This window comes from Alligator mississippiensis, chromosome 1 (assembly GCF_030867095.1).
Source record: "Alligator mississippiensis isolate rAllMis1 chromosome 1, rAllMis1, whole genome shotgun sequence".
NCBI classification, from domain to species: Eukaryota; Metazoa; Chordata; order Crocodylia; family Alligatoridae; genus Alligator; species Alligator mississippiensis.
This window is the reverse complement of record NC_081824.1, coordinates 478,785,112-479,063,327: the sequence shown is the minus strand read 5'-3', so window position 1 is coordinate 479,063,327 and position 278,216 is coordinate 478,785,112. Positions and strand designations below refer to the sequence as shown.

The window sequence follows — 278,216 nt, the reverse complement described above, 5'->3', positions numbered from 1 at the left end:
TCCTTATCTAAGTAATTGTTTTGGGACTACGTGCAAAAGGTCCTGACTTTGCTTAAAGTCTTAATTTAAATTTCATCTTTAGAAGTCTTTTACAAAGAGAACAAATATCCTGAATTCCGAGAGATCAAACCCTAAGGCCTTTTGACCAGATTGGTAAGAAAAGGGCATTTGCAGTGATATGGAAGTTTCCCCAAAGGTAATTTAAAATGCTCAACAAAGGCAAAAGAATCTGTTGAGTAAGATCCGAGCCCAAATTTGGGAGCAGTGACAGGCTTGAGTAGGAGGAGCCCGCTGACGGCAGCTCACTCAATAAAAACTGTAACTTACTGTCCCAATTTGGAGGTGACTATACTTGTAGAACAACGAAGGAAGAATCGCAAGTATAGCCCGGGTCAGACTGATCACCTGAACCACCCTCTCCGTGAACACGAATCTCTTCGTTCACGCTGAAGCCACAGAGCGCCTGAAAGGGACTGAAGGAAGGGGACTTAGTCCTATCGCTGCTGAGGCCAGCCTATTGAATTGTATTGCTGAGGCGAGCCCATTCTATTGAACCGTACTACTGAGGCGAGCCCATTGAACCGTACTACTGAGGACAACCCATTGAATCGTACTACTGAGGAATGAAACCATATTTTGGTATTTGGCTTCTCGGAATTCTAGGATTGTAAGTATAATATGAAAAATAATAGTATTGATTTAAATTTAACTTTTAGTTGTAATTGTAGTTGTTTGTGTAACACTAATTCTTATAGCATTGTTTGGGAAGGAAGTGCATTCGGAGCATTGTTTCTGATATATGTAGTTATTGTGTTTTTAATGTTTGTGGGGTTTCTTAAAGCTAAGCAGTGTTATATGGGTAGCAAAGAGTTTTAAAATAAAATTGTGTTGTATAAATTAAGTGTGTAATCATTGTGAGATCGTGCAATCAGTTAACTACTCCCCCAGGCAGTGCACCAAAACGAATCAGTAAATTGTGTGGGATTTTCTCTATTCCATAACCCACTAGAGACAGAACTCAACATTTGGCTTTTTTCAGAATCAAAATAAAACCCCAGATTTTGATTTTCTTGCAAAGGGAAAGTTGAAAATTAAAGATGCATTTTTTTTAATGCTTAAAATAATTAGTTTTAACCTTGAAATTGTATGTAGCAGTAATAGAAAACAAGCTTTAAGAAAGTCTGAACGTAAAAGTTATTTGAAAATGGAGACCTGAAACTTTTTATCCCAAAAAGGCTGACTTGGGACATTTAACACTGCAGGGACTTGTTCCCTGATTAACCCCCCAAAATGAAATGCCAGCCAAATCACCTTGATTTGCAGATGACACAAAACGAGGAAGGCTGTAACACGGTGGAGGATGAGAGCAGAATTCACAAAGGTTTTGACGGATTGGAAAGCTGGGCTGAAGCGATCAGGATGCAGGTCGGTGATGAGAAATGCAAGGTGCTGCGCCTCGGGAAGAATCAGGAGCACAGATACAACATGGGTGACCCCCGGTTGGATGGCAGCATTATGGAGAAGGATCTGGGAGTCCTGGTGGCTCAGAGACTCAGCAGGAGTCTGTATCACGATGCAGATGCACAAAAGGCAAGTGCGGGTTTGGGATGCAATAAGAGAAGCACTGGGTGAAAGATGCTCTGTACGCAGCACTGGCTAGGCCCCGTCTAGAGTATTCAGTCTGGGGCTCCACTTTTCAAAAAGGACGTAGAGGAGTTAGAAGAGCTCAGAAGCAGGCAACGTGGAAAGCAGATCATGTCAGGTGAGGCTGAAGAAGCCAGGCCTGTTCAGCTTGTAGAAAAGGCGCTTAACAGTGGACATGTTATCAGGCTTCAAATATCTGAAGGGCTGCCATGCCATAGAGAAGAGGGAAAGCGCCTTTTCTCTCTTGCTGCAGAGAGGATGCCATGGGCCCATGGTTTAAGTTGCAGCAAAGCAGGGTTGGATTGGCTATCCAGAAACCCTCCTTCAGCGCTAGAGCAAGGAGGCCGTGGGATAGACGCCTGGGGAAGGTGGGGACTCTGTCACTGGGGCGTTCGAGAGGCTGGGCAGCCCTGGTCGGGGATGATCCAGGTGCAGCGAGGCCGTGCTCGGCTGCGGGGATTTCCCAGGCTTCTGGGCTTTGCTGGTCGTGGCACGGGGCTCGAGGGATTTGCTCCACGCTTGCTGCTCCGTGTGTCAGGTATTTGTAAGCCTCCCTCAGAGGCACTGGGCGGTGGATGCAGCCACGCCGGGAGATGTGTCTGGGCTGTGCCGGTGCTGGAGGGTCTGGCCTCTCCACGCACACGCACACACTCACATCTGGGGTCGGGAAGACATTTCCCCCCACGGCCAAGCTGTTATGAGCGGTGGCGGGTTCGCCTTCCCCTGTGGGGTGTGCGTTGAGGGGGCGCATGGTCCTCTCCTGGGATCTCCTGAGCGTACATTAACACCTTGCACTGACGCAGGGCATTGGGCTGCTTTTTAGCAAAAGAGAGACGTTACCTTGCTGTCTGCACCGCCCCTGGGCTCTAGCTTTTTCGGTACTATTACTTCAGAGTAAAGGAGTTTGGACATCTCAGCAAAACCTAGAAAGTAATATAAAGACACAAAATGAGCAAGGACAGAGTAGTGGATTCAATGGAGGATCTGGCCTTCGTAGTCGCGGGAAATGTCCTTCCAGATTATACACATCTAACAATGATTTGTGCCCAAGTCACCGTCCTTGACTTCACCACAGAGCTGCATCCCTGTCTGCTCAAGACTGGGCCGAATCCTCCGCGTCCAGCAGCCCCGGGCCCCCGAGACAAGGTGTATACACCGCTGGTCTCTCGGGCCAGCTCGGCTCCGAGTCCTGTCGACGGAGCAGGACTCGAGCGCACGAGCCTGTGCGGCGCGACCGCCTGCCAGCGCTCTCCTGCCCAGGCTCCTCAGCTAGCTCGGGGGCGCAGGAGGCCTGGTGTCCGGACCTCAGTTCAGCAGTCTGTGGGAGCCCCTTTCTCGGCCTGGCTCCTCCCGCCACTCTCATTCCCTGTCCCCAAAATTATCCCGTTCTCACCCCGCCCCACCAACAGCAGCAGCAGCAGCGCGCGCAGCGGCCCCATGCCGCCAGCCCCGCCCCCCCCACAACGGTCAACGGTCAATGCCCAATGGTCGCCAAGCCCCTCCTCCACCCAACGGTCAACACCCCCGCCCAACGGTCACCAAACCCCACCCCCGCCCAACGGTCAACGGGCAACACCCCCACACAACGGTCACCAAGCCCTGCCCCCGCCCAATCCCCATGGCCCAGCAAGCCACACCCCTTCCCCCACCCGTGCTCCAGGCCCCGCCCCCTTGCGGGCCAGACGGGCCCATTTCACAGGGGGAAAATCGAGGCTGGGGAAGCACGACATTAGCAGGCGGGCAGCGGGCGGGAAGCACTGACCGGGGTACCTGCTGCAGCGCAGGCAGGGAGAGAGGGGCGGGCTCGTGCTGCCTGGTCCTGGCTCCTTGGGTGCACGGTGGCAGTATGCCTCCTTAGGGTGCATGGTGTCAGCGCTGCTCCTTAGGATGCATGGCGTCGGCGTGCCTCCTCAGGGTACATGGGGTGAGCCCTGCTCCTTAGGGTGCATGGGTGCTTAGGATATATGAGGTCAGCTTGGCTGCTGAAGGTGCATGGGGTTGGCATGGCTGTTTAGGGCGCATGGGGTCAGCGCCACTGCTTAGGGTGCATGGCTGCTTAGGATGCATGGTGTCGGCGTGCCTCCTTAGGGTGCATGGGGTGAGCCCTGCTCCTTAGGGCGCACGGGGTCAGCACCACTGCTTAGCAGGCCATGCACAAGTCTGACGGGCGGTTGTGTGTCTTGGAGCCGAGCATCCTTATGCTGCTTCAGTGCTAGGTTTGCCTGGTGCAAGGAAGGGATGGAAGGGGAAGCCAGCAACCCTGCAGAGTCCCGGGGCAGGTAGGAGGGCGGCGTGGCGGGCATACCTGTCCTCATCCTCGTCCTGCACAGCCTTGCCCGGGGGAGCCGCCAGCCTGCTCCTACCTGACAGGCACAAACAAGCCTCCGGCTCAGCGCCGTGCCACAGAGGGTGGGCTTTGTGGCAGCGGCAGGAGGGACTGAGCAGGGAGGGCAGGATTTGGAGCCTCTGGGGGCATTTGGAGGGGGCAGTTGGGCACTTCCCATCCCAGCAGCCTTGAGTCAGTGGGTGCTGAACCGAAGCCTCGCCAGCGACCAGGGGCTTGGGCGTCCAGCTGGCAGGGACGGCGTGGCAGGCACAGCAGGGCAGCGAGCCTGCTAAGGAGAGCGCCATGGTGAGTAGCGGGCATCCTCTCCATGCCGGCTGCATGGGGGACCCGCTTCCCCCGGCCCACCCTCCGGACACCTTCCTCGGACCATCGGTCTCCTTGGAGGAAGGTGCAGCGGTGCTGAGCAACTGGAGCGACTCCGAAGGGGTCTCTGGGCAGGGCTCCTGCTAAGACCTGGCCCTGGGCCATCTCCAGATGGACAATTCAGGCTCCTTGTGATCCTTGGAGCAGGTTGGGGGCAAAATACCCGCTGCCCCCCGGCCACCCTGCGAGGCCCCAGTGACCCCCGGAGCAGAGCAGGGGAGCCGGGCGCTGGCTCGCTCTGAGCTGGGGCAGGGCAGGAGTGAGGGCAGCCCCGGGAAGGGCAGAGGGCTTCCCGTGGAGCTGAAGTAGCTCCCTGGTCTGTCTGCCTACTATCCGAGCCCAAACCGGCTGGGCCGGGCGGCGCAGCGCTCCACCCCACCAAGGGGCTGCAGAGACGCTGGTCCCGGCAGCGCTGTGTGCGCCGGGACCGTTCTGCCCTGAGCCTTGTGCTCTCCGTACATGAACGGGGCCGGCTGTCCCGGGTGGTTTCCTTGGGGAGCTGTGAGCCTGGTTTGTCAGGGGCAGGGAAGTGGGCTGGAGCCTTTGCCCCCATGCACATCCTTGTATTGCGTTCTGCTCGGCTTCCTCCCCCACCCCAGAAGTGGCTGCCTTTTAGCTGGGGTCCACCTCGCAAAGTGCCTCGTGGCCCATCCAGGCAGGGGCGGCTGCAGGAGCCTGCTTTGTCTGCACGTGCGATTATTGTCAGCGAACGGTGGAGGGAAAGCATTCATGGCCTGCACCGAGAGTGGGGGCGCTGCAGAGACCCCGGGGCTTTGTGTCGCAGGAAAGGGCGGTGCAGCTCCCTCACCCCCCTTGCAGGGCAGGAAGGGCTGGTTGGGTAACAGCCCCCACCCTGCTCCTGTGGCCTCTCGCCTTGTCACCCCCTTCCCCTGTTTCTGTGCCCCCAGCTTCTCTCAGAGAGGGTTCAGACCCATACATTAGACCCGTTTCTAATGCCAGGCCTGCCTCGATCCACGACGTGGTGGCGCTGGCCCCTCCTGGCATTGCAGAAGCTTTTCCCCTGCTGCATGCCTGTATCCTCCTTTGGCCGGCTGCCCCAGGTGGTGGGGATGGGGCAGGGGGGCACCTTCAAAATGTTGCCCCACTTCTATTTAGATTTCTTAAGGTCCCTGCCCCCTCCCACCCAGGAACGAGGGTCTCCTGGCTCTGAGGGACCCTGGATAACAGCCCTCCACCCAAGCTCTGTGCACCAGGGACCGGCCCTCGCACCTGGGCGTTGTGAGTAAGGTGTGACCACCCCGGTCACGGACAGCGCTCCCCAGCAAGCTGAGCATCGGCCCCACAGCAAAGCCCTGCCCTGTGAGCCAGAGAGGGGGCTCCGCTCGCTGGCTGCAGGAGGGGGTTGTTATCCTCCCTGTGGAGCAGCCCTCGGAGGACCCCTCTGCACTGTGGTTCCTGAGCGTGGCACCCCCTGCTTATCCCTTTGTAGCCAGCCTTGCTGCCTCCAGCCCCTTGCAAGCCAGTGTTACAAGCTGTGAGCTCAAGTGCGCCCAATGGAGATGCCAGGGGAGTTAATTAGCCAGGAGGAAACGAGTCCCTGGCACCGAGCTGCTCCTGTCAAGCCGGGAGCAGCTGCTTCTGAGCCCCGAGGGGGAGGAAGGCGTGACGGGCCCTCAGGTTGGGCTTGCCCCGGTTGTGTGCCTGAGCCAGTTGCCTCCGGCTGCCTCTGAGCCACAGCTCAGCAGTGACCGGGACAGCGAGACCCTGAGGGGCTGCCGTGGAGGAGGACACCTGGACCCTGAACGACAGCCAGCAACATGGCAGGACTGAATCCAGCCTCTGTCCTGGAGGGATGGAGGAGCTGGGATCCAGGACTCCTAGGTCCTCTCCGCCGGCGTGCAGTGGGACAGAAGGGCGTGCGGCTCGCTGAGTGGTCACAGGCCCCGGGGCAGGCTCAGCCCCCGGCCAGGATGACCGGAGACGCTTTGTAGCCCTGGCGAAGCCTTGGGACGGGCTATCTAAGGGGGATGGGAGATGTCATCCTCTTCCTCAGAGGTGGTTGAGAGCAGGTCGGGGTGGGAAGGGGCATGAAGTGGAGGGTCTCTCCTGACCCGACCAGCTCTGCTTCCCCAGCAGCAGCCCAGCTGGAGGGAGATCGTCACCAGGAAGCTGAAGTTCCCGCGGGGGCTGCTCGGCGCCATCCAGGACGGGAACCTGCCCCTGGTGCAGCAGCTGCTGCAGGTGGGCGATGGCATCCTGCGGCCGCTGGACGAGACTGAGGACCGGGCATGGCGGGAAGCCCTCACCCTGGCCATCCGTGCGGGCGGGGAGGAAGTGGCCAAGGCCTTGCTGCACTATGTCACATTCGACTTCCGCCAGGTCCACAAGGGAGATTGTCTAGCACAGATGACCTCACGTCTCCCTCCCTCCCCTCTCGTGCCCCAGTGGGATGCATGCTCCCCCCAAAACACTCCCGGCCATCCCTTCCTGCAGGTTACGTGGGAAATCAGCCAAGATATCCCGGGCTCAGTCTGTTCCCTGCCCTGAGCCCCCGTTGCCGGCTGTGTCGGCTGGTGATGGGATTGCAGGGACATTTATCGGTGACGTGCAATGATCCTACCACAGCAAGATGCTGAGAGCTTGCGTATCCTCCTGAGCCAGAGCATTCCCCCAGCCTGCCACGAGGCGTCAGGGCGAGTCCGTGTATCCAGCCGTGGGTCTGCCCAGGAGTGCCCAGGAGCAGGAGGGGATGCTGGCAGCGTGTTGAGACAAATCTCAGCAATCCTCATCCTGGGGACGAGCCTGAGACAGCAGCCGCTTCAGCGCTGAGCCGAGGGCAGCCGTGGCGCTGCAGTAACAGCAGTCGTGATAAAAGCTCTTAGCTCTGCGGGAAGAGTGCAAGACGGGGATGCAGGAGCAGCCCCCTCGGCCAGCGCGCCCAGCCCCTGTGTGTGCTCCCCCACGGGTTCCCCCCACACCCTCACCCAAATAACAGGGCAGAAACCCAGAGCACCTGTAACAGCCCAGAGCTGAGCATTGGGACGGCCAGTGCTCAGGTGTTGCAGCCGCAGGGTCAGATCCTGTCCCAACTACCAAGAAAGGCAACCCTCGCCTTGCCAAAGACCCTTATAAGGATCAAAGGTTATAGAGCCAGGGCACAAGGAGGGGAAGGGACAGGCCAGGGAGTTGGGGACAAAGCCCAGGCTGTGGCTGGGCTATGCTGCTGCATTGCTACCCCTGTCCAAGCCTCGTTGAAGTCAGTGAGCCACCCCCGCGCCCCTGCCGTGGGTGCTTTGCCCCCCTGAACATGTGGGCTCAGACTGCAGGGCTGGGCAGGGAAGCAGGCTGAATAAGGTCACAGAGGCCCTGGAGAGGGCACCCTCCCGGTGCTAGATGCTAGACAAACCCATGGTACAGGCTGCTCCCTGCCCGCAGGCAGCATTGTCCCAGAGCGAAGCCCAGCCCCAGCTGGAGCCCGACTGCCCAGTGGCATGGCCCCCTGCACAGGGAAGCAATGCAGCCTCCAGTGCCCAGTCTCAGCTGGATTCCCGCTGGGGGACCGAGAAATGAATGCCCTTTGCATTGCAGCCTGCCCGGCCCAGGCTCCCTGCCCTCTGACGCCTTTCCCTGGCCTCCCCTTGCAGGTTCATGTTCATCCTGATGATCATCCTCACTGCTTTCCTGTGCGGGCTCAACAACATCTACGTGCACTACCAGGAGTCTGAGCGGCTGGGCAAGTACGACCACCCCCAGCCCTGCCTCTGCACCCAGGGTCTGGTGGGGACGGGCAGACAGTTCTCCATGGATTGGAGCCACAGGGCAGGGCACGGGGCCTGGGAAATGCAGAAAGGAAAGGGAAAGGCTGGCACAGTCCCAGGCATGTCCAGCAGAGAGAAGGCAGCGTTAGTGCCATTGCACCAGGTCCTTCTGTGGCCACGGCTGGAGTAACGTGTATGGAGCTAGTCACCCGTGGTTAAGGAAGCTGGATTCAGGCCACAGCAGGGGCAGGGAGGTGCTGCTGGGGGCGAGAGGGAGGGAGAGCCTGTCGTGAGAGAGCTGGGCTGGGTTTGCTTGGTGGGGAGAGCACTCCTGCCTATAACCCATCCTGGGAGCAAGCACCAGGGAAGGGAGGAGAGGTCCCCGATTCAATGCACACCGCTGGCCCCGGAGCACACGGGCACACCCCAGTCACGGATCGGTTTAGACAGGAAATGAGAGGACGTATGGCTAAAGTCCAGAGCGCCAGGGCTTTCCCCCAGCAGGGTGTCCTTCCAGTAGAGAGGGGATCTCGCAGAGTCAGGTGGGAGGGTTGGGGTTGGAAGGGTCTTCCCAGTAGACTAGGTGTGCGGGTGTGGGCACGGCTCTGCGGGGCCCCAGACTCGCGGGGGTCGATGGTCCTGTGCCTACTGTAGCTCCAAGCCAGATCAGGCCCGCGCTGAGCTCACATCCCCCTGGTAACCCCCTACCCGCTCTGCGGCAGCTTCAACGAGACGTTCCCGTTCCTGTTCTGGACCATGTTCGGCATGGAAGAACACCGCGTGGTGGACGTGCCCCGGGTCTTCGTGGCCCAGTTTGTGGGCCGGGCGCTTTACGGCATCTTCACCATCGTTGTGGTCATCGTCCCCCTCAACGTGCTCATTGCTGTGATCACCAACTCCTTCCAGAAGATCGAGGTCGGCCCCGTTGGGAGCCCGGCCCATGGTGCGGGAGGGGACCAGCCGGGAGCGAGCCCCCCTGAGCCGATGGGGCAAGGCTGGTAGAAGCTGTCTCATCCCACTCACCCCTCCAGACAGAATCCATACTGTGCATAGCACGGACCACCAGTCTATGCCACCCCAGAGCCAGCTGCATTTCTCTGTCGCAGAGGCACAGTCAGGGTGAAACCCAGGGGGCCCAGATACCATGCCTGTCCGGGGCAGACCCCCGGCCTTTGGCCCTGCTGGTCCCTTTTCTAGGTTAAACCCCTCCGGCATGGTGGGGAACAGTCACTGGCTCCCCTCAGACAAGGATCCCTTGGAGGTTTATGCCAGGTGGGCACGTGGCAGACCTGGCCTTGCCAATCCAGCATTTGCACTGACGAGAAGTCTGCACCCTGGGAGTGGGGCCAGAACCCCTGTGTCTGCCTCCTTCTTTTCCAGGGGGGATTCCCCCTGCCCCGCTCATGTCCCAGTGCCCGCCACCTGCCACCCAGCCCCATGCTTCACTCCCCGTATACTACCAGCATGAAAGGCAGGACAGTCTACCCAATGCCAGGGGCGCAGATGGCCATGCTCAGTGACCCAGGGAAGGGGTGAGCGCAGGCCAGCTGGGGAACTCCTGTACGTGCCTGTAAGGCTTGCACGACCCCACGGCTCTGAGCTGCCCCCCGGCTTGTGTTGCAGGATGATGCCGACGCGGAGTGGAAGTTTGCCCGCTCCGAGCTCTACCTGTCCTACTTCCGGGAGGGCCTGACGCTGCCTGTGCCCTTCAATGTCATTCCCACCCCCAAGTCCCTCTTCTACATGGCCAGGTAATGCCAGGGCCCCCACCTGTCTCAGGGCTCGAGGCACCTCTGTCAGCTCACCCACCCCCTGGGAGACAGAGACCAGCAAGGCCCCGCTTTGCAGACAGGAGCTGAGATGCACGAGGGGGAAGGACTTGCCCAAGGTCCCCACAGCCATTACTGACAACTGAACCCAGAGCTACTGGCTCTTCGCCCCGTGGCTGCATCACCAGACCGTCTGTCCACCAGCCTCTTTTCTGTGCCGCAGAGAGAGGCTTTGCAAGGACAGCCCTCAGGGGCTTTCCAAAAAACAGTGCCGTGTTTATTCGCATGCCACACACCCTCCCCAAAAGTTATGCCCCTTGTTCTGGGAAGGCAGAACGAAGAGAAAAAAAACATTGGCTTTTATCCAAACTATTCAGAAACAGTTTGGTTTCTTTTATTTAAAGCACCCCCCAATTTTCTGTGGGTCATTTTTCAGCCAAAAGGTGAGTGTGAGATGTGAATGAATATGGCACGAATCTTTTTTCTTCCAAATGACAGGAAAGGTTTGGGAGGGAAGGGTTAGAAGTTTTCAGGTTTTGGTACAACGAATGAAAGCCAGAAAACAAAACAAAAATACAACTGAAAATACTGAATTTTCCCTTTTTCTCCCCCTCCCCGCCCATTTTGGGACAAAAGGAAAAATAAACAGAAAACTTCAGTGGAAATTTAAAAAGACCCCACCTTGAAGATAATTAGCATTTCTGTCTTCCTCTCTAGTTTGATAGTCTGAATATTTCTAAACACCTTTGCCACCACTTAAAAGGAATGAGAAGCCGCATCAAGCAGGTGGAGCCCCTCAGCTCTCCTGCCCAGGGCGTTGCTGCCGCTATATATACTCCTAGCTGCTTCATACACCTCCTCGAGCGGGGTCAGGAACCTCGTCCTACTGAATCATTACCAGGCAAGTGAGCTTAGGGACTTTGTATTCCAGTAGTATCCTGTTCTGCTCCGTTAGTGCTCTGTTCCATGCAGCTCTGTTATACCATGCTATCTTCAGCAACTACCAGCCTCTAGCCCAGGGGCACGCAATTATTTTGGGCGGAGGGCCGCTTATTGAGTTTGGCAAGCCATGGAGGGCTGCACGATAGGCAGCCAGGGGCAGGTAAATATTAATTTTCAAAAATTTTTAGGGGTACCGCGGGCCAGATAGAATGGCCTGGCGGGCTGTGTGTGGCCTATGGGCCACATTTTGCACACCCCAGCTCTAGCCATATTTTCTAGGGCAGGTGACCCAGGGCACCTCTGGGAGTACACAGCACATAGCTGATGAGTGCATACCTTGAGTCTAATAATGGTGGTGGCGCTTCTGAATGGCCAACGCACGGTGAGCAATGGTGTTGCTGCGTGTTGACCTCGGTGTCGACACTCTTCCTAAGGCACAAGGGACCGGCCCCTTTCACAGGTGTGTCACAAACCATCCCTGCCCCCTCCCTGCATGTCACTCTGATCCCCTTCCCTTGCCTGATTGTCTGCTCTGCTTTCTGCTTCCTTCTTGGCACTCCCTGCCCAATCTGCTGCTCTGCTTTCTGCTCCCTGGCCTATCTGCCACTGCGCTGTCTCTCCTCTCCCCGGTCTGTCGTGAGTGACCGGGACCACCCTTGTCCTAAGGGCTGAGCAGGCAGAGATGTGTTGGGTGTAGGGGGTATTGGCAGCACCAGTTTTCAGGTAAAGGGGTACACAGCCAAAAAACATTGAGAACCACTGTGCTGGGGAGGAAGTGTGTGTGTGTGTGGCGGGGGGGAGGGTGTAATGGAGCCATTTCATTGTGAAATGAGCAGGGCACTGGAAAACAGAGAGAGCAGATGGAAAACACCAGGCAGCCATCCTGCCCTTCTTCCTAAGAGTAGTTAATAATTCATCATCAAGTGGTTTCTGCAACAGGCCCTTCTCTAGCAGCCCGCTGAAGTCTGCCCAACCTCCCTTATGAAAGGAGATATATAGAGGTTCATGTACCACATGTGTTAGGCATGTTCAATCCCCGGCCTGCGTGCCACATCTGGCCCAGAGCCATGTCACCGTGGCAGGGTCCCCTAACCCCTGCAGCTTCGAGGCTAGGATTGGAGGGCAGCAGCAGGGGCCAGAGGAGCAAGCAGCACATGAGCAGATATGAGACGCGCTGCAGAGAGGGATCAGGGGAAAGACGCTCTGCAGTAAGCTACAGGAGCTCTGCTTTGGCAAGCAGGCAGCTAAGGAGCAAATGGAGGCGAGCTGGGCAGGTGGTGAGAGGAGCAGGGGGATTAATGGGCTACACAGAAACCCCTGGGTGAGTCAGAGGACAGGTGGCTGGAAAGGGCTGGAGGCCAGTATACTTCAAGCCTAGCTCCAGAGCTAGAGGGCCAGCATGGTCCTGAGCTGCAGAGAAGAAAGACCTCCTGAGAGCCCTGCCTGCAAAGGCAGGGGACCCAGTCAGCCCGGGTACCCAGGGGAGCTGGAGGGAGTCATCGGGCGGAGGACTGGGAGCTGCGGCGACCTGGAGACTAAGGAGCCGGAGGTTTGGGTGGACTGATAGGGTGGTGTGGAGTCGCAGGTGGGGGCCTGCAGGTTGCTGCATGTTTTAAAGGACTGAAGCCCAGATAGGCTGGGACCCAGGGCTGAGCTAGAGCTGAGACAGGACTAGGGACCCCAAGTGCGACTAGAGAAGGGGCTGAAGCCCAGACAGAGCCTCGTATGGGTCTGGGACCCAGCAGGCTGTGTGGGCAAAGCCAAGCAGCTCATCGACAGCCCAGAAAGAGCCAGCAACTCAGAGGGCGGGTGAAGGATGTATAGTAATATTTGCAAGGCGTGGATGTGGCTTTGGGGGCAGAGGAGTCCATGATTAAAGCCCATAATGTGATTAAAGCGCATAATGTGATTAAGGCCTGGAGGCTATGAGTGGGGCCAGGGCAAGGGTGACGGGGCCAGTCGGCTGGCACAGCTGTATGGCAGAAGGGCTCCGAGCCCCCCGAAGTGAGACCATGCCCAGGTAACTCACATTGGCCTTGGACGGCAGTGTCCCCCAGTCTACCATCCAGGCAAGGCAGGTGGGATGACAGGGTGGTATCCTGAGAGGCAGGAGGGGAGCCAGCAGGACAAATGGGGCCACGAGGGGTGCCCTGGATGGCCACGGAGGCTGGATCCTGCTACAGTCATATGGCGGGGGGGTCCCGCCGGGTCTGGAAACTCAGTGGTGGGGAGCAGTGGATCAGGCCCCCAGCCTTGTGCGGCTGGATCCAGCTCCGGCCAGGCTAGGCCTGCACAGAGGGTTTGGGTCCCAGTCATACCTGCACAGCTGGATCGGGCCCCAGCTAGGTCTGTACCAGATGCTGAATTAGGCCCACGGACTGGGTCCGGCTTGCGGACTGACAAGCCCACGGGGTGACAAGGTGGGTGGCTAATAGGTGCAGTGATCCCAGGCCGGTGTTTTGGGAGATCTGCTCTTTGCAGGGAGCTAGCTCATCCGTGCGTGGCACAGCCCCATCTTGCACCACAACTTGGGGGCAGCACCTAAAACAAGGGGACGTGGGACTTCAGAGGAGACACGCGGGTTGTTGCTGCCGTTGGCTGTTCTGCGCACGAGCCCTGCACAAAATAATCTTCAGCAGGTCTCAGCTCTGAACAAAACCAGCCCGGCCACACGGGTCTTGTGCAGCCAGCGCTCCTGCGACGGTCTCACGGGTTGCAAACACCCCGCTCAGCTCTGTTGGCCACTGTGCTTTCTGTGGACTGAATCTCAGTTGTGGACCTATCGGGGCTGGAAAACATACTGCTGAAATGCAGCGAGCTTTGGCTTTGTCGGATGCGCTGAACCCAGAACCTGGCCTCATTGCGGGTGCAAAGAAGAAAAGGTGATGGAAAAGGGGCAGCCAGCTGCAGGAGGAGATGAAGGAGCCATGGCAGAGAAGTTTAGCCATCAGGACAGAGAGGGAGTCTTGGGTCTCTTCGCATTCCCGGTTTCCCCTTCAACCCCTTCTCCTCAGTCTCCTCATGCAGCTCCCTTCTTCCCCGCGTTTCACCTCACTCAACTGCCAACCCCACGCGCATCTTCTCCTACACCCCACAGTCTGTCCATGCTGAGAGCGAGTCTCAGGACCTCTGCCCACCTCTGGTTTGTGGACCGCTCTGCAGACATGGCGGAGGATGGAGGCATGGACATCATGGGCATGGGGCCATTGGTGACTTGCCCAGAGGGTCCTTGAGATTGCTGCCCACCCCAGAAACAGTTCTTGGATGGATGGCCAACAAGGGGTGGGTACAGTGGTGTCTTTGTGCTTGGCTGCATATAGGCAAGGCCACACGCTGGGCAGGTCCTGGGGCCCCAGAGCAGTGGACTTGCAGTGAACTATAGAGGCAACACCTGGGAGCAGGGCAATGGGGAACACGATAGCTGCAGGGCACTGTGGGATGCTGGTGGACTGACCTATCATACTCTGCTGGAGGATACAGATGTAAAATGAGGTGCTTTACATGGAGGATGGGCATATTAGAAAGATCCTTTCTGAGGATGGGCATGTTAGAAAGATCTCATTGGGTGGGGATATCTGTCCCTTGATTTTTTTGAAGGACCTCCAAGGTACTTGGAGAGCTACAAATGTTAAATCTGTTCATGCCCTTACTGCTTTATACATAGGAAAAGGTTGACACGTAAGCATGGCCAAGCGTTTTAATATTTAGGAGTGATCATTTAATTTCTTTCCACTGGGTCACGGAGGAAAAAAAATGAATGGGGTAATCGAATGTTTTAATAGTAAACAGAGGATAAAATCATACTGATGAGGAAAGCCTGTCTTAAATTACATCCCGATTACAGCCATTATATGTGGTCGATGGAGATGGCTCACAGGTTTCTGCGCCTGAAAAGGAAAGGACAAGTTCACATTCAGCTCTTTGGTCGGGTTGTTTCCACGTGGAAACAGAACATGCTTGATCCAGAGTCATGGAGACATAAGATACAGAGAGTACCGAGCTGGGCTTTTTTACAAAGCACTTGTCAAAATACAGCTCCTTTAGGGCACTTGTGTACGCTTGGACATGAGCTAATACTAAAGTGGGTGGAAGGAGTGCATCCATTCAGAGATCCGTCCACAGCAGAAGGGAACAAATGAATGGTAAAACAATAAACCCTGTTGCTACAACTACATCTTTTTAGTAAGAGGAAAGATCTTGGAAAAAATGAACTGTTTTACTGCCCGTTTCACTTGTTGCGTAAAGTGTAAATGAGGGGATTTAACAAAGGAGTTAAAATAGCAAAAACCACGTTGCTCATGACGTGGATATCAATAGGCATACGTGCTCTGTACGAGACATATGCCACAGCAATGGATGAATAGTAAGTGCCAACCACAATCAAATGGGAAGTGCAAGTGGAAAAAGCTTTACTGCGACCTTCCTTGGAGTTGATTTTTAATATGGAGATAATGATGTGAGTGTATGACACAACAACAAGCATAAGAGGCACAAGGGAGACCGTCATGGCAATGCAAAACCCCAAGAAGGTCTGAAAAGTGGCACCAAAATCCGGGCAGGCTGCTTGGACCACGGCCAGGTGATCACAGACGCAGTGATAAACTTTGGTGGTTTCACCAAACGCTAACTGAGAGGTCTGGATCATGACAGGTGCCGGGATGATCAGGGCAGTTATCCAGGCACTTGCTGCCAGCTGGATGTTCATCCTCTTGGTCATTTTAACCGCGTAATGCAAAGGATTGCAAATGGCTTCATAGCGATCGTAAGACATGACCACCAGAAAAAGAGCTTCTGTCACCGTTAGCCCGTGGAAACTGTACATCTGCAGGAAACAGGCCTGGAAAGAAATCGTTTTGGCATCGACCAGAAACATAGCCAGCATTTTGGGAATGGTCGTGGTTGTGAACAGGATATCTAACACGGAGAGATTCGTTAGGAAAAAGTACATGGGCTTGTGAAGCTTTGGGTCGACCACCACAACCGTGATGATGGCGAGGTTGCCGGCTAGTATGAGCAGGTAGAATAAGAGAAAGACAAGAAAGAGCGGGAGCTGGTAGTCCTGAAGAGCAGGAAACCCAACCAGAAAAAAGCTTTTGGCAGAAGCATTGCTGTTGCAGCTGTCCATGGCCCGCGTCCTAAACCATCTGGAATGGAAAACACACAGTCAGCAAATGCTTCTCTGGACAAGAAAATCAGCACGGCTGTTCACACTGTGCCATTTGCTAATGATTATGGTACAATTTCACTTACTTTCCAGTGCCCTTCCCTTCAGATGATATGTTAAGCCCATAGGGCAGGAGAAGAGGTGATTTATGTGCTGCATTTTCCACTAACAATACTGTCTGTTTCCTTATATTTTGGCATCAGAGCTTCTCCACTGTAAGTCTGGCCTCGATTGCTATGGCAGTGTGGGATAGCAGGCTGAGGATCTTCTGCTTGTGATGAGACTTGGGTAACTTGGTGCGGTGGTGATACCAGTTGGAAAAATGGGTTTCACCTGGTATGGGAGTCAGGGGAGATATTTTGGTCTTTCAAGGCACAGACAGAAGAGCAGATCCCAGCCCTAACTCATGGCACATCATGGAAAGCACCATGAGTTAGAGTAATACTCCAAATGCAACAGATATTTGCTACTGGGTTGAGAGGGTGGGAGATTAAGCTACAATTTGGAGCCCATCCAGAGAGAGAGGTGGCATATCTGCAGCCCTTTCCCTGTCCCCTCTCCCAGCTCCCATGCTGACTCAGGATGGGAGGGGGCGAAGGCAGGGAGGGAGGTCCCTTCTGGGGTTTCCCCAGCCATGCAGAAGTAGGAGGGTGGGTGGACCAGAGGTCCCACCTCAGAGGGGCTCCAATACACCTGCCTCACTGCCTACCACCAGCTGGGCATCCCCCAGAATGACCTCCCTCCACTCCTTTCTCCTCTCCCATTCTGAAATCAGCACTGGGAGCAGTGCCTGGCTGTGTCAACTGGGCCTGATACCAGCGAGCACTGACAGAAGTTACTGAGGGCACTCCGCTTTGGAGCACCTTCACTTTCACCCTCATATAACGAAGATTCAGATTTTTGCTGAACCGGGCCATTTTAAAGCAGTTTGCAGTCATGCACTTGTGTTTGATCACAGCTGTAGAGCACTTCCAGGAACCAGATCAGGCAAAAATTGTAACTTCTGTTTGCACCTTCAAATGCCAGGATGCCTGTCTGGACTGGTTTGCTCCCTACTGCACCCACACTTCTCAGTGCTCTGTAGGGTCTGTAGAGGGTCGTGGATCAGCCCATGTCAGGGGGAACTCCGCCTCAAGCCTCCCCAAGAAGAAGCCTTGTCTGCTGGCAGTGAGGACACCGGGCAGCCAGCCCTGGGGTGACTTCTAAAGAGACAAGCTCCGGCTCTGAGCCCCTGCTCTTGTCTGCCCCGGCTCCCTGTAGCACCGTGGTCTCAGATAGCTCCCTCTTTGCTCAGCGCTCAGGATGGGGTGTCTTCCTCCTCACGTGAGAGAGGGGCGGCCAGACCTCCCAAACAGCACAGCAGACTGATCTGCTGCAAACAAGCAGTCTTTATTGTGCCTGTGCATTTCCCTCCGTCTTCCCTGGGGCTCCTGCTGTCTCTCACCCGCTCCCCCAGAGCCTCTCTCTTTCTCCTCCACCGCGGTGTCTTTCCTTGGGCTCCTGCTTCTCCTGGGAAACCTTTCTGTGCTCTCCCCATCTGGGTCATGGCCCACTCCTGGCTCTCAAGTTGCCCGGAGAGGGATTTCCCCCTTGCCCTGGTATAAACTCTGCATCCTCCGTTCTGGAATCAGTGCTCTCCATGGGCAGAGCAAACCCCACTGCCTCCCCTTGCTGGAAGCTGCCAGCCCCCGCAGCATCTCTTCTGTGTGCCGACACGCTCAGGAACCTCAGCCTCTTCCCTCCTTCACCAGGGCTGGGGCTGGAGCCCGTGACACTGTGGGTTACTTGCTGGGGTGTCCCATTCCCATCCACCCCTCTTCTAACGGGATTGCTGTACCTGCCGTATGCAGCACCGCACTGACTGCAGGTGCTGGAGTTTCTGCTCCGCACTGTTCAAGGGCTTGTAGTTTCTTGCCAGGGACACAAACCCGCTCTCTGCCTGTCCCATCCCGGACACCAGGGACCTGGGCTCCCACATCCGTCCCCTCCAAACACCCCTTGCTGTGGTCCGTGGCAGGTGCCGTGTTCAGGTGCCCTGTTCTGTGCAGAGGGCTCTGGCTGCGCACCCTGCCTGTTGTGAGGACCATCTTTATTCCTCTTTGCTCCCAGGTCTTCAGCAAGGGGAGGCTGCAAGGGGAGGTAAGGAGGCCTCATTACTGCCCAGGGGGGCATGTGATTGCCCGGGGCAGGCTCAAGCAGTTATTGAGCCCAGAGCTTCCTAATTACCACCTGGCACTGGGATCTGTCCTCCTGCCTCGCCAGCCGAGGGCACTGATTTCTCAAGTGTTTCGTGGGTCCATCTTTGAAACTCTGCCTGGCATCTGTCACTTATTCCAGGGGTTTCCTATGGAGAGTGGGACGATTGGGGAACCTTGGGTCCTGTCTTGATTCCCCGTTACCTTCCTCTCTTCCCTGACAGAAGAGAGTAATAGTCTGAGGTCTAGCCACCCCAAAGAGTACGCTGCTCCTGGGGCGCTCAGGCCCACCATTGCAGGAGTCTGGAGTATCTAAGTCTCATTATTTCGAGCCCAAATTCTCCGTCCTACTCCAGCTAGCGTCAGACTCCAGCTTCATCTGCAGCTCCTCCAACTCCAGCCCCCTTTTCTGCAGCCTAGCTAATCTAGGCAGGATGGGATAAGGGAGCTCTGCAGCCCAGGCTCCCTGAAAAGGACTGCCCCGTGACAGTGTTCACCATGCTCATTTGTGATCTGAAGATAAGCATTTTCTTCTATGAGTTTTATAAGTCGTGTTTGGCTGTCCCTTGCTCTTGTGCTCTGAGAACAGGGATACGAGACGCCCAGGAGACGTGTATGTACTTCACCTCTCTATCACAGGAGCTCAGAGCGTGGTGCTGGAAGACTTCCAGGCAGTGCAGCCTAAATATTCCCAGTCCTGCCGATACTTTTTTTAGACTGATAAATAGCAGATGTATGGGGTTTCTAAGAAAAAAAAGATTCAAATGGACATTCAGCCTTTTTAAACTCCAAGTGAATTTAGCTTTTGAGTCCTTTTAATTTTCCGATTCTCTAATTACAAGGAGTTGACAATGTTATCACTCTGGTCTCAAATACCGTTAGAATTTTCAGAGCTCGTTAAATCTCTGATCGGCTTCAAGCCAACTCACCCTTCGGTAGAAAGATTGAAAGAATGAGGTTACCCTACACAACAAGCAGACTGTTTCTCTCTCGTTGACATCCTAGCACACAGGCAGTCTCCAGGCATTTTGCTCTCTCTCCTCACTTCCTACCTGCACCACTTCATTACTCGCTTCCCCCTGTATTGCTCTTTCAACTCTGCAAAGGATTTTGGATCATATTTTACATTATAAAAGCCCTACTATAAAAAGCAAATGGCTTTATAGTATTTAATGCAAACTTTCAAGATGTAGTATCCCCCACACTAGCATTGTCCTGAAACTGCTCTCTTTTAAGACAAATAAAATGCCTTGGTTTGTTGCCTATTTATATTCATTGTATTAAACTTTCCCTCCATCCTGGTTTCCATCCGAAAAGCTAAAGCAAAGGAAGTAGGTAGTTAGACTGAAAGGTAAGAACATGTGATACAGCCATGTGAATAGTAACTCACTTGCACATTCAAGTGACGAAAAGATCTTCACTGTGGCTAGGCTTATTCTCACTGATGGGCGCGAGACTCCAGCTGCAAAGCCTCTGCAACTGGCCCGACTAAGAGGACTGTGTGTCTTTTGAACAAACTGCTTGGTTGTTTTCCCCATCGCGGTCCCCAAAGGTGACATCAGCATTGGGGTTTTTTTCTTTGTCTTCAATTAAGAGACTGAAATGGCCTTCGTTACTTTAATGATAAATAATCCCAGCAGGTTTGGGACCTCAGTGGCGCAGCAGAGTTCACAATAGGTGCAAATCACATTGAAGATGCTGACAGTCAAGGAGATGAAACGGAGATATTGGAACTAAGGAGTCTGCAATCTGATGATACGTTACCCAATGTTTCAATGTCATGATTCATGGGGAATGCCGGCCTGCTCCCATCGAAAGTCACTGGATGTTGGCCATTGACTTAACTGGGTGATTGTCCCATCCAACCATGTCATTCCAAACTTTGCCTCATTAAATAATTTATGGAGCCATCAAAGCACCCCCAGATCCAGTTAATCCCCAAAAACTCATGTGCTGAGACTTCCAGTAGCAAAGGACATCTGAGGGGTGATCAGAAGAGCTGGGATCATAGAGTCATAGAAAATGAGGGTTAGAAGGGATCTTGGGAGGTCACATCTAGTCCAACTCCCTGCTCAAAGCAGGACCAGCCCCAACTAGTTCATCCAAGGCAGGTTTTGTCTAACTGGGGCTTCAAAACCTCCAAGGATGGAGACTCCTCAACTCTTCAGGTAGCCTTCACCAGTGCTTTACTACCTCTCCTAGTGGGAAAGTTTTTCTTTGTATCTAACCTGAACTCCCCTTGCTGCAGCTGGAGCCCTTTGCTCCTTGTCCTGCCATCTGCCCCCACTGGAAACAGCCCCGCTCCATCCTCTTTGCATCCCCTGCAGGGAGTTGAAGGCTGCTATTCAATCCCCCTCGGTCTTCTCTTCTGCAGGCAAAGTCAGCCCATTTCCCTCAGTCTCTCCTCACAAATCATGTGCCCCAGCCCCCCAACCATTTTCACTGCAAACATATTGGTTTAACACCTAAAAGGAGACTGCTCTACCTGGAGCGCTGCAGCTCTGGACATGTGGACACATCTGACCCGTAGCAATTGTGCACTGGCTCCCGTGGCAGAGCCCGGCCCCAGGGTCCCTGCGGCCGAGCAATTCCTGCCCCGCTCTGGCTCCTCAGGTCCCCTCCCTTTTTGATCTCACCATCCAAGCCTTGAGGGAACTTTCATGGTGTCTAGGGAGGCCACCCAGCAGTCCCAGAGTAAGACCCAGTTCACTTAGCTAGCTGGTATGTCCTGTACTCAGCTGGCTCTGGTCTTGCCCCTCAGGCTCTAAGTTGTGGCCCTCCTGGCCCTGCCAGAGCCTCATGGTGCCAGTTCCCTTATGGGCTATATTCACAGCTCCATCCTCCCTTGTAGTCACACTTACGCCTCGTCGATATTACTCCCTCCTCATTGAGAGTGGGCTCTCTGGCCCAACGCAGCTGTTGGCCCTCAGCCTTCCCCGCCTTGGTGCTTCTGTTCTGGCTGTGCTCCTCAGCTTAGACTTCCTGCCTCGGGCCTTGGCTCCTGGGCCCCAGACCTGTCTCACACTCACATGATCCGGGCCCCTGGCCATGTCCTGCACTCTCGTCCTATGGGCCAGCCCTGAGCCCTCCAGGCCGCTGAGCCCAGGCTGGCTACCTGTCACAGAGTGCCCCACCAGCACCCCACCGTGGTCTTCTTCCTCCCCTACAGCCACAACCTGGTCCTCCGGTCCCAAGCGTAAATGCAGCAGAAACACAAGCAAGCTGCTTCACAAACTGAATCTCCCCCACCCTGGCTCAATGTCACCTGAAGCCACACTTCCCACTCAGCTCTCCCAACCCTGCTCTCATGGGTGGCCTCAGTGCCTCCCTGCCTGTCTCCTGCAGCCCTTCTCTCCCAGGAGCTCCTCTTCCTGCAGCCTGTGGGCCTGACTGCCTCCTTTGCACTGTAGGGCAGGGCTGGGCTGGCCCCGCTCACTGCCACCACATGCAGCTCCAGGGATTCGCACACGCCAGGGACTCTGCAGATGACTCTCCCACCCACACACCCACACCCTGCCACACCCCCTCACCCCCCACCAGACTCCTAAACACACCCACACCCTCCCACAGCCCCCACACACACTCCCACCCCCTCACACAAACATGCACACCCACACCTCCACCCCAGCCACATACTCCACCCTTGCAACCCTCCATATCCACCCCCCCACCCTCCTTCACACACCGCACCTAACATACCCATACCCCATATGCACACCTTGCACACCTCACCACACATGCACATTGTAACACATCAGGGTCTCAGGGGTGGCCGTGATGCCCCTTGCTGGCTCTGCAACTATGTCCTGCTCCACCCCCGGGGCACCCTCCTGTCTCGCCTGCCACACCTGGATGGAAATATAAATGAATAGGGAGGCTTCCCACAGACCTTTGCATAGCTCTGGTCCCACCAAAACCCCCAGTAGTGTCCCCCACACCCTAGTTATCCTCATTGGTCCCAGGCCCCTGGCTGGGTCTCTGTAGTCAACTGTGCCTGGCAGGTCACCCAAAGCCTTATGGGCTAATTGTGGCTCCAAATCCTCCTCTTTACCATGCCTCATGAATGTTACAGAAATGTTGTTCCTCCTTGGCCTTTGCCACTTTAATCTCACTACACCTTCTAGCCTGGGCCCACTGAATCGAACCAGGCTTTGAGGCACTAGCTTCAGTTTGTCCTTTCCAGTCACTGCTCCCCTGGCCCCTGTGTGGCTGCACCCTCTTTCTGTCTGTTCTGGGCTCAATAACTGCTTGAGCCTACCCCTGGCAGTCATGTGCCCCTTGGGCAATAATGAGACCTCCTTACCTCCCCTTGCAGCCTCATCCTAAACCACTGGTAAAAAAATAGTAATGTGACATAAGCCCCTGAGCTGTAACATTATCATAACAAAGTAGCAGCCCTCTTCCCATTTAAGAGGGCAAACCCTTACCCTGAAATAGCATGCCTTCCTGCCAGGATACCTCACATGCTCCCTGAGCCTCCCTGCTCCTGTAGGCAGCAAAGCAGTCAGCCCAGCATCCCTGGGCAGGAGCTCCTTCCCTTGTGGCATCCAGGGAGAGACTTCCCTGACAGCCCCAACCTTGGACTTATATGCACCCAGGGCCCTGCCTGCATCCACTCAGCTGACCACTTGCAGGTGTCTACTGACCGCCTCATTTTGCCCTGTTGCCCTAGCAACTTTTAGCTGCTGCACCCTGCCTGCCCCGCAGTGCTCCCTGGCTGGGCTGTCTTTACCTTAAAGTAACAGAGAGCCCAGGGCCCTCTGTTACACACACCCACTCCCCAACCCCACATACACCCCCTTCCCCACCACACAGTATACAAGAGTAAGAGTGTATTTTGAGCTATTATGCAATTGCCTCTACATACATTAGGTAACCCCATGTAAATCAGGACAACATCTTTTTTTAAATAAAATTAAAATAAAATAGATGTTTTATTTTATTTTATTTTATTTATTTATTGGTATACGGTTTCTTTATTTTCTGGTTTCAAGAAGGACCACGCACAAAAGAGTGCTTCTAGGACAAGGGGAGGGACTTCCAGTCCCAAGATAGTGACTGGGGGTGGGGCAGCTGTCAAGGGTTGGGGCTACGGATAATAAATGCAGTGCAACACGCTGCCCTTTTTTATGAAGTTGCTTTTTTTCCTTTATAGACCAGCGACTGATGCACGCCAGAGTTTTACTGGCCCTTTTGGCAGGGTGATGAGGCTGCCAAAGGGCCAGTAAAACTCTGGCATGCGTCAACTGTTGTATGACCGATAGATCTGGGGAGGTACTCCTCCCTCTCTATTTATCACTGGTGAGGCCTCAGTTGGAGTGCTGTGCCCACTTCTGGGCACTGCACTTCAATAAGGACATGGATAAGCTCGAGAGGGTACAAAGAAGGGCCACCCATTTGACTAAGGGCATGGAGGGTAGACCTTATGAGGAGAGAGTCCAGGAACTAGGCTGGTTCAGCCTGAGGAAGAGAAAGCTGAGAGGTGACTTGATAGCTGCCTACGAGTACCTCAGGGGGAAGCATCAAGAACCAGGACAGCAACTATTCAGGAGGGCATCTCAAGGGAGGATGAGGAACAATGGGCATAAACTAATAGCGGGTGGATTCAGGCTGGTCATAAGAAAGAACTTTTTCTCTGTAGGTGTCACCACAATCTGGAACATGGTCCCAGCACAGGTGGTGCAGTCACCCTCATTGGAGGTGTTCAAAATGAGGCTGGACAAGCACCTTGTTGAGCTCACTTGAGCCCAATACTTCCTGCTCAGGGCAGGGGACCGGACTTGATGATCATACAGGTCCCTTCTCCTTCTATGATTCCATGACACATTTTAAGGCACTTGCACACACTTAAACTGATTTTGCAATAATCAGGGTATCACATGATGATTGAAGGTGGTTGTCCAGAGAAGAAAGCAATCCAAGTAGCAAAATTCCCAATATAATTACCCTTTTTCAAGCCCAAGGAGGATAGTTAGCACTACCGGATTGCATGAAATTCATCCCACTGCAAGGACCACAAAGAAGGTTTTGCAAACCACTTTAGCCTTAATTAATCCCTTTTCAAAAGAACAGAAATAGTGCAGAGGTTTACATAGTGCTGAAGCAAATGTGCCCTAAAGCACTAAAATGTTTTTAAAGGGAGGAAAGATCTTGAGTACAATAAACTGTCTTATTGCCTGTTTCACTTCCCTGTTACGTAAAGTATAAATGAGGGGATTTAACAAAGGAGTCAAAATAGCAAAGACCACATTGCTCATGACGTGGATATCAGTAGGCATGTCTGCTCTGTAAGAGATGTAAGATACAGCCAAGGAAAAGTAATAACTGCCAACCACAATCAGATGGGAAGTGCATGTGGAAAAGGCTTTCCTGCGACCTTCCCTGGAGTCGATCTTTAATATGGAGATTATGATCAGCACATATGACAGGATGACAAGGGTAAGAGGCACAAGGGAGACCGTCATGGCAATGCAAAACCCCAAGAAGTTCTGAAAAGTGGCACCAAAATCCGGGCAGGCTGCTTGTACCACAGACAAGTGATCACAAAAGCAGTGATAAACTTTGGTGGTTTCACCAAATGCTAACTGAGAGGTATGGATCATGACAGGTGCTGGTATGATCAAGGCAGTTATCCAGGCACTTGCTGCCAGCTGGATGTTCATCCTCTTGGTCATTTTAACCGAGTAATGCAAAGGATTGCAAATGGCTTCATAGCGATCGTAAGACATGACCACCAGAATCAGGGCTTCTGTCACCGTTAGCCCATGGAAACTGTACATCTGCAGGAAACAGGCCTGGAAAGAAATCATTTTGGCATTGACCAGAAACATAGCCAGCATTTTGGGAATGGTCGTGGTTGTGAACAGGATATCTAACACGGAGAGATTCGTTAGGAAAAAGTACATGGGCTTGTGAAGCTTTGGGTCGACCACCACAACCGTGATGATGGCGATGTTGCCGACTAGTATGAGCAGGTAGAATAAGAGAAAGACAAGAAAGAGCGGGAGCTGGTAGTCCTGAAGAGCAGGAAACCCAACCAGAAAAAAGCTTTTGGCAGAAGCATTGCTGTTGCAGCTGTCCATGGCCCGCGTCCTAAACCATCTGGAATGGAAAACACACAGTCAGCAAATGCTTCTCTGGACAAGAAAATCAGCACGGCTGTTCACACTGTGCCATTTGCTAATGATTATGGTACAATTTCACTTACTTTCCAGTGCCCTTCCCTTCAGATGATATGTTAAGCCCATAGGGCAGGAGAAGAGGTGATTTATGTGCTGCATTTTCCACTAACAGCACTGTCTGTTTCCTTATGTTTTGGCATCAGAGCTTCTCCACTGTAAGTCTGGCCTCGATTGCTATGGCAGTGTGGGATAGCAGGCTGAGGATCTCCTGCTTGTGATGAGACTTGGGTAACTTGGTGCGGTGGTGATACCAGTTGGAAAAATGGGTTTCACCTGGTATGGGAGTCAGGGGAGATATTTTGGTCTTTCAAGGCACAGACAGAAGAGCAGATCCCAGCCCTAACTCATGGCACATCATGGAAAGCACCATGAGTTAGAGCAATACTCCAAATGCAACAGATATTTGCTACTGGGTTGAGAGGGTGGGAGATTAAGCTACAATTTGGAGCCCATCCAGAGAGAGAGGTGGCATATCTGCAGCCCTTTCCCTGTCCCCTCTCCCAGCTCCCATGCTGACTCAGGATGGGAGGGGGCGAAGGCAGGGAGGGAGTTCCCTTCTGGGGTTTCCCCAGCCATGCAGAAGTAGGAGGGTGGGTGGACCAGAGGTCCCACCTCAGAGGGGCTCCAATACACCTGCCTCACTGCCTACCACCAGCTGGGCATCCCCCAGAATGAGCTCCCTCCACTCCTTTCTCCTCTCCCATTCTGAAATCAGCACTGGGAGCAGTGCCTGGCTGTGTCAACTGGGCCTGATACCAGCGAGCACTGACAGAAGTTACTGAGGGCACTCCACTTTGGAGCACCTTCACTTTCACCCTCATATAACGAAGATTCAGATTTTTGCTGAACCGGGCCATTTTAAAGCAGTTTGCAGTCATGCACTTGTGTTTGATCACAGCTGTAGAGCACTTTCAGGAACCAGATCAGGCAAAAATTGTAACTTCTGTTTGCACCTTCAAATGCCAGGATGCCTGTCTGGACTGGTTTGCTCCCTACTGCACCCACACTTCTCAGTGCTCTGTAGGGTCTATAGAGGGTCGTGGATCAGCCCATGTCAGGGGGAACTCCGCCTCAAGCCTCCCCAAGAAGAAGCCTTGTCTGCTGGCTGTGAGGACACCGGGCAGCCAGCCCTGGGGTGACTTCTAAAGAGACAAGCTCCGGCTCTGAGCCCCTGCTCTTGTCTGCCCCGGCTCCCTGTAGCACCGTGGCCTCAGACAGCTCCCCCTTTGCTCAGTGCTCAGGATGGGGTGTCTTCCTCCTTACATGAGAGAGGGGCGGCCAGACCTCCCAAACAGCACAGCAGACCTATCTGCTGCAAACAAGCAGTCTTTATTGTGCCTGTGCATTTCCCTCCGTCTTCCCTGGGGCTCCTGCTGTCTCTCACCCGCTCCCCCAGAGCCTCTCTCCTTCTCCTCCACCGCGGTGTCTTTCCTTGGGCTCCTGCTGCCCCTGGGAAACTTTTACGCACTCTCCCCATCTGGGTCATGGCCCACTCGTGGCTCTCAATCTGTTTGGAAAGGGATTTCCCCCTACCCCAGTATAAAGTCTGTCTGGCTGGAGGCTGCATATGCAGCGTCCTCCATTTGAGAATTGGCAATCTCCATGGGCAGAGCAAACCTCACTGCCTCCCCTTGCTGGAAGCTGCCAACCCCCACAGCATCTCTTCTGGGTGCCGACACGCTCAGGAACCTCAGCCTCTTCCCTCCTTCACCAGGGCTGGGGCTGGAGCCCTTGACACTGTGGGTTACATGCTGGGGTGCCCCATTCCCATCCACCCCTCTGCTAACGGGATTGCTCTACCTGCCGTACGCAGCACCGCACTGACTGCAGGTGCTGGAGTTTCTGGTCCCTCCTGTTCAGAGCTGTTAGTTTCTTGCCAGGGACACAAACCCGCTCTCTGCCTGTCCCATCCCAGACACCAGGGACCTGGGCTAATGCATCCCTCCTCTCCAAACACCCCTTGCCGTGGTCCATGGCAGGTGCCGTGTTCAGGTGCCCTGTTCTGTGCAGAGGGCTCTGGCTGCGCACCCTGCCTGTTGTGAGGACACAGGAAATGTCTAGGTAGTTTACTCTCTCCTCCTTTCTGACCTGTGCTATGTCATTGCTTTCTTAACCCTGTATTGCTCTTTTAACTCTGCAAAGATTTCAGACAATAGTTTACATTATAAAAGCCCTACTTTAAAAAGCAAATGGTTTTATTGTATTTAATGCAAGCTTTCAAGGTGTAGTATCCTTAACATCAGTGTTGTCTTGGAACTTATTTCTCAAGGCAAACAAAATGCCTTGGCTTGGTGTCTGTTGCTCTCCATTGTAGTAAAGGTTCCCTCCATCCTGGTTTCCATCCGAAAAGCTAAAGCAAAGGAAGTAGGTAGTTAGACTGAAAGGTAAGAACATGTAATACAGCCATGTGAATAGTAACTCACTTGCACATTCAAGTGACGAAAAGATCTTCACTGTGGCTAGGCTTATTCTCAATGATGGGCGCGAGACTCCAGCTGCAAAGCCTCTGCAACTGGCCCGACTAAGAGGACTGTGTGTCTTTTGAACAAACTGCTTGGTTGTTTTCCCCATCGCAGTCCCCAAAGGTGACATCAGCATTGGGGTTTTTTTCTTTGTCTTCAATTAAGAAACTGAAATGGCCTTCGTTACTTTAATGATAAACAGTCCCTTTGGGACCTCAGTGGTGCAGCAGAGTTCGCAATATGTGGAAATCACATTGAAGATGCTGACAATCAAGCAAATAAAAAGGAGATACATGAACTGGAGAATGTGTAACATGATGAAATATTATGCAATGCTTCAGCCCCATGATTCGTTGGAAACTGCGGTCTACTCCCATTGAAAAATACTGGACATTGGCCATTGACTTAACTGCGTGACACTTCCATCCAGCCATGCACTTCCAAACTTTGTCTCATGATTGAAGGAAACATGAAAGCACCCCCAGATTCAGTTAATCATCCAAAAGCTCATCTGCTGAAGCTTCTGGTAGCAAAGGACATTTGAGCAGTGGTGAGGAGAGCTGGGATCTTAGAGTCATAGAAATAAGGGTTGGGAGGTCACCTCTAGTCCAACCCCCTCCTCCAAGCAGGACCAGCCCCAATTGCAACATCGCAGCCAAGGCTTTGTCTTTCTGGGTCTTAAAAACTTCCAAGGATGGAGAGTCCACCACTTCTCTGGGTAACCTGCTCCAGTGCTTTACTACCCTCCTTGTGAGAAAGATGTTCCTCATATCTAACCTCATTGTCCTTTGCTCCTTGTCCGGTCATCTGCCCCCACTGAGAACAGCCCAGCTCCAGCCTCTTTGCAACCTCCTGCAGGGAGGTGAAGGCTGCTATCAAATCCCCTCGGTCTTCTCTTCTGCAGACTAAATAAATCCAGTTCCCTCAGCCTCTCCTCACCACTCCTGTCCCCCAGCCCCACAACCATTTTTGTTGGCCTCCTCTGGACTCTCTCCAATGTGTCCACATCCTTTCTGTAGTGGGAGCCACAACTGGTCACAGGACTCCAGATGTGGCCTCCCCAGTGCTGACCAGAGGGGAAGACTCACTTCCCTCCATCTGCCGGCAACGCTCCTACCAATGCAGCCCAGGATGCCATTAGCCTTCTTGGCACCAAGGGCACACTGCTGGCTCCTGTTCAGCTTCTTGCCCCCGGTCACCCCCAGGTCCTTTTCTGCAGAGCTGCTGCCCAGCCCGTCAGTCCCCATCTTGTACCAGTGCATGGAATAGTTATTTGGACAGCATCTTGGGCTTAGAGGAAAGTGCCTTCTCAGTGCAGGTGTCACCATTGCTCAAATGTACCACAGCTCTGAGGAGAGAAACCCAACTCCTGGCATGTGTCACACACAGCTTATGGCTAGAGATGGGTCTGAGCTACCACATTGCATATCCTGATGAAGACACCCGGTCAAGGCTGTTCTGTTTGGGGTTTTGGTTCTTTGCATGAGAGGTTCAGGATTCAGCTGTAAAATCTGGGCTCAAGCACCGGTTCTGACACCTTGGGAAAAATTAAAGCTATCCAAAAAGTCGGTTAGTTTGACCCATATTCTAATGACTGAATATCAGTGATGGGAGAGAATGCAAATCCTTATTAGCTAGGACATGACTTTTTGCAGGCTACTCCCACAAGCAGCAAATCTGCTCCCAAATGGCTTCACATATAGACGTCTGCCAAGGGCTGGTTTACAATGCAGTAAATCCATATAACATGAATTGCATGTGTAGACATGCCCAGAGACATCCAAATACTGGTCTATATTTAGCCACACTCTAATAACTTCCTATCAGTGATGGGAGAGATCGCAACTCCTTATTTGCTAGGGATGACTATTTGCCCAACTGAAAAGACCTCCCTGGGTGGAATCGAGCCTGTTTACCCCAGCCTGGCAAAGAGCTTACCGAGTCCCAGCATCCTTACTCTTGCTGGCATCTTTTGAACTGCTGCTATTAAAAAACGTATTGCAGCACAGAGCAGAGCTCCACAGAGCAGTTCTTAAGGGAGTGACTGAACCATGTCCGAGGTCTGCGTCCAAGACAGTCTCCATGCAGATACCCTGCTATAAGCATTCTGCGATTGCTGTCCATTAGAGGTGAGAGTACGAATGTGTATGAACGTGTGTTTGATGCCACTGAGGACTGAGAAGTACCGAGTGGAGAGGAGAGAGTGGTGGGTGACTGGCTGACAAGGAATGGAGATGACACTGTAATGAATGGATTCGGGGAGCAAAGGGGGCGGCATCCAGGCCAGAGGAAAGGACGTGACAGTAGCTGGACTGTGAGATGATAAAGACAGAAATAGGATCCTTTTCCAAATGGCTCGGAAGATAAGGCTGAATCTTTGAGCTAGCAGAGAGGTCGAAAGGGTGAGGCTTGGAGCAGGTGGAGTGAGAGGAGGGCAGCCAATGCCTAGGTTATAGATCTAAATGAGTGAGGAGGGAAGCACAGATTCGTGCGGTGGAACGGGACCTCCGGGGTTGCCTGGTCCAGCGCCCTGCCTGCATGCAGGATGCATCTCCCAGAAGCATCTCTGCCAAACACTTCTCAGCCTCCCTCCAGGGAAGGAGACGGTACAGTTTTCCCAGGCAGCTGGCTCCAATGTCCTACTAGCCTGGCAGTAAGGAAGCTTCATCTGAGAGCTAATTTAAATCTGCTCTGCTCAGGACAGTTGTCTTCCCTTTCTTTATGGCACCCGTCAAGTATTTGCAAAGTGCTATTACGTCTGTGCCTTGTCTCTGAACGAGGCATATCCAGTCCTCTCCGCACCCTCATACAGCCTGTATTCTTCTAACCCCTCTATCGTCCTGTTCCGCATCACTAGATCCTCTCTAGTTCCTGGACATCCTTCTGCCATAGAGGACTCCTACCCCTCTTATGGGGAAGGAAGAGAGCCGGGCAGAATTAGGAGAACAAAAGCAGGCAGCTTGCAGCAAGCCTGGCTGCAAGTAGCAGCAGGTGGGAGCAGCCGACCCAAATGGGCTACAGGGCCCAGCCTGCAGGCTGCAGGTAGCGGTCCTTGGGTTGGTGATGATTGTGGCGGGCCAGTAGGGGGCGCTCCTGTCTTGAGCCGCCCACCTCCCTGCGCCCGCCCACCTTCCAGGCTCCGAGTGCCTCCCTGGGGTGCCTCCTGTCGGCCGACCCCTTCCCTTGAGCACACCCGGTAGCCTGGGGTTCCTGCAGCCACCATCCAAGGCTCTGGACTCACTTCTGGCTCTGCGCACCTTGGAAAACACATGCCTGATCGTCCAATGGGTGCTAGACCCAATACAAGCACTTGGGGCACTTCCCCAAGTCAGGGGCTTATTAGGAAGCCTCCCTTAGTCCACAGACCTAAGGGGCCTCCTTGGCATAATTTAGACCCACCCCTCAATAAGTCTCCCACACCGGTCACAAGGAGAACTTTATTGATGACAGGGGTAGGGTGAAAACAGGGTAAAAGGTAGAGCAGTATCATAGAAATCTTACAGGAATATCAAAGGAATCCCACAGAGCAAACCAGGGTGGCTGAGGTAGCCGTTTAAACACGCATCTGAGTTACCGAAGCTAAATATCTAATCGGATCTTGAGTAGCTTACTCACTCGCATCATCCAGAGGTGGTTGGAGTTTCCTCTGGAGGCAGGGCACTCTTGGAGCATGCGGTGATGAGGAGAGAGCCAGGTTCAGATTCACCTGGATGACCGCATGGCTAATGGCTGCCTTCTTCTTGGCCCGGGTCCTTAAATCACCTCTCTGACCTCAGCAGCCCGGTCCAATTGAAGCTGCCAATACTGGCTACAAACCGACCAATCTCCCAAAACATCCCTGGCTACCTGGGCCCGCGCAGGGCCGGGCCTTTCCCCCTGCCCAGGTGACCAGAGCATCCACCTCCCAGGCCCCAGGCTTTTGTCATGCAGACAAGGTGGGAGATCCCCGCCCTGAGGGATTCAACACCAGCCTCCCAGGCTGGCTGAGACAGATCTCTGGAGAGGGGCACCCACGGTGGCATTTCTGCCACAATGATGGGGTCAGCAGCGCCTGGACCAGTTAGCTGGGGGAAGGCTGAGGTCTGGAGAACCACAGCCCGAGCCCTGAGAGAGACAGGAGCAGGCTGTGGCCTAGAGGGCCAAAAGGCAGAGCCTACCGAGACACAGAGGCAGGTTGAGGCCAAGAGGGCCAAAAGACTGAACCTAGAGGGAGAGAAGGGGGACGTGCTGAGACATGGGCTGTGCCCCGAGAGTGAGAGACAGGAGGGGAGGGAAGCTGGAGAGCACAGCAGGCAAATCTGACCCCAGGGGCATGAGGTTTAGGGGTTGGACCCCCAACCCTGCTTCACCTGCCTTCGATCCCTTGCCCAGAACTGGGTGCAACACCTCGAGATGAGTTGTAACCAGCGCTGGGCTAGTCAGCTCCATGTCTGACGGGTGTTGCTGCTGTTAATGCAACCCCAGATTGCTTTGGTTTTGTTGTGAGAGGCCAGGGGTTTGGTGGGTGATGTCTTTTGTCACCCACCCTGCCTAGCTGTCATGTTGCTGACTTGTGCTGGCTCTCTGCTCCATCCAAAACCCCCAGACCCTTCTCAGCCATGCACCTCCCAGCCCACAACCCCCTTACGGAGTTTGGGTGGCGGTGGTATCTACACGAGCAGAAAATGTCCAAGAATATAAGGCCAAGCCAAACTGGGAGGATGGATGTTTCAGGGCTTTTCTTCTCAACAACCCTAACTGGAGATACAAACGGACCTGTTTCCTTTCACGATTACATCCTGGAAGTTGGCCCTCCCGAGACAGGAGCCCTGGGGTGGCTTTTCCGTAAAAACTGTCCAAATTGGTCTCTCAGTGGGTGTAGCTCTTCTGGGTCTTATGAAATGTTTTTCATAATAATTGATACCCAGGAGAGGACGATCAGGGTTTTTGCTCCTGGAAACCCTCAATGACACCCGAGCCAAGTTTGAAGCTGAGAATCCGCAAACCACAGTTGTCCATGTCTTGTTTCAATCTGGCTTTCCAAACCTGGACTGAGTTGTACAGAAGTTTCTTCCAGGGTGGAAAAGGACCTGAAAATGATCCTGCGTGATACTAACTTCTTAATGCTAGGATGATGAACCCATCTTTTCAGTGCACAAAGTATTGCTCCCTGCTCACAATTAATGTTAAACCTTAGCCCAGGTCCTGGCTGAAGGCACGTGGGATGGAGCAGCACTCATGATCCCTCTCTTCCTCCTTCCTTCCCCAGCAGTGAGACACACTACAGAGTCTTGATGTTAGGATGCTTTCTTCGAGTGTGTTTGATCTTGCAATTGTCTCAATATTGCAGTTGTCTTCATTAATGATGTGGACACTGGAGTCAGAAGTGGACTGGCCAAGTTGCTGATGACACCAAACTTTGGGGTAAAGCATCCAAATCAGAAGACAGGCGGGTGATCCAGGCTGACCTGGACAGGCTCAGCAAGTGGGCGGATGAGAATCTGATGGTGTTCAATGCCGATAAATGCAAGGTTCTCCACCTTGGGAAGAAAAACCTGCAGCATCCTTATAGGCTCGGCAGTGCTACTCTGGCTAGCACTATGGAAGAAAGAGACCTGGGGGTCATCATTGACCACAAGATGAGCATGAGCCTGCAATGCGATGCAGCGGCTAGTAAAGCGACCAAAACGCTGGCTTGCATCCATAGATGCTTCTCAAGCAAATCCCGGGACGTCATTCTCCCCCTTGTACTCGGCCTTGGTGAGGCCGCAGCTGGAGTACTGCGTCCAGTTTTGGGCTCCACAATTCAAAAAGGATGTGGAGAAGCTTGAGAGAGTCCAGAGAAGAGCCACGCGCATGATCAGAGGTCAGGGAAGCAGACCCTACGATGACAGGCTGAGAGCCCTGGGGATCTTTAGCCTGGAAAAGCGCAGGCTCAGGGGTGATCTGATGGCCACCTATAACCTTATCAGGGGTGACCACCAGTATCTGGGGGAACGTTTGTTCACCAGAGCGCCCCAAGGGATGACGACTAGGTCGAACAGTCATAAACTACTACAAGACCGTTTCAGGCTGGACATAAGGAAGAATTTTTTTACTGTCCGAGCCCCCAAGGTCTGGAACAGCCTGCCACCGGAGGTGGTTCAAGTGCCTACATTGAACACCTTCAAGAGCAAACTGGATGCTTATCTTGCTGGGATCCTATGACCCCAGTTGACTTCCTGCCCTTAGGGCAGGGGGCTGGACTCGATGATCTTCCAAGGTCCCTTCCAGCCCTAATGTCTATGAAATCTATGAAATATACTAGTTGTAATTGTAGTTTAGTAATTTATGTGCACCCGCTTGTGGTAAAATATCTATTTTTACTCTGACTCTTCCCTCAGTGAGACAGGAAGTGTGATGGACAGACTCAGCATTTTTTTTTTTCTTCCCACTTCCAGTGTTTGTAATGGAAAAACCAATGAGATACACTTCAGAGACTGAAAAATCTTCCTTAGAAATGGTATAGTAATGTGAAGCAGATTTCTACCAGGGCTTCAGCTGCCGCATTGTCAGCCCGGTCTTGCGGCTCAAAAGGACCCTCATGTCCCTCTTCTGCCATTCGTCTGTCAGTCAGGGACTCCTGCTCCCTCGGAGATTAAAGCTGGGATTTTTGGATATTTTACTCTGTTGATTGGCATCCCCACTTCCATTGAAAATGAGTTCAAGTCTCTGTACTGTGAAGGTTTCACACTGGTGCTTTTCGAATCCAATCAGGACTGCATATCTTTGGCGATATCCAAACTTTGTTATTTATTAATGTCTTACATCAGTGGATCTGCAATGTCCAGATGGTGCCATCAAGCTCAGCAGTGACTGCATCAATACCAGTTCCTACTGACAATTCGGCAGATGTAACCATTATCCTGGAGGTGGAGTCTCCTCTCCTGGATGTGTCTGCAATTCCTATGGTGTCTAAAGCCCCAAAGAAGCATAGAATAATAAAATCATAAAAAATGAAGGTTGGAAGGGACCTCAGGAGGTCACATCTAGTCCAACCCCCTGCCCCAAGCAGGCACAGCCCCAACTACATCATCCCAGCCAGGGCTTTGTCTACCTTGGTCTTCAAAACCTCCAAGGATGGAGACTCCTGCACCTCTCTGGGGAGCCTGGTCCGGTGCTTCACCATGCGCCTAGTGAGAAAACTCTTCCTAATATCCAACTTAAACCTCCCTTGCTGCAACGTGAGCCCATCGCTCCTTCTCTGTCATCTGCCCCCACTGGGAACAGCCCAGCTCCATCCTCTTTGCACCCCGCTGCAGGGAGGTGAAGGCTGCTATTCAATCCCCCTCGGTCTTCTCTTCTCCAGACTACATCAGCCCAGTTCCCCCAGCCTCTCCCCACAAGTCCTGTGCCCCAGCCCCCAACCATTTTCGTTGCACAAGCGGACTGCTCTACCTGGAGCACTGCAGCTCCGGACACGTGGACACATCAGACCCGTAACAATTGTGCGCTGGCTCCTGTGGCAGAGCCAGGCCCCAGGGTCCCTGCGGCCGAGCAATTCCTGCCCCGCTCTGGCTCCTCAGGTCCCATCCCTTTTTACCTTGCCAGTCAAGCCTTGAGGGAACTTTTACGATGTCTAGGGTGGCCACCCCAGGGTCCCAGAGTGAGACCCAGTTCACTTTAGCCAGCTGGTAAGCCCTGTCCCCAGCTGGCTCTGTCTTGCCCCTCAGGCTCTAAGTTGGCCCTACCAGAGCCTCATGGCACCCATTGCCTTATAGGCTATATTCATGTCTCCATCCTCCCCTGCAATCATGCCTCTGTCTTGTAGATGTTACTCCCTCCTTATTGAGAGTGGGCCCCCCGGCCTGAAAACAGCTTCTGGCCCTCAGCCTTATCGGCCTTGGCCCTTTTATTCTGGCTGTGCTCCTCAGCATAGACCCACTGCCCCAGACCTTGGCTCCTGGGCCCCAGACCTGTCTTGCACTCGCACTCGCGTGCTCTGGGTCCCTGGCCATGTCCTGCACTCTCGTCCTATGGGCCAGCCCTGAGCCCTCTGGGCCACTGAGCCCAGGCTAGCCACCTGTCACAGAGTGTCCCACCAGCACCCCACCATGGCCTTCTTCTTCCCCTCCAGCCACAATCCAGTCCTCCAGTCCCAAGCATAAATGCAGCAGAAAGACAAGCAAGCTGCTTCACAAACTGTGTCTCCCCCACCCTGGCTCAATGTCACCTGAAGCCACACTTTCCACTCGGCTCTCCCATCCCTCCTCTCGCAGGTGGCCTCGGTGCCTCCCTGCCTGTCTCCTGCAGCCCTTCTCTCCCAGCCCAAGGGCCTGACTGCCTCCTTTGGGTCAGTCGCTGGGCTTATATACTTCAAAGCCCCGCCCCTTCCTGTCATGTGATTGCCTAGCCACACTTGGGTTTGCACTTGGCTTCGATAGCCAACCTGCCCCTTGGCTGCTCGCTCTATAGTTGGCCTCCCAAACTGGGACAAAGGGGACAGGGCCCTGGAGTACAGAGAGAGTCCAACGTGACCACCCCATGGACACTGGATCATCCTCTGGCACTTGGCAATGGTCTTACATAAGTAAGTCCCTCAACCCTCTCCGTAGCAGACTCCACCAGTGCTTTTCCTCCCTCCTCCTGTTTGGTGAGTCTGCTTCTGTGGTTTCTGCCCTTTGCTCATCACCAAGCCTGAAGGATACCTTTTTCTACCTCTGGCATTGTAGGTCCCTGCTCACATCCCCTCGGAGCTCCTGGGACTAACAGGACGGTCTTCCTTCCCTTGTATGAGCTTGGCAAGGCTTTCTTCTAGCCCTGCCCTCCCTGACACAGTCCCAACAGGAGCAGCCCATTAGTTCCTTTACAGTATTTGAGGATCTGCTTTCCCCTTAACCCCTAGCGGGGTTTCTCCCCACATTGTAGGACTCCTCATTTAACCCACAACAAGCCTGGGCCCAAAGTCCAGGTCCCCAAGGCACCCAACCCCAGATGCTTTGGTTGGCCTACCTTTGCTTCCTGAGGACCGGCCACCGGCCTGCCTGCAGCTTCTGTTTTCTGTAGTCTCTGATGCTGCCATCCTTGGCTACTTTTGCAAAGGTAGACAAATAGGCCATCCTTGGCTGGGATGACGTCTCTCCCTGGCCTCTGAGAATTAGATCTGCTGTTTTCACAACTGCCCTCTGGATTGAGGTGTTCTCTTCAACCCTGGCACCACAGCCTCTACTCTGGGATCTTTGTTATTGCTGCCATCTTTTAGGGCAACATCGTCTGCTGCCATCACCTCTTTGTCTGGCTGCTGGTCCTTCTGCAGATGCCCCCGAGGTTGGCTTGTCACAAAGTCCATGGTTTTCTCTGTTGCCTTCCCAAGTCCTGCTCCTGCAGCTTTTTCTCCGGCACATGCAGCTGATGCCATCCGGCCTCGTGCTTCCTGTGGTCTTGCCCCAGAAGTGTAGTTCAGGTGCGGGCTCCTGTCCCCCTGGTCCTAATCAATGCCTGGAAATATTAGCAATGCCTTGGACTATCGGTTTGCTTAGTCATCTTTGAGAGACTCCAGAGAGGCACTCAAAGTTTTGATGCTTAATAAAAGGTATGAATTTCATACACAAAGAAAAGAGATAACAGACTCCGCTGAGACTGCATGTCAGGAAAATAGCTAATGCCATGATGAAACTCTTAAATATGGGGAACAAGTTGTTTATGGGAAATATGGGAAATAAGTTGTTGGTTTTGCTAGGGCGGACCACAGAGATGGAAAGCATAAGAATTGCGTTTATTTTTGGCTTGAGCTATACCTTTATGTGGCACCTTTGGGGGCAACTTTGTGGTGGAAATGCTTCTGTTCATAAGGAAGGTGCTCTTGGTTAGGCAGCGCTGAGTATTTATCCATACAAGTTAGCATTTTAGACACGCTAGCATTTTATATACACTTTTATACCATGTGAGTCTGATCAAATTACTGCACCCATAAGAGGAAAACCTCCCTCGGTTGCAACCCAGAAATACCTGCCGTGCAGGGCAGATGGGCTGAGTTCATAGGTTTCAGGGCTGTGTGCCCTCGGCAGTGGTGGGATCTGGGCCCCTCCCGTTCCCACAAAGGGGTCACGCAGTCGCCCACCCTGTTACTGCAGTGGGGTGAGGCACCCAAGAAGCAAAGAACTATTTCATTTCCAGATCCCTGGCTGCATGTGAAGGGCTGTCTGATAGGAAACAATCTTTCTACATGGAAACAGACTCTAACGGCTCCACGTTCACGAAGGGAGAATACATGCAGTGCCAGACATTACCCCTTTTCTCTGAAGACACTTTTTTCCCTTTATAGTACAAGCTACTTTTTAAGGCACTTCCACACACTTAAACTGATTTTGCAATAACCAAGGCATCACACAACAATCTGTGGGGGCTGTCCAGAGAAGAAAGCAATCCAAAGGACAAAATGGCAAACTCCGTTACCACTTTGTGAGGCCCAAAGAGGATAGTTAACATTACAGGAAAGGATGTAATTCACCCGAGGGCAAGGTTGTCACTGAAGGCTTTGCAAACCATTTGAGCCTTAATTAATCTCTTTTCAAAGGGGCTGAAATAGTGCAGAGGTTCACATAGTGCTGGAGCAAATTCCCCCAAAACACTTCAATGTTGTTAGAAGGAGGAAAGATCTTGAGCACAATAAATTGTCTTATTGCCTGTCTCAGTTCCCTGTTGTGTAAAGTGTAAATGAGAGGATTTAACAAGGGAGATAAAATAGCAAAGACCACATTGCTCATGATGTGGGTGTCGATAGGCACGTCTGCTCTGTAAGAGATGCAAGACACAAGCACAGAAGAGTAATAACTGCCAACCACAATCAGATGGGAAGTGCATGTAGGAAAAGCTTTCCTCCGACCTTCCTTGGAGTCAATCTTTAATATGGAGATAATAGTCAGGGCATATAACAGGATGACAAGGGTAAGAGGCACAAGGGAGACCATCATGGCAATGCAAAACCCCAAGAAGGTCTGAAAAGTGGCACCAAAATCGGGGCAGGCTGCTTGTACCACGGCCAGGTGATCACAGAAGCAGTGATAAACTTTGGTGGTTTCACCAAACGCTAACTGAGAGGTCTGGATCATGACAGGTGCCGGGATGATCAGGACAGTTATCCAGGCACTTGCTGCCAGCTGGATGTTCATCCTCTTGGTCATTTGAACCGCGTAATGCAAAGGATTGCAAATGGCTTCCTAGCGATCGTAAGACATGACCACCAGAATCAGAGCTTCTGTCACCGTTAGCCCGTGGAAACTGTACATCTGCAGGAAACAGGCCTGGAAAGAAATCGTTTTGGCATCGACCAGAAACATAGCCAGCATTTTGGGAATGGTCGTGGTTGTGAACAGGATATCTAACACGGAGAGATTCGTTAGGAAAAAGTACATGGGCTTGTGACGCTTTGGGTCGACCACCACAACCGTGATGATGATGATGTTGCCGACTAGTATTAGCAGGTAGAATAAGAGAAAGACAAGAAAGCGTGGGATCTGGTAGTCCTGAAGAGCAGGAAAGCCAATGCAGTAAAAGCCTTTACCAGAAGCGTCTGTGTTGCAGCCGTCCGTGGTTTGATTGCTGGAAATGTCTGGCATGAAAAACACACCGGTCCTGAGTATGACAAAAAAGCTTCTGTATGGTCATTCCCACTATGGGGTTTGCTAAAGATTTCATTGAGGAAGGAAGGATGGATGGGCACACTGTGTTGGGTATAGTTTTGAAGAAATTCATAAATCCCTTTCATGCAACTTCATTGGACATGCAGTCCCCTTCCCTCCATGTGATATGTTCAGGCCATTGGGTAAACGGTAGTTGATGACCCTGTCTGTCTCCTTGGCTCTAGACAGCTCAGGCTCTCCGCCGTGCATCTGCACAGGCAAGGCTGGAGTCGGAGGGAGCAGGCTGAGGTGAGACTCCGGTGACTTGTGGCCAGGGGGAGCGGTAGTAACAGCTCATGGAGTAAATGTCACTCCAGATGACTATTAGCAAGATGCTACCTTGCTAATAGGATGCCTGTCTGGACTGATTTTGCTTCCCACTACACCCCTTAATTCAGTGCTCCATAGCAATGCTTCCACCATATTAAATTGCAGTCAAGAAATAAGCATTTTCTTTTATGAATTTTATAACATGCCTTTTACGTTCTTTGGTTGTTTGCTTGTTCTTGTCTTAGGAGTGCTAGAAAATCATAGAAAACAAGGGCTGGAAGGGACCTCGGGGGGTCACATCCAGTCCAACCCCTGCTCCAAGCAGGACCAGCCCCAACTACACCATCCCCGCTAAGGCTTTGTCTATCCAGGTCTAAAAAACCTTCAAGGATGGAGATGCCACCATGTCTCTGAGGAGCCTGTTCCAGTGCTTTACTGCCCTCCTCGTGAGAAAGTATTTCCTAATATCCAACCTCAACTCCTCTTGCTACAGCTTGAGCCCATTGCTCCTTGTCCTGTATCTGCCCCCACTGAGACCAGTCCAGCTCCATCCTCTTTGCAACCCCCTGCAGGGAGTTGAAGGCTGCTATTCAATCCCCCTCGGTCTTCTCTTCTCCAGGTGAAGTCAGCCCAGTTCCCTCAGCCTCTCCTCACCAGTCCTGTCCCCCAGCCCCACAACCATTTTCATTGCCCTCCACTGGACTCCAATGTGTCCACTCATTTCTGTAGTGGGGGCCACAACTGGACTCAGGGCTCCAGATGTATCTGCCTGGCAAATAAAGAGTGTCCATCAGACCTGTATATCCTTTCCATACCTTCATGCTCTTAGATCTCACTGCCAAGAGCACCGTCATGCTGTTCACCCTTAATAGCCCTACTGCTGCCAATAATTGATCAGGTTTATAACTATTAGATTTATTAGGTTTACACTAAAAAGATTCAAATAAGCATTCACGATTCATAAAGTCCACGTGAATTAAGCTTCCGAGTCCATTTTCATGCCCCTGTTTCTCATTAAAAGCTACCATTGAAAATGTATTGCTCTGGTCTCACATACCTGCTCTAGGGTAAGGGATATTTTCTAACACCAGTAAGCCTCTGATTACCTTCCAGATGATCCGTCGTTCATTGGAAAGTTTAAGAGGATGATCCATTGGTATACAGCGGGCAGATCTCATTCATGCTCACATGAAGTCTCCAGTTGGTTTTCTCTCTGCTCTCCCCTCTTACCTTTGCTGTTTAATTACTCTCCCCTCTGCCAGGAGTTTAGTTAATTATTTCTATAAGAACGCTGACATCTTAAATAGCAATTGCTTCAGTGTATTTATTCGCAGCGATAGGTGCAAGACGCCAACAATAAAGCCTCAGGCAAATGAACTGACTGAGGAGACAGCATCTCTTTTGAATACACTGCTTGGCCATTTCCCCACCTGCCGTCCCCAAAGATGATATCAACATTGTTTTCCTGTTTTCAGTTAACCGAGTCGTATAGACGGAGCTATTTTAATGATAAAGCACCCCAGCAGCACCTCCGTGGCACGGCAGAGTTCATAATAAGAGTTCAGTACATTCGATAAGTTGACAGTCGAGAGGAGGAAAACAAGATACTTGAATCGAAGCACGGTGATACGATTAAGCGCTATCATTGCCCGTTATTTCAATCGCGGTATTGGCATGAACTCAGTTTTACTCCCATTGGAATCAATTGAATTTCTTCCATTGGTTTTGTCGGGGCTTGTTCCACTCAGTTGTGAAATTCAAACCTTTTCTTTGTGAAATGATTTCACACTACATTTAAGGGGCTGTCAAAGCACCCCGTAGATTCAGTGAACCATGCGAAAGCTCATGTCCGAAGGTTTCCGGTGGTCAGGGCATCGGAGGGCTGGAGAGGAGGGACTGGATATTTATTCCATCAGCAGCAAGCATCTTGGTCTCCCGTTGCAGCAGTCACTACTGCTCAAAGGGCTACACGGCAGTGAGGACACAACTCGTGGCACATGACCCAATCGTGCAATTTTTGGCTAGAGATACGAGAAGGCTACCAGCATCCTGGGCTGCATTGGGGCAGTTTTGGGGTCCCCGCTACAGAAAAGATGTGGACAAATCAGACAGAGTCCAGCAGATGGCAATGAAAATGATTCTGGGGCTGGGGGACAGGACTGGTGAGGAAAGTCTGGGGGAACTGGTCTTATTTAGTCTGCAGGAGAGAAGACCGAGGGGGATTGAACAGCAGCCTTCAGCTCCCTGCAGGGGGGTGCAAAGAGGATGGGGCTAAACCGTTCTTAATGGGTGCCGGTACATGAGCAAGGAGCCTGCTCTGATGTGCTGTAATTACAGCATGTCAGATCAGACTCAATTAATTACCGTGTTCTAGCATTAATTACTGCACTCTGGCAGCCTCCCACATTCAATGTTCCTGCACTTCAAAATCGCTGGTGGGGGCGCTTGGACTAAGCTCGTGGAACAAGCTTTAGTTCAAGTACCCCCACCACCAGTTTGAAGTGTGTGGGTACTGATACATGAAATGCTGTGGTGCTTTAATTAGAGTGACTCTTTGAGCCGCTCTAATTACAGCACCACTCCCCCAGCTCCGGAGCACGTGGAAAAGAGCCCAGTGGGGGCAGATGACAGGACAAGGAGCAATGGGCTCAAGCTGCAGCAAGGGAAGTTGAGGTTGGATATAAGACGAATTTTCTCACTAGCAGGGTAGTGAAGCACTGGAACAGGCTCCCCAGAGAGGTGGTGCAGTCTCCATCCTTGGAGGTTTTGAAGCCTCGGGTAGACAAAGCCTCGGCTGGGATGATGTAGTTGGGGCTGGTCCTGCTTGGAGCAGCGGGTTGGACTAGATGTGACCCCTGAGGTCCCTTCAACCCTTGTTTGCTATGATGTCTATGATTCAGACTGCCTAGAGCAGTATCTTTGAGAAGACACATTTATTATCCTTTGCACATTTTCAAGGGTGGTGCTTAACAGCCTCCCTCCCACTTCTTGAGTTTCACTGGCGGCGGTCTTCTCCAGGTGGCCATCGCATAGGTCAGGCTGAAATGTCCTCCTCCCATCCTGCAGCCCATGTTCACCAATCAGGTCTATCTGCTGCATCTAAAGCACCATAGTCCAGGGTAGTGCCCAGGGCAGGCCTGACTTCTGAGGACATCCCTGGCTTCTGTCGGGAGGTGGTCTGCTTGGTTCAATCTTCATACACCCGAGAGAAGACCCTTGTAAATCTTACAGTGTTTCTTTGTTCTCTTGAACGAGTCTACAAGTGACAGACTTCTTTGCTCCCTGAGATTAAACAAGCTGTGTAGGATGTCTGAGAGCCTGGCCGGAGTCACCCAAATGAAGAGACCTGACCTTGTCCTTTTATAAGCAGAGATAATTGAATGAGTATGAGAACGAACCTCCTCCTTCCTGTCCTCTGTGAATACACATAGAGATCCCAACAGGGTGCAGTATGCGTCTCTGTATAAGGCGCTGAAATAGTTGTGACAGATTTAGATACGGGATTAACAATAATTAAAAAGTGTCCCCATTTTTGTCATATACATAGCGAACAAAATTATGACTGTACGAAAGTACCCTTTTTCATTGTCTTCAGGCCCAATATTTTACTCAAGATAAAGATCAGCATCTGCTTTTGACAAATAAATGTGAAGCTACAATTTAAATTTCTGTCTCATCTATCATGGAGCTAATGAGAGAAAGGGCTTGTTCAAATCTCACTCGAGGACCGATAGAAAAATAGAAGCAGGACCTTTATTTTAAATTAGGAAATAACAAATTAGAAAAACTTTCCAATGATGGAAATGACTTTTAGAAAAGGGAGAGAAATACTATAGACTCCTATAGAGATATTTAGGAGAACAGACAAGGATGTAGTACAGCTAGATCAGATGTGAGCATTCACACTCGGAGCCATGGACGCACCTAGGATTTGGAAACCGGGGGTTCAGCGGGAGAGGTGCATCATTACGTATCACATAATACCTTTTTCCCCAGGTGAAAACAAACCAACTAGAAGCTTTACTAATATGCTAGGGGCCTAAGGCTATATCCTTCAGTTTAAAATTGAAGCAAGAACAAATACAACTATTAGACTGTACCTTCCTTTGCTCTATCGTACAGTATGTATTAAAAACACAACTGGGCAAAAATACTCAGAAGAAGCTGTTTCTTTAGTCCTGTTATCGTGGGAATGAACTGTACATCTCTTTTAGATGAATAAAACGAAATCCAGCCTGTCCTTGAAACCTCCCGTGAAGGAGACTCTACTGCTTTCCTGAGCAGCTTATTTCACTGCCCAACTCTTCTGAGAGCTCGGGAGTTTTCTCTGAGTTGTAATCCAACCCTGCTCTGCTGAGAAGAGTTGCTCTCCCTTTTCCTCGTGGCAGCTTTTCAAGTATTTGCAAACTGCTATCAGACTTCCTCCTTAATCTTCTTTTCTCTGAATTAAACACACCCCGTTCTCCCAGCCTCTTCATACAGCTGGCAATGTAACCCCTTTATCTCCTTTGTTCATCCTCTCTGGACTCTCTCCAGCTCCTGTATATCCTTCCTAAGACACATTGCTCAAAACTGTACACGATACTCAAGGAAAGGTGTAACCCATGCTAGCCTAGTCACCCCGTGCCTGCCATACACTGACCCTGTTAATGCACGGCCAAATGGATTTGCCTTTTTTTGTGATGCTGCCCCGTTGCTGACTCATGGATCTGTGACAGACCAAAGCCCCAGGCCTGTCTTAGCGACACACCTGCTCGGTCAGTAATCTCCCATTTTGTATTTGGGTGCTGCTGTTACCTGTGTTAGCAGAAAATGCTGGAGAAGGCAAGGCCAAGACTAGCTAGAAGGAGGCATATTTCAGGGCTTTTCCTCTGTATGTGGACGTCTTCTAGGGGTCTGGGTCCCTGACCTGAATTTGACAGGAGATAACAACTCCAACTGGATGCAAATAAACCATTTGTTCTCTAACTGCTGTGTCCCCAGAAGGTGGTCTTGCCCCGCCGGGTGCATTTGGGTGTCTTTTCACTAATAACATCTCAAATTGATCTCTCAGTGTTTGCATCTCCTTTGGGTCTTTTGAAATGGTTTTGATAGTTATCGGCACCCAGGGAAGGGTGATCAGGAGTTGTGCTCTTGGTTTGTGAGCAAAATAGAGACAAACATGGAAGAAGACATAAGCAAAGCTTTGAGGTGAGGCTCAGCAAACTATTTGGTCACTGTGGGCATGCCTGAATGTGCAATTAGTATTACCTGGCTCATTTACTGCACAGTGCCTGCACACGTCAGCAGTGACACTTTGTGCAGTAGATTAGTCTACCGTGCAGTAAGGCATCTCGTGTCGGCACAGCCCGTGAGCCACACGGAGGAACACACTGTGGCATACAACGCCACTGCTGTGTCGGGGACCTGGTGGAGGCACTGCCCCAGTGGTAGCACTGGGTGGGCTTCTGCCTGCACCAGCCACTGCCTCTGCCCCTTCCCCCTTACACACCTGTGCAGGAGGAGCCTGACTATGGCCCTGCCTGCTGCCCATTAAAATTAACTGAATGAAGGGAGAGACACCACATCTAAAGGGGTTTAGAAGGAATGATTAAAAACAAATACCTGTGATGATCCCCTCCTTAACTTCAAGAGACTTTAGGTCAGGTCCTTCCTGTATGAAGACCCATAACTGATGCACCATGATGGAGCACTGATACTGGAGCACCGTACTGGTGCGCTGATCAATAGATCTACTGCTCGCACAAAGGCTTTGCTAAAGCACTGACTACATTCGGCCCAACCAGCAAATCTGCCTGATGTATGAAAACACTTGGCATATGGGCAAGATGTGGGCTAGATGTGCCCTCCGACCTAAAGCTGGGAGGGGAGGTGGCAGCACAAGACGTGGGATCGTCCAGGACCAGGATGACAAGGAGGGAACCTGAGCACCAAGATCAAAATGTGAAACAAGCTCATGGTGCAGGCTGGCTGGAGACGTTGAAGATGCAGATGCAAGACACCATTTGTTTTGATCACTGGATAAAAGGAGATTTGGAAATCGGGACATGGAGTGGCCGGGGGGAGCCTGTGTGTTGTTGTGATGATGAGCTTGGCGCCAGTACAAATGTTGTAGCTCCTGGTCTAATGCACTGGGTAGGCCAAAACCGATGAGGGCTGTGTTTGCAGGCAACAAACCTGACCAAATCTCTGCCACCGAATGGAGTCTGTGGTCGTTCGTTAAGACAAGATGAGTGTTAGGATCGTCTGCCAACACTGTCGTGCCAAAGACTTCAACACTGACAACACATCAGTAACGCCCGACACGGACACCGATAACACCCGAGGACAATAGCTAGTGATCTCGTGCCATGTGTCCTCCATGGTAATCACGTGGGATTTAATTGAAATCACCCACCTCATTGTCCTTGTGACCAAGCAAAAACACCATATATCTATTTCTTGGGTTTAAAAAAAGATTTCCTGTACCGTACAGTAATGACAGTTTTCGGCACTTCGCGCTGTGCTGTTTGATTATCCACAAAAACGGGATCATCCAGACTGATGGTGATACATTAATATTTCTGTGGCTTATTCAATAGAAGACATTGCAGTGGCAATTAAGGAAAGACAGGCTGTCAGATTCAGATACAAAGACCTCATTAATGTTTTATTTCAGTCAGGCTTTCATAAATCTGACTTTATATTTAACAGAACGTTTTTTTCCAAGGTTGGGGGAAAAAAAGCAGCTAAAATGTCCCCTGCGTAACAGTGGGTTGTTACTACTTGGATCCATCTTTTCAGTGTCCAAATGAATACTAGCTGCACAAGCTTTAATATCAACACTTCAGCCTGCCCAAGAGAAAATACCCGTTGTCTCTTACAAGGATGAGATACAGCGCAGGCTCATCAAGGTCTCCGATTCCAGTCAGGATTTGATGGTCCCTTCTGTGTAAAAACTCTTGAACAAATGAGCTATTAATGAGCCCTGCCATGTGGTCAATGCATTATACATGTGCCCGTTTTTAGCCTGTAGCTCATGAGGATCCCATAAAACCTCTTAATTTTGGGTTCCTTCTAGAGGTTGCACTTGTGACAAAAAGGAGGCCCGAGCGGGAGGGGAGACGTCCGTGGCCGAGCGAGGAGCACCCTCCTGTACGCCCACACACCCAGCCGACTCGGAGCCACTGGCAGAGATGCCAGTCCAACCACATCGTATCAAAAGGTGCTAAAAGACCCCCCCAGTGTCTTGAAGCGCTGATATTTGTGTATCTTATCTATAGCATAAGAGCTTAGGAACCGCCATGTCCTGGGTCAGACCACAGGTCCACCTTGCCTGGTCTCCTGTAGCACACGGGGGCAGAGGGCGGATGCGGAAAGGAAGAGTAAGCAGGGGATGACCAGGGATTTTTCCTCTCCCACTTGCAGCCTCCAGCGTTTAAGGCCTAGGAAGTTTTGATGCAGAGGCCATGCCCTATGCTCCCATGCGAAATAGCTCTCGATGCCTCTTTCCTCCAAGATGTCCAGTCCCACAGTGAGTCGGGCTAAATGCTCAGCTTCCACCACGTCTGGTGGCAACAAGCCCGCCCTTGAATGCCAGGTGGGTGAAAAAGAGCTTCCTGCTGTTAGTCTCATCGTCATAGTCACATCTGATCTTTCAACCCAACATACATTCAGCTTTTTCCTTCTCGTCCAGCGCACAGCACCGTGTCTTGGAGCTCCCTCCAGCAGCAATGCTCTGCAGCGGATCTCCCAGTTGCACCGGCGCGCAGACCGGCCGTCTCAGACAGACCCAGCTCTCTCCTTGCAGAGGCGATGCCGTACGTTAGCAGCGCTTTAAGGGCTTTCAGTTTCCCCTGCATTTTGGCCTTCGCTTCTCGGCTCTGTCACTCCACGTCTTTGCCATTGCACCTCCTCGCGTAGTCTGCTCGAAGCTGCCAGCCGTCCTCTTCCAGTGTTTCAGGAGCGCCTGAACACGATGTCCATCTCATACTGCTCCCAGCACCCGGCACCAGCTGGAGCAAGCCACCCACTATCCCTGCCCGCACCCTCCACCAAAACAGAGCCCAGTCGCTCTCCTGGAAGTCCCCTGGTGATCTCCGATTCCCCTCCCACATGCCCGTCCGAAAAAGCCTTGCGGACGCTAGGTGTGACAAGTCGCAGAGAAGACAGCGGTGCCCGATCTCAGCTGGCTCAATGGGCCCAGGGCAGCACCGGACCAGGCTCCCCAGAGAGGCCGTGGGATCTCCCTCCTGGGAGGTTTCGAAGCCCCGGCTAGACAAAGCCCGGGCTGGGATGATGCAGTTGGGGACGGTGCTGCTGGGAGCAGGGGCTGGACCAGAGGTGACCGTCCTCGTCTCCCACCCTCATTTTCTATGATTTTACAGTTTGGCCGTAGGCCGGCACCCTCCAGCTCTGCACTGGGCAGTGAAAGGGGAAGATATATGGTCCTGACCCCTGTCCTCCCTCGAGGCGTGGGGCAAGTCCCCAGGTAACAGCCAAGTGCCACCCTCTCCCCCCTCCCCGCGCTGCCCGTCGCCGGCTCTAACTGCCGCCCCCCAACTGCCCGGGCTCCCACCACCCACCAGCCCGGTCCTCGCTCCCGCCCTGCCACCGAACCCAGGCCAGTGCCGCCCGCCTGCTGGCGCTGCGCCCGTCCGGAGACACCCCATGGACAGGGAGGACGCAGACCGGGGCGCTGCCCACTCCTCCGGGTAAGGCTGAGCTGCAGGGAGCTGCCCCTGCCCTCCTCCGGCGCGGGTTTGGGGCGATGCCCTCCCCTGGGCATCTGCTCCCGGGATGCAGCAGGCCTCTGCTGCACCTTGTTGCCCTCGCCAGCTGCTGAGCTCAAGGGGCCGCTCGGGCACATCTAGTGGGTCTCGTCCCATGGGTGGAAACCTGTCGAGGCAGGACACGGGGGCTGGCGGCGGCGGCCCTTTCTCAGCGTGTCCGTAGGGAGGAGCCGGGGCGCGATGGCTACGTCACCTTCTTTCCAGTCAAGGATAGTCCCAGACAAAACACCAACCATGCGAAGGCCCCTAAGACATGAGCCCAGCCATGACTCCTAGGAATAGCAGCTGGCGGCTCGTTAAATGATGCTTCTCTTTCCTCGTAGGAAAGTCTAATTATGACCATGCGCAACATCACGTAGACTTGTTCCTTTGAATTTTTTTTATTTTCATTGGTTTTTACTTTCTAAGCACTGCTCCTTCACGCTGTGCTACAGTCATAGGCGCTGACTTGTGTTTTTGCCAGGGTTGGGGGCTGCTGCATGGCAGCACAGCGGTGGGCGCGGGGTGGGCAGGGAGCCCTGAGCTCACACCGGGCAGCCTGCATGTGCCCTCACCTTATGTACAAATCTGGGGACATGTGGCCCCCCACATCTCCCTCCCTCCCTCCCCGGGAGTTGCCCCCCGCCGGATGAGCCACCCACGGCTCTGTGTCACTCCCAGGCCCCGTGCACCGCCCTGGCTGGGCAGCGCCCACAGCCGCAGCCCCACTCCCTCCCTCACCGAGGACCCTTCATCTGCCCCCCACCCATAGACTTACCTGCGTACAGATGGGGAGCCGCTCTCCACCGCTGCCTGGGGCTGTACTCCTGTCCATGTGCATGTGTGCATACACACCTGTGTGTCGTTCCCCTGCGTCCCGCTCCCCTGCCAGCTGCAAGGGCAAACCCGCTGGTTCCCACAGTTTTCTTCAGTGAAATGCTCTCGATGAGTCTTCTCTCTTGACTGTGCCTGTGAGTCCTTCAGTCTCTAATGCTGTTTTTGGTCTTTGGATCGAAAGTATTGATTTGTTAACTTCCCTCCAGTTATTGTCTGAACTATTGATATGTGTTCATTAAAGACTCTGCCGCTCTCTCTCATCACAACTGGTTTTGGGTGTGAAGGCTCATGCTTGCGTAGATGCTCTAGGGCCTGTCTGCTCTTATCCCATGAAGAAAAGGAAGTCAGAAACCTGCCCCTGCTTCAGGAAATCACCTAAGCCCATGCTTACACACTTCTCATTTAGGTGGGATTTGCTCGCTTGCTTAAAATCAAGTGTGTGCTTTACTCTCAGCTGAGCAGGGATGCTTTCTGAGGGGAGCTGTGACTACTCTGCGTCCTCCAAAAGTAGCAACAGATCTCAGGATTAACTCTCTTTTAACTCTTTTGGGATGAGGGCCAGGCCTTGAATCCCATTGGTAATCTTCATACTTTGTACTTCTTTTCCTGGTGAAAGGGGAGTGAATTCTGTACCGAGCCTTCGAGTTAAATTGTGTTACTACTTTGATTGAGAATATCCCCAGTGCATTGTGAGTAACTGAGGGACAGAGCGAATCTCGGCGATCCAGCATTTGTGGATGTTTTCTTGTTCTTGTCTCAGGAGTACAGAAAAATAAAGCATGCCCGGCGGACTTGTATACCCTTCCCACGCCTTCGTGCTCTCAGATCTCGCCGTCAGAATTACTGCGATGCTGCTCTGCCCAAATCTCTCTGTCGATGCCAATAATGTATTATATTTATAGGAATTTGATTTATGCGGTGTACACTGAAAAGATTTAAATGATCACTCGTCATGTAGAAAGTTCATGTGAATTAGACTATCAGCTCCTTTTTAATTAAAAGGAAGTATTGAAAATGTACCAGTCTCATATATGTACTCTAATTAGGGTAATGCATATTTTCTAACATCATTAAATCTCTAATTAGCTCCAGCACGATCCGTCTTTCAGTAAAAAGATGAAAAGCGGGATTCATTGTTATAAAACAGGCAGATTTCATCCTCTGTCTCACTGACTTCGAACACCCACGACACCTACCGTTAGGTCATCTCTGTCCTCCACTCTGACCGCTTCTGCTTAATTCCTTCCCCCTACATTGTTCTCTCACCTTTGCAAAGGCTTTAGATAGCAAATGCATGTTTGTACTATAAAAAAATCAAATGGTTTTAATGCATTTAATTAAAGCTTTCAGCACTGAGTTTCTTTCCAATTAGCATAGCTTGGAAATTGTTCTCACTGATGACAAATGTCTTACAACGTTTCTCTCCATCCTGGATTCCATCAGAAAAAAACCCCAAAAAACTAAGCGCATGTGAAACAGCTAATTAGATTTTAATTTGAATGCCATGGTGTAAACAGGAACTCACTCGCACATTCAAGTGATGAAAAGGTCGTCGCTGTGGGCAGGGTCACTCAGTGCTGGATGCAAGACTCAAACAACAACCTTTGGCATCTAGACTGACTTGAGGAGATGGTGCCTCTTTTGAACAAACTGCTCCATCACCTAACGTCCCCAGAGATGGTAACAGCATTGTTTTCTTGCCTTCAATTAGAAGAGTCATACATGAACTCAGTGATTTAACGAGACTGTGGAATCCCAGTGGCATTGCCGAGTTCGCGGTCGCTGTAAATTGCATCGAGCGCCCTGACAGTCGAGACGGTGAAAGCAAGAACTTGTGTAATACGGTGAAGCTTTATCATCACCCGTTATTTTAGTCCCACTCCTTGCACTAAAGGCAGTCCTGCTCCCGTTCAAATCAACTGGGATTTTTTTCACTGGTGATTGTTCCACCCAGTGGTGACCTTCCATTTTTCCTCCCAAGAAAAGGTTAGGCTATATTTAAGGAGCCATCAACTCACTCATAGATTCAATTAATCAAAAGCTCATGTGCTAAGGCCTCTAATGGTAAAGGGCATCTCAAGGATGATGTGGAGGGATGGGATATGTTTTCCTGCAGTGCAAGCATCTTGGGCCCAGAGGAAAGTGTGCTGCAGTCACCACTGATCAAAAAGCTCCACGGCCGTGAGCACAGAAACCCGACTGCTGGCATATGCAGCTTCGGCTAGAGATGGGTTGGATGGGTCTGAGCCACAGCATTCATGCCCAAGGTCTTGGCTGAAAGCCGTGTTCATTGCTATTCTGTTTGGGGTTTTGGTTACGTCTGTTATAGGCTCATGTCCTAGCTTTAAATCTAGAGCTGTTTCTGACCCCTCTGCAAGGCTCAGAGATACCCAAATACTGGACAAGTTGTGACCTTAATATCAATTACTTAATATCAATGATAGGAGAGGACGTTGCCAGCAAATCCTTATGAGCTAGGGGATGACTTTCGGCTGCCCTGAAAAGATCCTTAACAGTGGGAGCTGATTAAATGACAAGTGTCAGCCTGTCTACCCCAGGCCTGACAGGGCTTGCAGAGTCCCACCATTTCCACACTGCTGCTGGCATCTCCTTTTGAACCTCTGCTCTTAACTGGTTTGTTGCAGCAAGGAACAGAGCTTTATAGGACAGCTGTCAATGGCACGACTGAAGGATATGGGAGTGCAGGTGCAAGACGAGCTCCATTCGGATCCAGTCCCATAAAACCTGCCGCGTTACATAGCGTAGACTGAAATCATGGAAGAAGGTCGAAAGCCTGGGGAAACGGAGCTGTTTCCGGTAGTCTGCCTTGCCTTCTAAAGAGCTTGGATAAAGGAAACAATAATATTGCCGTGCTCGGAAAATATGCCTTTGATTGATGTACAGTGTAATATAGCACAAAACGCCGTGCAAATACATGAGGTTGTTTCAGATTTACAAGGGCTAAACTGTGATTAGAAGCTGCCTCCAGGAAGGTCCGTTCACTTGCAAAGTCATGCTTTGTCCAGGATTTGCCTCATCTCAGGACACCCGAGAGAGATGTGGCTGTTAAACTCTCTTCTGAATAAGACTATTCTAGGTAGGCTAAATGAATCATCCATTGCACATTTTCTGGGTGGTGGTGAGCTGCGCCTCTCTCACTTTGAGTTTCTTTGGCTCTCTCGGGTGGTCTCTTGACCCTTTGCTATCTCAAAGTGCAATTCTCCGTTCCTGAACTGCGACTAAAGCAACTGCCCCACGTCTAGCAAATGATTAGGCTTGTCCTCTGCATCTAAAGCACCATCCTTTCTGAGGAATGACCAAGGCAGACTTCTCTTGTGATCCTCCCCAGGGCTGTGTCTGGGAGCAGCTCACCCAGCTCCACCTTTCTACTCCAGGGAGAATACCTTGTCAACCCTGTAATGTTTCTTTGTCCTCTTGGAAGTTTCTCCAAACGATGGTAGGCTTTTACTCACTGAGGTCAAAGCAGCGTTGTTGGTTGTCTGGGAACCTAGCCAGTCATCGAAGTTAACAGACCTGACATTGTCCCTTCCTTAAGCAGAGGCCATTAGAGAGGGTCTCCTTCCTGCAGGCTCTGCCACCTACACATCCCAAAGGATTGCAATAGAGAAATCACAGAGAAGTTGGCCCCTGAAGGAGCTCCAAAGGTCATCTGAGGTCCACATGCAGGATCCTTCCTGTCCAAACAATCCTATACAAATCCAGTGGCTGACCTCTTAGTAAAACTACCATCAACTCTGACACAACATGGTACATAACACCCGAACCTGCCATGTATAAAGCAGAGGGGACATAGCAGGCCACGGCCTGCTTCTGTAAAAGGTTATTAATATATGGTCAAGAGATCCCAGGAAAAAGGCCATGCCCTCTGCTACAAGGGAAGGCGGAGAAAGGTCTGAGTGATGGATTCAGATATAGGATTAACAGTATTCCTCATATTTATCATAAGCATAGAGAACAAAAGTATAATATGCACTATAACCTAAGGAAGGCTACTTCATATCTGACAATGTGCCCATATCCCTTCCAACTATATAGCTGGCCTAATAACGGAGATCACCCACAAAAATACTGCCTCTCAAATTTGCAAAGTAAGACTTTTCCATTGTCTTCAAGGCCGATAATTAATTCAAGAAAAAAAATAATCCTATCTCACTTTTGACAAATGAAGGAAGTGTAATAAATGCAGAGCGACAATCTAAATTTATCTCCCATCTATAAAGGAACATGATGGAAGAAGGAGCTCCTGCTAATCCTACTCTAGGGAGAATTAAAAACAGAAAGAGGATCTTTATTTGAAATTAAGAAGTAACAAATGGGAAAAAAAACTTTCCAACAGTGGAAATGACTTTTAGTTATTGGAGAGAAAGGATATAGATTAGTACAGAGATATTTAGTAGGACGAGGGTAACAGTAACGAGTAGTTAGGTTGGACTCTTGTTCATACTTGCCTCAGGCGTGATGGGAAAGTTGACATGCATCCAAGAACAGCTGTGTTTGCATAGATGCATTATTATTTGTATTACAGTACAGCCTCGAAACGCCAGTTGGGGGCCAGGCCCCCGTTGTCCTTGACACTGTGTTATACACGCTATAAAAAGTTATACAAGTTATAACAGAAGTTATAAAAAAGAGCATCCCCGCACCTTTCAGATGTCAGACAGGACATAGGAAGTGGACAAAACCGACAAGTTGGAGGTGGGAGTTTGACATGACAACAAAATGAAGAACAATTATGAGAAAAAGAGACAGTTCACCCACCGCTAGTCGGGCTCCATCCACCTGGCAATGATGTTTAGCATCCTGGAAGAGGACAACTGGGCTGGGACTTTTTCCCATGTAGGGGGGCCGGTGCAGAATAAGGGACTACAGTGCATCAGTGTTATGGGCCCTCTTTATCCTTTCCCAGTGGGGGTAGGAGGAACACAACTTAAGGGGACCATGCCCTGTCCAGAGCCTTTCACTAGATGCCTACATAGGAGGTGCCTTTCCCTGGGCTACAGGAGTGATTACAAGGCACCTCTCAGGAGACAACTGAGCCTCTGGAGGAAAGGTGGAGTCAAGGGCTTGATAAACTGACTGATCTGATAAGCTGGGGGGTGGGGGCTAAACGAATTAAGAACTTTAATGGCAAAAATGAGGAGCACGTGTTTGATAAGGTCAAGAGCAGTGGTTCTCAACCTGTGACCTGCGGCTCATGTGAAATCCTGCATTGCTGCCAGATAACAGATACAAAACATTTTTAAATGTATACACAGGGAGTAAGCTGCATAGGGATGGCCCATATAACACATTGAGTGTAGCCCACTATGGCAAACAGGGTGAGAACCACTGGTCGAGAGTATGGATGATGGATCCATTGGATGATAGATCCATTAATAGCTATTAAACAGAAGTGAGAGTATGACAGGGGACAGATCACACTATATATACCTGTTTCAGGGCTTTCCCTCCAAAGCAGGGGTAGACAACCCCCAGCACAGGTGCCAGAGCGCGGCATGCAAAGGCATTTTGCTTGGCACGTGTCTTGGGGTGGACAGTGGGGAAGGGGCCAGAGCTGCGCTGCCACAACAAGGATCGGGCCCCTCTCAGCTGTCCCGAAGTTTGTCCCCAGCACACCAACATCGTCCAGGTCGAGGTTGTACGTGTTTTGGGCACTTTGCCCAAAACACTTGCCAACCCCTGCTCTAAAGCATCTCCTAGTGCCACTGTTGGAGACAGGGTACTGGGTTACATGGACCACTGGTCTGACCCAGCATGCCACTTCCTATTTCCTTATGAGGATGGGGAGCCCAAGGAGGGAGGAAAAGAGAATGGTGATGTGCTTGGTTTGTGAGGCATGAAACTTACACCCGATGTTGAACCTTTGAGCTAATAGAGATGTCAAAAGGGCAAGACTTAGATATAGCTTGGAACAGGTGGAGCAAGAGAGAGGGTTGAGGCATAGCAGATGCCCAGATTTCAAGTTTAAACGAGGGGGGGGGGGATTCATCTGGTTGGAAAGACCTCAAGGGTTATCTAGTGCCTAGTCTGTATGCAGGATGCATCCTCCTGAAGCATGTCAAACACTCGCCAGCCTCCTCTTGAAACCTTCAGTGAAGGAGAGGCGACAGATTTCCCGGGCAACTTGTTCCAACGTCCTACTGTTTTGAAAGCAAGGAATTTTCTCCTGAGACTTGATCTAAATCTGTTTTGCTGATCATCGTTGTTCTCCTCTGTCTTTGTGGGAGCCTTGCAAGTGTTTGAAAACGATCATGCCATTCGCCCCCAGCCCTGTTGCTGATATCCTTTTCTCCAAACAAAGCGTACCAAGCTCTCCCAGTCTTTCCTCATACAGATTGTACTCTACCCCATCTTTCATCTTAGGATCCAGACAAGGAGGGTGGAAGGGACCTCAGGAGGTCACATCTAGTCCAGCCCCCTGCTCAGAGCAGGACCAGCCCCAACTGCATCAGCCCAGCCAAGGCTTTATCTAGCTGGGTCTTCAAAACCTCCACCACCTCTCTGAGTAGCCTGTCCTAGTGAGAAAGCCTCCTCGTGAGAACATTTTTCCTCCTATCTAACCTAAACTTCCCTTGCTGCAAGTCAAGACCTCTTTGTCTCATGTCTCTGGCTCCTTCCTGAAAGACAGAGGCCAGGACTGTGCACAGCGCTCCAGACACGATCGAACCAGCACTGGGTATACTGTTCAGTAACCTCCCATGTCTTACATACAGTGCTCCTGTCAGTGCCCTTAATACATCCCCAAATGCATTTCCTTTTTAGCGACTCTATCACATTTGCTGGCTCGGGTTGAGATTATGATCCAGTAAAACCTTTGACTCCTTCTCCATAACACTGCTGCCTGGGCAATTTTCTCACATCTTGTATTGGGCCATGGTGTTATCTGTGTTAACAGACAGCATCGAAGAAGATAAGGCTGGACCAGATGGATGAATGCATATTCCATGTCTTTTCTCTATATTATCTATGGACATCTTCCAAGGCTTGAGGTCATCAGTGAATTTGGCCAAGGATAATAATTCTAACGGGAGATGCCGATGGAGTCCCAAGCCCTAGTTTTCCTTGTGCAGTTATGTCTCCTCCCACCTACAGACTGTAATTTGCATTCAAACTTGCACATCCAAGGCATTTGCATTCTTATCTCAGTCTCTTCCATGTTACAGTGACATCGTGTCTAAGAGCCATCACAATCAGATAGAAATTTGGTGGTCTGTGCAGCCCTACGTAAAAACTACAGGTGTTAAATTCACCAGCTGTTTTCAAATGCATTGCTCCTACAGACACCATAGAGTAGGTCCTTCCCAAGCTGTGCAGCATCAGACATGCTTATTGTGCTGCCCCTTCCTGCTATAGGTCTGAAACTCTTGCCACTTCTGTTTTGCTGCAGTCAATACTCTTCACAGCTTACCCAAAGCATTTTGTTTCATAGACAATGAGGGTTGAAGGGAGCTCAGGAGGTCACATCTAGTCCAACCTCCTGCTCCAAGCAGGACCAGCCCCAGCTACACCATCCCAGCCAAGGCTTTGTCTAGCCAGGCCACAAAAACCTCCAAGGATGGAGACTTCCCCACCTCTCTGGGTAACTTGTTCCACTGCTTCACCACTCTCCTAGTGAGAAAGTTGCTCCCAATATCCAACTTAAACCTCCCTTGCTGCAACATTTAGTTGTTTGGGAAATGTCCTCACAGTCATGCTAACAGGGCATAGAACCACATCTAGAAATAAGGACGGTGAAAAAAATGCTAGTTACCAATGGACCAGATGAAACAGTCTTCACTCATCCGTCTTAAAAGGCTAGTAAGTCGTATCTCAAGCAGTTAAAAACAACACACAAGTCTTTAGCTAGCTCAGGAAACGCTAAACTTGGAGCCCTTCAATGACTTGCTGGCACAACTTCTCTGAGGTCAGGCCTTTCAGTTGATATGAAATACATATTTAAGAAAGCATTGATTCCAGTGCCTTCAGCTTGGCCAGGCTAAAGTTGCTGCACATTCATCCCATCACCTAGCGCTGACAATGCTACTTTTCTGTGAAAGGGGATGTGCTAGGATTTCCACCTTGCAGCTCTCTTCACATCAGAGCTGCAAGGTAGACGTGGGTGTGCTTCAGTTAACTGGTGCATTTAATGTCTGTTTAAAAGGATCAGCGTCTCTATTCCTTTACGGTTACCAGATAATATTTGAAAGCTAAAGCTACTGCATAGCATCTGCAGAGATTAGAAAAATATTGATGAATACAGTGCTTGGGAGAGGGGCTAGACTAACAGCCCAGAAGATGGAAGTCTCTTGCCTACTGTGCTGAGTCTGGATGGTGTAATAGGTGTGTCTACACATGTGCACTTAATGCACATTAGACCAATGTAAGGTGCATTAAGGGCATGTGTCTACATGTGAGCACCCTTAGTGCCTTTTCAAAATGGCAATTTAAGGCTATGTGAGCCTAAATTTGATACCTGCCTAAAGGAAATATCAAATTTAGGTGCGAATAGCTAAGCTGCATTAGCGCACATGTATATGTGCTAATGTGCACTAACGCGGTGTACGTCAATGGATGTACACTGAATTAATGAGCGTTAGTGCATGTGCGCTAATGCAGTTTAGCTATTCGTGCCTAAATTTAATGTGGCTTAATGTGCATTAGCATGTCCACATATAGACGCATGCCTAAATCTCCTTAACCAAAGGCACATTTAGGTGCATGCAAATACATGTGTAGACACACCCATAGAGAACTAGTGGCTCCTGTTGCTTTAAGAAGAGAAATTGCAGCCAGAGGGGCCAGGCAGTGGGAAAAACGCTGCTGCCCAGGCAGGGGGCAGGTCCATCAGGGTAAAGGGTTGCTCCTGCCAGCAGTCAGGCCTAGAGCCAGCGCTGCAAGGGAATAGGCAGCTGGAGACCTGAGGCCATGATTGCTTACTGCCAGCTTGGTAGCCTGCAACAAGCCCCCAGGGCAATGCTTGGCCTGAGCTGCAAGAGGATGCTTGAGTCTTAACTGGCCATTGCCGCCAGTCATCAGGCCCCAAGGAGGAGCTCCTGAAGGTGGTCAGGGAGTGGGCTGAGCTTGGGACATATAAGCCCAGGGCCTGAGCTGGTCAGGCAGCCTAGCTCTGCAAGCTGCTGGATAAAGAGCTCTGGGTCAGGGAGGCTGCTGGGGGTGCCAGGCAGACTTTGGGAACTGCCCTTTGGGCTGCCAGATGAATACTGGTGTCTGACAGAAGGACCACAGCCCTGGGTAAGGGGAGAGGCTTGCAAGCCTGGCTGCAAGGCAGCTAGCTACTGCTGTTGTGCAGCTAAGGACAGGTGAGACACGGGGGTACCTGAGTTCCAAGGCCTCTGGGCTTGGCGCCTGCTCAGGTGACCACCTTTTCCAAAGGGGAAGGTGGGACATATGCCCACCTTCCCCACCTCCCCACCACCGCTGGACCAGAGGGGAACGGGACTAGATGTGGGCTGCTCACTGCAAGCTAGGGGCTCCCTGCCCTGCTGCCTTTCTGTTGGGAGCCCCGTGCGAGCCACGCACCCCCTGCCTGCCCGGCAGCAGCAGGGAACACAACTCTGGGCTGCCACCCCTGCTGCCAGGTGGGCAGGGTGTACCTTGCCATGGTGGTGCGACCGGTGCGGGGTCCTAGGGGGCAGGGAAGCAGGCCAGGGAGCCCCAAGCCCACAGCGGGCGGTCCGCTTTCACCCTTCCCCATGCACAAATCTTGGGGGGCACATGTTTCCCTAGGTCCCCCCACCGTGTGGAGGAGTTGCATGTGGCTCCATCCCAATCTCCGCCCTGGCCCCATGCACCGCCCTGGCTGAGCAGTGCCCCCAGCCCCTGCCCCATTCCCTCCCTTACTGCAGGGACCGGGACTTGAGGTTCCCACTGCAGGACTGTCCTGCCCAATTAGGAACCACTGGTTATCCTGGGGCCTGCACGTAGGATGCCTGCCATGGATTTGGGAGTATCTTAAGCCCCAGACTGAAGAGTCTGGGAGCAATGAGACTTGCCAGTGGTGGCACCACACAGATGTGAACAATTGAGCTCTGCTCAGTCACAATTTGGCACTCAATTGGGAACCAATTTGGCCTTGGAAGCAAAATACTATTAAAAAAAAAAAAAAGTGTTAGGTTCCCATCAGCATTTTTGGCACCAGGGGAGGGTATTGGGGCTTGCTCCAGCCTCCCCGACTGCTGGCCTGGTATTGCAGTGCCTCCAGGCCTGATGCTCACCCCTTCTGGAGGAACAACTGCCCATTTTTTTAAGGGACACACACACAAAAAAGGTTTCCAGCAGCATTTTTGGTCCATATGGCCATATGTTCGAGAGTTATACTTAGTGCTACCTGCATTTAATCAGCTTCATAGTTGCTTTCCACTTATTGAGAACATGCTGCTTCCAGCCACAGTCTAACGATAGACAATGTATTTAGTGAGATTTCCTTGTATGTGATTATAAGACTTTTATAAGGTTATAAGGCTTTTCCCCCCATGCTAATCAGGGGAAACAAGTTCATCTTCTATTCAAGCAGATATGGTAGTAGGCTAACTACTCAACTTCATGAGTTGCTGTTGGAAATCTCAGTTGGTGGCTACCGGATATTGCTGTCTTCTCAAACCGAAATAGAGGTGCCCAATGAATCTAGGCACCTGATGCGGTTTTGTAGTGGTGGGGTAGGATTAATCCAGATTGTTCTTTGTGAATTGCAGCAAAGTCCATCAGAGGTGCCTATGGGAACGACATGGATCTGCCCCCGAATACAAGCAGCATGCAGTTTAATCATGCCATGTCACTCGTGTAGATATTCAGTGACTGGATTTGCTAAAACAATTCAAGGTCTTAATTATATTTACATGGCCATGGCTTATTTGGTTTTATAATTTCATAGTTGATAGGGTGGGAAGGGACCTGAGCAGATCATCAAGACTGACCCCCTGCCCTTGCAGGAAAGAGCACTGGGTCAAATGACCCCGGCAAGGTGTTCATCCAGCCTCCTCTTAAAGACCCCCAGGGTAGGAGCCAGCACCACTTCCCTTGGAAGCTGGTTCCAGATCCTAGCTGCCCTGACAGTGAAGTCGCGCCTTCTGATGTCTAGCCTGAATCTACCCTCTGCCAGCTTGTGACCAGTATTTCTAGTCACTCCTGGTAGTGCTCGGGGGAACAGGGACTCCCCCAATGCCTGCTGGTCCACCCGACTAGTTTGTAAATCACCAGATCCCCCCTCAGCCTTCTCTTGTGGAGGCTGAACAGGTTCAGGTCCCGTAACCTCTCCTCGTAGGGCCTGTCCTGCTGCCCCCTGATCATGCTGGTGGCCTCCTCTGGACCCTCTCCATGCTGTCCACATCCCTCCTGAAGTGCGGCGCCCAGAACTGGACGCAGTACTCCAACTGCGGCCTGACCAGTGTTGCATAGAGGGGGAGGATCACCTCCTTGGACCTGCTCGAGATGCATCTGTGGATGCATGACAAGGTGCAGCTGGCCTTCCTGACCGTGTCCCCATGCTGTCAGCCCATGTTCATCTTGACATCAATAATGACTCGCAGATCCTTTTCTTTCTCTGCACTGGCGAGAAGGGGGTTCCCCAGCCTGTAGCTCTGCTGCTGGTTCTTCCCCCCCAGGTGCAGCACCTTGCACTTGTCAGTGTTGAAACCCATCCTGTTCTTATCTACCCACCTCTGTAACCTGTCTAGGTCCAATTGCAGCCTATTCCTCCCTTCTAGCATGCCCACATCCCCCCACATCTTAGTGTCATCTGTGAATTTGAACAGGGTGCTTTTCACCCCCTCCTCCAAATCTCTCATGAAGATGTTGAACAGTATGGGCCCGAGGACCGAGCCCTGGGGGACCCCACTGCCCACATCCCTCCAGGTCGAATAAGACAGGTCCACCACCACTCTCTGGGTGCGGCCCTCCAGCCAGTTGGTGACCCAATTCACTGCATAGGTGTCGACACCACAGTCCCCTAGTTTTTTAATGAGAATGGGGTGGGAGACAGCATCGAAGGCCTTCCTAAAGTCCAGAAAGACTATGTCCAGTGCTACCTCACAAGGATTTTGTGACCTGGTCGTAGAAGGCCACCAGGCTGGTCTGACAGGACCTGCCTCGAATGAACCCGTGTTGGTTGCCCCTAAGCATCACCTCCCCTGCTGCCCCTCACCGACATGCGCCAGGATAACTCTCTCAAAAAGCTTAGCCAGGACTGAGGTAAGACTGACCTGTCTATAGTTTCCTGGGTCCTCCTTCCTCCCTTCTTTGAAAATGGGAACCACACTGGCCCTTTTCCAGTCCTCTGGCACAATGCCAGAGCACCACGAGTGCTCGAACAGCCGTGCCAGGGGTCCCGCAATGACCTCTGCTAATTCCCTCAGCACCCTGGGGTGGAGGTCATCTGGACCTGCTGATTTGAACACATCCAGTCCCTCCAGGAGTTCCCTGACTAGGTCCCCTCTGAGCTTTGGTGCCAAAGGTCCCATGTTTTAAGTTTAAAGAAACCCTGTAAACATTTTGGGAAATTTCATTTCAAAACATGTTTATTTCCATCGACTAATTTTTACGCTTGGGCGGCCTGTCGGTAAAAACACGTCAAATTGGTCTCTCGGTGGTTGCAACTCTTCTGGGTCCTAGGAGATGTTTTTCACAGTAATTAATACCCAGGGAAGGACGTTCAGGGACTGTGCTGTTGGCCTGTTGCTTTAATACAGAATAACACTCGAGGAGGCCTGAGCCAAGCTTCGAGCTGAGGATCAGCAAACTGCGTTTTAGTCCTTGTGGAAGAGCACGTGGTTTTGAAGCTGTGTCCCGAAGCAGTGGGAGCACTGTCCCGGTGGTAGTGGCTGGTGGCCTTCTGCCTGCACAGGTCATTAGCAAGAGGATTATCTGCAAGGGAAGTAGAGCAGGCACATGCCCACATGCAATGCATGCCAGGGTCTTCACCATGTGCCCGTCTTCACGGGCAGCGCAGGGGAGGATGGGCCCTGGCTGTGCTCCGTCACTCTAAAGATGGCTTGAATGGTGGAGCCAACTCACTCCCTTGCCCCTTCTCTCTTACATATCTGCACATGATGAGCCTGAGTGTGGCCCTGACTCTACTCCTGCACTGAACAAAATAAATCGAGAGTCACCACTTACACAGAAATGTAAGAGAATTAAACCACAGCTGTCCCCATTACACTGAAGGGACTATTGGGCCGGCCCTTCATGCATGAGTGATTTTATGCTATGTGTGATGAAACAGTAATTAGTAGGGGTTCAAATGAGACCTCTGCGGTCGTTGTCCTTGTGATCTAGGACAGACTACAGAGGACATCTGAGTCCTTGCCTTAGCCTGCGCCTTACCCAAAATCCCAAGAGGCAAAGGGTTTTATTCCTCACTTTGCTAATCATTTGCTCTATAGCATTTGATAAATGCAGTGGTGCACAGATGTGCAACACTGGTTTCTATCTCTCCACATTTTCATCTTGGCGCACACTTAAGTTAGGCACAAGGAAAAGTGTGAACACGTGTGGGTGCATTGTGTCGAAATGTGGTGTGGCTCTGTCTTTATTTTTTTTTTTTTGCCCATTTGTACCCAGGATTTATTCTGACCTGCTCCTGTACGGTGTTGAAACTGTTGGAAGGTCCAGCAAGGGGGAAGTGTTAGTAATTCATTCTAGCCGTAAACTCCGTGGATTATTCAATAGAAAGCATTGATGTGACAATTCAAGGGAATAAGCCAAATTTAAAGCTGAGCTTCTAGTAAATATTGTATTCCCATCCATCATTCCTAAATTTCTCTTCTTTTTATAGATTTTGGTTTGCTTTGTTTTGTTTTGTTTGGCCAGGGTGGGAAATAAAGTAACTAAAAATGTCCGTGGGAAATATTATCTGATTCATGGTTGGATAACAAGTCCACCTTTCACGTGGCCAAATGATTACTGGCTGCAGAAGTTTTAATAATAAAACTTCCGAATTTCCAGTAGAAAAGAGTGGCTTTCACTTACAAGTATAAAATATGGCGTATGCTCATTCATTTATTTTAATTCAAAGAAGCTTTGTGGGATCATTTCTTTATAACATGTCTTCTCCCTTAGAAGTAAGAAGCTAATGAACAAATGAGTTATGAATGAGCCCTGTCTTGAGGCTAATGCATTATACACATGGACTTTGTTTTAGCGTGTGCTTCATAAAACATTTGAACCTTTGGATAACTTCTGTAGGCTGTTCTTCTTATAGTAAGGTGCTCAGAAAGGGAGGGGAGATGTCCCTGGTAGAAGGCATAACCCCACACAGCCGGCAGAAGTGCCAGTCCAACCACATGCTATTCAAAGATGATGAAAGATGCCCCAACACCTTGAAATACTGATGTTTTCTGCAGCTACCCTTGCATGTAGCTATTGTCATGCATAGACGACCTATAAATTGCTCTTCAGATCATTTGCCCCAAGTAACTTTGTGCTGAGGGATTTGCTCCATCATGAGTGGGGCCAAAGCGGCCGGTTCCCTTGAGAAACTGGGTTCATACCCTCTGAACCCTCTGATAAAGGGTTCATACCAAATTTTTTCAGGTGTTTAATGAACAAATTAGTCATTACATGATTTTTTGCATGTTTTGTGGTGTCTCTAGAAAATATATTCAACCAAAGGTTTGCTTTTTTCAGCTTGAGGGAAAGGAAGAGCTCAGTGTTTTGTCTACCCTTTGGAAAACAGGCGGTTGCTGACAGCTAGAGCTAGCAATGAAGGGAAGTTGGACTTAAATTGATGTGCATGTTAACACTCGAGCTCTGATGCGGGGTCTGAAACGGCACTGGACTTTGTTGGGTCTCATCCACACTTGCAGCTAAATTACATTCAAGACCAGCTACTCAGTGCGGGCACCTTTGGTCAGCCATAGGGGCACTGCCAGCTGTGGAGGTAACAGTGCCTAACTCTTATATTGCATCTCTTACCAGTTGCACTTGACAAAGGAGATAGCTGTGTTATCCCCATTTAGCAGATGGGGGGAAATGAGTCGCAAAGGAAATGGCTTGCCCTGGGTCATCTAATGGTTAAAAACAGAGGTTGGGAAGGAGCCCGGGTTTTCACGGCCCCAGATCAGAACATCTAAGGATACTAATTCAGTAACATGGAAATGGTTTTTACCTGTATACATGAACTCCTAATCGATTATAATTAATTATAATTATATTGCATATACAAAAGAGAAATGAAGTCATGCATGTAATAGATAGTGAACTAGATAAACTATGTAACAGTGTTATGAGACTGGCCAAAATGTCTGGTAAGGGACAGGCTGATTAATAGCAAATATCTGTGAACAGCAGCGGCAATGACCTACTGGTTTGTTAATTGTATTTATGTATGTATTTATTATGATTGCTAGGGAAGGGAGAGGTCTTTCTTCATAAATGCTCACGGACAGACCAGGAAATATAAAATACTCTACCCACGGACATTTTAGTTAGACATTAACAAAAAAAAAACCAGCTGGAAATGCTATTGATGCAACCTTTTGATTTGTTCTTATTGGAAAAAAAAAATGTTTATGCATGCTTCCCCGATGCATTTATCCTTCACTGGCTGTTTGCACTGCAGGCACTCTCCTCCTGTAACACTGCCATTGAGTGCCCGCAATATTTACTACGTGTAACAGGAGTCTGACATGCCTGCAATTCGGAATTGCCTTGCAGCTTCCCTGTAGTTGTGGACAGACGGCAATTTGTTGTTGGCCCATACTAGCAGGAAACAATAAAAGCCATCCCTGTCTAGTTGTTGGGCTGGCCAACAAGAAGGTGCTTGCTGAATCAAGTCTCTGCTCCTTCCACGTGCTCCATGGAAGGTAGCTGCGTAGCAAGCTGCAGCTCTGTACTTATCGTTCTCATTCCTGTGTGTGTTTCTATATAGTGCAAGTCGTAATTTAGCCCATTGCTCTATTCATATTTGACCAAAAACGGTGGGTTTTTCTTGTTTTCCCCTTTTGACTGGGATTAGGTTTTGGAACCACCACCAGCATTTTGGAAATACAGGCAGTCCTCAGACTTACGACACAATTGGTTCCTGAAAACCACGTCTTAAGTGGAAACGTTGTAACTTGGAACCAATTTTCTCATAAGAAGCAATGTTATAAATGGGGGATTGGTTCCAATACCCTATTTTCACCAAAAATACCCCAGAATGTTGTACTTGATCAATTATAGATGAGTAATGTAGCTACATTAATGTATTTATATTGTAAATAGCAATCATATTGATTTGGAAGGACTTCTTTGATGTGACTTTGCTGGACTTTTTGAAGGGCTCTTGGTTGGACTTTTTGAAGGGCTCTTGGCTGGAGTCTTGTCTGGAGTCCTGGCTGCAGGGTTTTCGCGAGTCTTGTCTGCTTTCTTAAACAAAATGTCCAAGGAAGTTTGGACAGATGTTCTCTTGGGGGGTGGGCGACGCAGTGACCTTGTTTGCTGGTGTGGCGTCGCATCGGATCAACCGTTGTAAGTCAAAACTGACGTCATAAAGTTGAAACAGGGTGTCAATTTATAAAGTTGTAAGTGTGAAACGTTGTAACTCGAAACGCTGTAAGTCGAGGACTGCCTGTATGAGAGAGAGGGAGAATTAAATTGGCAATAGAGAAGCTGAGAAAAAACAATCCTTGAAATTAAAAAAATCCTATCCCAGTCAAGTTTCATAATGATGGACAGGAGAATCAGATTTGATTAATCACCCAAGTTTTAAACTGTTTCTCTTTTGTGGCTGTAACCAGTGACTGACCTCTGAAGCCTGGCCCAGAGAGAACGGTCTAGTTTCACCGCAGTTGTTCACCATCCTGCACTTCGGATGGAGCAACCCCATGCCCTGGGACAGGCAGGGACTGACGGGCTGGGCAGCAGGACTTGGGGAGGACAAGGGACAAGAAGCTGAACAGGAGCCAGCAGTGTGCCCTTGGTGCCAAGACAGCTACCAGCATCCTGAGCTGCATTGGGAGGAGCGGTGCCAGCAGATGGAGGGCACTGATTCTTCCCCTCTATTCAGCACTGGGGAGGCCACATCTGGAGTCCTGTGTCCAGCTGTGGGCCCCCCATGACAGAAAGGATGTGGACACAGTGGAGAGAGTCCAGTGGAAGGCAACAAAAATGGTTGGGACTGGGGGACAGGACTGGTGAGGAGAGGCTGAGGGAACTGGGCTGATTGAGTCTGGAGAAGAGAAGACCGAGGGGGATTGACTAGCAGCCTTCACCTCCCTGCAGGGGGGCTGCAAAGAGGATGGAGCTGGGCTGTTCTCTGTGGGGGCAATGACAGGACAAGGAGCAATGGGCTCAAGTTGCAGCAAGGAAAGTTGAGGTTAGATATTAGGAAAAACCTTTTCACAAGGAGTGTGGTGAAGCACTCGAGCAGGCTTCCCAGAGCAGTGGTGAAGTCTCCATCCTTGGAGGTTTTGAAGCCCTGGCTAGACAAAGCCTTGGCTGGGATGATGCAGTTGGGGCTGGTCCTGCTTGGAGCAGGGGTTGGATTAGATGTGACCTCCTGAGGTCCCTTCCACCCTCATTGTCTGTGATCCTAAGTGCAGTTTCAAAGTTTCATAAATGTTAGGGCAAAGGCATTTTTTTGTCTAAATTTCTGAATTGGTAGCCTTAGGCTCTGTGATCTGGGACTATGAACACCTGGGCTCATTTCCCACCCCTGTTATCTGTGGGATGACCCAGGGCAAGTCACTTCCATTACTGTGACTCATTCTACCCCCTCTGCAAAATGGGGATAATGACAGCAACCTCTTTTGTCAAACCCAACGGATAAGAGAAGCAATATAAGAGTTAGGCTTTATTACAGCCAGTTAGAAATGTCCCTGTGGCTGATGAAAGGTGCCCTCGCAGAGCAAACCGGCGCTGAACATAATGTATTTAAATACCACAAAAACACTGTACATTAGAGGGTATCTAGAGCGGGCAGTGATGGGCCACCTCTGAGCACATTTGCAAGTATGATATAGGCAATATGTCATCAGATCAAAGTCACTGTCTGAGAATGCATTAATAAAGATATGAGAAATGAGGATCAAAGCCTAAGGGGCAGAGAGAGGCAAGGGTACTACAATGCTGCCAGGGCCACCAATTTTCTGTCTAGCCACATCTCACTTCATGATTTGCCGTAAGCGCACCACTCGGCGAACTGCTGACACCTCTTCCTGCAGCACCTTTGAGGTTATTCCTCCTGGGGGTGACCTATTAGGCTGTTACTTCATATGCAATACTGATAGGATCGCAGCATAAAAACCCATTCTCGAAGAGTGTGATGAGGATGACCTTCTCTCTCACAGCTGTCAGGAAGATATTTTCATCGTGTAGCTTGAGCTCAGCTCACGTCTTCTCGGAAGTGGCAAGCTGTCTGATAACGAGAAGACTAGCTCTGCACAGTGGAGGTTGGCAGCAGAGTAGATCGGCTGTCTGGCTTTCATCTGGGTTGAATTGTCATTTATTAGGCTGTTCTTTGAAAATGTAACACCCTAAATAGTGGTGGACCTAGTGTCCTTAAGCTTGCCCTTCAGCCTAGAGACCCTGAGGGTCACTTTAAAACCAAGATTAACTAAATGTCTTAACAAAACTGTTTGGAGGCCTGAGTTTGCTAGTTTAGAAGCCTTCAGTCACAAGCTTTCTTGCTAAAGAGAGGGCTTTCTTGTTGGATTAGTGCCACTTAAGCTGGCTCAGCTCCAACTTTGAGTCCTGTTAGCGGTATGCCTGACTCCGAACATCACTTGTGGTCACGCGCACAGTGTGGATCCTATGCAGGTTGTTGGCTAACCCCACAAGCAAACCCTGGCTAGTGGTCTGATCTGACCCACGGCTGCACCTTTTCTGACCCGTTGTTATTTTGCACTCCAAATGCACCCTCCAGACCAATAATACGCCACTGGTTTGGCTGGCCTTTGTTCCAACTCTCTTTGGGCAGGTCATCTCAGATGACAATACATACTGTTAGTGGTGTTGGTGTTTATGTAAGTGCTCCGTCAGCAGCACAGGCAGCCTGGGGTCACTGTCCAGATTTGCCAAATATGCACCGATGTAAAGGTGGCTAGACTCTGTGGTGCTGTAGCCATAAACCTACGTGGTATGCACTTCATAGGATTATACAAAATGAGGGTGGGAACGGGCCCCAGGAGGTCACATCTAGCCCAACCCCTTACTCAAAGCAGGACCAGCCCCGACTATATCATCCCAGAAAAGGCTTTGTCTAGCTGGGGCTTAAAAAGCTCCAAGAATGGTGACTTCGCCACTTTTCTGGGTAACCTGTTCCAGTGCTTCACCACCCTCCTGGTGAGAAAGTTTTTCCTCATATTTAACCTCAGCTTCCCTTGCTGCAGCTTGAGCCCATTGCTCCTTGTCCTTTCATCTGCCCCCACTGAGACCAGTCCAGCTCCATCCTCTTTGCAACCCCCAGCAGGGAGGTGAAGGCTGCTATGCAATCCCCCTCCGTCTTCTCTTCTGCAGACTACATCAGCCCAGTGCCCTCAGCCTCTCCTCCCAAGTCATGTGTCCCAGTCCCCTGACCCTCTGCTGGACTCTCCCCAATTTCTCTACATCTTTTCTGTAGTTGGGAGCCCAAAACTGGACACAGAACTGCAGGTGTGGCTTTCCCAATGCCAAATAGAGGGGAAGAATCACTGCCCTCGATCTGCTGGCACCGCTCCTACCAATGCAGCCCAGGATGCCGGTAGCCTTCTTGGCAGCAAGGGCACACTGCTGGCTCCTGTCCAGCTTCTTGTCCCCTGTCCCCTCAGGTCCTTTTCTGCAGGGCTGCTGCCCAGCCACTCACCCCCAGCCTGTCCCTGTGCATGGGATTGCTTCAACCGAAGTGCAGGACTTTGCACTTGTCCTTGTTGAACCTCATGGGATTTCTTTTGGTCCAATCCTCCAATTTGTCAAGGTCTCTCTGAATCCTAGCCCTACCCTCCAGCATATCTATTACTTCCCGCACCTTGGTGTCATCTGCAAACTTGCTGAGGGTGCACCGCATCCCATCTTCTAGGTCCTTGATGCAGATATTGAGCAAAACCCGCCCCAGGACCCAGCCCTGGGACACTGCACTTGATACTTTCTGCCAACTAGACGTTGATCCATCGACTGCTACCCTTTGAGTCTGACTATCCAGCCAGTTTTCTATCCACCTTACAGTTCACTCATCCAACCTGTACTTCCTTAGCTTGCTGGTGAGAATTTTATGAGAGACCATATCAAAAGCCTTGCTAAAGTCAAGTTATTTCATGTCCACTGCTCTTCCCACTTTCACTGAGCCAGTCATCTCATCAGGGAAGGCAATCAGGTTGCTCAGGCATGACTTGCCCTTGGTGAACCCATGCTGACTGTTCCTCATCACTTTCTTCTCCTTCAAGTGCTTAGAAATGGATTCCTTGGGGATCTGCTCCATGATTTTTCCAGGGACCAAGGTGAGGATGACTGGTCTGTAGTTCCCTGGGTCTTCCTTCTTCTCTTTCTTAAAGATGAGTATTAGAGTTGGCCTTTCCCAATTGTCTGGGGCCTCCCCGATCACCACGAGTTTGCAGAGATGCTGGCCATTTTTTTTAAAATCACATCGGCCAAATCCCTCAGCACCTTGGATACATTGCATCTGGCCCCATGGACACATCTAGCTTTTTTAATGGTCCCTAAGCTGTTCTTTCACTGCTGGGAAGTCCGTACCTCAAGTCTCTTCCATGCTATGTGTTGATGCTGGCGCCCTGCTCTTTACATTGCTTCTGCTGAACTGCATCTAGCTCAGAAGGAGTTTTTATTGCCTGTTTGCTTTGCAAAGGCGCAGAGGAGCAGTGGTTTTAAACAACAGACTGCAGTGGGGATAACTTACTCCGTTTTCTCAGACAGCTGCATGCAAGATGTGGATTTCCGCAGCCTGTCCTGGCTCTTCACGTCCCGTCACAGGACTCTTTAAGCAGTCCTCTGGCCTCAATTTAGAAAGGACGATCAATAAGGAGAATTTCAACAGCCAGAATCATACTTTCAGGCTGGAAAAATTCCTCCTAAAAAGGGAAAAGCAGGAAGTTATGGATGTCCTGTTCTTCCTTCCTGTTTCCTGTTTATAGTTATCATTAGCAGGGTTGCCAGGCTCTACTTATGAACCTGAAAGTGCTTTAAAAGATAAGTGATGCTCTTCTACCGTTTTGAAGCTAATTTTTTTTAATTTACCATTAACAATCTTGATGGGGTGCCCTTAACTGATCCCTGTTCTCAGTTGCATACATTTTCATGAATGTGCTTAAGTGAGTTTAAATCTTGAAAAAGCAATTACTTCTGGTTATTGGCTGATGTTGCTGAGGCTAATTTACTTGGACTTACAAAGCGGAAGCTTACCTAGAGCATGAACGCTGAAATATGGTTCCTGGGAATCTCACCAGACTGCCCTCTCCACAACATACATTTCAATGACTTACTATTGATCAGCTACTTAGATGGAAGAACACAGAAATCCCCTGGCTGAAATGAAACCTCTTCATTTCTTCTCAATCGTGGGAGCCCTAGAAGGGGAGACCTGTCCATCTTGTTTGTCTGCAGCCTACATCCTACCCTACCTACCAGATATCGCTATATGGCCCTATAGTGCATCTAGCCCCGAAGAGCGATGCTGGTCTACCCAGGAAGGCGGGTAGCAATCTGCAACTGGCAACGGGCAACCTAGCGAGCCCCTAGTCTAGACGCAGGCTCTCTTCTATCTTCACTGAAATGTAGATGTGGAGGAGCTGGGATGGTGGTAGGAAGAATTTTCTCAGTACGACGACAGTAAAGCAGTGGCAGGGGTTACCCAGAGAGGCGGTGGAGTCTCCATCCTTGGAGGTTTTGAAGCCCTGGCTAGACAAAGCCTTGTCTGGGATGATGTAGCTGGGGCTGGTCCTGCTTGGAGCAGGGGGTTGGACTGGATGTGACCTCCTGAGCTCCCTTCTCACCCTCATTGTCTGTGATTGTATGGTTTGGGGGACTTGTATGCAGTTTTTCTTCTTTCCCTAAGATACAACTGGCCCAGAATGGGTCCGAGGTGCAGACAGACACCCAGGTGGAATTTCTTGATTGCTTCTGAGAATGCAGGAAAGTCCGAGCCCAGTTGCCTTTGGACCTGTTCAGGCTAAAATCAGATGCAGAAAGAGCGCAGGCAGGTGTGTGGCTGCTGTGAAGGGTACAATAGGAGTCCCGTTAGTGACGTAGAGATGCCACTTAGCTGTCTTAATAGTGGAATAAAATCGGGGCTGAAATGCTTGATACTGCTTCAGGAGTCTTGCAGCTTCTTTTGTGGGTTCGCTCAACTCTCCGTAGTCTTCTTAGGAGAAAAGAGGCCGTCTGTGTTGGTTCAGCAAAACACCAGGGTCCCCTACAGGGACTTCAGTTTTATATACCCTGATTGAGGGTCTGTTGGAGAAGTCTTGCTTTTTTTTCTTCCTATAGCATGGACACTTGCCTTCGGCGGTCAGCTTTCAGCTGTTAGTTTCTCTGCTCCTTCCACTAATATCCAGAAGGTGGAGACAGCGTATAACAAATGGTCAGCTTTTTTCTGAGTCAGAGGGGCTTTATAGTTCACGAGCTTCGGGAATTATATTTCCGAGTTACCTGCAATTCTTTGAAACTTCCCCTTGCTGGGAATTTTGTATGTGTCGAGATGATACCCTCGTTAGATACTTGCATTTTTTCCTGTATTCTCTTTTCTTTTCTGAGCCACACAATTTACAGCCCAGTCAAATGTCTGCGTAACCTGCTCTTAAAAGTATCCGAGACCGGAGATTTCACACCTGTACCTCTGGGCAGCCTCTTCCAATGCTGAGCCACAGTCAAAGTGAGATAATTCTTCCTAATATCCCACCTAAATTTCCCTTGCTGCAACCATTGCTCCTTCTCCTATCCCCTGTGCCCAAAGAGAAGAGTTTGTCTCCATCCTCAAATAACCACCCTTCAGGGATTTAAAGAACCTAATCTAATCCCCCTCTGCCTTCTCTTCTCCAAACTAAATAAGTCCTTACAAGTCATTGTCCAGGCCTCTAAGACTTTTTCTTCCCCTCCATTGGACTCTTTCTAATTAGAAACAGTATCTTAATAGAGGATTAAGGCTGGAAGGGACCTCAGGAGGTCACATCTGGTCCAACCCCCGGCTCAAAGCAGGACCAGCCCCAGCTACATCATCCCAGCCAGGGCTTTGTCTACCCAGGGCTTCAAAACCTCCAAGGATGGAGACTCCACTGCCTCTCTGGGTAGCCTGTTCCAGTGCTTTACTACCCTCCTGGTGAGAAAATGTTTCCTAATATCCAACCTCAACTTCCCTTGCTGCAGCCTGAGCCCATTGCTCCTTGTCGTGTCATCTGCCCCCACTGAGAACAGCCCAGCTCCATCCTCTTTGCACCCCCTGCAGGGAGGTGAAGGCTGCTATTCAATCCCCCTCGGTCTTCTCTTCAGCAGACTCAATCAGCCCAGGTCCCTCAGCCTCTCCTCCCAAGTCATGTCCCCCAGCCCCCAACCATTTTCATCACCCTCCACTAGACTGTCTCCAGTTTGTCCACGTCCTTTCTGTACCTGGATAGCCCAAAACTGGACAGAGGACTGCAAAAACTCAATGCCGTACTCAATGTCTGGGTTTGCCTTGTGAATCGTGTGTAGTTGTTTGCACACCTAACACCATTAATATATTGTGGTACCCTGTGACACCATTAAAATGATCTCATAGTGGCCCAAGGTGCTGAGGCAACTTGAGAATTGGTGATCTACGGTTTGCACGGCTGTGAGCACGATGACGTCATAAATTCTACTAGCTTTGTGCTCCGTCACACTTGCACGTCCCAAGATGTGGCTGTTCCACCACTGCTCTTGGAAAATACAGCGTTCCTGCTTTTCTCTGCTAAAAAAAATCCCCAGTTTTCAGAATGACAAAGAGTAAGCCAAAAGCCACGTTTTTCATTTTCCCTGATTAAAATAAAATGCCTTTAATACACACACACACACACACACACACACATAGTTGTGTTTCATTTTAATCATGGAAAAATGTGGATTTGGGGCTGAAAATTTATTTTTTTTTTTTTTAGCTGAGAAAACCAGGATCCTTGAAGATGAGCCAGAGATTGCACTGTAAGGAACAGTCACACTTCTGAAATAACCATGAATGCTCTTACTAAAAGCCTTTCAGGTCCATCAGCATTAACCACAAGCTCACAGCAAACATGGATTTTAATCTTTTTACATTCAGTGTCTGCTGGGTCCCCTCTTTCAGCAAATGTTTTTTAAAAAGTTTTATTTTTTAAATGGAATTATGCACGGTGATTTCCATGGGACTAACTCACAGACGGTCAGTTAAGTGCATGCATAACACCTTTGGCAGCGGGGGCAGAATACGGGACAAAGAACCAGATCACGGAAATGAGCCAGATATCACATTTCCCCCAGGAGAAAGCCTTTTGTCCTGGGATTGTACAAGTCCATTGTCCCACAGTGAAGTAGATGAGCTGTATTTGTCTGGGACAATCATGGCTCCGTCAAGGTAAGTGCCATTCATTCAGGGACAAGCTGTGTGTGCGAGGAGCTGTGTTGCTCTTTGTGCCTAAAAAACACGTTTCTCCTGGGACAAGCCAGGTTTTGACTCAGACCCAGTTCAAATGCAAGATCTGGTTTTAGGGATGTATTTGGCAGCTGTGTTGGTCTGAGACAAAAAAAAAGATGCAAAACTGTAGAACTCTTGGTTTAGAGATGATACCTTTTATTAGACCAACTGAGGAATTGCAATATATATATATATGTATATATATATACATATATATATATATTTAAAAAATTGAAAGAAAAAGATCTTTTTTTTGCAATGTCTCAGTTGGGCTAATGAAAGGTATCATCTCTGAACCAGGACTTCTAGAGTTTTGCATTTTTTACATCTGTCTTTAGGCAGACAAGGTCTGTTTTGGTCTCTAGGTGGCAACAGTGGTAAAGAAATACTGTCCTCTCGCTCCCACTTCTCAAGTACTATCTCTAAATAATCAGCACTCTTTCTTTAGACACAACAGCCTGTCAGGCACTGTACAACACGCAGAGGATCAAATGCGCCATGCCCCCAGGATCTTGGATCCTATCTTCCTTATTGCACTCATCATCATTGCTGGGTGTGAGGATTTCCACAGGCAATCATTAACTTATTCTTGAAAAGCTCACAAGTGAGGACAGGAGAGATTGCTAGCCTCATTTTACAGAGGGAATAGAAGACTTGCACAAGGTGACTGGGAAGGTCAGTGGCAGAGCTGGAAAATAAACCCAGTCTCTTTGCTGTAATCTAGTGTACAATTTGCTCCCAGTCAGCATCTACACAAGCCCTACTGCACAGTATCAACTACGCTGTTAGTTTAGTACCCGTATTTACAGGTACTAGCTAACTGCGCAGTAGACTAAATTACTGCACGGTAGCTTATGAGCACGGTTACTTGGTGACGCTTTACTGCACAGTAGATAACTGCGCAGTAACGCATCTCGTGTACACACAACCACTCATGCAAACACTGCAGGATACAGAATTTGGTCCTAAAGACGGAACAGATTTTTCTGCCCCTTGGTTCAACATAGTGAGCACAGCCTTGCTTGCTGTCAGACACATTGTTCAACTTCCATGTGTTGGAAAGGGGATGAGCAGAAACCATAAATTCAAACGCTAAATTATGTTTTCACATTTCTGTATGAAATGTCATAGGCAGTGAGGCAAAAACACAGGGTGGCTTTCTTCGACGCTTCCAAAAGAGGCTCAAATAGCAGCTTGGATAGCTATAACGTTGTGTTATACTGATCGCGGCAGAGCACTGCAGTGTATACTTATGGCTGAAATCCATATGTACTAACTTGAGCTATAATTATGGCAGCTCTTTAAGCTAAAAATGAATGTCTAGGGTCTTAGGAGAGAGCTAAGAAGAGACTTTCCCAGCAATTCAGGGAGCTGAAGAAGTGGTCCTGGTGGTTGAAGAGGCAGCACCCCTCCTTCAGCTGTTACAGGATCAAGCGCACGGGAGCCTTACTGGAGTTGCAGTGAGCCGGGTATTCAGAGAAAGGAAAGCTCTGATCGTTTTCCCTTTGTGGTGCCTTAAACATTGTTATCAGGGCACAAAGGCAACCCCAAAACTGTCTCCTGTTAAGTACCTGCGAAGTAACCGAGATCACACTTTTCCCTGGGACAACTGCTGCTAATTGGAGTTAATTGCCATTCACGCTGTTCCAATTGCAACAATTGGACTGGGATAAACCAGACATCTGTTTTTACCCCTTTGGTCCCGAGTTTGGCCTTGGATCAATCGACCTCCTCTGAACTCAGAACTAGGGGAGTAAGTGCTGGTTTTCCGGACCGGTCGGCATGCTGTTAATTGTACCCGGCCCCTGGACCTTTCCTTTCTGCAACACCCTCCCACACTGCTCATCTTCCACTTTCTCACGCTGTCCTTTGCTCTTGGGAAACAGTCACGATCCACCCCAGAGGGAGCTGCATTTCATTGATTTATAAGCCTGCATTTTGTTAAGCCATTGTGACTGCAAGGAGATGTGGCAATATAAGATCTTAATAACGCACTCCAGATTTAAGACCTTCCTTTGTGCCCTAGCGCAGCCAGAAACCGCCGAGCTTCTAAAGTTTGCTTTGTCTGCACTGCATTATCTTTCTGGAGCAGTCCTGATTGAGAAAGCAGTTCAGGGTCACTTGGGCGAAGGATATTTTTGCACAGGCTGATTCGCTTGACTTCTACTTAGCCAAGCATATCTCCCACTCTAATGAAAATAAATGGTTGCTTAATGAGTTTGTGCCTCAACAAGGGACATTACCCCTCCAAAAACACTGATCTCCCCCTCCCAGCCAAGAGACAGAGGCTGCAGTGTTGGCCTGTGTCTCTTTGATGTGTTCCCTCAATATGCAGCTGGTCAAAAAAGTGTGGAGCCCAAATGAAAGATAATGGAAACCAAGCATACAGCTCGGAGGTTGGGAAGCAGGGAGGGAACAGGGGGAATACGTGGGAATAAATAGCAGCACATCCACTCCCCGGCTACTGCCACATGTTTTATTAGCATCACTTCAGAAGTGAATTTCACGGGAAGATTTAGCCCATTTAAAGCCAGGTTTGTCCCCCTGGGTGATTTTTGGCTCTAGTGAAGTGTGTGCGGTGTAACACCTCCGCAAGGTCATATCAGCAGAAAGAAGAGCCGGGTCCAATTATCTGGCGGTCACTTCTGAAGTCTTAAGTAACTACATCAGCTTAAGATCCCAATCAGAAAGCTAGGAAAATTAAACTGCCTCCCCAGGGCACCCTTGATTGGCAGCACTTCCACACTCACAAGCACTGAATCCAGGGGCTTAAGACAAGGGAAACTTTAGCAAGAGCAGAAAATGAGGGGCACTGACTACACGTGGCCAATGCAGCAGTTCAGACATCAGCAATAGCTATTAAATAAAAGCCTACAGCCTTGTATCAGTGGGTGCGACCGTATCTCTGCACCCCCTGGATCCTTCCCAGATGGCTAGCGAGGCAGTGCATGCTAGATTTAGCCCCCTCTTCCTCCCATGACACCCACTTTGTGGTGACTGGCTTAGGTCCATCTCCCACCATTATGGGACCTACTGGGGCTGTCCCACCTCTCCCAGTGGAGTTGCTAAATGCCTTGGCCAGGCTGCTGCTTTCTCTGCCTTCACTGTCCTCTAGTTCTGTGCACAGGTTCACATCGTTCCCCGCTCTATCTGCTGTCACAGCCGGAGATTAAATCTCCAGATGAGCAGCACCAGCATACTGGACCCTTCCCAGTCCTCGCCGCAAAAGGAGCATTTGTAGCAGAAAATAGAAACCTATTTCCTCACTTATTGCACATGCACTATTACCTGCAAGACCAAATAGCATTTTTCTTCTCAGAGCGATCACTTCCCAGAGGCAAAGATGCTACTATTCTGTTATCCTTTCACCGCCCAGCAGAGATAATAGCATTTTAATGCTTCAAAATCATCCTCTACCCCCATATTTTAAGCGACCTGCTCCAAACTGTCACAGCACTGGCACGCAGATGCGGCCTGGCCCCTCCACTCGGTTCCCATCGCTTGCCAAGAGATGCTGCCTCCCTCCTGTCTTGTTCTGGGGCTTCCCAGTTTCCCCAGTAACTCTTGGCTGCTCTCCTCCCAGTTCCCCAGTGCATGTCAGTCATTAATCCTTGTTCTCTAGGGCTTCCAGCTACATTGCTAATGCCTGTGCTAGGGAGGGAATTATATCCCAAAGCATAGCTGGCGGGAGTGGGTATCACCCAGACACCACCCATTTTTGTTTCTGCATCTTAAATACTATTCCTCACCCCCTCCCTGCAGCTTTCATTGACGCTCTGCCCCGATTTCTTACACTTCCATTGTTTTTCATTAAGCATCACTACCTCTTACCTCTCATGTGTTTTTTCCCCACTGCAAAATAACAGCGGAAGGCAAAGCCAGAAATGTTTCAATCCAAGCCGCATTTCCATATTACAGTGTGCAAGCCACTCTGAAATGACATTTCTCAGCATGCGTCTGTCCAAAATTGTGGGAGCTGAGCAAGAATTAGCATAAAACTGTACATCAAAATACAATTGAACTGTTTCTGCCAGGGTCAGAAGCTTATATTTTCAAAAGCACCTAAGTGATTTAGGAGCTCCAGGTTAACAGATTCTGAGAACCATTGACTTTGAAGTGACTTTGGATTATTTTACGTAAACCCACTAGGAAAATTACCCATGGAAACATCATGAGTTCATTCACAATCAAGTCACCCCAGTCACCTGTTCTCCGCCCTCCCTGCCTGCAAAGCTAAAGGTGCAGGATGACTTTGCAGCATTTCTGGAATACAGTAAGACCCTGTCTTAGATACTTTCCTAGATACTTGCTAAGCCTAACATCCCCCTCTCCCTGCATCTCTCAAAAGACATGTGCTTGTGAAGTATTCGAGATATGCAAAGATGCTGCTCGGGAGCTGCGGCCGGGTGGAGAGACAGTACCCTTTGATGTAAAAGCCACAGAAAACAACTCTGCCGCTTTTCCCTAATTTGGGAACCCGCCATGAATGAAGTGGGGATGTGAATGCTCTGGACTCTTCTGTATGAGCAAACCCCGGCTCTCAGGAGCTGAGCTGAGCTGAGCTGAGCTGAGAGGCAGGTTGGAGCATCAAGGACTTCTTATCGGGGAATGGGCCTGTTTAAATTGGGGGGGCTTCAGGTCAAGCAACGTGGAAATTTGCTGCTTAGCAGCATGGCAGAAAGAGGCAGGGAGAAGGCTCAGAGAAGCAGCCAGGATGGAAATGATTCAAGGGTTTCAGTGTCAAAATGAACATCTTAGCCTTCACTCTGAGATAGCTTGCTCACCCCTACTGAAAACCAAGGACAACTGTTTTATTGCTTGGTTTTTCTAGGACTTAAATTAAAGATGGGGAGGGATGTCAGATCCCTCCTGATGCCTGCTCGGCTATGGCTGGCTCAGAATTTGGCTAGCTATGTCAGTGTCTGTAGCGAGCCACACACCGAAACCTGTAGGAAAGCCCAGGCATGTGTCTAAATCCCGATCCAAGTGCAGCGCATGGTGAGCTGCTTTGGCACCCTGGGTGGGGTAGGACGATGGGCCGAGGGGCATCTCTGGCAGCCCCTGTAGATCAGTACCCAGGACTGGTCCTCCCTTGCCCATCTCTAGATATGCTCCTGTCCAAGCACCGTCACAGTACAAAACCTATGTGCCCGTGCCCGAACGCTGAGACCTCCCTGACCTTTCCTCATACATCTATATCTTATCTTTTTGTTTTGTCTCCTTATCTCCGAATCCAAAGGGCAGACTCCTATTTCACTTTACCTGCCCAAACAGCAATTTTCCAGCCGCACAGCTGGCGCTGGGGGCACTTGTGCACAATTGCAATCCTATTTCCAGTGCAGTGTAGATGCCGAAGTATCCGTGCGGCTGCTGGGCATGCTGAGTAGCCCGTGCTCTGGCTGGACAGGTGTGTGGCTCTGTATTTACATACTGGAGCATGTCCTGAAACTATGACTCGGGCACTGTTGACAATCCCTCAATTCAAGGATCATTTCTACCACGGCCCATTGATAGGTTGTGCGGTGATTAAGAGTCCAATCCTTGAGCCACAAACCCATCCACAGAAGTTGCAGGTCTTTCCACAGGGGTGAGTCGGCTGTAGGCTGGGATTCCTCTTCTCTTCCTCCCTTGCTTTCCCTTCTCTGCTTCGAGTGCAAGACCCTTTACCTTGAAACGGGCTGTCTTTGGCTTGAGGTGAAAGCACCATTGGATTTGGTTGGCAGCCAGCTCCTCCCTACTCTTCATGGGCAAATGAGGGACAGCCTCCAAGGTTTCAGCCCCAATAGTGAGTGGTCAAGGCATTCGCAGTGGGAATGGGAGATGCATCCTCCTTTCTCAGGGGAGGTGTGAGTCTTCTTCCCTCTGACATCCTAGCATGCTGGTCTATTTAGCAGGCCACCACATAGGCTTTATCGAGGCGTCTCTTCAGCCTTCCTTTTGAAGCTGGGCCACTGTACCTTGCACAACACTATTCATTTGGTAAAATAGATGGAGCAGTGGGGAATTTTTTGCTGCACCGGTAGGAAGGGTCCAGGATATAACCTAAGATCTCCTTTTTCCAAAGCATACATCATCTAGCTTGCCCCCTTCCTACTGTCTCTCCATATGTCCCTCACCTGGCTGTCTGGGAACCAGCCTCAAGTGAACTGGAGAAAACTGGGTAATGCCAAACTGGCGGCCTGATGGTGAGAGCACTGTGCTGGGAGACTCTGAGAGATGTCGGTTCAGATTCTCTCTGGGCAAGGGCGAGCTAGAGCTTAGCTCTCATCTTTCCTGGGAGTGCTCAACTGCTCAGCTGTTGGGGTAAAATATATTGTGGGCCCTGCTCGCTGCTAGCAATGGGCTGCTGCTGGGTAGACCGTTGTGGCTTCCACTTGCCTGGTATATGTGCACTTAGGGCTTTGCAAACTGCGCATACGTGCCAAAAGGGCAGTTATGCAGCTGGAAACCTGCCATGTAATGTGAAACAGGACTTTGCCCCCAAAGCACAGAAAATCCAAGGGTAGGTTCAGCACAGAACCATCATAGTTTCATAGTTTCGTAGTAGCTCGGGTCAGGAGGGACCTGAACAGATCATCTAGCCTGACCCCCTGCCACAGGCAGGAATGAATGCTGGGTTCACAAGACCCCAGACAGGTGATCATCCAACCTCTTTTGAATTTGCCCAAGGTAGGGGCAAGGACCACCTCCCTGAGAAGTTGGTTCCAGATTCTGGCCACCCTAACTGTAAAATATTGCCTTCTGATCTCTAACCTAAACCTGTTCTCCATCAGCTTATGACCATTGTTCCTCGTCACCCCAGGTGGTGCTGGGGAGAAAAGGGCTCTGCCTATTTGCTGTTGATCCCCCCTGATGAGCTTGTAGGCAGCCACCAGGTCCCCCCTCAGCCTCCGCCTGCTGATGCTGAACAGGTTCAGGTCCCTCCATCTCTCCTCGTAGGGCCCGTCCTGCTGCCCTCTCACCAAGCGGGTGGCCTCCTCTGAACCCTCTCCAGGCTGGCCACATCCCTTTTGAAGTGCGGCGCCCAGTACTGGACGCAGTACTCCAACTGCGGCCTGAGCACAGTCGCATAGAGGGGGAGGATCACCTCTCTGGACTGGCTTGAGATGCACCTTTGGATGCATGACAAGGTCTGGCTGGCCTTGCTGGCTGCGGTCTGGCATTGGCCGCTCATGTTCATCTTGGAGTCAATAATGACTCTGAGATCCCTTTCTGCTCCTGTGCTTTCAAGCAGGGAACTCCCCAGCCTGTATGTGTGCTGTGGATGCCTTCCCCCAAGGTGCTGCACCCTGCATTAGTCTACGTTGAACCCCAGCCTACTCTCGTCTGCCCACTTTTGTAGTCTGTCTAAATCTAGTTGCAGCCTCTCTCTCCCTTCAAATGTGTCCACCTTGCCCCACATCTTAGTGTCATCAGCAAACTTGGACAGCGTGCTTTCCACCCCCTCATCCAAGTCGCTGATGAAGATGTTAAACAGCGCAGGCCCGGGGACCGAGCCCTGGGGTACCCCACTGCTCACATCTCGCCAGGTTGAGTATGACCCATCCACCACTACTCTCTGGGTGCGCCCCATCAGCCAGTTTTTTACCCATCAAACTGTGCAGGCAACAAGCCGTTCATTCAGCCTGTGGACACATCTGAATAGAAGTGGAAGGCAAATTTAACAATAGATGTCGATGTCCTCGAGTGACTGGCAAGAGACTCAGTAGGCAACTAGTGAGCAGAACGAAGAAAGTTCCTCTGAGCTCGCCCATGCCAGCTGCGCATCTTATGCTGCAAACTTAATCAGCCCAGTGCAAAGCAAGTCAAGGGAAGGAGAAACTACTTAAAAGCTACCACAGGCCTGACATTATGGAAGGATGGGAGACACCCAGAACCATAAATACAGCCATGAACATAACTATAGCTGTAAATATAGGCATGGGAGGAGCTGTTCTGTCCGTGCCAGGGAGAATAGCTGCAACACACTCATATGGGATGGGTGAACCAGTGTAGATATGAAAAAAAAAAAAAACACGGCCTGAATTTTCACTTACTACTTGCACTAAAATGGACCAAATCTTGGGCTTTAGACCATTCTCTTTTAGCCATTTCCAGGTTCTCATGGCTGCACGTTAGATTATTTCAAGACAGGCTGGTTAACGCAATTGCTTCTGCCAGGTAACGTTGGAAATCTTGTGACTAAAGCTGGCTCCTCCATTGCAGCCTGCAGAGAGAGCTCGGATAAGCATGCGTGTATCTGGATGCTTATTTGAAACGAACTTCCAAGCCAAGGCCCACCCTCTTTCCCAGCGACATCACGGCGGCACAAAATGGACAACCATAGTCAGATCTAGCTGAAGCGCCTGCATTTCCACCGGGCTATATTCAACTCTGGCAGAAGCAAGTGCAAGCCTACCGAGGGCAATGTGTGAATGAATGAACTGGGACCACTCGCCTGATGTCGGGATTTGAGAAGCGTACGTCTCTGCTTCTGATAAAACCACGCTGCATTTCTCTAGTGCTTTCCATCCAAAGATTTCAAGCACTTCCCTGACATTAAGGAGTTCAACCTTGCATGCCCCGTTTCATCTCAAGCAAGGAAATATTGTCTCCATTATACAGATTAGGTTCTATAAAAGGTCATTTAACTAATTAGTGAGAGTATAGGATCCGGGAGAAGTAGAGCTGGAAAGGACCTCCAGAGGTCACAGCTCGTGCAACCCCCTGCCTAAGGCAGGATCCTTCCTACCCAAACCATCCCAGACAAACCCATTGACTAAACCCTTAGGAAAAGCACACAGTCAGGCCTGACACAACACCTGAGTGAATAGGACCTAAATCCCCAGATTCTTAATAGTTTTCCAGCTATTAGATTGTCTCCACATATAAAAGCTACCATAGGACCTAAGGATAGTGCCTGGAAAACAGTTCTCCCTATTTAAGACTGGCAGTCCCTATTTTTTAGTAAAATACTTTCCATTCTGCACACCTTCCAGAAAAGCCTTTTATTGCCAATGTATTTCAGCGAAAGCGATGTACTTTTTTGCCCCCCAAGAGGTGCGATTCACAGCTTTCAAATGTAGGCAGTGGATCATTTTTATTCCCTCCATTACTAAAGCACTTAGAGCACCTGATGGAGGACCCAGGTCATATTTACAAGGCGTTAAACACTCCTATAAAATGGGAGTTCCCATCCCAATCTAAAAGCCAGACAAGACCACACCAGATGGATAAAAGCAAACAAATGGAGAGGAGGACAAAGTGAGCGAGACATCATCTGGATGAGCTTAACAAGTAGATGTGTCAGTGCATCGTGTGCCAGAGATGTAATCTAAGTGATGGAGGAGGGCTGGGTCAGACTTGGCATGCGTGGACTGACTGCTGGGAATTGGATATCAGAGCAGACCCTGGTTTTGCATCTCCGCAGGGTTTAGAGCTGGGGTTTTGGAGGCCAGCCTGCACTTGGATTTGAATTCAGAGCCTAAATGACCTTGCCCCCCTTCTTTCCTCTTCAAAGTTAGACAATATTGAGAAGTTTGTGCTTCCATTAAGGGCTTCTCTCTACAGGGAGCTTCCAAGTGCAAGTGCAGCCCGGAGCACGAATGCCCTGGATAAATGCAAGCACCCAAAAGGGAGGAGATCCCTAATTCCAGGCAGCAGCAAGTCCTAAAACAAGACTGCAAAGACTTCATAAAGAAGCCAAGCAGGGAGATGTGGACAGAAAATTCACTTCTCCCTTGATAGCTTTAACTGGCGCTGTGTGTACATTCATTTCTCTTGTGCTCATCTGCACATTTGTGGGGTTTCTGGGGGGTTTTTTAAGGGTGCAAAGTAGTAGCAATAAGCCCTCTAAAATGCAGATCCAAATCCAACCCCAACACTGCAGCTTTCAGGTAACCCGAAGAGTTACTTTGAAGAGCCACCACGGTGTCCAGTGTTGGGCCCCCACTACAGAAAGGATGTGGGGAAATTGGAGAGAGTCCGGTGGAGGGCACTGAAAGTGGTTGGGGGCTGTGGGACAGGACTGGTGAAGAGAGGCTGAGGGAACTGGGCTGATGTAGTCTGCAGAAGAGAAGACCGAGGAGGGTTTGATAGCAGCCTTCACCTCCCTGCAGGGGGTTGCAAAGAGGATGGAGCTGGACTGCTCTCAGTGGGGGCAGATGACAGGACAAGGAGCAATGGGCTCAAGCTGCAGCAAGGCAAGTTGAGGTTGGATATTAGGAAAAACTCCCTCACAAGGAGGGTGGTGAAGCACTGCAACAAGTTACCTAGAGAGGTGGTGGAGTCTCCATCCTTGGAGGTTTTAAAGCCCAGTCTAGACAAAGCCTTGGCTGGGATGATGCAGTTGGGGCTGGTCCTGCTTGGAGCAGGGGGTTGGACTAGATGTGACCTCCTGAAGTCCCTTCCGCCCTCATTCTCCATGATTATCTAACCCACTGGAATAATAAAGATTTTTTAAAAAGCAAAGGAGATGGATCCCAGGAGAAACTGTGGCGCGGGGGGGGGAGGATGTTGCATCAGGACACAGTGCTTTCCTCCTGCAGGCTGTCGGGCAGAGCTGCCCCCCTTGCAAAGCCAGTGCTCCCAGCAGCAAACCTGCCCCAGCCCCAGCCCCCCAACCCTGGGATGCAGCTAGAAAAGGCTGGGAGCCAGCCCCAGGGACACCGGCAGCTGGCTCTGGGCAGACATGCAAAAAGGGCAGGGAAAATGGGAAAAGGCATTTCTTGTGAAACCGGAGTCAAGCCCAAGCCACTCCCCTTGCACACACCCCTTCCACCAGTCCTTAAACGCCCAATGGTAAGAGCATGCACTGGATTGCTTTGCAGAGAGCCTGCCAGGGGGTGCCTGCAAATTGTGAGTATGCCAGCTGCTGTGTGGGGCACAGAGAGTGGCAGGGGCTTGCCAGGAGCTGGGGCAGCTCCAGCCCTGTGATCTGCAGCTGCTTTCCCCTTGCAGGGTGCCTTGATCCCTCCAGGACCTGAGTAGCTCGGAGCAGGGCAGAGCCCAGCCTGTCTCTGGCTCCTCTCCCCAGCTCTTTGCACTTTGCAAAATGCCTATTCCATAGAGAGGGGAGAGGGGGGGCAGAGTTCAATTCCTAGCCCCCCGACTCCCAATGTGAGTTGTAGCGTCTGTTTTACTCACATTCCCCATCTGGAAAGCTCCCTGGGGACTGGGGACTTATAAGGCTCATTTAGCAGGTGTCATAGAGGTGAAAAACATCACAACAGAGAACCTGCCCTCTTTCACTGCTCGGGGCTGGTGTTGTATAAATCCTGGAGCGTAGGCATTATCAATTCTTCTTCGCCGTTGTGTCTCCAGTCCCATCTTTCTATATGGGCTGTTCCTAATCTTCTGCACAGGCCGCTGCTTCTGGTAGTGGTGTTGCCACGTGTTGTGGGGCGCATTGTGGTGCTACAGGGCATCTCAGATGATCCATGGCATTATGTATGTTTGACGGGCATGGCCAAAACCATTCCCTGACTGTGTGGAAGGGGAGAACTTCTGTGTGACAGCCTGTATGTCTTAGATTAGGAGTGAAAGGAAATATTTGTTAACTGCTGCAAAAGTAGACTTTGTTCCTCTCACACTCATACATGATGGACTAGCTAATATATTAGCAACTAGCAGGTCTGCGTGTGCCCTGTCGCCTTCAGTTGGACTGAATAGGGTTGCTCAAAAGTTTTATATCTCTTGCTAAAATCTACTACTGCTTCCATAACGGAGAGTCTCCTCTAGCTCAAGTAAAGACTTGTGCTTTGGGAACTCAACAAAGTCCTAGGCTCTGTCTGTGATGTATGTGGTTCGCAGATGTGCACCCACGTACCGCCGGTCTTTTTTTAATGTGATCTTATGAAAAAGGCAGATCTGAACATCCCAAATCACTTAGACTGTCATCATACCTATAGGCTGGGGGGCGACCTTATCAGCTCCACTGAGGCAGAAAAAGATCTTGGAGTCACTGTTGACTCCAGGATGCACGTGAGCTGTCGCTGTGATGAAGCAGTCGGCAGAGACAATCGCACCTTGTCGTGCATCTGCAGGTGCTTCACAAACAGGTCCAGGGAGGTGATTCTCTGCCTCTACACGGCGCTGGTCAGACCGCAGCTGGAGTACTGCGTCCAGGTCTGGATGCCGCAGTTCAAGCGGGATGCAGACAACCTGGAGAGGGTACAAAGAAGGGCCACTCATCTGACTAGAGGCCTGCAGGGAAGACACTATGAGAAAAGGCTAAGGGACTTTAACCTCTTTAGCCTCTCCAAGAAAAGGTGGAGGGGGGACCTTGTGGCAGCGTACAAATTCATAAGGGCAGCAACATGAAGTAGGCGATGATCTGTTCACCAGGGCACCCCCAGGAAGGACAAGCAACAATGGCCATAAGCTACTGGAGAGAAGGTTTAGACTGAACATTAGGAGGAAGCTCTTCACAGTCAGGGTTGCCGCGATTTGGAATGAGGCTCCCAAGGGAGGTGGTGCTCGCCCCATCCTTGGGGGTCTTCAAGAGGAGACTGGACAGACACCTGGCTGGGATCACATGACCCCAGGGCTGGTGACTCTTCTTGCCTGCCAGGGGCAGGGGGTCAGACTAGATGGCCCACGGAGGTCCCTTCTGACTCTAATAAGAGGTACTAACTGAATGCGCAGTAACTAGAATTACTGCACAGTAGCACTGGCGCATGCTTTTTTAGTGATGCTTACTGCGCATTAGCCTAATAATACTGCACAGTAAGCTATTAGCATGGTTAATAACTGCTCTGCTAGTGCACAGTGTTATTAGGCTAATGCACAGTAAGTGTCTCATGTAGACACACCCTCTGGCTAGGGAATAAACACAAAAAGGTCAGATTTGAATACAATCCTAACTCTTCCGATAATGGGAAAGTAGGGCTGGAAGGGATCTCACAAGGTCATCTAGTCCAGCCCCTGCTCAAGGCAGGATCACCCTGACTAAACCATCCCAACCAGTTGTCCAGTCTTGCCTCTTGTCTACCAAAGCGCTGGTAGCAGCAGACCATGGGACATTTGGGGAGAGATGGTCAAAGCAGCACGGCAGACGCATGACTCTTTCAGGGATCTAACATTAAAAGTGTGAGTGGATAATGCTAGGACAGCAATACACTAATTATTCACACGTAGGACCCCAGGCTCACATGTCTGGAAGCTGTCTCTGAAATGGTTTGCATGGTAGCCTTTGCCTAGATACAGCCTGATGTCTGATGGCAAATGCTAACGTACTATATAATTTGGGCTTGATGGCAGACCTACCCTTCTGAGAAAGCCAGGACTGAAACGGGCACTGGCACGGCCGCACGTGGGGAAGCTGGGATGGCTAGTGGGGATGTATGCAGTACAAGCAAATGTCTTATTTCAGCAGTTTGGATGGGGGTGGCTTCAGCTGTTGTTTTGACCGTGGCTGTCTCATTCCCAAAGCACAGCCAACTAGTAAATTATCAGCGAGGACTGAAGCTTACAACAGGCATAAATTACCCAAACCAAGGAAGCCACTAGCATGGGTAATATAAACTCAGGCTGTAATGGGACCGCCATGTCAGCACAAACTGGCTGAAGCAAAAAAATGCTGTGTCCGGAGCTTGTCAGAAATGCCATATCTCCGTTTCCTCCTGCTACTGTCTGCCGAAAGATAGTCCTGTGCATCGCCAAGTTAAGGCGCTGTGAATTTGTCTGGGGGGATTCCTGGACAGACTGCGTTCCCCGGGGTGAGCGGGTAGGGCCTCCCTTACGTTGGCCATGCTTGATGGCTCACCTGCGGGTTGAGTCCCAGGATCGTTAGCCCCCCACGGTACCATTTGCAAGGGGCGTCCTGTCCCGGTTCCAGGTCTCTCGGCACTTTGAGGTGGTCGCATTGTCTTCACCGCTTGCCACAGACTGGAGCAAAATGTCATGGTCACTTAACCAGCTACTGCCTTTTAGCAATGGGCAAAGAGGTGCCTGCGTGGTGCAGGTGTGTGTGCACGTGTGCATGCATATATGCGTGTGTGATCTGATTCTCTTTACACTGATGTTGGTCTCATAGGTCAGTGGGGGGCACCCTTTTTAGCAGGTGTGCTGCAAATTAGCTCCATACCTCCATGCCACTTCAAACCCCTTCACCTGCCTGATCTGCTGCTCTGCTTTCTGCTCCCTGCACTGTGCTCCCTGCCTGATCTGCTGCTCTGCTTCCTGCTGTATGCACAAGCTCCTCGCCTGATCGGTTGCTCTGGTTTCTGCCCTGTGCTCCTCTCCTGCTCTGCTTTCTGCTTCCTGCCCCATCTGTAGGTGTGCTGCCTGCCCCTCTCTGATCCGCCGCGTGCCCACGCCGCTTGTAGCACATCTGCTGCAGGTTGGCTACCCCTGCTGTGAGTTGTACAGTCAGCTCATTATGGTCATAAAGGGCCTTAGGGATAATGATTTAACACGACCTTAACTACGGGAGGCCCTGTGATTCTCTCCCTGCCGTCTTGTGAATCCAGAGCCTTTGTATCTCTTCGGAGTCCTGGTTACATCTCCTAATTGCCTCCTTGTATTTTGAATACCCTAGTTTATGGTACTTGCGATTAAGTTCGCTTAGCCTGAGTTTCCAAACGAGTGCCCCTCTTTAGCTTGCATTACAACTTGCACGTGGCCGTTTCACCTTCCTGGTGTTTATTCTCTTGCCTTCCTGTTTCCCTGCCTGTTTACTGAAGATTTCTGTGACCTGGCTGTCTCCAAGATAGGCATTACGATGAATTTTCTGGCATCTGACTTTAGGGTCTTTCTGTTGAACATCCTCCTTTTCTTTCTTTCTTTTTTTTTCCAAAAAAAAAAAAAAAAATCCCCTTTTCTATAGTTCTAGTTTTTGATCAGATGCTTCCCCACAATGTCCTCCAACTCGGTTCTGTTGCGGTCCCTTGAACTTCAGGGCTCACACCACAGATACTTCTGGAGCCAGCTTCTCTCGTTACCCAGGCTCTGTGGAGAATAGCGCCGCAGCTGTGAGCATGGCACTACCGATCCCAGGATATAATTATTTGAATGTCTCGAGCAGCAGTTTTCAACCTGCGGTCTGCGGACTATGTCTAAGGGGTCCATGAAAGATGACTGCGATCAATCAGAAGTATGTGGATGCCCACACTTACAATTTAAAGGGGTCCATACCGCCACCTGATTTTTTTGTAGAGGTCTGCAGGTGAACAAAGGTTGAAAATCACTGCTCAAAGAAGCCGCCTGGTTGGTCTCTGCTGTAGTTGTGGGTGCTGCGACACCAAGGTTGGGTCTCTTATGCTGAAGGGTCTAATATGGGTCTCGGTACTCGCCTGTAGACACACACCTTTGAAAACGTTGGCTTCAAAATAAATATGGCAATGAAGGCAGCTCAGTTCGAACTGCTGCAGGACAATCCACGACACGGGGACTCTTTGGCCCAGGTAATGACTCAAATATCACAGGGTCCAAAGCAATGGGTAGCATAAGAAATGATGTAGTTGGGGCTGGTCCTACCTGGAGCAGGGGGTTGGGTTAGATATGACCTCCTGAGGTCCCTTCCACCCTCATTTTCTATGATTGTGTCACCAAAGTCAATTAAAAAGTTGTCTGGCCTGTCGCAAGCCTGGAATTAGCTGGCCTGTAAAACTAAGTTAAAAGGTTTGCCTTCTCTCAGTTGCTTGACTATGAACCATTTTGATAGGCATGTACCTTTCCCTGGGTCGCACGCAGTGAATGGGCTGATGCCCGTGGGTTTTACCCATTGCATTTGAGAAGCTGGGGGATTACAAATGGTAACAGAGTCTCATAGCTGAGGTTTTAAGTTTAGTCCATCCGTTTGTGTGTGCCAGAGCCTTAGCTATCTTCACAGGAAACAAGCACAGAGCTCACTCGCAGGCCTGTCTCCAAAGGGTATTTAAAAACCTGCCAAAAACCGAAAAGGAGGAGAGACGCAGCATCTCCACATAGTAAAAAGCATTTTCTGCAACCATTAATATTAAAGAATGGAAGAAGGACGCACAGTTGTGACATGAATTAATGATGGCCTCTGCAGTATAGCAAGTTATTTCACTGTAACGACAGTATTTCCATGAAAAGCGGTGCTGATTGCCATATAACTACTTTGTTGTATTGCTTCTGGATTAAGAGAGGGGCAGGGGAAAGAAGTGGTATTCTTTCGCTGTAGTCCTGTAATGAGAACAGTGGTGTCACTTCATCTTACAGTTAGAGATTTCTTGAATAATGTACATTTTCGTGGAGAACCAGAGAGAAGATTGCCAGGACCAGACTGACAAAGCAACTGCATCCTATGTGGGGGAGACAGGAGACCACATCCACCCTGCACCAGTATACTCAAAAGGGCCCCATTCTGCCTTCAGATATGCATTGGCTGCTCCTGCTAATACCAGTATACAGCTGAGATCAGGATTTTGGCCCATGGTACTATTCAGGGTGCTTTGCATTAACAGCTGACTCCACATTTTCTATGCAGGCCTAAGTTAAGGACTGTAGCAGCAGACGGGACCACTCAGGCCACCGGGCTATAGGGTGCCAGTCATACATTTCTCAAGATCAGTCTGAAAACTAGTTCGTACCTAGTACTCCTATCAGACGGCTGGTCCTGAACCTTGCTCCTCAACCTGGACAAAAATCCTTGTATTTTTTTTTCTTTTAATGTTTAGATTTTTAGCCTGAATTTATCCCTGTTTGTTCTAGTGCCAAAATCGCTCTTTTGGGTGTTCCTCCCCTCTACCTCTCTGCCGTACTGCGAGATGGCCATCGTATCTCCTCCTCTCAGTCTTTCTTCTGCAGGGCGAGGGAAGACTGAGAGGAGGAGATATGATGGCTGTCTCTCAGTATATCAGAGGTAAAGGGGAGGCACACCCAAGCTCTTTCAGCGTCCGTCTGCAAGACAGACTCTCCTTTCCACTGGTCAGCCGAACCGTACCTATTTCTGGCTGAATTAATGTTCTTGACCCTGGCTCATGTTTCAGTGGCTAGCACCAAACACCGCCACGTGATAATACAATCGTAAACTTCTACATCAGGTTTTGTGTCCTCTTGACTATTATGTCACGATGTATAAATCGATGTGCTTAAAAGGGGGGAAAGAGCTATGCCGCTGAATATTTTAGATACAGTGGACTCCATTTATATGCATGCCAGATAAATGTATACCATACCAGGTTTTTTAGGTAGATGTGACAACCAGCAACCCTACTTTACATATCTGCATAACACAGCTCCAGTCCCAATGCATTGCTTATTGTTTCCGCTATCACAAACACTGATTCTTTGCATATCATGTAAGTGGATAAATCACTTAAGTGCATATTCTCTTCAGGCCTATCATCAGTTTTGTTAACTAAATGTATATCCCTTTACTACATGGAAATGTTGAAAGAGAAGCAGGTGTCAACTTCCTGCAGCCTGGAGGCTTGAAATTGACAGAAGCAGGTCAGTTTCAAGGCTCCTACTAGAATTAGTCTGTAAGGTACAACTCTCCCCTGCCTTCTGCTACTAGAAACCTTGAAAATGACATGAACTAGTTAGTTTCCTGATTCCTAATACCTTGTTAACATTATATTCAGGTAAGTGCTCACCCTAGGTAAGCGCGTAGGCAGACAAGATGCTTTGGGTAAATGTGGTATCTTGTATTAGACCAACTAAATAGTTGGAAAAGATGTTCTTTGCAAGCTTTCAGGTGCAAACACCCTTCTTCAGGCATAGGGAGAGTCTGCTGGTGTTTTGTGTTCTCCACGGTGGAATAAAAAGCAAATGTAAAAATGCAAATGCGTGGCAGTGAGGATCAGAGGCAATGGGAGATAATAGGTGTGAGAAAGGTAGGGAGGGAGGGGAAAGTGGGGAATGTCGACCTGGTGATGGGTTGTAGCTGGTAAAATGTATAGAGGTTACCTGGGGTTATCGGACAGCAGGCAGGTTACAATCCAGTGTCTAAATTTAGTCTGTGATTTTTGTACCCAGTAGGTTTATGAAGTTTGTAGGCTTGTCTATGAGAGGTGTTTTGTAAATTCCTCTCAAATTGAGAAATTGGAGAGAGAGGGTTGTCTTGTGAGACATGTGCACCCACGGGTCGCTGGTAGAATCTGTGATAGATTTTTGGTGTGTGCTCATTCTCTGGACCATGCATTTTAAACAGAGTACACTGTACGCACTTACTTCGTGTGCCAGCACAAACTAGGTCATTAATTGCATGCAGACTTCCAGTAACTGCAAATGCAAATCAGGCTGATTACATGTATGCAGACACAGCCCAGTTGTTGTGTAAATAGATCCAATATGCATAAAAGTCTGTCTAGACAGGGTGAAGGTGACAAACCACAGTGCCTATGAATATTTTTTGCATGGCTGATTGTCTCAGACTTAGTGGGCAGGTCTGCATGTGCATTAACGCACCGTAATTATGGTGCATTAAGTTTAGTGCCTGTAATACCAGGTACTAAATGTGCAGTAATCGTGACTTTTAAGTCTCTTAAGTAGACTAATTAAGTCTACTTAATTTAAGTCTTTTAAGTAGATTAATTCTACTGCGCATCAGGGCATTAGCATGGCTTTCGCCGTGTTGTGCTAATGCGCTGTAGAATTGGTCTACTGCACTTTTAGCATCCTAAAGTGACTTCTTCACTAGTACTTTTGGTGCTTGGATCAGCATCTTTCACTGCCAGCCTCCTTCCTCCAAAGCACTGCAGAAATCCCCATGCTTCAATGAACTGTTCCAGCACATCTAACCACTCTTATTCTTTTGGTATTTTCCCAGTTCGGTTGTTCAACCTGCTAAATTTTGGGGATAGGCATTTATGTATTTGGCAAGTTTCACCTGCGTTCTCTGGGACTAGGTGCTCTTCCAGCATTATAGGATAGAAAACTGAACTGAGAACGCATGAGGAAAGTACTGAAAAAAAGATGGGAGGAGAATATTATTCTTTCTAATGCCAAACATTAGAAACTCTGGAAATTCTAAGTAAAGGCTAAATTCTTTTCCAATTAGGTCTGATTCACGTCGCTGCCGGTGCTCAATACTGCCGTAAGTTAATGAAAGGGAAACAAAATCAACTAGTGAAAAAGCTTGCTTAACTCTTTACTGCCTTCTCATCTTGCTTTTCTTTTCGTATTGCAAGCTGTTTGAGGCAAGGAATCTCTTCCTCCCAGGCTTATCCTGAATGCTTATATAAAAGAAAAGATCAAATAATCATAACCTGAGCTGTCTTCTAGCATTTTATATCAAATCTGTTTACCTCCCTAGCGACAGTATGCAGCCTCTCCTAGGAGCAGCCCCAGGGGCATAGTCCAGAATGAGACGTTTATTGTGGTACAATGTACAACTAAAGAGAAAGTAAAAATTCACATATACCTGATCAACTCGTTGTACAGCAAATCTCTCAGATTACCTCGAAGCGATTTGCTGTCAGTCTAGATTAAACCTGCTGGCCAGCTCGAACAAGCATATAGCTGCTGTAGCTGGCACCCACGAAGAGAAAAGGAGGAGGGACATATATAATTGCAGCTGCTTGTATTACCCCAGACTCGTTCCCCTGAGTGGTGCTAATAACACCTAGAAAAGCTTTCTGGGCTTCCATTGATCTGGAAAAGGTATTCGGTAGTTGCTGGTTTAACCTAGTACGGAAGAGAACGGATGACATCCAGCTTGCTTGCAGCCTCCAAAAGTGACATTGTGGACGTGATGCATGTTATTACACAACCGCCGCCACCTCTCCTTGTACAATATGCTGAGATTTGAAATCTCAGCTCAGAGGTCTTGCTTCTTTCTTTCGCCTCTACCTCCTTGACTTCCTTCCCTCTCCGCTGTTTTGATCTTTGCCTATCACTGCCATATCGAACTTAGTGAACTTTGGGATTCAGGTTTGTATGAAAAATCATTCCCAAACCACTATTTTATAGTGTGGTGACTCATAAAATAGACTTATTATGGCACATATATTCCTTAAAGCACGAATAAACCAGGTTTGGTACTGATTTCCTCTGTCTTTTCTTCTTCTGTCCAGGGTACAGTGCATTCTGGCCCTGCTCAGTCCCACACCAAGTGCTCATTTGGCTCACACCTATCTGAAATGACGTGTAACGAACTTAATACTGTGCTTATGCACTGGGGATTTCCATGGATTGCCACTGATTGATACCTAGGCAGCTAATACCAGATATTTAAATAGTGGCACTTGCTATACATGACCCTCTCTGCGTACATTTCTCTTCCTGGGATTATGAACGGCATCGTGCGATGTCTGGACACGCGCATCTTCAGATGAACCCAATGCAGAGAAATAATTGCACAACTCACCTCCTGCAAGGGTAAGACCAAGTGATTGTCAACTGGGGCGATGTGACTGCCTAGGGCGCCGTGAGATCCATTTAAAGGTATGCAGGGGGCTGTGCAGTGGTGGCACCGTGAAGTGTGCAAATAGATACACGATTTACAAGATAAAACCAGAATCCACAGGGTTCAAACCGTTGTGACCCGCTGTAGTCTTTCTGAGTTGTTTGCAACAGAAGAATCGCTTTATTATTTTTCCATAGTCAAAAAACAAGTGAAAGCTAAAAGCTGGCATTTTTCGGGGGGTGCCTTGAGTCTCATGAGAGGTGCCTTGAGTTTTAAAGGTTGAGAAGCACTGGGTCAGACGTAAGGGAAACGATTGGCAGGGCTGGTGCGAACAACCAGCAAGAGGTTGCTAAAGGAAACCTCCTTAGTGCATGTACACATCATATATAGAGTACGTGCTTCATCACAACCAAATCATTTAAAATTGTTGCTTTTGACACTTGCATTTATATCTCTTCTGGATGTGACCCGTGAGATCTGACTAGTTAAACTAGGATAGATCCAGTAGCATAAGGGATGGAAGATCTCCAAAGAAAGCTTAAGGACCCAACAAGTGTGGTGTGGGGCATTATAAAATAGAGGCAAATGGCAGAACGCAAGTTTGCATTTAAAATCCCTTGAATCTCATGGGTGAAGTCAGTGTTCAGATCCTAAATATGGCATGTCAGCTTTATCTCTATTGGCAACTGTTGTTTCCTTTTTCTTTTTAGCAATGTCTTATTTCTCAGGATGACTTAAGAACCCTAATAATAGTCTATTTTATTTTAATTTCTTATGGAGTTTCTCTAATACACGAATCCCTGTAATGTTTCTCAGTACAGAGCGTTATGGAGTTTCTCTTAGCTTATTTCCACTTTCCTGTTGTCTAATGGGTAGGAGTTAGCAGTAACCTTAGGGCACATTCTTACATCTGCTTGCTTGCTTTCTCTTTCCAAGGAAGAATAGTTGTGAACATTGCGTCTTTCAGATTTCTTGGTATTGTACGTGGCCTTTTTCCGTGAGAAGTTTCCCAAGCACCAGCCCTTTTGAAACAGCCCCACACAATATAAATGAATATAACTTTCCTGGGAATCCGAAGGGAAAATAGAGAGCTAGATGTTTAGTGGTCTCCCTTGTTGAGTTTCAGTGTGCTGTATTCGTGTCTCCTTGACTTACCCAAGCTGCATAAAGCCGCAGTATGAATAAAAGCAAGTGGTTTTTTCCCCCCTTTATTTATTTATTTATTTTATTCTCAATTAATACCAATAGCATCGCCATTAATAAAAGTATCGCTGTAGATTTGTGTTCTCATAGGAGCACAGGACTGGAAGGGATTCCTGGGACATTGAGTCAAGTCCCCTGTTAGTGTAGGCGAGCACATTATATCCTCCCTTTTATAATCCATCAGATTGCAAATGGCGTCATCATTAATTGGGAGACCTACAAGAATGTCTAACGGGTACTTAAAGCCTATTGATGTTAATGAGCGCGATGACTTTGGATCAAGACTAGCATATTAGGCATTAGAGATGAAAAAGATTTAAGGGATTATCTACTCAGTGCTGCTAGGAGTGGGAAGCATTTTTCCCCAGAGGACAGTCCTTGCCACGTGCTCTCTCGGGTTGTGCTGCACCAGTACTGTAGGGCAGTAGCACACAGCCCCGTGACAAGGACTGCACACGATTTTGCCATTTAACATTAAGAACAGTAGCAAAGTTTCTGGGCTCAGTGCCTTGCCATCCTCTCTTGAGAAGAGGAGAACTGGTGACGCGTAGTATGGTAAGTCAAGGGCTTGCATTGATGGACCCTAGAGGGAGCCACATCCAGGCCTCCCAGCCTAAAGGAAGGATCACTGGTCACATCTACATGTGCATTAATGCAGAGCAATAAACTCTGATGCTTATGTGCTGGGGTTTATTGCTCCAGGGTTTGCTGTTTGAATGTACACCCAGGACTGCAGCACATTGAGCCAAGTTGGAGCAGCCCCAGCTGGCAGGGGGACGCCGGACCCCGGGCAGGGAGGTTAGCCTGCCAGCCCAGGGTTGCTTCGACACAGCTCGGTGTGCTGCCGAGGGGCTGACTGGGACATGGAGATGCTCCCGTGCCGGGCTAGCCAGCAGGCAGCCCCCTCGCTGCAGCACCCTTGTGCCCCATGAGCATCTACATGTGCAGTGCTGCAGAGTAAAGAACTCCGCAGCAGGGTACACTTGCATTTACAAGCACTACCTTGCTGCGGAGCTTATTAGTTTCCTTGGACCTAATAGGGCTATACATGTAGACGCCAAGACATTTACTGTGAAGCTAATTAGTCAATTCTGCAGTAAATGTCTCATGTAGATGTGCCCACAGAGGCTCAGGATTTCCTGAGAAACAGAGGAGAAACTGGGAAGACAAAGAATATGCAGAAGTCCTTATCCCCAGTGCTCTTGGGTTAGTTTTTCACTTGGGGTTCATTGGAGGAATGACAGCTTGCCCCGTGCAGTGGTATCGAAAATCCTAAAGCAGCTCACAGAGGTCCCCGTGCCTGGCACACTGGCTCTTCATGCTTGGTTTTCCAGAAGGATGAGCTGTCCTCAGCCTCTTAGCGGGCACGTCTACATGTGGGCATTAACTGCGCAGTAACCGAAATGACGGCGCAGTACGGGCATGCATCTATATGTGCACACCTGTACTGTGCAGGAAATATAGCAACTTATGCCGACCTGGGTATAAATTTGATGCCTGTGTCATGCAGGTATCAAATTTACACCTTATTAGTTACTGCACAGTAACTCATGTCTAGATGCCTTACTGCACAGTAACATTATGTGTGTGGACTGACTCGGGACTAACTTTAGTCCCGAGTCAGTCCACACACAGCGTTCATGCACTTTAACGCTTGCACGTGTAGAAGGCAACCCATTCCTGTTTACTGTGCAGTAACTTTAAGCCGGCATAAATGCATGTGTAGACACACCCAGCTAATAGCTGGCCTACTCCTCCATGTCGCGCTGGCCTGGTTCAGTTACATGCTGTACCGTCTACAAAGCAGAAACAAGGCATCCATGTTTCCAAGGACTTTGAGCCCTCGGTAGTGCAAATATTGTCTCCTGGAGCTCTGACAGAGGTCGCATACAGTGAAACTGGTTATACTCTTTTACCCCCTGTCATTCATGTGGAAAGTCCCTACTAGTTTTTCCAGAAGAAGCACTTTTACTTTGAGAGACCAAGAATTTACTTTCAAGCATATAAGTAAATAATGTTTCCACCCCCGCACCCCCGCACTTCATCAGGATGCAGCAGTGGTTTAATAGGTTTTGCGCTTGGGTCAATGACACTATTTAAAATTATTGATCCCACCACCGCTGCCAGCTGTTTTTTGGATACTGCCTCATGCTACAGATTTTCCTGAGCTCCCTCCCTCCTCGCACTTAACAAATAAGTCAGGACTTTTTTATTATGAGGAGGAGATGGGGGAGAGGTGAATGCAGAGTGGGGTAATAAACTGTGCAGTTTGGGGAAATAAACACTGAGCTTGGTCTCTGCTGGGCAGAGACAGCATCTCTCTAAGATTATTAATGTGTGCAAAGATTAAATCTACGGTCAGAAGCGCAGTAAACTCATGCAAGCTTTGGGGAATAATAGAAGTGTACTGGCACTCCAAAGTGCCTTAACAGCCTTAACCCTATGCCAGTTTACACCCAGAATGACTTAATCCATTGCAGAAATGCAGTCATCTCAGGTGTAAAACGTAGCTGCTCCATAGTGAAAAGTTACCCTCTACCAAAGTTTGGGACTGGAAGTGAGATCTGAGACTGCAATGCTTTGAAATGAAGACTTTGGTGACGGAGAACTTTCTAATTTGGCTATGTGCTAATGCGGTTGGGTCTTGTACGGGCTTGTTCATCGCACAGCAACCGAGTGAACACCCAACGGCATGCTGCAATGCCCCTTGTGTCAGGCAAGGTATGCCCCGCTCCACTCCCGTGGCTACCAGTCCCCCCCACCCCAATCTCCACTGCACAAATATTGAAGTAAGCTTACTACCTAGAGTCCATGATAATCTGACACTGCCAGTGCATTGGGATGTATTCAACCCACCAACAGCTTGGCTGTCCCCAAGATGCCCAGTATGGTCCACCCTTTCAAATCCCTTTGACTTTTCATTCTTCATGCCAACGAGTAAGTAAGGATCAGCACAAGCACCAATGAATCTCCATATCATCTCTGACTCTACAGTCAGTCAGCCAAGATTTAACTGGTCACACCATTATGGGGCACTTCTCAACCGTTTTCGACCTGGACAGGGTCCCTCAAACCTATACCTATACAGGGTCCCTCAAACCTATACCAACGGCGCCTTCGCAATGACGACGAATGCTCTTCTGGGCAAATTCAAACCGTGCCCCTCAATGTTGACTAATTTACTGTGCGACCTGACTGCCTTCACGCTGTTCACGCTAGTGATGACGTTGCCTTAAAATGGCTGAAACAATATGCTGAAACCACATATGCTAAATAAATCAGGTCTGGGACTTGAGGAAGGCATAGTGTAGCTGCAAGCAGAATTGAGTGTCCCTTACAGAAAGGGCATGATATCTTCAGTCTCCACAAGCAGTCACAACCTTAGCATTACAAGTCATGTTAAAGGCAGTGCCTCTGATGATAAATAGCTATTATTCCCATGGGAAGGGACCTCATCAGAGAGAAATCCCTGAAACCCTTCCGGCATGACCCGAGCGTATCCTTCCTTCCTTGTCGTGTCCCTGTTTATCCCTACGGGTGACAATCCCATATGAGCACACACGCTAAAAAGCAGGGTGCCTAACAACAATTCGGTGGATAAAGTAAGGGCTGCAAACACTGCACTGCTCTGTACAACACCTCCCAGGGAGCCACGGAAAGCAATCACACCGGCTTTGATCTGTCCTATGCCCAGCTGTTGCAGTATTAATGGGCACCTGAAAATAGCACAAGGAAATGCATTACACAGAAACCAAACCAGCCAGTCTGCACCACCAAGAGCCTCAAATATAGACTGGAGTGCAAGGGTGGATTGGGGGGGAAATTAGCCAGGAAGTCTTGTATAGTCATTATTTAAATCCCCTGCGACTGAAAGAGCTCTGTCTCATACCCCACCCTGCTTTGGAAATTGCTCCTGGATCAATTCTATTGGAGAGCAAAGGACTCGCCTTTTCAAGGTGCCAGGTATTTTGCCCAGAACCTCCCAGGGGAGGATTTCCCCAGCCATCTCCTACCCTCCCAAAGCCCTGCCTCAGCATTGGCTAGTTGGTCTCATTCAAGGGATTGTGTTCATTACCCAATTACTCACATGGAGCTAATTAAGAAGATCACTACTCACCTAGGGGTTGTGAAAAATGACTGGTCCATGGTACAACACCAGAGGCTCTGATGCTTTGCCAAGCAGCGCTGTTGTGAATGTGACCTTTGACACCTGTCACAAAACTGAATTAAATATGAACCATATGTACACTGAATCTGCCAGAACTTCTTCTGGTACAGGAAAATCCTTGAATCACAGTCTTGATTCATAGTCTTGATTCATAGTCTTGCAAACTTGGTGATTTTCTTGGGAAAAAAGATCTTGCAAAACCTCTTTGTCATGCAAATAGGCTGCAGTCTGTGTAACCCAAGCTGGCCTTTAAACTTTCACTAGCCCTGTTGTGTTACCCAGAGGGCACATCTACACAAGACGCTTTACTGCCCAGTACAGTAACTGCATGGTAAAGTGTCACCGCAGCAAAGTGTGTGGTAAAGTGTCACCGTCTACACATGCAGGCGTTTACTGTGCAGTACATTACTGCTTAGCAAACGCGTGTAGAACTAATTGCACATGTAGATGCACCCAGAAACTAGCAGAAAATAGCTTCTAGCCTCCCTGCCCGACTTAGAGCTGCCCTTGTCCACTATCCCGGTCCAACAAATGAATCAAAATTCATGGCTTTGCTCTTTCAGCTGTTTCACAGTAGAGAAAAATTGATTCACGTGAAAGAGATGCCTCCTTGGTGAATCGCAAGCCTTGGGTTGTAATGTTATCAGAGCGGGGATTAGAAAGGCCAGCCTGTGCATTGCAGCGGCTCAGTATTCAGTGATTGTTTAAAACAGAGCTCTTTTATGGTGGGAAGCTGACCCTGAGATGCGGAAGTCTGTCTGAACAATAAACAAGTCTTTGTTGGAAGGACGTCTTATGTGGATTAAAATGAAGCATGTGGAGCTGGAATAGCAGACAGGCTGGATTGTGCAATCACACCCCGTTCTGTGTAGAGTGCCTTTCAGGTGGGGCACTTGGAATGCTTCCCAAAGGAGGGCAGAAGCACTGCACCTATTTTACAGATGAGGAAACTGAGGTATGTAGCAATGTAGTGACCTACCCAAGGACACCCAAGAGGCAGAGCCAGGGAGAACTCCAGTCCTTCCAGTGCCAGCCCAGTGCTATACCTACAGCCCACATTGCAAGCAGTTCTGGCCTGTTTTGTAGCCATTCAGAGGGTGCAGACAGAAGTGCAGTCCCCTCTGTTACCCATGGTGCTTTACAGGAAGCGCTACGAGTTACAGAAATCTCTTGGACCCAACAGATGTTCACTGTTGACTTCCAGAGGCTGGGGGATCCAGCTGCAATTTGGAGTGCCTGCAAGTCTGCAACCGCTTTCCCCTAGCCTGACCCTTCTGTCCTCCCAGCCCCGACACTGTCTTCAGAACGGGAGGGGTAAAGGGAGTGGGGAGAGCTCACTCGGGGTTTTTTGAGCCAGCGCTGGAGGATGGGGTGGGGGGATTGCATGCCCGAGGTGTGGGGAGGCTTCAATCCACCTGCTCCCACCCTCTAGTGCCGGCTGAAAACCCCCCAGACAGAACTCCCTGCACTCCCTTCCCCAGCGCCGGGAGCAAAGCTGGGCTGTGTCACAGGGAGCAGGGGGCAGGCCCGGTGCGTGCTGACACAAGTTACCGACGGCTTGTCTGAACCCTCATGCAAAGTGAAACTAAAGCTGGTACTTCAGCATGTACTGATTTATGGCTGTCGTCCGCGGCGGTGGGGTGGAGTGGCAGCGCAGCCTTGGTGCACGGCCTCGTTGCTGTGCTGTAGAGAGTCAGAACGAGTGTTGCCAGTAACACAAGTCTTTCGGGGGCTCGGGGGGTCATTCTCAATCCTGCCTGATGGGTTAGGCACTCCAGGCTTAACCCAGCCACGTGTCTGAGTTAGGAGCCAGCTGTGTTTTTGCAGCTGGAATGGCCTTGCCCAGGTCTGAGGCCTCCTGGCAGTACGACCCAGCCACTGCCACTGCTGCCAGGTGTGGCACAGGTGAAACTCCCCGCCACTCGGCTACAGCTTGGCATGGGCAGAGTCCCCGCTGTCAACCCCCCTCCTCCCCCTTGTCTGCAGGCTGAGTCCAGTGGATCCATGGGCCAGATCTGGCCCACAGGCCTTAGATCCCTGACCCCTGGTTTTAACAGTTCAGTAATCCCACGGAAATTGGAAGAAAAGGAGTATGCTTTTCTCTCTACTTCTCTCTCCTTTCACTGTATTCCAATAAGAAAACTGCCTGTTTTGCAGAGGAACACGTCCCCTGTCTCGTCTCTGCATCTCTCCCTTCCTTAGAGACTCAGATGGGGGAGGGATCTTGCCTTTCTCTAAAATATTTCATCCAGAGCCCATACTACATTGCTCTGTCTCTACACCAGAACCATTTGTTCATTAGGGAAGGACTGCAGAACGGAGGAGAGTGCTTTTATACAGCAAGCCGGGCCCACTGGAGGTGGTTTGATTCATTGGAGGAAAGCTAAATGCTTGTATATGCGGCTTGGGGAGGGGAGCGTGGTAACCTGGCTGGCTTCCGAAGGAGAGGAGAACCAGTGGGACATTAGTGGCCGTTGCAGTGACTCTTTTAAATTATTTCTTCCTTTTGCATGTGAGCACCCATCAATGTAACCTCATCTATTTAGTTACCTGATATTCCCTTCACTCACAAAGGAACATTGTGCTTAAAAATAACATGAAAACCCGCAGATTTACCTTGTTATGACTCGCGCCTTCGTCACTAAGATTAGATTTAACGTGACAGAGTTTGGAATATCTCTAATTAAGGTTTCACCCTTTAAGCTGAGTTACTTTCACATCTTGGGCCACATACAACTCAATACTGAGTTGTAAATCAAGAAATCTAAATTAAAAAAAAAATCTGTTTTAATGAGCTGTTCAGTGTGCACGTGATAACGGAGCAGTTTTGATCGGATCTAATGTCAGAGACGCTGTATTGCGACTCTGTTACTAGTTGCCATAAAGGGCGAGGGGGACTGGTGTACAAGAAAGGGATGATCCAGGTCTAGTCAGTCAAGGATTCCTCGGATGCTGTTTGCTATTTGGGAGTTTTCCCTGATATAACGAAAACCTGTCTACTACGATAGGTTTTGTAAAACCTTTTAAAAAAGAAGTTGAACTATTTCAAACTCTGACTGCTTTCAAACTGCACTACGAGGTTAAAGGGGGTAGTGAACTAAAATGTGAGGGTGGTAAAGAGGAACAGACTTTGTGCTTTCATCTGGAAGTGAACATGCAACAGCAAATGATGAAGGGGGTGCTCTGACTTGCACCTAAAGTGCATAACAACACAATAAATGCACATAGCACTGCATACTGCGCCATAAAAATCTGTGCATTGGGCTCCTTTTACTCTTTGCCCTCCTATACGTTGGCACCCATCCTGCCACTGAGCACCATTTCTGAGACTATCCTCAAATTCTTATCTAAATAAGCAAAGACTATAGCTGTAAATAATTCATCACACACTGCTTCTGGAGCATTGGACATTGGAGTATAGACATAAATCCAATGTTTTTACTACTGCATCTGTCATTTAACCTTTCAGTGCTTGGCAGGCCATGGATGCTTTGGATACTTTCACTTAGCAATAACTTAATTTTTTTTAAATCCCATCTTCTGTTTTGCTGCAGCACTGCCCGTGCTCTGGAAATATGTACTCATTTTATACAAGACAACTGAGAACTTATGAACAGGCGTTGCTTGGTTCACGCTCCTGTATTTATGATCCCTGTGCAGTGCCTTGAAGAGCTGTATGCACATGGCAGTTAAGCCAACCTCTGATCCGACTCGAGATGGCCGGGCTTTGCAGCAACAGTAAAACTGTTCATTTGATCCCAATTACATTAGCCGCTCGATTTCCTAACCTCGGGAGGGAAATAGAATTATAGAAAAACGAAGCATAATTTAAAGCACCCGCTTCCCAATTTGCACTAGAGTTTATGGCAGCTGCTGCACAGAAATACTCAACGAGGAGATGGGATCATTTATTAGAAGTAAAGCCAGGGAAAAAATTGCCAGACAAGTATAGCTAATAAGCTTAACGAGCCTCCAAACCAAACAGCTTCCCGAACGGGAAGTCTGGATCTGAAAAGCGGAAGGAAGAAATCGGCTTTCTGCACATCGTGCAATTTAGATTTCACCAGAGAGAAAATAACCCCGGGCACAGCCGAGCTGAACTGTTTAGGAGGTCTGTGGTTTGGGCTCCAAAGAGTTTGGGTCAGATGAGCCATTTTCGTTATGATACAGCTCCATTTTGAAGAGTGCCTTTCGTATATACTGCCCCCCCCCACTCCCCTTCAAAGATTTATAGTAAAGCTGAGGGAGTTGGACATTGAAGATATTTTCGTGGCGAGATCAGAAAAGGCTGGAAATGAAAATGAAGCAGACAGCAGAGGAGGCCCAGACGGCATCGATGGGAACATATGAAGGGATAGGGGAGAGCGTGCTACACTCACCCAACTTAACTCCGGACCCATCATCTTCTGTGTGCCCGCAGCCAACCCCAGCTAAAGGGAGGCCATCGTCTCCACACCCTCTTCATAAGGTCAAGGCCAAGTATGTCTGCATCCATCAGTCAGGGTTTTAGGGCTCTGCAGCCACCCTGCCTTTTAAAAGGAAAGGAAGGTGGACGTCCAGCCTCCGTTCGCTCAGGCGTTGTGCCTGTACCCAGCCCAGGCTTCATGGAAAGACATGAGCTGGACTAGCACCTTCTCCAAATCCTCTTCAGCAGATGGTGGTCGAGCTACAATTTGGGACGGAGGCCTAGCGATCACTCTGGGAGCGCCCTGTCCTCGAGTCGAGGAAAGCCTGGACCCGGCTCAAACACTAGGCTGATATTCAGCTTGGTCCTGTCTCAACCTCTCCTTCCCTCCTAATAACACCCTGAGCGTCTAGGTTGTCTTCCAGAATATCGGTAGAAACCCTTGTCTTGATGAACCTCAAAGAAAAGGCGTGAGTGATACAGATCTCGTTCCCATGAGGGATCCCATGGGATACCTCATCCCATGATGAGTACCATAAATACCTACACAGGTAGGTTAAATAGATGGTACGACACAGTGGCAAGCATGGAGACGGCAGCCAAATCCGGTGTAATTAAGTAGTAGCGCCACCGAGGCCTGGGAAACGACAAGGCGGTAAATACATTGCACGGGAAGGGAGGGGGAGGCACAGCAGATTTCCACCCCTATCTATGCAGGTCTCTCCCGAGACCAGAACCTGACCCAGACATCAGAGAAGTAGGTGCTGGGAGGGACGGTCATCAAATCCAGCTCCCAACTGGAACGATCCTTGCACCCTCGTAGCTGAAATATGCTGCGGGATGTGGGAAGACCAGAAAAGGCCTATATTAAGTGCAAAGTTGATCCAAGTGACTGGGGAGATGGAGCAAAGTCCTGCGAGGCAGACGGAGAGACAAAGGGAATAGCCAGGAGCGATGCTGGATAGACTTGCCGGGGCAGCGAAGCCTTCAGGGAGGAAGGAGGGCAGATGGGAGCCGGACTTCTGTCTCTGGGGTCTGCCTCGCAGCTCACATTGTGGCCTGGAGAAAGCTGTTTACTCAGTATTTTGGTTTCCTCACCAGTAAATCCCCTTATCTCTACCATGAGCTTGGCTTAGATGAGGTTTTGCAGGCACAAAGTGTTACATAAGTTATAAATATTGAGAATAATTTATAAACACGGCTTCTGGCCACGCACCGGTCATGTGGCTATTTACAGAGCACCTCTGGATTCTGCGGCACCGTGCCAAACGGATAAACTGAGCGCACTTAGCAATGTGCTGAATGGCTTTTTTTTCTTTTTTTGGCAGGCAGGTACGTGACAGAATGACAGCCACCGTTACAAAGGACAGCTGTCAGGATCAATCCAGAAGAACATTTTACAAGAGTCCATTTCTCAGCATCAAGGTAAATGCCTCAAGCTTTCCCTAATCCCCTGGGATTACTGGCCACGAGAAAACAGGAGGAGTTTGGCTTCCTACTGGAGGCATCCGTATTTCTTTCTTTTCATGAGATTTATTGTTTTAAAGCTTGGGGAGGGAGCTTTCTCCTCGCAGAAGCTCACCTAAATCAAAAAGTGCTGGTCACCGCAAAAGGAAATATTGCAGAGATGATGCTCCGAGACGTGTTTTGCTTATAGCATTTGCAGCTTTTTACCTTCCACGGTTAAGCTCTCAGCTCTTGCACCGAAGCCAGGTTTTCGAATGAGCTCAGGTGCAGATCCTCAAAGACATTTAGGCAGTTAATTTCCATTGAAATGAATGCACTAATCACCTAAATACCTTTGAAGATACAGGGCACAGCTCTAACTTGGATGCCTAGTGTAGTGCCATATTTTCAGACGTACTTGTCACCTAGTATAGGCAGAAGGCAGGGCAGGGCAGCATCTAGAAACTAATTGGTTTAGAGAGGCATATGCTTTAATAGGAGTCAGCCTATTGCCCGAAAATCTGGGTACTTAGGTTGGTGTCCAGCCAGGAACTGAGCTCTTTTGAAAATCAGGTCCCGTGTATCTATAACTAATGCTGTAACCCTGCTAACGAGTATGTTCATGAGTAACTTTACGCATGGGGATAGTCCCTTTGTCTTTAGTGGGATTGCTCTACTCCAGTGGGTAGCCTTAACCATGGATGTAAGTGTTTGCAGGATCAGACATGAGGCTGATGGCCCTTTCTGGGGAAGGTTCCCTTCATGGCTAGTAGCACTAACAGAAGAAAATGTGTCCTGGTTTAAGAAGTGAGGGGTAGACAGGCATGTTAGTCTGAAGTCAAGTAGAAGGCAGGTTAGATTTGCACCTTATGCTAGCACTACATGTGCACTTTAATGTGCATTAGCCTATTTTAAGATGCATTAAAGCATCGCTAAAAAAATGTGTGATTTAGTTCGCGCGCATCAAAATAGGCTAATACACATTAAGGGTCACCTAAAAAAAACACGCTCTTCAGTAGATGCACATTAAGCCAGGCTAATGTGCATTTACCTAGTATCTCAGGTATCCTGGTTGTAGCCATATTGATCAAGAGGAAAAGGCAATCAGGACTTGTAGAAGAGAATTAAAGAAATTAAAGACTTTTTTTGCAAACATCTTGTTGGTTTAATAAAAGATATCATCTCAACTATGAGCCCTGATTACCTAGTATCTCACAGCATTTTTACTTGTGCTTTGGGATGCAGTGTCGGGTGCTTTAATTAGCGAGCTGTGCTAATTAAACATGCTTGCGAGTCATGAGTATCAGCATCCTCACGCATCCCTGTGCTGAAAAAATGGCAGCAAAGCACTTTGAACTAAAGTGTCTCAAACATGTTTTATTTCAGAGCGCCCCACTGCCACGTTTTCAGTGCGGGGGCGCAGGGGGATGCTGATACACATGACACAGGAGGCTGCTGGAGCACATTCATTTCTGTGCTCCAGCAGATTCGATGAGTCAAGTCTGCTCCAATGCACTGGATTTCCAGCGCATCGGAGCAGACTCCCCGCACGTCTACAGGAGCCCCACAATGGAAGTACTCGATTTAATGCGCATTAACTAAAGCACGTTAATGCACGTGTAGATGCGCCCTCTTCTGGTTCTTAAGCAGAAGGCTCATTGCATATAAGGTGAGTATAAAGTACAAGGTACAAATATAACCTATAAGGTTAGAATCGATAAGGTACAAATCTAACCTGCGTTCTTGCATAAGAAATCACACCACAATAATTAGACTCTGCAGCCCTAGGATATTATTGGCCCGGTACATTTCCAAACCAGAAATGGCTGTATTAATGAGAATAGTGTCTGCAGTTACACTAGGTAGAACAAAAATAAGGAGAGGTATTGTCCGTTATGATTCAGGCCAAAAGTTAATCACCAGCCTGCGTCAGGCGCAACTTTAGACTAATGCTCAGCATTCCCTGAATAGCTGCATTTTGGAAATGCTATGCCTGCTTCTGACACATTTGCCATTTATCACTGCAAGGTACAACCCTGCCTTAGCTAGGCTGTTGGATTGTTCTGGAATGACAATTCCTGCCTTCTGCAATAGCTGTTATTTCTCTCATTAATATTGATTTGTATAGTTCTCTTGTTTGAACAAGATAAGTTGACAGGTACAGAGTACTTTGCTGTGCCGGTACCCTGTGGAAAAATGGTTATTTGTCGAGGTCTGTTGAACTTATCGGGAAGACTGCCCCTGACTTCAAAGGGCTTTAGGTCAAGGGCATGCTGCATATGGGCCAGATCAGACACTGGTGTTAGTTGAAGCGGTACCACTGAAGTCGTAGAGTAACATTCAAGTTGTATCACCCGTCCTCTGCGTGTCTAAAGCAAGATTGAAAGTGTTTTTGCCTTATTAACAAGGGTGCAGCTTTGGGGATTTTTTCAAAATACAGCCTACACAATAAGCTTTTGACAGCACTGCAATATTATTGTATCTCTGGGGAGATTCATAGATGAAAAATGAATCAATTATGGCATAATATTGCCTAGTAAACTTGCAGCAAAAAATGTCTGTTGAAACTGCTATTCTTTTCCTCTCTGCATTTTTATTATCACATCAAAGAAAAGTTACAGAGGAAGTATGGCGAGGTCACCTTAACCGTGAAAGTCTCACTTAATGTTTAGAAAAGAGGGGTGGAAGTCCACATTTCTTACTCTGCCTGTTGGCTTCTCGTTGTGACCTTGGGCAAGTCATTTAGACGCGCATCCTGTAAAGACTAAGGTCCTGTGGAGTCCAGTCAAACTACTTATGTCCTTAAAGAGCACATCTACACGTGCATTAACATGCCATAATTATGGGGCATTAAGTTTAATACAGGTTTCCCTCCCTTTATGTGCGTTCTGTATGTGTGGATTCGCTCTTATGCAATGACACTTTTTATACCAAAAATTTGTTATAAGCAAGGTAAATTCACTCTTATACAATCGGTATGGTAGAAGCCTGCAGTCAGCTGCTGTGTGCGGTGCACTGTGGGAGGGACACGCACCAAAATATAGCCTCCCGTGTGGATCTGTGCTCCTCGCTCCTTGTCTGCGACACGTGTTTCTGTAGTTGCCATCCCCATTACGATAGTGCCCTGTGCTTGTGTGCACTGTCTGCTGTTGGCGAGTACCAAAACTGTCTTGTAACAGTGGTAGAAATGGGCCTGGGGGTTAGTACGGTCGAGGTCTTGGAACGTATCCTGATTTGTTGCATTGTAAAGTGGGTTTCCTTTATGCGAATTCGAGTCATGCACCGTTTTCCTGGAATGCATTTATAGCATAAATCCAGGGAACCCCGTACCTGTAATAACAGGTACTAACTTAATGCGCTGTAATTGGTGCTACTGCACCTTAGCACTGGCGTGCATCTTTTGGGTGATACTTATGTGCAGAAGAATAATTGTACTGCACATCGGCATGGCTTTCCCCGTGATGCACTAATGCGCAGTAGAATTAGTTTACTGCACTTTTAGAGTCTCGTGTAGATGCACCCAAAGGTAAGCATCTGCTCAACTCTTTGAAGGATCAAGTCTTTAACCTGTCTGAGCCTTGGAACCTCTTTATCAATTGCTGAAGTTGCTTCCAATAATATTTACTACCTGATAGTATCAGGGTTATGAGGTTTGATTTGTCTTTCTTTTTTTTTAATATTTGTGAAGCACTTAGACCTTTTGACAAACAGTGCAGTCATACAGTTGGACAGTAGTACTGTTGGCTTCCTCCTCGTGTGTCCTTATTACTAGGTTCAGGGACTTGGTATAGTGTGAAGTCAATCATCTGGCCTTTTGTAGATAGATCATTTGACTAGGTTATGGAGCAATATTATGTAACTAAGGTATTGATTTAAAATTCCTGGAATAAAGCAGGCATTGCCCTGTCCAATACTAAGGTTTTGCATTTTGAAATGATCTGTTAGGGTCCCTTCAGCCCTAATTTTCTGTGTTTCTCTGATTCTATGCATCTCAAATTATTTTATAAAAGTTAGTGAATTTTGCCCTCAGTCCCTTCTGCCATAGGAAAGATTGTCTCCATTTTGCAGCCATGGAAGTGGGAACTCGTAACTTGAAACATAATTTCACGGGAAATCTGTGAGAGAGCTAAGAATAAAGCATGGATTGCCTAACCGTGATCCTGTGATGTCGCCACAAGGGCAGATTTTCGAGCCATGCTTTTTCTTCATGCGAAAACACAGCAAAGTTTAACATTTTTCTATGATGCTGCTTCTAAAATAGCATGTACTGTAAATAGTTTGTAGTCTCTTGACAGAAACAACAGTCTGAGCATGACAGATGCGTGCCGAGCACCAGTCGGCCTGGAAAGCTGCCATCCTGCAGGCAGGATCGGCTTGTCTCTTCCTCTTCCGAGACAAGAAATTCACAAAGAAGTCTTCCTCGTGACTCTTTCAGGCCAAACAGGTCACACTTAGCCTCCTCGCTGGTAAACTTAGCAGAGACCAGTGGCTGATGTCATGGGAGCACTGGGTTTTCTTCTTGTCCCTAGAGCAGATCCCTCCAAGTTTGGATTGAGCAGTGGTGTACTTAGGGCAGGTGAGTGGGGCGTCAGGCGCCGACTTGGGGAAGGGGCAGGAAAACAACGGCTGACGACAACTAGAAGTGGATACTTCTGTGCGTGACCCCCATACCCAGGTGCCCAGCCACGTTATTACACGCCTGGAATCGAAGCACGTCGTCCGAGCAAGAAGGAGAAGCTTGTACTTGTCTCCGGTGGCTGACCTAGCACCTCTCACCAGTGCTAAAGCCAACTCCACAGTCTGCAAGAGAGAAAGAGGCATGAGCTGTTGCCCGTCCCATTTCCTAATCCCATGTGCCGCATAAAGGATGAACAAAGCAGCCCGGACTCCAAGCAAGCAAACCCTCTTTGCAAATAAATGCAGAGTCTGCTCCTAGAGGCTTGGCAAGGCTTCAAAAGACATTTGCCCACCTGGCCCTCCCTGAGAGATTGTTCTTTGTCAGAGAGGAAACGATGGGTTTGTCGGGAATCTCTCTGGCCGAGGCTGCAGCGTACCAAGCTGGACGGCTGTAAGAATAGATTATCAGAGCTACCGTGTGGATTTGTGCATGTGGCGGGGTGGGGACTCTGCAGGGGAGGTCTCGGAGAGTTTGGTCGCCCTTTCCGGTTTTGAAATCAAGGTTCGACTTCACTTACCAGGATGCAGTTTTAGAAGCAGACCGATCCCCTGCAGACAGATCTGACAGTTTCTTTGCCTGCCCCCAGCAGCTGAACCAGCCTCCTTGACTTCTGAAATAATGAGGCCCAAGTAATAATTGCCGGATGTCAAAACGTAACTCAAAAACTTGACTCAAGCAGTCCTTCCGGGGAATGCTTCCCAGACTAAAGTCGTTAAAACACTTAGTGACTTCTGCCTCGAACGCTCACAGTATGCCCGCATACATAAATAAGGATCTTTCCTGGAGTCTATGGCAAAATTCCAGATGATTTCAATGGCAGCAAGACCTAGCCCTGGTTTTAACAGGAATCCAGCGTGTCAAAACCATTCTTGCGTGGGCTTTCTGAGCTCTTTGCAACACATATCTAGGCAATGCATAGCGTGTACAAGCTCCCTTATCTCTTCATAGTCACGAAACAAGTGAAAACCAAGAGCTGGCATTTCCCAAAGGGGACCTTGACTCTAACAAGGCAGAGCCTCAAGTTTTAATGAGGCCGAGAGCTGCTGTATTTAAATGTTAGGGGCAAAAGTCTTCTCTGGGGTGCACAGCAGCTTTTCCATTGGAATGGATAGGGTCGCACCTGCACAAACAGGAGGATTTGCCATTACACTTTGCAACGGCAGCTATCAGACAGAGTACACCGAGCCTGCTTAGGTAGGCTGTTTTTTTTAATTGCTTCCATGAACGTGGCGATGTTGAAGATGGGCGGTAGGGGGTCTTTCGGCTGCAGCACAGGGCTGGACACCATGGCAAATAGCTTCCATAGTGACTAGTTAATTTGGATTCTTAACCAGGATCAACTTCGGGGCCTGATTTGCAGAGGACTGGTGCCCAGTACTTTCTGAAGATCAGGCGCCTTAGAAGTGTATGAAGCTGAAATGTCTGAAGCACCCCAAATCCCGGATCACTTTCAATAATCCTGACAAATTGTCTCAGTTCTTATATCTCAGAGGGATTTTTTCCACTCTTTTCTTTTTTCCGTTCCTTTCCTTCTAGTTTACATTTCTTCTTCTTTTCTTTTCTTCTTCTTTTCTGGTATTGACTTTCTTCTGAAAACCACTAGACACATTTACCCATGCATCTTAATGCTCGGTAGACTGTTTTGCTGTGCATTAAAGCATCACCTAAAAAAACTGTGACATTACGGTAATGCACAGTAAAATACTCTACTGTGCATTAAGCGTCATTAAAAACTCATGCTTTAGCACAACCAAATGTACATTAATTTAGTACCTCACGTTGGAGGTACTAAATTTAATGCGCATTAGAAAAGGCACATTAATGCACGTGTAGACATGCCCTCTGCGAGTCGGCCTCTACCAGGCCAGGATACACTGGTGCTCCCAGTATCTGGTAGGTCTTGCCCACATGCTCAGGATTAAACCAGTGGCCATATTTGCCATCATGAAATAACTTTTCCTTAGGCTTTTTTGCCTTCCTCTGTAGCGTGGGGCATGCTGCACTTTCTTGGTTCATCCGGACATACTTTACCTCCCGTACGACCTTCGTGGCAAGCACCTAAGGCTGTGGGGGTGCTTTTGGTTTCATTTGCTGTCTTCTAGGAGCTCTCTGAAGCTCTGTTCTTTGCTCTAAAGAGCCTAAGCTTGCCACAATGTGTTGGCTTTGGCATGGGAGGGCCTGGAAGGGCTGCTCTTGTGGACTTCTTTGGATGAAACGTTTATTCCTTGGTTGCCTGGAGCTGCAGAGGACTGTGCTGGATGATTCAGAGTCCCTTCCAGTTCTGTTACCCACAGTCTTGTTTCTCGCTCTGCTGCACTTTCCCTTGTACAAGTGGCATACTTTCCCGAGCCAAATCGAAAATTGGACTGAAATGAGATTTAGGCAGAGTTTAGTCCTCCAAGCTGATGCAGATAAAGCCCACTCCGGTGGCCACAAAACCGTGTATGTGGCTAGGATCTTTGGCACCTCCCGTTTGGTCTGGAAAGGTCTGTAGCATCTAGACTGAGACTTGCAGTCCCACTCAGGAGCAATCCACAATGAAAACTCGCCTGCCTAACTCCCCTCCAGTCTCGGCTATGATCCCAGATGGAGCTGGGAGATGCCTAAAACTTCAGCATTGGAGCCATCAGGCTTGACTGTGAACAGGTAACACTTGACAGCCTGAGATTCAGCCCAAAGCCACTCTTAAATGGCATTGTTGTGGTGCTGTTGCCTACTGCTTGCTCACGAGTCTAGTGGTGATGGCATTGGAGCAGGAAGCGGGAGACGTGGGATCTGGTCCTTCCTCAGCCTGAGGGATTCAACCCCAAATTTCCCACTTCTTGGGAGAGCTGTTTTTCTGTGAGGCTGCAGACGAGCCAGGCCTCTGTAGCCACAAGGGCATTCCCCCGGAAAAGGAGAAAGCCTGGGTTCAAGTCCCTGCCTCCAGGGTGAATTCTGGGTTTTAACCAATTGCTGTTGACTGTAAAATGTGAAACCAGCCCGGGGACTGTCCCTTGCTTTAGCCATGTCCTTTCCCTTGTGCTTGAGACTAGCCCCGGGTAGTGCTGTGCTTTGCACTCCCCTCAATACCGTCAGCGCGTGTTGCACGCCGTGGCCAGGTGAGCACTGCCCGTCTGGGTGCTCCACATCCTAATCGGACGGAGGGGCCTAATTTGCTGCCCTGAGTCAGATGCCCGAGCTCGAAGGAGGAGTGGCAGTTCAGGGTCCTGGCTTGCTATCGGTCAGGGACGCCAAATTCACCTTGTTCCCTGGAACGTGGATCCACTGCCAGTGGCCAAGGAGATAAGGCAATGGGCAAAGGGGCAGGAGGGCAACTGGGGTTACAGCAGGCCACTCCTGGCACACCTTCAATGTCCAGTTGTCTGGTGGTAGCCCGGCAGGCCAGATAGAGTGGCTCTGCGGACAGCATCCGACCCATAAACCGTATGTTTGACACCCTTGCTCAGCGTCAAGTGGAAATACCTGCTAGAGCAATTTGGGTCTGGTCCTCTCTGCCTCTGGTTCTCCACCTGGAAAGACAAGGGTGTTGTGAGGGTTGATTCATGAGCCTGTAGAAAGTGCTTTGAAGAGTCTCCAAAGCGGTGGAAAGGGGTTGTGGGAAGGTCAATGTAATGAGGAATTGCTGCTTGTGTCTTGGTAGCAATTTTCCTGTCTGGAAAAAGGAAGTAAGCAGCGACTGCCCTGTAGCCTGTTTGGCAGCAAAGACGTATTGTCCGTTGTGGGTCACGCTGTAATTAATAGGACCTTTGAACGAACGAGGTGTGCAGTGGGGCATGGGCTGGACTTGTCCAGATGCTGCACAGAGAAAATCTGAGGCTGCAATTACAGCGTGATTCCTTCTGTTCAAATATTTTTGCCCTGTTTCGTATATTCTGAAGACCGGTTTCATGGGCTTTCACGCCCTCCTTCCTGTCGTCCCTCCCAGGCATCAGCCCAGAGGCCGGATATTTGTCTGAGTAACTCAGATGATAACGAGCAAGTTGCTGTGGTTCAGAAGTCAAATTTTGCAGAACTTTTTAATAGCTCCCTATATCCTGCCTTTGCCTGGCTGTCAAAGTTCGCTTTCAGGGCTGCCCTGAGGTCACACGCAGCCTTTGTAGGCATTGGGACAGAAGCCAGTGACAAATATATTAAGCCTGGATATTGTTGGGCTTGATACTGCCAGGCCGCACAGGTGAAGGGCGAGAGCTCTGCCTATTTTCCCACCAACGGTTGCAAGACCAGTAGCATAGCTAGGGCTGGGTGATCTGGGCATCAGGCCCAGGGGTTGATTTTGGGGGGCTATAAGAATGGTTGCCAGTCACTGCCACCAGCCTGGTCTCCACTACCAACCCAACCTGCTGCTGTTGCCCCAGGGCCAGAAACTGCTTCTTGTGCTTCTGTGCAAGATGCAAGCTGGTACGTTTGCTTTGCAGGGCACAGCTCAGAAATCAGAGCCAAAGCACTAAAAATGCTGCTGCTAAAGTGACTGAGTGGGGATGATTTCCCAGCCTCTGACCCACCCATCTCAGGGTCCCACTGAGTCAGGTCCTTGCCGAGGAGGAATGAATGATTCCTTACGGCTAACTGACATACTTGGGAAGGGAATTTAAAAAAAAATGTGGAATGTACCCGATTGTGTCTGGTATTTATCATAAATGTCCCTGGGGAGGGACACCTTCCCCAGCAGTACTTCCTGCTCCCCCCACCCCCTCCGCTGAGCTGTCAGTGTGCTCTGCATCGCTGTTTTGGAGTTAACGGGAAACGTTTCTAGCCCTTTATATCAATGAGTTTGCATGTGGCTTAGCCCCGGTGATAATCACAAGCAGGCACTGTTGATTTAACGGGAACACGAGCGGTGCTCATCTCTTCCTGTCTCTCAGCACAGGCCAGCCTACAGGCTTTTATCACAGACCCAGGGGGAGAATATCTGTGGCAGCTGGTTCTTCGTTTCAGCAGCACATTCCTGAGCAGCAAGGAAGCAGCTTGTGGGCAGCATGATAGACACTTTCCTGGCGAACGCTGACACTTGGTGCCTGCCTTTTGGAGCAGCAGTCAGTGAGAGGGTTTTCCACCTACCTTTTTAACAGCACCAAAAGGAGAGTGGAACTACAGAGAAGCTTTTCAGGTCCCTTTTTTCAGCCAAGATACCCTTGCTGCATTCCCCACCCTGCTTCTTACTGCCTGCATGGCCTTGAATCGTTTTTCTCCATCCTTATACCTGTGTCTGTTGCCCAATTCAATGCCTGCCTCATGGGGTAATGAGTGGCGTAGTGGACTTGAGTTTGTAAAGGGCTACAAGCTCCAATGCTCTCTATAAATGCAAGGAATTGCAGTATAAAATGCATCACTCTATCTAGGTGCCTTGAGGAGCGTGCGTAGCTATTCAAAAGGTCAGCATGGTGAAGGATCATAAGCAAGTAGGACAGGAAGGGACCGCAAAGTCATCTAGTCTGCCTCCCTGCTCAAGGCAGGATCCTCCGCGATGAAACCATCCCAGCCACGCGTCTGTCCGGTCTGGTTTGTAAAATGTGTCTGTCCAGTCTGGTTTGTAAAACTTCTGAGGATGGAGATTCCCCAGTTTCTCTAGGCACCTCTTCCAGTGCCTGGCCACCCTCAGTTGGAAAGTTCCTCCTCGTCTCCAGCCTCAGTTTCCCCTGCTGCAGCTTGAGGCCGTTGCTCCTAGTCCTGTCCCTTGCAGCCACGAAGAAAAGCTCGTCTTCACTAAGATGCTTAAATGAGAGTTGTCTCCCTTCCCCCACCCCGCATGCACTGGGGTCTAAAGATGACAAATTGAGGGTTGGGATGTAATGTATTGCACTTCAGGGATTTAATGTGTGCAAACGGCATGACCCAGTTCATGCTCTTGCAACAAACTTTGGTCATAGAAATGTAGAGAATGAGGGTGGAAGGGAGCTCAGGAGGTCACATCCAGTCCAACCCCCTGCTCCAAGCAGGACCAGCCCCAACTACATCATCCCAGCCAAGGCTTTGTCTAGCCAGGGCTTCAAAACCTCCAAGGATGGAGACTCCACTGCCTCTCTGGATAGCCCGTTCCAGTGCTTCACCACCCTGCTCATGAGGGTACTGCTATCCAACCCAAACTTCCCTTGCTGTAGCTTGAGACCATTGCTCCTTGTTCTGTCATCCGCCACCACTGGGAGCTGAGAAGTCACGGTCCTTTAGCCTCTTCCTCCCACACGTCGGTGAAACTAGCTGCACCGAAGCAAGGGGATTGCACCATGTTTGCAATGATGACTCCTCATTCATTTCCCTTGCCACTTGGTAAGAGTCTGTGCTCCACCCTATTTATCACAGTGGCAAGGATCCATGTCCTCTAAAGGGTGGTTTATTATTTCTGCCAATTTGTTGCTTCCTTCCTAAGATGCGGCACTTACTCTCAAGGGCCTGTTGATACTTGAACACAGACAGTCCTGAAAATGGGAAAGGGTTTATGAGTCAGTTTGGGGCAGATTCTTCTATTCCCCACACCACTATAATACTTGGATCATTCAATACAGTATGTACAGCTTGTCTGTTCCCTTGTCAGGGCAGAGGTCTTTCTCTGCTATATGATCCAATTTTTTCTCAATATAGGCCATGGCTTGGCCCTCCTGATGATAACACTGGAGTGCCTTGTCACTGTTAAAAAAATGACACTAGTAACCTCTTTTTTTGTTTCTTCTTGGCCCATAGGAAAAAGTGCTTCCTTAGGTTAGAAATGCAAAAATCTAGAACCCTTGGTTCAGAGATGCTACCTTTTATTAGACCAACAGAAATAGAAAAAAAATGTATTTTTCTGCAAGCTTTTGGACTCACACACCCTTCCTCAGGCTCAGGGAAAGTTGGTAAAAAGTCCCCATATGTAGGACATAAACTTCATTTTTGCACACGGCTACCAACTACATCCCTGATTAGGTTAGAGGATTTTTAAAAGCTTGGAAGAGAAAAGAGTGACCATAAAATGAGCCACCTGTGGACTGGGTAGGGTGGCCATCATAGAGGACAGTCCGGTTGTCCTCTGTCCTGTATTGATATGAAACCCGACAACTTTATGTCCTCTGTTTCTCTTTAGGAGAAAAATAGAGGCCATAAAGGCGTCTGGTTTTGTATCAATAGAGGATAGAGAACAACCAGACTGTCCTCTATGATGGCCACTGTAGGACTGGGTGATGCTTCACAGGTCCTATGTTTGACACTCCTGACGTGTTACACTCTGGTCTCAGGATGCTCTGGGGCCTTGCAAAGTGCTTTGAAACAGTTATGTTCAAAGGGTCTGTTACTAGCTCATGTGTTGCTTCAGCATTAAAAACATCGAACCATAGAAAATGAAGGTTGAAGGGACCTCAGGAGGTCACATCCAGTCCAACCCCCTGCTCAGGGCAGGACCAGCCCCGACTACATCATCCCAGCCAAGGCTTTGTCTACCCAAGTCTTCAAAACCTCCAAGGATGGAGACTGTACCACCTCTCCGGGTAACCTGTGCCAGTGCTTCACCACCCTCCTAGTGAGAAAGTTTCTTCCTGATATCCAACCTCAGTTTCCCTTCCTGCAGCTTGAGCCCATTGCTCCTTGTCCTGTCATCTGCCCCAGCTGAGACGAGTCCAGCTCCGTCTTCTTTGCACCCCCCTGCAGGGAGGTGAAGGCTGCTATTCAATCCCCCTCGGTCTTCTCTTCTGCAGACTCAATCAGCCCAGTTCCCTCAGCCTCTCCTCACAAGTCCTGTCCCCCAGCCCCCAACCATTTTTGCTGGACTCTCTCCAACGTGTCCACATCCTTTCTGTAGTGGGGAGCCCACAGCTGGACACAGCACTGCAGATGTGGCTTCCCCAGCGCTGAATAAAGGGAATAATCACTTCCCTCGACCTGCCTGCAACGCTCCTACCAATGCAGCCCAGGATGCCGGTAGCCTTCTTGGCAACACGGGCATACTGCTGGCTCAAATGGAGGCAAATTCTGCTGCCAGCAGCCCCTTGAAGTCATCTCTTACCTCTAGCCAGACATTTCACTGCATGTTATTCCTGTGTCCATAAATCGGGACCTGTGGGGACCTACATTGTGGAGGGGCCTCTGGGGGGTGAAGGGATTAATTATGTGGCTACTAGATTATTAAAAGGTCTCTTTGGAAATGTTGAGCACGTTAAGCTTGTTCCCAGGTTATTTGGCAAGGCCTCTGTCTCATGCCGTTGCCTAACACGGAGGGGAGAAAAAGAATGACTCAAGGCTTTTCCAGCTTCCTGCCTATAAAGAAGGCATTTGGTGAGTCTGGAGGAGTGTTTGTAACCGCATCTCAGGTTTTCATTACCGTCTTGGGTGACAGGATGGCTCACGGCGACAGGAGGAAAAAGTATGGACGTTTCCCGAACTTAACACCCAGGTCAAACTCAGCACACCTTGGCCATGTCCCATCGGGGGTGAACTCAAGGTCCCATGAATAAAAGCCACCCACTTCAGCCCAGCTGACTAACTAGTTGGCTTGTTAGTCCCAGCAGAGATGGGTTTAATGGCCTGGGTGACTTGAATTATATAAAGGTTTCTTAGGGTACAGATCAGGGCATGGTATGTAGTGTGGGAAGGCTGTGCTCCAACTGCCCTGGGTGAAACAGTATCTGGGGATTGGCATTATGGCTCATTTTTCCAGCAATGTCCACAGTAAATATGACCGAATCCCACCCTAACTACTTCAAAGCCGGTCCCTTATACTTGATGACTCTGCTGTCTCTCTCTCACTTTTTTTTTTTTTTTTAAATAGAAATGAAATATTTTTTTTGTTTCTGTTACAGTTGTTCGTAGCAATAAGGCTGCACACAGACATTGCATTTGTCCTGGGAGAAACCATTTTATGCCAGGACAAAGTGCAGTCATGCCTGTTGTCCCAGGAGAAATCCTTAACAGGCTCACGGGTTAAGCGGTACTAATGGTTTATCCCGGGACATCACAAAGTGCATCTGAACAGTTGTCCTGGGATTGTATCACAGAATCAATGGCAGAAAAGCAGCAGGGCATTCAGCCACGCGCTGAACTCCGATTCGAACAGCGATGTGGGTACACGCCAGTCCCGGGGCATTGTTGTTCAGGGGCAAGCACAGAGACAACTTGTCCAGGGACAAATGCAATGTCAGTTCGTAACCTAAACACCTTGACTGGATTATCGCTTGTCTTTGCAGCTCTTTGTGTTCTGCCATGGGCTCCTGCAGCTCTTCCAGCTCTCCCTCTCCGGCTATCTGAAGAGCTCCATTTCCACCATCGAGAAGCGGTATGGCATGTCCAGCCAAACGTCAGGATTGCTGGCTTCCTTCAACGAGGTAGGTGATGCTTGCTTTATTCAAATGTCTCTTCATCATCCAATCGTGCAAGTCTCCCTGTACTTGTGCGCGTCCCGGGTAATACGTAAGCAGCTTCTCGATCTGTCTCTTGCTGCAGGTTGGAAACACGTTGCTGATCGTCTTCGTGAGCTACTTTGGAAGCCGAGTGCACAGGCCCCGCTTCATAGGCTGCGGCGCTCTCCTGGTTTCCCTGGCCGGGTTGCTCATCTCGATTCCTCACTTCATAACCGAGCCCTACAAATATGACAAGTCCGTTGCCAGTAGGTACTCTAGATATCTGTCCCCCTTACGGATTAGGGGAAGCAAGAGCGCTGTTCACGGAGAATCCTTGCCTGAAAAGCATAAGGGGTTAGAGACTGATACCAAGAAGGCACTTGCTGAATTTTAGTTTTCTGATGGTTAAAATGTATTGGCCCCAAGAGGCGAATATTGACCAAGAGAGGCTGCATATTGACTATTTAATGTATGATTAGCACCGTATGGACAGCCCAGCTGGCAGTAAGGAGTTGACTTGTTGGGCCCAGCAGAGATGGGTTTAATGGCCCTGGCGATTTGACTACTCTCTGGGCTGTAAACAGGTCCCTTAAGGTGGGGATCAGGGCACTCCTGCTCTCTTACGGCGGGTCCCTCCTTGCTAGGCTACAGGGTCAGGCACCTTTTTGGCCTGCAGCCCATGCATCCCTTTCTGCTCAGCGGGCCAGTGTCATCAGGAGGGATGGGGATTGCCTTCAGCCTTGCCAAGACATGCTCTTGGAAAGTGAAAAATAAGGGGTCAAACCCCATCAGGGTCAGGAGGAACCTCTACCCTTGATCTGCCCCTTCCTGGGCAAGGGCCTTTTATCGGGCAAGAAATGAGTGTTTTATCTCTCTTCATTGCAAGCATCTTCCCAGGGTGCGGCAGAATCTGGAAATGGCCAAGATGCGCGAAGTACAGCCGCGGGTTCAGACGCACCTTTGCGCGCAGCGTTTCCAGTCGTCTGCCTGTGATAAACCAAAACCTCCTGATCCTGCTGCAGTAGAGATTATGCTTTGAGTTTTATTCCCCCCCCCCTTATTTCTTAATTATAGGGATTGAAATCTTATTTCAAGATAAATCTATTATTATTTTATGACTAGTAGCTTATGATATCCGTATCATTTTTTTTATCTCTATTACAGTCCAGAGTAACTCCATCAAAGCCAGGATAAATGAAATCAGATGCTTTAATTGGATTTGATTTTTATCCCTTGAATTTTCCAAAACACGATAGCTGCCGGTCTTATCAGCAGTGTCGGCTTGGTTTCATGCCATATTTTGTATCATAATTATTTTTCATAACCCAGCTAATGTGTCTGTGTTGCGTTGCTGATTGGCTTGCTTAGGTTTGTTCATATATAGCTGTTAAATTAAGGCCTCATGTTCATTTGATGTACATGGAGGTGCATGCTACTTTTTTCTGCTGGTTACTACTGAATAGGTGAGAGATTTGGATTTTGATAGCAAATTCTTCTGTCCGTACAAGTCATGCAACCTCCCTTGTTCCCTGGGGAGGCGAGGGGTTACTGAAAGCAGGAGGTAGCCCATTGTTTTAGTTTTGTAAATGGTATATGGCTATGGAGAGCCTTCAAGAACCAGTTTCCAGACTGCAGGATTGTGGGCAGCCTGAAGGACTTCTCCACTTCTGTACTTGGGGTGGAAGGAGAAGGAAATGGGGATGTCTCCACCACGTCTTCCAAGGAGAAGCATCCTTGACTGTGCCCCACTGACCTGGCACATGCCAACCCTGGCAAAGTCGGGGTGGACGCTGCTGCAGGGGTGCTTCTCAAATATCCCTGAGACAGAGGTCATGGGAATAGCTGTGAGGACTTCCCCAGGACGACTTCACCATTGCATTTCCTAGTTTGGCTGTTGACAGCAGGAATGGGTGGGTGGGACGTGCTCAGTGGCCTCCTTTCCGGGGACCATCAGGACATCCTGTAGGCACAGCCCGTCCTCCTGCACCCCATTGGGCTGGGCACCTGGGCAGGGGTACAAGGAAAGGAAGGTGCTTGGGAAAGCTAAACATCATGCTCTGGGGAGCATGGGGAGGAATTAATCCTCCTATGACCATGCCCCATAGCCTGTCCCCAGTGCTGTGCACCGCATTCGGTTTAGGAGGTCGCCAGGTGGAGCAGCACAGGATGCTTGAATACATTCGCTGCGTAGACCTGGCCTCAGTTCCCCCATGGGGCCTCTTGATTACCCCCTATTCACAGCTATACCTAAGTGTTACAAAGGGATAAAGAGCGGCCTTCAGTCTATGCGGCATCTCTCACAGCTGTGTCGCCAGCAGTTGCCCGGTGCTGGCAGCCAGGAGCGTTCAGGGGTGTTTCATTTGCTTCTGCAGGTTTCTTCAGCAATAAGACGGATATCTGTCAGCCTGATGCTTTGGGGAACAACGGGCTTCCCGACGATGAGACCTGCGCACCACACATGGAAAAGGAAAACCGAATGGTCCTGCTAATTATGTTTCTCGGGCAGGCTTTGCTGGGCATCGGAGTGGTCCCCATCCAGCCCTTCGGCATCTCTTACATTGATGATTTTGCCAGCGAGAGAAACTCCCCTCTCTATTTAGGTAGGACTAAAAATGAGTCCCAGCAGAGCAAGAGAGGGAACCAGCAGGGGCCTCGGGGCGAGGGGTCAGCTCAGCAGGAGGTTTGCAAGAACAGGTCTTTAGACTTCAAGTGCATTTATTTTTACCTACGGCAGACTAATTCCAGTAAGTGCTGGAAGTTCCTGGAACTGAGTCTGAAAGGAATAAATGCAGAAGAGAATTGGTTTTTAGGTGTGTTTGTTCATTTTATCAGTACTTCTCATGAGAGAGCTTCCTGGTGCAAGATGAAGGAGAGGCAATAAACTAAGTTATGAGAGTGACTTATTGAAAAGGCATGACCCATGTGTTAAGGTGAGCAGTGCCAGCCTACGTCTCGACTGACTTTTTTGAGTGTGAAGGATTTCTTTCACCAGGAGTCCCTTTTGTCACTACATGTTCCCCAGCGTGTGAGAGAGGTAGCAACAGGTGCAGAAACGAGTGACAAGAATGATCGAGGGTCTGCAAAAACTCTCCAGTAAAGACAGACTGAAGATTAGTCTTGTTGGCCTTAGAAAGGAGACATAGAAAAGTATATAAACTAATAAATCAGTTAGAAGAGGCAGATAAGACTCCCATAGTGCCTGAGCAAGGGATGGCCAATTCAAATGAAAGTCAACCCTGATGGAAGGGCACTTTTTTTCATTTGGCCCATAATTAAACTGTGAAACTCACTGCTACACAAAATCATCGAGAGCCAAGCACAGATTGGGCATTTGTACAGAGTACAACACTGAATTATAATGAATTGTAACTCTTGATTTGGGAGATTATTACATCTCACGTTATTCCCCTCTATTCTGCAATGGGGAGGCCACATCTGGAGTCCTGTGTCCAGCTGTGGCCCCCACTACAGAAATGATGTGGATAAATTGAAGAGAGTCCAGTGGAGGGCAACGGAAATGGTTCAGGAACGGGGGGACAGGACTGGTGAAGAGAGGAGGAGGGAGCCGGGTGGATTTTGCCTGCAGACGAGAAGACTGAGGGGGTGGGGATTGAATAGCCACCTTCACCTCCCTGCAGGGGGTGCAAAGAGGCTGGAGCTGGACTGTCCTCAGTGGGGGCAGATGACAGGACAAGGAGCAATGGGCTCAGGCTGCAGCAAGGGAAGTTGAGGTTGGATATTAGGAAAAACGTTTTCAATAGGAGGGGAGTAAAGCACTGGAACAGGTTACCCAGAGGGGTGGTGGTATGTCCATTCTTGGAGATTTTGAAGACCCGGCTCAACAGAGCCCTGGCTGGGATGATGTAGTTGGGGCTGGTCCTGCTTTGAGCAGAAGGTTGGACTAGATGTGACCTCCTGAGGTCCCTTCAACCCTCATTTTCTATGAGTCTAGGATTTAAACCGGTCTCTAAATATTAAAAACAGATATGATCTAATGGGGGAAGCATATCTGGCTGCACCTGGGTTTTCTCTCCTAACATCTGGAACTGGCCGCTGTCAGGGACAAGGTACGGGGCTAGATACCCTCCTGGAAGTGCTGTCAGGCCACCAAGTTCATGTGGCATAAATTGAGGTGGTTGTTCTTGGCAGCTGCTGCTTGGCTCTGGATCTCCCTTCCTCTTGAGACCCACCAGAGCCTGAGCCTGGACATCTTTTGGAAGCACTGTAAGGCCTTCCAACTTGGGCAGACATCTAGCAAACAGTCAGGCTGAGATATTATTCAGGGGGTCTCTGTTTTAGGTTGATATTCTAGTTCCCTTTTAAGTGGCTTTGCTCTCTGATCACTCTCCTGTTTTTTACATTGTTCTGTTCTCTTATTTTAAGCTGCCCTGAGCTCTTGTTGCAAAGGGTGACCTATAAGCAAATGGAGCAGGAGTCTTATCTAGCCTGGCCAGTGCCTGTGTTAGCACACCTCCTGGCCCCGATGTGCTGTTCTTTCCAAACCTGAACACCCTTCTGGATGGAAACCTCTCTTTTCTCTTGCAGGGATCCTCTTTGCTGTGACTGTCATTGGCCCCGGGGTAGCATTCATGTTGGGATCGGCTATGTTGCGTTTCTACGTGGACTTTGACAAGCTTTCCAAAGGTGAGTTGAGACGGCGTCCAAAGCTCGCCGCGCATTGCATGAGTATGGGCGGATGAGAGTGAAAGAGAAACAGGTGTACATTTGAGTTGGGAAGGACGGGAACTCCCTTGTTACTTAAGGCGATGTTATCTCAAGAGCTGCGGGCCAGCAATCTCATGCCAAAGAGGCAGAAAGGATTTGAAGCGTCCCACGATGCTGCTTACAAGACATGATGTCAAGTGAAGCAAAGCCCGGCTTCCTCTCTGTCTGCTGACACACTTCATAGCTGTTGTTTCCCAAATGCTTTAATGAGGCTTCCTGTAATCACTCTGCAAGACGCGGCCTGGGTTCATTGATCTCGAGCAGGTACAGTAAGCGCGGCAGTGTAATTCCCCAAGACATGGGTTTTCCTGTCTGACTCTTCAGGTCACAGGCTAATATGGAGGCAGTCTCACTAAGCAGGGCCATTGCAGAAATCCCAGGTTTTGCCCATGCCGCCTCAAAAACACACACGCCTGCATTGCTACGGTCCCGTTGCAGAAAGACCTGCAACTTCTGTGCACGGCTTGAGGACTGAGCTCTTAAGTCACCTAAGAAGCCAAGGTCAAAAGCAGCCTTGCCCTAGGTAACAGGAAGACCGAAGGGAAGGAAAAGATGGGTAAAAGAGGGGGAAAGCAGAGAGAGGAGGAAAAACAGGAGGGGAAGAAAGGCACGGGGATCGCCCTTCAGAGCTTTCCTGTAAGAGAGCTGGCCGGGAGCCTGTCAGCACAAGGAATATCGGACAGCACAGGGACGTGTCAGCAAGGGCAAAACGTGCGATCGCTTCAGCAAGCGGGGACGCGTGACGACGCTGCATCCCGACGGAAACAGCCCTGCCTGCCAGTCGCCCTGCAAGCGCAGCAGGGTGGGGGCTGCGGAAAACCCAGAGCGAGAGCAAAGCTGCCGTCCCAAGGAAAAGCAGCCCGAGGGGAAGCTGGGCTGCAGATGAAAAGCTGCAAACCTTGCCAGTCTCCAGTCGCGGGCCTGGCAGGCTCCCTGGGACCTGCGCTGCAGCTCGTGAGAAGCTGTCTGGGCTTGAGAAGTTACATCATCCTTGCCTGAAAACAGAAGAGGATTTTTCAGAGCTAGGAATACACACACACCTTGCACAATTCCTGCTCTTTGGGAAAACACGGCTGAGAGACGCTCCCCAGCACTAAGAGCAGACGGCATCAACGTCCGGGGAGTGGGATGAGAAGTGGATCGTTCGTGCTAGAAATATAAGAGATCTTGGCTCTTCCTTTTGTTTCTGGCATTTTGGTGCATTGGTAGCATGGGTTTCATGAGACACTTTCTCACCTGGATTTAGGATGCTTCCAGGAGTTCCAGTATTGTCTGTCCTTAGCCTTCATTTTCCAATATCTTCTGTCCTGAGCCTTAGCTTTCCAGGGGCCACATCCACATGAGATACTTACTGCGCAGTACCTCGTTACTACTGTGCATTAGCATTGCATGGCATGAGCCGTGACCCGACGCTACTGTGCAGCAGTAACGAGCTACTGCACAGTCAGCATCACCAAGAAGTCGTACGGGGGGGCTACCACACAGCCATTTAGTGCTTGGGTATGCAAGTACTAAATGATCGTGCAGTAACAACTGCGTGGTCAGCATCTCCCATGCACACAGCCAGGATCATCTGTCTGGCAGCCTTAGGCACTGCATGCCATCTGGAGAGATTGCACACCCCTCCTGCCCTTTGAAAATGAATCCTGATGCCTCTGTTAAGATCATAGCTCCCCTTTCTCTGGCAGTGCTGCACAAAAGAGGGTGTCTAGGATTGCCTCTAAGGCCCAGGTTGGTTTGAGGCTGCTCGCTTCAGGGAAGGAGTCGTCTGAGACCCCGCTGACTGTGCGGCACACATGTTCATGGAGATGCTTTAGGATTAACAAACTTTCTTGGGTAGGCTCCAAGTCTAGCTTGGCTCGATGAGTCAGAGCCATTCGTTAAATAGATAAGAGCTGTGCACATGGGGAGGCCTTGCTCTCAGCACTTCTGCGTTTGTCAAGCCGGGGGCCCACGCTTGGATTTCTGAGCTGTCTTTCTACAAGGGTTGACAAGAACCGTAGCCAGGTGCTTCCCCCGGTACTTGTTAGTCAGGTCTCTCCCTTTTTCTCTTACCAATCTCGACAGCAGTTGTGCCTTTGTCAGTCCTGCGGGCTGGTCCTCTTATCCTGCCACCCCAACGTCCCTTTGGAGCGAGAGCAGGAATTCAGCCGTATCGCCCGCTTCAAGAACAGGCACGACAGCACCGCTGCTTCGTCGAGACCTGTGGGCACACGATGCAGCGACGGGTACCGGCTGTACCATGCTGCAAGCAGTCGTGTGCGTCTAGTCTGTCTTGTCCGCCGACCCGTTCTTCAGGGATGCTCGTAGCCAAAAAGGCTGCAGGTGGAGTGTCTGGAATTGCAACGGCATGGAAAGTCCTGCAAGCTCGACCGGCCCTACAAGAAAGGGGCACCCTGAATGATGGCGTGAAAGCTAGCTTGACACAAGCACAGTCTAGCCAAGACTCTCACTTTCTATTCCCCTTGGACCATTATTTGTAGTCCAGTGTCCCTGCCATCTCTGCTCCCTGCCTTTGGAGCGGCTACTGCTGGTGCATGGCATATCTGTGGGTGAGACCGTGTGAAAAAGGAGGGGAAGGAAGAGCTGAACCCATGTCGCTAGGCCCAAGGAGAGGGATCGCCCAATCAACCAGTAGGAGAGGACAAGAAAGCAGGGAACTGCTAGAGGAACCAATGAGATGAGCAGCTGCCACGGCCTTATGAATATTCAGCATTCAGGGGTAGGTGGTACCCAAAACGACACCCCCGTGGAAGGTCTCCAGAGTCTCGGGCAGTCTCAGCCCCCCGACAGGTCGGGGTGTTATGTGGGGTGGAGCTGCCGGTCCAAAACCTTTACACCTTTTTATTGGATGCCCCTGGAGCAGGAGACATCTTCTGCAGTTACTTCCAGGCTCCCATAATAACACTGCATAGACTTTCCTCAGCCCGCAGCTGCTTTAACTGGATCCTGCTTCATCGGTGTCACTGGAGAGACATCAAAAGCTAAATCCTGAAGGGAGGGATCAATGGTGCTTTTCAAGCACAATCCCACCCCCCTGCCTTTTTTTTTTGCTTCCATTTTTATTGCCTCAGAGCCCAGGCAGAAACCATCCTACCTGAGAAATGCCTCTCTATTAAATGCGTTACCTTTATATACCAGTTTTTGCACTGATGGACTCTCAAGTTCTTCACGAGCTACAGACACCTCATATCAAAGAAATGCACCCACCTCTGGGATAAGGGCAGCAGCCAACGGACAAGCAGCAGCTCACATGCAAGGAGAGAAGGGAGATTTGGAGCAAGGACACCGGGGTTGTCTGTGCCCATGCAGAGGAGACAGAGCTTTCCGTTTATTCTACCCCAAAAGATCCTCGGCCGATAACTCCAGGATGTTCAACCTTGGGAGGAGGAAGAGTCGGGCCAGTAATTAGCAGGCTTGGAGTCTCCTATCCAAAAAGTCTGCAGACCATGCTTACGTGATCTGAGTTAGGGGTGGCCAACCTGTGGCATGGGCATGTGGTGGACGGAGGAGGGGACAGGCAGCACAGCGTAGGGCAGAAAGCAGAGAGGCAGATCAGGGAGGAAGCACAGGGCAGGGAGCAGAAAGCAGAGCAGCAGACTGGGCAGGGAACAGAAAGCAGAGCAGCAGCTTTGCCAGGGGAAGGGGGTCAGAGTGGCACAGAGGGAGGTTGCGGGGCTAATGTGTGGCACCCCTGCCAAAAAGGTTGGCCTCCACTGGATGAGATGCTCCAGTCTGTTATGAGAGATCCCATATTTGAATCATGTTCTGTACTGTAATAGCTAGCTGGCACAGTAAAGCAAAGGCATGTAGGAGATCTGACTTATCCTTTTATAAGTAGAACCGTGTCTAATCACAGGACTCCCATGATACTTAGAAATACTTGTTGGTTAGAAATTATCCCATTCAGAAGTTTGCATTCTGGCTTCTGAATGCCTTGTGTTATTATTTATGCCCTCACCGCAGCGCGTGCTGTCTTTGGCAGGTGCTGTTACTACTGCAAAGGAAAGGGGGAAATATTCCAAATACTGTCTCTGGTCAGGCAGCTGGAGAGACAGGGGTCATTAAAGCTGGAGGGAAAAGCAGAAGGGGGAGCAAAGAATGGGAGTTACCAAAGGATTTTAATCAAACTGGTGCATATGGGTCTACATGTTGGAAAGGGAGTGTTATGCCATTGTTGGAGCAGTATCCTGCAAGGCAGGACACCTGGGTTCAGCTCCTGCATTGCTACGAGAGAGAGGCCAAGTCTTTAGAGCTAGAATAATCAAATCTGTGTGTCTAAAGTCTGGCACCGAAAACAACATTTACCCACACACAATCCTCGCCCAGATCTTAGCATCATAGGGAAGCAGGGCTGGAAGGGACCTCGTGAGGTCATCTAATGCAGCCCTCTGCTCAAGGCAGGATCATCCCTGACTCGACCAACCCAGCACGTGTCTGTCCAACCTGCTCCTGAAAATATCCAGGGGTGGAGATTGCACAATTTCTTAAGAAAGGGTTTCCCCCACTGTCGTGTTACTCGGGACCTTGGTGTGATGCACTTGAGCAGGCGCTCCTGACTTTTTGCAGAAGTTGGATCAGTCTTTAATCGAGGTCGTCGTAACGGGCACCTCCTTTCCCACTTGCAGTCGCATAATATCCCTGCACCAACTGCTTATTGGCAGTTCAATACTGGAACCGTATTTTTGAGGCTATCGCTGCTTTTATTACTGGTTAGCAGGTGGAAAACAAGGAAAAGCTAAAGTCTTGTATAAGGCGGCTTTTCCTGGACCACTAACGGGTACAGCATGACCCTCCGCTGATCCGTGGACCACAGTCTGGGAGCCTCTGCGTGAACCTACCCAGTTAGGTCCGGATAGCAACATCCAATGCAAACCACTTGCTGTCACCTTGTGATGTAGAAGGTGGCAGGACAGTTAGGTCCTTTAGCCCTCCTCGTTATCTGTGTTTCTACCCCGTTTTTATCTTTTTGTATTGCAGAGGAAATCCAGCTCACCAACCAGGATCCCCGGTGGGTTGGCGCCTGGTGGCTTGGCTTCCTGGTTGCAGCCAGCCTCGTGGCCCTATCCGCCATCCCGTATTTCTTCTTCCCAAGGGAGATGCCTAAAGAGGTAAGGATGGGATTTGCAGCTGCACAAATTGTTCAGCTGATTGAACCGGTTCAATAAACGGGAGTTCGCCTCCGTCCCCTGCTCGACAAGTTCGGTCTGAATCGAGGTGTCTGTGGGGATGCTGGGTCTGAGGGGCGAGCGAGAACATCCTGAGGCTTTGTAGGGGTACGTGGGGCCAATGCCAGGTACGATATACAGGATGAATTGTATCGTGCTCCAAAGATGATGCTGTATGTGGGCCACCTGCCTGTTTCCCCTCTCTGCTTTGGGCCTTTTGGAGATGGCTTCAAGCTGGGAGACCCAGACCCAAACTTCTCCAAAGAACAAAGGGTTATGCTTTTGCAGCTTTGCAAGCCCTCCCATCTCAGAACCAACATGGTAAGGCGAGTCCGGCTTGGCCACGGGTTGGCCTCGTTGAAACCGCCCTGGTCCTTGCTGCTGTTAAAAATCCCATGGCCATTTTGTAAATGAAAACGCAAAGCAACGTGGGCAGCTTAGTAGACATCACTCCTCTGTCTGCAGAGGTCTACCCAGATAAACCATAGCAGCAGCTCCTGGACTGTGCCATCTCATTTTCACAAGGACAGGAGTGGTAGCATTAGTGCTTTCCTAAATTCCTGGACACAGTAATATCTCCTGGTACATAAGATGCTCTACAGGTTCAGCTGGTGAGGTAGTTCTCGTGTAAAGGCTAGTTTTGCAATCTTAAGTAACCCCGGGAACACTAGCATGACTGGCTGTTGCTGCACCCCAGACATGACTGCATTTCAGTGATGGGTAAAATTATCCCTCGATTCATAACAGTATGAGGAACATTCCTTGAACCCCTAACGGGACGGTGTGAGTGTCTCCTCGGGTGGTTTGGAAATGTCCTCGGAAAACCCATTTGTTTAACAGCCAGCTTCTAAGTCGTGTCCCAAGAAGTCTCTCCTCAACCCGTTTCCAGCAGATTGAGACTGCCGTGGCTATGGCCCTCTCCTTTCCTTGAGCTTAGCAACTGCATCGGAGTCCACTCATCACTGCGTAGGGCTTCACCTGTGACTCCGCTCGGCCTGAGGAATGAGAGATTTCTGATGGCTCCTGGCTAGAGAGCGTCCTTTTGTTCTGCCTCCTCTCTTTAATGCTCCAAAGCAAAAGAAAAGCCCCGGGCCCTGTTGCCAACTTGCTAGGCTACTTAGGGCAAGTGACTTCGCTGGCAGTTTTCCATCTGTAAAATAGGGGTCAGGATAATTGCTTGGAGAGCGCTCTGAGATCTCTGGCTGAAACGAGCTGCCTAAGAGCTAAGCGTTGTCGCAGGGAGAGCCGGCGTTGTCCTAGAAAGGGGGCATTTCACATTTCCATCCCTGCTTTGGTGGCAAAGGGGCTAGAAGTGCAATTTTCATAACTCGACATCCATTGAATCCTGCTCCAAGGGCACTTAGGAGCGTCTTGCACTGGATCCCATTGAGTTCAGATTGGGAAGTGTTTTTTTCTTGTCATTGGGTTTTTCCTTTGTATCAGCAGCCCAGTGACTGTGGTCACGCTTATGCCGAATACCAGATGGATTCACAAGCATTGTTGGGGCTTTCTTGGCTGCAGCTCCTCATTTCTGGCGAACAATTTGCTGCGATCGCACAGAGGGTTATTGGAAATGAATTGTTCTTTCAGATGAGGCGTACAACTGAGGCCCTGGTTGTTCCTGCTATTAAAAATCCCATGGCCCATTTTGTAAATGGTTTGGCATTCGTTTCAATGTCTTGGCCATATTCCAGTTGAGCATTGGATTGTGCATTGTTGTGACAAGGAACAGCTCTTACCTCCCATCCCTCCGGTGATTGCATTTCAGGAGCGCATAAATCGTTCTTGTGTAGGATTTAGAGCCTTCCACACTGGCAAATCATACCAGTTATACCAGTGTGGTTATAAAATCACAGAATCATGGAAAATTCAGGTTGGCAGGGACCTCAGGAGGTCACATCTAGTGCAACCCCCTGCTCCAAGCAGGTCCAGCCCCAACTACATCATCCCAGCCAAGGCTTTGTCCAGCTGGGTCTTAAAAGCCTCTGAAGATGGAGACTCCACTACCTCTCTGGGTAATCTGTTCCAGTGCTTTACTCCCCTCCTATTGAAAAAGTTTTTCCTAATATCCAACCTCAACTTCCCTTGCTGTAGCTTGAGCCCATTGCTCCTTGTCCTGTCATCTGCCCCCGCTGAGAACAGCCCAGCTCCATCCTCTTTGCAACCGTCCTTCAGGCAATCGATGGCTACTTAAGGTTTGACCCGTCTTACTCCTGATGTGGACGCTCTGAATACGAGTGTCCTTCTTGGCTTAACTGGAACCAGCTCAAAAGCAAAACAAAACCAGGCAAAATTGGGGGTCTGATAGGGGATGAAGTGTATTCACACAGGGCAGGGAGCTATTTTGGCACGCCGCTTTTACCGAAACCCAAGATGACCCCGAGTTGAAGACGACCCCCAATAATTAGATGCTAGATGTAGAAAATGTATATATTTGTTAGAACTTTCCATCTAATTATTGGAGGTTCATCTTTTATTCGTTCCCTTCACGGTGGAGGGGTGGTGAGGGGGGCAGGTGGTGGGGGTCAGGTAGTAGGCCAGGTAGTGGGTGGCACACGATGGGGCAGGTGGGTGGGGGGCAGGCAGCTTGCCCCCTGCTGCTTGTCCCCACTGCTTACCCTCCTCTTACGCCTATCCTCCCTCAGACTCAGGCTCCTGCCCCCTTTGCACCGCTTCCACCCCCACCTTCAGCCTTGGGTGCTAGCCTGCCTCTTCCCTCCGCCCCAGCCTGGCCCTGTAGCAGCAGTTTGGGGGGGACATCGAGGGGCAGCGGGGGCCCAAGGCCACGGGAGAGGAGCAGACAGCAGCTGCCTGCCCCCACTGCCCCATATTCAATTCCAAGAAAAGGGGCTCCCTTATATCGCGGTTTCATGACTTGCGGGAACTGCACAAAACAGCAGTTTCCACAACTGTTGTGAAAAATGGTGTTTCCTGCATTCCCTCCCAAAATTGAAAGCTGACTGGACTACAAAGAAAGCGCGGCAGTCCCTGCAGCCACGGAGCGTGTGGTTTTGAGACTCAGGCTCAGCGAAGGCGCCAGTCTGGGAAGTGAAAGGGTTTCAGTGCCATCTTTTAAGAAGCCAATGCTGCAGTCTGAAGATGAGTGATCAGCCTCTTGGCCAATCAGTGGTGAGGGGCAGGGCTACCAGCCCCCCTCACCCAATCAGCATGGGGGGGGGGGGGACACACACCACAAAAAGACCGCGAAATCGGCTCCCAGCGCCATGACCAGCCTACGGAAATCCCTTTGTCGCACCGTGATTTAGGTAGGACCTTGCTATAAGTATCCTTGAAGGTCGTAAATCAGTGGACTGCGTCAAGAAAAATATAATCCCATACTAAAACCAGAGTGCGTACCCCGCTCCGCATGATCTGGCCGAGGGCAATTTGGTAGATGTTGTGACACTGGAAGCAAGACTACTTTGATGCCAGCAAACCTTGAACCTTCCTCTTCTCTGCCTGTTGATAGTTAAAAGGAGCTTTTACTTGCCTCACTGCAGTGCTGATTTTGCTGGGTCTCTTTGATTTCACATGCTGCCCATCGAGCCAAACGGATTTGTCCCAGAAAACTTCGGGGGACACTGATGCACTGGAATGCATTTCAAAAGAGGAAACCTGAAAGAAAGAAATGTTCCTTGACCCACGACCCGGGAGAGGGAGATGTGGCAGTGGCAGAAGCGGGCAGGTTGATTTGCCGCAAAAGGAGCATTGAAGGACTTTGCCTCGAACAGTCGTTCTCATAGGTTGACTACGTGCCAGTCTGCCGGCAAGAACATTTGGCTGTCATAGGGGGCCCTGGGAAATCTGTTGGAAATCTATGTTAGCACACGCTGTTTCCCGCAGCCACCGCAGAAAACCCAGTGCTTTTACGGCCTTGCCCTTGCAGCAAATTGCTGTTCATTTACCAGCGCAATGCTAATCGCTTTAACACCAGAAAGAGTAATTTTCCCTCTTTCCCAACGAGTCGGGGGAATTAGAGTTATGAAAGCACAACATTCCCCCAGAAGCGTGCTCTCTTGCTAGGAAAGTGCTCCAGCTCCCTTGACTTTTCAGGTTGGCTCTCCTGTAAAATCATGAGAAAACAGTTGGGCAGGTGCTACGCAGATGCCACACAATGAAAACTAACCCTGGGGAAAGAGAGAAGGGTCTATGTGCAAGTACAACTACAACTTCACCATGGTCCATGCGTGTTCAGAGCCAGGGTTTTGCTTTGGCCCATTTCTTTTGTTACGTGCCCCCGTCCTTGAGAGACCACAAAGCACTGAAGGTTGAATAGACTTCCTTGACAACCCCTGGCCTAATTTTAGTTAAGGAACTAGGATCCAGTTTTCTATTGTGTCCTTCTCCTCCTGTTTCCTCATTTTTGAGCCACAATGGTAGCATGTGCCATCTCGCTTCCAAAGGTACAAATGGTGACACAAAGCATGAAGCAAGGAAATCATCCCCCTCATTTCCTTTCTCTACAGCAGCATCCAGCGTTCACGAAATATGTTTTCTCAATCTTTATTTCACAGCTGGAGATTCCCCATTTTATCCGGCACAAAGTGAACCTAAATAAGCATACAAATATGCATGCAGAATGCCAGCAGACTGAATATAGGCAGATTGCGGGTTGCCATTATTGTCGGTAAAAAAATTAAACTTAATGGAAGAAAGGGGAAGGAGAGCTGAGGCATGCTGATTCTGGGGCAGCAGTGGTTGTATACTAATGTAACTCTGCTGCCTTGCTCCTGATGTGATGGAGATCAGTGTCTAACCCCAAATGATCTGAGTGCAGTCTGTACAGATAAGTCCCCGATTCTGTTTGTCTTGCCAGACGTTGTAGTATAAGATGGGTATAATAAATGTAAATTAGATGACAGAATATGTCCTCTTTGTGCTAGTCTGTATCCTGGGAGGTAGAATGACCTGGGCCAGCGAGAGGACAAGCAGCTTCTCAGCATCTCTGAAAAACTACCTGGCCATCTCATGATGGCGCCCACACAACAGTACTGACTTTTGACACTTTTGGCCTTAAAAGACTTGGCTAAATCTCACAGCGGGATTAATGGCAAAGCTTGCAAAAAGATTCCCGGAGTCCTGGAAGCTCATCCCCTGGCTAACACCCAGACCGCACGCCCTGCTGCAATCTCCCTTTGAACTTCCCTTTTATGAAAGCGCTTGAGAGGAGGAAATGGCGCTGACAGAGGGATGAAGAAAAATGAATGACTGAGGAGGAGAAGGGAAAGGGAGTTACTGTAGCTGTCCTAAATAGAAATAAGGTCAGGCCCCTTCCATACCAGTTTAGACGGGTCATTTCTAAGATCAAAGGCTGAGGGACGCCATCTGGGCTGAGCCATGCCCCCAGTAGCTAGCAGCCATCATCCCCTCCGCAGTGCGAAAGACGGCTTTCATTTTTACCTGCTTCTAAGGAACTGGAGTGTTGAACAGTTCAGGATTGACAGCCCAATCTACCCAGCCACTGAGCCGTCAGCCTTCCTGCTCTGCACACAGTGTAGTGACAACAGCAGTCAAATGATCATAGAAGAAAGCCTAACATAGAGCAATGGGAGGTTGTAGGCTCTTTGGGCCAAGGGCTGCGTTTGTACAGCACCTAGCACAGCAAGGTCCTGCTCCGCAACTGGGACTGCACGGCGCTCAGGTAGGACAAATGCCTCATCTGAAAAAAAGTCCACATTCCTGGCAACTCTGCATTTGGGGCCCTGCATAGGCTACATTGGGCACGTCCACATGAGATGCTTTACTGAGCAGCGGAGCTAATCAATGCACAGTAAGCATCTGCGTCTACACACGCAGGCACTTACTGCACAGTAATTAGTTCTAATCATCAGTAAATTTGCTACCTGCAAATTCAAGTAGCAAATTTACTCGAGATTACTTACTGTGCAGTAGCGCACATGTAGACACCTGTCTGGGAGCAAATGTGCTCTCAGTCACCTTGGCAGCAAAGGTTGGGAGATTGCTCCCTGCCTCCAGGAGCTGCCTGCTGCTGGGCCAGGCTCCACCACCAGAGCCTGGGTGGGGACAAAGTCCTTCTGCCCTGGGAGCAGGGACCTCCCAACCCCCACTCCATGACTGCGGGGCCAGCGCATGGCGCCAGGCCAGGAGCAGCAAATCTGCTTCTGCATCCCTGCACATTTAAACATATGCCCAGAAGAGTTTACTCTCGAGTAGTTTACTTGAGAGTAAATTGCTCCTGGATGACTTGCACGTGTAGATGTGGCCACTGTGTCCTAATGATCATGAAGTATCCCACTGCCAAGGGAAGAGACCGATAGATGGGCAGGTTGAGACTTCTTCTAACTCCGCCTCGCCAAGCTAGAAGCATTGCAAACAGCAATACCTGCGTTCCAGCCTGCTGCTCCCAGAACTGATGCCAGGATCCACACGGATGAGCTGGGTAGAGAAGGGGGTCTAAGACCTTTTCTTCTACTCTAGTGACCTTCACAGGAAGGCATCATTTGGCCAAATTCATTCACAGATGGAAAAAAGACCAGTGGGGGCATCTTAACCTAAGGGTCAATGTGCGATTCTCTTCGCATTTCTTCCAGTCTAGATTTAACAAATGGTAGGAAACTATTCCACAGTTACATCAAACTTGTTGATTTTCCTGACAGCCTCCATATTCCCTCTCTGCTATTCATTCCTTCCTCTCAGACAACATGAGTTGTCCTGGGCTTGTCCTGAGATAAGGACCATGGTTCACAGCACATTGCCATCCAGCAAGTGCTAGGACTTTCTGTGTAGTTTTGTTTGGATTCATCTTCTCTTTGTACGCCAACCTGTAATGCATAATTGTTTTCACAGTGGCATGTGAAGTGAATGCTGTAGTGTTTGGAAGTGATGCGTTGCAGAATATGTGTGTGTGTGTGTGTGTGTGTGTGTGTGTATATATATATATATATATATATATATATTTATATATATATAATTTTGTAACTTCTGAAGTTCACCTAGAATAATCCTGCTAACAGCAATACAACACGTGAATAGCCCCTGCCCTTACCTGACAAAGACCCTCTTTGAAAGGGCAAAGCATGTCTTGGACACACAGGAGCTCCTTGAGCTGTCAGACGTCTTCGATAGGAACATAGGATTTTCCCACCATAATATCCCTTTCATAAACACACTGAAATATGGTTAATTAGTCACTAGAATAGCTCATATCTAAGCTTTATTCACCAATGCACTGAATCCCTTCCAGAGTCTTAATAATTACAGAAAACTCTTTGGCTAATTCATCTGTTGATGCATCATTAGTCATTTCCTGATGTACATGCCTGTAAAAGTCACAGTAGAATTTGCTCCTGGGACCTAGTTATCTTAACAAGTACTACTCTGTGCCATCCATAGCACATCTGAAGCCAGCTGATGCTTGCAAAACACTGGATACATTTCAGGTTTTCTTGGCTCAGCGAGAGAGAGACAATTCACCAGAATCATCTTCTGCTTTGGTAACTAGTTTATGCAGGAGTGCAAAGCAAATACCTTTGATTATTTTACTCCCTAATAACTGCAATTCTTATAGCGAGCACTTGGAATTTTCATAGCAAAGAATTGCATATTAAACCGTTCGTTATCTGTGTAATCATACAGTTCTCATTTAGGTTCGGGACAGACATTCGAAAACCCAGAGCCTGAATTGATTCAATCTTTGCAGGTTAGTCTAACCTGCCTAGATTGAACCAATTTGTAAGTGGATAGACATTCCCTTTTAACTCCGGAAATGCAGGCACATATCCATGGGCAACTGATACCTCCTGACTCTGGGGGAGCACCAGTGGCCGATTGCCGGCCAGGGCGGGGGCACAGCAGCTGATCACCAATCCCAGAAGCACCAGTGGAAAAACCAGAAGTGCCACTGGCGCTTCTCGGGGGGGCACCAGCCGGCGCTCCCCATTCCCCGGCTGGTGAGGGCCAATCTCGGGGGGGAGGGGGCATGTACCCCCCCACGCACATCACTTTTGCACATGCCTACAGTGGCTCAGGCCAGAATCTGGAGGATGCTAGAGTGTGCCCTTGGCTGCAGGGAAGCTGTGCTGGGGAGGCATGGCCAGCCCTGGCACTTGCCTGGAGCAAACTGGCTGGGAAGGGGGTTTAATTCTCCCTCCCTTTCCCACCAGCACAGACCCAAGCCAGGGTCCCTCTGGTGCTCCCCCGACACTGCTGTGGCAGCAGGGGTGGGGGCATGGCCAGACACCAGCTGGCATGGCCCCCTGAGGCAAAGGGGGCACAGGAGCGGTTATTACCCCCTCTGCCTCTGGGGAACCAGAGCCAGGGTCTGCCCACCCTGACCGCCACCTCCACCGATCAGTCCTTGTGCGGGGTGAGCGGTGAAATAAGCTCCTACCCTTCCTTCTCTTCCAGACACCAGAGGGAGGGTGGAAATAACCCTCCTCCCTGCCTCCTTTGCCTAAGGGGGCCATGCCTAGACGGCCTCTGGCTGCACCCCCATCCTCACCCATGCAGCAGCAAGGGGGGGAGCGCCAGACAGACCCCGGCTTGTGTTCATGTTGGTGGGATAGGGAGCGGGGAATTAAACCCCCTCCCTGGCCAGTGCACTCCAGGCTACTGCCGGAGCTGGCCACACCCCTGCCACTGGAGCAGCGAGCAGAGAAATGCCTGACAGATGCCCCTGCCTGTCAGACCCCACTGGGATCCATGATGGTGGGACAGGGGAGGGAGGAGAATAAACCTTCACATTAGCGGGGGGCAGGCATCTGGCCATACCCCCGCCCCTGCCCACCTCTGCTGTAGCAAGGGAGCAGAAGGGAGGGGCCTGCCCTGCTCTACTGGAGCAGAGATCACAGCCTAGCCCAGGACTGCAGAGCATGCTGGGATGCTGGGGGACTCTGCTTTAATTTAAACCAAGAAGGCACCTGGGACAGAAGTTCCATAAACCAATTTGAGCTTAACCAGTTAAGTCTCATACTACATTCAGCCAAGTTTATCTCAAACCGGTTTCGGTCATTTTGAAACTGGTTTATGTGCACTGAACTTATGTTCTGGTACAGGTTTAAACTGTAGAGCTCCATAGGGAGCTTGAAGGCAGACAGCGTGCACTTGCTTTTTTGTAATGCATTGTTTCTTCATTATGAATGTCAGAAATCATTTCTTGTCTTTCTACGGAAACTGGAATACATCCCCCGAAAAGCTGAAAATGACTAACTGCTGCTAAGTAGTTACTCACAGATAACCAGTCATTGTTACCAACCACTTGGAGTCACAAATTAACCAGATTTTACTGTAAATCAAGCTCCATCTTAAAGGTAGGCAAGATTTTGCACCCCATTTTTCCTACTGGGTCACTGTTTAAGAACCCCATTGGTCTGATGCTTAGAAATCATCTTCTAATTCCCTCCTTAAATTTATTCACAGCTAGTTTTTGTCCTTTAGCCTAACAAGATTTTTTCCCACTCTGGTGCTTATCACCTTGGTACACCAATAGGGTGCATTTATATGAGACGTTTTACTCCGCATTAAACTAATCTAATGTGCAGTAAAGCATCACCGTTGACACATGTGCAGCAATTACTGCTCAGTAGATTAGTCTAATATGCCATGTTCTAGCACCTGTAGATATAGATACTAGAAATCGGCGCATTAAACGAATGAGCCGACGCACATGTGTAGACTCTGATCAGAAGCAAATTGCTCCCGGTCAGCCTAGGCAGCAGGGAGCAAGGAGAACCCCCTCCTACTGCCCTGCACAAATCGGGGATACTCCCAGTTGGGACAGCTGGGGTCTGGCACCCAGGGGAATGTGGAGTTCCCCTTGGCTGCTGCAGGGGGGACAAAGCAGGGCACAATTTGCTCCCAACAGATGTGTAGATGTGCACTTGGGAGCACTTTAATGAGCCTGAATTTTCTACAGAGAAAATTCAGGAACATTAATTGCACATACAGATGCACTCAGAGCGCAGGTGTATGTCCCTGCTCAGCCTGTGTCTTGCTGAAACAAGGATGCCTTTTTCAGCCTTCTCTTGTCAGAAAGGTTCTCCACCCCTTGGATCCTCCTAGCAAGCCGCCTTTGCTCCTGTTCTCACTTGGCCATGAGTGCCTAGAACGGTGAAAAGTATTCCAAATGAGGTCTCGCCGCCACGTAAAATGACATCAGCGTCTCCCTGTTGATTTCCCAGTCCTTTTCATTGCTACTTCACCTTGGTAGCTCTTACTCATTTTATGATCCGCTGCATCCCCTGGTCTTTATCATTTCCATTTCACTCGCTCTTCGCTTTGAGCAGAAATTCTCTTTGCTGGTGTCTCAGTGCGTGATCGCCACTGTTACATTGCAGTGCCTTTCTATTACTCCAGTCCTTCGCTGTGTCCAGTTCTTCCTTGTGATTTCCTGACCCTCCTGTGTGCTGACGGTGCCTCCTAATTTTGTCATCCTTGCGGGTCATTAGCACACGGTCCCCTCTGTGTCAAAGTCCTTACTAAAAATAATAGACAAAATCCACCAGTAATCTCCCTCCAGCCCAAAACTTTCTGTGTCAAAATGATTCATTTCTGTCTTCCTTTTTAGATAGTTGAGGAACAAGCTAAACATTCTTGTATTGTTCCCCATCTTTTCCAGCTTAATTAGTAATTTCCCTTGTGGCACTGTACCAGGTTCTTTTTTTAAGTCCAGATAAATTATATCTGACACATTTCCATTGTATTAGAAAATCTATTCTCTTATCCATGAAATAGATTAGTCTGGCAGGACCTACCTTCAATGCACCGTGTTGCATTTTATCCCCTGTTGCATTTAGTTCCATGTCTTTAATTATTCTGTCCTTTAAAATATGTTTTTCTACTGATTATCGCTGTGTCATCAGTATTAGTCTTTTCTCTCTTCTTGCTTTTAAGTATAAGAATCACCTCAGATGGATTCACTAATGCTAACACAAACCAGAAGAGAAAATATACCCTTTCCCTAAAAGGTTAAGGTCACTTTATCCTTCTAAAGGAGGAAGAACTTGGCTACGCGCACTTGAAGTATGCAGTGAGCATGTAATGCTTAACAGCACAAAAGGATCGGGTGGCAATTTCGTGACACTGGGCTGAATGATCTTGCTCTTCAGTCTTCCCAGTCCTGGTTTGTGATCACTTACTTGCAAAGTATTTAATTAAACAAAGCCTTTAAAAATTGCTCTGCTACCGTTCAGCCTTGCAACGTACCGAGAGCCCCTTGGAAAGTGTTGGGCAACCTCTGCTCCTGCTGCGTTGAAGTCAGTCATTGATCACGTTGAAGACAGAGATGTGCACCTTGCAGGCTAACTAAATAAGATATATACCTCTCCCTCTCCCTTGCTCTGAAGTCAGCAAGCACCGCGCAGAATATAGGTAATGCTCAATCCCCTGTGGTGTTGGACCTTTATCATCCCGAACTGCTGCACTTCCACTGTGACTGTTACAGGAGAGGAATGTAAAAGAGAGCAGAAAACAAATGGGACTATAACGAACGTATTATTCCTTTAACATGATTACATTATGTCACAATGCAGCAATTGAAGGGGATCCGGTATTATGGCTGAGTGCCACTGAATAGGCATCATAATGCAAAACCCATCCCTCCTGGTATATCCAGTACATTTATTTTTATAAGCCACTCAACTCTGCAGACAGCTTCATTGTACTCCCAGACGGGTGCTCAACCAGAAGGTTGTACAGCATATGCTCAGCATCCCCAGCTTGTGTCAGTCAGCTGGAGATAGATGGAGCTGAAATCTCATTTCTTAGCACAAGGCACAGAAAAGAAAGAAAATGGCAGGTTCTTTTTTTTTTTTTTTGGTGACGTGGATTAGAAATAATACAAAAATACCTGTAAGTCAGCCTATAGCTAGTGCATGTCTACACGTGCGTTAACGTGCTTTATTTAACGTACATCAAATCTAGTACCTCTGAGCACATCTACATATTCATTAATGCACTTTAGGTAATGCACATTAAATCTAGTACCTCCATTGTGGGGTACTAGAAAAATGTGCATTAGCCTATTTTAATGCGCATTAGCTAAAGAGCACGTTTTTTTCGCGATGCTTTAATGTGCATTGAAGTGCATGTGTAGATGCATCCAGTGGCCACGTCTACACGAGACACTGTCTGTGCAGTTGTTAACGTGCAGCCATTTATGCAAAATGCATTTTTGAGGGTGTCATGTAGGAGATCTCATTCGTAGACTGCGAGTTCAAATCCAACCCAGGTCGGTTGTGACCAAAAAGCGTTGCAGTACAATGACTCCTCGGTGACCTCAGAAATGTATTTCCTAGATTTCTGCACAGTGTGCAGATGTAGGAAACCTTCACTGGTGGTTACTTGCTCAGTGTTTTCTCTGAACAAGGAGGTTTTCTCTGAATTTCCCTCGGGACCGAATCAGACAGAGACTTTAGGAAATATTGTCCCACCCCTCCACGCACACAGCCTATCAAAGAGTACTGAAACCTTCAAGGGAATTTCTTTGTCCCTGCGGATCATGATCGTGCCATTTCCTCTGCTGTCCGTGGCATTTATTCACCAGCCCTTCCTTAGACCTGGCATCTTACACCATCCAGTCTCTGCCCACAGCGTGCCAGCAGCCTCCCATCTCCTTGCACAGGCTCCTCTCCCCATCTGGCGTTGCAGCCTCCCTTCGAAACTTCGCAGCAAGACTCGCCGTCAGAGGTGCAAGTGAGAAGAGAGGTGGCAGATGTTCCACGAGTGAGAGGGCGCTTGCTGGTTTATTACATAGGATCTAGGGCCAAGGACTGGCCGCATGGCTTAGGGGCTGCAGCACAGGACTGGTGAGAAGAGGCTGCAGAAGAGAAGACCGAGGGGATTTGATAGCTGCCTTCACCTCCCTGCAGGGGGTTGCAAAGAGGAAGGCTGGATAGGCACCTGGCTGGGATCATCTGACCCCAGCGCTCTTTCCTGCCTAGGCAAGGGGTTGGACTCGATGATCTGTTGAGCATCTATGAATCATGTTGTCCGTGGGGGCTGACGACAGAGCAAGGAGCAATGGGCTCAGGTTGCAGCAAGGAAAGTTGAGGTTGGATATTAGGAAAAACTTTCTCACTAAAAGGGTAGCAAAGCACTGGAACAAGTTACCCAGAGAGGTGGGGGAGTCTCCATCCTTGGAGGTTTTGAAGACCCAGGTAGAGAAAGCCTTGGCTGGGATGATGTAGTTGGGGCTGGTCCTGCTTGGAGCAGGGGGGTGGACTAGATGTGACCTCCCGAGCTCCCTTCCCGCCTGAATTTTCGATGATCCTATGAAAAGAGAATCTTGCTCGAATTATTTAAGGCTGAATTTCCAGAGGTGCTCCAAGCCCCAGAGAACAGCAGCGGGAGGCAGAGGTACTTAGCACCTGGCAAAAAAAAGGTGCAGGCAGAGTGCCCAGGCGCATTGCACGGGAAGAAGGAAACCTCCCACTGCTGCTGCGGCCGCAGCTGAGACTGGCTTCCCCGCTGCCTCCGCCCACAGGAGCTCTGTCAAGCGGGAAGCAGGATCTCTCCAGAGAAGTGATGAGTTTCCTGCAGCAGCTTTCGCTATAACATTTAGGAAAGGAAGTGAAAAAAATTACTTCTTCAATGTTACGCTGACGCCAGCTCGGCTCATGAACCAGGGAGCCTTTTCACAACGAGGCGGCAATTCCTAGGAGCTGCTTGCGTGGTTTCTAGTGAACACAGAGAGCTAAAAGTAAAGGAAAGATGCAGAACTCTTTCCAGCCACATCTAGATTGAATGAGCCAGCTAAGGAAGAGGGGTTTTCTCGCACTTCGAGTCCATGAGCAGGTACCAGAAAGCCTCGAGTGCTGCACCTGGCTTTGTCACAAGCGCTGTCGTGCTGGACCTTGGCACTTCATTTTGCCTAGCTGCAAAATGGGTGTAATGGCACCACCCTACCCATGGGTTTGGGGCGCTGGGAGGCATCCCGTAGATGGCTTTCTAGAAAGGTAGCGGGGTTAGGTGTGCTAGCCTGAAGCCAGGTAGAAGGAAAGGTAGGATGGCATGTCCTAGCTCATTATATTTCTCGAGACGTCTATTTAACCGGGCATGTTTGTGGCACCGTGCTACTATAAAAATAATCATCTAGTCAAGTATCAATGATTCTCTTGAATAAATAGCAGGGCCCTGCATTTGCTGGAGGAGACATAATGAGGTGTTTGCGGGGAGCATGACCTGCTCATTAGCTGAGGACATTAATAACTCTGAATTGATTTTTGTGGGCAGCCAGGGAGTTTTTTTTTTAATATACCTTATATGTGTAATATTAAAATAGTGCCTGTGACCTTGTTTTTCCCCAAGCCCCGAGGGTTGCATTTTGCACAGCAGGAGAGGGAATCAGCAGGAGCCCTAGAAGAAGCAAAGCAAAGCTGTCCGTCGCAGTTCAGGGGTATTCATACTTAAATTTAGATTTAGATTTCACCCCAAATAACATCACGTTGGCCAAGCCTGTGACCGCCCTTCTTGCAAGTGAAATACCACAGAGACACAAGCTGGGACTGTACAGTCTTGCCAGAGACCTGGCCCGTTTTCAGGCCAACCCCATCTGCTTTTCTCTGCGAAAAGGAAATTGGGTTTTTCGAAGGCTCAGAGTCTAGCTGGCGAATTCCAGCGCGGGGAGGTCTGGGCCTTCCCCACCATGATGCTCGTCTCAGCGAGGTGCACCCAAATTGTGCTGGGACTTCGCTCCACATCTCCACGTCCATTATTTGGCGCAATATGGGGTCTCTGCCTAGGGAGAGAAGTCCATTGTCTGCGGGGTCCTACAGCTGAGACACTCGAGGGACTGGCACTTGCTGGAGTAGCATCAGACCACAAGTGGTGGGGAGGAGCTCTCGGTAGCTGGAGCTGATTAGCAGTCAGGCCGGGCAATACCTCCTGGAGGCATCCTTGTGAAACGCTCCCCAGATGCCTGCATGGCAGCCCTGTAACGAGCAAGCTTGGCTAATCACAGCATTTGAGACCTGGCAGCACTGAACTCAGTGCCCTGCTTCTCCGCAGGGCAAATTAGCCCACAGGGAGATCCGTGCACCCATAGATAGACTGGTAGCTGAGCTAGCTAGTTGAACTGGCTAGCTAGTTTAACTTGGCCATCCTTTCATAGTGTTCAATTAATCAGAGACTCCTAGAAAATGAGGGTAGCAGGGACCTCAGGAGGTCACATCCAGTCCAAGCCCCTGCTCCAAGCAGGGCCAGCCCCAACTACATCATCCCAGCCAGGGCTTTGTCTAGCCAGGCCTTCAAAACCTCCAAGGATGGAGATGCCACCACCTCTCTGGGGAGCCTGTTTTGGGACAACAGTGTAGACGTACCCTCAGATATGCAGAAAATAATGGGGGTGGTCCTAGTCGAGCCTGCTCTTCCTTCTGACTTTATAGCCAGTGCTCCAGCTGTGGTTAACAGCTGCTTGGCTACCGTAGTCTTCCTTCATCCTAGAGTATTTGTTGCAAGAGAAGAGGTACCCAGTCATTTTGTTCTACCTCCTTATCCGGTCTCCACTGCCATATCTTCCTGTGCCTAGCTTCTGATCTCTGTTAGACGCTGGGGTAACTGCAGGCTCTCCATTTACCCTTAGGTAACTGAGATCAGCCCAGATCTTCCACATGGCGCATGTTGGAGAAATAGTAAATCGTCGTTATTATCTTGGGGGTGTTCAGCCCTAGGTTAGAGCATTGGGGGGTGCTCCTAGAAACGCAGCTGAACTTCCCAAAACGAACACCAAGAGGTGATGGGTGTGAAAAACCAAAAGTACGGTAAAACCCAGCCATTGCAAAAGGCTCTTTGACGAATGGTTTTTGAGGAGTCAATTTAACCCCGCTCTCCTCCCCCACAGGAATTATTTATAGAAGCTCAGTTTTCAGGAATTGTGCACTATTTCTCTGGTTTTCAGATCACTGTGCAGGAAATACACTGACTTCCTTAAACAGGGCAGGTTGCCAGATGTGTCCTCCCTGAGTAAGAGTGAAACCCCGTGTCCTCGCCACTCTGCACACCAAGAGCTGTTGGTGAAACTCCTCGGCCGCGTTGGGTACTTCTGCTCCCCGGGGCTACTTCTGCTCTTCCCAAATGTAGCTGCATTGTGCACCGAGCTGGCTGGAGGAGGCAGCTGGATAGCCCTGAGATAGGGAAGAGGGACAAGAGCTGTTGGTGGGGAGGCTGAACCAAGGGCCAGAGACAGCATTAAGCAATCAGAGGTCTCCCGTATGTCTAGCACACTTTCCAGAAGGAAGCGTCCTGAGAAATGAGGGCAGCTCTATGGCAATTGAAGGGCAGCTGTCTTAGGAGCTCGACTTTCCATCTCACTCCTCCAGCAACTTCCTCTGCTGGTGGACAACCAGTTGTTGGCGGGCTTTGGCGCCAAGGAATTCATCTCCTCCTTTCCTCCACCCGGCGAGTAACATCCAAGAACCAAGGGAGAAAAAGGTCAATCAGAGCAAGACAGCAGGGAAAGCGGGGAATGAGAAATGGGCATTTTCTTCTTTGGCCCCATATTCTGTGATCAGTTTTGCACATGTGAGCCACTGGATCTCTAGGGTCAGACTGGTGCCTTTGACTTGGATCCTATAAATGTGGGTGCGAGTAGGGTTTCTCAATGCGATCCCGCCCTGGGGATGCTCCCATGCTGCTAAACACTTCTTAGATCAGGGACTATTTCTTCCTATGTGGACAGAGCCTGGCACCTTGTCACAGAATCATAGACCATGAGGGTTGAAGGGACCTCAGGAGGTCACGTCTAGTCCAACCCCCTGCTCCAAGCAGAACCAGCCCCAACTGCATCATCCCAGCCATGGCTTTGTCCACCTAGGTCTTAAAATCCTCCAAGGATGGAGACTCCACCACCTCTCTGGAGAACTCATTCCAGTGCTTCACCACCCTCCTAGTGAGAAAGTTTTTGCTAATATCCAACCTCAACTTTCCTTGCTGCAGCTTGAGCCCATTGCTCCTTGTCCTGCCATCTGCCCCCACTGAGAGTGTCATCTCACCTGGGAGATAAGCACACAATAGCAAACCCAGATGGTCTCATTCGACATGAACTTACTGTGTTTTTGGAGACGAATGGTCAAGCTGAACTATACTCTTAGATCCTTAAGCTCTGACTTCATGAAAACAACCAAGTAGAGGCTGGGCATTACTATACCATTTAATGCAGTGAAAGGGAAAGTAATTTTAATGGGTTTTGTTTATTTTGTGTGTTTTAAACTGTAATTCAATCAGGTTCTACAGGTAAAAAATGACTTAGCACCGCTTTAAAGAAGGGAGTCTGGCCTTCTCAGTGTTCGCTACTTCGACCCCTCTAATGCTTTAATAGCCTCTCCTGTTTCCAGAGGAAAACAGATCATTTTAACAGAAGAGTTGCCCAATTCTTCTTTTGAATTAATGTTGCTAAGGACAGTTAATCTATATTGAATTAGTTCATTTGCCCTGATTCCCATTAAATTAATGTCAAATGTTGCAGCAGCAGCCTCATTACTGAACCGATGACACTGTGTCAGAAGAATACCAGCATAAAAATATCCTGTGGTTCTGTCCTAAAAGCCACAGTGCAGTCTGAACAAGTTGAACTGCTATATATATGGTATAAGACTGCGCTCTAATTAGTTCCTCCCATCCACCGAGCCTTGCAGTGCCCTGCAGAGTAAGAAATCCTCCCTGGCTTGTAAAGAGTCCTGTCCTTGTTTGTCCCCCACAGGTGAGGAAACGAAGCACAAAGAAGTCGAGTGACCGTCCTGAGGCCACTAGTGAGTCCCTGGTAGATACAGGAATAGCGTCTCTGCCTTCGGCATTGACCTTGCGATTGTGGCCTCCCTGCGTGCTTGCTTAGAGACAGTGAGCACAAAACGGGGCCCGCTCGGCGCGGCAGAACGACCCGCAGAGCGCACAGGTCCCCTCAGATCCTACTTGCTGCAGCAAGCAGATGCAAAGTCAATAGCAGCAGCGTTCAAACTGGGAAAAACCACATGGAGGCTAAACTATATCAGGGACCAGAGGAAACCAGCCCGCTGGCTGCCCTCTGTCTCTGTGCGATTGCTCCCACAGAGGCCAGGAGGGAGGGGAGCTATCAAGCTGCTGAAGTGAGTCTGTCTCTGGACCTGGCTCCTTGAATCATCACCCCAGAGATGGGTGGAATGGGAGATGCTCTGGTGCCTTTGATTTCTGTGCTGCCTCACATGCAGCCGCGGCTAGGGCAGCCCCTGGGGAATCGGAGCTCTTCCTGGTTGGTACCTCTCTTGTCAATGCCAAGGCTAATTTCCCTCAATTTCCATATTAACAGCAGCCTGGCACATGCTGTTCTGTACCTTGATAATGGCCCGATTTGATATTTATGAAGCACTATTCATTACTGTTAGAAAAATGAAAGGAAGGGAAAGAAAGTCTGGTTCTGTCCCTTTTAATGGAAACAGCAGATTAATTCCTTTTTGCACGCTTGGCCTGCAGCCATGGCGTCTTTGTCAGCAGCCTGCCGAGATGTCCAGAATGAAGCGATGCTATGTAGGGAAATGGGAAAGCGAGGTCCTCTGGGAAGCGAGACAGGAGCATTGCTATTTGGCCAGCAGCGACCAGCAAGATGTTTGGCTTGTCGAGGTGCTGTCTTCGTAGTGGGTAGAAAATCGATGTGACCTGTGCATTTGTGATCATTTCAGGCTTCCTGATCTTCCCCCGAGTCGGGGATGTCTGTCCTGGTATCCTGGGCAAATTCTGAGTCGGAGGAGTGCATTTTACTGCTTCAGTTTCTCTAGCAGTTGCAAGAGCATCCCAGGCTACTGTATGCCACGTGCTGTATTCTTCACTTCCTGCCCACGCCTATGCCACCCAGTGCTGTTGAGTGGTATTATTTTTATCTCATGTGTTAAATACTTTGAGATTGGTGGGGGGTGAGACATAGGTCATTTGCATCCTCCTCTGGATAGAAGGCTGAGCCATGATTCAGGACGAGCACGTGTTCTTGTAGTGAAACCCTGCAGCTGGGCTGCAGCTGCAGAGAGCAGGAGAGTTCACCCGACCAGCTGGCAGCACGCTCGAAACCTGACAGCCTCTCTCTGGTCTTTTCCCAGGTGGCACGAGAGAAGGAGAGTGATGCTAAGAAGAGCAAAAGCATGCTCAGCCAGCTCAGAACTGAATCGGATGCAATGCAGGACGTCTCCTTAATCAAATTCGTCAAACGTAAGTTCCCCGAAGTGATCCCTCTGCTTGCCCGAGCAGGTGCCGACTGCCTGGCACCAGCCTAAAGAATAACCATCTCCTCTGTACACAGCTGAATGTCTAGCCCAGCGATTCCCAACCCGGGTGCCTTGAGATCTGTTCAAGGGAGCTGCAGGGTGCCACACCGTGTTAACACTTGGGTGGGCAAACACGATTCACAAGATAAACCTGGAGGTTGCAAACAGGGATCGGTAGTGGCACGCGCATTTTGAGCTGCTGCGGTTTTTCTGAGTTCTTCGCAGCAGCAGAATTGCCCTGTTATTTTTCTGAAGTCCAGAAATGATCGGAAACGAAGAGCTGGCATTTTCCCAGGGGTGCCTCAAGACTAAGGAGGGGCACCGCCAGCCTAGAAAGGCCAGGAACTATTGTTGTAGATACACTAAAAAACTGCAGCTTTCGGGTGTGCCTGCGACTGCTGATGTTTGATTTATAGATTTCCTGTTGATCCCAAAATGCAAAGTATTTATTGCTGTGGACAACAGTCAGTTCCTCCCCATGTTCATCTAAATGTCCTGTTTCTGTTTTTCTCTCGGCTCTTTCACTCCCTCTTGGAGCAATGATTTCCGCCCCCAGTGCCAGACTGGAATATGGGAAATAAAAACCCAGTCCTTGCTTGACAGTATTTCTAAAGGGGCTTGTGTCTGAAAGACCGTAGCTGCATTTAAGCTAGGACCACTGCCTTCTCCAGGTGTGTTTGGGAGCAGGATTCTTGTAGCTAGTGGCTCTGCTGGACACCTGCCCTATAATCTATCCCCTTGGCTTTGCGTAGGAGGCAGGGAGTCACAAGAAGAGCAGAGGTCGCCTTGTTCTGATGCAGACCAGCTGTGATTTCACCCTCGGTGGCTTTTGCCAAGGGGAGTTTTGAAAGCGCTGCTCTCAACTCTAGCTTCAGAAAAGTGAGCCTGCGAAGCTGCCCTCCTGCCTGCTTCCTCTGCCTTGCCGCAACCTTTTCTCCCTAAATTTTCATTTTTATTAGGGTCAATGCAGAGGTGATATGGCCACGAGGGTGCAGGCTGCGTTTCATGCTGCTAGTTTCAGGGCTCGACGGGCAGCCCTGTTTTAAATCAAAGATCCAGACCTACAGCTTTGGATCCCTTGCTGACCTTCTTGCACCGGCAAGCAGTAACCGGCACGCTATATTCCCCGTGCGAGCCATTGCCCACCAGAAAATTTGCATGACCTGGGTGGGAGATTCATACCGTTCTGCTTCTGTCTGTCTGCAAAGAGATCTCCCATCAAAATGGAAAAAATGAATTTGCTCCCTTTCATAAGGATGAAGAGGGACCTACTAAGCAGTTTTTGTAGCTGGTTACAGCATAAAGAGCAAATTTTGTGGCTATTTCCTGGGTGTGCTCTGCTGGCCCCGCCCCTCGGTGCTGATTGGTGGAGAGGCAGTGGCTGCCATCTTGTCTTCTGCACTTGTCTGTTCCCCATTGGCGGGCCAGCATTTTATTTTTATTACCTTTTTTTTTTAAATTGATTTCACAAACAATCCCGAATTTCATGGTTTCTGCAAAATCTGCGGAATCGTGAATTGAGTAGATGAAGACGAATGCACCTTTTTTTTGACTTGAAGCTATGAAGCAGCAGAGTTAGACCAGGAGATGACTGCTTGGGGTTATTCTGCTGCCACAATGGCTGGTGCCACTGATCAAGAATCGGGCCTGTTGTGCTCGGGTCTTTAGCTGCTCGTACAAAGGCGCTCATCTTGTCTCAAAGAAGAGACCGTGTAAAGGCCCTGGCTTGTAAACACGTATGGCCTGATTCTGTTTCATATATAAGGTGCCTAAGTGTGATTCCACCCTGCTCACATCACTGAAAAAGCATTAACATGCCTAGTTTTGTAACAGTCCATCATCGTGGTCCTATGACTAGGTCACGAAATGCAGCAATCAGAAGGACATAGGCATAGACGGCTGAATTCGATATCTTCCATGTTGCAGGGCTACAGCCTAAACCCCTGCAATCAGAAGGACGCATCCACTTTTTTGTATTCACTGGTTTTCAGGGTCTTGAACAGCAAGAAGTAGCATCACATTTAGGTACCTAATAGGTGGAGTTGTTTCTGGCCTTTCACCAATGGATCTACTCAGTATTAAATATTATCACTGGTATCCAAAGTCCCCAGTCAGGATTGCAGCTCCATTCTGCAAGGCACAAGACAAATCCAAGGAGGGACAAAGACCCCATCCCAAAGAGCTGACAGCCTAAAAACATCTATTTTATTTGAATTGTGATGGTGCCTCCGATCCTAGATCGGGGCACAGCATGCTAAGGTGAAAGAAAGATGGCTTGCTGTCCAAGAGCAGAGATAACAAGCGGGTACAAGCTACAGAGAAAGGAAGAGCAAAGTAATAGTGAGAGGATGTGAAAGCATCATTTGTGACATTAGGTCCTGATTTAAGACAAGACATTGCAGATAAGTATAATAAACAACAGGAAGGAGGATGAAGGTCATAAATACCGTGACCCCAGGGTTGCAAAAGCCAGCCATGTTTCCGTCGAGATTGATGATGGGCAATCACTCGCAAACGAGCAAGATTGTCTTCCAAGGATCTTAATAGTGAGTCTGCCGGTGGCTCCATAGCCCAGTTCTAGATCCACATGTCTACTTGCAGTGAGGACAGGTGTTTCCAGGAGAGGTGGCCACTGTGTTGCTGTGTTGGATGTCCTCACGTTCTTTTTCACCCGTTCTTCTTTTCCTCTTCTGCCTGTCGACGAGCTGTTTCAAAGTGTTGGGGTCCCTCCCAAAGAGCCTTCCTCCTCTTTGGTTGGTCCCAAGTGAGGGTCTCCCAAGTGTTGATGTCAGTGTTACCCCATCTAGATGACAGGCCAGCTCAGTAGTAGCTTATTTCCAGTTTTGGTGTAGTAAAATAACACTCCCTAAATGTGCGTCTGCCCCACAATAGTGGTACTTCACTTTTTTTAATGGTACTTTGTAGTGCCAGTTTTCATTAACCCTCATTTAATAAACAGCACAAATATTTGTGCCTCCCTTCTGGTATCAGCTGAGGATATCAGATGTTACATGGAAATGTAGGAAGACCTGGGATTATCTAGTCTGGGGAAGCAAAGACTGGGGAGGAATTAGATTGCAGTCCTTAAATATCTGAAGGGTAGTTATAAAGGGGATGCTAACAGACACGTCTCAGTGGTCGCAGAGGACAGGAAGAGGAAAAAAGGTGTTAAGGTATAACAAGGGATATTTAGGTTGGATACTAGGAAGTTGAAACAGAGATGATCCTACCTTGTTTAGGGGGTTGGAGTCGATGACCGGTGTCAGGGGTGCTCCTGCTGCAGGCCATGTGTTGGCCTGCGTTCCCTCGGACCTTGACGTCATAGAAAGCGTGACCACAGGCTCAGCCAGGTGGCAAAAGCACCACTCACTAATGCACTTGTGTTAACGACAAGGCGTGAATACTGGACACTTGTGACAAGGCACTAGCCTAAATCACATCCCCACAACTCGTGCAACGTTACAACTTTTTCCTGTTCTCTTTTTTATGCGGACCAAAACACATGCTTGTTCCATGTGCATCAGACACACCCCATGCCTTGCGTCTGACAAACACCCTTTTCCCCCGTGCATTTCTCGTCCTGTGCATTTTAGACCATAAAGTACCAGATTCTTTATGATCAGCTTTGTCCTGGGGCTGTGCAACCTGTACCCATTCCCACAGCAAACATGCACACATGCTGCTCTAAGGTCATTCAGCCATCGGTGCTAGGTTGAAGTTGCCAGTGACCTCCTGAGGCCCCTTCCAGCTCTATTTCCCCACAGTCTTCCAAGTACAGACCTTGATTGTCAGGTCATGTGTTTTCCCAGCTAATAGTCCATTGGCTTAGCCTGGTTAAAGCACACCAGTTGCAACAGCTCTCAAGGGAGGGATTTGGCCAACGTCCAATCTGCTCACCTTTGACTCCACAAATGACATGGGAAGCTGGCTCAAGCTGGGCTTGCTCTTATGCCTCCAGAACCAGAGCAAGAGGCCTTTTCTGCCATGCCCGGCTGTAAAATAGCTAGTGCTATAGTAATAACAGCTGAGAAAGACTGCATTAGCTGTGACAAGATAGTGGTACAATGCTGCCATACACTATTGAGTTACTGGGACGCTGTGCTAGAAATACAAATAGTCTAGTCACTGCTATCACTTAACATCTCTCTCTACAAACAGTTATCATCACAGCGTTCCCCTGCAAAGCTCCTGTCCCACTTCTAGCCTATCCGGCAGTTCTAGGGCACAATCAGATAAGTGCCTCCTGCCTTTTTGACTGGGCTCAGCAGATAGCAGCACTTCTTGTCTGGTCTATTCAGGCAGGACCGTATTGTTCCAGTACAGAATAACAAGTGGCAAGTGATGCTGGTATCTTGCTAGGCTTGATGGCCATTGGGACAGGCAGCCCAGTGCATGTGTCTGATACAGAGACAGAGAAAATGTTGACGTCCACTATTGCTTTTGGGTGGTCATCACATTAAATAGCAGAGCTCCCATTAACTTCAGGGGAACCAACATTTGGACGGTATATATTATGATAGAAAGCTGGGAGAATCAGCTTTAGGAACAAGCATACAATGCATTTGCCCCCCTTTAGCTTCTGCCCACGGCCCCCATAAGCCGAATACCAGCTCTGGAAATCTGGGTGAACTGCAGAGAAGTCAAGGTTATTTCTACTTTACCCAGTGTAGAGGAGATTAGAGTTTTGCCCACAGTTTATATTATTTTCCTTGTTTATTTTGTTTATTCTTTCTGGACCTAAACTTTATTGCCTCATTAGTTTTAATATTCTTTTGTACACAGCAGCTTATATAAAAGCAATATTTGGAGGCCTTCCAGTCTGAATAATCATTAAACTTTTATATTTCCTATTGCTAAAACAAGGCAGAGTGAAGTTTACTTGATAGAGAAATGAGGGGAAAGAATCCGATTTACACTCCACATTGCTGGTCTATCATTTTAATGCATTAATATAGAGGGAGCAGTAGTTTCTTAAGGGAAAATTACCCTGTTTTGCTGATCTCAACCATCTAAAAGTTCATTAGCGAGGAGTGATTTGTTGCCCTGTAAAAGCCTTGCAATGTTACTCCTTAATGTTTTTAATTAAAACCAGCATTTCTGTGCATTTGTATTAGAGGCATCCATCTTGCTGAAAAGCAGTCGCTTTCATGACCTGGGCAATAGGAGAGTCCAGCGGAAGAGAAGACTTCAAACCAGAATTCAACTCCTAAGAAAAGAATAGGACTCTTTAAACAAAGTAGTTACTCTTTCGAATGTTACGCACCTTTCTTCTTCTTCCCAAAAAACAAATACGACTGGGATGTATAAGCAAGTAGTCAGACAAGGTTATTTGGGTAAATGTGATATCTTTTATTAGACTGAATTGTTGGGAAAAAATGTTCTTTGCAAACTTTCGGGCACAAGCACCCTTCTTCAGGCATAGGGAGAGTCTTATTCAGGCAGAGGGAGAGGGTGTTTGTGTGCTCTCTAGGGGTCGAAGAGAAGCTTCAGCCAATATGCAAAACGCAGGTCTGTGAAAATGCAAATAAATGCATGGCAGGGAAGATCAGAGGAGATGGGAGTTAATGCTTGCAAGACAGGTAGGTGGGAGGGGAAACAAAAAGGGGGAATGTTAACCTGGGATAAAATGTAAAATGTTAACCTGGTAAAATGTAGAAAGGTTACCTGGGGTTATTGGATGGCAGGCAGATTATAATGTGCTATAAATCCACTGTCTATTTTTAGTCCATGATTTTTTGTATCCAGTAGATTGGTGAAGTGAAGTTCATAGGCTCATCTGCGAAAGGTGTTTTGTAAATTCCCTTGGAGGACTAGAATTGAGAGATTGGAGAGAGAGGGTTGTCTTATGAGAAGTGTGTACCCACAGGTCATTGGGTAGATTTGTCTTTGATAGATTTTCGGTGTGCATTCATTTTGGTGTGCAGCTGTTGTTTCTCCTGCCTAGTTCCCATCAGGATATTCAGTGCCCTGAATGAGATGTATTACATTTCTGGAGGTGCAGGTGTAAGATTCAGCAACGATGATGGTGCTGTTTGGGGGTGCACTTATTGTGGGAGTGGCGATGCATTGGCAGGTTTTACATGTCTTGTCCTGGCATGGCCTGCAAATGACCCCAACTTAAGGCTGGAAATGTGGATATCAGAAGTTTATGGGAATTAGAGGTGGGAAAGACCTGTGTACCATGCCGTTGCGCTAGAGGCATTACAAGATTATTGCCTACACTGAATTATCTAGTTGGGATCTAGATAGCAATTCAGACACTGCTGTTTGAACCCAGTCCTGACCAAAGGCATTCACACTGAGGAGCCCTTATCCTGGAAGTCTCTATGACCCCCATGTGATTACACATGGCACTGCTTCTCTATATAAATAGGCAGAATCAAGTGCCAGGTGAGGATTTTACACAAGATCCTTTTCCTGACATCCATCCCAAATTTCCCTTTTCCAATTTAATCTGTGCACTGAATAATCCCTCTCTCTCCTTGGCTTTTACACTCTGCATATATTTGAGCATAAATATAAAATGAAGAGGAAAATGTCTCAGTGTACGTGCAACACATTATTAATTACCCAAATCTAGAGATCCTTACCTAGGTTATATCTGGCTCTTGCTCAAGCAAACAACTACTGACTTCAATGGGTCTGAACAAGGAGCTCTGGATTTGGCCTATCCTTAGCATTAAATCAATTTAGGAACTGGCTTGCAGGCTTTTACACTGGGCTACATTTCTATGAAGTGGCCAGAACAGCCAGTTATGATTGGAAAGATTTCCGTTGGCTAGATAAGTAGTTTTGCAGTCTGTGCTTGGTGGAAAAACCCTGGAAGCACCTTCCCCTGCGAACTTCCAGACTGTTTGGTTGAACAGAAGAAAGGCAGCTTTCTTTCAAAACAAATGTCCTGGAAAGGAAAAAAAAAACAAAACTATTTAAAGCTGACCCAAACCTGGAGAAAGTTCCCAGCAGTGAACAAGCCCGTGTCTGCTTGTGTAGACCACAATCCAGCAAAATGCTAGAGCACATATTTCAAACTATTCCTGACTCAGCTTAACCTATAATTGATTTTATTTCTGTATTGATATGCCACTCTTCCCAAAAAGAGGCTCAGAGCAGCTTACAATAAAAGACAAAATAACTTACAGAAGCAGTGTACTAAGTAAGATCATATGAGCTATTTGACATACAGTACCTAACCTCCCCATACAGTACCTAACCTTGCTTGCTAAATGCTTGCCCAGATTAAAAGACCTCCAGAGAGATCATAGAGTCATAGACCATGAGGGTGGAAGGGATCTCACGAGGCCACATCCAGTCCAACCCCCTGCGCAAAGCAGGACCAGCCCCAACTACATCATCCCAGCTAGGGCTTTGTCTACCCGGGTCTTCAAACCTCCAAAGGATGGAGACTCCCCCACCACTCTGGGTAACCTGTTCCCATGCTTCACCACCCTCCTAGTGAGAAAGTTTTTCCTAATATCTAACTTCAGCTTCCCTTGCTGCAACTGGAGCCCGTTGCTCCTTGTTCTGTCATCTGCTACTGCTGAGAATAGTCTCGCTCCACTGGGCTTTGGTGAGTCACCTTGGGGAGGGAGGAATTACCACCAAGAACGACCATCTGCAGCACAGATGGTACCTGAAGGAGGTAGTTCTTGGCTGACCCTAGGGGTCAAGGTAAAACATAAGGGGCAAGGCAGTCCCTTAGGTTCATAGGGTCCGGATCATTTAGAAATTTAAGAATATTCTAAATATTCTACTCTAACATAAGGAAATCCTTCAAGTAAAGCATCTTCTGAACAACTTTGTTGAATAAAGTCTTAAATTGCCAAGTTGACCCAGAAAAGAAGAAAATCCCAGAAGGGTTGGTCAGTAGTTCGTATAGCTTGGCAGGGCACAAAGTGGAATATGGTAGTTAAGGTTGAACTGTACTGGCACTTACACATGCAAACCATTGAGATCCATGGAGCTGCATGGATGTGCCTGAGAGCAGAATTTGGCCCCAAGGCTCAGATCCTGCACCCACCACTGAAACCAATAGGTGAGCTCTAAGCCAACCAAGCTGGATTCCTTCTTAAGTACCTAGTGCTCAGTCTTTATGCAGTCATTGGGTGTTGTGAGAGGTTTGAATTTTTCAGGGTCTGCCTCACTGAGAAGGCTTTGCTATTTACCGGTATCTGGGAAATGAATGTCAAGGACAGGAAAAACCTGTGTTTAAAATGCTGCCACTAATAATAACTAGAAATAACAGGATGAGGTTGTGAACAGGGTAAAAATTCAGGCAAGGCACTGGGGATGCATTCAGATAATGAAGCCAGTTATTTCAGAGGAGTGAGCCATGCTTTAATACTGGAGTTATTCAAAATTAAGAAAGTTTAAGTACTGTAGGGAACAGTCCTGGTTCCTGCACAGATGGTTTGGATAGTATTTGGGCTACATCCTGTTTTTCACCTATGCTTGCACCTCCCATTGCAGACCCAGGAGCTGTTCATCCTAACAGGAAGCAGTATTTAGCTTCCAGTAAGTCAGTCCTTTCTCTAATTGCTCTGCTTCTGTTATCCATCTCGCAACTTTGATACAATCATAATTGCTGTTAGAGATGAACTGCAAAGTCTCGGCATGATTTTTTATGGCCGTTTTGGCTTCTTCATGACGCCTAACGATGGTCTCGGAGGTTTTTAATTTTCAAGTTTTAAGATTTTTTTTTCCCCCTTGCTCTCTTGTATCTCAGAAGCATCAAGTGTTAACTTCCTTGTTTGGCACTAGAAGACGGGGGAGATAGTAGGACTGTGACCTCCAGCGTTCAGCAGACAGAGGAGGAGCTTTTCACTATGACCGTTTTTGAACTTTGATTGTGTTGCCCTTTAGTTTGACTGAAGTGCATGAAATATGCTAGAGAAGTAATGTTTATGGAGCAAGATATTATCTCATTGGACCACTTCATGCACTTGGGAGAGGCAAGAGAGGCTGGTTTTAGCTTCTAGTGCCCTTTGTGAGGTCTGAGAAAGAAGCAGTTACAGTTTTAGCTAAATACAAATCAGAACAGTTGCTCTCCTTTTAATGAGAGGCAAAGATTTCTTAGATGATATCTGTTATCGGACCAACTGAGCACGTCTACACATTCATTAATGTGCAGTAGTTACTGTGCATTTAGTTTAGTATTCACTGAATGAATTACTAACCAAATGCACAGTAGCTACAGTTGCTGTGCAGTAGCACTGGCGCATGGTTTTTTAGTGACACTTACTGTGCAGTAGCCTAATACTACCGTGCAGTAGCATATTAGCAGGTTTTTTTGCCTGGCGCACTACTGCATAGTGGTATTAGGCTACTGCGCATTAAGTGTCTCATGTAGATGCACCTGTTGTATAGTTGGGATCAAATTAGACCCATTTTTGAATGTAAGACATTCTTCCTCAGATCTCTGATTGATCAGGTCTCCTTTTAACCTAATTGTGCTAATCAGCTGGATAACTTCAGAGAGAAGAGGGTAGTTTGCCCCTGTGAAGCAGAGGCAGAGGTGAGAGGGAAGTTGGAAAGGGCCCTAAAACCAAAACGTCTGTTAAATGCATTCCCCATCCTAGGGAATTTTTGTCCCCTGGCGTGTCTTCTGAAGGCACTGCACAGGCTTCCCTGGAGGAGGACTGTGCTGTTAGAGAGAGAGCAGTTGCTTTCTTTCTGTTTCCGACTCCGCGGATAAATCAAACGACCTCCGGATTCCAGACTGGCCCCCTGCAGAAAAGCAACAAAGGACAGAAATCCCCTGTCAGACAAAGCCAGCCTCAGCTCGGAACAGCCCTTGTTAACAAATACAAGGGGAAAAAACCCCCTTTGTCCCGATGGCATTGGCTATGTTCCAAGTGGCTTTTCTAGCAAAACAGGAAAGTCAAGACTTCATATTCCTTATTTCATAGGTAAAAACAAACACAAAAGCAGTCTGAATCTCAATGTATATATTGTAAAAGAGCAGCACTAGCATCCCTCCCCTGCACAGCTCTCTTTCTTTCATCTGGCACATGTGCCCATCCCTTGTGAGTCAGGTTTCTCTTGTAGCAGTGACTTGATAGCTCTTTCCTATGCTATTTATGATTCTTTTTTCTTAGCGTCTGATGAAGTAGGTTGTTACCTAGGAAAGCTCATGCCTCTCTGCCACTCCCCTGCCTTCTGTCCTCTTTTCTTAATCTCTTTGAGGCACCAAGAAGGAAAGGAAAACAAAATAATGCAAGCTTTAAGTAGCTGAGTGCTGTTAAGTCTGGTCCTGCTCTCGTTGGGCACATCTACATGTGCATTCATGCGTCATAATTACGGCGCACTATGTTTAGGACCTGTAATAACAGGTACTAACTCAATGCTCAGTAATGGGCACTACTACGCAGTAGCGCCAATGCAAGTTTTTTAAGTGATGCTAAAGAGCAGTAGACTAATTCTGCACATCAGCACAGCTTTCTCCATGATGTGCTAATGTGCAGTAGAATGAGTCTACTGCACTTTTAGCCTCTCATTTAGATGCATCTATTGACTTGCAGTTGACAGACCCTTGATCGTGATTTTCAAGAGAACTTCACCGCTATTTAGACCTGTAAGCATGGGACATTTGCCCCTTGTGATGCAGATTTGGAGTCACCTGGTCAAGACTCTCACGAATTCCAGCCCCCTCCAAAGGGACGTTTATGAAGCGTTCAGATCTTCCTTACCCAGATGCAAAGCTATGGGCAAAAGGTAAAATGCTGACCGTTGATAAATTGGTATCACCGGTTTGTCCCTGTGTTCTGAGATTGACTGCTACCAAAGACTAATTTGGACGTATTTCAGAAGTACATGAGTTCAAGTGGCTACTTCCTCAGGCATTCCTTTGGGAGTGATGTGCACTGAGTGGTTTGGCAGCTGAGCAGAACCGGCAGTGCCCCTTCATCCCAAGGGCTAGGCATTTGAGTCCTCTTCTCAAGAGATGTATATGCTGCCTTTGGCTTCGTGCCTGGGGCTTCACAAAGGCCAACAATGATGACCAGGAGTATGGAGCTGCTGCCCTACCATGAGAGACCAAAAAAGTCTAGGCTCTTCTGTCAGGAAACGAGAAGGCAGAAGGGGGATGTGATAGAGGGCTATACAATCAAGCAGGGCATGGATAACGTGCACAGGGAACTGTTATTTACTGAGTCCCGGCATGCTACGACAAGGGGGCACCCACAGAAAATTAGTGGGAGAGAGGTCTAAAATGAATGAAAGGACCTTTTTTGATGCAACACATAGTTGAGTTGGGGAATTTGTTGCCCCAAGAGGTTCAGATGGTAGATCCAGGTTCAAGAAGGGATTGGACACATTTATGGATGCCCGGGCCATTGAGAACTGCTAAATAGATCCATCAGGGATGGATCATTGTATATGCTCATTAATGCCAGGCAGGGCATGACATGGAATGGGTTATACTAGACATGCCTCATTCCTATGCTGTCCCTTGAAACCATCCACTACTTGTCACTGTCAGAGACAGGATATTGGACCTGATGGACCATTGGTCTGACACAGCTCGATACTTCTAATGTTCTTGGAAGTGTGAGTAACATGTGCAATCTTGAGGAAGTTCAGCATCTTGCAAGCTTGCACTCAAATGCTATTAAACCATCTACCCAAGTCCTGCTCTGGGGCAGCTTCAAGACCAGTGGTATGGCTGGGAGGTGAAACCTGGCGTGACTTGGATAGGAAGCCCGGTGTGACTCAGATGACATGGGAAAGACTAGTCCCTCCATTGAAAACGGCCCCAGAAGAGCAAGACAAGGGTCCCAGGCAGCATAAGGGGAGAGGTTCACTAAACTCTTGCTAGGAAGCACTAGATCAGTGCCTGACAGAAGAAACGAGTATGCTCAGTGTAGGACCTGTTCACAGGATGCCAAAACCAGCACCTCTGGGAGCTCATGCCTGGCACATAGCGCAGATACTGAGACCAAGGGAAGGAAGGTGAGAACATCCAAGGAATGAACATTCACCTGGGAAGACCACGCAAACTTCCCGTGCTCCATGTTGGTGTGCAGTCCTTCGTGCACTAGGTCCATTCTGGGGTAGGAAATCTGGAGCTCTTTGCTGTTTCTGAGTACACCTCAGTATCTGGTGCATGCGTTCCTCACAGCAGTGCCCATATCCCTCTCCCCCATGGTCCCTTCAAGCTTACCAGGGACACAGTACCTCCAAGAGCAGAACAGGAATAGAATCGAGTGCCGAAGAGGTTTGTTTGGAAGGCACCTTTGTGTCCTCGTAAGGTCCTGTTAACCATGTCTATCTCGCAGTCAACATGATGGAGATTTCCTTAATGCAGAGAGACATCTCAGCTCATGCTCATTCCCCTCCAATGTCAAGTTCACCTCCACTGACACCCCAGGAAACGGAGAGGTATAGGAAGTATACTGCTAAGCACAGGAGGCGTAGAGCATGTCGATGTTGCAGAAGCGGTTACACCTTGTCTTCGTTGGGCTTGGTGAATGTGCGAGCTACGGCTGACCTGTTGGTGGCCTCTTTGCCTTCTCTGCAAAACTTTGAGCAGGGGGTTGGACTAGATGTGACCTCCTGCAGTCCCTTCCAACCCTCATTTTCTATGATGCTATGAAAACCATTCCACATTTGCAGCCCGAATAGACTGTGACACTTTCCTCCAACAACGTACATAACTCAGTGCAGGCACAAGGGATCCCTGCTCCCTTGAGATGCAGATAAACCTCACTTTATTCGGCATCAGTTGTGATAATCTGATGCAGCTTAGTCCCTCCACCATTCAATTCCACTGCTTTACAGTTAAACTAGACATGCCTCATTCATATCCCCTCCCTCGAAAGCATCCGCTACTTGCCACTGTCAGAGAGAGGATATTGGGCCACATTGGTCTGGCACAGCTCGATACTTCTCATGTGCTCATCTTCTGAATATCCTATGACATGCAACATGTAGCAGTGAAGAGCTATGGGAACGCACGCAGGTGAATGAGGCCAGACAGTTCAGTGCGGTTCATCTCGAGCAATGCAGAACGAGACACGGTCCTCATCGACTTTTATTGTGGGGCAGCTTGACTGTGGCCAGCCTCAGGAGAGGACGGGTGTCCAAGAACAAAGCACTAAGGGGTAATAGTAAGGTTAACATTGAAGGTGAAAATGGATGAGGGAAAAGGAAAGATGTGACAGGAAAAAAACACCCTGAAAAACAGAAAGAGATATCATTGGGTGGGGGGGAAGCAATTTGAAGCATTTTAAAAGGCCTAAAAACAATGCCATTAAGATGCACTGAGAAAAAACAAAACAAAACCCAAAGCCTCGAGATAAAGAAGAAGTGGGCAAAAATAGAAAGAGAGAAGGAAATTGGGAAAACAGGAACAAAGAGGCAGTAAGCGAAGGAGACAGGAGAGGATGTTCTGTTGCAAATTGTCTGCGCACAGCAGTTTAGACGCCGCGATGCATTTGTGATGCCGTTCGTTCTGCCAATCAGTTTCCTCCCAGCTCTCGACACGGAGGCACGATGCCTTCCCCCCTGCAGAAAGACCCCTCCGGTAAATGCTAGGTTAAGAATTGTCCTCATTTGACAGGCATTTTCCTGCTCCTAATGAGCTGCTGAGAATTAATTTACGCTGGGTGCTGGCATGAGTCTCGCACATTTATTCCTCCTCCGCGTCAACACGATCGCGTTTAGAGCGAACATCTGGGGCAAGCATTTTGTGCTTGTTCGGAAGCCGCGTTCAGCTGCGTGCTTTGGTTGCCACAAAGATAGACAAAGAGGAACAGGGAAGTTTTGTGTTCAGGGGGAAGCAGAGCCACGCGTGGGACGCGGGCTTCATAATCTGTGTTAACAACAGAGGTTGAAGTACAGCTTGACGAACCACCGATAAAGCGAACTCGGGTTCATGAAACCTCGCGCCCTCTAGGTGTGTGTAGCTAGCCCAGAAGGTGCCCGTTGACCCTGCCTGGCTTCAGACTAACACAGCTAACTATGTCTCTTAATGAAAAATCTCTGCGAGTTGGAAAATTCCACTCTTCCAGATGGTGAGAGTTACTCGTCTTTGGTTTGGTTTGATTCCCCGGTGGAAGCAATTGTTTATTTTAGTGGCTGATTTTCCCCTTGCTATGTGGAGTTAAGCTGTTTTCTCCTGTGCTTTCCAGAACACCAAGGGGGGTCAGCTGCTGAGGCAGTCACTCAGGGTTTGTCATGTCCAAATGTTTCTCTTGTGCAATCCAAATGAAAAAGGATGCCAGAATCAGGGCAGCTGCAAGCAGCAAAGAGCAAACTACGGGCCTGAGCCTCTTACAGCTTCAAAGCCCCTTTCATAATTGCTTTGCAGAATCCCTACAAAGGCTCAAGGACAGGAAAATCAGTGGCAAATTTTGTACGGCAACCTGTGTGATAGCACATGCTCTACCAGGGACCAGATTTTATGGTGCTTTCTCGATTTCCACTCAGATTGCACCCGGGCAAACTCCTGTTCATTGCAGTGTGAGTTCACCTGCATCATGAAGAGAGTAAAAATGCAGCACTGAATTTGGCTTGTAAAGGAAAGAGACCCTTTTCCCCATTCAGAGCTCAGCTGCCGTAGTATGGATTCATGCCAAAAACACGGAAGGCAGTTGAGTTGCTCTGGATTGGTTTCACTGACGCGTGTGGTCCCTCAGTTATTTATGTTGTCTGTAGACCACCATGCACCCCTGCACTGTATAAGCAGTAAGTATTAACCCAGGCATGGAGAGGTGAAGTGCAGGGACTAGCACAGCGGGCTGAGAGTCCAGACTCTGAGGATATTATTCTGACTCTCATCACAAGCCAGTTAGGGGAAGATTTGTGGCTGGCAATTGCATTGCTAAACAGTGGTTGGAAACACACAGGTAGCTCCCCTGCAGCATGAAGCCCTACCATGTTCAGTCCCTGAATCCAGATCGTTCCCTCCACCTGCTCTTGAAGGCCAGAAGTCGCCCAAAAGGAGGAAGGACCAAGCCCTTCCCTCCCAGTGGGTGTGTCTACACATGTATTTATGTGCGCCTAAATTTAATGAGCCTTTGCTTAAGGTGCATTAAAGTGCATGTCTACATGTGCACTAATGCACATTAAGGCACATTAAATTTTAGGCATAAAATGCAAAGTCATGTTAGAGCACATGCAGGCATGCTAATGCGCATTACTGTGGGGTGTATCCATTGATGCACACCATGTTCATGCACATTAATGTGTCTACACATGTGCTGATGCACTTTAACTAATCACGCCTAAGTTTGATACTTGTTTTATGCAGGTATCAAATTTAGTTGGGCTTAGCCTAAAATAGCCATTTTAAGTCACATTAAGGGCACACATAGGTGTGTGCCCTAAATGCACCTGAAACCAGGCATTAAATGTGCACATTGTAGACATGCCAATGTCTCACAGAGTAAGCCTCATTTTAGGGTGTTGGCTGCATAATTCTGGAACATGTGTAGCCAACCTGAGGCATGCGTGCCACAAGAGACCTGGGCAGCCTGTGCACGTGGCATGCAGAAGATCAGGGAGGGGACAACTAGCACAGAGGCAGATAGGGCAGGGAGCAGAAAGCTGAGTAGCAGGGGGGCAGGAGTGCAGGGAAGGAAACAGAAAGCAGAGCAGCAGACTGGGCAGGGGAAGGGCATCAGAGAGTCACTCAGGGAGGGTGCAGAGCTCCTTTGCAGCGCGCCTAACAAAAAAAGGTTGGTCTCCACTGTTATAGAAGCTGGTATCAACTCAAAGCATATGCACATGCCCAAATACCAAGGAGCCCAGAGAGAGTTGTGCCCAGATGGTACAGTCATGCCCTTGCTCTCCCTGTGCTTGTTTCACCATCTACAACCGAGATAATGATACATAATTTTGTAATGACTGTTCATATCCTTGGGTAAAAAACCCTGCAAAAGGCCAAAAAATTCTGCTCCGTATCAGTTCTGCCACCTGAGCGCATAATGAAATGATTTACTGCAGCGCATCATGTTGTAATTCAATTGACCATGTCAGTAGTTCATCTAAAATTCCTTTATTAAATGCAAAACCCAGTAGCCGTTATACAGTTACTTTAAATGAACACTAAAATATTATAGCAAAATACTCATGCTGTATTAGACAGCAGTGTCACACTGCTTACTAGTATTAAAGACTGTGCCCACATAGTAATTACAGATATAAGCATTTGTTCAGACTACTTCGACTGGGCTACTGAAGTGTACCTTATTATTCCCAGTGCACAAAACCTTACTTGATTTTTCTTATTCCTGATAGGCTTGCTTCTAGGTTTCCAGGAGCCAGAGTTTGGCCTACCAGTCTCCTTGTTCCTACATTAGTGTACCTGTGGCTTAACACCCTTTATCCTGGCAACAGTAGGGTTTGACTGTGTGTGCACGTGCATGTATATGTCTGTCTCTGTTTTTCTCTCAAGATGCAGATTCCTGGAAGATTGCCATGCTGATATCTGATATAATAACACATCCCATCGTCTAGTGCATGATCACACTATGTTTCATAATTCCTGCGTACCCACATGAGGGGACACAGTTTGGGGTACATTAGAAACCTTCGTTCTGTTTCCTGAAAGTTGGCATTACATGCACTGACAACTTCTATAGTTTTCAAATACTTGAAAAGCCAACTCTTCATTTTTGCAGGGCGGTTGATTCTTGAGGTCCTGTCCTACGTACGATACTCTGTGTTTCAGTTGTCAACACATTCATAAAGGCTTCATCAAGGATAAATAGAGTATTACAAAGTCCAGAGATCATCCTTGCATATCTTTTCCTTTTTATGCCTTAGCCCCTGTGAGCTGGTTTGCGCTCTGTCAGTATGGGTGCATATTGCTGGCTGTCCTGCAGCAGAAGCAGGGTCACTTACTTTCAGCCATCTGCAGTCAATAAAACCTTTTAAAGGTACCCCTGGAAATCAGGAGAGGAACTTCTCAAAGTTAGAAGTACTCACTTACATTCATCTGACACAGCACTATGCTAGCTCTCCCTGTTGCAAAATTATTCCCATAATGATGCTGGGACAGACGCCACTACTTTGCGGTTTGCAGCAAGGAAAAGTTGAACTGAGCCCAACCAAAAGACTGTGGGATTAATGTCTCCAGCAGCCTATCCATGGCACTGGAGGGAGGAGAAGTGTGTGGGGAACATTTAGTCTTGGCTGTATGCCTCATTTGGTTTCAGGCATGTTTCTCCTTGGACATTTTGCTTCTTGAGCCACACTCACTTACCTTCTGCATCTATAATATACCTGGTGGGGTGTGGGGGGGGTGGGGGGTGCAAAAACTGGACTGGAACCTTGTAATTGCATCTCTTGATAGCGCTGCATGGCTAAGGAAGCTGTACAGCAGCTTTATCCCCAATATCTGGGATCTGTAAGGTTAGGATGCCGATTCCCTTGCCAACCCTTATTGGTTTAATTTAGAAAGGTTACAAATAGCACAGAGTTTCCCAGCCTTCACTGCAGCTTTCCTACCAATGAAGTGACATCTGTGCTAGCCTGGTGCAAGGCAGCTGTTTCAAATTTCTGGCCACTCCTATCCCTTCTATCACATTTGCTGCCTATTGTTACTGTTGCTATTGCTGTAAGAATAGAACTGGCAGAACATTTTCTGATGGAAGTTTTTCATCCAAAAATACTGATTTGATGAAGCCAAAATGTTTCGTGGGAGTGTGTTGATTTTTGTCAACCTTGGCACCAAAAAAGCATCAAAATATTTTGTTTCCGACTTATCCAAGTGTTTTCTTTCAGCAAGGTCAAAATGCCATGATTTTTTGGGTTACGACACAATTAAACATGGAAACAATAATGTGTAAACAAAGCAAAACATTCTGACCTTACCTAGATGACCTTACCTGACAGAACAAGGGGCAGCGGTCTCACGTTGCAGCAAGGGAAGTTGAGGTTGGATATTGGGGAAAATAATTCTCACCAGGAGGGTAATAAAGCACTGGGACAGGTTACCCAGCGAGGTGGTGGGGTCTCCATCCTTGGAGGTTTTGAAGACCCGGGTGGACAAAGCCTTGGCTGGGATAATGTAGCTGAGGATGGTCCCGCTTGGAGCAGGGGGTTGGACTGGATGTGACCTCCTGAGCTCCCTCCCTGCCCTCTTTGTCTATGATCCTATATGAAATATTTTTTATAAAGTCAACGTGAAATCTTCAGAATGTTTCATTTCATGAAAATTTTCAGTTTCATTTTTTCCCCAGTGTGAGTGGAAAACCAATGTTGAAATCTTGAAATTTCCCACAGAATGCATATTTCATTTTTTTTGGCCTGTTCTATGCTAATAAGATAAAATTATCCTTTTTTTTCCCCCCCCCCCAGTCTTTCCTACAATCTTATTGAGAAATCTCCGACATCCGGTCTTTCTGCTGGTGGTATTGGCTCAGGTCAGTCTGTCAGCCATGGTGGCTGGTTTAGCAACATTCATGGGCAAATTCCTGGAGAGGCAGTTTTCGCTCACAGCATCTTTTGCCAACATGATCATAGGTAAGTCTTGCCCATTGCTATCGGAGACATTCCAGTTCTTAACGAGTATGCTGGCTAGTACTCAAGCTCTTATTTCATGTGGGGCTAATCCCAAACGCATGGGAATATTATTACTGCCATAACAAACCTCAAAAAATCATCAATCTAAATGACACCAACCAAAAATATGGTAGACGTTTTTCTTCAGAAGTGGGGGAGGCAGCAATGGGTTCATTTATGAGGTCAGTCAAGGGACATACATCCATACAAAAATAATGTTGGTAACAAAGTGTGGTTCCTGCAGCCAACTGAAAAGCAATCTAGCAGTTTTCCATGTGGGTATCTCACAAGACTTGTTCTTTCATGGAGCTGGTTATATGACCCTGGGTAAACCCCTCAAACTTTGTGCATCATGGTCCAAAAAATGAATTTCACCCTATATCTAGGGTGCAGACTTCAGATTGACTTTTGTCAGATTAAAATAATTCTAATTTGTAGACTCATGGAGAAGCAGGACTGGAAGGGACCTCCAGAGGTCACAGACCCCTGCCTCAGGCAGGACCATTCTTGTAAAGATTCAGACTAAATCATTCAGATGAAATGTTGTTCATATTGTCTATTTATCCTGCAGTAATATCTAAAAGCCCCCAACAGGTAGCAGGATCCCATTATCTCAAGTGCTACACAAACATAAATCAGAAAGATTGTACTGTCTTTCTCTTTCTTTCTCTGGACTGTAGTTTTTCCATCCTTAAAATCAGGAATAAGAACTTCCTTCACAAAGTGTTTCGAGCTCTGCTGATGAAGAGTTAGAGGTCCACTTACATCTAAAAGTTCATTGCATTTGCACTTAAAGCACACAAGGAAGTGACATGGGCTACATACACGCATTCAAATAGCCTGGGAGAATTCTCCCAGATTTGTTCTCATGACAGAGAAGCTTACCCAGGGCCACGTGTAGAGATATTTGAATGTTGAGGCCCTGAAGAGCAGAGAGCTTGCAGTGCTGACACTGTGCAGCCAGGGGGAGGCCTAGTGCACACATCTTAGTATCCTCTTCAGGCTCCCTTAGTCTGCCTGGCAACAGATGACAGCAATGCATAGGGAAGCCCTGATTAGCTTACCAAGATGGCCCATGGTCAGCCTGTGTTATCAGCATGTACATTCTCCCAGGAGAAACCCTGTGTGTGCCCAGATTATTTTTCTCTCGGAGCGGCCATTTTTACTCTGGGAGAAAAAGTCCGAACATCTGTACACTTGTGGTTTCTCCTGGGAGAAAGCAATGCTCCGGGGAGAAACTGAATGTCTGTACAAGGCTGTAGATAGCACTGTGTCCCTCTCCCTTGACTCCCCAGCCCAAATGTCCAGGTTCCCACATAGAGCTGAGGGCATGGCTTGAACTCCTGCCATGGCAGGACACCTTAATGGCTTAGCCACCCTGGTCTCCCATTATGGCAAGCATTGGACATGATGTTATTTACAAATTGCTCTTCACAGCCTATCAGGTAACCATGTTATCACCACATTTCATATGCACCTCCTTAATTGGTAGGTACCGAAGTGTTCTCCTTAGTATTTGGATCTCTTGACAGTGTTTCTTTTTCCCAGGTGCTGTGAACATCCCTGGAGCAATGGTTGGCATAGTGTTGGGTGGAGCCATCATGAAGAAGTTCCAGATATCTTTGAAACAATCTGGCGCCCTGTGTGTCTTTGGCGTGCTCCTCTGTACCCTCTTTGCCTTTCCTCTCCTTTTTCTGGGGTGTCCAACACAGAAGGTTGCTGGCCTTTATCCAGTAGAAAGGTACTAATAGTTTTAGTATAGCTGAGACACAAGTCTTGCATGCTGACATGTTTGCTGATTTATAAAGCATTTTATTCCAGGTACATTCTACAGACTTTAGACAGAAATTGAGAAATGAAACAAAAACTGGTTATGGCAACCAGGATGAAAACCCATGCTCTTTAATAAAATGAGTGGTGGTGGTGAATAAGACAGGAAGTGATAGTGAAGGTGTTTATGTATTAACAGAACGGATCACATTCCAGACTTTGGGGTCATGTTTTTCATGAGTATTCTGACGACAGGAGATTTAGCCATGGGAAGGTCACCAAAGTTTAATGGATTTTTAGCACAACTAATTGAGGATCGAAAAGTCAGACTGGAAAATGAAGAGCACCATTCAGTGGTTGATCATTCTTGGCAACCTCCCTACAGACTGAAATGTAGAGTTTTCATAACCTTGATCCCACTCCTGTTAAACACCATATAGGTAGCTTCCCACAGACTTAAATAGAATTTGGATCAGGCCCTGAGATAGACATTCATTGTCTCCATCAGCTCTGGACCCCACTATTGCCATTGCAAATCCCCTTTTATTGAAGTAGCTCTCTCGTTACCACACCCAAATATGAAGGAGACAGGAGTGGCCTTGGGGAGACTGAGGGTGCAAGATGCTAAATGCACAGTAGATTAATACTACTGTGCATTAGCGCATTGCTAATGTGCAGTAGATTTAGTCTACTGGGCATTAGCATCACTAAAAAGGCATGCACTGGTACTACTGTGCAGTAGTGCCGGTTAGTATGCATTGAGTTAGTACCTGTTCTTACAGGTACTAAACTTAATGCACCTTAAGTATGGCACATGAATGCATATGTAGATGTGCCCTGAGAGGACCAAATCTGAGGGAGGAGCACTCATTTGCTACTACTGCACATAAACCTGTAGGGAAGGCTTGAGGTAGACTCTATTGTCTTAAGTTTCTTTTTCAATAGAGCAAAATACAAGGAATAGTTTTGATGCTAAGCAGAGTATGCTTATAGGTTAGAATAAAGTGAGAAAACTACTGACAGGAAAATTGAAATAGTCATTTCTAAATAGGCAATATTTTTATTTTTATTTGTTACTGATGTATTGACCAACAGTTGTCTTCATCTACGAAGTTCCACTTGGATGGGGCAGTAGTTAATGAAGCAGAAAGACGAGTCCTGAATGTACTGACTGAATTCCCTACCTGTTCATGTCCCAAATTTCAGGCTTTTGAGGATATTTTTGATTAAATTAATCTACAAAAATTATAATTTATGTGGATTAGGCAGCGGCTATGGATAAACACTCTGTTAAGCAAGCAAGTTTTTGCTTACCAATAGCTATGCAGGTACAGTGCATCATTCATGTATGCACATGTTCAATGTGTACATTCATATCTTTCCTTTTCCCTAGTGCTGAATTTGATCAACACTCTTTGGAATGTAACAAGAGATGTCAATGCCCTGATAAAGCCTTTAACCCTATTTGTGGGTCCGATGGGACTGAATACATTTCTCCATGTTATGCTGGCTGCGAAGTTGTAAACCTTGACAAGCTGAAAAATTCAATTCTGGTAAGTAAAGTTTGTTCCTCTCCACTCTGAATCAGTGCCCTGAGTTGGTATGACTAATGAGTAAGAATCCAGTGCAAAGCTCAATCTTGATAGTTGAGTTCAGTGTTATTATATAGATAAGCTGCATAGTGGGAAAGAGTGTCTTTGTTTGACTTGGGGATGGGCAGAAAAACCCAGCTCCCTCTCCTCAGATATGTCTGGGCTGTTTTCTCTTTCTCATGCCACCAGTGCCATAAATGACGCAGCTGGCGAAGAATGAATCTCTGGAACTTTTGGCACAGTCAGACTCCTAGCAGCTACAAGTATTATGTTATCTTTCCCAGATCAGTGCTTCACTTTCTCCATCCATTGCAAGGCAGGGAAATCAGTCAGCAGAGCTGAAATCCTTGATTTTAGGAAAGCTGACTTCCACAAGTTTAGGAGTTTCATTGGCGAGGCCATGAGGGATCATGGTACAATAGGGTGAGGGGTCCAAGATGAGTGATCATTCCTCAGGGACACAATCCTCGGACCATAAAGGGAGTCCATTCTGGCTTGCAGGAAAGGTAACAAAACGGCTGGGAGACCCCCTTGGCTCAATAGGAAAGTCATGGACCTCCTAAAATTGAAAAGAGAAACTTACAGGGAATGGAAGTTGGAAAATACCACCAAGGAATACTGCACAGCAATAGCCTGCACCTGTAGGGAGAGGATTAGAAAAGCAAAGGTAGAAACTGAATTCAAATTGGCAATGGAAGTCAAGTACAATAAAAGGTCCTCCTTTAGATACATAGGAAGTCAGAGAAAAATCAGAGAAACATTGGACCCCTGCTGAACAAAATGGGACAGCTGTCAACTGACACCCGGGAGAAATCCAAACACCTAAACAATTACTGCGTGTCAGTATTCCACCAATCAAAGGGTGCTACCCTGCTTGACAGGGAACAGGATGATCAAGGTGGAGCCAATCACCCATCAGCAGTTGGCGAAGATCTCATGAGGGAGCATCTAGAGAGGCTGGACATCTACAAGTCAGCAGGCCCAGATGAACTAGACCCGAGAGAGCTGAAAGAATTTGTCAACATCATTGCACAACCCATGGCAAAACTATTTGAGAGCTCATGGTGCTCAGGAGAGGCTCCAGAAGACTGGAAGAGGGTCAGTGTGGTACCTATCTACAAGAAGGGAAGGAAGAAGGATCCAGGGAATTAAAGGTCAATCAGTTTGACCTCAGTCCCAGGAAAAAATCCTGGAAAAAATTGTCAAATTGGCCTATTGCTAATGGAAGGCAACACTCTAGTAGATAGCCAGCATGGTTTTGTTGGGGGCAGGTCACATGACCAACTTCCGTTCCTTCTATGATCAGGTAACTCACCGTGTGAAAAGGGGAGATGAGGTTGGCTTGAGGTCATATACTTGGACTTCAAAAAAGCCTTTGACTTCGTCTCCCATGACATGCTCATGGTAAAATTGGAGACCTGCAGTCTTGATAGCCCAGTGGTCTGGTGGCTAGGAAACTGGCTCCGAGGCAGGACTCAGAGAGTAATAATAGATGGAGCTGAGTCATCATGGTGCTTGGTAACCAATGGCATCCCTCAGGGCTGAGTACTCGGACAAGTGCTTTTTAACGTGTTCATTAATGATTTGGACTTGGGTGTTAAAAGTGGACTGGCAAAGTTCACAGATGACACCAGATTATGGGGGACTGTGGTCATGCTGACACATAGGCTGAGGATACAGGCTGACCTGGACAGGCTTGCAAGGTGGGCAGATCAAAACCTGGTGATGTTCAACACTGAGAAGTGTAAGGTGCTCCATCTGGGAAGATGCAACACACAACATACTTACAGGTTCGACAGCGCTATGCTTACCAGCACCACAACTGAAAGAGATCCTGGGGGTCCTGGTAGACCAAACAATGAACATGAGCCACCAATGCAATGCCATAGCCAGCAAAGCAAACAAAACAGTGGCATGCATCTACCGATTAATCACAAGCAAGACTAAAGATGTCATCCTCCCACTTTACTCCGCCTTGCTGAGGCTGCAGCTGGAGTATTGCATCCAGTTCTGGGTGCCGCACTTCAGGAAGGATGTGGAGAAGCTTGAGAGAGTCCAAAGGAGGGCTACACATATGGTTAGAGGTCTGGAGAGCAGGCCATATAATGAGAAGCTGAGAGACATGGGTCCGTTCAGCCTGGAGAAGAGAAGACTCAGAGGGGACTTGGTGGTAGCCTATAAGTATATAAGGGTGCACATCAGGGAGTGGGAGAGTGTCTGTTCACCAGGGCTCCCCAAGGGAAGCCTAGGACTAACCGTCATAAATTGCTAGAAGACCACTTTAATTTAGACATAAGGAAAATGTCTTTACAACTCAGGTGTCCAGGGTCTAGAATAGACTCCCCCCCCCCCGAAGTGGTTCTCCAGTTTTGCTGCTCCCCTCCACCCCCCAGTTGACAAACAGCCATGGACAGTGGGTCGCAAATGTAAGCATTGGCCCCCAGGCACCGAAGACCCACGGTACACCACTGCCCAGCAGTCTTTCCTGCCCAAGCACAGGGGGACTGGACCTTATGATCTTGAGTGGTCCCTTCTGGCCCCTAACATCTATGAATCATCCAGGGATGTGCTTCTGGGAATTAGGAGTTTTTAGAAAGGTCAGGCAGTCTAAACACTTTCCTCGTCTCTTGGTTTTCATCAGATCCAGTTTTGCCATTGGGACCCTTATCTAATCTCTGAAATCGTCCATGCTCTTCAGAGGTCCCTCTTGAGTTCTGCAAGGACAAGTGAAGGGCGTATCACATTCTCTTCCCGAGTTTTTGCTTAAAAGGACTTCTGTACACGTGCTTTTTCATGGTGTATCTATATTATGGGACAGCCATACAAAGACATATGTTATGTGCTGGAGAGAGAGGCCAGCCTAGTGCGCTACATTGATAACACAGTGGTGTTTGCAGCCTACCAAGTGGTTACAGCAATGGTTCTCAGCCTTTTTTATACTTGAAGCACCTCTCTTTAGACTTGAGATACCCCTTGGAAAATGCCAGCATTTAGCTTTTATTTATTTCTTTACTATATAAAAATACTAGAGCAATTCTTCTGTTGCAGATTGCTCGGAAGGACCACAATAGATCAGAATGTTTTTAACATTATACAGTCTTATTTAAAACCTTGGCATTTATCTTGTGAATCATGTTTGCACAGCTAACAGTGCTAATATTCTGGGGCACTCTTGAAAGGATCTCAAGGCACCTCAGGCTGCTGCGGCACCATGGCTGCAAATCCTTGAGTTATAACATCTGCAGTGAACCAGAGTTATTAACTATGCAGCGATGTAGGTGTCCATCTAGTCCCCAAGTAAAACGTTGGGCGAAGTATCCCTATCACCATCATTACTGGTTCATCTCAAGAGGGAGGCCAGCGATTCAATAGATGTGGTAGCTGCCCCTCCTTCCTAGGGATGATTCAGACCAAGACACATGCACCAGCTAGAGAAGTTTGCCCAGCTAAAGCTTTTGCTGTTTTCCCCACCAATAATGACTTGATCCAACTCTCAATGACTCTAGCAGGTTCAAGCCCCGCAGGAGCAGCTGTAGTACTCCCCCTCTTCCTTCCCCCAGTGACTGGATTCAGGCTTCCTCGGTGCCTTCCCTCTTATCTTTCCTGCCATGCCTTGATGTACTTAGTTGATTTGTAAAAGGGAGGCTGCCCTAGGGTCCCAGAGTGAGCCCTGGTCCATCCTACAGCCAGAAGGTCCCTCCCAGACCACACTGGACCTAGTCCTCCCCCTCAAGCGCTGAGTGGGTCCTCCTGGCTCATCTATGCCTGGGGGCACCTGTTGCCTTGAGGGCTATTTGTGGCTGTCTTCCTCCCCTAAAGCCATGTCCATGCCTCGCAGATGTTACCAGTTATCATTTCAGGCTTCCTCAGGCCGCCATGCCCTTATTGCGGCTCCCAGCTATCCCAGCTTTGGCTCCTTTTAGCTGGCAGGGCCCCTCAGCTTATGCCCACTGCACTCAGCCTGGCTTCTGGGCTCCAGCCCTTGCCTTTCTTCGGTTTTGGGGTCCTTGGCCCTGGTTTTTCCCCTCTCAGGCTTTGGAGCACCTGGCCCTGGTTGGGCCTGTGGCAGAGCACCTTTGCGGGTGCTCGCCACTTGAGGGCTCTCACAGGCTCCAAGGGGAACCTGTTTTGGAGAAGCAGCAGGGGAAAGCTTCCCCTGGTACCATTTAAAGGAGGAAGATATGTGGCAGGTCACTGTTGGTGCCTGCCACTTTAAGACCAGAGCCAAGCAGCCAGCAGGTGCTTGATTGTGGCAACCAGTTTAGACCCCTGGCTGCCTATATAATCAGCTCAGTTCCCTGCTGGCTGGGGAGGCAGCAACATTACCTGGCTGCAAGGCTCTATAACATCCTGGAGGTAAGGAAGGAGCTGTAGGGGATGGCTAGGAGGCTTCTGATCCTGGGCATGACCTAAAACTGCACCATGCTGGGGGTGGGTGGCCTGGCGGGGCTCTCAGTGGTGCAGGAGCCCCCAGGAAATGCCAGGCCAGTTATCACCCTGGTGAAAGGTGGGTAGGGGCACCTTAACCCTAGCCCTCACCTTTGGGTGGGTTAAGTAACACTGGAGGTAGTTGGGGGCAAGGCATGGCTATGGCTACCTGAGCCCCATGGGGTGAGAGACCCCAAGGAGGGAGAGTTGGGGCCAGGCACGGCTGCGGCCATCTGAGCCCACCAGGGAGCAAAGCCCCATGACTCTGAGTGAAGGAGGCGGAAATGAGAGCTCTGAGCAAGGGGGCGGTGTGGAGCCCCAAGTGAGGGGGACGGAAATGGGAAGCCCCAGTGAAGGGGGGAGAAGAACCAGAGGGCTGAGGGCCCAGTACATATATAGACACTTAGTGTTACCCCAAAAGGGGCCAGAGTAAGCTTAGACCCAGTCAGGTAATTGGCTGGCCACTACCCTGGTGAAGGTTGCAGGAGAGGCCCAAAAGATGGTACGTCTGCCACCCAAGGGATGGACTCGCTAAGTCTATGGCCTAAGGGGCCCACTCCAAGAGGAAGCAAGGCAGAATAAGTTGTTGATGGATGAAAGAGGCCCTGTGAGAGAGGGTGGAGTGTGTGAGGCCCGAGTGAGAGGCAGGTGGTATGAATGTGCGTGTGACTGAGGCCTGACAGCGCATCCTAAGCTTGGTCCAGTGGTAGGCCGGGAGCATAGTAACATCTGGATGCCATCTGCGAGTCATGGGCTGTGGTGTAGGGGAGGTACAGAGCCACAAATAGCGCCCCCTGGCATCGGGGCATGAAATGGACAGCCTTCCACCTAATTAATATCCTCATTAATTAAGGGCAAGGCGTGGCAGACGAGTCAGGTTGGGGGCATGCCCAAAGGCAAGTGGGGAACCTAGCACTGTGACTAGGTGGGGAGTCCCACTTTGCCACAGCGCCCCACTTGAGCTGTGGACTCCTGTCCCAGGTTATGCCCCTCTTGGGCTATGGCCCCTGGCCCTGGTTGTGCCCTTCTCAGCTTTATGCCTGCCTGATCTTGAGCTCCAGCCCCTGGCTGGGCTGCAAACCTGCATGTGCCCCTTAGGCACCAATGTGCACATGGGGTGCGTCTCCGGCACCCCTCTGTGGCCTCCTTATCACCCTTTATAGCCATACCCAGTCTGCCAGTCTGAAGCTGAAACAAAAACACAGCCCCACTGGCTATAGCTAAAATACCTCCCCACAGGGTCCCACTTCCCTGCAAGCTGCAAGCCTCTTACTTGCAGTTCCCAGGGCAGCTGCAGAATCAGGTAGTCACTCTCCTGCACCCATCCAGCTCAGGAGCTCCTCTCCTTGCCACCTGTAGGGCCAGACTGACTGCCTGGCCTCGGGCACTGGCATTATGTGCCGCGCAAACCCTGCCCCTTCCGGTCAGGTGACTCCACAGCCATACTCAGGGGTTTCCATCCTGGGCCTGATGACCAGCCTGCTTTCCCTGCTAGGACTTAGCTCAGCTGCCTAGACACCCGCCCTGGGACAGCCTGTGTCTGTATGCCTGTCCCCAAGCAGTTAGCCTACTTTCTAGCTGCCAGCCCTCCCTGAGCCAGCTATAACTTCCCCTTAAAATAAAAGGAGCCCTTTGGCTCTCCATTACAGGGACCTCAAATGGGAGCTGAATCAGATCCGATGTTCACCCAAGATTTTACTCGCATGAATGTGTTTCACTGGCCTATTTTTGAAGCAGCGATGACAGTTTCTGATTAAAAAAAAACCCAAAACATTGACAGAGTATTGCAGGGCTGTGAAAAGCTGCATCAAAATCTTGAGAAAAGTTGCCAGATTTCCATTTCTCTCAGTGATGTGGTGACTGCATACGTCTTACCCAAAAAATCTTGGACAGGCAGGCAGGACTCTGTTCTTCTCACAGCCTGGAATCGGTGACACATCAGCTGCCTTGAACTGCACTAACTCAGATGATAACCGAATCCCAAACTCTCTCACGGCCACCTCTTTTTCTCTAGTGCCACAGAGCAAGGTTATTCTTAACACCCAAATGCAGAACTCGGAACGAATACAGCTGCCTCAGAAGCAGATGTGTAGGTCTTGCAGATCTGTTTCTTATAGGAGGAGAAATTGGTGACATAGAAATGGACCCTGGGCATATTTTTAATCCAACTAATTCTCTATATCAAGGCTGTCCAGTAAACATCAAGGGACTAATCTGCAGTCGCCCAGCTCCCACCCAGCAGCAGCTGGGGTATCTGGGTTTCCGCTCCTTCCTCTGACTTCTGCTTCCAAATCTCACCCTAGGGGGTGGGGTGGATCAGCCTGGCACAGCCTGTGGGAGCTCCTTGGCCCAGTGCAGTAGGGGAGCCTGCAGTCAGGGAGCTGAGGGTGGGGGCCAGGGCACCCACACACTGCGATGTAGCAGGGGGATGTCCTTATAGCATACTACTTGGGCCCGTGGTGCAGCCTGTATAGTGTGTGACCCCCAGCCATGCAGAAACTGGACAGCCCTGCTCTGTATATTATTTCACCAGCCCTGGAACAGATGCAGCCACAAGTAGACCAATTCCTGTTTCAGGAATATCAGGCAAAACACCTAGATCCAGTTTGCAGGGAGCAACTTTGCACCTTAAGTGTTAGCTAAATCTAAATATATCACTAATTCAGGTGCATCCCATACCAACAGCTACTGTTGCTGTCTACAGCCGTATACAGGAAAGAATCGTTCCTACGCTTGCTCTGGTCCCTGACGCCAGCATCCGATTGATGCTGATCCTACGTGGAAGCGCCACTGCTGGCAATGGCCGACCCATAGCAATTAACAGATTTTAGAATAATCGCTCTAGGGTATAGGCTGACAAGGTCCTTTGGGTAAATCTGATATCTTTTATTAGGCCGACTCAGATAGTTGGAGAAATTCTTGTTTGCAAGCTTTCGGGCACAAAACCCCTTTGTCAGGCTGAGGAAGCATCTGCAGTTGGTGTGTGTGCTCTTCATGGATGGAAGGAATAGTAAAGAAGCCAGAGGCTGGTGTGCACGCCTATCATTCAGGGGTATTAATTAGGCTTAATCCTTAGACAAGTATGTTGAGGAGATTTTACTAAACCAACAGTCAATACAGCTGGATACCTGCAAACATTCAGCAGAAACTTCCAAATGTTGGTTGTGATTGTCACCTTTTCTAAGGTGCCTCTGGTCAAGCGTCCACTTGAGTAGCAGCGTAGCTTGGCCACTAAGGAACTGGAGCGGGAGCCTAAAGAAACACCTTCTATTCCTAGCTCTATCAATAGGCAAGACGCTTCACCTTCCTGCACCCGTGTTCCCTTTTCCATCTTCTGTCAACCCAGGTGATTAGATGACATTGAATCATAGACAATAAGGGCTGGAAGGGACCTCAGGAGGTCACATCTAGTCCAGCCCCCTGCTCCAAGCAGGACCAGCCCCAACTACATCATCCCAGCCAAGGCTTTGTCTAGACTGGGCTTTAAAACCTCCAAGGATGGAGACTCCACCACCTTTTGGGGTAACTGGTTCCAGTGCTTTACTACCCTCCTAGTGAGACAGTTCTTCCTCGTATCCAACCTCAACTTTTCTTGCTGCACCTTGAGCCCATTGCTCCTTGTCCTGTTATCTGCCCCCACTGGGAACAGTCCATGTCCATCCCCTTTGCAGCCCCTGCAGGGAGCTGAAGGCTGCTATTCAATCCCCTCGGTCTTCTCTTCTGCAATGCATGGGATTTTTTACCGGTGCATGGGATTTTTCCATCCTCAGTGCAGGACTTTGTCCTTTTCCTTATTGAACCTCATGAGATTTCTTTTGGACCAATCCTCCAATTTGTCGAGGTCACTCTGAATCCTAGCCCTACCCTCCAGCATATCTACTACTCCCCCCAGCTTGGTGGCATCTGTAAACTTGCTGAGGGTGCACTTTGCCCTCTTTCAGGTCATTGATGAAGACATTGAACAAAACCGGCCCCAGGACCAACCCCGGGGCCCTCCACTTAAGACTGGCTGCCAACTAGACACCCCCCTGTGGATTGCTACCCTTTTAACTGGACAATTCAGCCAGTTTTCTATCCACCTTGCAGTCCATTCATCCCAGCCATACTTCCTTAGCTTGCTTGCAAGAATGTTATGGGAAAGAGTAGGAAAAGCCTTGCTAAAGTCAAGGTATATCATGTCCACTCATGTCCCCGCGTCCACAGAGCCAGTCATCTCATCATAGAAGGCACTCAGTTTGGGGAGACGTGACCTGTCCTTGGTGAATCCTTGCTGACTCTTCTTATGTTTATACACACAAATCCTAGCACGGGGTGGGGGGCAGTCAGCTGAGCACTACCTCCATACAAATAAATATTAGGTACCATCTTTTTTTTTACAGAAGCAAATAAATTCTGCACAGCCTTAATAGCCTCTTTCAAGCAAGAAGCCTTCCCGGGTACACACATAAAATAGGAACTGACTGGACACTGTTCTTGGGAGTGTTTATTTTAACCAGTAGACTTCCTGCCTCACTTCCGAAAGCGCTTGTCTGTGGCATCATTCTTGTTTTGGCCTAGTTTCCTCTGCTTTAAAGTGTTCACACTACGGATTTGTGCTTAAGTGACCCATGCATGTGTTGTTTGTCTTACAGAAATCTTCCAAAGCCCCATTGAAAATCAGGGCCCCGTTAGACTGGGTGTTGTACAAGCAGCGTTTGCTTAAACCAGCAGTAGCATTTCTGCAGGCTTTATGCGCTCTTCTGAGGCATCCCCTGCAAATTCCCAACCTAATTGCACCAGAGATATGCATTCTTCTGAACAGCAACCAGCTATTACTATGTGTTTGTATAATGCCCGGCACTATATGGACACAGGAAGTGGGGCCTGACATCTGTCCGTGCTGATGAGATCGGTGCACACAGGTCATGGCAATAGAGCGATGCTACCCACTTGCCATCTAAAGGGTTATACACCCAGATTTCTGCAGGACAGCTTTGATATCTTTGTGCTTTGGATTCAGCAACGGCACTGTCAGTAGCTCCCGGTTCCTCAAGATTAAAACTTCAGGCCTATCTGTCACACAGCGAGAAAAAAGCATTCCCATGACAGGGTGCGTGTCCTGCTGCTAGTTAGCCTAGATAACAGAGCCAGGTGGGCTGCATCTGTATGAGAAGCAACGCGCTCAAACACAGCTGAACTTTATTCTCCAGCAGTAAAGCTAAGTTATTGGTTTCATATTCTCTGCTTGCAGAAACAGCACAAGGGAAGGAAAAACCAGGCTATTACATTGATGGTATTCCTCCAGCTCGTGCCGTCGTAGCTGTAATTAAGTTTTTGTTACGGTTTCCATTTCTATGAGCCGCTCCTCACAGAGCTCAGCCCTTCTCCGTGCGTGGCTGTGGAGCAGTGATGCCTGTTGTCTTCTGTTCGCTGCATTGCCGTGTACCTAAGCACTCCTGCTGCGTGCAGAGCTGGCATCCGCTTCATTTCTGCAGCCCGTTTCAGGGGAGATGCACGCACCGTGCTCTCCCTCAGGGGCTGGACTTCCATGCCTTCCTCTTGCTTTCCATACTGCAGTAAAAAAAGGCCTTGTGGACTGAAAGCAAATGCTTTGGCCTTTCTGAACGGGAGCATCAGAATAATCGCTCTCCCATATGGCATATGACAGGGCTGCCCAGACTGCCCAAGTTGGAGGCTGCACTCTTCTTTCCGTGGTTTTAAGTTATTTTAGCCAGGAGCGGACTGCCTAGGTTAAGACAGTCTCCCGGGACTCTCTGCCTGCAATCTCCCTGCTACTGTGTGCTTGTGCTGATATACCACCCTGAACCCAGTCCCTGCAAACCCAGTATATCAGAGCTGGTCTTTCAAAGCCTGTCTTCTACAGTGTTTGTACTGAGGATAGCTTCCCCAACACCTGATTCACTAAAGAACTTTTAGGGCGCTTTGTACCCTTTTACATGATCTATAGGGGCCAGAAGGAGGATGAAACCCTTCACCCTTTGAGTGCATTACCATATATTTCCCATATAACTTACTCCTTTTCCCCAGGGTTGAGGGGTCCAGCCTCCAGGGTACCCCCTCTCATGCTGGCTGTGGATGAGACCTGAACCTGTCACTGCTGAGGAAGGTGTTTGTACCCTGTAAAGAGTAAGGGAGCTCCAGATGTTTAAATACCCACCAGGGGAATGGAAAAGGGAACAGGCACAGGCTTGAGGCAGCCTAGTTTTCCCTTTGAGAAAACAATTGGCAAATATTACTGTTAATATTATTTGACATCCTGCTATGAAAGGACTTGTGCTTGGCAGCTTGCCCGAGCAAAAGCTTAGCTGCTTTTCATTCCTACAAACCATAACACTGTGTTCACTGGCCTGATCAAATTATTTTCCTGGGAGCCTTGATTGGAAACACTACGATTTTTTGATTGGAAATTTGAGCTCGGGTTTACCTGGTGTTGCACTTGCATAGTAATAATAGTTTATATTGAATGGGGCATGGTAGTTCACAGCACCTCTTTGCCAGACAGTCTCAGAGCAGCTCAAACACCCATGGCTGTGTTATGTGTTACACATTAGAGGCTCTGTAATGAATCTGTGACTCACTTGGTACTGGGTAATTTATTGAGATGCTCAAATGAAAGGGAAGGAGCATTTTGATATGCTTTGAACTGCACCAGTAATAACTGGCTAAGCAGCAGCTCTGGAGAAAAGGCCCTGGGGGGCAGGGGACAAGAGGATGAGCAGGAGCCAGCAGTGTGCCCTTGGTGCCAAGAAGGCTACCGGCATCCTGGGCTGCATTGGTAGCAGCAGTGCCAGCAAATGGAGGGAAGTGATTCTTCCCCTCTATTCGGCACTGGAGAGACCACATCTGGAGTCCTGTGTCCAGCTGTGGCCCCCACTACAGAAAGGATGTGGACAAGTTCAAGAGAGTCTAGAGGAGGGCAATGAAAATGGTTTAGAGATTGAGGCCCATGACTGGTAAGCAGAGGCTGAGGGAACTAGGCTTATCGCAGCCTTCAATTCCCTGCAGGGGGTTGCAAAGAGGATGGAGCTGGACTGTTCTCAGTGGGGGCAGATGACAGGACAAGGAGCAATGGGCTCAAGCTGCAGCAAGGGAAGTTAAGTTTGGATATTAGGAAAAACTTTCTCACCAGGAGGGTGGTGAAGCACTGGAACAAGTTACCCAGAGAGGTGGGAGCATCTCCATCCTTGGAGGTATGTACGACCCAGGTGGAGAAAGCCTTGGCTGGGATGATGTAGTTGGGGCTGGTCCTACTTTGAGCAGGGGGTTGGACTAGATGTGACCTCCTGAGGTCACTTCAACCCTCATTCTCTTTGATTCTCTGATGTTTTTGGTGACTGAATTAGAGGCATGAGACACAAAAGTCTTGGGAATAATTTCTGACTTGAGATTTGGGGCAAATTGATTTCTACACAATTCAGGTTCCTCGTCATTTATAGGCTGCCATGCTTGTAGAGAGGGGCTTTAATTAAGCTGAGCTAATAATATTTTGTTATGCCCCCTGTGTTTCTCTGCTGAAAGATATTGTGGAAGAAAAAAGTGTGATGTTATGCAAGGTATCCAGATTGTAGCCATATTGATCTAGAGGAGAAGGCAATCGAGACTCATACTAGAGATGATATCTTTTATTAGACCAACAAGATTTTTGCCAATAAATGTATTTATTTATTTATTTATTTATTTTTGCAAAAATCCTGTTGGTTTAATAAAAGATATCATCTCTAGTATGAGTCCTGATTGCCTTATGTTATGCAAGACATCCACACGATTAACCAGCTGTGGACTTTAACCTGAAGAAAATAGTCTGTGGTCTCAGGGAACTGAGCTTTTTCAAACCTAGTGTTGAAGTACAACAGTCATATGCTACAGCCCACTGTTGCATTTACGTGATAAAGCATAGACACATGCCTGAAGAAGGAAGAGGAGTGCCCTGATTTGTAGTTTCTCTCATGCATGGCACTGCTGGTGGAGTTAAAGGAGTGCCTCTTCATCTGAGCGTAGTCACCAGAGGGTCCCAATGGGCTGATGGTCATCCAAATACAGATCAACGGGGTCATTGGCCCAAATAGTTTAGAGTCCAGTTGAACAAGATAGATGGCACCTAAACAGCACCTGGGTGACACAAGCCCTTTTAGTTTCATACCAATCTGGAAACTCAAACCCTGCATCCTGTCTCATGACAGCAGATTTTTTCCCATGGAACAAAAGTTGTTGCTCCTGATGGAAGCACCTTTTTGCTGGTAGCAAATGCAGACAAGGTGGAAAATGTGACGTACAACGAGCGTAGTTTGTCACCCTCCTGCCTGTGTGGGTTGCATGGCTTCCTATAGCATGAGAAATCCATTTAAAGAGATGTAGTGCATGTGCAAAGTAGCTTTATTCAATCTACTTCCTTGAGGCTAAAGAAAAGAGCACGTCCCGTCTTGCTCAAAATCCTCCCCTTTTGGCCCAGCGTTGTGAGTGAATGTACTGCTCAGCTTGGCTCTAGTCTGTGGATGCAGGTTGCTTCTCATGGAGCTGGAGTGATTAATAGCAGAGTGGATCCGTGAGCCCGCCTGCCATGCCTGTTGTACCTGCTCTGTAAAGAAACAAGGGAGTTCAGCTGCCAGATTATGACGCCAGCCCCTTCTGCGAGCACTGACGTTGCCCTCAGCTTGTTTAAAAGCAGCTGCTAGAGAGCGAGATTCCCTGTAAAAAGATGAATGGTAACTAAAAATGTAGGGACTGGAAAAATCTATACCCTTTGCCCATGGGATCCTTTCTTAACTAATAACATGCCAGTTATTTATGGCCCTCTCTCAAAGGCAAGGCTTTGCATTTCCCCGAAGCAGAGTTTTTAATTTAATATTTCATGTGGGCTTCATGAAAGCACTCGACTCTTGTCAGGGCCCTTCGGCCTTATCCAGCAAGAGAGTTTTATCTGCAGTCTAGACCCGGTTGAGACTATCAGCTACACTGGATCTGGTGCTTTAAGATGTATTTCTCTAGCCAAACTTTTGCTTTTATTTTATTGGTTTGAAAGATGCAGACAAGCCCAGCAGCCCACTTGACTAGGGTGACTCAGACTCTAGTTTCTTAGCGTGGCGCATAAGAGAGTGTTTTAGCCAGCATTGCATCCCACTGTCTGTGCTTCTCCAGCCCAATTTAGAGCTGGGTCAGCTTGGCATAAGTCAAACTCGCATCCCTTGCACCATAATGAGATACCTAAGCGACTCTGCCACCCACTCCATTCTCATGAGGGGTCACTGATCATCTGATTGTCCTCATCCCCCTGCTTTACCCATGGTAGGTTAGGGAACTTTTGGTGTCTGTGGGCAGTTTGCCTTGTAAGTGTGCATCAGGATTGATTATGTAGTTTAAGGAATAGATTGGACAAAGACTTGCATGGGATGGTTTGATCCTGCTTTGAGCAGGGGCTAGACTAGATGTGACCTCCCAAGCTCTCTTCCAGCCCTCGTTTTCTATGATTGTATCTATGATGTGCCCTTGCTGCAGAAAGCAAACCCGCTCCATGCCAGAGTTTGCAGACACGCTAAGGGCACGTTGCTAAATCGAATAAAATCAGCACAGGAACCGTACCCAAAATGAAGGGGAAGTAATTTCAAACAACCTACTAAACTCATTCACTCGTGACCTGAATTAGGTCTGCGAGCCCTCAGCTTCACAGCGTCACTGGCTTCCTTGGGACTTGAAGACTTGGGCCCCCGCGTCAGAAGACCTCCTCAAAACAAACCAAATGTAGTCATACTACTCAATGGAAGAAGAGATGGTCTAGGTGTGCCTCTGTGACTCTGGATGGGCCTTCGTATAGACCATTGCTGTCCAAACGGCAGCTCATGGACCACATGAGGCCCACAAGTGGTTAAGCTGTGGGCTGCAGGGTTTATTAGCACAGCTGCCAGAGCTGCTGCATTGGCCGAGCTCGCCTTCCTGCCATGGTTTCTGGATTATCACAGGATTTGTGGGCATCCAAATTCCCAGCCAGCAGGGCTGGGGGATCAGCATAAAAGCTAAATAGTGGCAGGACCTCTCAGTGGGCTGGGTTGTAGCCAGCTGAGAAGGGAAGAAACTCTACTTGGCTTTGTGCTCTATCTTCAAACTATAGGGTCAGATTTAATTGTGTAATTCTTTTCTCCTATATAATAAATCAGTTGGCTCTTTTGTCTCCTTCATGATTGCCTGTGATAAAGCATGACCTGAGGGCAAGTGATATTCCAGGCTAGACCATTCTGCAGAAAGGGGGACCTAAAATTGTTTCCCATCCCAAGGGGAAACTACCTGGATTCCCCTGCTGCCACTGTGAGATGCGGTATAAGGGCAATGGGGCTGAGGCTTGCGGGGATAAGGAGTTATCTCAGGGCAAACCTTGATCCGTTCCCTGAGACAAGCAATGAGCAGCGGGGAGGAACTTGGAGCTGCGGCGGTACCCCATGGCTGGCTTTGTAATGGACCCATAATTAATGTAATCCTTTACAAGCCAAGGATGAGATTGCTCTTAAGCCACGAAAATATGCCATGACTGCTCTTAGGCGCTAAGATGTTCAGCTGCACTAGCAAATGCTGCCATGGCAATAAATCCATGTGTAAACACCTTATGCATATAGAAAGCATGAAATGAAATCCCTGAACAACAAGCAATGAAGAATCACTGCAAGAGCAGGCAGGGAGGAGCATATTCAAGACATCTGGAAGATTGTGGGCTCAGCTGCTCGACGGGTCAGTGGGTGGGAAACTGGCTGCATGGTAGGGACCCATGAATGGACCCATGTCATCCTGGTGCGAAGTGGCCAGTGGTGTTCCTCAGGGGTCCACGCTTGGACCGGTGCTTTTCAACATCTTTATCAATGATTTGGATGGGGGAGTGAAAAGCTCACTAGCCAAATTCGCGGATAACACCAAGTTATGGGGCAGTGTGGCCACACCAGAAGATAGGTTGCAGATGCAGGCAGACCTGGACAGGCTTGAGAATTAGGCAGACCAGAACCAGATGAAGTTTAACACTTCCAAGTGCAAGGTGCTCCATCTGGGGACAAACAACCCTCAGCATACATACAGGCTCGGAGGTGATAGCCTGACTTGTGCCACACCTGAAATGGAGCTAGGGGTAATGATTGACCATCGCATGAATATGAGCCATCAGTGCGAGGCGGTGGTCAGCAGGGCAAACAACACGCTGGCATGCATCAACCGACGCATCTCATGTAAAACCAAGGAAGTGATCCTCCCGCTGTACTCAGCACTGGTGAGACCGCGGCTGGAGGACTGCGTCCAGTTCTGGGTGCCGCACTTCAATAAGGACATGGAAAAACTTGAGAGGGTCCAGAGAAGAGCCACGTGTATGATCAGGGACTTGCACCTCACCTTCCTTTACATCTGTCCTCTGCCCCTTGCATCTCCACAGCCTGGGGCAGCTCAGCACCCTTCGTCTCCTTTTGTCTTTTCAGAATTACACAAAATGTAGCTGCATCCTTGGAAATGGGCTGGAAGGATACGCCAAGCCTGGGACCTGCGGCACCAACTGTTCCCGGTTCCTCGTCCCCTTTATCGTGTTGTCCTGCCTGGCAGGCATCCTGGCGAGCATTTCACATACGCCTTCCTTCATGCTCATCCTGAGGTAACGTGGCGCCACGTGCACGCACTGCGCTCAGTCCGGTAGCTCCCCTTCCTGATGGCATAGTCCGGGGATGGGATGATGACGGCAGGAGCTGTGAGCCAAGTCCATTTTATCCAAAGCACAGGTGTTTGGGGTGGAGGGTGTTACACTTAAGTCCTCTGCTAGACTCATGCCCAAGGTAGGGCACGTGCCCCACCCATAGGGGCTCTATAGAAATGAGACCAGGAGGATAATTCCTCCCCCCGGGCAGCACTGCAACAAGACCCATCAGGTGGATAAGTAGACAAACGGGGATGGGCTCAGTGACAAGATAACAGTAAGCCTGAGTCCATTCATAGGCCTGATTCTCATCTCAAGCTGAGTTTGCACCTGGAGAATAGCTCTGGGGCCTGCTCCCCTCAGCCTCACACCTTGCTTCGCAATGCCCCCAATGCAAAGTGGGGATAAAATACAACCAGAGCAGAATGATAGCACATCCCATACCTTTGCTTTCAATGGAGTCCCTGCCGGTGCCACTCCAGTCTCCTTCTTGTCCTTTACCACGTACAGCTAGCCTGACCTAAATCTGCTGCTGGCTTTGCCTGGGTTTCTCTCTCTCAGTCCTGGTGCCTGTGTCTTTACAGTAGACGAGCAGATCACAGACCCGGAAAAGGTGGGTACAAATTCGGTGCAGTTCTGCCTTTGCAGCAGCATGCAATAAACTTGACCTACTAACCCCCAGTTTGCCAGCAGATATACGGAGCCCTCTTACGTGCCTGAGCCAGAAAGGAAGAGATGTTTTTCAGTCAAATGTCAGATCGTTAGGACTGTTTTTTTCTCTTCTTGCACAAACCCTTCCTAAGGGCTGTGACTTGTTAGTAGAGCCCTATGCCGGGTCTACTACAGTAGGTCCCTGCTCCTCTTCGGCTGCAGAGGCTCTTTCCATCTCTCTTTATCCACTGCAGCTCCATCCTTTGCAGTGCTAAGCAGTGAGTCAACAACATCAGGCTGTAAGCTGCTCCCTGGGCGTGTCTACATGTGCATTCACTGCGTAGTAAGTTACTGTGCAGTAAGTGGTTTTTACACCAGCATCTACACATGCAGGTGTTACAGAGCAGTAACACTGGGTATGAACTGACTTGGGACTAAAGTTAGTCCCAAGTCAGTCCACGCACACAGGGTTACTGTGCAATAAAGCATCTACACATGCCTTATTGCACAGTAACTATTCGGGTGTAAATTTGCCACCTGCATCATGCAGGTAGCAAATTTATGCCCAAGTTGCCATAAGCCACCATAGTTGCTGCACAGTACAGGTGCGCACATATAGACATGCGCCCGTACTGAGCAGTAATTTTCAGTTACTGCGCAGTACCTGTGCACATGTAGACGCGCCCACTGTGGGACAGCCATCAGCACTGAGGAGCTGTCAGCATTTCAAACCATTCAATTCATCTCCTAGGACCTGTGTATGCCATGACCCACCAGCCTTCCCTGCCATGGTTGCATATGTGCTGGTGGAGTGGCTGAATGCTATGGTCAGATGCTTGCTGCCCTTTCTGGCCTCAGTACATAGCACGAGAGCACAGGTCTCTGATCACAAGTATCTGAGCCATGTGTGCAGAGCACACCTATGGACACCGCACCCTAAAAAACTCCAGCCGTTATGCTGGTAAATAGTTTCTCCACTGATAGCATGTGTGTATGTAGGACTGCTCACCCTTTGTGATGTGAGGGGCTCAGCTGGCAACCAGAGATGCCCTCCTCACGGATGTATTTAAAATAAATAGCTTCCATTATTCCCACTTATATATGCCACCTCCTTCAGACATTCACAGCATTTTAAAGCCAGGAAGGGGTCATGATGCATATCTAGTCCAATCCACATCGTGGTCCATTGGAGGAAAATGGCAGTGACTCCATTGAAAGCAAAAAGCTTGATCTGGCCAAGGTATTCTGTCCTTCTGGTGTAGTGTGCCCTTGGTGCCAAGGAGGCTACCGGCATCCTGGGCTGCATTGGGAGGAGCGGTGCCAGCAGATCAGGGCAGTGATTCTTCCCCTCTGCTCAGCACTGGGGAGGCCACATCTGGGGCCCTGGGTCCAGTTGTGGCCCCCATGACAGAAAGGATGTGGACAAGTTGGAGAGAGTCCAGCAGAAGGCAGTGAAAATGGTTTGGGGGCTAGGGGACAGGACTGGTGAGGAGAGGCTGAGGGAACTGGACTGACTGAGTCTGTAGAAGAGAAGGCAGAGGGGGATTGAATAGCAGCCTTCACCTCCCTGCAGGGGGTTGCAAAGAGGCTGGAGCTGGGCTGTTCTCAGTGGGGGCAGATGACAGGACAAGGAGCAATGGGCTCAAGTTGCATCAAGGAAAGTTGAGGTTAGGTATTAGAAAAAAAATTCTCACAAGGAGGGTGGTGAAGCACTAGAACAGGCTCCCCAGAGAGGTGGGGGACTCTCCATCCTTGGAGGTTTTTAAGCCCTGGGTAGACAAAGCCCTGGCTGGGATGATGCAGCTGGAGCGGGTCCTGCTTGGAGCAGGGGGTTGGACTAGATAAGACCTCCTGGGGTCCCTTCCACCCTTATTTACTATGATTCTCTGATTCTGTAAAGCTGGTCACATTGTGTTATTCTCCACAGAAACTATATGTTGCACATTTGCACTTAGGACCAAAGCCAGGGCCAATGAACCCAAATGGAATTTTTTTGTCGAGTTCATAGAAGCTGCATCAGACATTTCTTGTTTGAGATGAAGCATATACTTATGGGTACAAACCAGGCTGACTCTCTGCAGATTAGTTCTCTTCCTGGTGCTACTCGCATCCCATTATGATCCTGGATATATCACTAGTGTCTCAGTGCCTTAGTTTCCCCATTCGTAAAGTGAAATCATCTAGTAAGTGGTGTTTTGCTAACTTTCCCATCAGGAATGGGACAGGAACACCAAGCACATGCAGTACTTTCCAGCAAGCATGACACGGAGTTGATTGACTTTGTCAGGCTTTTCTAACAATTTATCTCCTGTGTTTCCACATAGTGATTCTGGTCATCTGGCATCAAGGACTGTCTTTATTGCTAGGTGATATTTTGAACACCCAAACACACACTAGGTCCTGAGGTGAACCTCTAAAACGATGTCTACGGGGTGCGACGGGGAAATGCTAAAACCACTACCCTGCTCAAAGTCAGAACAGCGTTTGTTAAACACATGGATGCTTGGAAACAACATTAATCTTAAAAAAAATAAAGTTAGTTGTTAACAGTGAATTCCCTTGGGCAAAATATGAACACGAAGGAACAGGGAGATTACAACCCCCTGGTTGTGATACATCTCAAGGACCGAAGCCAGAGCTCCAGGATTTGTGTGGGTGTAAATGAGCAATGCTTGTTGGAGGGTAGCCAACCCCTCTTGCTATTATTTTTCAGGACTGTTCAACCCGAAGATAAATCCTTTGCTGTTGGGATTCAGTTTATGCTGCTGAGAGTTTTAGGTAAGTGAAAAGCTGTTGCAAAGCAGACGTGAAAAGTTATGCCACTCTTTGGCCTCTACAAGGGGCAGGTGGGAGATGAATGAAGATACCTTGGTGGGAAGAAGAAGAGGTGTTCGGGGTTAAGAGGGCGTCTTGCTTTCCTCGGCCAGTGCTGAAACATTATCGCCAGCCAGGGGAGACTGTGCTGCTGGACCCCTGGGGTCTGTCCAGGGGGAAGTGGGGAAAAGATCTCTCTAAATAGATTCTGCAAAGAACTTGGGGACCTTCCTGGTACTCAGACAGTGTCTGTGCCGAAATGGCTATTCCATCCTAATGGCTGGAAATAATGCTCAGCAATTAGGTCCATTATTTTTATGATGATGGGAATTAATCCTCACCCAGCAAGCATTGCACTTGTGATTGCAGTCCTGATAACGAGCATTCTCATAATGTTCCCAACAAACAGGCAGAAATGAGTTTGCCTTTATATGCCACGGGCCCTTAATATAGAAAAGCACAAAAAGAAAAACTCAACACATCTGATCCAGCCCTCAGCCAGGCCAGGGCTGTCCCTTTCTCTTTGGACTGAACTAATCTTTAACTGCTTATATATGGCATCTGCTCGTCAGCGAGTGAGGGTGGATAATGCAGCTATTCTGCTGACTGGTGGGGCATTTTCTCTTGTGGCTGTAGAGACCCATGTTAGACTTGCAGGTCCTGCCACAGTGGTCACAGGTGCACACGGCATTAGGGGCTGTTTCCTTCGGTCACGTTTCTGTTGTAATTCGAGTGGCCAGTTCTTGTCGTGATGTTGGGCTCCACTTTCTCCTGTCTCCTGCTAAGCCCCCCCCAAGATTTGGGCCAGTTCCAAAAGCCTTCATATCCTACTTGCAAATGTCTTCGAAGCACAATTTTGGGCACCCTACTCTTCTTATAACTGGTTTTAACACTGCAGTGATCACTGGGCATGTCTACATGTGCATTTACGCTGACTTAAATTTACTGCGCAGTAAGTTACTGTGCCGTAAGCGAGAATAGGCTGCGTCTACACGTGAAGGCTCTAACGTGCATTAAGGCTCTGTGTGGACTGACTTGGGACTAAAGTTAGAACCAAGTCAGTCCACACACACAGTGTTACTGTGCAATAAGGTGTCTACACATGCATTACTGTGCAGTAACTAATTGGGCATTAATTTGATACCTATATGATGCAGGTATCAAATTTACACTCAAGTCAGCATTAAGTCTCCATATTTGCTGCACAGTGTGGGCGTACACATGTAGACGCACATCCGTACTGCTCAATACTTGTGGTTACCGTGTAAATGCACACATGTAGATGCGCCCACTCGTTTTCGCCCTGTGTCTGTTTTGACATGGCCATGGAGTGAACTTGGTCCTGTCTGGTAGCAGACCTGCACTGTCCCTTCTCAGCTGCAGTAGCTTTAGGCATCCCATAGCTACATGGCCACTTCAGGCACGGGACAAAGCTCTCTGCTCGTTGCTTGAGTCTCTCTCGTGTGCCAGGCCAATCTCAGGAGACCGCCCACCAGCCATTCTGCAATTTCTCAGATTGGCCTAGGAAGAGAAGCAGGAGAGGTCTGTCCTTGGGCATGGAGATGCTCACGTGCCATCTGCTTGCTTTGCAGCCTGGATGCCAGGACCGGTGCTGTACGGGAGCGCCATTGACACGACCTGCATCCTCTGGGAAAGGAAGTGCGATCAGAACGCCGCGTGCCGGTATTACAACAACGACCTCTTCAGACAAAGGTACAGCCCTTGTGCGGCTGCCCCTCCACGCTCCTTTTGCATAGGCTGGGGGCATCCTTAAGAGCAGGATGCTGCTTCAGTTCAGGTAGTCAGGTGATGAGCATGAGAGGGAAGGATGGGCAGACAGAAGAGCGCGAGGAAGGCAGCGTCATGAGTTTTGCTGGACGGGATTTTCACTGTCACAGGGAGGCACCAAATAGCTTTTGCGGAGGAGCATCCACAAACCATCCCTTGCATTTTTCGAGATCCCCGTGTTGGTAGAAATCAGGTGAGGAACCGGGGATCTGTTCATTGGTTTCTCTTATAAATATGGATACCTTCTCTAGCCACTGCCAAGGACAGGAGCCTGCTCTGCCCAGTGGACAGCCTTCCACTCGTCCTGAACAGCTGTGCACCTGCTTCCTGGGAATGGTCTGAGTAGGACAGCGCGCTCAGCAGGAAGCAGGATGGAGGGTTGCCGAGGGGTTCAGGGCAGTCTCCGGAAAGCACTTGATGCACAGTGCAATCCCTTGGCAAAAAACATGCCATGCCGACGTGTGTTTATGACATCCTTAGGGATTCTCCATCTCTCTCAGGGATGATACTTCACCCTGGGGTGGCACATCCACCCCAAACCTTCCCACGGTGCATGAATGAACACAGGGCACCCTAGAGCCTATGAGAGCCCCCCTCAACATATCACTGATGCATTGTCACCTCGTGCTGTTTGTGACTTCAGTGGAGCGGTGAGGTTGAGCATCTAGCTCTTAGAGGCCTCCGTTATCATTAGGAGGTTGGAAGGGACCATCCCACCTGCCCCAGAGCAAGACTAACACTCGCATTACTTTGCATTGTCACCCCTTGCAGTGCAGCTGCGTCTAGTGTCAGCGTTTCATCCGTCTGCTTCTCACCCACTGTCTGTGCAGTTAAACCATGGTGTTTCCACCCCCCGTTTAAGTTAGGATTAAGTGACTGAGGTTTAACTTCACTTCCTGAAGATTAGGAGCAGACGGATGAAGCGGTATGGATCAGCAGACATGCACCACCCAGTGTTAAGTCTCCTCTCCTTACACCAATGTCATTCGACGTCTGTCCGTGCTCTGAATTCACTAAACAGCTCCTGATCAAATGGCCTAACTTGTGGCCTGACTCTGTCATCCTTGCACTGAGCAGGGTTTGCTGCTGCCCTGAGGAGGTGCCCATCAGCCTGGATTCTGGGCACGATCTTTTATCAGATGTTTCCCTTTTGCAGTAATACGGCTCGACACAGCCCTGGCTGGGATGATCTAGTTGGGGATGGTCCTGCTTTGAGCAGGGGGGTGGACTAGACCCCCTGAAGTCTCTTCCAACCATTATTTTCTATGATTTTATGATTCTATGTGATTTACTGACACCAAATTAGGACAAGGGCAGTTGAATGGACATTATCCTTTGGTCGTGCTATGCTGTAGGGATCCAGTCCTCCAGCCATCACTACACCGAGGTCAATATTCGGTTCCGGTTTCCTTTCCTCCACTGGCACCATCGTCAGGGAGCAGTCACACGTCGTCAAACCAATACCCCATGTCGCTGATTGGGGATCGGTCCACAGCTTGGTGGGAAGTGTGGTGTGGAGGGGAGTGCTTGTACCCCGGGGGTGCATAAGCTGTGGCTGGGGACATTTATACTTTTTTTTGCTTTCCCTTCTCTCCGAAACAGCAGTTCAGAAAGGTTTGTCTGGACTGGCTTGGATAAGGATGATCCTGTCTCAGGCAGGGGGTTGGACTAGTTGACCTTTGAAATCCCCTCCATCCTTACTTGTCTATGATCCTATGTTTCGATAGCCTGCATTTGACTGATACCCACAGTGTACTTGGTGGGGGGGTAGGGTTTGGACCCATATTTCTGAATTCCCAAGGGCTGGGGCAGGGGTATGATGATGGAGGATCACGATTGAGGGGAAGTGCAGACACATCTGGCTGTAGAACAACTTTTCTTAACCAAGCAGTGCAAGGGAGCTGAGTGAAAAAAGTGCCAAGAAAAGTCAAAAAAGGGGCAGTAGAGCTCTGGCAGTGCAGGAGGGGGGTGGGGGACAGAAGAGCAATGCAATGTGGGATGCCTGGAGGACCAGCCAGACCCATGTAACAGCTGGTGCCCGTATGTAACTTTGGACCACTTCAAAAGAGTACTTGATTTTTCAGGTATGCTCTTGAACCGTTCCAAGCCACTTTACACCAGTTGAATAGGCTTGTATGTCTGTCTGCTTGAGATTTAATAGCATTTAAGCCAGTCTAGGTGTTACCTGCCCTCCCTCTGAGTTGACTGAAAACAGCTAGAGCTCGGGGCTCGTTTGCTGCCCACCCTGGAGCGTTGTCTGACAGGCACCATGCTCTGAAATCCCTCTCCCTTAGCGCTCCGCTCTTTTGTGTTTCTCCACCCCAGGTACCTTGGACTCCAGCTTTTCTTTGAAGTGGGAGCTCTCCTGTGCTTCTTGGCTGTGTTTTTCATTCTCAGACAGCAGGAGAGGGAAATCAGCAGCGCAGAGGAGCCAAAAGCAAACCTGGAGAAGGAGAAGCTGGTGGAAATTTCAGAGAAAAGCCCAGATTCCAAAGTCTAAGAGGGAGAACGGGAATCGCATTCGGTCCCCGGGGGACGAGAGCCGCGCAGCTTGCCTTTGACTGACTGTGAAGGAGGGATGGTTGGATGGAGACTGAGCTGGCAGGGAGACCGCTGCCCATCTTTCTACTTGGAATCGACAGCTTTTGCTCTGCCTTTGTTTTTAAATGCGCTCTTTTACATCTAACCAGGTCTGAAGGGTGCCCAGGCACGTTCACTTGGATTCATCCACCCATATGTACCCGTATCAATTCCTGTCCTCCTAAGCTTTCGTTCACCTGGCGGGCAGGAGGAAGCCAGTGTTTTAAGCATTTAATGCCCACAGTTGAATTGTTTTAATAAAATATAGGGTTGTTTTTTTACAGTTTATAAATGTCTCCCTGTACGGGGTTGTGTCTTTGCCTAGAAACCTCAGTGGTTACAGCCCGACACCTTCCTGCTCTTCCTCTTGCACTGGGGGATTGCTTCTGGCTGCAGAAAGACTAATCCGTAGACATGTATAGTTTTGCCTGCACGTAGCGGCAGCCCGGGAGAAGCTATATCTGCAGGAAGTCTGTGGTGGAGAGGGAGTCGGGGCAGGGTTGGGGAGGGCGTGGTGGCAATGCTGTGCCCCCACAGGAGTCGCTGAGCATGCCCGGGAGGGCGGGCTCTGAGCAGGAGCCAGGTTGCAGCGCGCAAGCATTTGCAGAAATCCTCAATTGTGCTTTTCTGCTGCCTGTGCAACGACACGGAGTATTGCTACCCCTTTTACAACAGGAGGAGGCAAGGCAGGGTTGCCCCTTCAAGACTAACTGTGCAGAGAGGCATGAGCTTTCATAGGCAACAGCTTCCTTCGTCAGAGGCTGTGACTTCAGGCAAACACGGCTCACCACCTCTCACTTTACAACAGCGGAGACCAAGCCAAAGGCATGGCAAAGGCCACACAGCCAGTCAGTGTCAGAAACAGGGTTAGAAGCCCGGGGGGACTGAGCACGGGATAATCTGTGAGCCCGCAGAGCACAGCGAGCCCTGTTATCAGTTAGAGTTGATTCAGCAGAAGCTGTAGGCTAAAAGTCAATTCTGGTTTCATTTTACCCTCTGCTAATACCTCTCTCTACCGCATTTGCTGCCTGCGTCCTGCCTCTGGGACACGGCATCTATTGCAGATTACCGTGGTGGTTGCATTGGAGCCCCCAAGCTGCCACAGGTCTTGGCTGCTTTTACTTCAGGGCAGAAGAAGCCAAAGCCCCCAAATAAAGAATTGCATGGTCCAGAGTAAATAAGAATTGTACAGCGGTGTCACGGAGTCCTAGAGAAGTGGGGCTGGAAGGGACCTCCAGAGGTCATCTAGTCCAACCCCCTGCCTGAGACAGGGTCGTCCCTATCCAGACCTCCTCAGACAAATTCATAATCTAAACTCTTCATAAAACTATCATAAACCCTGATGCAACTCCAGGCATCGCACCCGAACCTGCCGCAGGTGAAGCAGGGGGACCACGGCAGCCAACATCCTGCTGCTGTGAAAAGTTAATATTCACTCAAGAGCTAGAGGCCAGAGCCCCCGCTACAGAGGAAGGCAACCTCAGCCCCGCAACCCAGTCTGTATCAATCTAACCACAGGGTAATATTCCTTCCTGACCCCAAATGCAGCATTGGTCTGGCCCTGAGCGGAGGCGCAAGACTGTCTAGCCAGGAGCCTCTGGCCTTGGTCCCAACAGGAGCATTGGGACAGCCTGGTTCCCATCCCCAGCCTTGACTGCCGCCAACATCCAGTGCCTCTGGGGGAGGCTTAAAAACATCCTGACACATGTAGTAGAAAGGGGGTGGGAGGGCAACCAGTGTCTATAGCCAACAGCATGCAAGGGAGGGATGTGACCAGCATCGTGTCCAGCCACCTCTGACTCCCCGACCCAAATGACCAGGTGCCCAGTTATAGCCAGGACAACCAGAGGGTCCGTGAATCCCACCACCACCTCACCCTCAATTCTATGGCAATAACTCCCCTAAAGAAACCCTCTCCATCAGCGTATGGCTTTGCTATCTGACAGGTGCCATTAAAGAGAAAATAAGCTTTATTCTATTTGCATAATTCAACAGGATTTGCAACTAGGGTACAAGGTGCAGGAGAAATCTGCCCCTGGAAAAACAAATTTACCAGCTCTGCTGTTAGCACATGTGAGGCAAGATCAACAGTCCAACTGACAGGTCAGCTTCTCCTCCCAACACGTATGGGCCCCGAAGCAATACTGACCCAGAGAAGCCAATGCTCCTTCAACCCATTGTGGGCCCCTCTGTTGCAGCTTAGATGACCTCCAGCTGTACCGTCCATCTCCACTTTCCACCAGCTTTCACAAGATAGGCCACTTCCCCACAGTGTGGCATGGTATGCGATGGTGCCTTTGGTGTGCAAATGTGCTACAAACATCCACTGGGCCCACAGTGTTGCCATACAGTGCTGCAGAGTAGAATAAGCCATGATAAAGAAGGCTCGGATGCTACTACAGACAGTTCACCAGGCATGTTGCCTCTCTTCTAGTCAGTCAGTCAATGTGTGTAATCGCTAAGCCATCCTATAGTGCTCTCAGTGGCCATGTTCAATTCCCATAGTCCACCACTGAAATGAATCAGCGGGCAGCCCTCGACAATATGTGAGATGGTGTGTGCTTTGCCATAGCTGCAGTCTGGGTTGTCACAAAGACCCCCAAAGGTGGGGATGGCCAACACGGACCTTGACGTGCCCAGAACCTATTCAGCAAAGCCCACTGACAGCATGGCAGGTTGAAGCCAGGTGGGCAGACTGTAGGGTCTGTGATAAGGAACTTGTTTGGTGGTGATGTCAATCCCCATCCTCATACCAGACAGTCTCTGCTTTACAGTCTTGGTGTGGCATTTTGAACCATAGTGGGTGTTGTGATGGTAGATGTGCAGCAGGTGGATTTTAAGAGATCATCGTAGAGTGGCAGGCTTGGATTGGCTCAGATCTTCTCCAGTAGCTTCCCATTAGATATGAGAAGTAAGAGCTGGAAAAAATCACTTCATTCTTCTAGTAAGAGATGGAAAAACACTCCCTCCATTTGTTCATTGAAGAGAAAGTCAGGAAGTGATTTCATCATTATTGCCACATGCCCACTGGCAGTGGAGATTTCTGATAGCAGACAGGTAGTGTCTGATAGGAAGAGGTGTAATTGGGACCCAGTGTTGGGAAAGCAAAGCTAGACAAATTCAGACAGGAATAAGAGCTAGGTTTATAATAGAGAAGGTAAGTGCTCAGGGTTGTGGGAGTTTCTTTATTGCTTGAAGTCTTCAAGTCAACTCTGGAGGTGTTGCTGAGGGAGGTGCTATAGCTCCAACAGGTTATTGGCTTGATGCTGAAGTTGAGTATAGTCCTTCTGCCAGGGTCTGGAGGAGGTCAGACAAGTTTCTCAAAATAATCCCTTCGAGTAAAAAAAAAATAAAAATCTACCAATCTCCCTTATCGTATCCATATGCGAAGGAGCAGACACTTCCCTAGTGCTGTTCCATCTCCACAAGCAATTCCCACCAACCACAGAAGAACATTCAAGGCTGTATTCAAAACCTTCACATGCTGATAAAAACTCAGTTTTCTCTGAAAGGCATGAGGGGTGCATTGTCTGGCATTGCACTGTGCTGGGAGTCCTGGGAGGGAGTTAGAGCAGGGCAGGCAAAGACACAGCCCATGAAGCCACATTATCCAGTCCCCGGCGCTGGACCCTGGTCTCAGGTTGACCTATGGGCAGTAAGTGGTGTGCACCACATTGGTCCCACATACAGTGTTTCTGAGCTCACAAGCACTTGTGTGATGCTAACATTGATTGTCATACTGGCTGACTGGGCAGAGACCTTGGCTACATACACATCCAATTAATGTGGGAGCATTATCCTGGGTTTGTTTTCCTGATAGAAAAACCTACCTGGGGATTCCTGAACAGATATTTGAATGCTGAGGCCCTGAAGAGCAGAGATCTTGCAGTGCTAATGCTGCTTAGCCAGGGGATCCCTGTGCACACATCTCAGTATGCTCCGCAGGCTCCCTCAGTCTGCCTGGAGACAGATGGCAACAGTGCACAGGGCAGCCCTGGCTGGCTGGGATGCTGCAGGACTAGGATGCTGGAGGACTGTGCTATGGCTTCTCTCAGAAAAGAATGTATGCAGACATTCATCCTCCCAGGAGAAACTTCCGGGAATGATTTAACACTGGTTGCTCCCAGGTTATTTTTCTCCTGGAGTAGCCATTTTTACTCTGAGAGAAAAATCCCGTCTGTACACCTGTAATTTCTCCCGTGACTCTCCCAGGAGAAACTGAATGCCTGTGTGCACCTTTTGTCTCTTTTGTATTCCAGCCATATGGTCAGTTCTCAGCAAATCATAATGCATTGCACTGGTGATGAGGAGGGTCTTTGCCACTGCCAAGGCACTCAACAGGCTGAGAAAGAAAAGGAGAACAAGTGGAAATAAACTTTATTTCTTAAAAACAAATGACCGGGTGAACAGCCGGGATGGCCAAAGGCGACACACAAGCACATTTGGCCCTTTCATGGACAATAATGGGGAAGAGTGAGATGGGGGCGTGCTGTGATTCAGGTTGGGGACTCATTGTCAATGAAACTTGGATTGTATTCTTATTTCTTCCTCTGGGACCTGAAGTCAATAAGACATCCTCCCTCCCAGGAAAATGGGGCTAATGACAGGATAAATAACCCATAGCCACCTCTGGCTTGGTCATCACAGTGGACACAGCCAAAGCTTCACAGCACAGTCAGGACTCAGAGGCCAGCAGTGCTCTCCTTGGCCATGCAGTCTACTACCCACCTTCCCCCACTCTCCTAAAGCACAATGAGTTCCTCAGATGAATAAGTGCAAAGTCTTATTGTCCCGGCAGTTCACCCAGTTGAGTCAGGTGTTTCTTAATCTTCCTGATTCCCGAGCCCTCGCTGAAAACTCAGCGGTGCTGTGTGCAAGAGTGAAAACCCCTGACACAGGACTTTGCCTTGTAATGCCGGTCGCAAATGGGACCGTGCAAAAATAAACAGCGAGGCCAATCATGCTGCTTAGGATCTGCGGTTCTATTTCTGACCACGGCGGAGCCGAACAATCCCCCAGCCGCTCAGCTGGAACAATGGCATGTCTTGCTACGCTGCCGAATGCAAACTGCTGTGATGCCCTGGCTCGCTTATGTTCAGGCACCGGCTCCTTCCTGCTGTCAGGGGGGAAGGTCCGTACATCTATTTCCTACATGGAAAATCACATCAAGATTTTTCCAGGCACAGCACAACCTCGAACACGAGCCTGTTCCTTCCTCATTATCTTTCCATTAGCAAGGAGCATCCTGCTGGTAAGGAAACGGACCAGTTGAGGACAGCTGGCCATTATTACACTTTTGCTGTTGTAATTCCATGCATCTGGACTGCTGCTGCCATAAACAGAGATAAAAACCATTCTCTCCTCTTCTGCTCCCTAAAGAAATCACTTTAGGGGAACTGACTTATGAGGGGAGATTAAGAAATGCATATAATGGCCAGCTTCAGACAGAAAAAACAGGCTGCCGATATAGGAAGGATTCATAGATTCATAGATTCATAGATGTTAGGGTCGGAAGGGACCTCAATAGATCATCAAGTCCGACCCCCTGCATAGGCAGGAAAGAGTGCTGGGTCTAGATGACCCCAGCTAGATGCCTATCTATCCTCCTTTTGAAGACCCCCAGGGTAGGGGAGAGCACCACCTCCCTTGGGAGCCCGTTCCAGACCTTGTCCACTCGAACTGTGAAGAAGTGGATAGTTTAATAATGTGCAAAGGGATATAGGCAGGAGGAACAGGATGAAATAGAGCAAAAGGGATACATAACACCAAGGAAAACTACCTACTCCTCCTCCTGTCCTTCTCCAAAATAGGCCTTGGTTTCTGAATCTCTTGTCCTTCCATCGCTATTTTCTGGTTTCCTCTAGTTCATCCGCCTCTTGCATTGTGCTCCTGCTGAGACCTCCACAGCATCTGGTGGAGAAGAAACTGGGTATTTCTTAATATAAATACAGCTGGAGGATAGCTGTTCCCGAAACCCGGCTTACACAGGTCAGGAGCAGGATTTGAGCGACCATTCGTAGCCGCAGCTAAGCATGTGTGTACGTGCGGCTGCTCAGCTGTTTGTGCAACAGCTGTGGGGCATAGTTGTGGGGTCGGAGACAAACCATTTGTGTGCTGACAGACAGGAGTGAGACAGTAGCAAGGCCCTAGTGCCCCCTTCCCAAGGCCAACCTTAAGCCATGATAAGGATAAATATGCATCATACCCCTCTCAAGTGGGGCCAGGGATGCCTGCCCCAAGCCAACACAGCAAGAAATGATTGCAGTGAATGGTGAGAGTAAAGCCAATGACAACACTTGGTAGGTCTTATAATTTATCTCTGCACGCAAAGCTTTGTCCAAATGGTCAACTTATACCATACCAGGCTCATTGCCATGAAGGGCCGACGAATTGTGACTTGCTCATCCATGTGAATTAGCCCTACTAAAGCAATGTCTGAAGGCGATTATGCTTTAGTGGGTAGCTTGGAGCACTTGTGAGCACTGTGTTCACTGTGTGGACACAGCCAAGGGTAGCTTATCAGAGCTGCTCCCCAGCTAGGTCTCACCAGCGTCCTGCCACCTATGCAGTCAAGGAGGAAGAGGCATGATACCCTTTCCAAGCCAATATAAACTGCCTGTGCCATCATCTGTGGCTAGATACCCAAGGGGACTCAAGCATTGCAGCACTCAGCCCTGCACTGCCTTAGTCCTGCTTAGCTGGGCCCAAGGCTGCACCACACAACGCACGGGAGTCGTGGCCCAGACTGCTGAGAGGAGAGGTGGACATCAGTCCCAGCCTCCCCAAGGACAGAGGCACCAGCCTCCGGGCTGAAGGGAGCTACCAGTCTGCACATGGGTTTCACTCCACGAGCCCCTTCTGGCAGCAAGGTGCCTGATGAAGGGTCAGTCCACGCAAAAGAGGTTGGCTTTCCCCTGGCAACTGAGTTCAGGGGGCACTTGCCTGGGACCTGGGAAACCCATCCCTCTGGTTGGGTGGATTTAAACCAGGGGAACGCTCTAAACTACAAGGAATCCCATGGTATCTTGCCAGTCTCCTCGGTTGCATCAGTTAATCTATTCATAAAAAATATGCATTAGTGCTGCTATTTGATTTCATAGTGCTGCTTATGAAAACTGTGAAAGCTTGGACAGGGTGTCTTGCACAAAAATGCAAGAAAATGGCTGGGGCAAGACTGGGTTGTAGTAACAAGCGTGCCACAAGAAAATCAAACTCTGCTAATGGCTTGCAACCCATTAGGCATCGAGCCAGTGGAGCTTGAGGTACCCAATACCAGACCCATGCCATAAAATAATAAAAGCGATGGTTAAAATTGTTGGCAGAGACCTGACGCTCACCACATGTGACTCTCCAAGCTAAGAAAGCCAGAGGAAGAGGCTGAGCCAGTGTAACTAGAGAAGGCAAGGAAACTATACATGCACTTTAATTGAACTGGCAACTAAAGAAAACAAACGACTAAATATGCATTTCAAGCAAAACCTGTAAAAGGTGCATTGAGTACAGGAAAAATGTCCTGTACATGACATCCTCACATTCCTCAAAACAGGCATCCAACGTCTAGGGTGTTACAAATGTCTCACTCATTCAATGTACATCCCCGTTGAAAAACAAATACCCAAAGGCAGGCCCAGTAATGACTGCCTCTAGGTATCCTGTTTGGCCACTCCAGGCCCATCCCATGTAGCTGACCTTTAACTGCAGTGACTGCAAGAAACACGAGTCTTCACACCTAGGCAAATCCAAAAACTGGAACCAGGCAATTTAACAATTGTAATATAATGGTCACCCTTTTCCTCCTCGTTTTGTTTGGCCTTTAATCAGCCAACCATCAAGGAAAGATGCTTTGAAGCTATACAATTCAACAGTATAAAAACTAAGCAGATATTCCAGCAAGATGTGTGCAGTCCAGGGAAGACCAAGAAGCCATCCTGCTAACCAGCCAATAAGCAAAGGATCCCCTCACTGAGGCCTGCCTGCATTGGCTAAAGATCTCTTTGCAGCTAAGATAATACAAGGACTAATAGCTCATTTTATATTAGGAAAGAGTCTTTTTCTGTCATTTAGTTCTGTAGCCTGTTGGTCGTTATTAAAGCAAGCCTTTCTGCTATTCATCAACCAAGTGTTGTGTCAATTATAGGTTTAAAAAACATTTTTAAGTTCAAGACATAGGAGCAGGGAAGCAAAGCCAGATCTCCCATTTGCCATGTAAATGCCCTGCTCGCCGGGGTATTGCCACTTTCTCTGTCCTCCCGGCCCAATGCATATTTAGCACCTATCCTCCTAGAGAAACAGGGGTCTCCAACATCTGAAGCAAATACCCTAAGCTTGGGCTTTGTGGGCAAGAGCAAGAAATATGGCTTCCATCAAGTTTTGTGTGGGTTAGAGGTGCCAGCGAGACAGACAGAGGATCAGCTATTCATGAAACACCCGCCAAAGGGCTTTGGCATGGGATAGACACAAAGCAGAGGACAGCCGTTAGGACTTCGGCAGTCACAGCCATGCCCAGCAGCAGAAATTCATGCACTTAGGAGCCTTCCTGAGTAGAGCATTAGGCAGTGAAGAGTTGATGGGCCTACATCATTAGGTCGGGTTTTGGTGTAGGCCAGTGGGGCCTTACTGACGGACTTAGAAATGAGCAGAAGCAGATCCATGCACAATCTAGCTCACTGGTGCAAATGTGCTGAGAAAGATGATGGTAAAATTTGACAAACAGCTGCTGACCATGGCTCACGTCTGTCTCTCTGACTCAGGAAGCAACCCTCAGAATTTGGATATTGGATCCACTTACAGAGCTAAACCCTACGCTCTTTCTTGTAGAAAAGAAGCAAGATAAAGCTTTGCAGCATCTTCATGTTCACCGGCTCTTTCGCTATGTCCCTCTCCCTGTAGTGCTCTTGACCTCCTTGCCTGAACCAAAGGTCTTTTTGGGCTGCAAAGGGTAGCCCTCCAGCTCAGGGACCATAAATAGCAGGCCTGTGCGAGTCAGCAGCAATCCAATCCGACTTTGGATCCAGTCGCTTCGGATGACCACGATCCGATCTGGAGCTCCGGACCGGGTTTCCGCCTCGATCCGGCCGAAGCGGCTCCAAAGCTTCAGAGCTGCCTCGGCAATCTGGCCATAGGGTATAATGGAGGAATTAATGAAATATCTATAACTTTGTTATTTTTTCATCCAATTTGGATGAACCTTTCCGGGATGGTAGCTTCTGCTGAGAGCATGAAATCTGGCACGTTTCAAGAAGATCGGTGCAGGGATTTGGGGGGAACTGTACTCCAAATTCTTGAAGACTAAACTCCTGTCCTGTCTATGTGCTACAACACAGGGGAGTGAAAACTGCACGGATCATGGCCCCTGGTGAGGCCACAGGGCCTGCCAAGTTTCAGAAAGATAAGTCCTGTGTATTGAGCTGGTCCCTGAGTGAATCATGGTTGATTGGTAACTGGTAACCCAGTAGCTTAGCAGCCAGGCCCACGCCCAAGACAGAGACAGTCAGTCTCACAATCACCCACAGCACGAGTGTTGTCCGCCAGCAGCTAGGGGTGCAGGGCCCCAGAGCCCCCCTGCACCCATCTCCCCGACAGCTGGCAGGCGTCGTGGCCTCATCAGGGGCCACCATCCCTGCAGCTGTCACCCCGCTGCACCTTCACACACGCGGTGTCCCCCATGGCACCAGTTTTGCTTGTCTGCAGCTTGAGGGGCAGTTCCCCCAAACCCCTGCACCGATCTTCATGAAGCTTGGCAGGCTTTGTGGCCTCAGCATAGGCTACCACCCCTGCAGTTTTGACCCCCCTGTGTTATAACACATGGACATGAAAGGAAAGTGCCATTGGCTTTTGTGACGAAGCCACCAGAAAAGCCAATGGCACTTTATCGTGCATCAGCAGATGCATGACGAATAGGTCCAGGGAGGTGATACTTCCCCTCTATAGGGCGTTGGTCAGACCGCAGTTGGAGTACTGCGTGCAATTCTGGGCGCCGCACTTCAAGAAGGATGCGGATAACCTGGAGAGGGTCCAGAGAAGGGCCACTCGTATGGTTAGGGGCCTGCAGACCAAGCCCTACGAGGAGAGACTAGAGAAACTGGACCTTTTCAGCCTCCGCAAGAGAAGGTTGAGAGGCGACCTTGTGGCTGCCTTTAAGTTCATCACGGGGGCACAGAAGGGAATTGGTGAGGTTTTATTCACCAAGGCGCCCCCGGGGGTTACAAGAAACAATGGCCACAAGCTAGCAGAGAGCAGATTTAGATCGGACATTAGGAAGAATTTCTTCACAGTTCGAGTGGCCAAGGTCTGGAACGGGCTCCCAAGGGAGGTGGTGCTCTCCCCTACCCTGGGGGTCTTCAAGAGGAGGTTGGATAGGCATCTAGCTGGGGTCATCTAGACCCAGCACTCTTTCCTGCTTATGCAGGGGGTCGGACTTGATGATCTATTGAGGTCCCTTCCGACCCTAACATCTAACATCTAACATCTAGGAGTTTTGCTTTTAAGAATTTGGGGTGCAGTTCCCCCCAAGCCCCTGCACCCATCTTCTTGAAACTTGGCAGGCTTCATGCTCTCTGCAGTCTACCACCCCTGAAAATTTAATCCAAATTGGACAAAAACCAACAAAGTTATAGATACTTTATTGCTTCCCCATTATACCCCATGACTGGATCTCCGAGGCGGCTCCGAAGCTCTTTGGGAACGCCGAACTGCTTCAGGAAGCCTAACGAGGCCAGCGCTTCAACCTGGATGTGCTGCTTCAGATCCCAAAGCATCCAAAGCTTCTCCGGATCCGAAGCTCTGTCCGAAGCCTCGCACAGCCCTAATAAACAGCAGCCAAGAGAACTGCTCACGCAGCGCAAACAATGAACAGCTCACACCCAGCTCACAAACCACCCAAGAGCAGAACTGCATTCGCTCACAGCATCCGACGAGACTTAGAAAAGAATGAGGGTCTCTTTGCAGAGAATTCACAAATGCAGAAAACAGCTAATGCAGAAATGCAGGCCAGTGAAGAGGAGCTTAACAGCGCAGTAAGTAGGAGCAGAGGCCTGAATCAGGGAATAACAGGTTGGAGAATATTTCCTTAAACTACTTAGATTCATGTTGGCAAGGCCAGATGAAATTTGCACTAAAACACTTAAGGAACTAGAAGAAGCAATCTCTGAGCCATTAGAGGCTATCTCCAAGAACTCATGGCGGCCAGGGCTGTCCCAGAAGACTGGAGGAGAACACAGATAGTACCTATCTTTAAAAAAGGGTGTCTTGGGTCTTTAAAACAAGGACCTGGAGAATTGTTGGCTCATCTGACTTAACTTTGATCCCTGGAAAGATTTTGTAACTTCCTATTCAATGATTTATAAGCACCCAGAACGCCTAAATGTATTTCAGCTGATGTAAAGACGATACTTCACAGCCAAGGTAGATTTTGTCAGGAATAAATCACATCATTTCAAGCTAATTTCCCTCTTTGACAAGCCTGGTCGATATAGGGGAAGAAGTAGATGGAAAATAATTTGATTTCAGCAAGGCTTTGGCAGGGTCCCACATGATGTTCTTATAAGAAAACTAGAAGAACATGGTCTAGATCAGTAGTCCCCGACCCTTACGGACTCAAGACACCTCTTGGAAAATGTCAGTTCTCAGTAGTCCTCAACCCTTATGAACTCAAGACACCTCTTGGAAAATGTCAGTTCTCAGTTTTCGTTTGATGTTTTTTTTACTGAAGAAAAATAATAGATGGCTTCTTCTATTGCAAAAGACTCAGAAAGACCACAACAGATCAGAAAGTTTCTTGCTCAGTGGGTGCATCTACATCAGACGCTTATGTGCAGTAGCCTAGTAACACTGTGCAGTAGTGTGATGATCAAAAACCGCACACTCATAAGAACTCACCTGGAGTCAAAATATGACCTAGGAGGAAAGTTTGGGAACACAGCATGTCTGGACACTTGAAAAGTGAAGAACTGGCAGGGAGCAGCTGGTACCAGTCTTCGAATATGGGACAGGTGGTTTTGAAAAAGACAGCGATCAATGGCCTTCTGTGCCCACCAAATCCAGAAGCAGCAGTAATCAGTTCGGGGGACATTTAGGTTAGACATGAGCAAAAAGCCTTCTAATGACAAGAAGAATCAAGCACCGGATGAGGCAACCTAGAGAGGTTAGGGAATCCCTGTTGTCAGCATCAAGGCTACCAAGATTGCCCAGACAGAAGTTTGCCTGACCTAGCCCTAAAACCTGTCTCCAATTGGGGTGATGTTCTCCCCTCCCAGCCCTACCTCTGCCCACCTATATTTAAACACTAAAAAAAAATGAAAGGGATGTTGTAATAATTGGCAATAAATTATACAATCCTGGGGCACTGTACTGGGGGGTGAAAAGCCACCTTTAAGATTTCACCAAGTCAGAGAGAGGACTATTCGATAGCATAAGGAAATGGCAAACAAAATGGAAAGACAACACATTAAAGACCAGCCCGGGTTCAGAGTGTGATTGTGAACAGGGGTGGGTCAGCTCTGCTTGGCCCTGTCCTTCCTGGGACCCATGACCACTGCTGGGCATAGACAAAGCCCAAGAGATACTTTCTCTGAAGCATCTGTTTCTAGCCACAGTCAATGACCTATCTGCAGCCCTTGTCTGACTCCACCGGACAACTCCCGTGTGTCACATGAAGCGTCTGCTGTGAACTATTCTCCCGGCCATGGGCCCAGCTAGCAGGTGGCCAGATGAAATGAAAGGATCTCTCCTGGAAAATGTATTAGGAAACTTGTGCTTGTCATGTCTCCCAGCCACAGGAGATCCCGTTCTGTGCAGGGGACCAGGAAAAGTGGCTTTTGGAACAACAATCGGCCACTTTTCTGTTGCAGCCGGGCCTTAACGAGCAACAAGAACCAGTGTGCAAACTCTGATTGAAAATGCTTTAAAAACATCCCAAGCTCTGTTCACAAATAGATGGAAACTGTGTGCAGCTGGGTCACAGTGGGTCACAGAGCATCGCGGGCAGTGGGATGGTGCTGTGGCTGGATAGACTCCAAGGTCATCATCAGCTTCACCTCCTACCGCAGTCACATGCGTCCAAAAATCAGGACTTTAGCAGAAGGAGAATCTCACCAATAAAGCGGGCTGGGGTATGTGTAGATCAGGCCCCCGCTGCCAGGTCTTCTCAGCCTGAGGAGGATGTGGCCCTCAGGAGAACGGCAACCAAGTGTCAGGGGTTAGCACCACCCGGCCTTTCCATGGGAAGGAGGGGTCTTTCCCCAGGACTGAAGGTCTGAAGAAGTTTTAGGAACACCATTTGGTTCCACTAAAGGCTGGTGCACATTATAGCAGCCAACAAGCCCCAGTGTGTCCAGGGTCCCTGCACCATGTTAAAATGGGGATTACCCAAATCTATCATGGGTTGTAGAGTTTCTGAGGAATCTCTAACATCACTACTGCCAATACCCTTAGATGTTAGATTCATAGATGTTAGGGTCGGAAGGGACCTCAATAGATCATCGAGTCCGACCCCCTTCTTTCCCTCAAGCAAAATTTGACCTCTGACTTCAGCACAAATGACCTGCAGGTAGGAGACCACCAAGAAGTACCAGGATTGTTCCTGAAATGGCACTTTAATAGGCTGCATTCTTCCCTCTGAATCAGCACGGAACCAATATGGCACCACGAAGCTGGGGACCGTACATGTGTGTGTTAGATAGAAAGATGCTTTGACATTACTAGCTCTCACGCATCGTGAAAAAAGCAATGACAAGCATTCTCTGTTGCTAAAACTCTCAGCAGACTGTATTAGAAGGTGAAAACCTGTGCCCTGCTACATTTGGAGTTACTTTGAAGTTTCAGCACAAAATATTTCAGGGACCACATAAGCTTTATTGTGTGCATTGATACTACCTGTAGGAACAAATTGTTGCAACACACTAAGACAGACGGAACGATCTTTGCTGACCATGTGGTCAGCTTTAAGGTAGTGGTGCACCAGAAGGGCCAATGAGCATTTCTATCACAGCTACGATCTCAATAAGCTACATCTGTAGCTCAGAGAGATGACACACAGATTCCCAAATAGGTCCTACACAATGGACATGTCTACACATGTGCGTTTACTGCGCAGTAAACACAATTACTGCACACTACAGGCACAGATCTACATGTGCATGCCCATGTGGTGCAGTAAATATGGTGACTTATAGCTACTTGAGTATAAATTTGATACCTGCATTGATCATGTAGGTATCAAATTTACACCCAATTAGTCACTGCACAGTAAAGCACATCTAGACACCTTACTGAGCAGTAACACTAGGTGTGAGGATTGACTTGGAACTAACTTTAGACTCAAGTCAGTCCACACACAGTGTTAATGCACTTTAACGCCCTCATGTGTAGACGCTGGCCTATTCCCACTTACTGTGCAATAACTTACTCTGCAGTAAATTTAAGCTGAAGTAAATGCACATGTAGACAAGTGACTGACTGGCATTAAATGGCTCTCACTTTATCCAGCCCCATGGACCAGATTGAGTAGTGTGGGGCCAGGACAGAAGCCAGATCTGGCCACAGAATGACCGTGTGTGCTGGATCCAGCTACAAAATAACCCCACATGGAAGATCCAGCCGTTGTTTCCTCACCTCCAAATTTCCAGACTTACAGAGAGCCCCGGGGGCCAGATGACAAGGCTCCATGGGCCGTAGGTTGAGCAGCACTGATCTATAGCATCGCCACTGCAGGGACTCCCAATAACCTTCTTTCTTGTTTCCTACTTGGCAATCCTAAGTGAAATTTTACTGCCCTTTTAAAGAGGTGTTTGCACTTGAGGGGTAGATGGTTGTGCTAACATTACTCTGCTCTGCTACAAGCCCAAATACAGCTGATAACCCTCCACTCCCATGATATCTTTTGTCCAAAGGGATCTCAAAACACTATAGGAAAAAGCTAGTTAGTGGATATGAGAATCGCTTCATCCAGCAATGAAATGCAGACACACTTTTGGTGAATCAGGGCAGCTGTGATACTAAGCCACATTTTATGACAGGAAATGAAACAAATCGTCGAGGAAAACACGGAGACCAAGCACAATGTGCTGCACCTACCCCGCTGGATTTGGGCCAAGGCACTGGGTTTTTATCATAAAATATTGGATTTTTATGCTCATATCATCCCTTTAGATTAAATTAACGTTTAACAAAATTCATTTCCTATTTTAGCAGGATGTGAGACCTTGTGCATACAAATCTCTCACACTTGGATATGCAGATATGGTTCTATTGATGAATTATACACGATCGCCTATTAATTTGTGAGTTCCTCTTTTTTCATCCATGCCTGCCTGAAGGTCCAAGGCAAACAGAGTGGCATAAATCAGGAACCTTTTCTATGTTTAGAGACAAGTTGAGTAATTATTACTCATGAAATATGAAATTCATCTTTTGGGCTTAACGCAGTTATAATGAAGTTAGACAAGGAGCTTGCTTTTGAAGGTCCTGCAATTATAGCAGTGAAGGAACAGCATCCTTTATTCTCTGGATTCGATAAGGGATGACATTGCATCATGGTTAGTATTCCCCATTTCTTCCTACTTTGTTGCATTCAGGGCACTGAAGGACAGAGCGTTTTCAAATGCCACTGATAATGGCTGTCACCACATTTTAATCCTTATACCTTTGCTTCTTGATATAAAGTGAATTTTTCTTAGAAGACCAGGGACTTTAGATAGTTTGGTGTTATGCACGTCACTATAAGCTTTGAAGTGACAAGTTGCAATTCAAGATAAACTTACAAAAAAAAGAGAGAACATTCATATAACAAGCAATTTCCCTGGCTGTTTGCTTGGCGGAAATCAAAGTGATTAGGGGTTCAAATGAAGCTCTGCTTTGTAGAATCACTATCATTAGACACTCCCATTCCATATAATCATGGAAAATAAGGGTTGAAGGGACCTCAGGGGGTCACATCTAGTCCAACCCCCTGCTCCAAGCAGGACCAGCCCCAACTGCATCATCCCAGTCAGGGCTTTGTCTAGCCGGGTCTTCAAACCTCCAAGGACGGAGACTCCCCCACCCCTCTGGGTAGCCTGTTGCAGTGCTTCACCACCCTCCGAATGAAACAGTTCTTCCTCATATCTAACCTCAGCTTCCCTTGCTGCAGCTTGAGCCCATTGCTCCTTGTCCTGTCATCTGCCCCCGCTGAGAACAGCCCAGCTCCATCCTCTTTGCAACCCCCTGCAGGGAGGTGAAGGCTGCTATTCAATCCCCCTCGGTCTTCTCTTCTGCAGACTCAATCAGCCCATTTTCCTTCAGGCTCTCCTCACCAGCCATGTCCCCCAGCCCCCAAGCATTTTTGTTGCCCTCCACTGGACTCTCTCCAATGTGCCCACATCCTTTCTGTAGTGGGGAGGTCAAAACTGGACACAGGACTCCAGATGTGGCCTCACCAATGCCAAATAGAGGGGAAGAATCACTGCCCTGCATCTGGGGGCAACGCTCCTACCAATGCAGCCCAGGATGCCGGTAGCCTTCTTGGCAACAAGGGCACACTGCTGGCTCATGTTCAGCTTCTTGTCCCCTATCACCCCCAGGTCCTTGTCTGCAGAGCCGCTGCCCAGCCAGTCACCCCCAGCCTGCACCGGTGCATGGGGTTGTTCTGTCCTAAGTGCAGGACTTTGCAGTTTTCCTGACTGAACCTCATGAGATTTCTTTTGGTTCAATCCTTCAATTTGTCCAGGTCATTATGAATCCTAGCCCTGCCCTCCAGCGTATCTACTACCTCCCCCAGCTTGGTGGCATCTGCAAACTTGCTGCGGGTGCACTCCATCCCATCTTCCAGGTTAGTGATGAGGACATTGAACAAAACCGGCCCCAGGACCGACCCCGGGGCACTCCATTTGATACTGGCTGCCAACTAGACATCTAGCCACTGATAACTACCTTTTGAGCCCAACAAACTAGCCAGTTTTCTATCCAGCTTACAGTTCATTCACCCAACCCAGACAGCCTTAGCTTGCTTGTGAGAATGCGGTAGGAGACAGTATGAAAAAGCCTTGTTAAAGTCAAGGTTTATGACAACCACTGCTCTCCCTGCATCCCCAGGGCCAGTCATCTCATCATAAAAGGCAATCAGGTTGGTCAGGCATGACTTGCCCTTGGTGAATCCATGCTGACTGTTTCTAATCGCTACCTTCTCCTCCAACTGCTTAGAAAGTACTTTTCTCACCTTCTCTGCCTGTCTCCTGTTTCATCTGTACTAGGTAGGATCCCATGTGGGTGACTTACTTGCACATAAAAGATGGATGTATCTAAACACCTTGAAGACTCTGGGTTCGTATTCACAATCATAGTTTTGGGCTAGTAGATTATCAAAGCACTTGGCTGTGTGCAAAGATATGGGATGGTTTATAAAATCATAGAATAGAAGGGATGGAAGGGTCACATATAGTCCAACCCCTTGCTCATGGCAGAATCGTCTCTGTCTAAACCATTGTAGGCACACATTTGTCTCATCTGTTCTTACAGACTTTGAGAACATCCCTCAGGGACCAGGCATAATGCCTGAAACATCAAAAGCACCCTTCTCTCAGGTGGTTGGGGACGAAGCAGGGGGTAAAGAAGGGGGTCAAGGACATGGTCGCTGCCCTGCCAATGCAAAGCCAAGAAGCAATTTCTTCATATATGCTCAAGAGGTCCAAGGAAGAGACCCATGCCCCTGCTATAGAGGAAGGCAAACCCTCCCTGCAGTCCAGCCCAATCTGACTGGGAGGTGAAACTCCTTCCCAGTGCCAAGCATGGTGGCTGGTCTGACCTCTAGCAGGCAAGCAAGACCTTCTCATCAAGGGGTCTATTGCTGACAAAGTGCTCACCTACCATTGTGACAAGCAGTTTATGAATACCTGGACAGGCAGGTGGCTTAGTAAGGGGCGGCTATCTCTCGGTTACAAAACCTTTGAGGTTCCACAACGAAATTTCCATTAAAATCCACTTGGCTTTATTATAATGGGTCAGTCTTCTGCCTCAGCTTCTTTTTCACCAACCTCTGGTTTTAATAACAAGAATAACCAACCAAGGCCCAACTACTATCACAATGAGCCATGCCTGTAGCTCAGAGAGATGGCACATGGATCCCCAAGTAGTTTCCACACATTGGTTAGGAGGGCAAAGGGAGCATAGTTGCTCAAGAAATCATTTAAAGGACATTTTAAAGACTCCCCTGATCAAGTGCAACCTTCTGGCTACCATTTCTGAGTTTCTAGCTGTCAATAGACAGCAGTGGAGTACCAAGGCAAGGCAAGGAGCAGGCCTCCTAAAAGACCAATGGTGCGGCCTTGGGCAGGGAAGTGATGGATTAGCATTACATGGCATTGCAAACCATGGGACATGAGCAGTTTATCACACATAGGCCTGCACAATCTTCTGTGCATCCACCACCCTTAACTCAACAAGCCTTGTCATCCTCAAATAGGAGGGGCACATCCTGACAATGACAAATACAAATTCAGGCCACCGCTGGTGCTGGGAGATAAAAACAAAACATACCAGTATCCAGGGACCATCACATACCGACCCATGCTACTCAACTTGCTAGACACCAAGGTTTTGGGCAAGAAGGCTAGGATACTACTCTTTGGAGATATTTCTAGCTCTCTAGACAGCAGTGTGGGGCACACCACTTGAGAAAAGCTAGAAGGGGGCACAGCCTGGTCACAGGAGTGAAGTTGACTGGGCACCTTGAGAAGGTACAGATGGCATCAGTAGTGCTGGCCATCAGTGCTCAGGCCATAGTCAACTGCATGGTCTTTAAGGACGGCAGGAATGGCATGAACCATCCTAGTCATTCAAAAAAGTTACTTTCCTTCGCCCAATGAAAATGACACCCAAGAAATCTTTTTCCATGGGCAAACAGCCGTGACAGCCATTTATGCCCACCATGCACTGCAACATGCCATGATCCTTGAGCATAACAACAGCAACAGCCAATAATAGCAGTTATGCTCTTAAAGGAGATGGAGGGAAAGTGTTCGATTCTTAAAATACTAAAAGGAACTTCACAAGTATCATGGGGGAAGAAACAGATTTGGGAGGATAGGAGACATCCATAGTATCAAATATGAGAAAAGCCAGCCAGGGGTAAAATGGGACCAGTGCTAGCTGTTAAATGTCCTCCTGTTCAATGTGTATATGAGGCTACTGAGTGAGGCAGTGCAAAGATTAGAAGTGAGGCACCATCAGGATGCAGATGACCCCTAGCGCTACCTCCCTTTCTCATTTGACCCAGGCCCCTCCACTTCAGTCATCTCCCAGTGCCTGGCCGTAGGGGTCTGGAGATGGTGACCCAATTGGGCGTGAATGTAGGCAAGACAAGGATAGTGTTGGGAAGACTGCAGGGGCACCTGGGGAAAAGTCTCTGACCCTTTCTTTTAGACTCGGATGTGGCGACAGTCATCCCTGCCTGTATACCCTCGAGGACAGACTACTGCAACGCGCTCTGTGCAGGGCGGCCTTCGAAGATGGTCCAGAAGCTGCAGCTGGTGCAGAATGGGGTGGCTCTTCTCCCGATGGGTGCGGTTTGGCAGAAGCGCATCATTTGGCCATAATTTGGCAGAAATGCAGTGCGTAAGAGTCTGCTCTAGCTCCCCACAGCTTTTTGGGTGCAATTTAAAGTTCTGGTTTTGACAGCTAAGACCCTAAAGGTCTGAGCCCTATGCACCTAAGGGACTGCCTCCTTTATGCCCCATCACCATCTCTGAGATCAGCCAAAAGCAACTCATAAATAACTCAACTCAAAAATAACATCAGTGCGTTGGAGTTCATTTGGTGACAGTGCATGGGAGGTCATTCTCAGCAGTTGTGCTTCAGCTCTGGAGCATCCTCCTCCTGAGGCCGGCCAGAGCCTACGCCTGGACATGTTTTCAAAAGTGTTGTAAGGCCTTCCTATTTGGTCAGGTGATTCACACATCCAGCAAGGCTGGGAGATTGTTTTGGAGATTTCATTTTATCTTGATAGCCTGCTTGCTTTTAAGCTCTTTTCTTTCCTGTTCACTCTTCTATACAATACGGTAATTTGTTTCCTTACCGTAAGTCTCTCTGAGCCTTAGCTGGAAAGGGCAGCACATACATACATACATACATAACTTCTTCAGATGGAAAAGAAAGACCATTTTAAGAAGATTCATAAACAAAGTTCAACAGATGCAGTTCAAGCAATAGATATAAAGACCATTTCAGTGATACGGTGTTCTGCTGTAATAGTAAAGTGGATGAAGCTTCGGATCTCAATGAGGGTGCTGCAGCACTCTCTGGTCCCGTGAGAGCCGTTGAAGGACTCACAAGACAAACCCAGAGATTTCAAATGGGAATCCATACTGCCACAAACATCCTGACCGGCTGTGCAGCTTCTGAGCTCTTTGCAACAGAAGAATTATTCTATTACATTTTTCTATAGGCAACAAATAAGTGAAGTGAAAAGCTGGCATTTTGTGAGGGAGGCCTTGAGTCTCGTGCAACTGAGAACAACTGATCTAAGGAAAATGAACAGAGAAGAGGAAAAAGTTAGTGGCATCTAAGACAATGGACCTGAACTCAGCTACAGACAGACTTTATATTGAGAGGAAGGATGGAGGGAAAATGGCCAGGAGTCACTGAGGATGTCGCTAGGATCAACTGCCTAAGTAGCAGCTCTGCAGAAAAGGACCTGGGGGGACAGGGGACAAGAAGGTGAACAGGAGCCAGCAGTGTGCCCTTGCTGCCAAGACGGCTACCAGCATCCTGAGCTGCATCGGGAGAAGCATTGCCAGCAGATGGAGGGCAGTGATTCTCCCCCTTTATTTGGCACTGAGGAGGCCACAGCTGGAGTCCTGTGTCCAGTTGTGGGCCTCCACTACAGAAAGGATGTGGGGATGTTGGAGAGAGTCCAGCAGAAGGCAGTGAAAATGGTTGGGGGCTGGGGGACAGGACTGGTGAGGAGAGGCTGAGGGAAATGGGCTGATTGAGTCTGCAGAAGATAAAAATGTGCGGGGAGGATTGAATAGCAGCCTTCACCTCCCTGCAGGGGGTTGCAGAGGATGGAGCTGGGCTGTTCTCAGTGGGGACAGATGACAGGACAAGGAGCAATGGGCTCAAGCTGCAGCAAGGCAAGTTGAGGTTGGATATTAGGAAAAACTTTCTGACTAGAAGGGTGGTGAAGCGCTGGAACGAGTTACTTAAAGAGGTGGTGACATCTCCATCCTTGAAGGTTTTTAAGACCCAGCTAGACAAAGTCTTGGCTGGGATGATGTAGCTGGGGCTGGTCCCAGCTGCAGCAGGGGGTTGGACTAGATGTGATGTCCTGAGGTCCCTTCAACCCTCAACTTCTATGATTCGATGGATTGGGAGCATGTAATGATAGCTAGCTTACTGCATGAGAAACCAAATACAGACTGACTGGATCTTGGATCATGTCCCAAAACTAAATGGGGACTATGCTCCTGCTGAGAGTCAATCATTGGATAGACAGCAGCTAGAGATAGGTCGGCAGAAGGGGATGGAAAAGAACCACACGGAGAGGTTTTTATTAGAAAAAAATAATGGAAAAAGGGTGGCAAATTATAAATGGCTTGTCAGAGAAGAATTGAACAGAGAAATGGAGAGCCTAATTATGGCCACTCAGGAACAGACTGTTCATTTGAGAGATGTTAAAGCAAAGATAAATGACAAGGAAGGTGTAAGTCCAGACAATAGGTTGAAGAGCCCAGAGTTGTTTGAAAACTGGATGTACCAGGTTGGATGGAGATTGGTGCAAAGTATGGAAGTCGGTGGTATTGTGAGAAGGCACATAGGAGAGAGAAGTATTCCCACTACCATACACCAGACAAGGGAGAATAACAGTGCCAAAGTATTACAACATTTTGTAATCATTCCTATTTATGGAAGCATATCCTGTAGTAGAGCTGGACACAGAGGTTATAAAAAAGAGGGAGAGTGCTTCTTCGTGGATTCTTCTTTTCTGGTTTGATGAGACCGTTCGACTGGAAACACAAGCAAAGATTGACAAGTACGTTCAGTGATGGCAGGAACCGAGAAACACCTGGGGTGTGAAAAGGATGAGCATAGCACCCATCATTTGTAGGGCATGGAGATCTTAGGATGGGGAGGAGGGGGTCACAACAGCACTGTATTGATTGGAAATGAACTGAATTCTTCTTCTCGTGTCTCTATGCCACGTTTGACCATTTTGGTATGCATGCTTGTGCTGGTTTGTGGTACTTTGCAAGATCTTTCATTGTACATGTGCCTTCAAGCGGCGGGCATTGCAGCAGGTGTTGCATAGTCGGGGGCTGCGTGCCTGCTGTCAGAGGTAGTTGAATCAATGGGTAGCCCCAATTCTTCATTAGCTCCTTGGAGCATCTAACTCCGGTGCATAGGCAGTTGAGACATCACTACCTCTGCCATGGTTCATCAGTCCCTGGCAGTCAGGACTCAGTCACTGCAATGTCCATTTTTTCACTGTCACGCACTTTTTTCAGCCTCTTGTTCAACGTCTGTAGATGTGTCTCCTTGGGTGTGGCATCAAGAGATCGGGTGCTGGCGAGGAAATTCCAGCGTGACTCCAGATGTTTGTGCGCTGTGGGATGGTCTCGCATCTTCACTTTGTCTCGATCGCTCTGTCCACAATTATCTTCATTAAATCACCGCTGATGCTTAAGAAAGCAGCACTGGTGGGAATTTCTATACTATTGAGTCAGCCCACAGGCAAACAGAAACTCAGCTACCACCTCCGTGCTGACGACTCAAGGTCCAACCACCTGCCTGACTTCAGCCTGGCCACCCCCAAAAAGCAGTTAATTATTCCCTCAACCTACCCATCCCTCCTTTTTCAGCCACAGGGACACTTTCCAATTCTCCCTATCACTCAGGGCCAGACTCAAAATTGGGAAAGAGGCTGGCTCAGATTTCAGCTGAAACTTATTTCACCCTGGCAGCGGTCTGCAGCAATGGCATCCACCCTCACAAGGCCAACAGCGTTCCTAGGAACTTGAGCTGATAAGCAAGCCCAGAGTACATGCAAATCCATGGAATAACTAGCTAGGGACGATTGATAATGACCCAAATGAGTTGCTAGCTTGACGTTGTGACAGTCGGTCTGAATTTTCCAAGTTCCCCAAAACTCACAAATGGGAAGAAAACATTTTTGTTTTCTTAAAAGAGTGGATGTAGAAATCTGTTTTGAGGCATTGAAGTGGAGAAAACAGGAATGCGGCCTGCAGAGAGCAGAACAGGAGAGCCAGCCTAGCGTGGGTATCGTAAGGCAAGCAAAAACTTATGTCCTGTTGTCTAGCCACTGCTGCGGTCTTGACCAGTAGGGTGAGCAACTGAGCAATTCCAACCAGCTTGCAAATATATCCTTACCACCCCCTTTTACAGAAAGGAAACTGAGGTCTAGAGCCTGAGCCACTCACCCAAGGTTGCACAGGGGGTGGACTGAGACCTTGTAGTGGTGGACAGGCTCGTGTGTCCCCATGATCCTCAGAGCTATGTCTCCTGGAGTCTCACACACCCGGCAGGGTCACCCATGCAAAACAGGTCTGAGGGGAGGTACCAGATAAACTACCTTTGAACTGCAAGTCATCATTGGAGATCCAGGATCTCAGTGGCTGCAAAGATGAGAGAAGGTTGCACCAAGATGGAGGTCTCCTGCCATCCAGGGCTGTCCCTTGCCACTGGGCCCAGATCTCCACCTCGTTGCTGTACCCATGCACCAGCTTCCCCATATTAAACTAAGTCACACACAGGCTTGTACCACAGGAAACAACTCACTTTCTTGCACCAACATGCTCAGAGGGTGGGCAGCAGAGCTGGGCATGGCTTTTACATCTCTCAAGGCTCAGGAAGCACTAAAGCCATCACAGCCTCTGGTCCCTCACCAATGCCCATCCAGGGCAATGGAAATCATTAGGGGACTGGGGCCCATGACTTCTGATGTGAAGCTGAGGGAACTGGGCTGATTTAGTTTGAAGAAGAGAAGACCAAGGGGGATTGAATAGCAGCCTTCAGCTCCCTGCAGGAGGGTTGCAAAGAGGATGGAGCTGGGCTGTTCTCAATGGGGGTAGATGACAGGACAAGGAGCAATGGGCTCAAGCTGCAGCAAGGCAAGTTGAGGTTGGATATTAGGAAGAACTATCTCTCACCAGGAGGGTGGTGAAGCCCTGGAACAGGTTACCCAGGGCGGTGGTGGATTCTCCATCCTTGGAGGTTTTGAAGCCCTGGGTAGACAAAGCCTTGGCTGGGATGATGTAGTTGGGGCTGGTCCTGCTTGGAGCAGGGGGCTGGACTAGATGTGACCTCCTGAGGTCCCTCCAACCCTCATTTTCTGTGATTCTATGATCAACAAACCTACTTAGTGATCCTTTTGCCTGGCTACTCATAGGATCACAGAAAGATCAGGCTGGAAGGTCACATCTTAGGAGGTTACATCTAGTCCAGCCCCCTTCTCAAGGCAGGATGATCCTTGTCTGAAGCACCCAAATGAAGTGTCTGCCTAACCCCACCAATTCTCACCATTATTAGATTTAAGGCACCCCTCAGAATATGCCAGCTAGTCATTTTCTCTTGTGTTTTGACTCTGAAAAAATAATAGGGCAACTCTTTTGTTGCAAAGAACTCAGAAAGACCGCAACAGGGCAGGAGGTTTCTTACACTCTGGATTCCTATTTGAATTGTCTGGGTTTATCTTGTGAATCATGTTCACCTTGGGTGAGGCCCAGCACCTGACCTAACCTATTCTTACAAACATCAGGAAAACCCCTCTTGCAATTACTGGGCACAATGCCTGAAACATCACAAATGCCCTAACTTTTCCTGGGGGAAGCAAGGGAATAGGGGCACTGTCAATCCCTGCCACTGCACAGTGTTAATGTGTCCAGCTATGGCAGGCCCTGAGACTTTAGATCAGGGATGGCCAACCTACAGTATGCGTGCCACAAGTGGCATGGGCAAGTCTGTGTGTGGCAGGTGGAAGATTGGGGTGGGAACAGACAGCACAGCAGAAGATAGTCCACGGAGCAGAAGGCAGAGCAGCAGGTAGGTCAGGATGTGCAGGGCAGGGAGCAGAAAGCAGAGCAGCAGGCAGGTCAGGATGCACAGGACAGGGAGCAGAAAGAGCAGAAGATCAGGCGGGGAAAAGGGATCGGAGTGGTTTGCCAACAAGGTTAGTCCCCACTGATTTAAATGATCTCTGAAGAGAGTCAATGGTTTGCTGAAGATCTGAAAACCGCTTCAGTTCCTTCAGAGAGAAATCGCTCCCACTTCAGCTGAAAGCTGTTTACATCTGGCTTTACAAGAGAAAATGCTGCCGAATGGCGCCTGTAACAGGAGACCCCTACCCGGTTACTAGGAAGGCCTGAGCAGGTAGGAAACCCAGGGCTAGGAAGGGCAGCAAAGAGTAGCGGCCCAGGACTAATCAGACAAAGCAGCTAATGAAGCCATTGGATGCATCTGGTCCCTGGATGCAGAAGATCAAGTCATGTGGCCAGAGGGAGGCTGGACTCGGCGATATAAGCCCAGTCTCTGACCATGAAAGGGGCAGCCTCTGTTTGCAGCAGGAAGAATTGCACCCAGGAGAATGGGGCTGCTGGAGACGGGCCGGCAGGCACCCAAGCCTCCCAGGGGAGCTGGGGTGAGATGGCAATGTTTGGGAGGGAGACTGTTTGGGCTGTGAAGCAGCCGACTTGTGTTTTTGTTCCATTTTGAACTGGAGGCCAGAGGACTGGGTTGTGACTACAGGGGTGGAGGAGGCCAGGATGGGGGTGCCTGGGTGGCACTCCCCTGCTATAGGTGCTGGAAGCTAGTCCCAAGCCAGAAGGGCTGAGACTGGCATGGCAAGACTGGAATATCAGAAGGGGCTGCTGCCAATGCAGGGCCAATACTCAGGAGCTGACATCCTGAACAGTGGACCAAGGCTGAGGGTGCAGCCAGAGGAAAGGGGGACCAATTTGCAACAGCTGAAGCCCCATCAGGTGCTTGGAAGCCTGTGGGAGCACCCCCTTGATGGGGAAGCACTTGAGGGCAAGCACAGACCCCAGGTGGGGGGCAGACAACACGACCAGCAAGGTTACTCCCAGCCATAGGGACCAACTCCTCCAACAACAAGCAAAATAATATCAAAGTTGTGGCAGGTAAGAGACTGGAAGTGGGGTGGGGCTGGGAAAGTGCTGGTGGGACCACAGAGGGGACCAGATGCTGGGGTGGCATCCCATTAAGGTACCATGGATCCCGACAGTGATGGGAGACAATGCAAAACTCGCTGCTTCTGCAGGTGTCCCTATTTGATTGATCACTTAGCTTTCAAGGTCTGAAAACCCTTTACTGCCTTCAGGCAAGTAGGGGCGGTCCTGAGACCGGTTTTGTTCAATATCTTCATTAGCGATCTGGAAGATGGGCTAGAGTGCACCTTAAGCAAGTTCCTAGATGACACTGTAGGGCAACACTAGGATTCAGAGAGACCTTAAGAAACTGGAGGATGGGGCCAAAAGAAAGCTCATGAGGTTCAACCAGGATAAGTGCAAAGTCCTGCACTTAGGACGGAAGAATCCCATGCGCAAGTATAGGTGGGATCTCTGTCCTTGGAGGTTTTGAAGAGCTGGCTAGGCCAAGCCTTGGCTGGGATGATGCAGTTGGGGCTGGTCCTGCATGGAGCAGGGGGCTGGACTAGATGTAGCCTCCTGAGGTCCCTTCAACCCTCATTTTCTATGATCCTAAGTAAAGCCCAGTCAGCATCATAATTGAGCAGCCTGCCTGACACATGAACCAGCATTTTTTGATGGAAAACAAAGTTCTGACAACGGACACAGGAAATACACCCCGCAGCCCCCTGTGCTATAATGTGGATTAAAGGATTCTCTCTCTCTAGCTCCCATTTAAACAAAGAGGGCCACCCCTTCCACCTCTGGAAAACACAGGGCTGTGCACCAGAGTGCTCTGGAGGGCTCACATGTAAATGCTTAACATATAGACTGGTCATAGGCGGGAGGTTCCTGTCACAGAGCTGACACAATACACCCCAGGCACTTGTTCCTGCATGTCAGAGACCAGCCACTAAGCAAAGGAGACAGCTCGGAGCAATCTGGAGCATGGCTTGGAGAGCCAGGGAGAAGCATTGAGCTGTTTAGGACCACTACAGAAGGATCTTTTTAGCAAGCCAGTGGACCACTGACTGGCAGATGCAAGTCCCTGGAGATAAATGTGAAGTGATGAACATGGGCAAAAATAACCCAAATTATGCCTGTGCTGTGATGGGCTCTACAGTAGCTGTTACTATAGGGAGGGGATCGGACATTTCCCTAAAAACACCAGCTCTGTGCTCAGCAGCCATCAAACAAAAGCAAACCAAAAGTTAGGGATTATTAAGAATGGAGTTGTAAATAAAATATTAAGTATGATTTCCCTTTATAAACCCATAGTGAGTCCACCAGATGCATATTGGATGCCCCCTTCCAATATGCAGTCTTGGAGGAAAGGAGCATCAGTAGCTATTGAGTATGGGAGCAAGTGGCACGGTCTCTGCATCAGGCCTTCCCTAAACCCTAAATGCAGGAGGCTGCAAGTGAGAGAGGAACAGGGGGACAAACCCCTGATCATCCCCTGTTCGCTCTCCCTTCCAGCAGCCACTCTCTGCCGCGGTGCGACACAGAAGCCCGGGGCAAGATGGACCTAGGGTCTGACCCACTAAATGGCAGTTCTTATGTCCTCCGAGCCACTTTGCTTGCTGGTCTTTGGTGCGCTCACATAGTGGGAAAAGTGGCACTTCTGGGCAGATTTTCAACTGACTAGACCCCTGCATTATGGGTCAGATATTGGAGATCTGGTGAATAACTGCAGTCAGTGAGAGGCCTTGGCTTGGGCCCTCAGCTCCTCCGTGGGCTGGATGCACATCAAGGGGAACCAACCGCAAGCTTTCATTTTACAGCCTCTTTCCTACAAGTGGTCCCCAGCTGGTAAAGCAGCGTTAGTTAAATAATACATAGGGAGAGAGCAACTAAGCAGAAAATGCACCTATTAATAATACATGGGGAGGGAGGGGTGAGCAAAGGCAAGAGCAGGAGAGGAACACTTAGGCAAGCTCCGAAAGGAGGCGCGAAGTCAGCAAAGAGGGGTTGCAGGAGGTGACTCTTCAGATGGCAGGAGCTGGGAGAAGAAGGGTGTGGGATGCAGCCAGGTCCCCCTTGGAAGGAGTCATAAGGGATACTGATTTTGCTGAGGCATAAATACTTCCATCCTGATTTGGGGTAGGGTGCATGGTTGTGGGTGCAGAGGGGAGTGGGGAGGGTCTTGAAGGGGGCATCCAATATGCATGCAGCCTGGGGCACCTGTGGGTTACCTTGCTGTGGCCCATGGGTGTGTGTCCCCCCTTGTGCGGCCCATGTGGCACTCAGCTCTCAGGCACTGGGAAGCTGCACACCCCTGCTAACCCACTGGCCTAGTGCAGCAGTCTTTATACTGCAAGCTCAAAGCCCTATGTGCACGTCCTGTTTGTCTCCATCTAATCCTTGGTGCACTAGGTGCTTTCTACACTTACTGGCGAGACCAGCAAAAGGTGGGAAAAGCCCAAGAGATTGGGGAAGCAGCTGCTTCAGTGCTGAGGATAAAACCAGGTCTCCTGACTCCAACCCAGTGCCCAGATCTAAGCAGGTTCCTGCAAAGTGAGACTCATTACAGTCCACTCTAACCAGATCCGGGCTTGGTAAAATGTATATTGAATGTACCACTTGACAGCATCTCCACTGCACAGCTGAGGGAACCGGGCTTATTTAGTCTGAAGAAGAGAAGACTGAGGCGGGATTTGAGAGCAGCCTTCAACTCCCTGCAAAGGGGTTGCAAAGAGGATGGAGCTGGGCTGTTCTCAGTGGGGGCAGATGACAGAAGGAGCAATGGGCTCAAGCTGCAGCAAGGGAAGTTGAGGTTGGATATTGGGGAAAACTTTCTCACAAGGAGGGTAGTAAAACACTGGACAGGCCATCCAGAGAGGTAGTGGTATGTCCATCCTTGGAGGTTTTGAAGACCCAGGTAGACAAAGCCTTGGCTGGGATGATGTAGTTGGAGCTGGTCCTCCTTGGAGCAGGGGGTTGGACTAGATGTGCCCCCCTGAGGTCTCTTCATCCCTCATTTTCTGTGATTCCATGTAGGAATTAAAATGCCTCTGAAGATACATGATGCTGAAGCCGTGAACAAGGGTCAAGGACCTGTGTGATGGTCCACAGCTGGGTGACCAACACCCTACAAGGGGAGTTGCGTCTTATCTCTTAAGGCACAAGAAGATAGTGATGTGTACAGAAGAGACCTGAGCATGGAAGGAACGAACTGCTGCTTATCTCCAGGTGTTGGATTCAAGGGAGGATACATCCTCATCACAGGTCACCCCCCATCCCTTCTCACCCCCCATCCCTTCTCACAATCCCAGAAGAGAAGCCAGTATGCTCCTTGCTTGGACAAACCTCCACCAGAGGATTAACAAGGGCAGAATTGGCCCCTTGAGGAACAAGTTGCCCCATGGTTGTAGGCATTCCCCATAATGCAGACTGCTACATCTAAGAGGTAGCCAAGATTGCACTCTGGCCTACAGCTACTGTGTTTTAAGTTGAAACATCATCTTTAATTAAAAGCCCATCAGTGATCGTCTATCACCCCAGTTATAAATCAATAGTGTACATGCCCTAATCGTGGTCACGTATCCACCCACTGAGTTATTCAGTACTCCCCACCTTGGTTTCCAATTGAACATGCTCCAGCCAAGATTGGCAAGGTCATTGGGGAGAAGAATGAATGCATTGTGCACACCGCCAGGCCATCGTAACAAGGCTACATGGCTCCAGGGCCATTTATTTCATGCTGCTGTATAAATCAACCCAAGGAGAAATGGGAACCTTCAGGGAAATCCCAGCAGCAAATAAGGAAAGATTAGATAAGTCAAACAATATGGAAACCACATATTGCAGAGCACTTGTTTCACAGCAAGGGAGACAGATGGGAGGAGGCAAGGTGCTGAGAGACAAAAGCAAGCAAACAATTTATTGTGAATGAAAGCAGAAGGGAAGGGAAGCCTCCGTGGCCTGAAGAGAGTTGCAGGAGCGATTATTCTCCAAAGCCACAGAGGGGAATTGAGGTTTGGGCTGAGAAGGAAGCTGATACAAGGGTGGTGACCCCCACCAGCATGGCTTCAACCTAGGCTTTCTGCACCATGGCAGACACCACTGCCTCTATTGCTCACAAAGCAATCCCATACAGCGTCAGCAATCCCAGGCTCTTGCCCTCTGTGTGAGCCAGCTAATAAAAATCAGAGTAGCGCTGGAAGGGACTTCCAGAAGTCACATCTAGTCCAACCCCCTGGTCCTGAGACAGGATCAGCTCTGCCCAAACCAGCCCAGATGACCCATAACGTAACCTCTTCATAAAACTACCATCCACCCTGGCACAGCACGAGGCATCGCACCTGGACCTGCTGCAGGGGAAGCCGGGGGACCACGGTGGCCCACGTCCTGCTTCTAGAAAAGGTTGTTCATATATGGTTGTGGCAGACTTGGGGCCACGGGATGGCCGTGATGCTCCCCAGGGGCCTTGCAGCTCCTGCCCAGCTTGGTCTCTAGCGTCATTCTCCCTACATTGCTCCCCTGCAAATTCCCTAGCGTCCTTTGGCCCTCACCCAGAAATCCTGAGCAACTACAGTCGTCACCTGCCCAATTTATCAGCACGTTGGGTGCCAGAGGCATAACGAAGAATTTGTGTGCCCTCCACAGCGGTGGTCGAGCTGGCAGTGGCTTCCACTCTTGTGTCCCCTCTGAGTGCCCCGCTCGCCCACCCGCACTTATATGACTGCTGGGTGCTGAGCACTTTGATGAATCTGGGCCCGTTTTTAGGTTGCATCAGATACAAGACTTGGTTGCTGTCAGATCTGGCAGCAGCTGGCATATATGTGTATCACCACTGCTTCCCACAGCTGGAGGGCTAAGAGACTGGCCAACCTCCATTTCCTTTGTAACTTCTTTGGGAGAATACGTTGCATCCATAAGACTAGGTTGGGTTTTTTAAGCATAAGTCATGGAGCGCAGGGGGAAAGGAATGAGGAAAATTGTAATCTGTTCCCTTCCCATCCATGACTTAACCATAATGATAATATTTTTTTAAAGGGTCTAAGTGGCTTAGGAACCTGAAACCCCACTGAAAGTCAATGGGTTTCCTTATCACTTAGGCACCTTTTAAAACTTTATCCCCTGACACCCAAAATCTTCTTTTTTTGTGTGTTGCTTTGGGGTGAGGAGGCTGCAGCTGTTGGGTGCAGGGATTCTTCTTTTCAGAGGTGACCGCCAACGCCAACCAAATAGCAGCGCGTCCAGTAAAGCCAACACTGCTTGTACCCAACCTGCTGAGCACCCAACAAGACTATTTAGGAGGCCAAATGCTAAAGAGCTTACAGGAAGGAGATTCACTGAAGACAGCGGGCTTCAAAGAGTGGTGACCTGATGGGTTTGTGAGGAAGCGGAGACAAATTTAGCGCAGGCAGGTGACAAGATTTGCAGCTTCGGGGGAGCCAAGCTACTCCTCCTGGGCCAGCAGCCGGTGCCATTCCCTACAGGGATCGGTACCTCACTCTTTCAAGACAGATTGACCTACTTGTTATGTCATTTGAGTACTCGAGGTTACAGCTGAGAAGGTAGACAGGCATGGTTTATTAGAGTAGGTGAAATTCTCCTGTCATTTAAAAAAGAAATTCAGGCTCTAGAGAGACATTAAATGCTGGGGCAGGCACTGTGAAAGAGTTAAGCTTTTCTGTATAAAATCTTAGGGTTGTTACCCGAGTGTCTCCCAGGACTCAGTCCATGTTGTCTATTATCCTGGCTATGAGAAAAGGCCTGCCAAACTTCCTTGTGACAGGGCAGTGTGATTACTGAGTGTGTCATCCCTGCTTCCCACATCTGGAGGGCTAAGAGACACCATGCCCTGGCCAAAGTGCGCTGCCTTTGTAACTTTGGTGGGAGAATATGTTGCAGGGAAACCATCCATCATCCGTTCGTTGTCTTGGCCTCGATGTCAGTCCAGGGCCTGATCCTTTCATTTGGCAGAGTACCCGGTGCTCTGCATGGACCACTTACAAATTCCTTAATATTTTAAAAGGCTGAATGACAAAAAGCTGTTTATTAATCTCTGCTTGGCTGCAGACAGAATCCTAAGGTCAAGGTCCAGACCAAACTCAGTCTCTGCAAGCAATTGCACCGCCACAATATGGGTCCAGGACTTTATTATCCGGGTTCTTTGACTGGTGGATACTGCCGGTAGCAATAGCATCTTCTGCTGGGACTCTGATTCAGAAGGGACGGCGTGTATGCAAGGAGGGAGCAACCCCTGGATGTAGTAGTGGTGATTCACAAGGTGGCTGAAGCGCATGGCTTCAGTTAACACCGCACTACAGGATGCTGCTCTCATGTACATCAAAGTAACTGCAGGGACTTAGTGGAGCGATGCCGTATTTACGCCTGTGTCACAACAGCTAGAACCTGCTCTATGGGCTGCATTGCAAAGCTCAATTCCCAACCCTATGCCTGCGTGTTCCCCCAACCCCTTGCAAAACTGGCATTGAGTTCTTCACGTCCTATACTAAACTTCTGTATAGCGTGCTCTCTCACCTAGATTACAGGTAACCTTCTGGGTAGACTACTGATAAAAGAGGCAGAAACAGCCCAACCTTTTATTTGCTGGCACCTTAAAATGTCAGAACAAACATTTATCCCAAAGTCTACCCGCCTCCCCGCAGCAGCCCAGCATAGATCCTCACCGATACCAGCTTGGGAGACTCGAGAGCTGGGAGGAGGTGGCGCACAGATTGACAGCAGGTCTTCTTGAATTTGCAGAGTTCTCCAAATTTCCCTCTGATCTGTGCCCAATATTATAGATGCCTGGTTTTAATAGTCTCATGAAGGACCTCTGATTGGTTTTATTTAACTTCCTTTGTTTCACTGAAACGTTGGAAACTGGCCTGAACCAGCTCTTTTGTGGACTTGGAAGGTGTTAGTTATTTGGGATGTATCTCCTTGGGGAAGAAGGAGGGTTTCTTATCTCCATTTCTTCCCCCTGAGGAATGCTGTTTCTGTTTCTTCTTTACCTTAAAGTTTAGGGTCTTCCCTGACAGGCTGTTTTTTGGTTTTTACAAATGATCTAAGCGTTTTAGCGAAAATATATCTATTATAGCAAAATAACATCTAATGCATTTGGTTACATCATTTGCTACTCTCATTATTTTAAGATAAAGCTATGATTAGGCCCCTTGAAAATGGCCAAGGCTGGCAAGAGCTCTGCACTGTTAAACCAGTTTCACTTGAACCTGAGCCGGGATTTTGAGTGGGCATTGCCAGTGCTCCTGCTGGGACTTAACCCATGAGGGTGCTGCCTTGAGGGTCTTGCCCCTTTGCTTAGGGTCAGAGCAGTAATGAGATTTGGGGTCAGGAGGGAATTTTACCCCCCTGGTTGGACTGGTGTGGACCGGGTCGGGGCAGAGCTCCAGCCTGCAAGGGGCTGCCTGGGGCCCCCCATACCCCACTCACTGACCTGGGGACAGGGGGCAGCGGGTCGGGAGTGAGGGGCACTGGGTCAGGACTGGCTATTGGTGTTTACAGCTGAGTCCTGGTCCAAAAATGGTCAAGCACCACTGGACTAGGTGACCTAATGGGTCCCTTCCAGCCCTACTTTTCTATGATGCGCCTGCGTTCCCTAAACTCAAGTGGCACGGCTGGAATTTGAAAATAGGTCAGATAACTTCAAGAGGGCAAATCTACACCATCCTAGACTCGGTGTTATGGCTTTGCACCAGGGTCATTGGGAGGAGAATTTGACCCTGCATGGTAAGATAAGATGATGGTTTGCTCGAGACCCTAAATGGTCACCATCGGGGTGAGGAAGGGTGACCTGTCGAGTTCTCCCTGGCCCCCGGCATCAGCACAGGCAGCTCCCGTCTCACACCCTCCAATATTTATGTCCCTTTTCCGTTGTGTCCCCACATCTAGTGCAGCTGCGTGGGAAGGGTGAGCACCACTTGCCTGGGAGCTATTTGGGGAAAGCACAGATAGCGCATGTGGTTTGAACACCAGTATTGCATGGAGGTGTCCACGGATGTAGGACCTGTGCAGGGGCGTGGGGAAAAGCCTGGCCTTGCCCCAAAGAGATAGCAGTCTTCAAAGGGAAGACAGGCCAAGGAGGGGTTGGTATCCCTTTAGGCAGGGCTGGAGAAAAGAAGCATTTTGCTCAAGATCAAGGGGGAAACTATGGCAGGGCAAAGAGGAGAATCGTAATACAAATAAAGGTAGCAGGACTCTCAAGAGGTCCAACTCCCTACTCAAAGCAGGATCACCTCTGTCTGATCCATCCCAGTCAAATACTTGCCCAGCCTTAAAAACTTCCAAGGAGGGTGATCCCACAGCTCTCCCGGCAGTCTGTCCCAGCACTTACCCACCCCCAAAGTGAGAAAATCCTTCCTAATATCCAATCTACATTTCCCTCGTTGCAATTTGAGACCATGACTTCTAGTTCGGTCCCCTACAGCCGCAGAGAAGAGTCTATCACCATCCTCTTTATAACCACCCTTCACTGTATTCGAAGACTGTAGAGCCTGGATCTTCTGGATCCCATCCCAGTGTCTTTATCTGCAAGGCCATCCTTCGCCTCTCCCTTTCACGAGGCACCCTGTTTTGTTTCTGACCCAGCTCCTGCAGAAAGACCCGTGATGCCCAGGTCTCAAGAGCCGTTATCACCACTTCCCCATGAAGTTAATTACTCATTCTCATCTGTGAGGAAACCTGGATGGAGCTAATATATTACCAACGGAAATGAATGAGATTTTCCTTTCTCTGCTGAATCTCTTGCTTGCACATTGTCTGGGGGCTGTGCTCCTATTCAGGCCTTTTTCGCAGCTGTCTGTCTCCTTACAGCCCATTCACCTGCTGGACCCAGCAGCTTAATCTCTGCTTGTAAAGTCTTGCAAGATGACCAAGTCATCAGTCAGCATTTGTCTGCTGCTCTATAGATACTCTCACACGGCTTCAACTGAAGGTTTAACATGAGTGGGAAGAACAAAGAAGCTGCGACATTTGGTCCCTAAGGGAATGTTGGACGTTTCACACCTTTGTGCATTTGACGCACCCTGGGCAAAAAATAGTACAGAGAACAAGCATGTGGAGAGTCCCAATCCCCAAAGTATCGCAGCACTCTGCAAACGTTATGACTGCACTGTTTTTGCCCCTTGCTAATCATGCAGGTTCAAGGCGTATTATTAGATCCATTTCCCAGATGGCAACGGTGACACAGAGATCAAGTGACTTGCTCAAATTTATATAGCACATTTTAGTCCCAGATGCTCTATAAGAAAATACCGCTATATAATGCTAGGTCTAGGAAATACTCCACCCACCCCTGAAATGCTGGTTCAAGTGAAACAGGCTCACTTGAACCTGCACTTCATGGGGAGGTGGCTCTTGCCCAGAGGTTCTTCCCCTCTTTGCCAAAGCTTTGCTCTGGTTGCAATTTTCTTTTCCTCTGAAAGGGCATGGAGAGGGACATGAACTACAAACTAGAATTGAGCCTCTGTAGTTCCTGACCACACAAAAGAAGGAAAGACTGTAGTTACAGCGTGCCCTTGTTGCGAAGAAGGCTACCGGCATGTGCTGCATTGGAGGAGCGGTGCCAGCAGATGGAGGGCAGTGATTCTTCCCCTCTATTCAGCACTGGGGAGGCCACATCTGGAGTCCTATGTCCAGCTGTGGGTCCCCATTACAGAAAGGATGTGGACACATTGGAGAGAGTCCAGCGGAGGACAATAACAATGGCTCGAGAGTTGGGGGACAGGATTGGTGAGGAGAGACTGAAGGAATGGGCTGATTTAGTCTGCAGAAGAGAAGACCGAGGGGGATTGAATAGCAGCCTTCAACTCCCTGCAGGATGGTTGCAAAGAGGATGGAGCTGGGCTGCTCTCAGTGGGGGCAGAACAAGGAGCAATGGGCACAAGCTGCAGCAAGGAAAGTTGAGGTTGGATGTTAGGAAAAACTTTCTCACTAGGAGAGTGGTGAAGCACTGGAACAGGCTCCCCAGAGAGGTGGTGGACTCTTCATCCTTGGAGGTTTTGAAGACCCGGCTATACCAAGCCTTGGCTGGGATGATGCAGTTGGGGCTGGTCCTGCTTTGAGAGGGGGGCTGGACTGGATGTGACCTCCTGAGGTCCCTTCCCACTCTCATTTTCTATGATTTTATCATAAGCACCACTGACAGAGGCCTCCTCTGTATGCCTGTTTTGACTCGTGTGCATGTGCCGTGCGGGTGCAATGGGCAACTTGGAGCCCCATAGTGAGTCCAGGCCCCTAGCAGAGGGCCCTGTGGAGGGGACGGCAGGGGACACTGATGCCTCCCTCATTCAGAATCACTCCACGAGAGTCTCCCCTCCCATTCATCATTTCAAAGAGGAGTGAGGCTGCAGAGCTTTGATTGGTTGCACAGTACTCCCGTCCCCGATTGGCTGAGCAAAGCTCTTAAAAGCAGGCTTCCTGTGTAAATGTTTGCAGAGCATGAATTAAAGCTTCCCTTTGTGTGAAGAAGCGAGTGTGTAAGCATTCAGAGCAGGACTCAACTATGAGGCAGCAAATACCAAAAGGCTGAGAGCAGAGCGGAGGTAAAGGGAGCCTTAAGCGTGAACTAATATCCCCAGGCTTGTTGTTGCCTTCATTTCCTGCTCTTTATCAGAGAAAAAAAATTCTCCACTGTTTCCCTTTCATTTTCACAAAGTTCTGCTGTTTGAGGGGCATTTCATATCATTTCCATCATTATTACTTGCATTGCCAGGGCACCTAGAGTTTCAATCAACCTCTCGACATAGAGAATCATATAGAGTTATGGTGAAGTCGATCTGGAAGGGACTTCCAGGGGTCACGTCTAATCCAATCCCTGCCTGAGGCAGGATCAGCCCTGTCCAAACCAGCCTGGATAAATCCATCATCTGTGTATTTGTAAAAAACTACCGTCAGCCCAGACGCAGCACCAGACATCACACCTGAACCTGCCACAGCTAAAGCAGGGGGACCGCAGCAGCCAACGTCCTGCTGCTGTAAAAGGTTGCTAATATATGGTCAAGAGATCTCAAGTAGAAGCAACACCCTCCCACGACAGAAGAAGGCAAAACCCCGCCTAGCCCATACCAATCTGACCCCAAATGCAGCATTGGTCTGACCCCGAGAGGAGGGGCAAGACCCTCCAGCCAGGACCCTCATGGTTTCAGTCCCAGCAGGAGCACTGGCACAGCCCGGTCCCCATCCCCAGCTGGGCTGCAGCAGCACCCAGCGCCTCTGAGGAAGGTTTAAAAACACCCGGACACATGAAGCAGGGAGTGGGGAGGGGACAATCAGCAAAGCCCAGAAGCCTTGACAATCCTCACAGTACCCGCCTTTGTGCCAGGTGCTGTACAAACGCTTAGCAAGAGGCAGTCCCTGTAAAGATCTCAGAGTTCATGCAGAGAAGCCAGGTAAAGAAAGTATCATCATCTCCGTTTCCAGGCAGGAAGCTATGGCTCAGAGAAATAAAGGGTGTGTCGACACGTGCATTTATACCAGTGTAAATTTACTGCGCAGTAAGTGGGAATAGGCCAGCGTGTACATGTGAAAGCATTAAAGTGCATCAGCGCTGCATGTGGACTGACTTGGGACTAAAGTTAGTCCATGTCAGTCCACACACACAGCGTTACTGCGCAGTAAGGTGTCTACACGTGTGTTACTGCGCAGTAATTAATCGGGCATAAATGTGATACCTGCATGATGCAGGTACCAAATTTACACTCAAGTCAGCATAAGTTGCCATATTTACTGTGCAACATGAGCATGCAGATGCAGACGTTTGCCCTTACTGTGCAGTAATTTTGGTTTCTGCGCAGTAAACGTGCATGTATAGAAGCACCCAAAGTGACGTGCTCACAAGATCACTCTGCAAGTGTAAATCAGTGCAAGGAGTCTCACCCAGGCCACTCACAATCAGCTCTGGGTTTTATTCCAATATTTCTGGTTTAAATGTGTTCCTATTATAACGTTGCATGCCTCAGTTTACCTCATTAGCCTGTGCACAGGGCTTGAAGGGTTTCATGCCAGGGCTGGCTACCTTGCAGGACAAGACAAAAATGATCTTAAGCCTTAACTAGCCCTGTTTTGCTTCAGGGTTGCTACTCCTGGGGGAGCTCCTTGCCACTACCCATATCTCAGCCCAGGCCCCTAGTCCCAAGCGTGTTTCCTGCATCCATTGAACGCTCCTTTTAAGCTCAGGGCTTCCCTACACCATGACATAAATCTGAATTCACTTTTAAAATGCATCAGTTTAACTTTAGCAACCCCCCTGCCTGGGAAGTCTTATTCAAAACCAAACAGGTTTAAATTGGATTTAGCTCCAGAGTGGATTAAGCTAAATCCAATTTACACCACTTTAGCTCTGAATCAGAAAGACTCTATATGAGGTTTTACTACAGCTGAACTAATTCACTTTAAATCCACACCTCTAGTGAATTAAGATTATCCTTCATGAGCGGCCGTGTGTAGACAAACCCCGAGGGTATTCTCAGCCTGCCAACATTACAGGAACTGCTTTCGATTATGTAGATGCAATTCTTCCAGTGACGGAGGTCAGGCTCCTTTCAGCAGCTGTGAGCGTTAGATATGTCGGAGAGATAACGTGAGGACTAATCGCCTGCTGGGTTTTTCTGTGTGTCGGAGTCGCCTAACCTCTCCTGAGGGCAGCACGAGTGACGTGGCAGTGTGAACAGGGCAGTGTGAACAGGGCAATGTGCGTGACACGGCTTCTCGACGTCAGACAGGCAGCCGGGAACTGACACTACTTCTCTCTATGCCCTTGGTTGAGTCACTCGACCTCTCTCTTTCATTGTCCCCTGTCTTTATTCTGGGGTAATTGGCAACTGCCTACTTTGCATTGGGATCATGACCACTGACAATGAGCCACGTCATTCCCAGCAGTCTCATGAGCCAAAGCATTGCTTATTCTTTAGAGGGAAGTTTGCTAGGACAGGCCAGTAGCAGTTTTCCCAGGCATCTGCTACACCCAAAAAATATCCAGGGACGCACTTAAAACCGAACAGAAATTGGAGCTTGGTCTTTGGATCCAACTGAAATCGGCAGGTTGTGGACAGTCCATGTAGAAGTGGTGCCATAGCAGGGGGAATGCAAAACCTTCGTGGTGGACGTATGTCCCGTATGTTGTGGTGCTTGGGCTGAGTGCAGAACAGGGAACCATCCCGGGCATGTTGGAGCAATGTTCCCCTGAAGATGTCCTCTGACCGGGGGCAATACCTCCTTCCAGATGTGCAACGCTCAAAGTCTCCAGACAGGCAGGGGCTGGGGTTATAGTCTCACATCTCCTAATTGCAGGCGAACAAAGTAAAGAGCTCAAGGAGGGGCTTCATCTGAGCAGTGGGATTGGGGAATGTGGAGAGGAACTTGATTCTGCCAAGACAGCAATTCAGCGTTTGGCAGTTCCTCTTGGCATGAGGGGATCTGACAACTTCCAACCCCTTATTAAACAAGCTGTTCTTCTTAGCACTTCCATAATCACCCTGTTTGTGGTAATAAAAGACACATGGAAACCCCCAGGAAAGTGTTTGGCTGCTGCCTAATTGAAAACAACCTCCTTGCTGTTCTGCACATGGCATGGAGAGTGCTCATGCCCCTGGCTGGGATTTGACACCCACCAGCTTTAAAAAGTCCCTGGACCACATGTCTTGCTCATAAATCAGTGGTGTGGCCTGAATTCCTGGGGGAGCTGGCTTCTTGTGTCTTTATTTTTGGGGATCTCCTTATGTCCATTCGGCTCCTCAGGCTTCACTCCCCCCTGCTTTCACCACGCTGGTTCCCACCCTGAAATGATCAGCATGGGACAGGAAAGCAGAAATGAGTTGTGAAATGGGTGACATGGCCAATTAAGTGTTTCAAAATCCCTCACCTCAATGAAAGGGCACCGATGGGTTTTGCACATGAAATATAGTAGCTGCAGAGGGAAAAACAGGACCAAAAAAGGAGAAAGACAAGAGGAGGAAAAGCGAGAGAAGAAATCTTGCCACGTCCCAGAGATAAGGGAGGGGGAAGTAAAAAGAGAAGAGGAATAAATGGCCCTAATTTATGTCCATGCCCTATATGTCCCTGAGTAAAATACAGATTACTGCATCTACCATTACCACACAGCTACTGGTGGCAGCTAGTGAAGCAAAATGGGGAAAGGCAGGGAAGAAGAACGAGAGCTAATTTGGCATTTGCTGATGAAAAAGCTTCTCACTGAAAAAAATGCTGGTTTTTCAAAACCAAAAACCCTTTCCCAGGAAAGCACAGCTCAGTTGCAATACGACAGGTGGCTCGTCAAAGCCAGAGCAGTGCTGCTAGCTCCTGAGGGAAGGCAGAAAGGGGTAAAGGGCATGAGTTGGACCTTCAAGAGCATCTCTAGAAAATAGATGACATGCTGCTTATATTAAGTTGATACAAGATCCCAGATACAGGACTAGGAACCCCCAAAGGTCACAACATCCAGCAACACACCTGCTAAGTGGGTAACATCAAATGGGAGATACTGAGAGAGAGAGAGAGGCCTGCTCCTCAGAATAGCTCGATGCCTGGAGAAGGCTCAGTCTCCTCCATGAGAGCTAGAGCCAACTGCTGGCTGTAGTGCGAAAAGTTATCATTTGGAGACACTCCCTAATTCAGAAGCACTGGGAACTGAAAGACAGTCCTTCATTTAGGGAGGAGTTATTTAGTGAGAGACAAAGGATCTCCAGAGGCTGCCTACTGCTCCACAATAAAAGCTGCTGTTTAGTTCTTCTCATTTGTTCGCGGCTGTGTTTTTTAAACCCATTGATCACCAAAATTCAGGTCTACAATGCAGTCATCATTCCCACTCTCCTCTATGGATGTGAAACGTGGGTGACTTACTGTTGTCATCTCAAGCGCTTGGTGAAGTATCACCAATGATGCCTCCAGAAAATCCTCCGCATCAAATGGGAAATCCTTGGTGCAAATCCTTGTTGAAGCCAATGTTATCAACATTGAGTCAGTGATCCTCAAGCACCAAATTTGCTGGACCACTTGGACACCGTGTGTGGATGCCTGACTCTTTGACTCTTAAGACAACTGCTCCACTCCCAGCTTAGTTAGGGCCTGAGATCTTGCGGTGGCCAGGGGAAATCCTGCAAGAACACATTGAAGGCAGATGTCAATTTACAACAAGGCATGGCAGGCGAACAAGGCAGCTTGCCCAAGGACAAAGGAGTGGGCTGGTCTCATGACTGGGCCTGGGAGCCATGGCAGGGGACTGGACTTGATGGTCTTACAGGTCTCTTCCGGTTCTAAGTTTCTATGATTCTAAGACAACGGATGCTGACATTAAGAGCTGGGCTGCTAACTGCCTCCAATGGTGCTCCAACCTCAACCAAGTGGCAGTCCATTTTGAGGCAATGTGTCTGACCCTTAAAGCAGAGAAGAGAGAGTTGAGGGAAGAAAAGGAGAGGAATTCCAACCTGCAGCTTACTCTTGATGCAGAAAGACATGCAACTTCTGTGGACGGATCTGTGGCTCAAGGATTGGCTTCTTAAGTCACCTCAAGACCCAACAATGAGCTGCGGTAGAGATCATCCTCGAATCAAGGGACTGCTGCTGACAACCTAGAAACTCAGGTCAGAACTCCAGGAGCTAGGAAACCAAAAGGTGCTGAGGTCTGACACAAGTACCCTAATCACCAGGCAACTTTCCCAACCCTTGTATTTATATTGGTGTGCCCCGCGGCTCGCACCAATTCTTCGCTCTCTCTCGCGATATTCATCCCTACCTGTTTCTTTTGCTAAGTTGACACACCTACACTTTGGTTCCTATGATCTCTGTTGTATTAGCGAGTTCTTACTTTTTATATTTGTCCTCAAGTTTTTTAGCTGCTGTTTTCGTATTTCCTCCAGCATCTTTTTGCCCTTTGGCATCGGTTTTTTTTTTTCTTATTGGGTCATCTGGCAGTCAGGAGGCCCCTTTCTCCCAGCCTGCTTTTCGGCACTGTAGCTTACTATACCTTAGCATAACCTGAACTCCTACAGCAGCCTCAAAGGAAAGGCCAAGGACTGGAGGGACTGTAAAGACTGAATCCCCTTTTCACACCAACGAGTTTTCCACTCACTGCAAGATGAGGCCCCCTAGTAGGGTTGGTCTGAGGAAGCTCATGCTGCCACTCCTTTATCAAACCAGTTCTCTGGGCAAACAAAGGGCTCTATATTTTATAAGTGTTTAATCCAGGACCAAAAAGACTTATGTACGGAATAAAAGGCACCGTTGATATAAATGGAAAGAAAGTCTTTATTGTATGCAGTGGCTTTGGCAACTGTTAACATCACATGAAACACATACGCCGGTGTTATTTATTGGAAATCTTCTCCTGAAGGTGATACTGTGTATATAGTACACGTGTGTCTGCCTTCCTCCTGGGGTCTCCTGTAGGGAGGGATGGAGGTGGACATACGATAGCTGTAAATCTCTGGGGTTTGGGGTTTTTTTCCCATCCGGTGCATCTGTGAATTAAAGAGAGCTCCGCCTTTGCATGATGGCAGCTCCTCAGACTTCTGTTCATTCTTGTTGTTTCTGTTAAAATCAGTCATTCGGGCTGGAAGCAAGAGGGAAACCTCATCTGTGCGGACACCTAAGGTCAGTCCATAAACTGAGGAGTTCTTGCCTGCACCTGTTCTTGTGCTGGGAGGATCTGCCCTAGCGGGATAACCTTTGCAAGGCCAAACCTTTGCAAAGTCAAACCTTGACTCCATCCTGCTGAGGTGGATGATCTGGGTACCACTGAGTTTCTTCTGTAGATACCTTTCTAAAAAGGCATCATCCTCTCTGTGTGGGTATTAAAGGCACCGCAATGTTCCTGTTAAGGGTAAAGGTTTTACCCTTGAGCCACGAGCCAAAGCTTTCCCTTCTTCTACCATCCAGGTTGCCATTCTCTGTTATGTCTCGGCAAGACTCAGAGCAAACCTGTCTGTTGATTGTGAATGTTATTTTAATTGAGAGAAGGAAGTAAAAGCCACCGTCCTGGCTGACATATCGGAGACCGCAGAGGGGCTTTCCAGGACTCGGAGCATAAGCTGCTTCAGCTCCAGCAAAACCCCTCTAGCTGCAGCCAGCTCATGTCCTCTGTGGAGCAGCACCGATGGAGCCCGGTAGCGCCCACCCACCGATGCATTATTCTCTCCGAGGTGGTACCAGCTCAGCCTAATCAAATGGCTGCTGCTTTGTAGACCAACCTTTACCAACCGAAAAGTGCTAACTGGAGAAACCAAATCACAGGGCTCCCTTACACCTACTCTCCAGGCCAGAGACAGCAGCATGTCTGTGGTGGTAACTGGACTCCTGTATGTCTAGCAACTTCCTTAGCTTTTGTGCACACTTTTTTATAACTTCGAGATCTGCACTGTGGTTTTTATATAGCTTTCTCACTCTGAAATGCTCTAAATATAACTGTCATGGCTAATAGCTTATTGCATCTAATAATCACTTTGCTCCAGTGCCATAACCCTTTTTTCTTAAGATTTCCAGACTCACTACTTCCCTCCATTATTACCTCCTAAACTCAGTGCTCTTTTATTAGGTGGCTCTTAACAGCTGCTTTTGCAAGCCCGGAGTTTAAGATGACTTGCTCCTTCTGCACCTTCATCAGCTGTTCCCCTCCGGTGGGTTTTTTGTCCTCTCCCATGTCTGTTATGTCTAATTCTCTTTAGGCTTTGATAAATGAGAGGGATTTTGCTGCAGATGAATTGCATGCCACATTTTTTCTGAAAGCTCAGGAGTATCTTAATTGCCTTCCCAGTGTCATATATCCTCAGTCTTCCCTTCCATGACAGCTATGTCCTCAGTAATTTCAAGACTGTCAAAGTGGCTTTCAGAGTAAACCTGGTTCCTGTGAATCAGGGTTAATTTATCTCCTGTGATCTTGAAGCGTTAAGCCTGCCTGGGAAAGTTGTACAATATGAGCCCCAGAGTCATCCTCTCACTCTGCATACAGCTCAGCAGAGACTTGATTTCCCATTATCGGACGACAGGTGTAATGGTACGTTAGGGCATCCATCTGGCTCGCGCGGGAAACCTCTGCAAAACTCTGTGCACCTCGGTGCAAGGGTTTCTAGAGGGCCGGTGGGTCTGACTCCGTCGGGATCTGGTTGACAGCGAAGAAGGGGGAGAACTCTTCCCTCTCCATCACTGGGAAAGAAATTAAGACACTTCTGACTTCCTCTTCTTATTTTCCCTTTCCTAGCAATCCATCCAAAGAAAACACTGGAGGAACAGACACCGCAAGTGGCATTCTTGAAAACCCCAGCTTGGAGGAACAGCTCATCTCTGGAGTCCGCTCTTATTTAAATGCAAGCTTCCATTGTGATATTAGAGGGGTGTTGGTTGTCGCCGTGTGGGTCTAAGGACATAGGTAGACAAGGCTCTTTGGGTGCATCGGAGATCTTTTATTAGACCAACTCAAGCATTTAGGCCTAATGAAATTTTTGGATGTATCATAGAAACATAGAGAAGGAAGGTTGAAGGGACCTCAGGAGGTTGCATCTAGTGCAACCCCCTCTCAAAGCAGGACCAGCCCCAACTACATCATCCCAGCCAAGGCTTTGTCTAGCCAGGTCTTCAAAACCTTCAAGGATGGAGATCCCACAACCCCTCTGGGCAGCCTGGTCCAGTGCTTCACCACTCTCCTAGTGAGAAAGTTTTTCCTAATATCCAACCTCAATTTTCCTTGCTGCAGCTTGAGCCCATTGCTCCTTGTCCTGCCATCTGCCCCCGCTGAGAACAGTCCAGCTCCAGCCTCTTTGCACCCCGCTGCAGGGAGGTGAAGGCTGCTATCAACTCCCCCTCGGTCTTCTCTTCTCCAAACTAAATCAACCCAGTTCCCTCAGCCTCTCTTCACCAGTCCTGTCCCCCAGCCCCCAACATTTTCATCACCCTCCACTGGACTTTCTCCAACTTGTCCACATCCTTTCTGTAGTGGAGGCCCAAAACTGCCCCTGGACCATTTCTGTTGCCCTTATAAAGGAATACTGAGCAAGACTGGGGAGGCGATATCACTTGGTGGGACGAATGCCGGGATACTGATCCACTGCTGGGGTGGGACAATCACTGGACTACCAGATCCATTGCTGGGGTCACATGGTGAAAAGCATGCTGGAAAATGGGAGAAGATTCAGAGAAGAGCTATAAGAATGACTCAGATTCTGGGGGAAAAAAACACTCTGTGAAATGTGAGACCAGAGGGGCTCAGGCTACTTAGTTTATTAAAGAAAAAGATTAAAAGGCGATTTAATGATGGCGCATTAGCACTGACAGAGGGGAAAAAAACAGTTGTCAAGCAAGTCTTAAATCTAGCATTACTAATGGCAATGTACAATAAAATTCAAGGGCTGAAGGCTGGAGTCAACAGATTTCAAACTAGAAGGAAATTAAAACAGATTACCAAAAGGATGTGGAAAATCTCTAGCACTTGAAGACTTTAAATACAAGCTGGATAATTTTCTTAAGAGCTCTGCTTTGACTTTTGGAAAATTCCCTATAGGGATGACTGGATCTTTGTAGCTCATGTGAGCCAGGTCACACACAAGGGTCTTAATGATCTCTTCCAGCCTTAAAAACCCCCATGCAGGGCCATTTATGAGGTCTGCAGGGGCAGACGTCTGAAGGAGGAGCGGGGAGGTTTCAGAGCTTTTTTGCCAGTTTTATTGAAGTTTCATATTGATGCGGGGTCTGAAGCTACGATTTCTGAATCTACCGAAAGAAACCCATGCACTGAAAAAAGCCACAAGGCAAACTGCCAGTTGTGTGGCACAGAGGAGAATTATACCCTATGGATCTGTCAAGATTTGACTTGTGGTTTCCTATATCTTGAAATATATGGTAGAGCCATCATACACCTGACAGCCGGAGGCTGCCCGCCCGGCTGCTCTCCCAGCTTCCAGTCACTAATGCAGTTCAATTTTAAAGGTTGTGTGGCTTTTAGTCACATCTTTAAAATCAAATCAGCCATGCAACAAATGCTTTTCTAATTTGCAAACGAGCGACATTAAGGTAAATGTCCAGCCCATGCTGTGTCTCTGTCTCTTGTTAATTAGGGTGGAAACCAAAACAGAAAAAGCTACTAGCAATTTTGTCCAGGGTCGGGAAACAGGTCACTGACTGGATCTCAAATCCTCTCAAGAACACAGCACTTTACATTAATCTGGGGAAAATGGATTGGAAAGTTGCAATTACATTTACGTCAACATTTGGAGAAACCAGGCACTCTGCAAAGCGGCACTTTTTCTCTCCCTGGATATTTATTGGTACGAGAAACTCCAGCGTCTCTATCGGTAACACGATGCCCAGATGAATAGCGATACTAGCATTTATGGGACAGGGCCATTTTTTTTTATTTGAAGAAAAAAAGAAAAAAAATCTTTATAAACAGAACTAGAAGATTTTTTTTTTCTCTTCTGGAAGCTCTCGATAATGAGGCTATCCAGTGCAAGAGCAAGGTCAGATAAATGTGCGGGTGAAGAGCAAAGGATTATAATGTTAATTTTAATTATATGGAAGATGGAGCAGTCCAGCAGCTACCTTTCAGTCTGATGAGCGCCAAGAAATTCATTAGTGGACTAGAATTGAACTGTAACCTGGGCAGTGCATAAAAATTAAGCGATCCTGTATATATAATGACATTTCTAACGTGCCGATTACCATGGGGTATACAAACACTGTAAGAACCATATGTCATTGTCCATCAGAAATATAGGATTTTTCTCATATGAAGAAGACACCCAAACAATTATATTATCTTCCTTCCTGTTGGGGCAAAACGTGGTACTCAAAAACAGTGATTTTTCCTACACCCTACACCCAACAAGTCTTTGCATGATCATTCCTTAGGAAAAATGTTGATACCAAGGTTACTAGATGGTCATTGATCACCAATCAGACTCGCCACCCCATTATTAAATTCAAGGTACATGCCTCTGAGCAAAGTGTTGCATGCATGAATGCATGTTTGTCCCCCAGGGGTACATACGCATACCCTGGGTTGAAAACCACTGCTTCACAGGAAGGTGACTAGTCCCCATCACACAACCAAGATAGCAGCCAAATTCTGGTCACTGCTATGTGATCTGCTTCCAAGATGACTCCGCTGAAGCATGCAGACTCACTCCAGTTTTACACTGATGTAACTAAGGACAGAATCCAGCCAGAAGGTCACCATATATGTCGGGTGCTCAGGCAACTGCTGAAAGGTGCTGAGTCTGACATCCTCTCTTATTAAAGTCAAGTTCTGACCAATAAAGATTATGACCTTGTAGAGATAACACAAACCTGGTGGGACTCCTCCTACAACTGGTAAGTGAGTAGATATAGAAGGCTATACTCTCTACAGGAGCGATCGTGTTGGGAAGAGGGGTGGCGGTGTAGCTCTCTACATCAAGGAGCTGTACACTTCCCTTAAAACTGAGTTCACTAACCATGCAGGGCATCTTGAGACCCTCTGGGTGAAAATATGGGAGAAACTTGGGGAAGGAGATATCCTCGTAGAAGTCTACTACAGACCTCCTAACCAAGAAGAACTGGATCTCAAATTCAATAGGGAACTGGCCAAGGCCACATGTTCCCAATGTACGATTGCCATGGGAGACTTCAACCTCCCAGACATTTTGTGGGAAGAGCACATGGCCAGGTCTGACTGGTTGTGTAACTTTCTCACCTGCATTGATGACCTGTATCCAACTCAAGAGGTCTACGGGTCAACTAGGGGAGAGGCACTGCTGGATCTGTTTCTGGCCAAAAGGGATGATCTGGTGAGTGATCTGAGGATCAAGGGCAAGCTTGGTGATAGGGCCCAAGATCTGATTACTTTCTCTGTCCAAGGCAGGGTGGGCAAATCCCTCAGTAAAACAAAAATCCTCAACTTTGGGAAGGCTGACTTCCACAAACTCAGGAGACTGGTCAGTCAGGCACTAAGGGACCATGGCCCCCTAGGAAGGGAAGTCTATGAGAAATGGTTGTTCCTAAAGAACTCAATCCTCAATGTGCAAGGGAGGTCCATCTCGTCCCACAGGAAATGCAGTCAGAGGGCAGGGAAGCCCGTTTTGCTCAACAGGGAACTTCTGGGTCTCCTGACACAAGGGAAGCTTACACCAGATGTAAAACTGGGAATCAACACCAAGGAGGAGTACTCAGAACTAGCCTGTACTGGTAGGGAGCAGTTCAGAAAAGCCAAGGCAGCAACTGAACTCAAGACAGACACCAGAATCAAGGATAACAAAAAGTCGTTCTTCAGATATGTTGGAAGTCAGAGGAAGAACAAAAGCAACATTGGCCTTTTCTTGGGTGTCAGACGTCAGCTGCCCCATCCGATCCCACAGGGGCCAATCTCCTAAACGATTACTTGGCATCATTTTTCCACCAGCCCAAGGGGGTCACGCTGTCAGACAGGACGCAAAGCAGCTAGGGCTCGGGAAATAGGCTCACAATTGACGTAGATCAAGTGAGAAAACACTGAGAGGCTTGACATCCATAAATCTGCAAGCCTGGGCAGTTTACACCCCAGAGTCTTAAAAGAACTGGTGGACATCATAGCATACCCTAAGGCCAAGATATTTGAAAGCTCGTGGTGCTTGGGTGATATACCAGAAGACTGGAAAAGAGCCAATGTGGTCCCAATCTTCAGGAAAGGGAAGAAAGAAGATCCAGGGAATTACAGATCTATCAGTCTGATGTCCATCCCTGGAAAGACCTTGGAAAAAATTACCGAGGGATCCATCTGCAACAGGCTAATGGAAGGGAACCTACTGAGTGCCAGCCAATGTGGTTTTATTACTGGAAGGTCTTGTCTGACCAACCTCATCTCCTTCTATGACCAGGTGACATACTGCCTGGAAAAGGGAGGCAAGGTTGATGTCATTTATCTGGATTTCAAGAAGGTCTTTGACTTGGTTCCCATGATGTCCTCACGAGCAAGCTGGGGAACTGTGGCCTTGACCATCTCATGGTCTGATGACTGGGGAATTGGCTCCAGGGTTGGACCCAAAGGGTACTAGTTGATGGGAACAAATCAACATGGTGCAAAGTTACCCGTGGAGTCCTCCAGCGCTCAGTGCTTGGGCTGGTTCAATATCTTCATTAATTATTTAGATTTGGGCATCAGATATGGACTGGCAAAGTTCATGGACAACACTAAACTATGGGGGAAGGCGGTCACGCTGGAGGACAGGCTGGGGATACAGGCCAACCTGGACATGCTTACAAAGTGGGTGGACCAAAACCTGATGCCATTCAACATAGAGAAGTGAAGGGTACTTCACCTTGGGAGGAAAAAACAGCATCATATTTATAGACTCAGCAGTGCTACACTCACTAGCACCATGACCGAAAGGGACTTGGGGGTCCTGATTGACCACAAGATGAACATGAGCCCCCAATGCGATGCTGTAGGCAGCAAAGCAAAACCAACTCTGGCATGCAGCCTCCCACTTTACTCGGCCTTAGTGAGACCACAACTGGAGCACTGCATCCAGTTTTGGGCCCCCCATTTCAGGAGGGATGTGGATATGCTTGAGAGAGTCCAGAGGAGAGTTACACACATGTTCAAAGGCCAAGAGAACAGACCTTACAAGGAGAGGCTGAGGGACATGGGACTCTTCAGCCTGGCAAAGAGAAGGCTCAGGGGGGATTTGGTGGTTGCCTATAAGTATATAGGGGGGGGGGGGACGTGCATCAGGACCTGGGAGAACAGTTGTTCACCAGGGGTCCCCAAGGGATAACTAGGTCTAATAACCACAAACTTCAGGAAGGCCAATTCAGACTCAATATAAGGAAAAACTTCTTTACAGTTTGAGTGTCCAAGGGCTGGAACAGACTCCACAAGAGGTGGTGCAACCACTTACTCCAGACTCATTCAAAAGGTGTTTGCATGTTTATCATGCTGGGATCATATGAGTCCTGTGGATTTCCTGCCTCTAGCCTGGACTCAATAATCTCACAACGTCCCTTCCAGCCCCTAATGCCTATGAAATCTATGAAGTCATCTCAGCAGCACTTGGCACCACATAGGATTGCATCCCAATAACGTAGGGAAGGTGAAGAAGACAATTTCTTCCTGGTCTCATGTTGACCACCTTGCTCTTGATGCCAAAGGCTTAGGTACCCTTACTTTCATTTAATGTAAGCTAATGTAGTCTGTAAGACTTAAGTTGCTCCTCAAACTTAATGCCCTTGGGTAGTGATGCCTTGTTCAACATGATGATGGCAGCAGAAGGAGCAATTCCTTCTGCTTCTTCCAAACTTACCCTCCATTGACCCTGCCTCACCTACTCTTGACTCAACTCGGTAAAGAAGGACACTCAAAACAGTCCAGGAGATGCTCTGATCCATCCAAACAACAGGAGGCACCATCAAAGCATCCCCTTGCCCTACAGAATGCACTATGGCAAGGCTGATGCTGTAATAAACCTGAGTCCTCCTAGGTATGACACAACATTATTCAAAGTGGTAAGGACGAAGGCAGACTGTGAGGAACTACAGAAGGATCGGGCACTGTTGAGCAAGTGGGCAACTGAGTGGCAGATGAAATTCAAAGTTGGTAAGTATAAAGTGCTGTATATGGGCAAAAATAACCCAAACTATATGTGCACAAAGATGAGCTCTACATTAGCTGCTACCACACAGCAAAGAGATCTGGGAGTCACTGGACGTGTCATTAATGCACCGTAGTTACTGCACATTAATTTTAGTACTTGCAAACGCAAGTACTAATTTAATGAGCAGTAAATCATGCTACTGTGCAGTAGCGCCAGTGCTCAGGTTTTTTCTGCAGCAAGTGGGCTTGCCTACATGAGAGACTTACTGTGCAGTAGCCTCATAACACTGCATAGTAGCATATTAGCATGGATTTTGCCCAGCATGCTACTGGGCAGTGTTATTAGGCTACTGCGCAGTATGTGGTTCATGTAGACTCACCCACTGTATACAGTTCACTATAACATCAGCTCAGTGCTCAACAGTTGTCACAAAGGCAAACAAATAGGTTAGGGATCATTAAGAAAGGACTTATAAATAAAACAGAAAGTCTCATGATGCCCCTTTCTAACCATGCCTTGAACCCCGTGCCCCGTTCTGGACCCCACACCTCAAAAAGGAGAAGGTGCAGAGAAGGGCAACAAGGATGATGAGTGTTTTGGAAGGGGCTTGCATAGGAGGAGAGAAAAGAGGCCAGCTCTGTGCTGGGGACAGAGAGATGGAGGAAGATTTATTAAACTTGCTTTTAGATTTTTCCCCCTTTCAGAGTCACCTGTGCACTCATGTCTTGTCATGTGACTTCAGGCACCAGCTGTTGCTCTGGTTTACTGATTAACCCATAGGGAAACATTAATTATAAAACAAGCCAATTTACCCAACAATCTCACTCAGGAGGCATCCCTAGAGGGTGCCTCCTGACTGCTCCTTCTGGTCTAGTTTAAAGCAACTCACTGGGCATCCATCACTCCCTTAGACGAATGTCCCATAATCTAAAGGCCCTTCTAACGCTATTAAACAAACCAATGGATGGGGAAGCATATAATATTCTAAGTACACAAGCCTGATTCTCATTTGTTTTGTCTCTTGTAAAATCATTTATACCTCTATTGAGGGGCCCAGAGCACTATGAATGACCATACAATTGTGAATCTTAACCACAGTGATGCAGGATTCAAGGTGTGGATGCATCAGGGATTTAGAAAGGGCAATTGTGATTCATAGATTCATAAACTTTAGGGCTGGAAGGGACCTCACAAGATCATTGGGTTCAGTGCTCTGCCCAAGGGGCAGGAAGTCTGCTGGGGTCAAAGGAGCCCGGCCAAATAGGCATCCAAAAGTGGGTCTTACATGTCTCCAGAGTAGGTGCTCCCACCACATCTGGGGGGGGAGTCTATTCCAGACTCTGGGGACTAGGGCGGGAAAGAAGGTTTTTCTTATGTCCAGTCTCAAATGGTCTTCCCGGCGTTTGTGATGCTTTCTGTTTTATGGATGAGATGCCATGAGATCCTTTCAAGGGTGCCACACAATATTAGCAAAGTTAGGTGTGAATCCATGGTTCAGAAGCTAAACACAGAGATTCTGCATAGGAATCCATGGTGTTTAAAACATCCCAACCTACCGTGATCTCTGATTTCTTTGCAACAGATAAGTGCTTTACTATTTTCTGTAGTCATGCATGAGTAAAACCTAAAATCTGGCATCTTCTGAGAGGGTCATTGAGACTAACAAGGGGTGCTTTCAGTCTAAGAAAGGTTCAGCACCACTGGTACACAACGTAGAAGGTTAGGCAAGTTGGGTTGACTGGGATTGCATGCTAACACCACACCTTCATTGACATCAATTCCAATAAATTTACACCCCCTGAGGATTTGGCCCTTATGGTAGAATTGATTTGGAGTCACTTCTGGCAGAGTGAAGCTGACATGAATTCTCTGTGTTCCTGTGCTTTTGTGGCTTCGGCTGTATCTTAATCATAGAATCGTAGAAAATGAGGGTCGAAGGGACCTCAGGAGGTCACATCTAGTCCAACCCCTTGCTCCAAGCAGGACCAGCCCCAACTACATCATCCCAGCCAAGACTTTGTCTACTTGGGTCTTCAAAACCTCCAAGGATGGAGACTCCACCACCCCTCTGAGGAGCCTGCTCCAGTGCTTTACTACCCTTCTAGTGAAAAAGTTTTTGCCTAATATCCAACCTCAACTTCCCTTACTGCAATCTGAACCCATTGCTCCTTGCCCTGTCATCTGCCATCACTGAGAACAGTTCAGCTCCATCCTCTTTGAACCCCCCCCGGCAAAGGAGTTGCCCCGAGTCTTCTCTTCTCCAAACTAAATCAGCCCATTTCCTCAGCCTCTCCTCACCAGTCATGTCCCCCAGACCCCAAGCCATTTTTGTCACCCTCCACTGGACTCTCTCCAACATGTCCACATCCTTTCTGTAGTGGGGTCCACAGCTGGACACAGGACTCCAGATGTGGCCTTATCGGTGCTGCATAGAGGGGAAGAATCGCTTCGCTTGATCCACTGGCACCGCTCCTCCCAATGCAGCCCAGGATGCTGTTAGCCTTCTTGACAACAAGGGCACACTGCTGGCTCCTGGTCAGCTTCTTGTCCCCTGTCCCCCCAGGTCCTTTCCTGCAGAGCTGCTGCCCAGCCAGCCTTATCTGTATTGTGGTAAGAAACACACTTTGAACCTCATGGATGTTGTAGTCTTGCTTACCACTGCTGCTGGCAACTTTGTGGCAGCCGCTGCAATGTCACTGGGATAATCTGGCCTAAAAACACAGGTTTTTTATGTGGGTTCTGTACATGCAAATTCACTCTTATTCCATGACACTTTTTTATACCAAAAATGAGTTATATGCAAGATAAATTCACTCTTATGCGATTGGTGTGGTGGAAGCCTGCAATCAGTTGCTTTGTGTGGTGCATTGTGGGATCGATGCACACCGAAATAGAGCTTCCCATGCGGATCTGTGCTCCTCACTCATTGTCTGCGACACACATTTCTGTAGTTGCCATCCCCGTTATGATAGTGCCCTGTTCTTATGTGAACTATCTGCTGGTGGTGAGTACCAAAATTGTCTTGTAAAAGTGGTAGAAATGGGTCTGGGGGTCAGTGCAGTTGAGGTTTTGGAACATATCCTTACTTGTTACATTGTAAAGTGGGTTCCCTTTATGTGAATTCGAGTTATGTGCCGTTTTCCAGGAACACGTGTTCGGCATAAAGCCAGGGAAATCTGTACTAGGACTAAACAAGAATCAGGTATCATAATGCAGGTATCATATTTATGCTCAAGTCAGTGTAAGTCACCGTATTTGCTGCACAGTACAGGCATGCCCGTACTGCACAGTAATTTCAGTCACTGTGCAGTAAATGTGCACGTGTAGACGCACCTACTAGGGATAGAAGTGGCTGTATTATATGGCTGTAGGGGGGCAGTCACCACATTGTAGAAACTGGGACCTGCTGAATGTGATGCTCCCAATTATTGTTGGATTAATTATGGCAAAGAGCACAAGAGAGAAAAATCGGCCAGTGGCTGTTTTTGCTGCTAACAAGCACAATGCTTTTAGCTAGCAGTTCCAAAAAAAGAACCAATTTAAAATGGTTTTAGCAGCCTAAACCCATCCAGCAGACTCTCTACGGTTTTATTTATGAGGCAGCAGCAATTCTTCCAAGTTTGTTATACTTTAATAGGCATAGAATGAAAAACATGAATGTGAAATGATTGCCGGCATGGACCAAAGTGTCAGCCATGGAGCAGATACAAGGGCCCAGAACTCATTTACAAAGAGATTCATGTTGTGATGCATGGGGTTGTGTGAACGCTTGTTGAGGCCCTTTATTCTGGACTAATATATGAATAAATGATGTTTCTTTATGGACTAAGAGAGCTGAGATTATAGGACCCATTGTCCAAAACACAGATGGTATGTAAGGGAAGTCAGGAACTAAATTGTGTGTGTGTGTGTGTGTGTGTGTGTGTGTGTGTGTGTGTGTAAGAGAGAGAGAGAGAGAGAGTTGTGAAATACCTTTATTATAAAAATATTAAAAATAGAAAGTGCAAAAGTGTGCATGGCTCCCCCAGGAGCCAAGCAACAAACGTTCATCAGTAACAAAAGGCCAATATTACCAGAGACTGAAACCAATTCAATGTCCAATTCAACGTCCTTTCTGGGAGACACATTTAGGATGCATTTAGGAGAAGACTGGCTGCATCTACATAAGATGCTGACTGCTCAGTTGTTACTTGCATACCCAAATACTAAATGACTGCACAGTAACTGGTGTTACTGCGCAGCAGCATCCCTGCACAGCTTCCTGGTGATGCTGACTGCGCAGTAGCTCGTTACTACTGCATATTAGCATTGTGTCACCCTTCATGCCCTGCAGTGCTACAGCACAGTAGTAACAAGCTACTGCGCAATCAGCATCTCATGTAGATGTGGCCACTGAGGGGGGACTTGATAGAAGATTTCACCTCCCTGCAGGGGGTTGCAAAGAGGACAGAGCTGGGCTGTTCTCAGTGGGAGCAGATGACAGGACAAGGAGCAATGGGCTCATATTGCAGCAAGGCAAGTTGAGGTTGGATATTAGGAAAATCTTTCTTACTAGGAGAGTAGTAAAGTGTTGGACCAGGCTCCCCAGAGAGGTGGTGGAGTCTCCATCCTTGAATGTTTTGAAGACCTAGGTGGACAAAGCCTTTGCTGGGATGATGTAGCTGGGGCTGGTCCTGCTTGAAAGAGGGGGTTGACCTCCTGAGGTCCCTTCCACCCTCATTTCTATGAGTCTGATTCTATGACTAGCTGCCCATTTTCCACCTTGATGGCCCAGCATGACACAAACTGGTCCACACTTTGTTACAACTCAAGTGAGTCCATACTCAAGTGAGACCTGCGCCAAGACCGAGAAATGGAAGATTTGGAGGGCATCACTGGAGCTGGCCCCTGCAAGCCAGTTTCTGTGGCTTTTCAGGGTCACTGTCTTGGCCTGGCCCAGCAAGGATACTGGCCATGCGGATCACACTCCACTTGGCCACTTGATATGAGACAGAGGAGATGTGCACGGTCTCTCAGAAGTCCAAGTCTAGCGCACCAAAGAGGTCACTGAGGGCAGGAAAGGGTGGCTGCAGCCAGGGGCAGTCCAGGAAGGCATGGAAGGTGGAAAAGAGTCTCCTCCAGCTCCTCCTCATAGAAAAGCAGGCTGCCAATGCCTTCAGGTCTGTTGTGGACCAATGTGCTATCATGCCCACGGCCCTGTGCAGAGAGATAGAAGGGGGAGCAGGGAAAGGACCACTCATTGGGCCTGACTCGTAACACATTGACCCAAGCATCTGTGAATGAACACCCACAGCAAAAAAAATAAAGGAAGTCAACTGAGAAGGCAGACGAAAATCAAGGACAGCCAGAGCCTGTGTGCTTTGTACCCGAGAAAACACTAAGAGCAAAGGCTTTTTGGGTAGAGGGCTGGCTGGAAAGAGGCTCGGAGAAGCAAGGAAGTTGTGTGCTGTTTGAAGCTGTGTTCAGAGATGCAGGCCGGCGTGTGTGCGCTTTGTTAATCAACAGCACTGCTCCAAAGAAAAACCTGACTTCCACATCAGTTGTATCTCCTAATACCAACACCCCAAATCCCGAGTACTGGATGGGGCCAAAAGGTGTCCCAGCGTTGTCTATAGCTACTAAGAATTGTGAAGGCTGTTGGAAGATGTCATTGTTTGCTTTGGCTGTTGTTCCTAATAGCTATGGATATGACGTGATGAGGGGTCTGGGTGTTGGCCCTTAAGAATAGGGAGGCATTTCTTAAATGGCCTTTATCACCTGGAAGACAAGCAACCGTGCAGGAAGTCACCGCCTTGACAAAGATGTAGCGAGTGGGCTAACAGAGCAAGGGCATTAGACAGGAGGCCCGGGGACCTGCGGTCCTGCTCCTAGCCCTCCCTCTACAATGCTGGCCAACATTTGCAAACCACTTCTTCTCGCCGTGCTGCTGCCCCTTCCCTGTCTCCATTGAGCAGCAGGATCTTCCAGGGACAGGGGCGCTCTGCCTCGCGGGATGCATGCACACAGGATGGGGACCAGGACTGAGACCTGTAGCTGCTCCAAATAATAAGTGAAGGGAACCATTATCCTAAGGTTATTCCTGCCACTACACTTAAAGCTCCACACTTCCTCACTCTCTATCTGGGATTTGAGGCTTTTATTATTTTTTCCCCTCATCTACTCGCCCTCCTTCTTTTATCCATAGCGGGGTTTCTTGACAACAGCAGCAGTGAAAACAGCTCCTTTCTTCACAGAGCGAGATATGCCAATACTATTGATCCTGCTTATTTGTACTATGATAGTATTTGGGGGCTGCGATCAGAGGTCAGGGCCCCCCTGAGCGAAGCTCTGTACAAATAGAGGGTTTCTGTCTCAAAGAGCTCATAACTCACATACACGATGAAAGAGAAGTTTACAGAAAGGAAAGGCAACAACTAGCCAGGAGGGAGCAGGAGGTGGCAGGGTCATCAGCAATGGTCACGGCACAGAAGCTCTTCTTCCACGTGGAGGAATTGCTTCCCAAGTATATGCAGGGCATCAGGAAGAAAGCACAGCTACTGTTGACGAAGAGTTCAATTCAATCTGGCAAGCAGGAGAGTCCAGGCCAGCTCCACCACAGCTCAGGGAAGCCCTGTCCTTCCTGGGGAGGTTTGAACAGTGGCTCAGTCTATGAATGAAGCTCAAACTAGAATCAGCACAGCCGGCCGTGAGTAAACCCTCGTTGGCAGCATGTACCCGGGGCTACAGTTTACCTGTCAGCCCGTTCCTGGATTGCATAAACCCCAGGCCAGGATCTGGCATCCAGAGACATGCACACGCTCCCGCTGAGTCTACACATTCAGATGTTACTCAAACAGAAAAAAGCCTCTGCAGTTCCTGTAGCCACGTGGGACAAATGGCTCCATTTGCAGGTCAAATATTTGTATTTTATAAAGACTCGGTGCTGTCTCTCAGGGCCATCTCAGAGCCCCAAGCAAGGTGGACGTTTGGGGGTGACAACGCCCCCATATTCACAGTCAGCCTCCCAGTTCCCACCCCTTGCCTCGCCTGGCCTTTAGTACCTCCAGTGGCATCGGCAGATTCCCACCTGTTGTACAGGTGTCGGTGGACAAGGGCTCAAGACTGTGGCAGGGAAGATGAGCAACTGGGAGAGTCTGCTTTGATGTTGCCTGAAGGATGGTGTTGACTTGCATCTACCCACAGCGTTTTGCGTGGCAGGGTTTGCTTGTGTCCACACACAAGAGAGGGAGGAATGTCCCAGAATTCTCTTGGGGTTCTTGTATTTAAGAAGACCACGTCTCTAATAGCGGTGTGGTTCGATCTTAGGAACGCGAATCACTTCTCTAAGCAGAGACTCAGTCACCGAAGCCCTGGATTTCATTGCTATTCTGTCAGTGCCCTCAACTTCTGCAATGAATATAGAGACACAGGCCTGGCTCCTGCATGCTCAGACCTGCATCTAGATTCAGTATAGACTGGGCACATCTACACATGCCTCTTCTAAGAGGGCTTAGCCAAAAATTGCCATTTTTAAGGTGCATTAAGAGCACGTGTCTACACGTGCACACCCTTAATGCACCTTTAAAATGGTGATTTAAGGCTATGTGAGGCTAAATGTGATACCTGCATATTAACTTGATACCTACATAGTTGATACCTGCAAAATTAAGGCACGAATAGCTGTTGCATCAGCGCACGTGTAGATGTGCTAATGCGCATTAATGTGGTGTGCATCAATGGATACACACTATGTTAATACGCCTTAGTGCATCTACACATGTAGTAATGCGACTTAGCTATTCCTGCCTAAATTTAGTGCTCCCTAATGCGCATTAGCGTACCCACATGTAGACATAAGCCTAAATCACCTTAATGAGCCTTAAGAAAAGGCATATTAAGTTTAGGAGTGCATAAATATACATGTAGACACACCTACTGAGTATGCAGCCAAGTGCAGTTCATCCTTTGAAAGGGACTGCAGGTCCTTCCTTGTCTTGGGCATGGGTTCAAGTCTACTCTGGGCCAGTAATGATGCTTGGCTGTGCAAGGGTGATTTGGGAGTTACTGCATTGGTGTTAATGAAATGACTCTCCATCAATAATGGCCTGAGAGTAGGGCTAGCCCAAAAACTGGAAGCCAGTCCACTTCTGGTGTCCTTCAACACTACAAGCAATCATGGGTGGCCAGTGTGACTCATTCTGAGACCTGCTGGGGACTGAGAGCAATATGGAGATTTAAATTTATACTCCAGCTCAGAGATCACAGTAAACTAGAATTTGATCTCGGCAGGATTGGTTTATACAGACAGGCTTCAAAGATGTGATCATTTGTCCAATTTGGATCTCCATTTGGGTGCAGGGTCTGGACCCATCCCCAAGGAGATGGGGCTTTTAGCAGGGGTTTAAGGGCATTGTAAATAAACCCAGCGCTGCTGCTGATAATTATGATAATGATGACTGTTCCTTACAAGCTGGATCCAGGTGATGGTCCTTCTCCTATCTTCTCCTTAGTGGAAGACAAATTATTGCCACTTTTCTATGGCAAAAGCTCATTTAAACCTATTGGTATGATTTGTATTTGAATCTCATCTCAGGTTTGTGGACTCATCCCAGGAGTAAACTGAAAGCAACAGCTACGGACTATTACAAGGCAAACAATGCTTTTGGAATATAAAATCCCACCACTTATTAAACACAGGGTGTGCTTCAGTGCTATCCCTTCAAGCAGGTGGCTTAATCCTTATCACCGAAGTCAAATTTCATCAAACAGGCAGCAGAGCAGTGGCAAAATGGAAATATGGTGATACATAATTCATGAAAGAGCGGACACCATTTAATGGCCCTGGCGGTGGTGTCTTGCTCAGCTGGAGCCCAGGCACGCTGCACCGTTCGCTGTGATGATGGCGATGTCAGAATTCAATGGGATTAGCCAGATTAGGTTTTCGAAAATCCTTTGTTCTTACACATTTCAAGTGCATTCAGCTTCCCCTGCACCGGGGCCCGTGATGTCTACCTCACAGAGGATAAGCGACACACTCGCAATAACTTGCTGAGCCTGTTTGGCAGCAAAAAGAAAAGGGCTTATTTGCACATAAATGAGAAACAAAGATTCCCACAATAGATGCCAGCGGCCGCAAGGAGTAGGTGCATTATTGGCAATTTCCTTTGACAAAGAAAAGGAGCCCATTGCACACGCACACATACACGTTCATTCACACACACACACACACACACACACATGTCCAGCTTGACGCCAGGCATGAGAGGGGGTGATTTGATGTTGTCCCTTCTTCAGGACTGGATGGGGCAGGAAGCAGCCCATGGAGTAGTCTCCCACCTGCCACAGACACTTCGGTGACCCTTCCAAAATCAGCAGACCCAGGGCTAGGCATTGCAGAAACCCATTCTTAGGTCTACAAGCACAGTACACCCCTCTCCCCCTCTCTCCATCTAAGAGCCTTGTTACACATTAATTTGGACAGCCCCTACAGCTCTTAACCCCTGGATTGTACACACATTAACACCCTTAAGTGGATTAAGGCAGACAAGGTTCTTAAGTGGCTTAAAGCACTCGTTATGTGGCTCAAAGTTACGCCACTCCAGGGCGGGATCATCTCGTGATCTGCATAACCCAACTCCTGTTCCATGAAGATGCGGCCACTCCTCACAGCTGTGGGGACTGAATGCACAATCCCCAGCAAGTGCTCTAACCACTGAGCCATAGGGTTCAGGGCCCCAGATCCCCGCGATGCTCTCCACTTGAAGTATCTTCATTCATAATCATGGGCCCGCTTCCTTGGAATACCTCAGGTCCAGCCACTGCTGCAATTAGTACTTATACAAGGCAGCATGGAGGGAATAAAGTTCTTCTGTCCACAGAATGTGATAGTGGTGGTGGGCGGGTCGGTATCGACCTGGAAGGATGTGGGCAGTGGAGTGCCACAAGGCTTGGTCCTTGGACCTGTGCTGTAAAATGTCTTCATCAGTGACTTGGACGAGGGTATGGAGACCACCCTGTCCAAATCTGAAGATGATACCAAATTATGGGGTAAAGTTAACACACCAGAGGGTAAGGAACAAACCCAGGCAGAGCTGGACAGGTTGGAAAAGTGAGCAGAACAGAATACGATGCAGCTCAACAAAGACAAGTGCAAAGTGCTGCACCTGGGGAGAAGAAATCACCAACACACTTATAGGCTGGGGGATGACCTTCTCAGCAGCGGAAAGGGACCTCAGAGTCATTGTTGACACCAAGGTGAGAATGAGTCGTCAATGTAATGAAGCGATCAGTAAAGCTAACTGCACTTTATCGTGCATTAGCAGGTGCATGACGAACAGGCTGAAGGAGGTGATGCTTTCCCTCTATGCAGCACTGGTCAGGCCACAGTTTCAGTACTGCAACCAGTTTTGGGTGCTGCACTTCAAGAAGGATGAGGACAACCGTGAGAGGGTCCAGAGGAGGGCCACTTGTGTGGTTAGGGGCCTGCTGGCCAAGCCCTACAAAGAGAGACTGAAGGACTTGGATCTCTTCAGCCTCCACCAGAGAAGGCTGAGAGGTGATCTTGTGGCCACCTACAAATTCATTGGGGGGATAGCAAGGAATAGGAGATGCTCTGTTTAGCAGGGCACCCCTTGGAGTAACAATGAACAACAGCCACAAGCTGATAGAGAGCAGATTTAGGTTGGACATCAGGAAGAACTTCCTCACAGTAAGGTTGACCAGAATCTGGAACGGGCTCCCAAGGGAGGTGGTGCTCTCCCCTACCTTGGGGGTCTTCAAGAGGAGGGTAGACATGCACCTGGCTGGGGTCATCTGACCCCAGCGCTCTTTCCTGCCCAGGGCAGGGGGTCGGACTCGATGATCTGCTGAGGTCCCTTCTGACCCTAACATCTATGAATCTAGGAATCAAGATCTCTCCAGGCCTTGGCTGCTGGATCCCTTCTGCTAGCAATGATTGACCACTGCCCACCTGCCAGACCCTTTGGATGCTATCTGCCATTTACCTGTTTTCATCAGTGATGGAAAGAGGGGCAGTTGTTTCCAAGGGAAAGGGCAGGAGCTATACTTCATCAGTGTCCTACAATAGCAGGCCCCTGATTCTGTGTAAGACTCCCACGAGGTTCCCACTCGACTCTACCAGGAAAGTCCAAAACCCTGCCAGGTTCTTTCTAATGCGGCTTGAGGGAAAACATCACCTTCCCTTCCCCACATTCAGCTCATAAATCTGATTGCTGTAGAGCAAAGGAAACTGCAGGGGGTGCGGGCTGGGGGGGGGAAGAGGCCGAAAGCTATTTCTCAGCAAATTCTCAAGAATGTACAGACGCTGCCACTGCTCCCAGGAGATGAGTTTATGACATAAGGAAACACATTGTGGCCAAGATTTATTTTTTTCTTCTCCTTCTATTGCCCAGAGACACTTAATTCTTTGGCTGAGGTGTCCTCGAATTATGGCCGGATGCAAAAGGAGAGAGTGGGAAAAACCTGGTCCTACTTAATCACGTTGCACATCTCTGGCAGCAGGCCATGGGGGAATGATTTTTCGCATCAGAAGCAAACTCCTATTAGAACAGCATCTGCTCCTGGAAACTGATTCAGTATAACCTGTTAACATTAGTTGCATAGAAGTGGCCTATTGTGTATTTAGCATTTTCACCAGAAATGCAGCCCAGCAGTGAGGCAGGGTTGCAGCACACTCTGCTGGCTGTGTGCACACCATTCCAGCCTCATATTGAGGCCCCTTCCAGCCCTCCTACTCTAGGATTTTTATGCCAATGCCACCCAAGAGGCCAGTTGCCAACAAGGGTAAGGATCCTTTGACACTTTGGATGCTCTGGCTATAGAGTTGCTCAGAAGTTTGGACTTTTTTCCAGCCTCTTTGGTCTAGGAAGCCACTCCCATGACTATAGGAACTTTATGAGAATTAATCAAAACTGAGAGCTATCTCTCAAATATTATCATGAGGCTTCATCACTGGCGTGCCTGACCAGAACCTGGGAGACAGGAGGAGAAAAACCTTAACTGGCTTCTACAGAGCTGCAAAACCAAAGGGGTTTGGTGCCAGTTCAAAGTGAGAAGATGGATCGGTTCATTCTTGAATGCAAGTCGTGATCTCCCATGCAATCAATCTCCAGTGCAGAAGATTTGTAATACATGCATTAGAGTTACACCATCTCTGGATTCATAGATGTTTGGGTCAGAAGGGACCTTAGCAGGTCATCGAGTCAGATTCCCTGCCCTGGGCGGGAAAGAGCGCTGGGCTCAGACGACCCCAGCAAGGTGCATGTGTAGTCTCCTCTTAAAGGCCCCCAAGGTACGGGAGAGCACCACTTCCCTTGGAAGCCCGTTCCAGATTTTGGCAACCCTTCCCATAAAGAATTTCTTCCTGATGTCTAGCCTAAATCTGCTCTCCGTCACTTTGCGGCCATTGTTCCTAGTTACTCCAAGGGGTGCCAGGGAAAGTTGGTTTTCTTTCTGTGTTCTGTTGTTTTGTATTCCTACCTCCTCCTCTCCCTCATTGAGCAATAAAGCTATCTGTTATAGTGCGACTTGCTGTAACTGCTTATGAGGGTGAGACTTGCCTGTATAGCCCCTCGGCTAGTTAAGGTAGGCAGGACTTTTTTACGTTCCTCGCATGCAGGAGATTACTAGTGAATGCTTCGGGCTAAAAGAAGCACCCCAAAATATCATAGTGTGCTAAGCGCCCCCAAGGTCAACAGGGTCTATGTACCGTGGTGGCACAGAGCCCTAATAAAGACCAGGGTCCGGGAGGTGGCAGCGGTTACTCCTAGCTAGTTGGTGTGCTCGAAGAAAGGGGTTGGCTGGACGTAGGCACCCCAGGGGGTCACTTGAAGCATGGTTTTGGTTGGGTGCAAGCAAGCTGGTGGCCCAGCATAGAAGCAACTGCTACTGGCCTGTTACAGGCCTTCCCTCATTTTGAGCACTCATTTAACTTTCCCCACCCTTGTGTGGACAAGTTGGTTCCAGGCCAAGTTGGAGGATTGGGTGATTTTTTGCCATTCCTCTCTGCACCAATGTGGTTTCTCTTTTGTGTGGACGACCTAGTAGCGGACCAGGGGGGGAAACTGGGTAAAGGTCTTCCCACGCTATGAGAACCAATCTGGCTTCTCCCCTGTGTGGATGCACTGGTGTTTGGTCGGGTAGGAGGACAGGCTGAACCTCCTCCCACACTCTGAGCACTGATGTGGCTTCTCCCCCATGTGGATGAGCTGCTGTTGGGTCATCTCATGGCAGTTGTGTCTAAACAGAAATGTTTTAGAGCTAGACATCAGATATAATAATACCTTAAATTACAGTCTAGGATATATTAGGATAGATGCATTATCAGATATTATGCATAAGAAACTCTAGGTCTTGGGGTATAGATGCACCATCAGGACTAAGTATTATTATAATTATGAGCAGTAAGCTCTAAATCCATAGTTTTTGTTGGTCATGCCAACTTGCTCACACAGAGGGAAAGTTTCGGGTAATTTTCACTGTCCTTACAAATTCTGTTTTTTACAGATTCACAGACATTTAGGGCTGGAAGGGACCTTGTAAGATCATTAGGTCCAGCCCCCTGCTCTGAGCAGGAAAGACTACTGGAGTCAAATAACCCCAGCAAGGTGAATAAGTGTGAATAGGTTTTGAATGAGTGTGAATGGGTTTGTTGTATTCACAGTGTTTTTAAGGGATTTGCAGTTGACTTGGTTATGGCGTCATTCACAGACAGCATGTGAGTACCACCCTCACTTCATGTCTGTGACCAGGGCGTGGTACCTTCTTCCATGCTATGCACTGTTGTCTAATTACTGTAATAAATATAATAATTACTGATACAAACCATCGGCAGTGGAGAGATGGTCTAGTTTGAGGATGAGTCTGCACACAGGGTGGATTAGAGAACTGATGTACATTAGATAATTTTTATATACTCAAACATATCACATCGCCCCACTGAGCCGAAGTGGACAATACGTACGAAGTTATCTCCAGAGCCAAAATTATGTCCTAAAGCAGGCTGTGTTGGGTAAAATAATGATGAGACTTATACTGTGTGTTTTACTAGTGCTCCATAAAACCTTCATTATATAATTCCACTAATAGTGCATTATTTATAGGCTGGCATTGATTTATTTGGCCTGACCAGCCTACTTTTCTGGAACTTCTCTAATGTGTGCAGTTTTCTATCCCGGAGGGGGCTGCGTGACTGTTTCATAAGATAAGAAATGTATAAGTGAACTACCTCACAGTTTCCTTTCTGTACATTCATTGCTTTGTCTATAAAAGGAGGATGATCTTGATTTACTTTGCAAAGAGGGCTGCGAGTATTAAGCAACTGCTTGGAAATCTTCAGCTGTGAAGTGTCAAACTCAATTAGCATTACGGCTTTTATGACATGAGCAAGATAAAAAATGACAGGGGTTCTCATCTGTTAAGGAGCAAAGTTGATCACTAGTTTTGGGCAGACAGCAATGTCTTCTGTTGACTGGTAGGTGAATTATAGAGGCAGCGAGGCTCCCATCATTGGCCATTGAAGACCAGCTATTAGACGGGATGGGTCATTGTCCTGATCTGGTACAGCAATCCCTATCTTCATTATTTCTGCCTGCCTAGGGCCATGGCATATTGTGTTAAGCTAATGTCTGCTCTTGAGATTCTGTAAAATTCAATCAGGAAGAATGCACTTCCAGCGCATCAAAGTCTCCGAGCCAAGGTTTCATTGAGTTTGTGCCAATTCCTTTAGACTGCACAGTCCGATCGCTCATCGGGCAGCTGAGGATCCAGCAACAGCCCGTTTGGCATCTTCCACTGGTGCCTTCATAGGAAAACTCCCCATGGCTTCCCGGCTCCATAGTTCCTGTGGCCTTATTCATAGGAAGCTTGGTTTCTGAACGAGACAGCTCAACAAAGAGGGACATAAGCGTCCCACAGAAGTACAGAGCTGCCAGACTTGTATTATTTGAGAATTGGCTGCCAGCTACTTTGCTGTTTCATTGTTTAGCGGGAAGGGAACAAACAGGTCCTGGCTGTGGCCTAGACCCTAGCAAAGACATCCAAGCCAGTTCAGGAAAGATGTGCTTGCAACGTAAGTCTTCCCTCCTCGCTCCTCCAATACCCCTGATTTTTGCAGACATTAAAAATCCAGATCCAGCTGCAATCCTGTGCGTGGCCCTTCTCTTTAAAATGACCCAAACATCCTCTCCCATGGCCATATGATCCAGTCTCTGCTCCTTTGTTTCAGACACAAACTACCTGTCTTCACTCTCAAGGGCCTTCATGGCCTGTCCTTAAAGAGTCTCTCATCTCCCCTGTGACCCTGAGATGTCAGCTTTGGCCTCGAGGCAGCCTTGAAACCAGCTTCCATCCCCTACTTGTTATCATTTCATAAACCTTCATGGTTTCTCCCATGCTATATGATTGGGAAGACCTCTTTCTCTTAAGACACCTTCTCAACTATCCTCAAACTCTCCCCTGTTATGGTGCTAATGGCCAGGTGACCGAGGGCTGCCCCTCTTGCACTGTATCCACCTTTCTCTCCCCGCTCAGGACCAGGAGCATCTCTGTAACCTGTCTTGCACGGCAGGGCTCAGACCTACGTAATGCAAAGAGCTGCAGGTGCTGCAACCATCTACAGCCCCTTCCCCAAGGGCTTCCCATCACCGTCCTGCCACACTGACCTCTCTTACACCCGTCTTCCCTTCCGGTCCCTCTCCTCCTCACGGGATCCTCTCCTAACGAAACCCATCTTTCCCTTCCAAGAGAACATGTAGTGGACAATGACGTGCCGCTTGCTGCCATCTCTGGACCCTACGCTCATCTCCCTTTAGACTGTGAACTCTTCAGGTCCAGGACCGCCTGCTCTGCTGTGTCTGCGCCTCACTCTTTGCCGTTCCAGACTGCCATCAGCAACATTAATAAGAGCAATAGAGGCATACACGAATGGTAAACCGAATGCCTGATGCTCGCACACCACCTCGGAGAAGGAGCCTCGATGCAGAGGTTACAGGCCAGCAGCTCCGCTGATGACAAGCAGCAGAGCGCCATTGACCCAGCAGCCGGTTAGGCCCATGGTGTGCAGAGAGATCATTACTTTGCCTGAGAAACGAAGAAGCAAAGGTGGGAGGGCTCGGCTGGAGAGCAAGCTCAGGGAGTAAGTGTTCGTCTTCCTTTGATTCTTGCTGCTTAATGCTTGTAAACGAGAACCTAATGGAATTAAAAGGTGGATTTGTTCTCACACATGCATTTTAATTAGTCACAAGGCTTAGCCGGTTGGATGCGGAGCAGTGGAAATGGGGAGGTATGGTAATGCGACAAGAATTAATGAAACATAAGCTGCCGTTCATATAATTAACAACAGGGGCTGCTGGGGAGATGGCTCATGTGAAGTGGTGGGGGCTTGAGGGGGGCTTGATTAAAGCTAGGGACTGGCTGCAAATGATTCAATTAAAACCAATTAACTTTAGAAGGTCTGTCTGCCATATGGAAGGGTAATTCGGTTACACAACTGGCAACAGGCTTTGCACTTTGCAAACATTGTCCTGGTATTTTTGAGGAAGCGCCAGGCTGGGCCTTAACAGGAAGGGGGTGTTTGGAGATGGGTTTTTTTTGGTCTTGATCATCTCAGTTTGCGGAGAACCCAGCACAGAAGCATCGCCGTCTCACCAGCAGCAATTTGCACAATTCGAATGACGTCCAAAGAGTCCAGAAAGCCCATGGCACGCCCGGGATATCTGCATACCGGGATTCTCCTCCCAAATACTTTTAAAGGGCAGCTTGGATTAAACAGACACCAGTCGAACCCACTCTGGCTCCGTTCGGCATTCCCACGAGCCCCGACGAGTGGGTTGGCAGGGCCATTAGAGCAGATGTACGTGCATTAGCACATTGAAAGGGTTTCTCCACTGCAGCCTCTCTGATGGCTCTTAACCATTTTTTTTTTTCCAAGTACAGTAAAAGCTAGGGGACTTGGGCAATCAGGGCAGAGACATGAAGTAGCTGCCATTACAGATAAAGCTGGGCTCTTCTCACCCTGGGCTGTGCTGTCCTACCAAAGCACCTTCTTCTGAGTATTATGCAGAGGGAGGGTTTTGCAAAGGGGCGTGCGGTCCAGTCCAGAGCTGGCAGGATGCGGCAGGTGGAGCTGAGCGCCCTCCCAGCTCTCTCCCTCCCAGACAGTGCTCTCAGCTGACTCGGGAGGTGCTGCTGGCTCCTCGCTCAGCTGCGGCATCAGGATCAGGATCAGGACTCTCATCTCCCAGGGACAGCAAGGGTGGAGGAGGTATTGAAGCGGGGTCTGACCATACCACGGCAGCCCCTGAATACACCTCTCTCATTTGAGGCTAAGGCAGGCATGCTGCACTTCATCAGACGTAAGGGCATAGCTCTCGACCCCTAAATGAGCAGAGCGATGCCTCCAGGTACCAAAGCTCCTGCTGAAACCATGGCTACAGGCACCCTGGTTGCTATGCTGAGGTCAGGAGAGCTGCAAGCAGAGAGTCCGGCTCGTCTCAGTTCAGATCCCGGTCTTTGCAGCCACTGGCTTCAGCCGCTCCGTGTCTCATCGTCATGCAGAAATTTCCCTGCCTCTCAGGGGTGTCGTGGTGCTTCACTCACAACCTCTGTGAGCTGCTCGGACGTGCTGATGAGTTTGCACCGTGGAAGCATCTGAGAAAAGAAGAGGCTTTTAGGCTGAATTGTCAACTAGTTTGCTTGTCTGAGGCCATGTCGCTCATCTCCGCCTGCTTCTAGACTCGCCCGGCATTTGCACTTGAGCCCCAGGTGGGGAAAGGTGCTGGCCCCTGCTAGCTCTCTGAGTCCCGGGGTATATCCTGGCGTCGGGATACTCTTCTACCCTTCAGCAGGATTCGCTGTGTGTCTGGCAAACTGCAGTCTCCACACTAATAACTTCACACTGATGATTCATGCGACTGGGAATATTGTTTTTCCCCCAACTACTCTGGCAAACTCCCACCAGAGTAAAAAATGTTCTGTTTGCTGTAAAGTAGAAAACATATAGCCCAAGTAGCTTTAAATACAAGATTATTCCTATCTGATGTATGGAGCACAGGGGATCCTTGCAGGCAGGCACGTGTCATTCATCTGGCAGCAGTCTGTGCTCAGTGCCTGCCTGTGAAAATGCTGTGGACTGATTGGGCTTCAGGGACAACTTCTCCACCCCCCGTGGTTATAAGGCCATTATTTAACCCGGTGATATTCATTTCAGGTTGCTCCACTCACAAGTAGGTGGTTGTTCCCTCCTGCCTTGAGACAAATGAACCCCGCTTCAGCTTGTCAGCCCTAGCTCCCGAAATGTCTCGTGGTTAAAGAACAGTGCCTGTAAGGAAGTGTATCGAAAGCCCGGTCCCAGTTGCACTGTTGCGTCATTGCTTTAGTGTGGGTTGGTTAATGAACTTTTCAGCTGCCTCCATCACCTCTCAGAGATGCCTGGATGCCCATTTATATGTGCTGAGTAACCATTGCTTTACTCCAAAAAGGACCGTGCTCCCTACGCCTCCTCTGGTTTTTCGGATACTTGATGTTTCCACCCAGGTACAAGGGCCCTCTTCCTTGCGGCTACTGCTCTGGGGACCAGTCTCACAGCAACTCTCTCCATCCGTTGGCAAATCTCCTCTGAAAACATCATAGGGATAACAGAGACCTGGTGGGACTCCACCCATGACTGGACCACGGGTACAGACAGCTATACCCTGTACAGGAGAGATTGAGTGGATAAAAGGGTCAGGGGTGCAGCTCTACGTCAAGGAGAGCTCCGCGTCCCTGCAAGCCAACATTGGTGCCCAGGGTGGACGACTGGAGACCCTCTGGGTTAAAAACCATGGGGAACACAGCACAGGGGACACAACGGTGGGAGTCTACTACAGACCTCTGACCCAGGATCAAGACCTTGACCAGGAGTTCACCAGGGAACTGGCTGGCCAATGAGAGGTAAAGCGCTGCTCGACCTGGTACTGGCAACCGGAGACGACCTAATCAGTGACCTAACGACCGAAGGGCGACCACAAGCTGGTCACCTTCACCATCCGCCGTAAAGCTGGCAAGTCAGTCAGCAATACAGAAGTCCTCGACTTCAGGAAAGCTGACTTTGACAAGCTCAGGAGGCTTGTCGGTGATCACAACCCCAAGGGGAGTGGAGTTCAGGATGAGTGGTTGCTCCTCAAGGGAGTGATCCTCGATGTACAAGCAAAATCCATCCTGTCTCAGAGGAAAGGCAGCAAAAGGGCACAGCAGCCCCCTTGGCTCAGCAAGGAACTAGCAGACATCCTTCACCTAAAAAGAAAGACCTACAAAGGATGGAGGACGGGCTCCACCTCCAAGGAGGAATATTCTGCACTGGTCTGAACTTGCGGGGAGCAAACCAGGAAAGCCAAGGCTGCGGTCGAACTCCAACTGGCTACAAGTATCAAGGATAATAAAAAGTCCTTTTTTAGATATGTGGGGAGCCGAAGGAAAAGCAAGGGCAACATTGGATCCCTGCTAAACCAGATGGGACAACTGACAACCGACGCCCAGGAAAAAGCCAACCTATTAAATGGGTACTTTGCATCGGTCTTTCATCAGTCCCATGGGACGCCCATGCCCATTACAGGACAGGGAGGTCCAGGTGAGGGAGATCCCTTGTCCTTCATCAATGCTGACCTCATGAAGGAACATCTTGAGAAGCTGGATACCTTCAAGTCAGCCGGCCCTGACAATCTTCACCCCACGGTACTCAAGGAACTGGCAAGCATCATAGCTCAGCCCTTGGCATGGATCTTCAAAAGCTCCTGGTGCTCTGGTGAAGTGCCCGAAGATTGGAAGAAGGCCAATGTGGTGCCTATCTTCAAGAAAGGGAGGAAAGTGGATCCGGCAAACTACAGGCCCATCAACCTGACCTCTATCCCAGGGAAGGTGTTAGAAAAGATTATCAAAGAAGCCATCCTTAATGGACTGGCCGACACCAACATCCTGAGGGATAGCCAGCACGGGTTTGTTGTGGGTAGGTCTTGCTTGACCAATCTCATTTCCTTTTATGACCAGGTGACCTATCACCTGGACAAGGGAGATGAGATTAACATCATATATCTTGAATTTAAAAAAGCCTTTGATCTGGTATCCCATGATCACCTCTTGGCAAAACTGGCTAACTGTGGCCTCGGGTCCACCACGATCTGCTGGCTGGGGAATTGGCTCCGTGGTCAGACCCAGAGGCTGGTGGTTGATGGAAGTCAAGCATCATGGTGCCCTGTGACCAGTGGGGTTCCCCAAGGCTCTGTACTTGGACCTATTTTATTCAACATCTTCATTAACAATGTAGACATTGATATCGGTAGCAGACTGGCCAAGTTCGCTGATGATACCAAACTTTGGGGTAAAGCATCCACACCTAAGGACAGGAGGACAATCCAGGCTGACCTGGACAGGCTCAGGAAATGGGTGGATGAGAACCTGATGGTGTTCAACACCGATAAATGCAAGGTTCTCCACCTTGGGAGGAAAAACCTTCAGCATCCTTATGGGCTTGGCAGTGCTACACTGGCTAGTACTATGGAAGAAAGAGACTTGGGGGTCATGGTTGACCACAAGATAGATATGAGCCTTCAATGTGATGCTGCAGTTAGTAAAGCAAGCAAAACGCTGGCTTGCATCCATAGATGCTTCTCAATCAAATCCCGGGACGTCATTCTCCCCCTGTACTTGGCCTTGGTGAGGCCGCAGCTGGAGTACTGCGTCCAGTTTTGGGCTCCACAATTCAAAAAGGATGTGGAGAAGCTTGAGAGAGTCCAGAGGAGAGGTCAGGAAAACAGACCTTATGACGGCAGGCTGAGAGCCATGGGACTCTTCAACCTGGAAGAGCACAGGCTCAGGGGTGATCTGGTGGCCACCTATAAGTTTATTAGAGTGTTCACAAGGATCTGGGGGAACGATTGTTCATGAGAGCGCCCCAAGGCATGACAAGGTCAAACGGTTATAAACTCCTCCATGACGGTTTCAGGCTGGACATAAGGAAGAACTTCTTTACTGTCCGAGCCCCCAAGGTCTGGAATAGCCTGCTGACGGAGGTGGTTCAAGCACCTACTTTTCAAGAGACATTTGGATGCTTACCTTGCTGGGATCTTATGATCCCTCCTGACTTCCTGCCCCTGGGGCAGGGGGCTGGATTCGATGATCTTCCAGGGTCCCTTCCAGCCCTAATGTCTATGAAATCTATGAAACATTTATTTCTGGACTGCCTTTCCCTGACATCATGGCTCTGATTTTCTTTCAGCATCATCAACGTGCTGTTTGTGCAAAAGGCACCACAGAATTGCCCGGCACCGCTGAGTCGTCTCCAGTGCACACATGCATATGCAGAGAGCCCCGGCTGCTTTCCCCGCACTGGGATGATTATTGTGCAAATTGCTACCTACTGTGTGGAAGGCCTATAAATGACAAATGCTGCAGGCTGTGGAATAAAATCTCTCTCATTACTGAGAGATGGATAATCATTTCCCTTCCTGAATGAGAGGCAGGAGATTTATTATCCTGACTCAGCGAGCAAGTTTATTTGCAAGGGAGGGAAGGTCAGGACAGAGTTTACAAACTCTGTCAACAGCCCTGTGAGAAGCAGCTTTCTGCTTCTTGACATAGGAGTGAAGAAACATGGGTGAATTGTCTCGTGTGTTCAATAAAACGAGGAGGACAAAAATGTCTTGAGATCATTCATTCTACTCCACTGAATCATGGATGCGATCTATACCGGGCGTGTCTACACGTGCATTAAGACACTTTTCCTAATACGCATTAAATTTAGTACCTCCAATGTGAGGTACTCAACAAATATGCATTAGGCTGCCTTAATGCAACATAACGAATGGGCATGGTTTTCAAGTGACGCTTAATGCACAGTAGCCTACTTTACTGAGCATTAGCGTGATAGCACAGTTTCTTATGTGATGGTTTAATGCGCAGTAAAGTAGGCTACTGCACATTAAAGTGCACATGTATATGTTCCCACTGTGGAGCTGGCTGGGACCTATCCTGCCTGACATTGGGAAGTTGCTCCATCCTGCTTGAAATCACATTAAGAGCCTGACAAGCTGTTCATGGGAAATCCACAGATCTCAAGACCAATCCTCTCCCCAAATGGAACAACCCCCTATTTATGTTAAATTTGCCATGAAACAAAATTCAGGGGAAAAATGGGTTCATACCAATCCGGATGCTTTTTTTTTCTGATAAGATTCAGAATGATTTGTTCCACTCTTGACTTTTTTATTTGAAAATGTATGCGTGAAAAGTCACTTGGAAATGAGAAACAAAAATAGGTCCATTTTGATCATATAGGAACACCCCATTGCACTTCTCTCCAAACACAAGTTTATTGGAGTCAGATGTCACTGTGTAGTCTGGCTTCTTTCTTTTCTTTTGCACTGTGGATTTTCCATTGTAAATGGCAACTTTTGCTATTTTCCAGGTTGTTGTAATGGAAATAAATGTTACTGTGGATCGGGCATTTTTGTCGAGCGTTTTGCTTCCAGTGAGTCGGCATTTGATCACAGCCCATCAGTGTCCCAGCCTGCCTTCAGGTTTGCCGCATCAAAGAACCAAGACCCAAAAGTGAGACTCTACCCTGGAAAATGGTGTTATAGCTTCACGGCTGGCATCTCAGCAATGCCCCAGATCCAATTATTCACTTGAAATGTTCAAAAGATTCTTCTATAACCAGTTATCCTGCAAACTCCCCGGGATCTGAGAGTCAAGCTGGGAGCTTCCCATCCCACTCATCATCCACGGTAAGATAAAGAGGAAAAGCAAAGCACATTTTATACTTTCCTTTGAGCCGTCACTATGACCCCGCTGTCCTTGGCTATACGTGTGCAATGGGGGATTTTTATGGGTAGCAGGAAGGCAAAATTCCTCCCTGCAATTACCACTTGGTTGGTGATGGGGGGACACGAAGGTTTGGCTCCCTCGGGCTAAGAGCAGCAACATATTTTTTACTATGCCATGTATTTCTGCCGCTAAAGGACCTGGCTTAGATTCTGGGTGGCAAGTGAGCACTCTGCTCCCCCTGCATCACCTCTGCAGGGGTGAGGGATGGTAAAATGCTGCATCTAGTGTCCCGGTATCTGTTACTTCTAGATTAGCCAAGCACACAGGATGCATATAGGCTGCCACAGTCTCCCTGCTTTATCCGTGGTGGGTTTGGGTGTGATATCTAGTGCTATGTCAGGGTCGATGGCAGTTTTACAAAGCATTTAGATTACAGATTTGTCTGGAGTGGTTTGGACGGGGCCGATCCTGCTGTTTGGACTAGACGTAACCTCTGGAAGTCCCTTCCCACCCCACTTCTCTAGGATTCGATGATTTTTGCACTGCAGTCCAGACCATCCTTGTCCAATGCCCAGTGCTCTCTGCCAGGCACTGGCCAGCTGTACAAAGCCAGCCCACCACAACTCTGTGCCCAGCTCGAGATGCCAGAGCCCCAGCTGACCTTGGGGGATCTGTCTGCATTCTGGGCTTGGGGGGTAGCCGCACACCAAGTGTAGACCCCCACTCCAAAGTAACTTCACCTTGGGCAAACCAGCAAGTCTTGTCCACATTATCCACTCAGAAGGCTTCCAAGATAGCACTCAAGGACCATCACGAAAGTTTGCAGTCCATTGCATCCTCAAGCTTGAATTTTAGAGGTCTGGGGTATCTCCCAGGGTCCTCAGAGAACACACTTGGTGCACCACATCAATGGTGGCATCAGTCCACATCGCTCCGGTGCAGGCCATAGGGCTCTGCTGACTTGCCCCGGCTCTGCAGTTTCTGGCTCCTTGGAAGCTCAGGGCTTGTTCCAAAGCTCCTTGGAGGCCATGGAAAGACTCCCCTTGACTACAATAGGCTCAGGCCCTCCTTTGTGACCCAAGCTGGGTTTGGGATTTAGTGTGTAACAAAAAGAGCAGTGCTAGGCTCCCTTCTGCTTCTCTTCTAGCCCATTATATTTTTGCTACTCACTCCAGTGGGAGCAGGCCCTGGACTTACCACTGCCCTACGGCTACAAGTGGCAATTAAATGCCTGACACCTTGCAGTCCCTGATGTGCACATGGCATGACATCCAGCCAGCACCACGTGAAGCGTGTCAGCCAAAGGGATGCACAGCTCCTTCCAGATGGCAAGGGCTGCTGTCAGCTCAGATCGGGGAATTGTCCCTGCAATGAAGATACAACCTGGCATGCTGCTAGGTAGACATGCAAATTATTTGTGATCTTGCATGGTCCAGCCCTGCTGGCGAGGAACAGCCTGGTAATTACCTGTCATAAGCCAGGGCCTGCTGAGCTTAATTGGAAACCTGCTCTCAAGTGCTTTGAATGGGATTGTCAGCGAGGGAAAAGGAATTAGATGTGCAGAGCTAGCAAGGGAGCCGTATCACTGGGAACCACAAGGCACTCGGGGACCACTGATGCCAGAAAGCCCTTGTTTCCTGAGATCTATTAACAGACCTCCAAGGAAGAAACTATGCAGGACTCCATTTATGCGCCAAGCTGAGCTGACCCAGTGGCGGTGGCTTTGCGCTGCTGCTTGGTAGACTCGAGCAGTTGGGCAGGTGGTTACTCTATGCCCAAGTACTTATATGGAGAGCAATTAGGAAGGAAAGATGAGCCCAAGTCACACATACCACATTCCCCCTATTAGAGCTCTCTATAGGCTGCAATATTGTTCTGGGAAGGACCAGGTGAATGGGATTGTCAGCAAGAAAAAAGGACTCAGACGTACAGAGGTAGCAAGAGAGCCGTTTCACGGGGAACCACAAGGCCCTCGGGGACCGCTGATGCCAGAAAACCTTTTAGAGGCCTGGGATATCTCCCAGGGTCTTCAGAATAGCTACAAGCTAGGATCTCAGCTGGCATCAATCCACAGCACTCCAACGCAGACCATATCGCTCGACTGATGCCACAAAGACCACTTTTCAACAGTTGCACTCAAGATATTTTGGGAACCCTTTTGGCCAAGGGCAGGCAAGCTATTCTGCCTCCTTCAGCCGATGAACTCTCTGCAGAAATCTCTCCCCGTATAGTTTCAGATGTGGAAAATGATGGTGCCTGAGGAGAGGGCTGCTAGGGGACTAAAAAACTGCCTTTACCCCTATATCAGAACAGTTTAGGGTTGGCCTGGACAGTCACCTCTCATACTACTCCCTAGATCATGCCCTACACTCTTTTCAAGCATTAACACATTTGTGTATGCTCATAGAGTCGCTTTAGACCTCTTTACCAGTTCTCTATCTACAGCACCGCTCAAATGCAGCCATCTCTGGGGTGGAGCACAACACCTGCACACAGGTCTAAAAGGGAGGTGAAGAAGACTGCGTCCAGCTGAAACTGCAGGAGACATGGAGGCAGCAGATGTAATGAGGGAAGATGAGACTGAGCCAGGACAGTGTGGTTAACTCACACCTACTTCAGTGAAGAACATTTGGGGATCTTCAGCAATCACCAGGGATCCTGGTTTTCTCTGATAAAAAAATCCCCAATTTTCAGATATAAAAAAGTAACCCAAAACCTATATTTAAAATGAAATGCCACTAAAATATGTATATGTATATATGCATGCACACACACACACATATATATACATACATATACATATCTATATATATCTATATATCTATAACTATATATATATGCACACACATACATATATATACATCTATGCATATACATATATACATATACATATATACATATCTATATCTATAACTATATATATGTATGCACACATACATATATACATATATATATACATATCTATATATATCTATAATTATATATATATGCACACATACATATATACATATCTATCTATCTATCTATCTATCTATCTATATTACAGTGGTGTTTTTCATGGAAAAATGTGCATTTGGGGTTACATTTTTTATCCCCCAAAATTGGGGGGTTTTTTTAATCAGAGAAAACCAAGATCCCTGGTGATTACAAGCAAAAGGAACCTGGTTTTGCATCTCATCCAAATACCAGTATGTCCAGTAAAACCACTGGAGACGGCACAGAGGATGCTGTTCCTGGCCACATCTGGAGACTCCCATTTGTCACGTGCCCCAGGACTGGGGGAATCTACACCTGTCTTTTTCTGTGTCAGCCAGCATTGGCTGTTTACAGGGGTGAGACAGAGAGGGAGCTCGGGCTCTTCTTTATCACCCCTACACCTTCCTGCAGAAGACGGGCTTTCCTTGCAGTCCCTTATCCAGGCACTAACCAAGCCAAAGTCTTGAAGCAGTTGATCACTGAGATAATTACACCAGGGACCATGACCTGGGTGCTGCAGGTGCCTTGTCCTTAGCCCTGAATGCCTGCTCATCGCACACATGAAATGTAGCAATTCTCCCATCAAGGGCTGGGAAGACACTGGGGGCACTAACAGGAAGAAGGGAGTCCTGGGGTCTGACCTGCACACAGCAATGTGATCATCTCCCACCCGCCCATGCGGTAAGCATCCAGGGGACCATGCTGTCTTGGGCCCCGCACTTCAAGAAGGATGTGGACAGATTAGAAAGAGTCCAGTGCAGAGCAACAAAAAGGATTAGGGGCCTGGGAGGCAGGATTTGTGTGGAAAGGCTGAAAGAATTTGGGTTCCTGAGTCTGGAGAAGAGAAGATTGAAGTGGGATTTGGTAGCAGTCTTCAAATGCCCCAAGAGTAATTATAGAAAGGATGGAAATGGGCTGTAGGGGGCAGGGATAGGAGCAATAACTTTAAGCTGCAACAGAGGCAATTTTGGGTGGAGATGAGGAGGACTGTGAAGGTGATCGAGCACTGGAACAGGCTGCCCAGAGAAGTGGTGGAAGTTGTGGACTCTCCAACCCTGGAAGTTGTGTAAGAGCACGATGGACAGGTTGGGCGGGGATGGTTTAGGCAGGGATGACCCTGCCTTGAGCAGCAGACTGGACTAGATTAGCTCCCTTCCAGGCCTACCAGCCTACGATCCTAGAAATATAAGATTAAAAGTAACCAGTAGGCTGATACAGCCAGGGGATTACCAAGAAAAAAATGAGGCAGTATTGCTTAGCATGATAGGTAGTGATCCATGGGACACCAGCCTCCCAACCACCGTGAAGCTTTTTAGAGGCATCAAAGCAAATTCAATTTGTACAGAGGGTTGGAGGGAACCCTGAATGTCCTCCTAATCCATCTTCCTGCCTCAAAGCAGGACCAGCTGTTCCTAAGTCCTTCCTGGCAGATTGCACTTAAAAACCTCCATGGATGGAGGCTCCACGACTTGCTAGCACGGGAAGAGGGACAAGTAGCAGCGTGTTTCCTAGGAGGCTCTGCTTCGGTTTCCGGTTCCTCTTCAATCAGCAGTTCGCCTCCTACTTGCCTTTCCTTCTGTGCTTCACTTGCGCAACTGGGGGTGGCTTAGGATAGTTAGGAGTAATTCATAGCGTCCCCCAGACGGAGGTCTAGGGACATCTTTAGCCTTCTTTCGTAAGCCGGGTGCTCTGGTCAGGTTAAAGTGCTTCTGGAGGGGCTGGATGTGTTCAAATCAGCAGGTCCAGATGCTCTCCACCCCAGGGTGTTGCGGGAGCTAGCAGTGGTTATTGCAGGGCCCTTGGCACGGCTTTACAAGCTCTCGTGGTGCTCGGGCCAGGTGCCAGATGATTGGAAGATAGCCAATGTGGTCCCCATCTTTAAGAAAGGGAAGAGTGAGGACCCAGGCAACTATAGGCCCATCAGTCTTACCTCAATCCTGGGGAAACTCTTTGAGAAGATCATCAAGGAGCACATCTGTGGCAGGCCGGCATCAGGGATGATGCTCAAGGGCAACCAGCACAGTTTCATTAGGGGCAGGTCATGTCAGACCAACCTGATTGCCTTTTACGATCAGGTCACAAAAGCATTGGATGCAGGTGTCGCCGTGGATGTAGTCTTTCTGGACTTCAGCAAGGCCTTTGACACTGTCGACCGCCCCATCCTCATTAAAAAACTAGGCGACTGTGGCATTGATGCCTACGTGGTCAGATGGATTGCGAATTGGCTGAAGGGTCATACTCAGCGGGTGGTAGTGAACAGGTTATATTCGACCTGGCAGGAAGTGGGCAGCGGAGTCCCCCAGGGCTCGGTCCTTGGGCCCGCGCTGTTCAATTTCTTTATCAGCAATTTGGACGATGGGGTGAAAAGCAACCTGTTCACATTTGCTGATGATACCAAAATTTGGGGTGAGGTGGGCATGTTAGCAGGGAGGGAAAGACTGCAGCAAGACCTGGATAGGTTGCAGGGGTGGGCTAACAAAAACAGGCTGCGTTTCAATACAGACAAGTGCAGGGTGTTGCACTTGGGCAGTAGTAACCGGCAGCACACTTATAAGATGGGAAACTCCCTTCTTGAGAGCACGGAGGCAGAAAGGGATCTTGGAGTCATCATTGACTCCATGATGAACATGGGCCGACAATGCGAGGTCACGGTCGGCAGGGCCAACCGGACCCTATCGTGCATCCACAGGTGCATCTCAAGTAGGGCCAAGGAGGTGATCCTCCCCGTCTATGCCACACTGGTGAGGCCACAGCTGGAGTACTGTGTCCAGTTCTGGGCACCGCACTTCAAGAGGGATGTGGACAACATGGAGAGGGTCCAGAGGAGGCCACCTGCATGATCCGGGGACAGCAGGGCAGACCCTACAATGAGAGGCTAAGGGACCTGAACCTGTTCAGCCTTCACAAGAGAAGGCTGAGGGGGGACCTGGTGACCGTCTATGAACTCACTAGGGGGGACCAGAAGGGTTTGGGGGAGACCTTGTGTCCCCTAGCGCCCCCCGGGATAACAAGGAATAACGGCCACAAGTTGTAGGAGAGTAGGTTCAGATTAGACATCCGTAAGAACTACTTCACAGTCAGGGCGGCTAGGATCTGCAACCAACTAACAAGGGAAGTGGTGCTGGCTCCTACCCTGGGGGTCTTTAAGAAGCGGCTCGATGCCTACCTGGCTGGGGTCACTTGAGCCCAGTTTCCTCCTGCCCAGCCAGGGGGTCGGACCTGAAGATCTGCAAGGTCCCTTCCGACCTGACTTCTAGGATCCTAGGATTCTATGGCCGCCCCAGAAGCTCTTCTCAGCTTTTGCTCCAATTTGAATTCATCTATCTCGGGTGTGGCTGACCAGACTTGCATACCATATTCTCAATGAGGTTTGACCAGCGCCCTGTACACGAATGCACTGTGCATTACTCTGTTGGAAATACACTGCCCCATCCATCCTAGCACGCCATTTCTCTTTTTCATGGCTGCATCGCATTGGTGGCGCGTCGGTATTTAGCTCAGGTTTTTTTGTCTCTTTTGTTTCCAGCTGATGAGCCTCCAGCTTTTAGCAAGACTTCTTTGTTATCCGTCCTTGTGTGCCTGACCTGGTCCTTTGTACGATTAAATTTCATTCCGTTTCTATCGCTTCGGTCCTTCAGGACATCCAGTTCTTCCTTTATGATATTTAGAGCTTCCTTTGTGCTGAGGATGCCGCTAAGCTTTGTCATCTGCAGATTTCATTAGTGCGCTCCTGCCTTTTGTACCGAGGTCATTAATGAAGACAATAAATAAGACTGGTTCCCAGGCTGACCATCGAGACTCTCCAAAGCGTAGCCTGATCGTTCTCCTTTTAGCATAACCCACTCGTCCCTTCCCTTCCCTATAGCCAGCTCTTCACCCTCCTTCAAACTCTTCCCCTACTGCCATCTCTATCTCCTCCTGCTCACTTCCTTGAGCGATCTGTGTCCATAGCTTTATTGCAGTGCAGGAATATTCGATCTGCCACATTTGCCCCATCTACAAATCCAGTTATCTTATCAAAGAAAAGTACAGGCTAATCTGACATATCTTCTCTTTTGGTTCATTCAGGCTGCAGTTCATCCCTTTTTTCCCCATTTGTTTCTATGTCTTGGACCATTTCCTTCAACATTGTACTGGCATACTTCAAAATAGTGCACCTCTGTGCCCAGATTATGGTTTTTTCCCCCCTTCTTCTAAATGCAGACACTGCCCTGCTCTCCAGTTGTACACTACCACCCCTGAGATGATAGCAATGGTTGCTAATAAAGCTAGCAAGACTGCAAGTCCACAGCCATCCTTTTTGGGATCGTGGGAAATAGGTTATCCGCCCCTCCCAACTTGAGTGCATTGGACTTCTTGTATTTTGCTTCTGTCTCAGACATAATAGTTTCCATTTCTAGATAATTATTGTCCTTAGTCATTCTGAGTTTGCTTTGCTATTTCAGGCAATCTTCCTTTCTGAAAAATCAGACAATGTGTTCATTTAGGTTTTGGTTCCTATCTAGACAAGTCTTTACTCTCTACCCCTGCATCCTGCCCCACATGTCTCTCCACGCGCTTGCAGTTTATACAGCTAGAAAACCTTTTATTGTTTGATTTTAGTTTCCTTTGTTCAGCCACAGGCTTCCCAGGTAACCTTAGACAAGTCACTTGAGCTCAGTACCTCAGTTTTCCCTCCTGTAACATGGGTAGAATAATACTTCCTTCCATGTAGCCTCTTGTCTGCTCCTGCCTCCCAAAAATACAATAGAGAAAATGGTGTTTTACCATGTGGCTAGAAACGATGACATGCTGATCATGCTGAGGCCCTAGGTAGTCCAAAGGATATAACATTAGAGCATTTCTATGAGCTCTGCATAGCACCTCGTATACATCCTGTGTGGCTGCCATTCTAGCCCTATAAGCAACGTTGCCATTTGCATGAGGAAATAAAGGAGAAACCCCACTTGGAAAGATTAAGATCCACATCGCAAAACCCTAACGAGGTTAAATGAGCAGCACAGTTTCCTCTTAATGATCGTTGGGACCAATAGAAGTAATTCTTGACCTCCAAAACACTTGATATCAGAGCAGGAGCATCTCCCCAAACCCCTTGATTCATAGATCCTGCAAACCTTGCAAGTATCCACATGGCTCATCTTAACCAGCCTGCTAGTCATTTATGTTCTGCAAAGCGTTTGGTGCTGTGTAATCAGATGCAGCCCGCGGCTAGGGAATCTCACCGACACATGGGATATATTTTATACCAGTCTTCTTCAGTAAATCAAAGTATTTTTTTGCCAGGTTGAAACATAAGCATGAATATCACTGGGATGCTTAGTGAACAGAAGCCTGTATAACATAAGACTTTTAGCAAGCAACAAATATATCATAGGATCATAGAAAATGAGGGTGGAAAGGATCTCAGGAGGTCGCATCTAGTCCAACCCCGTGCTCCAAGCAGGACCAGTCCCAGCTGCGTCATCCCAGCCAAGGCTTTGTCTACCCAGGGCTTCAAACCTCCAAGGATGGAGACTCGACAGTCTCTCTGGGTAACCTGTTCCTGTGCATCACCACCCTCCTCATAAGAGAGTTTTTCCTAATATCCAACCTCAACTCCCCTTGCTGCAGCATGAACCCATTGCTCCTTCTGTCATCCGCCCCCACTGAGAACAGCCCAGCTCCATCTTCTTTGCAACCCCCTGCAGGGAGCTGAAGGCTGCTATCAAATGCATCCTCGGTCTTTTCTTTTGCAGACTAAATAAGCCCAATTCCCTCAGCCTCTCCTCATAAGTCATGTCCCCCAGACAAAACTCTTAAATTTAGAAAACGATTCCATACTGCAGCCTCGCTCTCCAAACTAATAAAGCGTGTCTCTGCAATAGCATGGCAACTTTAAATGATTGTAGTATAGGAAGAGGCTATAAAAATAAATAGGGAGAATTGTTTCAAATGGAGAGGTATTTTTTTCCCCTTCTTTGTCAAACAAATGCTGGAAAGCAGTCTTCACAATTGGATCCCTTGCCTGGTATAGATCTGCATGTCTGCGCTGCTTGACATGACTTGAATCACTGTCGTATATAAGCACTGTGCAAATACTAGTGGGATTATCTCCACAATGCACTCCTTAGATAGGCAAACCTTGCTATTTATAGGTTATTGAAGCACAGAAAATATGTGTACAGGGCAATGGATATGCAAGCTAATTTGAATGTGTTAGCCTGGGTATAGGAAGCAATATAGGCGTGTTAGTCAGAGCAAGCTCAGGAATTTCTACCCAGCACCGCTTTGTGCTACGTAGGCTATCAATAGATGTTTCCAAATGAAGCAGATCAGGGAAGCGAGTCTATTGAGGAGAATGGGGGCGAGGATCTTGCCAGCTATGGACAGGAGTGCAATGTCACGGTAACTGCTGTCTATAACAACCGGGTAATCGTGACCCACTGGTTAACTCCAGCACTTGTAAACTGCTAGACAATATGAACATAAGTTGCTTTCCAAAGCAAATATTAGTGTTTGAAAGTCAGTTTGGAGGAAGTTACTGGGTATTTCTGAAACAGCACCATTTAACAACAGACCGTGCCACTTCCACTGTGAGACGGGGCCATTAAGTCACATATTTGGAGCCACGTTCTAGAGCAAATAGACCTGGGCAAGGTCAAGGTTGGAAATAATTCACCCAACAAGATAGGCAGCCTTTTTGTCCGAGCAGATTAACTCTGCTTATTCTTATTTATGTTAGCGGTAGCACCCAGGTGCTATATACATGCAAACTGCACAAAGCTGTGTCCAAAGGGCATTATCCAAGGATGCAACGCCAAGCACTCAAGAAGTAGGACTCGCCAGAAATAACGTTCCCTATAATAAAGGACAGAGGCATTATGATGCAGACACAAATTACACGCTCACACGCACCTTTTCCATAGGCTCGCTGCCTCGCTCAGTGCGACAGGTGAATGATGTTGAGTTAATGAGCAGCTACTCAATATTTAGCTGTATCCTGTTTCTCCAGTGCCCTGCCCCGTGACTTATTCCCTGCATGCCATTCAGATTTGCTCAGAAAAGAGAATTATTAATAATCCCCTGGGTACTTCGGGGTTGCTCATCGCTGTAGGAGCTGAGCGCTTCCCACGTGTGAATTATCTTCCTAAATTTGGGTAAAAGGTTTGAAACCAAAAACGACTCAGGCAAATGCTAGGCACATTGGGAGGCCTACGTCCAGAAGAGCGACCATCAAATCCCACTCATCAGCCATGTGAACCTGCAAGGTGCCCCTCTCTCACCGAGCGTCATCAAGGTGTGTGGGAGGCAGCTTGGGGCCTCATCCTGGCTGGGACCCAGCAGGATCAGGAATGGGATGGAGCAATGCCAGGCAATCCACATCGGGCTGTAGCCGGTAAATGGACTCTTTTGTCCACTTCTTCAAACCCATCCTGTCCTCTCCGACCTGTCCCTGCCTCTGTGCTGTCTCCTCCCCTCCCCAGCTCCCTGCCCCTTGTCCCACTCTGCTTGTCCCCCCAGGTCCAGTCTCCATCTTCTCATCCCCGCTGCAGGCTTGACACCCAGCCAGCTCTGGTCTCTGCTTTAACCCCCTCATCCAGTCCCAGCCCTCCCTGATGTTTCCCCTCCATGCCCAGCCCAAGCATCCCCTACTCTTGAC

At 48.8% G+C, this 278,216-nt stretch overlaps 4 protein-coding genes across 6 annotated transcripts; 1 reads left to right on the top strand and 3 right to left on the bottom strand.

Annotated features, from left to right (window-relative positions):
- Nucleotides 1-14,981: 14,981 nt before the first annotated feature.
- On the bottom strand, nucleotides 14,982-15,909 carry LOC132250322 (olfactory receptor 2AT4-like). The gene has a single exon (XM_059726916.1). The coding sequence runs from the start codon at nucleotides 15,907-15,909 to the stop codon at nucleotides 15,013-15,015; it is 897 nt and encodes a 298-aa protein (XP_059582899.1). The 3' UTR covers nucleotides 14,982-15,012.
- An 8,347-nt stretch (nucleotides 15,910-24,256) lies between these two features.
- LOC132249487 (olfactory receptor 2AT4-like) lies at nucleotides 24,257-25,225 on the bottom strand. Its single transcript, XM_059724737.1, has one exon. The coding sequence runs from the start codon at nucleotides 25,223-25,225 to the stop codon at nucleotides 24,257-24,259; it is 969 nt and encodes a 322-aa protein (XP_059580720.1).
- Nucleotides 25,226-38,303: 13,078 nt separating this feature from the next.
- Nucleotides 38,304-39,362, bottom strand: LOC102563485 (olfactory receptor 2AT4). The gene is given in 1 exon segment (XM_014607444.1): nucleotides 38,304-39,362. A coding segment is annotated over 1 exon segment (1,059 nt).
- Nucleotides 39,363-48,329: 8,967 nt separating this feature from the next.
- On the top strand, nucleotides 48,330-194,470 carry SLCO2B1 (solute carrier organic anion transporter family member 2B1). Of its 3 annotated transcripts, none has more exons than XM_059723151.1 (15): nucleotides 48,330-48,388; nucleotides 105,230-105,326; nucleotides 119,175-119,312; nucleotides 119,431-119,593; nucleotides 121,700-121,927; nucleotides 123,873-123,971; nucleotides 129,033-129,163; nucleotides 148,237-148,345; nucleotides 166,702-166,866; nucleotides 168,454-168,646; nucleotides 170,069-170,228; nucleotides 186,137-186,306; nucleotides 189,710-189,774; nucleotides 191,403-191,523; nucleotides 193,924-194,470. In XM_059723151.1, the coding sequence occupies exons 1-15, from the start codon at nucleotides 48,345-48,347 to the stop codon at nucleotides 194,096-194,098; spliced, it is 2,058 nt and encodes a 685-aa protein (XP_059579134.1). In that variant the 5' UTR covers nucleotides 48,330-48,344; the 3' UTR covers nucleotides 194,099-194,470. The 3 variants fall into 3 exon arrangements, with proteins under 3 accessions (XP_059579134.1, XP_059579128.1, XP_006262751.1); XM_059723145.1 differs by lacking the exon at nucleotides 48,330-48,388 and adding an exon at nucleotides 84,475-84,608; XM_006262689.4 differs by lacking the exon at nucleotides 48,330-48,388 and adding an exon at nucleotides 84,575-84,665.
- The last annotated feature ends 83,746 nt before the right edge of the window (nucleotides 194,471-278,216 follow it).

Bases quoted from the DNA above. Each gene is read 5' to 3' on its own strand.
- LOC132250322 (XM_059726916.1), bottom strand. From the start codon at position 15,909: ATGGACAGCTGCAACAGCAATGCTTCTGCCAAAAGCTTTTTTCTGGTT.
- LOC132249487 (XM_059724737.1), bottom strand. From the start codon at position 25,225: ATGGACAGCTGCAACAGCAATGCTTCTGCCAAAAGCTTTTTTCTGGTT.
- SLCO2B1 (XM_059723145.1), top strand. From the start codon at position 84,499: ATGCAAAAAGGGCAGGGAAAATGGGAAAAGGCATTTCTTGTGAAACCG. The intron at 119,594-121,699 runs GTAGGTACTCTA...TTGCTTCTGCAG, and splicing joins ATATGACAAGTCCGTTGCCA to GTTTCTTCAGCAATAAGACG. The intron at 168,647-170,068 runs GTACTAATAGTT...CCTTTTCCCTAG, and splicing joins GGCCTTTATCCAGTAGAAAG to TGCTGAATTTGATCAACACT.